Source organism: Hemiscyllium ocellatum, chromosome 2, assembly GCF_020745735.1.
Source record: "Hemiscyllium ocellatum isolate sHemOce1 chromosome 2, sHemOce1.pat.X.cur, whole genome shotgun sequence".
NCBI lineage: Eukaryota > Metazoa > Chordata > Chondrichthyes > Orectolobiformes > Hemiscylliidae > Hemiscyllium > Hemiscyllium ocellatum.
The window spans coordinates 33635709-33866176 of record NC_083402.1 but is presented as its reverse complement, the minus strand read 5'-3'; the positions used below and the strand labels follow the sequence as shown (position 1 = coordinate 33866176).

The following is a 230468-nucleotide window of genomic DNA, read 5'->3' as shown; positions in this document are numbered from 1 at the left end:
GAATTCATGTAGTGCTGGACATCAGAGTGTATCTGGGAAAATTAACAAACAGTGAAATTCACAACTAATCTTGGAGGAACCTGTTTGGGAGAGCTCACAGCACAGAAACAGGTAAGTGCATGTTTTTAAGCGTGGCCTTACAGTAAGTCTGCAGTAGTGAATAAAGTGGGTTCTTTCTTAATTATATGTTTTATTGAGGTATGTCTCTTGATTAATCTTAAAAATATAAGCCATAAGTATTAAGTTAGCCTAGAGTAGTGTTTTGTAGAGGAATCTTCTAGGTCTGTACATTGAAAGAAGCAAACATTGCTTTTAGTAAAGTGATATGCTCTTCTTGTCGGATGTGGGAGTTCAGGGAGAGCTTATGTGTTACTGAGGGTTATATATGCAATAAATGCTGTTGGTTGCAAATCCTATCATATTGATTGGATCGGTTGGAGAGACAATTAGAGGCAATGAGGAATTTACAAGAGAAGGCAATACATAGGAAGGGAAAAGGACAAGATTCTGAAGGGAGAATATAGAGAATTAGGCAGGAATTGAAAAAGGAGATCCCTTAGAGTAGTAATTTTGGATTACTCCTGGTGGTGTGAGCTAGTGAGGGTGGGAATAGACGATAGAGCAGATGTATGCATGGCTGAGGAGATGGCATACAGGAGAAGGACTCACGTTTTTGGATCATTGGAATCTCTTCTGGGACCCAGGGAGATAGTGAGGAAAGATATCAATCTGAGACTGGCACAGTTGATAAAAGAAGTGAGTCAAACAGTCAGGACAGGCAGGGACAAAGCAGAGAACAAGGTAGTATTGATAAATTAAACTGCATTTATTTCAATGCAAGAGGCCTAATGGGGAAGGCAGATGAACTCAGTGCATGGTAAGGAACATGGGACTGGGATATCATAGCAATTACAGAAACATGGCTCAGGGATGGACAGGACTGGCAGCTTAATGTTCCAGGATACAAATGCTACAGGAAGAACAGAAGGGAGGCAAGAGAGGAGGGTAAGTGGCATTTTTGATAAGAGATAGCATTACAGCTGTACTGAGGGAAGATATTCCCGGAAATACATCCAGGGAGGTTATTTGGGTTGAACTGAGAAGTAAGAAAGGGATGATCACCTTTGGAATTGTGTTATATACTCCCTAATAGTCAGAGAGAAATTGAGAAACAAATTTGTAAGGAGATCTCAAGTTATCTGTAAGAATACTTAGGTGGTTATGGTAGAGGTTTTTCACTTTCCAAACACTGACTCAGACTGCCATAGTGTTAAGGGTTTAGATGGAGAGGAATTTGTTAAGCGTGTACAAGAAAATTTTCTGATTCACTATGTGGATGTACCTACTAGAGAAGGTGCAAAACTTGACCTACTTTTGGGAAATAAAGCAGGGCAGGTGACGGAGGTATCAGTTTGGGGCTAGCGACCATAATTCTATTAGTTTTAAAATAGTGATGGAAAAGGATAGACCAGATCTAACAGTTGAAGTTCTAAATTGGAGGAAGGCTAATTTTGACAGTATTAGGCAATAACTTTCAAGAGCTGACTGATGTTCACAGGTAAAGGGATGGCTAGAAAATGGGAAGCCTTCAGAAATGAGATAACAAGAATTGAGAGATAGTATATTCCTGTTAGGGTGAAAGAAAAGGCTGGTAGGTATAGGGAATGCTGGATGACTAAAGACATTGAGGGTTTGGTTAAGAAAAAGAAGGAAGCGTATGTCAGGTATAGACAAGATGGATCAAATGAATCCTAAGAGGAGTATAAAAGCAGTAGGAGTGTACTTAAAAGGGGAATCAGGAGGGCAAAAAGGGGACATGAGATAGCTTTGGCAAATAGGATTAAGGAGAATCCAAAGGGCTTTTACAAATATATTAAGGACAAAAGGGTAACTAGGGAGAGATAGGGACCCTCAAAGATCAGAAAGGTGGCCTTTGTGTGGAGCAGCAGGAGATGAGAAGATACTAAATGAGTATTTTGCATCAGTGTTTACTGTGGAAAAGGATATGGAAGCAGTAGGGAAATAGATGGTGAACCTTGAAAAATGTCCATATTACAGAGGAGGAAGTTGGATGTCTTGAAATGCATAAAAGTAGATAAATCTCCAGAACTCTGTGGGAAGGTAGGGAAGTGATTGCTGGGCCCCTTGCTGAGATATTTGTATCACCAATAGTCACAGATGAGGTGCCAAAAGACTGGAGGTTAACTGACGTGGTGTCACTATTTAAGAAAGGTGGTAAGGACAAGCCAGGGAACTATAGACCAGTGAGCCTGATGTGGGAGTAGGCAAGTTGTTGGAGGGAATCCTGAGGGTTAGGATGTACATGTAGTTGGAAAGGCAAGGACTGATTAGGGATAGATTGTGCATGGGAAATCATGTCTCACAAACTTGATTGAGCTTTTTGAAGTAACGAAGAGGATTGATGAGGGCAGAGTGGTGGACATGATATATATGAACTTCACTCATGGGAGACTGGTTAGCAAGGTTAGATATCATGGAGTATAGGGAGAACAATCAATTTGGATACAGAACTGGCTCAAAGGTAGAAGACGGGGTGGTGGTGAGTGTTGGTTTTCAGACTGGAGGCCTGTGACCAGTGGAGTGCCATAAGGATCGGTGCTGGGTCCACTGCTTTTCATCATTTAGATGAATGATTTGGATGCGAGTATAAGAGGTATAGTTAGTAAGTTTGCAGATGACACCAAAAGTGGTGGACAGTGAAGAAGGTTACCTCAGATTAAAAGGTGATCTTGATCAAATGGGCCAATGGGCTGAGAAGTGACAGATGAAGTTTAATTTAGATAAATACGAGGTGCTGCATTTTGGGAAAGCAGGACTTATACCCCTAATGGTAAGATCTTTGGGAGTGTTACTGAACAAAGGGACCTTGGAGTGCAGGTTCATAGCTCCTTGAAAGTGGAGTCACAGGTAAACAGGATAGTGAATGTGTTTGGTATGCTTTCGTTTATTGGTCAGAGTATTGAATATAGGATTTGGGAGGTCATGTTGCGGCAGTACAGGACATTGGTTAGGCCACTTTTGTAGTATTTCGTGCAATTCTGGTCTCCCTGTTATTGAAAGGATTTGTGAAATTTGAAACGGTTCAGAAAGGATTTACAAGGATGTTGCCAGGGTTGGAGGATTTGAGCTATAGGGAGAGGCTGAATAGGCTGGGGCTGTGTTGCTGGGAGTGTTGGAGGTTGAGGAATGACCTTATAGAGGTTTATAAAATCATGAGGGGCATGGATAGGATAAATAGACAAAGTCTCTTCCCTGGGGTGGTGGAGTCCAGAACTAGAGGGCATAGGTTTTAGAGTGAAAGGAGAAAGATATAAAAGAGACCTAAGGGGCACTTTTTTCACGCAGAGGGTGGTACGTGTACGGAATGAGCTGCCAGAGGAAGTAGTGGAGGCTGGTACAATTGCAACATTTAAAAGGCATTTGAATGGGTATATGAATAGGAAGGGTTTGGAGGGATATGGGCCGGCGCTGGCAGGTGGGACTAGATAGGGGTGGGCAAGTTGGACAGAAGGGTCTGTTTCCATGCTGTACATCTCTATGACTCTAAGTCTGAAGTGGGAAGAGACTGGGAGTTCTAGTCCAGGATTCTCTCATGGTAAACAAGTCACTAGTTAGGAAGGAAAATGCAATATTGGCATTTATTTTGAGAGGACATGAATATAAAAGCAGGGATATACTTCTGAGGCGCGACAAGGCTCTGGTCAAGTCACATTTGGAGCATTGTGCGCAGTTTTGGGCCCCACATCTCAGGAAGGATGTGCTGGCCCTGGAGCATGCTCAGAGGACATTCAAGAGAATGGTCCCAAGAATGAAAAGCTTAACATATGAGAAACATTTGAGGACTCGGAGTCTGTGCTTGATGGAGTTTAGAAGGTGGGGGGGCGGGGTGATTTAATTGAAACGTACAGAATATTGAATGGCCTGGACAGAGTGGAAGACGACTAGGAGAAACTAGGACCCAAGGGCTCAGCCTTAGAATAAAAGGAAGACAGAGAGTAGTGCATCTATGGAATTCATTGCCACAGAAGGCTGTGGAGGCCAGATCATTGAGTATATTTAAAACGGAAATAGATAAGTTCTTGATTGTCGAGGGGATCAATGGTTATGGAGAGAAAGCAGGAGAATGGGGTTGAGAAACTTATCAGCTATGATTGAATGGTGGAGAAAGTCCAATTGTCTGAATGGCCTAATTTCTGATCCGAGGAGAAAGTGAGGACTGCAGATGCTGGAGATCAGAGCTGAAAATGTGTTGCTGGAAAAGCGCAGCAGGTCAGGCAGCATCCAAAGAGCAGGAGAATCGACACTTCGGGCATGAGGCCTTCTTCAGGAAGCCCATTCCTGAAGAAGGGCTCATGCCCGAAACGTCGATTCTCCTGCTGTTTGGATGCTGCCTGACCTGCTGCGCTTTTCCAGCAACACATTTTCAGCTAATTTCTGATCCTACATCTTATCATCTTAAATATTCTTAAATGTATGAGGATTTCTGCCTATACTACTTTTACAGGCAGTGCATTCCAGATTCCCACCTGGGTGGAAAAAGTCCTCACATGAATCTCTTCCCCCTTACCTTTACTTTTGCTGCTTTGTTGAGCTCAGTCTTCACCTCAGTTGTGCCTGAGGACTTGTCGCATTGGTCGGGTCAGTTGGTGTTTCAAATGTTGTCGGTCTTGGTTCCTTTAGAATGGCCGGTTGTGATGGACGTGTCTTACAAACACTCTTTTGGTGTTCCTATCTCCTGGTATGGATATCCAGTCGATGGAGAGTTCGGGGTCTGTAGTTATACTAGTTGCAGGGCCTCCACACCAGTGTCCAGACCCATTGTCTTGTCGATGTTTTCTTTGGGTGCTTGGTTGGTTTAATTGGATTTCCAATGTTTGGACAAGGTGTTAATGGCTTTGGCTGATGCTGGATGCAAGGGGATTGTTATATTAACACCTTTGGCTCCACACTCTCTGCTTGAATCAATATCTTCTCTGGGTTGTGTGGCCAGAGGTGTGAAAACTGCCTCAGGGCTGGATTCCTTTGGTTTCGGGTTAATTGTCCCTGATGTAACTTGTAAATGGAAGGTGTTGGATCAAGATAATGTTCCCCAGTGACAGTCATTCACACTGTTGTAGTGGTCTGCAGGCCCCACTTGCAGGTCTGCTGGGTTTTTTTTAACGTTTTAAAAGCCCACATCGCTGTCCATAGATTATCAATAGTGGGGATCTTTGCAAAATATTACACATCCAAGCACTGATTTCTGTGGTACCCATCCTAGTCACTAGCTGCCGCTAGACCCTGTTATTCCTAAATATTGTTTTCTGACAGCCAGGCAGCTCTCTATCTATGGTCTAGGTTAGAGTGGTACTGGAAAAGCACAGCAGGCCAGGCAGCATCTGAGGAGCAGGAAAATCGACGTTTTGGGCAAAAGCCCTACATCAGGAATAGAGGCAGGGTGCGTGCAGAGTGGAGAGATAAATGAGAGAGGGTGGGGGTGGGGAGAAAGTAGCATAGAGTACAATAGGTGAATGGGGGTGGGGACGGAGGTGATAGATCAGAGAGTAGCGTGGGAGAAGGTAGCAAAGAGTACAATAGGTGAATAGGGGTGGGGATGGAGGTGATAGGTCAGAGAGGAGGATGGGGAAAGGTAGCAAAGAGTACAATGGGTGAATGGGGGTGGGGATGAAGATGATAGGTCAGAGAGGAAGGTGGAGTGGGTAGGTAGAAAGGAAGATCGGCAGGTAGGACAGGTCATGAGGGCGGTGCTGAGCTGGAAGATTGGAGCTGGGGTGAGGTGGGGGAAGGGGAAATGAGGAAACTGGTGAAATCCACATTGATGCCATGGAGTTAAAGTGTTCTGAGGCGGAAGATGAGGCGTTCTTCCTCCAGGCGTCGGGTGGTGGGGGAGCAGCAGTGGAGGAGGCCCAGGACCTGCATGTCCTCGGCAGAGGAGGAGGGGGAGGGGGAGTTTGAGATGCGTTGGAGGACATCTTTAACCTTCCTCCCATTCCTGGACTTCTCCATCTCCATTAATGACAACCGACTTGACACTGAAATTTTTTACAAACCCACCGACTCCCACAGCTACCTGGATTACACCTCTTTCCACCCAACCTCCTCCGTATTCCCAATTCCTCCGCCTCTGCCGTATCTGCTCCCAGGAGGACCAGTTCCACCACAGAACACACCAAATGGCCTCCTTCTTTAGAAACCGTAATTTCATTTCCCACGTGGTTAAAGATACCCTCCAATGCATCTCGTCCACATCCCAACCCTTCGCCCTCAAACCCCACTCCTCCAACTGTAACAAGGACAGAACGGTCCTGGTGCTCACCTTCCACCCTACCAACCTTCGCATAAACCACATCATCTGATGACATTTCCGCCATCTCCAAACGGACCCCACCACCAGGGATATATTTCCCTCCCCACCCATTTCTGCCTTCCGCAAAGACCGTTCCTTCCGTGACTATCTGGTCAGGTCCACGCCCCCCAACAACCCATCCTCCCGTCCTGGCACCTTTCCCTGCCACCTCAGGAATTGCAAAACCTGGGCCCACACCTCCTCCCTCACCTTCATCCAAGGCTCCAAAGGAGCCTTCCACATCCATCAAAGTTTTACCTGCACATTCACCAATATCATTTATTGTATCTGTTGCTCGCGATGCAATCTCCTCTACTACATTGGGGAGACCGGATGCCTCCTAGCAGAGTGCTTTAGGGAACATGTCCAGGACACCCACACCAATCAACCACACCGCCCTGTGGCCCATCATTTCAACTCCCCCTCCCACTCTGCCGAGGACATGCAGGTCCTGGGCCTCCTCCACCGCTGCTCCCCCACCACCCGACGCCTGGAGGAAGAACGCCTCATCTTCCACCTCGGAACACTTCAACCCCATGGCATCAATGTGGATTTCACTGGTCTCCTCAATTCCACCTCACTCCAGCTCCAACCTTCCAGCTCAGCACTATTCTCATGACCTGTCCTACCTGCCTACCTTCCTTTCCACCTATGCACTCTACTCTCCTCTCTTATCTATCACCTTCATCCCCTCCCCCATTCACCTATTGTACTCTATGCTACTTTCTCCCCACCCCCCTCTCATTTATCTCTCCACTCTGCAGGCATCCTGCCTCTATTCCTGATGAAGGGCTTTTGCCTGAAACATTGATTTTCCTGCTCCTCAGATGCTGCCTGACCTGCTGTGCTTTTCCAGCACCACTCTAATCTAGACTCTGGTTTCCAGCATCTGCAGTCCTTGTTTTTACCTAGCTCTCTATCCAGGGCAAAAGTGAGGATTGCAGATGCTGGAGATTAGAGTAGAGAATGTGGTGCTGGAAAAGCACAGGTCAGCCAGGCAGCATTCGAGGAGCAGAAAAATCAACATTTCGAGCAAAAGCACTTCATCAGGAATCTTGATGGCTCCTTCATCAGGTCCACAACCACCTGATGAAGGAGCGTCACTCCAAAAACTAGTGCTTCCAATTAAACCTGTTGGACTATAACCTGGCGTTGTGTGATTTTTAACTTTGTACACCCCAATTCAACACTGGCATCTCCAAATTATGTCAATCCTCTACACCCAATCCCATGCGCTTTAAGTTTACATGCTAAACCCTTATGTGGAACCTTATAAAAAGCCTTCTGAAAGTCTAAGTAAATCACACCCAATGGCTCTCCCTCATTAACTTGAAATTTAAGTAGCATTCCAGTAGATTTATCAAGCATAAATTTTCTTTCATAAACCCATGTTGGTTCTGTCTAATTCTTCTAGTGTTTTCCAAGTGCTCTACTATTAAATCTTTTTATCATGGGCTCTGACATTTTTCATGCAACTGGTGTCACAAAGTCATAGAGATATACAGCATGGAAACAGACCTTTTCATCCAACCTGCCCGTGCTGACCAGATATCCCAACCCAATCTAATCCCACCTGCCAGCATCCAACCCATATACCTCCAAGTCCTTCCTATTTATATACCCATCCAAATGCCTCTTAAATGTTGCAATTGTATCAGTCTCCACCACTTCCTTTGGCAGCTCATTCCATACACGTACCACCCTCTGCGTGAAAAAAGTTGTCCCTCAGGTCTCTTTTATATCTTTCCCCTCTCACCTTAAACCTATGCCCTCCAGAGAAAAGACTTTGTCTTTTTATCCTATCTAAGCCCCTCATGATTTTATAAACCTCAATAAGGTCACCCCTCAGCCTCTGATGCTCCAGGGAAAACAGCCCCAGCCTGTTCAGCCTCTCCCCTCTAACTCAAATCCTCCAACCCTGGCAAAATCCTTATAAATCTTTCCGATAGGAAGGAGACAATCATTGCAGCTAACCAATGTCCTGTACAGCAGCAACATGACCTCCCAACTCCTGTACTCAATACTCTGACCAATAAAGGAAAGCATACTAAACGCCTTCTTCACTGTCCTATCTACCTGTGACTCCACTTTCAAGGAGCTATGAACCTGCACTCCAAGGTCTCTTTGTTCAGCAACACTCCCTAGGACCTTATCATTAAGTGTATAAGTCCTGCTAAGATTTGCCTTCCCAAAATGCAGCACCTCGCATTTATCTGAATTAAACTCCATCTGTCACTTCTCAGCACATTGGCCCATCTGATCAAGAACCTGTTGTAATCTGAGGTAACCTTCTTTGCTGTCCACTACACGTCCAATTTTGGTGTCATGTGCAAACTTACTAACTATACCTCTTATGCTCACATCCAAATCATTATATAAATGACAAAAAGTAGAGGACTCAGCACCAATCCTTGTGGCACTCCACTGGTCACAGGCCTCCAGTCTGAAAAACAACCCTCCACCACCACCCTCTGTCTTCTACCTTTGAGCCAGTTTTGTATCTAAATGGCTAGTTCTCCCTGTATTCCGTGAGATCTAACCTTGCTAACCAGTCTCCCATGGGAAACCTTGTCGAACACCTTACTGAAGTCCATATATATCACTCTGCCCGCATCAATCTTCTTTGTTACTTCTTCAAAAAGCTCAATCAAGTTTGTGAGACATGTTTTCCCAAGCACAAAGACATGTTGACTATCCCTAATCAGTCCTTGCCTTTCCAAATACATGTACATCCTGTCCCTCAGGATTCCTTCCAACAACTTGCCTACCACCAACGTCAGGCTCACTGGTCTATAGTTCCCTGGCTTGTCCTTACTACCTTTCTTAAAGAGTGGCACCATGTTAGCCATCCTCCAATCTTTCGGCACCTCACCTGTGACTATCGATGATACAAATAGCTCAGCAAGAGGGCCAGTAATCACTTCCCTAGCTTCCCACAGAGTTCTAGGCTACCCCTGATCATGTCCAGGGGATGTATCCACTTTTATGCGTTTCAAGACATCCAACACTTCCTCCTCTGTAATATGGACATTTTTCAAGACTCACTATCTTTTTCCCGACATTCTATATCTTCCATGTCCTTTTCCATAGTAAAAACTGATGCCAAAAACTTGTTTAGTATCTCCCCCATTTTCTGCAGCTCCACACAAAGGCTGCCTTGCAGATCTTTGAGGGGCCCTATTCTGTACCTAGTTAGCCTTTTATCCTTAATGTATTTGTAAAAACCCTTTGGATTCTCCTTAAGTATAGGATTCTCCCTATTTGCCAAAGCTATCTTAAGTCCCCTTTTTGCCCTCCTGATCTCCCTCTTAAGTATACTCCTACTGCCTTTATACTCTTCTAAGGATTCACTCGATCTATCCTGTCTATACCTGACATATGCTTCCTTCTTTTTCTTAACCAAACCCTCGATTTCTTTAGTTATCCAGCGTTCCCTATACCTACCAGCCTTTCCTTTCACTCTAACAGGAATATACTTAATCTTTAAGAATAATAGGGTGGTTATGGTTGGGGATTTTAACTTTCCAAATATACTCTGGGACTGCCATCTCATTTCTGAAGGCTTCCCATTTTCCAGTTGTCCCTTTACCTGCGAATATCTGCCCCCAATCAGCTTTTGAAAGTTCTTGCCTAATACCGTCAAAATTGGCCTTTCTCCAATTTAGAACTTCAACATTTAGATCTGGTCTATCCTTTTCCATCACTAGTTTAAATTTAATAGAATTATGGTCGCTGGTCCCACTGACACCTCAGTCACCTGCCCTGCCTTATTTCCCAAGAGTAGGTCAAGTTTTGCACCTTCTCTAGTAGGTACATCCACATACTGAATCAGAAAATTTTCTTGTACACACTTAACAAATTCCTCTCCATCTAAACCCTTAACACTCTGGCAGTCCCAGTCTATGTTTGGAAAGTTAAAATCCCCTACCATAACCATCCTATTATTCTTACAGGATAGCTGAGATCTCCTTACAAATTTGTTTCTCTATTTCCCTCTATTAGGGGGTCTATAATACAATCCCAAAAATCATCCCTTTCTTATTTCTCAGTTCCACCCAAATAACTTCCCTGGATGTATTTCCAGGAATATCCTCCCTCAGTACAGCTGTCATGCTATCCCTTATCAAAAACACCACTCCCCCTCTTCTCTTGATCCTCTTTCTATCCTTACTGTAGCATTTGCTCCCTAGAACATTAAGCCGCCAGTCCTGCCCATCCCTGAGCCATGTTTCTGAAATTGCTATGATACCCAAGTCCCATGCCCTGAGTTCATCTGCCTTTCCTGTTAGGCCCCTTGCATGAAATAAATTGAATTAATTAGGCCTACCTTGTCCCTGCCTGTCCTGACTGTTTGACCCACTTCTGTTCTCAACTGTACCAGTCTCAAATTGATCTCTTTCCTCACTATCTCCCTGGCTCCCACCCACCCACCTAACTGGTTTAAATCCGCCTGAGCAGTTCTAGCAAATCTCCCTGCCAGTATATTAGTCCCCTTTGAACTTAAGTGCAGTTTGTCCTTCTTGTACAGGTCACTTGTACCCAAAAAGAGATTCCAATGATCCAAGAATGTGCATCTTTCTCTCATACACCAGCTCCTCAGCCATGCATTCATCTGCTCTATCCTCCTATTCCTGCCCTCACTAGCTCGTGCAGCAGGAGTACTACTCTTGAGGACCTCCTTTTTAAATTCCTGCCTAACTCTCTGTAGTTTCCCTTCAGAATCTCAACCTTTTCCCTTCCAATGTGGACAATGACCTCTTGCTGGCCCCTCTCTCACTTGAGAACATTCTGCACCCTCTCTGAGACATCCTTGATCCTGGCACCAGGGAAGCACCACACCATTCTGATTTTTCGCTGCTGGCCACAGAAACGTCTGTCTATACCTCGAACTAGAGTCCCCTAACACAATTGATCTATTGGAAACCGACATACCCTTCATTACAGTAGAGCCAGTCTCAATACCAAAAACTTGGCTGTTCATGCTATGTTCCCCTGAGAATCCATCATCACCTACATTTTCCAAAACAGCATACCTGTTTGAAATGGGGATAGCCACAGAAGACTCCTGCACTAACTGCCTACCTTTCTTACCTTTCCTGGAGTAAACCCATCTATGTGACTGTATCTGCGACTTTCCCCCCTTCCTATAACTGCCCAGGCCATTGGGTCTACATGTCTCTGTTTTATCTCTACCACCTTTTTTTAAATAGTGGGGTTACTTTAGCTTTTGCCCGAAATGTCGATTTTTCTGCTCCTTGGATGTTGCCTGACCTGCTGTGCTTTTACAACACCACACTCTCAACTCTCATCTCCAGCATATACAATCCTCACTTTCGCCTTACTTATGACATAGAAGTGGAAGCAAGGCCATTTGGCTCATCGAGTCCACTGTACCATTTAATCATGGCTGATAGGCATTTCTATTCCACTTACCTGCACTCTCCCCGTAGCCCTTAATTCCTTGCAGGATCAAGAATTTATCAATCTCTGCCTTGAAGACATTTAACCTCCCATCCTTCATTGTGCTCTATGGCAACGAATTCCACAGCCACATCACTCTCTGGCTGAAGAAATGTCTCATTTCTGTTCTGAATTGACCCCTCTACTTTTAAGGCTGTGCCCATGGGTCCTGGTCTCCCCGCCTAATGGAAACAACCTCCTAGCGTCCACCCTTTCTAAGCCATGCATTATCCTGTAAGTTTCTATTAGACCTTCCCTCAACCTTCTAAACTCTAATGAGTACATTCCCATGATCCTCAACTGTTCATCATATGTTAGGCCTACCACTCCAGGGATCATCCATGTGAATCTCTGCTGGACACACTCCAGTGCCAGTATGTCCTTCCTGAGGTGTGGGGCCCAAAATTGGACACAGTATTCTAAATGGGGCCTAATTAGAGCTTTATAAAGTCTCAGCAGCACATCACTGCTTTTACATTCCAACCCTCTTGAGATGAATGACAACATTACATTTGCTTTCTTAATCAGAGACTCAACCTGCAAATCAACCATCAGAGATTCCTGACTAGCACTCCCAGATCCCTTTGTATTTTGGCTTTATAAATTTTCTCACCGTTTAAAACATAGTCCATGCTTGTATTCCTTTTTCCAAAATGCAAGACCTTACACTTGCTCACGTTGAATTTCATCAGCCATTTCCTGGACCACTCTCCTAAATTGTCTAAATCTTTCTGCAACCTATTTACCTCCTCAGTACTACCTGCCTAACTTCGTATCATCAGCAAACTTTGCCAGAATGCCCCCAGTCCCTTCATCCAGATCATTAATATATAAAGTGAACAGCTGTGGCCCCAACACTGAACCCTGCAGGACCCCACTTGTCACCAACTGCCACTCCGAAAAAGAACCTTTATCTCTGCCTTCTGACAGACCGCCAATCCCAATCTATGCCAGTAGCTCACCTCGAACACCATGGGCCCTCACCTTACTCAGCAACCTCTTGTGAGGCACCTTATCAGAGGCCTTTTGGAAGTCTATATAGACAACATCCACTGGGTCCCCCAGGTCTAACCTACTTGTTACCTCTTCAAAGAATTCTAACAGGTTTGTCAGGCACAACCTCCCCATGCTGACTTCTTCTAATCTGACTGTGCACTTCCAAGAATTTAGAAATCTCATCCTTAATGATGGATTCTAGAATTTTACCTACAACTGAGGTTAGGCTAATCAGCCTATAATTTTCCATTTTTTGTCTTGATCCTTTCTTGAACAAGGGGGTTACAACTGTGATTTTCCAGTCGTCTGGGACTTTCCCTGACTCCAGTGATTTTTGGAAGATCACAGTCAACGCCTCTATTTCCTCAGCCGCGTCTGTCAGAACTCTAGGATATAGGCCATCAGGACCAGGATATTTATCGATTTTTAGACCCTTTAGCTTTTCTAGCACTTCCTCTTTTGTAATGGCTACTTAACTCTGCCCCCGATTCTCCTTAATTGTTGGGATATTACTCATGTCTTCCATTGTGAGGACTGACACAAAGTCCTTATTAAGTTCTTCAGCTATTTCCTTATCTCTCAGCACTTGCCTTCCAGCATCAATTTGGAGCAGCCCAATGTCTACATTGGTCTCTTGTTTGTTTCTTATGCATCGAAAGAAACTTTTACTATTATTTCTAATATTGCTGGCTAGCTTACCTTCATATTTGGTCCTCTCCTTCCATATTTCTCTCTTTGTTACCCTCTGTTTGTTTTTGTAGTCTTCCCAATCTTATGATTTCCCAGTACTCTTGGCCACTTTATTGGCTCTCTCTTCTTTGATACATTTCCTGACTTCCTTTGTCAGCCATGGCTGTCTAACCCCTCCCAGATAATTATTCTTTTCTCTGTACTGTGCCCTCAATTACCCCCAGAAACTCCTGTCATTGTTGCTCTACTGTCTTCCCCGCTAGGGTCTGCTTCCAATCGATTTTCGTCAGTTCATCTCTCATGCTCCTGTAATTACCTTTATTTAACTGTAACACCATTATATCTGATTTTGCCTTCTCTCTTTCAAACTGCAGACTGAACTCTACTATATTATGATTGCTGCCTCCTAAGTGTTTCCTTGCTTTAAGACCTTTTATAAAGTCTGGCTCATTACATAGTACCAAGTCTAGAAAAGCCTGCTCCCCTGTGGGCTCCATCACAAGCTGTTCCAAAAAGCTTTAACTTTTACTTTAGCTACCCTCTAATCCATAGGAACTGCTCAGAGTTTATAGATTCTTGAAAGATGACCACCGCTGTTTCTACTATTTCTAGGACTACTCTGGGATATAGATTGTTGGGCCCTGGGAATTTATCGGTCTTTAATCCCATGAATTTTCCCAGCACCATTTCCCTACTAACACTGAATTCCTTTGATTCCTCCCTCATACCCGACCCTTTAGTTCGCCAACATTTTTGGGATGATAGAAAACAGAAGCAAAACATGTAATCAGTAGGTCTGCCATTTCCTGGTCCTCATTACCATGTTTCTGACTGTAGGGGACCTGCATTTGTCTTCACTAATCTGGTTCTCTTCACAAACCTATAGAAACTTTTAAAATCAGTTTGTACGTTCCTTGCAAACTTAATCTTGTACTCTGTTTCCCCTGCTCTTAATCAACCCCTTTGTCCTCCTCGACTGAAATCTAAACTGTTCCCAATTCTCAGTTCTGCTTTTCTTTGGCCAATTTGTATGCCCTTTCCTTAAGTCTAATACTATCCTTAATTTTCCTTGTTATACATAGTTGTGTCACCTTTCCCATTTTAGTTTTGGGCCGGATAGGAACGAACAATTACTGTAGTTCCTCCGTGCATCTTTGAATGTTTCACTTTGCCTACCCATCATCATAGCCGGTTCACATCTCATATTATCGTAGTTTCCTTTATTTAGATTGGGACCCAAGTCTCAGAACCAACCATGTCACTCTTCGTCTTAATAAGGAATTCTATCATATTATGGTCACTCTTGTCTCAAGGGTCCTGCACAGCCAGATTGCCAACTATTTCTTTCTCATTACACAATATCCAGCCTAGGATGGCCTGTTCTCTAGCTGGCTCCTCGATGTATTGATCCAAAACATTATCTCATACACACTACAGAAATTCTTCCTTTACAGTATTTGATTTGCCCAATCTATATACAGATTAAAGTCACTCTGGGTAGTTCATAGACAATCTATGGTGTCTTATTTGGATCGCCTGTTGACTGTAAGTGCTCATGCATTCCAGGACACATTCTGATGTTTCAAAAATCTTCAGTTTTTATTCCTTGCATATCCATTTATATGACTTGAAAATAAATCATTGTTCCTTCAGAGTCGCAGGGTGAGAATCCTGGAATTCACTTCCTAATAGCATTGTGGATCTATCCACAGCACATGGAACGGTTCAAGAAGGCAGCTCACCACCACCTTCTCAAGGGCAACCAGGGACAGTAAATGCTGACTCAGCTAGCTCCACAATGAATTTCAAAAAACATTAATCAAACTGGGATGAGAACTGGGATTATGCTCCTATTACTCTTTTAGGAAACACATTCTATATCATAACCTCAAAGTGTTTTAAAATATTACTCCTCAATTTATCTCTGGTTCCACACATCTCCGCCCTCTGAATACCAAACTTCTAACATTGAAATTACTTTCTTATTTTGTCTATCAAAGTCTTTCACAATTTTGAATACTTGTATTAAACGCTCCCAGAACATTCTCAGCTCTAGGAAGAACAATCCAAACTCTTCTCCATGTAACTGATGTACTCCATTTTTGGTATTACTGGCAAACATGCTGAAAGGATGTTTGCCCTCATGGAAGAATTTAGAATTTGGTCGGTATGGAACGTATAGTTTAAAAATAAAGTTATTCCCATTTAAGATTCAGACGAGGAGAAATTTCTTCTCTAAAAGGCTAATTTACTCTTGAAATTTGCTTCTTCAGAGGGAAGAGCTGACTCTTTGAATATATTCAAGGCTGAGTTAGATAGATTTTTGGTTTACAAAATAGTCAAGAGTTATGAGAGGTTGGCAGGAAAGTGCAGCTATGTCTGCAATCTGTCAACCATGGCCTTTTTGAATGGCAGAGCAGGTTCAATGGAATGAATGATCTATTCCTGCCCTTATTTCTTACAATCTCCTCCATATCTTCACTAAGGTCTGGACATTCTCCCTAAATGTGATGCTCAGAGTTGGTCAGAATATTTCCCTTGAGAATATTCATTTTTTGTTCATATAAAAGATTCTTCACATGCTTTTTTTAAAAAATAGCCTTCTTAGCTTGGCCAGATACCTTCAAAATTCATATGGGCACAACTCCAGGCTTAAGCGCCTTCTTTAACATTATTCCACTTAATTCATAATACCTTTCTTTATTCTTCCTATCAAAATGCTTCACTTCATGCTTCTTAGTTTAAGTTTACCACATGCCTGCCCATTTCACCAGTCTATGCCTTCCTTAAGTTTGTTACTATCCCACACTGATAACCGGGTTTTGATCATTTGCATTGCATTGTGTTGACCTACAAAACCAGATTGTGCTCAACACTCAACCTTTTCTATTTTTCATGCGTTTGATAGTGTAAACTGTGTCTGTGTGTATGTTTTTACTGTTCATTAAATGTAAAAATGTATATTTTTTCCTCAGCCAAAATATGTAGTGCATAGCAAACTACATTCCATGACTTTCTGAGTACAATCAAACAAGTGGTATTAGTGTTCCAGAGCATTACTGAAAATAAACATGAACATAGCTCTCAATACTGAAGGTCTGAACTAAAACTCCTGAGGTCACAGCATATGGTTCGGTGCATAAGGAAAAAGATTTTATCAACTTGTACCAACTGAACATAAATTCAGAGTAAGAGTCATACCCATCTTTGTCCTAGTTTCCAGCAGTCCCTGCACATATGCTGTTGGGCCTCCAGAGTGTTTCCAGCACTTTCAGTTCCTTATTATGGACACCAATGTGCAGACGTCCAATGGGAAAACTGAATGGAAAGGATCATAAACTCAAAGCACATCATGCCCATTTACAGTTCCATTTAAAGCAATGGAAGGAAAATCAACAGAGTGATCAGTCACAAGTTAAGAATAAGCACATTTGTTGAAGAATATGTCCACAAGTTTATATTTATTCTGCAATTACTTTGGGAAAGCCAGGTCTTGAACCTGTGGAGACATTAAATCATCAACCTTTAATGAGAAGTGATTTGAGGGAGGTGACTTAGCATGAATAGTCTCTATTATGGATGTGCTTATAGGAAATAAATGCTAAGCTTTAGCCAATCTCCGGAGGAACTCAGATCTTGTGGAGTATTAAGGGTTAATAATCAAGCATGATTATTATTCAGTTAAACTGGAAAGCCTCATGGAGCCTGTTCTACCATTCAACATGATCATGCTGATCTGGTTGTGTTTCGTATTTACTCCCAATAACCCTCAATTTCACTGCCTAACAAGAGTCTATCCAGCTCTGTCTTTAAAATATTTAAAGATCCCACCTCCACCATCATAATAAGCAGAGAGTTCCATAGTTGCACAAACCTCTGAAAAGAAAAATAATTCTTCTCATCCATGTCCTGAAAGGAGACCTCTAATTTTAAAATAACTCCCCCTTATTGTAGACTCACCCACATGTGGAAACATTCTTTCTACATCCAAGACCACCTTGTCAAGACCATTCAGGATCCTATACATTTCAGCCAAGTCACCCCTCACTACTCAGGCGATTTAAATGTTCCTGTCAGCTTCCTATGGGGCACGTTCATCAGAATCATATAATCCCCACAGTGTGGAAACAGACCCTTCGGCCCAACATGTTCACATCAACCCTCCGAACAGCATCCCACCCAAACCCATTCCCTCTACCCAATTACTCTACATTTACCCCTAACTAAATTATGGGGCAATCTAGCATGGCCAATTCACCAAGCCTGCACATCTTTGAATTATGGGAGGAAACCAGAGCACATGGAGGAAACCCGTGCAGACACGGGAGAATGTGTAAATTTTACACAGACAGTCGCCTGAGGCTGCAATCGAACCCAGGTCCCTGGTGCTGAGGTAGCAGTGCTAACCACTGAACCGCCATGTTGCCAAGGTGCTGATATTATATGAAGATTGCCTTGAGATGTCTGGGTAGGAGTCTTTAATCTAAGCCAAAAACAACCTTATGCTTGGTTTCTTCATTGTACATCATTGCCTGGTAAAAAGCTCTGACGTGTCATGAAACCACGAATGGTATTATATATAACCAACTTATTTTATTTCTTGCTACTGGTGAAAGCTATATGGACAAAGGAATCTGAGCCCAACTAGGAAAAAAACAACCTAAAGAAATGTGTTTTTCCAAGTGATTTTGTATCACAATCTCCCCGTGGGAGTCATGGTCAAGGCCTACAGTTAATGCAGAGGAATGTCATATGACACAGCTATGTTCTTGGTCACCTCAACACGCAGGCTATTGTACTAAGTTTCAGAATCATCAATCTGCACTGGTGACCTCTGTGAACAAGCTTGCATTCAATTCCTCTCAACCCTAACTAAAAATAGCTGCAGGAAAGATGATCTTAACCGCATTTTTGCAAATTGTAACCATTTCACAATTCCACCTTTCAGAGCAGAAATGCAATGCCATCTAGTGGAAGGATCTCACTTAATAGTTGAATTTTGTTTGCAACCATTTGCTATTCTAAGGGAGAAGCTTTGTTTTGGACACAGAGCCTAGTATTTTCAGTCAGAGACCAAGAGCCACTTTCAGATTTGGACATCAGTACATTTTCCGTAAGTTATGTTTTCCACATTTGCCAATTTGTTGAACTATGAAATGGATCTGACAGTCAAGCACCAGCTTTGGCTCAGTAATTAGATTAGATTACTTACAGTGTGGAAACAGGCCCTTTGGCCCAACAAGTCCACACTGACCCACCGAAGCGAAGCCCACCCATACCCCTGCATTTACCCCTTACCTAACACTACGGTCAATTTAGCATGGCCAATTCACCTGACCCGCACATCTTTGGACTGTGGGAGGAAACCGGAGCACCCGGAGGAAACCCACGCAGACACAGGGAGAATGTGCAAACTCCACACAGTCAGTCACCCGAGGCGGGAATTGAACCCAGGTCTCTGGCGCTGTGAGGCAGCAGTGCTAACCACTGTGCCACCATTACTTTGAATTATTGCATGATTTTCTCAGGTGAAAAGATTAATACCGATGAATGTGGTTGCATTGGCAGATTGTTGCTAGGCCCTTAAGGCCGTTAATCATTTCCCTGATTTGGAAGGTAATTGTTGAGATTTTGATATCCGTGTACTCCACTCATTGCTTTGTTGTATTTATTATTAAAGTAGCTATCGAATCTTTGTTGTAAAAATTGTTGCTGCAGCACTGAAACTGGAAGCTGTTGATGTTTCTATCATTCAAAATGTTGCTTTTAATGAAAGGTTCAGTTTTCCATTACAGAGATGAATGAGAATACTCTTTTTCCAAGATGGCAGCTTGCTTTCCAAAAGGTCTGTGGATAGAAACTTCCTCAAAATGGATTCAATCAATAAGGTTCATTGTCTTTTTTTTGACTATCAAAAGTGGCTCCCATAATGCCATTTTTCACAAAATGCCATAATTGCATTTCCAACAATTAAACTCCCAAAATCAACATAGCTACTGAAAAAATCTTGTTTCTTGCCCAAACCATCAAAATAACAAAAATTTAACTAACTTCACTGTAAGAGTCTGAAACTTCGAATTCTAAAATTAGCTCTTGCTCTATATTTTGTTAATCGATTGATGTATCTTAACGTGTGTTACTGAAGGAGATTCTTAACCTGCTGCTGATAAATTTTCCATCAAGTGAGTATTCTAAAACTGCTAAATAACTTGCAGCGTCTTTAACTGTTCCCAGCCTAATATTTTGGGTGTTTAGCGTAAATAATTAAAAGTGATCTGGGTGGCTTATAATTGACCTCTTTTCACAGGTGTTTGATCCAGATTTATCCTCTTTGCTGCTACTGTACTTTGATAGCTCTGTTTTTACTTTTCATTTTAAAGTTTGCTTCCCTGATTATTGGCTGTAAAAGCTTTCACTGACTTACAGTTATCTTTGTTGTTTCTATGCAGGAGTTTTCTGTTCAGAGATTCTTTCTTTACAGCAGCTTTGTCTCCCTTTGGATGGTTTTTTGAGTTATCTTCTCCACACAGCATCAGGTCTGTTTCTTGATCTCATTTACGGCCACTATCTTGCAGGCATTATGCTCTGTCACTGCCAACATCTATTGTGTGGTTTTAGGGCAACACCGGAGAGAACAGACTGATTAAGGAGAAGGTAAAAATCAAGGTTGAGGCTTTTGATAAACTCTAATGGTTGCAATTTAAAGCTATGGTGATCTGAGCAATACTATGTTCAATCCTGAACTCTATCAATCTTTCATCTTTGATCTATTCTTCTGTCTTACAGACTTGACGCACACTATCCTACTTATGTCCCATGGAAAGTGGCTCCATAACATCACCAAAAAGGTAATCCAGAGCTCCAACACAACAGTCTGATGCACTCTTAAGCAATATCTTTCCCCAGTCTTCCTTATGGTTTCTCATCATTGATCCACACTTGGGAAGACTGTGGTATTAAGAGCATGATAGTGGCAGCATAGTGCATCACCCCGAAGCTGATATTTTGATAAAGTTGGCTAACTATACAACTTTGGAGGGGAATATATGTGTGATGATTCTTCACCGTATGCTATGGTCCTCGTGCATTCAGAATGCTGGTTTGCTTTATACACAAAAACCAAGCACTGTTCCATTAATAAAAACAAATGTATCCACACTAAGATGAATGGAAATGTAAGAGGGAAAGAGGATAAAGGAGGAGAAAATCAATTCTCACAGTCCACAGAAGTACAGAAAATAGTACTAAGGCATTTGGCAATCGTTCCATTTACAGGGTGAAAAGCAACAACAAATAGATGTGTTTAACATCAGGAATGGTTGGTATAAAGAAAAAAGAAACTGTCACCAGTGAGTCAAAAGTCAGTAATCAAAAGGCCCTGATTGAAGGTGATTGTCAAAAGAACCAGAAATGACAAGGGGAAAAACATTTTCATGCAACAAGTGCTTTGGATATAGAATGGTTCTGGGACACTTGTCATCTAATTTGGAATGCATAGCTTAATAGGGTAGCAGATACAGATTTAATAGTGGTCTTCAAAGGAAATTTACATAAATAATTGAAGGAGAAAAACTACAAAGATACAGGTGAAGTGTGGTGGATGGCAATGTATTTTGAAAAACATAACTGAGAAAACTGCACCCAGTTTTCATATATGAGTGGCTGCAACCAGGGAACGTGATTGGCTAAACTATTCTCCATCAATGTCTCTCCATCCCATCAGAATCTTAATCTGCCTTGAGCTAAGATACATAGAAAATAGTAGTACAAGTAGGCCATTCAGCCCTTCAAGACTGCTCCACCATTCAATATGATCATGGCTGATCATCCAACTCTGTACCCTTTTTCTCCTTTCTCTCCAAACCCTTGATCCCTTTAGCCCACAAAATATATCTAAATCCTTTTTGAAAATACAATGTTTTAGCCTTGATCACTTTTTGTGGTAGTGAATTCCACAGGCTCACCACTCTCTGGATGAAGAAATCTCTCTGTCCTAAGTGATGTGGCCTAAATTCTTAGACTGTAACCCCTAGTTTTAGACTTCCTATCCTTGTGTTTACCCCATCTAATCCTGTTAAAACTTTGCAGGTTTCTATTAGATCCCCACTCATTCTTCTAATCTATTGATTATAGTCCTAACTGATCCATCAGTCCTGTCAAATCCAGACATCAGTCTGATAAACCTTCATTGCACTCTATGTATAGCCAGAAAATCCTTCCCCAGAAATGAAAATCAAAACTACATACAATATTCCTGACATGGTCTCACCAAGACCCTGTACAATTGCAGCAAGACATCTCTGCTCCTGTACTCAAATCCTGTTGCTATGAAGGCCAACATACCATTTGTCCTCTTCACCTATTGCACCTGCCTGTTTACTTTTAACCAATAGTGTATAAGAACACCCATGTCACATTGCGCATCTCCCTTCTCCAAATCTATTACTGTTCAGATAATAATCTGCCTTCCTATTGTTGCTACCAAGTGTATAACTACATATTCATCCTCATTATGCTTGCCATACATTTTTCCACTCACTGAACTTGTCCAAATCACATTGAAACAGTTGTTACCTCCTCATAGCCCATTCTATTAGTCAGCTTTGTGTTATCTCCAGACTTGGAGATATTACATTTTTTTCCATCTAAATTAGATTCATAGAGATATAAAGCACAGAAAGAGACTCTTCGATCCAACTCATCCATGTTGACCAGACAGACTTAATAGGTCTAGTGTCATGTCTGAAGTCAATAAGTAGCAGTAATACAGTATATGCAGCTTTCATTATATATAAATAGACCATACTACATGTCCGAATATCGATCCTAAATTAGTTGTCAGTGAAATTCTCCATAAACTTAGGATCACTCAGCGAATGTTATACAGTCATAGAGTTGGAGACCATGGAAGTAGACCCTTTGGTCCAACTTGTACATGCTGACCAGACATCCTAACTGAATCTAGTCCCAATTGTCAGCATTTGGCCCATATCCTTCTTAACGCTCTCTCTTCATACATGCATTCAAATGCCTTTTAAATGTTGTAATTGTGCTATCCTTCACCACATCCCTGGCAGCTCATTCCATACATGCACTACTCTTTGCATGAAAAAGTTGCCCCACAGATCTCTTTTGATCTAAACCTACGCCCTCCAGTTCTGGACTCCCCCACGCCAGGGAAAAAACATTGTCTATTTATCCTATCCATGCCCTTCATCATTTTATAAACCTCTATAAGGTCACCCCTCAGCCTCCGATGCTCCAGGGAAAACAGCCCCAGCCTATTCAGCCTCTCCCTAATGCTCAAATCCTCCAACCCTGGCAACATCCTTGTAAATCTTTTCTGAACCCTTTCAAATTTCACAACATCCTTCTAACAGCAGGGAGACTAGAATTGCACACAGTATTCCAAAAGTGGTTGTAACAAAACGTCCCAACTCCTATACTCAATGCACTGACGAATAAAGGCAAGCATACAAAATACCTTCTTCACCGTCTTATTTATCACCAACTACACTTTCAAGGAAATATGAACCTGCACTCTAAGGTCTCTTTGTTCAGCAACACTCTCCAGGACTTTACCATTAAATGCAGCACCTTATATGTATTTAAATTTAACTCCTCTGACACTCCTTGGCCCAATGGCCCATCTGATCAAGATCCCACTGTACTCTGAGGTAACCTACATCGTCGTCTACTACACCTCCAATTTTGGTGTCATCTGCAAACGTATTCACCATACCTCCTATGTCCACATCTACATCATTTATATAAATTACGAAAAGCAGTGGACCCAGCACCGATCCTTCTACCACACCACGAATCGCAGACCACCTGTCTGAAAAGCAACGTTCCACCATCACCCTCTGTATTCTACTGTGGAGCCAGTTATAGGTCAAATGGCTAGTTCTTCCTCTATTCCATGTGATCTAACCTTGCTAACCAGTCTACCATAAGAAAGCTTGATGAACGCCTTACTCAATTCAATATAGATCACATTTACTGCTCTCCCCTCATCAATCCTTTGTTACTTCTTCAAAAAACTCAATCAAGTTGAAACTTGAAAGGGTTCAGAAAAGATTTACAAGGATGTTGCCAAGGTTGGAGGGTTTGAACTACAGGGAAAAGCTGAATAGGCTGGGGCTGTTTTCCCTGAGGTATCAGAGGCTGAGGGGTAACCTTATAGAGTTTATAAAATCATGAGGTGCTTGGATAGGGTAAATAGACAAGGTCTTTTCCTTGGGGTGGGGGAGTCCAGAACTAGAGGGTATCGATTTAAGTTGAGAGGGGAAAGATTTAAAAGGGATCTAAGGGGCAACATTTTCACACAAAGGATGGTGTGTGTATGGAATGAGCTGCCAGAGGAAGTGGTGGAGGCTGGTAGAATTACAACACTTCAAAGGTATCTGGACGGGTATATGAATAGGAAGGGTTTAGAGAGATGTGCGCCAAGTACTGGCAAATGGCCACTTGATTAGGTTAGAATATCTGGGCAGCATGGATGAGTTGGACCGAAAGGTCTGTTTCTGTGTTGTACGTCTCTATCATTCTCTGTGAAGAGAAATCAGAGTTAATGTTTCGGGTCCAGTGACCCTTCCTCAGAGAACCCTTCCTTGGGTCAGCAGACCCGAAACTTAACTGATTTCTCTTCACATACGCTGCCAGACCCAATGAGCTTTTCCAGAAACTTTGCTTTTGTTTCTGATTTACAGCATCCACCGTTCTTTCAGTCTTTATTTTAAATAGTTGCATTTCTGGTTTAAATTTTATGCCATGGTGACAGAATGAGATGCAGTTTACTAGTGGCAGGTCAACTAAAATGGTCATCAAATCTTATACACAAGACCTGCATTTGTCAGCTAGAGGGAGGATAAGGGAGATAAATGTGAGACAGTCAACCACTGAGATAAGGATGAAAAATAAAGTGCTATTTGATAAATTCACAAGATAGCTGGTAATAAAGTTAAAATGCACAGATCATAGAATTACAGTGCAGAGTTCGACAAAAAAAGGAAGTCAACCAATAATCCAGAGAACTGCCTACAATAGTCACTATGATAGGTGCTACTAACAAGTCGTTAGACTAATTAAACAACCAGTTCATCGATACCCTTTAGTGAAATAAAACCTACCAGCCTTGGTCTAGCTCACATGAAATTCCAAGCTCACAAGAAAGTGATTGACACCCAAATACACTCTGGTGACCTAGTAAATTCAAACTAAGAGGATAGAAAGCTATTAAATCATATGACTTGCAAGACTGTAGTCAAGACATCAAATCACTCCTGCTGATACTGCAAAGTCCTACATCCTAACATCTGACTGATGACTGGTGACAAAGTTGGAAAATGATCTACCACAGTAACATACTTACAGAAATATACCAGATCAGTGCAGTCTTCATCATGCCATTGTCAATATCTCAGGCTCCTCCATCACCTTTTTTCTAATTCTATTGTGGACATGAGCGTTGCTCACCGGGCCAACATTTATTGCCCCTCTCTAGTTGCCCTTGAGGTGGTGGTGTTGAGTTGCTTGCTTGAATCGCTGCAGTCAGTCTGCTGAAGGTTGACCCACAATGACCTTAGGGAGGGAATTCCAGGATTTTGACGCAGTAACCGCAAAGGATTGGCAATATATTTCCAAGATAGGATGGTGAGTGGCTTGGAGATGAACTTACAGGTAGTGTTTTCATGTATCTGCTGCCCTTGACCGTCCAAATGGAAAAGGTCATGGCCTGAGAAGGTACTGTCTAAGGATCTTTGGTGAATTGTTAGTCATCTTGTAGATAATACACTGTTGTTACTCAGTGTTGGTGGTGGAGAGAATTGATGTATGTAAATGTGGCGCTAATCAAGCAGGTTGCTTTCTCCTGGATGGTGTCAATTGTCTTGGGTGTTACTGGAGCTGCACCCATCTAGGTAAATGGACAGTATTCAATTACACTCTTGACTTTTGCCTTGTAGATGGTGGACAGGCTTTCAGAGTCAGGTGAGAAGTTACTTGTTGCAAGATTCATAGCCTCTAACTTGCTCTTGCATAGTTATATAACAAGACCAATTAAGTTTCTGGTCATGGTAACACCCAAGATGTTGACAGTGGATAATTCAATGATAGTAACACTATTGAATGTCATGGGGCAGTGGTCAGATTGTCTCTTATTTGAGATAGTCATTACCTGGCATTTGTGTGGCACGGATGTTACTTGCTAGTGCCTGGTTATTGTCCAGATCTTGTAGGAAAAGCTCGGGAGGTCTGGCAACATTTGTGAAGAGAAATCTGATTTAATGTTTCAGGTCCAGGACTCTTGGTCAGAACTGGGGAAGTTGTGAGGGGCATCAGACCCAAAACGGTAACACTGATTTCTCTTCACAGATGCTGCCAATCCTGCTGTGCTTTTCCAGCAATTGCTGTTTTTGTTTCTGATTTACAGCATCCAAACTTTGTTTGGTTTTCATAATCCAGATCGTGTTGCATTTTATTATGGACTGCCTCAGTACCCAAAGAGTTGTAAACGGTGCTGAACATGAAACCATCAGCGAACATCCCTACTTCTGACGTCATGATGGAGGGATGAATACATCTTGTCCCACTAAGCACTGCTCATCTCTGCAAAGCCTCTGCACCTTCAATATTATAATCAGAAATATTCCCCACTTGTGTGAATAGGTGCAACTCTACCAACAGCCATGAAAGATTGATACCAGCAAGTAAAACAGCAATGGATTGTATTGGCACATTAGTTAGCATCCTTCCTCTCCACCATTAGCAGAACATGGTTACAGTGCGTGTTACCTATTGGATGCACAGCAGTAAGTCACCAAAACTGTTTTGGCGCAGTTATCAAACTGGCAGCTTCTGTGACCTAAAAGATCAAGGGCAGCAGATGCATGGGAATATTATCACCTCAAAGACGCCCTCATGCATTCTTACTTGAACATTCATTTTACAAATTCTGGAAAAAAACCCCAGCAACTAACAGCTTAGCAGCTTGTTACAGAGACTGCAGCAGTATCCCATCACAATGTATTCAGCAACAATTAGGAATTGACACTAAATGCTGATCTTGCTGTAGGTGCCCACATACCGAAGGATGACTATTAGTTAAAAAAACAAGCTTCCATTATTGAACAATTTCAAATCCTCAGACTATTCCAGAGCACTTTGCTGCCACTGAAATATTTTTGAAGTATAGTCACTGTTATAACAAAAGCATTTATGCAGATAACAAATTTCCATATACGGTAATGAAATATGTAACCATTGGTTGAGACATAAATATTACCCAGGAGACTGGATGGCTTTATCTCCACTTTTTAATATCACTTTATGGATTTTAATCTCTGCCTACAGGGATTAATACAAAAGACAACTGTGCAAGATTCCTTCATAGGACTCAAAGTGCCAGCCTACATTTGTTCACAAGTGGGCCTTTAAGAGGTGAGTTCCAGTACTAAGCCAAGAAATGATGGAGAATAAAAGGAATGATAGGGCTGGATAAGGAACAACTGGAAAGGCAAAACAAGGCTCCTATTTAATAGGGAACTAGGGAAGGAGATTAAGAATATTGAAAAGAAGTCAAAGGCAGGTTAGGATGAAAAGCACCATGAAGGTATGAATGAGGAGGCTGAGACAACAATTAGGAAACAATTACTAAATTGGTGAAGTTTAATTCAATGCAAATAAAACTGAAAAATACGAATCAAACGTGTCATAGATCTTATGTGCTAATTTTTCTAAAGTAAACATACAAGTTAGACACAATATCATATTCCTCTAGTGATAGTTCATAATTAAGATTTTTTTAACCTCTCAAGGTGAGAAATAGTTATATCCTATAATACATCATGATGGTACCATCAGTCATGTGTCATGCAAACAATGTAAAAATAGAGTTCTTTATTCAAAATTGTATATAAAAAGTGCTTGATTTCAACATATGCACTAGATGAACAAACATCCTTTTTTAAACTTTTATTGAAAAATTAATGAGACATTATTCAAGTACACAATCAGGATTCTTTTGAACACAGCTCCACTTTGTACACAGCAGCTAAGTCTTTGTGTTACAATAAGTAACTGGAATATCTTTTATCATATATGATGCTTCCGTTTCTGTCCAGTATAAGCAGCAGTCCACAAGGGTCAGAAAATTAATCTCTTAGCCAGGCCACCTAAAAGTAAGTGCAACAACATTTACATCTGGCTATTAATGAAAATGAATTTATATTCAATAATAAATCTAGGTGGGGAGACTGCATGAAATAAATGGATTGTATACAACTTCACTGGAACCATCATTGCTGCAAATTAAATTAAGTGTCTCTGTTAATAAGAAGTACACTTGGGTTTTCAAATGAAGCACACTCTTGACACCATATTAAGCAGTTGACTGAGATTGTCTCAAATGCAAAGCACAGCATTTTTCAGTTCTGCATCTCCTTTTCTGGTGAGCAGGAGCAAATCAAGGAACCAAGAATTACAATGGGTATACTAGAGACTCAGCTAGTTAAAAGAAGCTGATGTTGAAAATCCTGGAGGAGAAGCTGAATAAATTTCAGGGCGAAAGCTAAAAGCAATAAAAAAGATTCTTCAAGGCACTAGTAACACAGCACACACTTACAGCTGCCACATGAAACTGATGGGCTTCAAATTTGATTTTCAATAAAGCTATAATTAAAGTCTTAAGTGGAAATATAAAACATAGAGTATTGACATTAACTTCAAAAGATGAGGAGCATAGGATTGAGGTAAGTTTTTAGCATGGGTTACTGAGCGGTGATGTTAGAACTGGAGCACACCAACATCAACTAAAACTCAACAGCAGACAAACTGCATTCTCACAGGTTACAATTTAACAATGGAACAGATTCTGAGAAAGTAGTTAACCAAATGCATTAAAGGGAGGGGTGGGGGTTACAAGACATTGATTTTTACTCAGTTTTGGATTTATTCAAAACTAAAACATTATGAAAGTTTAGCTTTGAACTCTACAACACGTATCAGTAAGCATCTCTTTATATGTACACAAGTAATTACATAATCAGTGTATGCATCTACTTAATCTTAACTCATACAATTAACATTAGTGAAATCCATGGTAAATAATCTCGGACAGAGCTTGATGGGCTTTCTTACACTGTGGATTTTATGCACCTTTAAGCAAGTGCACTATATAAAAAAAAGTGTTTGCTGTCATTACTTTAGAACCTATTAGATATTAAAATAGGGACATTTAGAAGAGAAGGCAATTTTACAGTGTGGAACACATCTCTTCACATGGCAGGTAGTATTACTATTATTCTTTATAGAACTCTTCTTAGCAAAAATTACAAATGCTTTAAACCAAAATGAAGAGAAGAATATTCCGTATCAGTTGAAAGATGATTCAAAATTACTTATTCTCTTTCCCTGGGGTTGGGCAAGTAAATTTGCATCTTATTTATATAAATTTTAGCTGTAAGGTGTGTTAAGATCTCATTAAAAAGCACCTTCACTTAAAATCAAAGTACTTGGGGGTTGGCATGGTGGCTCAGTGGTTCAGAATGGCCAGGGAACTTAGTTCAATTCCAGCCTTGAGTTACTGTCTGTTTGGAGTTTGCATGTTCTTCGTCTGCATGGATTTCTTCCGGATGCTCCGGTTTCCTCCCACAGTCCAAAGATGTGCAGGTTGAGTGATTCGGACATGTTAAAATTGTCCATTGTGACCAGGGATGTGCAGGCTAGGCGTATAGCCTTCGTAAATGTGGGGTTATGGGGATTGGGTAGGATACAGATTTGATGGGCTGAATGGCCTGTTTCCATACAGTAGGGATTGTATCATTCAAAGATTCTATGAAGCATATACTTAGAAAGGATAAAAAGTGAGCAAGGGTGAAATAATAAACTTTTGTGATGGATGGAAGGGAATTTTCCTGAATTTGAATTCATTCAATGTTAAATTGGGGCATCTGTACCCTTTCATTAACGTACACAGCCACCTGAAATATGTTTAAATACTATTTGATTCACAAAACTGACCATTTGTCTTATTCAAAAACAGACTTTGGATACAAATGGTGCTTTCAAAACAAAACAAAACTATGCTTTTATTCTCATTTAAAGATGCCAATCTGAGACAAAAACATTATTAATTAAAGACATGCATTAAATTAGGTATTCACAAGATGTCACTGTTTCCACTTGAGGATATTTGGAAAAAGCAAACGTGTTTCATCTAAAGCACAGCCAACTTGTTCTTGTCTCCATTTTAATCCTTGAATACTTAAAAGACAAAGGCAAGAATTTCCTCAGAGAAGGATGAAAGCTCCAGAAGGATTTCTGGAGATGAATTAATTTGAGCCATGATGTTTTACAATGGACATTGTTCATTTGTGAATAAATAGATTAATTTAAAAACTTAACAGATCTCAGTGAATGAAAGCTTTGAAAGCATAAACTATAAACAAACAAGCAACAGGTGCCATAAGAAAATGTTATACTTCAACATTACTCTTGTGGTAGTACATTATTGACAATTGAATATATATATATTACAGCGAGGGGTAACATTTTCCAGCCTTGACATAATCAAATAGACTTACAACTGTTACTGTATGACACAAAGACTTATCTTGCCTAGACTGAATGGCAACTCTCTCCACATGTATTGAGCCACAGCATTGAACACTAAGCTATCAATCCCCACAGATTTAGCCATTTCATCTCTTCTGGAGATTTCCTAATTGACATCTTGCCAACACCACATTGCCCATCTCTATGGCTTCCTCAAAAGCCACAAACAGGACAGTCCAAGTAGACAACTTGCTTATGTTGCTTTTTTCTCCACCCTTGTCCATTCCCCATCTGCTTATATCCACAACATTGTCCTCTCTGGTTTTTTTTCCACTTTCCCAGCTCCAACGGTCTCGTTTTCACTAAAGTTGTACATGGTCTCTTAAAGGTCCTGCAGGATCTTCTACCTTGAATAGCAGAACAACCACGATCCACTACCACTCTCCTCTGGCAGTCAGAACTAACTGAACTTTTCCTTTAACTCCATAGCTTTTCTCCAGATAAAGTATTATGAACTTTGAGGGTATGATGAAAATTCTTTGTTCCAGTTCTGAACACCATCTGTGTAAAAGATGCTTCCTGCTAGAATCTAAAATTCAGTAATTTGCTGCAAATGCGCAATTCTACTAAGCTTCATGTAAACCATCTCTGACTCTGTACTCGCCCACTTGGACTTCTCTCTAGTTTAGGAAATGAAATTGAATCCAACATTTATTAAACGTCCATGGAATTTCAAAATTACATAGAAGTAGCAGGGTGCAACTAATGCAAGGACTTCATCGTCATCTCTTGGTTTCAGTGTTGAATCTGATGCTAACACTCTCCAAACCAGAATTTCCAAAATATCTTCCTTTTCCTAATCTAACAATTCTCTTTTAGTGTAGCAGACATTAACATTACAGATCACTATTTGTCCTTTATGACTTTCGTCCTCTATAGATTCCTTTGTCCAGTTTCTTCGTGTGTTGTTCACCTGTAACATATCGCCAGTGCAAACAAAATACTAATATTTGTTCTCTTCGAAGATGCCACCTAACCTGAAAGCATTTTCAGTGTTTCTATTTAATAAATTAAACTGGTTACATAACTATACTGCATTCAATCCTGTAAAAAAATTTATCAGTCACTCCAAAACTTTTCCACACTAGTTTAAACTTGTCAACTTGCTAAATGTTATTCCAAAATCAGTAATTTAGAGAGACAATGATGTGGTAGAGAAAGCTCAAATTCATTTCAACCAAAGAATCAGGGTTGAATTCCAACTCAGGTAAAGGATGTTAAAATCTCCTCTTTGCCTACTGAAAGGGTGCTAAGCAAAATAAATTTGAATAGTCTCAATTACATACAAGGGTGCATAAAGAGATCAGAGATGGCAATGAACTGATCACTTCTGTCAACGAGACTACAGGTAAAATCGTATAGGATATAAAAAAAAAGCCATACTAGTACACTTGAGGCTCACTCTTCACAGGATAGAATTAAGATACCATGTCTGGTCAGAAAAAAGGAAAAATCACAAAACACCAGGTTATAGTCCAACAGGTTTAATTGTAAGTAGGACAGAAGATTAGCATATGTTCTCTAGATAGGATGATAAACAGCTGAAAATGTGTTGCTGGAAAAGCGCAGCAGGTCAGACAGCATCCAAGGATCAGGAAATTCGACGTTTCGGGCATAAGCCCTTCATCAGGAATGAGGAAAGTGTGTCTTTCCTCATTCCTGATGAAGGGCTTATGCCCGAAACGTCGAATTTCCTGTTCCTTGGATGCTGCCTGACCTGCTGCGCTTTTCCAGCAACACATTTTCAGCTCTGATCTCCAGCATCTGCTGACCTCACTTTCTCCTCCAGGATGATAAACAGCCAGGCAAGATGAGTGAGTGATAGAAACATTGTGTAGTTTAGACTTTGTCCATCAGCAGGATATGGGTAGGCCTTAGGTGGACATGAACAATGCATATTGTAACCACTGAGAGAAATAAATGATAACTGGTTAGCATGTGATTTTAAATTGATCAGATTAGAAATTGATTGCGTGAACTAAGACTATAAGAGATGAAAACTTGTGGGCTTTTGCCAGAGTTAGAATGTTTAAGACTGACTCTCCTCATAAACATGTGAAAAACAAAATCGCTCCCGTACTCAATTCTTCTGGTGGTTTGTTAAACTGAACCACAACAGATTAGTCAAACATGTTTTTTTGAAGCCACATCAGGTTAGAATTTTGATCTTAATTCCTTTAATGGAATTTCCTCATGGATGCACAGATAGTGGCATACTGGTAATCCAGGAATGCATGCTAATGTTCTGGGGTTATAGGTTCAATTCGCACTAGGACTGATGGTGAAGTTTGATTTCAATTCAATTTGACTTTTAATTGCGTTGTGAAATGGCCTGGAGAGCCAGCCAGTTCAAAGAAACTAGCAATGGACAACAAATGCCAGTTTTGCCATCAACATCCACATTCCATACCAGGAGGAAGAAAATGCTGATTCATAAAAAAGTTGTGGAATTAACAAAAGCAATATTGTATCTATATTTATAATAAGTCAAATAAAATAACCATTAAAATATTATATTTAATATTGCATATGGATCAAAGAAAATACCTGAGGGAAAGTTGAATACAAAATACATCCTCCTCAAAACAGGGAATATTGCTTTATGTTCCTGACAAACACACCAGCAAGACCAAAGTAATTTTTAAATGGTTGTTTTGTAGTGCACAACTTGAATATAGGTGAAAAAAGACAGTTCATCATGAAATGAGCATGTGTTCTGTCTGTCTGCAAATGACAAGTAGTAATATATGCAGCTTTCAGTACATACAAATACACCACACTGTATGCCCAAATATCAATCCTAAGTTGGTTGTCAGTGAAATTCTCCATAAACTCAGGATCACTCAGCAAATGTTGTCGAGTTATAGAGATGTACAGAATGGAAATAGATCCTTTGGTCCAACTCATCCATGACGACCAGATATCCTAAATAACTCTAGTCCCATTTGCCAGCATTTGGCCCATAACCCTCTAAACCATTCCTATTCATATACCCATTCAGACGTCTTTTAAATATAGTAATTGTACCAGCCTCCACCATTTCCTCTGGTGGTTCATTCCATACATGCACCACCCTTTGCATGAAGAAGTTGCCCTTTAGGTCCCTTTTAAATCTTTTCCCCTCACCTTAAACCTACATCCTTTAGTTCTGTACTTCCCTACCCTGGGGAAAAGACTGACTATGCCCCTGTCCATACCCCTCATGATTGTATAAACCTCTATAAGATCACCTCTCCGCTTCCAATGCTCGAGGAAAAATAGCTGAGCCTATTCAGCTTCTCCCTATAACTCCATCTCTCCAACATTCTTGTAAATCTTTTCTGAACACTTTCAAGTTTAACAACATTCTTCCGATAGGAGGCAGACCAGAATTGAACACTATATTCCAAATGCCATGGACAGCGCCAACATGACCTCCCGACTTCAATACTCAATGCACTCACCAAGAAAGGCAAGCATACCAAATGCCTTCTCCAGTATTCTACCTGTGACTCCACTTTCAAGGTACTATGAAACTGTATCCCAACATTTCCCAGCAACATCTCCCAGGACATTGTCATTAGATGTATAAGTCCTGCCCAGATTGGCCTTACAAAAATGCAACGCCTCAAAATTATCTAATTTAACATCCTTCTGCCAATCCTCCACCCATTTGATCATGGCCCCGTTGTATTCTAAGTTAACTTTTTTCACTGCCCACTACACCACCAATTTTGATGGCGTATGTAAACTTACTACCTCTATCTCCTATGTTCACATTCAACCCAAACACACAAACACAACTAATTGGACATTGTCTAATGAGTTTTGTAAGAACAGTCTAGTTGGGACCTTATCTGCTGTGACCAGCTGAAGGGATATGCTGTTCAATATATTCTGCTAGACTTTGAAATATACAACTAATATACACAACATCAAACTGACATGGAAATTCATTTATGATGTGATTGGCGGACTCTGTTTTTAACTTGACAGTAGCATCCTAGTGATGAACACCACTCACGCTGCTAATGCATAGTCAATGTTTTGTCCTCATCTGGGAAACAAGTTGGTTAGAAATAAGGCAAGTCTGGGTTGATTAACAGTCATTTAATCTTCCAGTCTGTCGGACATCACAAATATGAACAGGACAAAAAAAATCTTCAGGAGTCAAAGTGGTTGCCTACAGTCAAGTGACCAGACTTTCATAGAATTGCATTCTTCTGATAGGACATAAAACATAAAGGATAAAAACATAAAGCCTTTTGTTAGTTGTCAGCTGGTTAGTACTGGTTAGCTGCCAACACAGATGGAAAACATGCTGTTCATGATAACCCACACATGTACAGTTATGCACCTTAGGAAAAATTTTGACTAGGCAAGAAAAGAGAAGTGAAAAAATCCAATGGGACAGAAAAGGCTATCCATTACCTTGCTCCATGTTTTCAGTTCGTTTACGTTTGAAACCTGCCTTAGCATCTTGCTCTTTTAAGACTTCCGTTGAGCAGTTGGGTCGGGGCAGTTGAGGTCCCGCTGTTGGTCCAGGGCGGTTACTAAAATACTTCTTCTTCAGCGCCTTCAAAGAATTAAATTTGCAACACAGTCAAAGGAGTATCAATTGATTCAAACTTCATCTAGTATAGAAGAGACCAGTCAGTTCATCAATCAATCCATTACAATATGATGGATTTTGCACTATCAAAGGTTTTCCAGGAAAATAAAAATGATACCACAAGAAGCCTTTCATTTTTATTCACAATTTTCTATATTAGCTTTATTTCCCCATTTCTCAGAGGTGATGGCTCCTTGCTATGGTGCAGATTTACAATTGCTGGCCTCCCTTTGTACCTCATTTAATCTTGTCCTTATCTGATGTGAATGCATTCATTTTTGGCAACGCACACTGGTTAGCATTCAAGATGGCAACACTGGCTAGGAGTTCATACTTCAGCCCAGAGACATTGAGGTCAACTGCAAAACAATAATCAATACTCCAGCAGAGACTAGAAAATTCAGCACCAACCACAGACTAAAATCTATGGCTATCTGGATATTCTGACTCAGTGTAGCGCTAAATACACTTATGGTTAATGGTGGTGGTGCGGGGGGTGGGGAAGAGAGCGGTGTGCTAGGAAAAGAAAACATATGAAAAAGAAAACTGTCATTTCCATACTTTATACGTTTAATCGTGAACTGTAAGTAAACTGTACCTCTCAGTTCATTATGAAATCCAGAATAATGAATAATATCCATTTACCTGAGTAGCTGTTATTCTTGCACAGGGATTAAATGTAAACAGGTCTTGTAGCAATTCCAGTAGGTCATCCCCAGCAGCACTAAATATATGCTCGAGTGGAGTACCAGGAAAACTCTTAAATGAGATATAGTCCGGAAGACTGGTCATTCCCTACAATTACAAAATACTAATGTAAAAATCCGAAGTATTTCTTTTAGATATGAATCTAAACAATGCAAATTAATATAAAACACCTAGTCATAATGCAGCAGTGCCCAATAACAATTACAGTGCCTTTCCATGCAATTTGCAACTAGAACCTATTACCATTAAAATTTGCATTGTATGGACTAATCATTCTGAATTTAAAAAAACTTTGAGATTCTTATCTTGAAATGATTACTGTGCACTACACCACTGATGCTACAGGGTTTATTTGACTTATGTTTTCATTATGTATAAAGACTTAAAAGAACAGTTTAGACCGTTCTTCACAAAGTCAGTACACTTGTCAAACAAGAAACTTCTAGATAAATTTTCTGAAGCAGGATCAGCAAAACTTTTTAGCAAACAGTTGTCCAAATTACAAAATAAACACATACAGCTTGAAAATTCATTTTTCATGAGAAAACATAACAAAAGACTGTTTTACTGTAAGGTAAGATCTGGTGTTTTCACACTCAAACTTGTACAACTTTAATATTAGGAAGTATGGCTAAGGCAGAATTAGTAAAATTGAATTAAAATAAGGGAATAATCTCCTCTAAGCAGAAAGAAGAAATTCTTTCCATGTACTTACAGCTGAGTGGTTAAGTTGATAGACTCAAAATCTTTTGGGGTTTCCCTGTGCAGGGTCAAATCCTCCCGATTATGATCGAGGCCTGACAGCAGACAGGAAGGGTGCGTTTCTCCCCCTTCTCTTGGTTGAGCGATTTAGAAGGGTTGGGAGGACAAATGTTCAAAGGGCTTTTGTGGTGCTGCAGTCGGTGCCCTACTCCTGAGCCAAAAGGCCCAGGTTCAAGTCCCACCTGCTACAGTGTGTGTAATAATATCTCTAAACAGGTTGTTTAGAAATATCAGCATATATACCAACTTTTGCTAGCTACAATCAGTCTGAACAAGGGTCACTGGACTTGAAACATTAACTCTGTTTTCTCTCCACAGATGCTGCCAACCCTGAGTTTTCCCAGCAGTTTCTTATTTCTAGCACCTGCAGTTCTTCGAGGCATTTTCTGTTTCAAGTAAATCAGTGCCTGGTAGAACTTGCCTCTATAGTCTTCCACTAGGGAATTTCACTGACGGTGCACATTGTGTGCAGTTCATGGCACATTAATTATAAAAATTTAAAGTAAAATTGCCACTGCCCCAGAGGATCATGGGGCTGCTCTCTCATCAGAGACATAGAACATAACTGCGCAGTACAGGGTCTTTGGCACTTGATATTGCCCCAGCCTGTGGAACTAATTAAAACCTACCTAACCTAAACTATGCTATTCTCGTCCATTTGCCTATCAATGACCATTTAAATGCCCTTAAAGTTGGTGAGTCTACTACTGTTGCAGGCAGTGCATTCCATGCTCCTACTACGCCCTGAATAAAGAAACTACCTCTGACACTTCTCAACCTTTTTCTCTCAAACATAAACAGTCTCAAAGTCCCTCAGCCTTTCCCCATAAAACCTTCCCTCCATCCCAGGCAACATCCTAGTAAATCTCCTCTGAACCCTTACCAAATCTTTCACATCCTTCCTATAATGCAGTAACCAGAACTGTACGCAATACTCCAAATGTGGCCGCACTAGAGTTTTGTACAGCTGCAGCATGATTGCATGGTTCCGAAACTCAATCCCTCTTTTAATAAAAGCTTACACCTGATATGCTTTCTTAACCAGATGGCAACTTTCAAGGATCCATGTACCTGGATACCGAGATCTCTCTGCTTATCTACACTACCAAGAATCTTATCATTAGCCCAGTATTCCGCATTTCTGTTACTCCTGCCAAAGTGAATCACCTCACACTTTTCGGCATTAAACGCCACTTGCCACCTCTCAGCCCAGCTCTGTAGCTTATCTATGTCTCTCTGTAACCTACAACATCCTTCGTCACTATCCACAACTCGACCGACCTTAGTGTCATCCGCAAATTTACTAACCCACCCTTCTATGCCATCATCCAGGTCATTTATAAAAAGAACAAACAACAGTGGAACCAAAACAGATCCTCGTGGTACACCAAGAATAACTGAACTCCAGGATGAATATTTCCCACCAACCACCATCCTATGTCTTCTTTCAGCAAGCCAATTTCTGATCCAAACTGCTAAATCATCCTCAATCCCATGCCTCCACATTTTATGCAATAGCCTATCGTGGGGAAGGAACCTTATCAAACACCTCACTGAAATCCATATACACCACATCAACCACTTTACCCTCATCCACCTGTTTAGTCACTTTCTCTAAGAATTCAATAAGGTTGGTGAGGCACGACCTACCCTTCATAAAACCACGCTGTCTATCCCTAATCCCTTTCTAGATGATTATAAATCCCATCTCTTATAACCCTTCCTTTTTTTTAAGATATTTTTATTGAAAATTTAACATTTTTACAAGTTTACAAAATAAAAAAAACCCAAGTATAAACATTGATATGCAATTAAATCTTAAATAAATAATAACCAAAATTTAACAAAATAAAAATACTGAGAAAAAAAACAAAATTCAACTAACTACTAAACTAACCTACAACTAACCAGAGTGTATAACTAAGTCTCTTACATTATTCAAATAAAAGAGAGAGAAAAAAAACGACGGATAACACAGAAATTGGGTAGTGAGATACATGCTCGGAATGTATTAACATTAAACATAACAAAACCCATATTCTCTCCCAAGGGGCCCCAGACCAGCCAGGTTCGCCATCTCAATTAAATAAAAGCCCTTGTTAGGATGGCCGAAATATCTGTATTTATATAATTCAAGAAGGGCTGCCATATTTTATGGAATGATTCGGTCTTTCGATGCACCATGTTTGTAAGGAAGTCAAGGGGAATACATTCTATAATTAATCTGTGCCAATTTGAAAGTCCGGGGGGGGCGCCTCAGCCACCCAGTTTACCAAAATATTTTTCCTTGCACAGAAAGAGAGAATAGAAAATAATCTCTCCCCGTGCATATCCAGGGAGGGTAAGATCGAAAAGCCCAAAAGGAGATACAGGGTCCACTCTAATTTCCATTCCTGATTTCTGTCAGAGCACTTGCTACTTTAGTCCAATATCTACGGATGTTATGACAAGTCCATAGGCAAAGTACAAGAGTGCCCACCTCTATTTTATATTTGGGACACATTGGAGATGCTCCTGCCTTAAATTTTACCAATCAATCCGGTGCTATATGGGCCCTATGAAGTATCTTCAGCTGAATAGCCTGAGTTCTGTTGCAGATGGTGATTCTTCTGGCGTTTTCCCAAATGTCATTCCACGTTTCTATAGAGATTTCTAGTCCCAAACCCTGATCCCATGTTTTAAGCACATTGTCCATATCTCCCGATACTTCGTCATGTAGTAAATGATAAATAGGACTGACGGAAGATATCCCCATTGGCCGTAGCACTCTACATTCTCTATCTGATTTATAAAGACTACCTAATAACGTAGTCTTCTGTATGTAATCTCGAATTTGGAAGTATCAAAAGTGGTCTCCATTAGGTAATCCAAATTTCTGACGCAGCTGTTCAAAAGACATCAGGACCCCTTCTTTAAATAGATCCCCTAAACAAGAGATACCCCTGGATCTCCAGAGTTTGAAAGTGGCATCTGTAAACCCCAGTTGAAATCCCCATGCTCCCACTATCGGAGCATATGTGAGTTGCCCTTATTTTGCCGCATTATATTCCAAGCTTTAATTGTGTTTAGTATTATAGGGTTTTTACAGTGATCCATGATGATTTTCCTCTTGTCTGAAAATAAAAGGTTAATGAGTGGGCATTTTACTTAAGAAGCCTCGATGTCCAGCCAGATTGGGTCTTGTCTGACCTGCAATCAATCAGCTATGTAGGTTAATAGGGAACTTAACTGATGTTTCCTGAAATCTGGGAAATCCAATCCGCCCCTTGCCTGTGGAAGCTGTAGCTTCTTCAGCTTAATGAGGGGCTGTCTATGATTCCAGATAAAGGAACCCAACCAGCCATATAATTTACGTACTGCCAGCCTCGGCAGCATCACCGCATTCTCATAGGGTATAGGAGACGGGGCAGGGCATTCATTTTAATTCTGCCTAACCAGGAAATTGGAAGGTCTCCCCATCGTTGGAGACCTTATCCTCTCCAGTAAATGCACAAAGTTAGCCTTGTATAACTGACCAAATACTGGGGTAATAAAAATGCCTAAATATAAAAAACCCTCCACGGACCACAGAAAGGGAAAGTGGGATCCGTCCAATAAGTGGGATATACTAGCAAGACCACCCATTGGCATAGCCTCCGATTTTGAGAGATTAATTTTGTATCCTGAAAATACACAAAATGTATTAATAACTTGGATTAAGCAGGGCACGGACATCAAAGGATTACTGAGAAATAAAACAACATCATCTGCATAAAGGGTAATTTTGTGTTTACCTATACCAATCCTCGGGGCTGTATTATTAGGGTCAGTCCGTGTAGCTTCTGCTAGTGGCTCAATTATTAGTGTAAATAGCCATGGCGAAAGAGGACATCCCTGACGGCAGCCCCTATCGACACTGAAGCTATCCGAGCCTAATCCATTGGTAATCACAACTGCTTTGGGATCACTATACAGTGTTGAGACCCATTTGGTAAACACCTTTCCAACGCCAAACCTTTCCAATGTGTAAAACAAGTATGATCATTCAACCCTGTCGAATGCGTTTTCCGCATCTAATGAGACTATAACTCCTGGTATTTTTCCCTGATGGCAGGCTTGAATCACATTCAAAACCCTTCTAACATTATTGGATGATCTACGGCCCTTAATAAACCCAGTCTGATCCTCCTTTATGATATGTGGCAATATCCTTTCTAGCCTCAATGCTAACGATTTAGAGAGGATTTTAAAATCTACATTTAGCCAGGATATTGGTCTGTATGACGTGCAATCTCCTTCCCTTTTTTAAGGATAAGAGAGATATTTGCCTCTTTCAGCGAAGGTGGGAGACAGCCCTGACTGTATGAGTAGTTATACATGACCATAAGTGGACCAGCCAATATTCCTGTAAATTCTTTACAGAATTCAGCTTGAAAGCCATCTGGGCCAGGTGCCTTACCGCTCTGAAGTTGCCCGATTGCGTCAAGTATTTCTTGGGTTGTTAGGGGAACATTCAAGACCGATACCTGTTCCAGAGTTAGGTCCGGAAAGGTCAAGTTTTTAAAAAATGATTGCATCCTCCTAGTTCCGTCTTCACAATCCTGTGATTTATATAAATCAGAATAAAATTTTCTAAAGATTGCGTTAATCCTTTTATGATCATAAGTCAAAATACCCGTACTTTCCTTGATAGACGTGCTAGTTTGAGGGCCTTCTTTTTCTTTGCAAGAAATGCTAAGTATCTACCAGGTTTATCGAAAATTCATATAACCTTAGTTTTGCAAATAATATTTCCCTTTTAGCTGTTTAAGTATGCATAGTGTTTAGAGCTGTCCTAAGGGCCGTAATCCTTTGTAATTTGATAATAGAAGGTCTGTCAGCGTATGCTGTTTCAGCCGCTTTTAAGCGAGCTTCAAGCAGACACTGTTGTTCTCCCTTTAATTTTTTCTGGGTCACTGAGTATGTGATGATCAAACCTCGCGCGTAAGCTTTGATGGTCTCCCACATCATTGATGGGTTGCTAGACGTACCTGAATTAATTTCTAAAAAAGTTTTAAATTCTTGAGAAGTACTTTACAAATTTACTATCTTTCATCAGGAAGGGATCCGTACACCAATGCCGGGGGGGGATGTCTCATTGTTCCTCACCTTGACTTCCATATATACAGCAGCGTGATCGGAAATTGCTAAACTGCCTATTTTACAGGATGATATGGAATTTTAAAAAATCGAGGGGGCAAAAAACATATCGATTCTGGTATGGCATTTATGTGGATTGGAGTAAAAAGAATAATCTCTGCCGTATGGATGAAGGCATCTCCATACAGCTACTGGTCCTAATTCTTTGTTTAAATCCACCAATTGTCTCGATCTGGGAGATACTCCCGTAGTACTCTTGGGAGTCAGATATATTTCCTGGTCCATAATACAATTAAAGTCTCCCCCTATAATTGTACGATGAGCACGAGAGCCATCATTTTGGAGAAGGCTTCCGTTATAAATTTAAAAGGATGTGCCAGGGGGCAATACAAATTTAAAATCCCATATTCCTCTCCATTTATAAGGGCTTTTATCAGAATATATTGTCCAGGTTCGTCTTTTATTTGATTTAAGATAAAATTTCATCAACAGATGCCTAAAGGAAAGACAACGGAATGAGGACATGCCACAACCCAAAGGACTAGCCACTTTACCATACATCAAAAACATTTCTGAACTGACAGCCAGACTACTACGACCACTAGGACTCATAACAGCACACAAACCAACAGCCATGCTCGGACAACTCACCAGGACAAAGGACCCGATACCCTGCATGAGCAAAACCAACGTAGAACACAAAATCCCATGCAAGGACTGCACAAAACACTACATAGGACAAACAGGAAGACAGCTAATGATCTGCATCCATGAACACCAACTAGCCACGAAACGACATGACCAGCTATCTTTAGTAGCCACACACGCAGATGACAAGCAAAATGAGTTTGACTGGGACAACACTACTATTATAGGACAAGCCAAACAGTGAACAGCCAGGGAATTCCTAGAGGCATGGCACCCATTCACTGATTCAATCAACAAGCACATCGACCTGAACCCAATATACCGGCCACTGCAGCGGACAGCTGGAACTGACAACCGGAAGCGGCAGATTCAAGCCGCTATAAATGCCGGAGAAAAGATCGCAGAAGCGCTTCACAGGAGGCTCTCAAGCACTGAGGATGTCACCTAGACAGGGGACGAAGCGTCTGCAACACAAATTCCCAGCTCGGCGAACAGAACCACAACAACAGTATAATAAAAAACTATTTCTAAATAAAAAAATAAAACGGATTTAAATGGAGATTTTCCCCCTTGTTCCCCAGGGGTATCACTTCCTTTCCAAAAGTTCATCGTTTCCTCTCCCAACCAGTATCCCACCCTTAACCCAGGTGCTCCTCAATAGGATGGAGAAAATTCAAATATACTACAAAGCTAGAATTAACAGTGAGCACCCTACCCCAACCACCTCTCCTCCGCCCCCCCCCCCCCCCAAACACTGGATATATTTGGTAATGTTAATACCATGTATAAACATATATAACTATAAAATTACAACCTCAATAAGTAATAATTAAATATAATAATACAAAATAACAAGGGAAAATAACCCCGGTCCTAGAGACAGAGGTAAAATAGAATAAGGTAACCACCACCCCCCACCAACATTAACTAAACCTCCCCAGCCTATCTACATATATATATTATATATGTATATAGAATAATTAAACAAGAGTATCTGCCTCTCCTTGTAGCTCTGCAGCCGGAACAGGACCGGGCGGGGTGCTGGTTTGAGCCGGGCCTGCGTATTGCAAGTCAGTAGGCCCATTCCACCCTTGCCTGGCCTGATCCAGTGTCCAGATTTAAAAGCTGTGGAAGCCACTGTTCAAGGAACACTGTAAGCTGGCCTTGCTCTTCCCTTTCGCGAAGGCCCAGCAAACGAATATTTTTTCGACGACCACGGCTAATTGTGCTGTAGTTTCGGAGGTTGCGGCCTTTAGCTCCACCCCTCCGACTCGGCACTCTATTTCCTTGATGTCTCGGCTGTGCTTTTGCAGCGCGGCCGACAGTGAGTCCCATCAGCTTCACCATTCTTCAATAAAAGCATCGATCTTCGCTTCGAGTTTGGAGATTATTTCCACGAGGCTTGCCACCGTAGGTAAGTCCCCCGGGGCGGCTGCGGACGCCTCTGCTGCAGCTGGAGAGGGTGGGGGAGGGGTTCCTGCTTGCTGAGAGCTGCGGGCTCCCTTCCCTTTAGTCATTATTACTGGGGATTAAATTGTTTAAATTCAATACTAAACAACTAATTACATTAAGTAAAAACTATTTTAAATGATTTGGTGAGTGTGGTGGGGGTGGGTGATCCACTTTGCCCAAGTCTTGGGGAGAGCATTGTCGACTCAGACTTGCTGGGTCGCCGCCATCTTGGATCCCCCTTATAACCCTTTCTAACACTTTACCCGCAACCGAAGTAAGGCTCACAGGTCTATAATTTATAGGGTTGCCTTTACTCCCCTTCTTGAACAAGGGAACAACATTTTCTATCCTCCAGTCTTCTGGCACTATTCCTTTAGACAATGATGACATAAAGATCAAAGCCAAAGGCTTGGCAATCTCCTCCCTGGCTTCCCAGAGAATCCTAGGATACATACCAGCTGACCCAGGGGACTTATTTATTTTTACACAGACTGTCGGTGGTTTAAGCTGAGGGACACCATGCCCCATGGGAAGGGAGAGGTTGAGAAGAAGGGCTCTTCATGTTAAGTTAAACAAACTGTTGAACAGCTGCTCACTACCACTTTCTCAACAGCAACCAGCGATATGCAATACACCAGTGATGTTCATATCCCACAAATAATAAGAAAATGGGAGTTGTTAGAGGGCATGGAAAAGGTTTGTGGGAGAGAGTTCCAATCCTTGATTAACCTAAATAAGTAAGAGAGTTAGAAAAGAAGGTTTGTTGTGTGCATACAATTGTTGCTGTTTTGGAGTCAAGTTACTTTTTGGCTTGATGTACTACTGAGAAATATTCAGTTGTCCATTCAAAGGTTTGCAGAGGCATGTCAACCTGTTGTCCTTTCTTTATTTCTGGAGATTGTGCCCACCTGGAGATGTAACCAACTGGCAGACACTAGCATTACACAAGTAATAGGCAGTAATTTTCTAAAGAAGAGTAAAGTTTTTAAAGCAGAATATGAGTACAAAGCAAATACACCACTCTTAAGCAGCGGTCTAACAAAATCTCAACACAACTCAGGCTTATGACCCCATTTACTACAAAGAGGTTTCATTCATATTCTTCAAATTAAATGTCCATGTTCAAATTCAAAATAACTTACTGGCCACTGTTCTTCTGTTGGAGTGCCCAAAGCTTCAAATATTTTTGTCAGCTGATCTAGGTCAGAGTCCCCAGGTAAAAATGGTGTCTGTAGAAAAATAAAAACGAGGCATTTAAGGCAATAAAATACTTTTTTTTCTTTTTAAGGCCTTATTTTTGAAACATAGAGGAATATAGCTGAACTGTAGTCAGTATCCTTTAAAATAACAGGCTAGAGAAAAGCATTGGAATTCAAAGGAAATTCAACAGTTTTCCTAAGTGAAACATCCAACTGCACTGTCTCAGCTGCTCAAATAATCATGTTTTAAGTTGGCTCCCTCTGAATGGTATAGAATTTTCATGGACAAGCTGGGGTACACTGTTCTATATCATTTGATCAGTATGCCTGACTACCATCCATGTCAGACCTTAACAATCCTATGACAGGAGTGCAGTCAGGGTTTGGTTGTTCCTAACCAGTCTGCCATTGTAATTGTGTCAAAAAGCTAGCCCTTTTTTTCCTAAAAGCTGTTCTTTGACTCAAGGAGACTCTGCCGTTGATTTTATTTCAGAAGAGCATAAACCAGGTCGGGCTTCAATCAGTCTGGTTTAATATAGAGATAAAAAGGATTTTGAGAGGCCTTTTATTTATATGTAAACAGATGAGACTTCAGGCCAAAGTGGTCATGTTTCAGAAGTGACCTGTATAATGAAAGGGTCAGCTCCAGCTGAGCTAAGCAGTTTTAATTCAGTCTTGAACTGGTTGGAAGTTCAACAGGGAGCTGTGTGAAAACTCTCCCTCTCTTTTCTGCCCTTCAACTTCAACCTGTAAGTATGTGTTCCATTTATACTGTTTTTTAAAAGTGAGTTTGCTTCTTGGGATTGTTGTGTATATTTGGAACAGCGTAATGAAGTCTCATTGGATAGGTTGAGTTCTGTAGGGCTTTTTTATTCTGTTCTTTGTGTTTCATTGTCTTTTTTTGTGAATACATTTTTGTCTATTTTAACTTAATAAGGTAATTTTCACTGTACACTTACTGAAACAAATTGCAAAGTTATGGTCTGAGCTGCCTGCTTAAAAACATTTTGAGTGATCTGGCTTAGTCCATAACCATTGCAACCTGGACATGCTTGCTGGTGCCAGCAACACCACCATAACATTTCCTAAGTGTTTGCACCCTACTGCATGAAATTATGAACATGGCTCCACTTTGGTCAGGTAAAGACTTTAATTCTCTAGTGATTCACTTGAGTTGAACCCATTTTCAACCTAAAGATTTCAATGCTAAAAGCTGGTCAATAACAAAGTATAATTACCTTGAAAATCACAGGACAGCCGGTCAAAACTTTTGTTGTTCAGATACACAGTATGCTTTCAGCTAAATTCTTATTATGATAGCTACCTGATAAATTTTAACTGACTTAGCTTAAAATGCTCCAAACCTAAATGACATTGATGTTTTTTTCTTGTGATTGATTATTGTTAATCATTATTGTATAGTAAATTTGTGGTAGAAAATAAGGTTAATATTTTCAGTTTCTGTGCTTGGTAAAATATATATATCAATAAATTGAAAATTGTATGCAAAATAGTAATAAGTGGCAGCCAAAGCATTTAAGTACAGTCATTCGATAAGTAGCTTCCCAAGGACAAAATCCAGTTGTTTACAGTAATGCAAAGTGTTCTCAAACAAAAAAAAATTAGAAGAAAAGAAATGAAATAAGGGAATAGGATAAAATGGTGGCAGCGTGGGAGACTTCCCAAAGATTTGATTTGTCCAATGCTCTTTCTAGTTAGCCTAGAATTCTGTCCTCTACAGACATGAACCCATAATTTCTTCACTCAGAGATTTGTGAATTTTCAAATTCTCCATCCTCCATCATTGTTAAATGCATTCAAGGCTGGGAGTAAGATTGTTTGATCTGTTAGGAGCAGGCAGAAAAGTGGAGTTGAGGCAGAAAATCAACTATGATTGTATTAAATATTGGAGGAGGCTTAAGGAGTAATGTAGTTTAGCCCTACTCCTGCTGATGTTCTTATACTTTCAGTGTCACACTCTCTACCAACATAATACAGTGAGGAAGAATCAAGTCTTCCTTGGAAGAAATGTTGGGGGAAAGCGACTTTCATCTTAAAATGTAATGTTTCAAAATACCCAATTTAGCTGATTCATTAGCACTTACCCTAAGTAGCAGCTCAGCTAATATACAACCAACTGCCCACATGTCTACTCCAACTCCATACATTCTGGCTCCAAATAACAACTCTGGTGATCTGTACCACCTGAAATAAAACAATAAATTTTAATAAAAACATACTTTAATAAATTGAAAAGTAGAATCACCAGAGAGCAAAATTTAATGGAGAACAGAAAAAATATCTAGACCTCTTCCTATATCCACCCGCCCGCGCCGCAAAATAGATTTATTATAAAATCAAAAAGCAATGCATCTAGTTGTAAGCATTTGTCATGGCTAGTTAATTTTGTCATCATAATTCAAGAACACAAATTTTAAAAACTCAAACTGAATCCAAACAAGCACATCAGCAGTACTATTTAGGAAAATGTTGCTTCAAAAGTTTAAAATCCATTTTTAAAAAGTATCATTAAATGAGTGTCACACCATTTATACTGATTAAGTTACATTAAGCCACAATTTTCAAAAACAGAACAATATAAAGTATGGCATTTTTCTGGAATAGACGGAATACCAAAAATAAATGTACATTTCATATTTCACATACTCGCTAACTTGGTGTTATTTCCAGTACTATAATATTATTTGCAATATCACCAAGCAAAGGAGGAAATTTCTTCTCATCTTGATTGTGCTACATCACTATACAATACAGAAGGAAATCAGGTGATTAATTTGGAAACAACGCCTCTCTTCTAAGCTGGATAAAATTTTGATACAAAACATCAGTGGGCTTGATGCATGTTCTAGCACTGAGTCAAACTTCAGAAAATATGCAGCTTGCTTCATTTAAATCTACTCAGTCAGGTGGTTTTCAAACATTCTCTTATGCACGTTACCTTGTTACTACTTGATGAGTATACACCCTGTTGGGACTTCCAAATGACTTGGCTAAACCAAAATCAGCAAGTTTGAGAATTCCATTCTCATCCACTAATAAGTTGTTGGGCTTCATATCCTGAAAAATGTATTTAAATGAATGTATCATAACTACTACCCATATGCAAAAAATTATAGAAGTCAGCAATGTAGATCAAAAACAACCTAATTATTTCAAAACTAATTGCTAATGTAGAACAGTAATGTTAAAGCAGAAAGGAAATTTTGTACAGATCGTAATAAAGCTCATGAACTGTTTACTTGGAGAAGAAGGAGGATATGCAGGTATGGATATTTGAAATATAGAATGTTCAAACTATATAAGAAATTCTAGAATTTTACAACATACAGGAAGATTATTTGACTTACTGTTTCAGAGTCAGCTCTTTGAAAAAATGATCAAATTCAATCCCAAACCACCTGATGAAGGGCTTATGCCCGAAACGTCGAATTTCCTGTTCCTTGGATGCTGCCTAACCTGCTGTGCTTTAACCAGCAACACATTTTCAGCTGTGATCTCCAGCATCTGCAGACCTCATTTTTTACCCAAACCACACTAGTCAATTCTGCTAGAGCAGGTATTTCTTCAACAAGAATTTGCTTTAACGCAATTGAAGAATTTAGACTATTATTTACAGAACGTGAACTTTCCTTACTTGTCCTGGATACAATGTGATTCTGACCTCATTAGATTAGATGGTATCTGGTTGAATCACCCTTTCAGGTAATGCACTCCTAGTTTGAAATAGTTTCTCCTCACTGCCCCTTTGTTCTTGCGCCAATTAGCTTAAATCAATAATATTTTAATATCAGCTTGTGAGAAACAGTTCTTTTCCCCACCTGTTTTACCAAGACACCCCAATTTTGTATACATAATATTACATCATCTTCTCTGCTCCATAGAAAACAATCTCATGTTTCCCAAACTCTCCAGAAAGTTGAAGTCCCTCATGACTATTACTATTTTGCCAAACACCTCGAAGATCTCTCCAATGTTTTAATATTCTTCCTGAAGTACAGTGCCCAGACTTGTATATAATACTTCAGTTGAATGGCTAACCATTAATTTGTAAAGGTTGAGCATGTGGCTTTATTTTTCACTATTTACAAAGCCAAATATCTCTCAAGCTTTTTTAATTGTCTTACTACCCTGACCTGCTATTTCAAGGATTTGTGAATTTGCATCCCCATATCTCTCTATCCTTGAATCCCCTCATAACTGAATATCATTTAGACTATATTTCATCTCATTTTTTTTTTCAAAATGCACAGTTTCACTCGTATCTACATTAAATTGCATCAGCCTGTCCACTTGATCAATCAATGCTCCTTTGAATTCTATTATCCTCCTCAATATTTTCTATTATGTTTTGTATCATCTGCAAACATAAAGGAAATGTGCTGGAATTTGAACGTTGTCAACTTTGCATTCTCTTGCACAAGATGGAAAGCTTTCAAGTCTGCTCCACAGTGATGAATTTGCCAATATTTGCAGAGTGCTTTCTGAACTTGCTCCTTCTTCCCTTCTGAACCTGCTTGATTGGTGAGGTTATTTTCATTGCCTTTTGTTTTAAAAAGGGAAATGGATGGATGCAGGGTTCCCCAAAGACAGCATACAACAATACTGCAAATAACAGGACTAATGTTACAATAAAGTACATACAATATTGTAATGTTACACTAATCTCTCTCTCAAAATTTAGAATTTAGAAGAATTTAGAAGGGATTTTAAGTGAGTGGAATACATTGTGTCAAGATATACAGGTAAAACATTCACAGAGCAATAAAACTTACCCTATGTAGAATCCAGTGTAAGTGAAGATATTCTAGACCCTGGAGCGTCATTAACATATATGCTTTTATGTTAGCAGGAGTCAGCACGAGGCTGGTATCTTTTATTATTACCTACATTTGTTGAAAGAGCAGTTAAAAATGAACTTTTATAATGACAATCATAATAGCAACTGGTTTCCTTCAGCATTTAAGCTATACAATCCAGAAAGTGACAGTTATGCCAAATATTACCTCTAAATCGGTCTCCATAAAATCAAAAACAAGACTGATGTTGGATTTATGGCCAAATGCATCAAGGAGCTACAGAAAAAAAATTACAAAATTCAGCATTCCATTTTTCATTTGAGTGTTAAACTCTGTAAAGGAAATCAAGATATTATTATCTCTCACTATAAGTTTAAATCTATGTGGCTCCAGAATTTACTAAATTCAGCATTACTGGATAATATGAATTGGTAAGTAGGAACACTTACATTTTTAACCTATTTAATCATAGAAACACAGTTTTTGAAAAATTCTACTGCTCCTGTCAAATTCGATTCTTTTGACTGATGGTACTTGGTCTAACACAGTAATGTGTTTGAAGCGTTTGGTTTTACAGTTAGTCTCCCTGTATTAACAGGAATAGATACAGAATTGCTGCATATTTATGTATTACTTAGCTGAAGATTCAGTAAATGAAATACTACTAGTTAAAAGTGATTCCAAAGTCCACTTTCAGGCAATATAAATAAACTCTCTAAATAATGAAACATCTTGATTAGATTAGATTACTTGTAGTGTGGAAACAGGCCCTTCGGCCCAACAAGTCCACCTTGGTGTGATCTGAAAACTGGATAAACTATTCTTTACCCATCTATATAAACAACACACAAGTTGAGAAACCAAATCAGAAACTTTCAGGAACATCAATCACATCAAGTTAATTGAAAGAATTTTATCCTGATACATACTGTCTTTCCTAGTTCCCAAACAATTACCAACCTATGTCCAAAGGTTACTTATAAATATATCCTTAGGTCCTCTTACATCACTAATATTTTGTCATCATCCACCCTGAAAAAAGGCACAAAGCACTTTTCTAACAAGCCTGCTACTTCCCCGTTACCATTATAGCCTTACATGTATCCAACCTAAATTGGCTCAATTTACTTTTAATGTTCCTTCTCAATGTAAATAATAATTTAAACCTGCCATAGTTTGATATGTTCTTGGATAGTTTTCATAATCCCTTTACCCAACTCATTACTTTTTGTTTTATTGCTTTTGTAGCTCTTCCATTCTGTTGGGCTCACACTTTCGCTTGCATTTGTGTAAACATGATCTTTTAGCTTAATAAAATCAGAGTCAGAGAGAGGTACAGCATGGAAACAAATTCTTCGGTCCAACCCATCCACGCCGACCAAATATCCCAACCCAATCTAGTCCCACCTGCCAGCCCCCAGGCCATATCTCTCCAACCCCTTCCTATTCACATACCCATCCAAATGCCTTTTAAATGTTGCAATTGTACCAGCCTCCACCACATCCTCTGGCAGCTCATTCCATACACGTACCGTCCTCTGCGTGAAAAAGTTGCCCCTTAGGTCTCTTCTACATCTTTCCCCTCTCACCCTAAACCTATACCCTCTAGTTCTGAACTGACCAACTCCAGGGAAGAGACTTTGTTTATTTATCCTATCCATGCCCCTCATAATGTCGTAAACCTCTATAAGGTCACCCCTCAGCCTCCAACGCTCCAGGGAAACAACCCCAGCCTGTTCAGCCTCTCCCTATTTCTCAAAATCTCCAACTCTATTCATTTGACAAATATGGTTGGTGAATTACATAATTGGTGCCTTTACCTTCTACAAGTACGTAATGACTTTGCACTGTACTCTAATTATTTTGAACACTTCCCTTTCTTTGGTTGTAAATTTAATCATTAACAGTTCAGACTAGTTTATAGTGATCAGTTCAATTCTCTTCACTTCCTAGTTTTCCCTACTCAAGTTCAAAAAATTACTGATACAAATAATTTTGAAAATACTCTTTCCTACTTACTCCTATGATATTTGGGTGACTGAGTTCCTGCAACAACTTGATTTCTCGGAGGGCTGTTCTATTAATACCTAGAACAACAGATCATTACGAGTTAAGAAAAAGAATCATGAATCATGGTAATAAATTAAATTTCTGTAACTGGCTCAAATTCCTTCAAACGTACATCAATTTCCATTAGTAAGAATAGCAAACAATGGGTAGTTTGTTGACTTGAAAGTTAGGTTTAGGAGACTACAGTACTATTGATTTGATCTGTTTTCTCAAAGTATATAACAACTTTACTTTGCTAATACTGTCTATAGCTGTAATTATCAAGTGCCACTTGCAAAACAAATCTTTAACTTACACTTTGATAAATGTGAGCCATAAAAATTTGAAATTAGCTCAATTATTTGAATATAGAATACAGAGTAGTTTATTACAGGCAAATGTGACAAGGCATCGCTTACTGTAGTTGTAACTTGCTCCCAACTACCAATAAAAAACATTTAATTCCTCACTCCCCAGTAACAATTGTTTTCGTTCATTATGTGTTAATGATTTTTTGGGGAATATGGGAAGAGGAGAATAAGAATATGAGGAGAGATTGAGTCAATTAGGACTGTATTGACTGGAGTTAAGAATGAGGGCTCTCTCACAGAAATCTATCATTTCTAACAAAATTAGACAGGTTAGATGCAGGAAGAATATTCCTAATGGTGGTGGTGGTGGTGGGTGGCAATTCAGAAATGTGGTCATCATCCGAAATGGGGTCATTATCCTAAAAGGTTCATCCCTTATCTTTAAACTGAGAGGAGAACTTTCTTCACTCTGACAGTGGTGAGCCTGTGATACTAGTACAAAAATGGCTGCGGCCAAAACATTGTATTTCCAAGAAGAAGGTAGAAATAGCTTTTGACTAAAATGATCAAGGGCTATGGGGAGAGCAGGGGGTAGAATTAGGATATTCAGCTCAATGATCAACCATAATCATACTGAATGGCAGAACAAGCTTGAAGGCTGAATGGACTACTATTGCGCCTATGTTTTTTGTTTCCATGTTTAATAGCCTAAATATCTTAAAGATTGACCAGGTTACTGTTGCCTTCCCTACTGAAATGTCTAATTATTTCGAGAAAGCCTCTACCCACTGTAAAAGGACCTGCAAGTCTTAACCAAATAGAAGATTTCACTACTTACCATCTTTAGCTTCAGATCTGTGACCAACTTTAATCTGGAGGCAAATACAGATGTAGAAAATGATGTGATTTTAAGCAGAGAAGTATTTTGTTGTAACATTACAATGTTGCTGACAAATTTATGATACTTCCAATACGAAACTAATCCTCTGTGAATTTTCTGCTTTAAGGATTGCAATTGTGGTTTTCCATTTTTTTTAAAAAAAGGTTGCTAGTGAATACTACACCAACTCTAGAAAACTTGTAGGTAGGCAAACTACATACCAGGTCCCAAACAGGTTCACAGAAACTTTGTGTACTTTCCACAGTGGATCTACAAGGTCATATTTGCTCCTATACTGTGTCAATTATTGCAGATTCTGGAATCTGTACCAAAAACATTCAGAAACTAGGAACTTCTCTAGCAAGTGCAGATTTTCTGACTCCATCCCTGAAACTCAGGGAAAGGCTCTCCTCCCCTTCAAAACTCAATTTAAAACTTTTTTTTTGTTAATAGACCCTCTCAGTAAACACTTTTTCAACAATGTCTTCAATCAGGGTTCAATTTTTGTTGGAAGAAAGATTAAAAAGGTAGAGGATTACAGCAGGATCTTCCAGAACTTTAGGAATGCATTTGCCATTCAGTTGTATCAATCACTCCAAAGTCTCAAAGAAATAAAACTGGATGGATCACCTGGCATCGACCTGGGCACTAGAACAGACAACTGCGCAGCCCTGTAACTCTATAAAATTCTCCTTATCATCACCTGGGGGCTAGTACCAAAATTGGGAGAGCTGTCTCAAGGCTAGTCAAGCAACAGCCTGACAGTTACACTTGTGGAAGCATACCTTAGAGATAATATCCCAGACATCACCATCACCATCCTTGGATATGTCCTGTCCCACTGGCAGGATAGACCCAGTAGAAGAGGCAGCCCAACAGTCAGGAGGGAGTTGCCCTCAAAATTGACTCAAGACCCCATGAAGTCTCAAGGCTTCAGGTTAAACATGAATAAGGAAGACTATTGCTGATTCCATATACCACCCTCCCTCAGCTGATGAATCAGTACTCCACTATGTTGAGTAACACTTGAAGGAAGCACTAAGGATGGCAGGGGTCCAAAATGTACTGAGTGGGGGATTTCAACAACCACCAAAAATGGTTTGGCATCAGCGCTACTGATCGGGCTGGTCAGATCCTCAAGGACATAGCTGCTAGACTGGGTCTGCAGCAGGTAATGAGGGAACCAAGATGAGGGAAATATATATTTGACCTAATTCTTACCAATCTACCAGCTGCAGATAATTACTGGCATGAGTGACCACTGCAGAGTCCTTGTGGAGACAAAGTCCTGCATTCACACTGAGAATAACCCTCCATGATGTTTTGTGTCACTATCACTATGCTAAATCGGTCAGATTTAGAAACGATCTAGCAACTCAAGAATGGACATCTATGAGGCGCTATGGGTCATCAACAGCAACATTATACTCTAGCAAAATTTGCAAACTCATGGCCTGGCATCCTCATTCAGCCATTACCATCAAGCCAGGGGATCAACCCTGGTTCAATGGAGAGCGCAGGATTAAATGTCAGAAACAGCACCAGGCACACCTGAGGATGAGGTGTCAACCTGGTGAAGCTACCAAGTAGGACTACTTGCATGCCAAACAGCATAAAGAGCAAGTGATAGAGAGCTAAATGATTCCACAATCAACAGAGCAGATCTAAGCTCCGTAGTCTGCCACATCCAGTAGTGAATGGAGGAGGACAATTCAACAACTCACTGGAGGTGGAGGCTCCACAAATATCCCTACCCTTAATGAAGGAAGAGCCCAATACATCAGTGCAAAAGTCAAGGCTGCAGCCTTTGCAGCAATCTTCAGCAGAAGTGCCAAGTGAACAGTTACCTCTGCCTCCTCCAGTGGTTTCCAGTATTACAAATACCAGTCTTCATTCCCTCCACATGAAGACTTCGGCAACAGTACTGAAGACTTGTGCTTCAGAACTTGCTGCTCCCCTAGCCAAGCTCTTCCAGTACAACACTACCATCTACCCAACAATGTGGAAAATTACTAAAGTATGCCCCGTATATAAAAGGAAGGACAAAACCAACACCAGCCAATTACCACCCCATCGGTCAACTCTTGATCTTTAATGAGTTTTAATTGTTAATATATTTTCACTATTTATGTTGCGTTTTATATATTTTATAAACTTTACCAATTTGCATATGAAATTACATTTAAGAAAAGACTTTAACCACTTACCAGGCATTCAACAAACTAGCTCTTTTCTCTGTGCTAGAGTAAGAACCAATGTTTCAACTCCAATTAATCTAACTTTGTCTATGATTCCTTGCCATGGGGTCCTTTCCTTGTTTGCCCCTCTCAGACATACCAGCTGCCTGATTCTCAATCCTTCCACAAGTTGGAATAGATTCTCCCTGTTACATCTAGATCCCTCATGGAACCGCAAAAGGTAAAAAAAAACATAGTTGGAGCTATGTACAGGCCTCCAAAGAGTAGTCAGGAGCTTGGGCGCAAGACACATCAGGAGATAGAAAAGATGTGTAGGAAAGGCAAAGTTACAGTGATCAAGGGGGATTTCTACATGCAGTTGGAAGGAGAAAATCAGATTGGTGGTGGATTGCAAGAAAATTAATTTGGAATATCTGTAAGGTGGCTTTTTGGAGCAGGTTGTGGTGGAGCCCACAAAGGAACAGGCAATACCGGATTTAATGTTGTGCAAGGAGGCAGACTTGATAAAAAAGCTTGGGTGAAGGAACCCTGAGGAGGCAGTCATCATAACATGATTGAATTTACTCTGCAATTTGAGAGGGAGAAGATAGAATCAGAGGTAACGGTATTACAGCTGAATAAAGGCAAATACAGAGGCATGAGAGAGAAGTTGGATAGAACTGACTGGGAGAGGAGCCTTGTAGGCAAAATAGTGGAACTGCAATCGCAGGAGATTCTGGTAGTAATTCAGGAAACACAGCAGAGATTCATTCCAAGGAAAAGGAAGCATGGTACAGGGAGGATGAGGCAACCATGGCTGACCAGGGAGAGCATAAAAACATATAGTTTGGTGAAGGGCAGTAGGAAACCAGAGGATTGGGAAGCTTACAAAGACAAGAGGGCAACAAAGATAAGAGGGAGAAAATGAAATATGACAGTACGCTTGCCAGTAATACAAAGGAAGATTATAAGAATTTCTTCAGATAAAGGGCAAAAGACGACACTGGAAAATAATGCTGGAGAAATAGTAGTGGGGACCAAGGAAATGGCTGAGGAACTGAATAATTACTTTGTGTCACCCTCACAGTGAAAGAGACGAGTAATAGCCCAAATATTCAAGAGTGTGAGGGGGCAGAGCTGAGTAGGGTGGCCATCACCAAAGAAAAGGTGCTAGAAAAACTGAATGGCTTGAAGGAGGATAAATCATCTGGACCAGACTGACTATGGGAGATAGCTGAAGAGATAGCAGAGGCGTTAGCAGTGATCTTTCAGGAAATTGCAGGAATCAGAGAGGATCCCAGAGGATTGGAAAATTGCTAATATGACATTCCTATTTAAAAAGGAGTAAGGCAAAAGACGGAAAATTACAGACCGATTACCCTAAAGTCAGTCATATGTAAGATCCTGAAATCCATTGGGAAGGATGGTCAGCATGGTTTTATCATGCCTGATAAATCTGCTGGAATTCTTTGAGTAAGTAACGAGCTAATGGATGTTATCGACCCAGACTTCAAGGCGGCCTTTGACAAGGTGCTGCGCAGGAGGCTACGAGTAAGATAAGGGCCATGGTGTCAGAGATAAGTTGCTAGAATGGATAGAAGCTTGGCTGTCTGGCAGAAAGTAGACAGCATGAATTAAAGGGTCCTTCTCAGGATATTAGCTGGTGACATGGTGTTCTGCAAGGCTCAGTATTGTGTCCACAACTTTTCACTTTATACATTAACGATCTAGATGAAGGAACTGAGGGCATTCTGGCTACGTTTGCAGTTGATACAAAGATAGGTAGAGGACAGGTAGCATTGAGATGGTGGGGAGACTGCAGAAGGATTTGGACAGGTTAGGAGAATAGGCAAAGAAGTGGCAGATGGAGTACAATATGGGAAGGTGCGAGGTCACTTTTGTAGGAAAAAGAGGGGTATGGACTATTTTCTCAATGGGGAGAAAATTCATAAGTCTGAAGTGGGAAGAGACTTGGGAGTACACCTCCAGGATTCTCTCAAAGTAAACTTGCAGGTTGAGTGAATAGTTAGGAAGGCAAATGCAATGATGGCATTCATTTTGAGAGGACTTGAATATAAAAACAGGGATTTACTTGAGGCTCTACAAGGCTCTGGGCAGACCACATCTGAAGTATTATATGCAGTTATGGGCCCCATATCTCAGGAAGGATGCACTAGCCCTGAAGAGAGTTCAGAGGTGGTCTCAGGAATTAAAACATATGAGAAACAATTGAAAACTCTGGGTTTATACTCTGAGTTTAGAAGGATGAGGGGGGAATCTAATTGAAACATACAGAATACTGAATGGCCTGGACACAGAAGATGTTGGGAATATGTTTTCATTAGTAGGAGGGATTATGACCCAAGGGCATAACCTTAGAGTAAAGGGAAGACGTTTTAAGAATGGACTTAAAGAAAATCTTCCTCAGCCAGAGAATTATGAACCTATGGAATTCATTGCCACAGAAGGCTGTGGAGGCCAGGTCATTGAGGATATTTAAGACCGAGATAGATAGATTTTGAGTATCAAGGGAATCAAAGGTTCCAGGGAGAAAGCAGGAGAATGGGGTTGATAAACTTCACAGCTGAAAATTGTGTTGCTGGAAAAGCGCAGCAGGTCAGGCAGCATCCAAGGAGCAGGAGAATCGACGTTTCGGGCATAAGCCCTTCTTCAGGAATTGTTATCAATGTTTCGAGCATGAGCTTCACAGCCAGGACTGAATGGCCTAATTTCTGCTCCTATGTCTTATGGTCTTAGAGAAGTTTATAAAATCATGAGTGGGGTAGATAGGGTTAATGGTAGGTGTCTTAAAAGAAACTTGGACAAGTACATGAATAGGAAAGGTTTGGAGGGGTATGGGTCAGGAGCAGGCAGGTAGGACTAGTTTAGTTTGGGATTATGTTTAGCGTGGGCTGTTTGGACTGAAGTGTCTGTTTCCACGCTATATGACTATGACTCTATAAGACTGCCCTAATGTCTCTAATGTTTCTATAGAATTGGAGTTCCTCATCTACTACGCTGGTCAATCTTTTCTGCACTCTCTCGAATGTATTCACATCACTCCTGAAATTTGGTGACTAGAATTGGATTCTTTGGGTAAAACTCTACTTGAGGCCAAATCAATGTTTTATACACGTTCAAGTTAACTTCCTTGCTTTTGAATTCTATATATCCACAGATAAAGTCCATAACGCTTTTTTTTAAAAAAAATGTATTTTTATTGAAAAACAGATTTTTAATATTACAAATACAAAATACAATTCAAAACAATACAAAGGAAGATTTAAAGTTCAAAAACCCATGTACAAATGTATAAATATATATAAAAATAATTCTAAAAATCCCAACTAACTACTTAAATAAATAATAAACAAACGAATAAATAATAATAATACAGCTCAGTAAAACAAAACACCTACTCTCAAACATTGAGAGCTTTACTTTTCACATATGAATATGTTTGCAGGTCCCCCTCTGGGTATTAGAGCTGAAAATGTGTTGCTGGAAAAGCACAGCAGGTCAGGCAGCATCCAAGGAACAGGAAATTCGACGTTTCCTGACCTGCTGTGCTTTTCCAGCAACACATTTTCAGCTCTGATCTCCAGCATCTGCAGACCTCATTTTCTCCCCCTCTGGGTATTGTAAAGCACAATAGTTACAGCTATATAAAAGCCCTTACTGGTGTAGTAGACAAATCTCTGTCTCCAGGTATTCCAAAAAGGGCTGCAATGTCTTATAGGAATTCTCAGTTTTGTGGTGTACCATACTTGTAAGAAAATCCAAGGGGATATGCTCCATAACGATCTTATGCCAATCTGACAGGCCCGGGAGATTTTCAGACACCCAAACTAACAAGCTATTCTTTCTTGTGCAGAAAGTGAGGATGTTGAAAAGCTTTTTCTTATGCACATCTACAGGGAATACTCCAGGCAGGCCAAGAGGAGAGATCGGGTCCTTCTCCACTCTTACACCCAAACACCTTGCCATTGCACCCACCACAGCACTCCAGTATGTTTGAAGCCTACCACAGTGTCAGAGACAATGGGTAAGAGTTCACATACCAACCTTACACTTGGGGCATGTTGAAGATAGCCCTGGTTTAAATTTTGACAAATGATCCAGAGCCTGTAGGGAATCTTCACCTATAAAGCATGGCTCCTAGTGCAAATTGATATCTTTCTTGCGTTTTCCCAAATAGCTTCCCACGCCTCTGAGGAGACCTCAATGGCAAGCTCTCTTTCCCACACCCTGCAAAGTCTACTGAACTCATCTGAGGGGCCGTCCTCCAATTGATGATATAAAGTGCTGACAGAAAGTGTACTCTTAGCACTGAGTACCCTCCTCTCTATGTTGGATTTGTAGGGTTGTCAAAAGTGAAATTTTTTTTCAATAAAATCCTGAACTTGAAGAAATGAAAGAAGTTCCTGCTTGATAGCTCATATTTCCACACTAACTGATCAAAAGACATCATTATGTCTCTCTCATATAAACTACCCATGCAAGACACCCCCCCCAGCTGCCCAATGTTTGAATCCTGAATCCATCATTCCTGGTTGAAACCCCATCATACCTACTATAGGTGGAAGAAAAGATGTTTTAGCAATATTGCCTTCCCTCCGCTGAATTGCCCTCCATGCTTTAACAGGACTGATAACTATTGAGTTATGGCATTATTCCTTAACTGTCCTCATTTTGTCCAAAAACAGCAAACTATTAAAGGGGCACTTTGCCAGAGAGGCTTTGATATCGAAATTGAAAAAAAAAGGGTCCCCACAAGCCCAAACACTCATGTAAGATAAAAGTGAGCTTAGTTGATAGTTTTTAATGTCCAGGAGATCCACTCCCCCCCGTGAGGCAATTGCAGTTTAGCTAATTTAATAAGGGGCCGCTTACGATGCCAAATAAAAAAGGTGAACCAGCCAGTTTCCTGAACGTTTGCTTTTCGAAAATCAGGGGGAGCATCTGTATAGGGTACAACAAACGGGGGAGAATATTCATCTTAAGAGCTATGGGACCTAACCATGAGACCAGAAGCGCTCCTATCTTTGAAGGTCTTGTTTGATTTTGTTGAATAACTTTAAAAAAAATTAGCTTCAAACAACCGATCAAGAACTGGAGTGATGAATATGCCCAAATACATAAAACCCCCAGCAACCATTTAAATGGGAATTGAGATTTGCCCTCAAGACCTAGCACCTTCCCAACACCACCCAGCGGTATAGTCTTTGATTTTGCAATATTAATCTTGTACCTCAAAAAGGTGCCAAACGAGCTGATGCATTGCATCAGGTGAGGTACTGAAACTGCTGGATTGACAAAAAAAAGGAAATCATCTGCATACAATGAAATCTTATGTAATTTTGACCCAATTTCTGGAGCCGATATATTGGGATCCCTACTAATGGCCTCCGCCAATGGTTCAATCACTAACGTAAAAAGCAGTGGTGAAAGGGGACAGTCCTGTCAGCTGTCAGTAAATATGCTAAAATTGTTTGATCATACCCAATTGGTGACCGCAGCGAGGGGGTCACCGGAGAGAACCTTTACCCATCTAATAAAGGCTTCGTCCAACCCAAACTGCCGTCGAATATAAAAAAAAAGGTACGGCCACTCAACTCAGTCAAATGTCTTCTTTGCATCTGCAGAAATCACCAATCCCTGTATTGACTGTTGTTGGCACGCTTAAATTACAATCAGCAGCCTCCTAGCATTATTGGAGGATCTGCAGCCCTTTATGAAGCCTGTCTGGTCCTCTTTAACAAAAGAAGGTAACACAGTTTCCAGCCTTAACGCAAGAGTCTTAGAGAGGATTTTATAGTCAATATTTAAGAATGAAGTGGGCTTGTAAAAAGCACAATCCTCCAGGATCTTCCCTTTTTAAAGAATATTGGCCTCTCTGAGATGGGGGAAGACGATCATGACTATACGAGCCATTGAACATGTTTAGCATCGGGCCTGACAGTATGTTTATAAATCCCTTATTGAATTTGCTGGGAAGTCCGTCAGGACCGGGCAACTTTCCACTCTGAAGCTGCTTCACAGTGTCATGCACATTTTGCTCCAATAAGGGTGCACTGAGAAAAGACTTGTTTGGGGATCACACTCGGGAGCTCCAGATCCTTGAAAAAGGACTCCATCTTGGCCTGCCCCTCCTTACAACTCTCAGATTGGTATAATTCAGAGTAAAATCTCTGGAATCACGTTAGGTTCCCGGACTTCTCTAAACGGTGTAATGGCTTGAGGGGCACTCCTTTTCCTGGCGAGATACGCTACATACTTGCCCGGTTTGTCACCGTGCTCATATAATCTTTGTTCTGCAAAAAGTAAGCTCCTCCTTTGCTGTCTGTGAGAGCACAGAATTCAACGCAGACAGCAGAACCATTCCCGAGCATAGCTTAGACCAGATTGTTATCAATTAAAAACACAAAAAGAAAGACCCGAATGGATCTCTTTTTTTTTAGAAAAAGGTAGAGACATACCCAAACAACACTTCTATTTGTACACACTAAATTGTTCAGATTAAGGTAATTTGCCCACAAAATCTCTTGCCTTCTCCGACATGTCAAAGAGATGTATAGATCCATTTAAGGTCATCCGAAGCACCACCGGATACTTCAAAGAGTACCTGATACCGAGCTTCCTCAAGCTTTTCTTCATGCTGTCATACGATCTTCCTTTCCAGATCACCGCCACTGAAAAGTCCTGGAAGAACATGATCTTAGAGCCATCTTAAACTAGGGCCGTCGGACTCTTCCCCATGATTCTGGAAGCTTCCATGATTCTTTCCTTATCTCTATGGTGATGAAACCACACTAAGCCAAGATGAGGATGTTGGTCCAGACCTCACCTCTGCGCCGTGACCTGGTGAGCCCACCCCCAATCTTCAAGCTTCTCATTCCAGCCTCCAAGTTAGGGAATTTTGTCAACCAGTCCTTAATAAATTCCACCAGTCGCTCAACTTCCTTACCCTCCAGCAAACCGACGATCCGAGTATTCTTTCTCATGCCCCTGTTCGAGATCATCAACCAGGTCAAGCAACTTATAGATATGTGTCTCCAGGGCCTGGATCTTATCCTTGGAGATATTGGTATCAGCTTCCACCACTGTGACCCCGTATTCTACCTTATTTGACTTCTCCTCCAGGTCTCCCAGCTGCTGCTCATGATTCTGCAGCATAGTAGAGATCAGGACCAGCTTCCCCTCTACCTGCTTCCCCAACATCTTGCGAGATTTCACAAACTCCTTTACCAGGACCTAGTAGGAAATAGAGTCCGTGGATCTTGCAGGCTGGGCTGCAGGCCCATCCTCGGATGTACCGCTTTCCTTCTTCGGCATCCCTGGACAGCAAAAACTGAGGTTAAGTTGCTTTCTGACAGTTTCCTGGAACTCCAGGACCTTTCCAGAGTCCCAGGATATTGCAATGGTCCAGGTACGGTGAGTTCGGACTTTGCCCGCTTGCGATGTGGTGTGGAGCTCTGCAACGCAATCTTCCTAGATCACCACCATCTTGGATCCCCCCACCATAATGCTTTATTTACTGCTTTCACAACTTGTCCTGCTATCTTCAACAATTTATGTCCCTGTGCTCTTATTTTCATTCATTCAGAGAAGGTGTGTTGCTGGCTAGACCAACATTTGTTACTTCAGTGAATTTACAGAGGTGTGATAGTGAATCGTAATCATGAATGGCTACAGTCCATGTGATATAGATATACCTACATTACCATTATGAACTGATTTACAGGATTTTGCCCACTAACAGCAAAGAATTGGTGCTATAGCCCCAAGTCAGAATGGCCTGTGGTTTGGAAGGGTAATTGCAGGTAATTGAGTTACTATACATCTGCAGCCCTTACCCATCTATAAGGTAGATTTGCAGACTTGGTAAGATGTTGTCAAACATCTTTGATGAATTACTGCAGTGCATCGTTAAATCGTGCATATTACCGCTGAGTTAGTGATGGGGGAGAGAATCTTTAAGGTGATGAATAAGTTGGCAACCGGGCAAAGGTTTAGGGTAAGAGAGAGGAAAGATATAAAAGAGACCCAAGGGGCAACTTTTTCACAAATGAGCTGCCAGAGGATGTGAAGGAGGCTATACAATTGCAACATTTAAAAGACATCTGATTGGGTATATGAATAGGAAGGGTTTGGAGGGAATGGGCCGGGTGCTGGCAAGTGGGACCAGATTAGGTTGGGATATCTGGTCAGCGTGGATGAGTTGGACTGAAGAGTCCGTTTCCGTTTTCTTCATCTCTGACTTGAAGTGGGCTGTTTTGTCCTCGTTGGTGTCAAGCTTCTCAGGTGTTGTTGGAGCTGTATCCGTCTAGGCAAGGGGAAAATGGTCAATCAATTTATGCCTTATAGATGGTGGACCAGTTTTGTGGAGACAGGAAGTGGATTTCTTAACTCAGAATTCCTAACTTCTGACTTGCTCGTGTAGCCACAGTACTTACATAACTGGTGCAATTCAGCTCTGGACAATGGGAAACCCCAGGCTGCTGATGGTAGGGCATTCTGCATAATACCACTGAACTCTCTTTCGAATTGTTCACTTTGTTTTCATGTTGTCGCTCTGCATTCTTGCTATAAAAAAGTGAATCACTACACACATGTATGCATTAAAATTTCATTTTCTACTCAGCTTCCCAATGCAGGCTCCTGATCTTTACAGACAGAAGGAACATTGACAAACACTGCACCTGTTCTAACTCAAAATAGGTGATATCCGTTCATTAGTTCATTGCTGAAGGCATTGCCCTGGGAAATCCAATTCAACATCCCTGCTTTAAAGTGTTGACAAAGCCTGGTAGTTATTTGCCAATCTTGTTAACTTTTGTATGCTCATTGCAATGCCTCTACCAGAGGCCACGTGTCAAAAATGCACTCTCCTCTGATTCAGTATAAGTGTTGGTTTTCCCCTTAAATTGAATTTCTTGCTAATTATCCCTTTACTAATTAGTGCAAGACAACAAGCCTTGACAATATGCTTTCCCTTTTTTCAGCAATACAGAGGTTTTGTCGTACCAAATTACTATAAAAAAATCTGAAAACTGTACTTACCTTCTTTATTGCAACAATGTTGTCTGTGTTCTTGTCTTTTGCCTTATATACAGTGGCAAACTAAAAATTAAAAATAAAAAATTAATTGCATAAGTTAATGTAGGGAAAAAACAAATTGTAAAGCAATACTATCAAATATAAATGCCTCGAGTAAATCAATAAAATAGCTCCTAATTTTCATAACCAATATATGTGTAAATATAGTTCCACAAAACAGAATGCAAGAACAATTGGAATGAATGGGGGCAAACTCGACAGATGAGTCACTGCAACTTTGATAGCTAATAGCAATTCTATTGCTAATCTGGATTTTCCAATTTAGACAAAACAGATTGCAAAAACACTGCAATGATGTAGCAAATGCAGGCTAGAAACAGAGTTCGGCAAATAAAAGCTAGTACATAATTTTTAAACTCTCTTATGACCAACAGAATCACATTCTCCAGGTTGCTGAGCCTGCAAAGGACCGACATGTGTGATATTCAGGAGTATTATACTTTAGGATTTGCATTTCAAAATAGAGGCGGATGGATGTGATCAGGTGCGAGATCATTTTTTTTTCCAACATATACAGGTCAGAAAGCAATCTGGAACAATCTCCTAAACGCATTAACTCCAAGAAAGCACGCATTGCAGTGCAGTGACTGCCTGCAGTCTTAATTGTAATAAGGTTTCATCTTTAATATTGTAGGGCTTATGACAGGGAGAGTAAGCACATTAAAGCAATTAGAACATAGAATGTTACTGCGCAGTACAAGCCCTTTGGTCCTCAATGTTGCGCCGACCTGTGAAATTAATCTGATGTCTATCTCACCTACACTGTTCCATTACTATCCATATGTTATGTCCAGTGCCCACTTAAATGCTCTTAACCTCAGTGAGTCTACCACTCTTGCAGGCAGGCCATTTCACGCCCTTAGTTTAGCTTTGACTTCAGAGAAGGTTCAAAGGTTTACTTCAGCAGATTTCATTTCAGAAGGTTGAACAGTTTCTCCTAGCAGGGGAGTCAGAACAGTTAAGTGAACCAGTCACTTCAGCAGAAATGATTTCTATTCTATGGAGCTTCAAAGCCACACATCTTCAAATCGTTAAATCTAAGTAGGTTTAGGCCGTCAAAATTCTGAAAGTTCCTGCCAGCTGACTCAAGGAATCGTAAAATATGCCCATAGTTCAAGTTAAAGAAACTGTGGAAAGTTAGCCAAGTAAACTTATTTTAAGAAGTTGAAACAGGAGCTTTATTTTGTTTTGAGCACAGATTCCAGCGTCTGCAGTAATTTGCTCTTAAAATAGGAGTAATTTCTTTCCAGGAGAGTCCCTGTTATGGGTAGCATTAGAAACAGGTTGAAACTTTGTTCTGATATCTGTGTCAAGATCCTTCTGTTTTCTGAATATATGGTTTTGTTCTATTTGCAGCCTTGTGTGAATGTTTCAGAGATTCCTGCTATCTTAACTAACTGCAAAAATTAAGTATACGATCAAGTCAGGCTTCAAAATGTGAATTGTCCAGTTTTGCCATCAGGTGGGATCATAATGCTTGTCTTTTTTGGTGTCACCAGACTGAAGCTTATTTTGCAGATATTCTAGAAATTATTTTCAACCTTTCCCCTCAAAGGCTTCAATACGGTGTTAAATTGTCATTTTGCAATATCACTCTGCATTGCAACCCAACTGATCTAACCCAACCCCAACACTGGTTAGAGCTGAAAATGTGTTGCTGGAAAAGCGCAGGTCAGGCAGCATTCAGGAAGAAGGGCTTATGCCCGAAACGTCGAATTTCTTGTTCCTTGGATGCTGCCTGACCTGCTGCGCTTTTCCAGCAACACATTTTCAGCTCTGATCTCCAGCATCTGCAGACCTCACTTTCTCCCCAACACTGGTTAGCCCAGTTGGCTGGGCAGCTGGTTCACGATGCAGTGATACCAACAGCATGGGTTCAAATCCCATTCCAATTGAGGTCACCATAAAGTTCCCATCTTTTCAAATCACCTCTTGCCTGAAGCATAGTGATCCTCTGATTAAATTATTACTAGTGTGTCTCTAATGAGAGCAGCCTTTTAGTTCTCTGGGACAATGCAACTTTACCTTACACAGGATTCAACATAGGGTATTGATAGGCTACTTAACACTAGGAGGCATTATATTCAGGTTTGGTCAGGGAAGCTGCGACTAATCAAAATACACATATTGCTAATATGGAGGAGATCAACTGCCATAAATGTTTGGGATTTGAATTAGAGATTTCTCTGGCCTTTGGCACAGTCACTTGCAGTTAATCTCGATCAGGGTGAAACAACATATTACCAACATTTTTTTCTTTCCTCAATTGCAATTTAAGGATGAAAACCATGTTCACCTAAAAATATATTAACAAGATAGAAAGTTCAATTTTTATACTTCTACGTTGCTATCAAAATTGAACAACAGTTTCACGTTCACATAAATATTGTTTTTAAAAATTTTAGAAGTGTGTGGTTTTAGGATAGTGTTCAATGTAAACGTATTCTCTACTTGACATATTTCTAATTCTCCAAATTCGTTAATGGAGCCATTCAGATGACATCAGTAATTGGACCTATTTAAACACCGAGCATTTAAAACGAAGTTTGATTGATTGCTCTCCCAAAAACTCCAGTAACACCTAACGAACCTACAGAAGGGACTGAATTGAAATAGATTTTATGTCAAATATATGTTCTTTTTTTTAAAAGTACCGTTTGATCATGTGTACGATTGTCAAATTACATGCAAAGTGACATTGTGGCTATATTTGTCCCAAGCACTGCATGACTGGTTTGCACACCCACCTGAGAAGGATGCGTAGACACTAAGGGGATTTAGACATGCTAAGTGAGTGGGTAAGAATATGGCAAGTAGAATGTAATGTGGCAAAATATGAAATTATCCATTTTGATTGGAAAAATAGAAACATAAAAGTGAGCAATTAAGAAATGTTGATAACCAAGGGAACTTAGGCATCCTTGTTCATAAAACACTGAAAGTTACCATGAACCTGCCTCAAGTAATTAGAAATGTTATTCACATACAATATTACAAAAGGGTTTCAAGTTCAGGAATAAATGAGTCTTGCTGCAATTGTGTCCAGCCTTGATGAAACCACACCTGGAGTATTGTATGCAATTTTGTTCTTCACTCCGAAACAATTACATACTTGCGATAGAGGGAGCTCAATGAAGATTCACCAGAGTCCCTGGGTTGACAGGATTGTCCCATGATATTGTGACTCAGCCTATATTTTCTGAGTCAAAAATCACACAGCACCAGGTTTATAGTCCAAAGGTTTAATTGGAAGCACACTAGCTTTCGGAGTGCCACTTCATCAGGTGGTGCTCCGAAAGCTAGTGTGCTTCCAATTAAACCTGTTGGACTATAACCTGGTGTTGTGTGATTTTTAACTTTGTATACCCCAAATCATGACTATATTTTCTGAGCTTAGATGAGAAGTGATTTAAGCACACAAAACTCCTACAGCATTTGACAAGATTAGAAGCAGGAAGGATCTTTCTCCTAATAAAAAGTAAAATATTGCAGATGCTGGGAATAAAAACAAAAATAAATGCTGGAGAAACTCAGCAGGTCGACCAGAGTCTGTGGAGCGAAGTAGAGTTAATGCTAGAGTCCAATATGACTCCTTCAGAACAGAAAGGGCTTAGAATGTCGCAGTTTTATTGTGCTTGGATTGGGTATGGTGGGAGAAAAAGGTAAGGAAGTGGATTCAAAAGTAACAAAAATAACCCTTACTATTCAAAAAAATGGAGGGAGGTTTTAACCTACTTAGCACGACACCAGCTGTGATGAATCTATTGTTAGAGACTGCTAACAGAACACTTAGAAAATCTTCATACAATTGATAAATCTGCGTTGGGTTACACCAAACAGAAACTGTGTTTAACAAACTTGCTAGTATTTTCAAAATCATAACTAATTGGGCAGATGAGGTAAAGCCAGTGGGTGCAGCATAATTGAATTTTTAAAAAGAATTTGATCTCGTCTCACAAAAAGTTATTGGACTGAATTAGTGCTCCTGGGGTTGAAAGTTATATACTGGATTTAGGACACATCACAAATGGGAATCAGTTGGTCTTTAGTGAATTGACACACTGTTACAAGCATGATATGATAAAGATCAGTGCTTGAATCTCAAAACTTTACCATCTCTATCAGTGATATAGATGACAGCATTGAATGTAATACAGTCAAGTTAGCTAGTACAAAGCTGGATAGGAAAATAGGCTAGGGTAAGGACAAGGAGATTGAAAAGTGATATAGACAGCTTAAGTGACGAGGGAAGAATGTTGCAGGTGAAATAGAATGGGAAGTTGTCAAGTTATTTACATTGTTAAAAGAACGGGCTTTTCTATTTTTCCTTCCAACAGTGAGAGAATGGGACATGTTGGTATTCAGAGAAATGGTGTCCCCTTAAACACAATATCATAAATGTTAACATGTAGGCACAACAAGAAATTAGGAGAACAAATGGTATATTAGTTTCATTCTGAAAGGATGTGAGTATAACAGTAAATTATATTGGGATCTGATGACAGTAGTGTGTACATTTTTAGTCTTCGTACCCAAGGAAGGATATATTCGCCAGAGACAACACAATAAAAGGTTCACTAGATTGATTCATGAATTTCCTTGGAAGAGTGTCTTACACAGCATGATGGAAGTGACTGATCCAAATACCTTGAAGATTAGAAGGAGGAGATGACCTTATTTAAATGTAATGTATAAAAAGACCGAGCATAAGACAATCCTATTCTTAAGCCAAGAATCATTCTTAGGCCTATAGTCATTGTATAAATTGTTTTTTTTTCCGCTAAAGAACATTGTTCTCTATTTAGGAGACAAAACCTGAAATGTATGTTTTACTCAATTATAAGTTAGAGAGAGAAACCTGGTCAGATTCACAGCATGGACCTCAATAGACCTCTATAAAGGTCACCCCTCAGTCTCCTACACTCCAAGGGAAGAAAGTGCCAGCCTATCCAACCTCTCCTTCTAACTCAAACCTGCCAGTATTTTCTGCACTCTTTGTAGTTTAATAGTATTCTCTCTCAGGTAGGGTGACCAGAACTGCATGCAGCATTTTCGTGAAAATGTTTTTTCTTTCACATTTCACCCTTGCTTTTTTTTTGCAGATCACTAAGTTTATGCTCTCCTGTTCCATTTACAAACAGAAACAGTTTCTCCCTATCGACTCTATCAAACCCGATTTTTGTAAATCTCTATTACTTCTCTCAGCCTTCTTCTCTCCAAGGAGAACAGCCCCAAATTCTTCAATCTATCCTCGTAACGGAAGTTCCTCATCCTGGAACCATTCTTATAAATCACCTACGTGATCTCTCCAAAGCATTCCCATTCTTTCAGCATGTGGTACCCAGAACTGCACACAATACTTCAACTGAGGTTTAGGAAGTCTTTTACACAAGTTTAATATCACCTTATTGCTTTTGTATTGTATGCCCCTAATAATAAACCTGAGGATACTCTCATTTACCGCTCAACCTGTCCTGCCACTTCCAATGATGTTGCACATATACACAGAGGTTCCTCTCTCCTGCACCCGTCCTTTTAAGTGTACCCCTATTTATATGGTTTTTCAGTGTTCTTCCCACCAAAATGCATCACCTCACACTTTGCTGCATTGGAACACATCTGCCACCTATCTGCTCACATCACCAACTTGTTTATATCCTTCTGGAGTCCAGCACTGCCCTTCTCAAATTTTACAATTCTTCCAAGTGTCGTGACACCTGCAAACTTTGAAACAGCCACCAGCACACAAGATCTTGATCATTAATATACGTCAGGTGAAGCAAGGGTTCCAATGTTGAGCTCTGGGAAACTCCACTACAAACCTTCCTGCAACCTGAAAAAAAAATCTACTGAGCGTTATTCTTTGTTTCCTGTCATTTGGCCAGTTTTGGATACATGTTGCTATTGATTTTATTCCAAGACCTAAAATCGCTTCTGTGGCTCTGTTTTATATACCTTCTGAAAGTCCATGTGCACCACATCAACAGCAATACCCTTATTGAGATTTTCTGATGCTTTTAAAACAAAAACTCCAGCAAATTAGTTAAACAGGATTTCCCCTTTAGAACTCTTCCTAATCAGTTCACTATTTTTTTTCCATTTAACAATTAATTCTATCCCAAGAGATTGTGTCTAGAAGCTTCCCCACCACTGAAGGAAAAGTTGATTAGCCTGTAATTCTGGGTTTATCTTTACCGTCTTCCTTGAACAAGACTTTAACGTTTGCAATTTTCCAGTCTTCTGGCATCATTCCAAGTCTAAAGAAGACAAAGATTGTGGCTAGTGCCTCTGTAATTTCCATTCTTTCTTTCTTTCTTCAAAACCCTTGGATGGATTTCATCCAGTCACAGTGCCTAATCAACTTTAAGTACCAACACTTCTACCCTATTAATCTGAACCTTTCCAGTGATTGAGTTCCATTCTCTCACCATAGTCTTTTGTCATTTACATAAATGATTTGGATGCGAGCATAAGAGGTACAGTTAGTATGTTTGCAGATGACACCAAAATTGGAGGTGTAGTGGACAGCGAAGAGGCTTACCTCAGATTACAAAAAGATCTTGACCAGATGGGTCAATGGGCTGAGAAGTGGCAGATGGAGTTTAATTCAGAGAAATGCGAGGTGCTGCATTTTGGGAAAACAAATCTTAGCAGGACTTATACGCTTAATAGTAAGGTCTGATGGATTGCTGCTGAACAAAGAGATCTTGGAGTGCAGGTTCATAGCTCCTTGAAAGTGGAGTCGCAGGTAGATAGATAGTGAAGAAGGCGTTTGGTATGCTTTCCTTTATTGGTCAGAGTATTGAGTACAGGAGTTGAGAGGTCATGTTGCAGCTGTACAGGACATTGGTTAGGCCACTGTTGGAATATTGCGTGCAATTCTGGTTTCCTTCCTATCGGAAAGATGTTGTGAAATTTAAAAGGGTTCAGAAAGATTTACAAGGATGTTGCCAGGGTTGGAGGATTTGAGCTATAGGGAGAGGCTGAACAGTCTGAGGCTGTTTTCTCTGTAGCGTCGGAGGCTGAGGGGTGACCTTATACAGGTTTACAAAATTATGAGGGGCATGGATAGGGTAAATAGGCAAAGTCTTTTTCCTGGGGTCAGGCAGTCAACTAGAAGGCATAGGTTTAGGGTGAGAGGGGAAAGATATAAAAGAGACCTAAGGGGCAACTTTTTCACACAGAGGGTGGTACATGTATGGAATGAGCTGCCAGAGGAAGTGGTGGAGACTGGTTCAATTGCACCATTTAAGATGCATTTAGAGATGGGTACATGAATAGGAAGGGTTTGGAGGGATATGGGCCAGGTGCTGGCAGGTGGGACTAGACAGGGTTAGGGTATCTGGTTGGCATGGATGGGTTGGACCGAAGGGTCTGTTTCCATACTGTACATCTCTATGACTCTGGGTAGCATCAGTCTCTTTGATGAAGACAGGTGCAAAGTATTCACCTAACACCAGGGCTACGCCCCAATCCTCCAAGTGTAAATCCCCTTTGTTGTATGTCATACAAAACATAAGACATGGAATCATATTGTATTGGTACTACTATGTGGTATCAGTTTTCATTGTGGGAATTTAGCAGATATATGTATAGCAGGAATAGGTTAGTGAAATGGACCAGCTGAAAGGCAATTTTTTTTAAATACTATTTTTCTCAAGTAACAGTCAATTTCATGTAAAGGTTGACCCTTATTTTTGGTCAAATAACCAGGAATTTTCCATATATCTTGTGTAAAGTCAACCCTTCTTTACAGATAACAAATCAATGTTTATGAGTCAGTTTGCTGGCCATCACATCCCACTCTAGCTTTCCAGTCTGCCGGTTGCTCCGGCCCGCTCCCGGTCTTCCAGTCGGTGGTTGTTGTGTTCCACTCTGGGTTTTCAAAATTACCGTAATTTGCTTATTTCTCTTTATTTGTTTTAGAGATCAATTGGGCTTCTGCTAATGATGCTGTATGAATTTTGATGGGCATGAATTTTAGCCCCTTAAAAGTAATATCCATGTAATAGGCAACCCCATAAATGTAACCTTAAAAAGTAACCAAAAATTCAACTATTACTCGAGTACAATTCTTTTCTAAATCAGATCACAAACTGTTTCCCTGAATATAGCCTTTCATCCCTTCTCGCCTTCTCCCAGCTCAATTAGGACAGAGGAGGGGGAGGACCAGAGGAAGAGAGAAAAAGCACTTCAAGGGAGGTGCCAAAAGCCAAAATGAAGAAATGCAACTTTGACAGCAACTACTCAGAAACCATTATCTTGGAGTGAACCAAATTGAGGCAGCAACTATGAGAAGGATCCCAGCATTTTAAGATTCACAATCACATAAGCAAGTACTTTACAAGGGAAACACTTTACCACTTGATGGAGGGATAATTGTCTAGGGGGCATAGATTTAAGGTAAGGGACAGAAGGATTAGAAGAGAGGTGACAAAAAAAAGTTTCATACAGAGGGCAGTGGGAATCTTAAACTCACTGCCTATAAGGGTGGTAGAGGCAGAAACCCTCATCATGTTTAAGAAGTATTTAGATGTGTACTTGTGATGCCAAGGCATTCAAGAATATGGGCCAAGTGCTGGAAAATGGAATTAGAATAGTTAGATGGCCTTTTTACTGGCACAGACACGATGGACCAAAAGGCCTGTTTCTGTGCTATAGATCTCTATGACTCGAAGAGGAAAAGCAACAGCTGCAAAAAGAACAAGCCATGATCCAAACTGAGAAAGTCGATAGCCTTAAAACTTGTCCTTAAACATTTAGATTAAATGTAATGCTGAATTATAGAACACATTTGATGCACACTAGAAAATAAGCCAACAGGCAGGGAGGCATCAGGCCACAACAAGGGGAAGCCCAAGATGTGCAGAAGGTAAAAAAAATCTGTTCTCATCAAGTGATAACAGAATGCTCTAAGACAATTAAGAACATTTGCCTTAACATCAATGAATCTGTGTAAACAAGTGATAACATTCACACTGTTCCCTTATGAAATTAATGATTTGGAGATGCCGGTGTTGGACAGGTGTACAAAGTTAAAAATCACACACCAGGTTATAGTCCAACAGGTTTATTTGGAAGCACACTAGCTTTCGGAGCAATGCTCCTTCATCAGGTAGTAGTGGAGGGCTCGATCCTAACAGAATTTATAGCAAAAATTTACAGTGTGATGTAACTGAAATTATACATTGAAAAACTGATTGTCTGTTAAGCCTTTCATCTGTTAGAATACAGTGATAGTTTCACTTCTTTCATGTATAAATCACAAAACCTTTTTTTAAAAAGTTGCATTCTCAGGTTAAGGAAGCCTATCTGTGACAGAAGGAGAGAGTAATCTTTGAGAGCTCTTAAAGGAAGAGCTACTCTCCTAAGGTTTTAGAACTTGAGTTAGCCTGGCTTATAGATTTCAGTGTTATGTTGTAATAGTGATGCTACTGGTAAAATAAAAGGGATGACTAAAGTTAAACTAAACTGTCTATAAGAGATTTTTATTCCAGACTACCAAAGAGTACAACCTCCGGGAAGGATCAAGAGAGGCTTACAGGTCTGAGTCCACAAGAGATTCCCTGGCCCGTCTCAAATCTGTACTTCAACAAAACCAATAATATATAACCAGACATCCCATATGACAACATATGCTCTATATGCTGTAAAACCTAGATAACTTGAATTGGCCTTATCAGTCACTTTTGAAATCATGGAAGACAATCAGCCTTCTCTGTAAGAGATAACCAACCGGCTTTGGACTGGGGATCAAGCAGATGAAAAGACTCTGGTGTCAAGATAATGCATGATGTATGTATGTATGTATGTATGTATGTACGTACGTACATGGAGCAGGTGGAGGAGTGTGTTGTGAAAAAGTGGTGGGAGTGACAGATGATTGAACCGCGAGTGTCACAAACAGCGCTTACAGATGAGGGGAAGGGAATGTGTGTTCAGTTGTGGCATATCAATGCAGTTGGCAGAAATGGTAGAGGATGATCCTTTAAATGCTGAGGCTGGTGGGATGGAAAGTGAGGACCTGGGGACTTTTATAATTGTTCTGGGAGGGAGAGGAATAGATGAGGGCAAAAATGCAGAAGGTGGGTCAGAAACAGCTGAAAGCCCTGTTAGCCATGGAGATGGAATGAATTCTCAGTTGAGGAGAAGGATGACATGTGGCTAGCACCCCATGGAGAGTGGCATCATTGGAAGACACATGACAGAGATTGAGAAACCAAGAATGGAACAGAGTCCTTACAGGAAGTAGGGTGAGAGGAAGCATAGTCAAGGTAACTATGGATCCTGGTTTTGTAATGAACATTAGTAGATAGCCTATCCCCAAAAATGGAAACAAAGCCATAAAAGAAAGGAGGACGACAGTCAGTGATGGACCAGGTGAAAATGAAATGAAATGAAACACAAATGAATGAATTTTTCCGATTCTGGATGAGATCCGAAAGCAGCACCAATTAAGTGAACGATGTGCTGGAAAAAAAAGTTAAGGGAGAGGACATGAATAGGATTGCAACAAAGTGTGTTCCATATATGCCACAGACAGACAGGCATGATGGGACCTCCATAAACACCCAAAGACACACCTTTTATTTAGAGAAAGTGATAGAAAGTAAAGAAAAAAACTGTTCAAAGAATGAACAAAGTCCTCCAGGTGAAGGAAGTTGGTGGTGGATGGGGATTGTTCAGATCTCCTTTGTTTCTTCCTTCAAAGAGCTTTCAAATCATCTTGATAGGGGATGAAGGAATATAGCGATTCCACACCCAAGGTGAAGAGGCAACTGAGGCCAGGAAACTGGAAATGGTGGAACTATCAAAGCATCAGGAGTAGCCGGGAAGAATTTAGATGAAGAGAAAATATAGTCAAAATAGGAAGAAATAAATTCAGTGGGGCAGGGACAGGGTATGGCCAGGAAATTCTGTTTGTGAATTTTGGGAAGGAGGCAAAAGCAGGCTCTGTGGAGTCAGGAGATTAAGGTAGGAAGTTGTGGCAGGACCTTCTAGAATTGCCTATTCAGAGGACTATGGCTGCTCAGCATCATATATTCAAGACATCAATCAATAGTAATTTAATAAGGAAAGAAAGGGGTATAGGAATAATGCATGAACATGATTTAGAAGCTCAACTATTTTCTCACAATGTCACACTAGGCTTAGAGAACAAAAATGTCTACTTCTACCCCTTTTATTTATAGTTATTGCACAGGATCAATCTGAAGAAATTGGGCATCAGAATAAAGCTGTTTTTACTCTACCTATCTTGTTCCAGGCTGTGACATATTTGCGATAATTCATCAGATGGCAGTTGTTCAGGATCTAGTTTATGTTGCCATTCTTCCATTAGCCTAGCCAATCACTGTCAGCAAGTTATTTGACAAAGAAGAACATCAGGGAATTCTCATTTTGCATCTCATCACAAACACAAAGGTAGAACTTACTAGGGATTAGATATAAAAATACTGGTTGATTTTTAAGCTGATCTCATTCAATGACAGTGTGACCAATCAGTGCTCCTTTCGATGCAATGGAAATTACAGGTCACTCTGCTAGAACATGCGTTCCATTAACATGAATTCACTACAATGGGATTGTCAAATTGTGAGCACTGTTTCTAAAGTGCAAACTTTTAATACGTGTTGGCTGTAACGCGATTACATCGCCAAGACTTTTAGTGCTGTTATTGAAGCGCAATTTTTCTATAATGCAGGGTTGTACAAGAACACAACCGTCATGTTAAAGAATTACCTGTGTCAGCATAGTTTAAACATTTAAATCGGCAAAATGTCAGCTATAGCACATCACGCAACAATGTTGCCCACTAAGCCAATGGGAAAACCAACACATAAAGCCCTCTAATATCTTTAGTTTAGTCTCCTAATATCGTCCAAGGTGCACAACCAACCCTGATCATAGAATTCATTTGATGGGTTGAAAGTGGACTCCAGATCTGTGTTTGAGTAGCTTGCAGAGTGATTTGGACTCCAAGTTTACCGACCTCTCTGATCAATGTCTGGGACAAGTGCTGGCAGAGTTGGAGAGTTCACAATGTGTTTAATTTGAAGTGAAGAAATCCTCCTTCCTCTCGTCTCAAGTACTCCATCCATCAATCTGAGACGGTGTCCGCTTGATCTCGAACAATGTTCCTGCTAAGCGGCATGGGTAGCTGAAGGTCCACAACATGCTGGTCAGCGTGTTGATCTTATGTCGATGAAATGATATCTATTTTCTTGGACTGCTGCCACGCATGAACCTTGTAAGCCCACACAGCTTTGAAGAAATTAGGAGGATGTATATCTAAACCTTCGTGACCTGGAAATATTCTTCCTGCATTTACGTGGCATACCTTATTAGAATTTTCTAAGTCTCAATGGATTCATCGTTCATTCTTCTAATCTACATGCCCAACCTCCTCAATCTCTCAACGTAGGAGGAGCGAACTCCATCCCAGAAATCAGTTTGGTGAACCTTTATTGCACACTCTCTATGGCAAGTATATCATTCTCTTCAGTAAAAGTCTACACACATGCACTTCACTAAAATTCCATGTGCAGTCTCAAAGCTATGTACAAGTACAGAAAGATGCCTGACTCCCTGATGGACTCTCTTTAAGCTATATCTTGCTATTTTCATTTCTTACTCTTAAGTCTAGCTTATTTTGGGTACATGGCTGGCATGGACTATTTGGACCAAAGGATCTATATACATGCTGTATGGACTCTATGAAGATTGACATGTCATTTGGCTTCTTCATTAGTCACTGAACGATGACATCCTGATACAGTGAGCAATGAATTAGGGCACCCAGGTCCCTTTTGACATCAATTCTTCCCAATTCCTCACCATTCAAGAATTATGCTACTTCCATTTTTTCTACCTATATGGTTAACTTCACATCTTGCCATACTATATTATACCTGTCATGTTCTTGTCTCTTCATTCAGCCCAAATCCCTTTAAAGCATCTTTGCATTCTGCTCACAACACTTCCCACCTAGTTTGGGGTCATTAGCAAACTTCAAAAATAGATTTGGTCCCAACATCCAATGGTCTTTGTGGTATCCAACCAGTCACAGGATGCCAACCTGGGAAGGACTGATTTATTCTTCTCTCTTTTGTATCTATTAGCCAATAGATTACCCCATGCCAATAGATTACCCCAATCCTATGTACTTTAATTTTCTGAACCTCATGTGAGGGACCCGAATCGAAAGCCCTTTGAGAATTCAAATACACACATCAAGATCCTGCTCATCTATCCTTTTAGTTACATTCTGAAAAAATTCCCAACTGATCTGTCAAACATTATTTCTCTTTCAGAAAACAATGTTGACTCAGTCAATCTGACCATTACTTTTCAGTTATATAATAAAACCAAGACGCTAGCAATCTGAAATAAAAACAGAAATTTCTGGAGAAACTCAGCAAGTCTAGCAGCATCAGCTGTGGGAAAGCAGAATTAATATTTCAGGTCTAGTGACTCTTCATCAGAACCAGAACGTTATTTTCCTCAGTGTCCAGTTATTACAGACTTAATAGATTTTCCTAATACTGATGTCAGGCTGAAAAGTTCTGTAGTTCCCTGTTTCCTCTCTCCTTTCATTCTTAAGTAATGTAGCTACATTTGCAAATTTTAATGTCAAGGAACAATCCCCATTTTGGAAGATGGTCACAATTCATGATCTCTACAGCCACCTCTTTCAACACTATGTAGATCAATGGGTCAGAAGATTAATCAACATTCAGGACTACTTTTATTTTCCCTGTTCCCCATTCTGCACTGGTGCCTTTGTTCTCAAGGAATTCTGGAATGTTAACCAGAAGACTGATACAAAGTATTTATTTAGCTTCTCAGTCATTTCCTTATCTCCCAAGATAAATTCTAGCTCCAACAGCTGAGTATTAAAATCCATTTTTCTCAGGTTTTGTTCAACCCATTAATTTTGTATATAAAGTATTGGCTACACCAAAAATACTTGAATTTACAACATTTTCATGACCACCAGATGTCTCAGTGCTTTTTAGCCAATGAAGTACTTTTAAAAGTACAGTCTGTGCTGTAATAGAGAAAAAGTGGCAGTCAATTTGTGTTCAGCAAACAGAAATGTGTCAATGACTAGGTAACATTTTTCCTGATATTGGAGGTATAAATATTAGCTAAGGCATTGGTGACAAAACCTGTCCTCTTCCTCCAAAAAACATTACATCTTTTACATGCAGCTGAGCAGACAGACATCTCTGGCTTGATATCGCATCTGAAAGATGGTATTCCAGCACTCCCTTGGTATCTCTTGAATTTTGTTTTCTTAAGCCTTGAAGGGAGACTTGAACCCAGAATCATGTGCTTCAGAGGAACCAGTCGAAACTACAAAATTGAATGAGGTTCCCTTATACAGCACTCGCTGTACTGCTTTGCCTGCTCTCTGACTATTCTTAAAACAGGGCAGCAAGATTGCTCAGTGGTTAACACTGCTGCCTCTCAGCGCCAGGGACCCAGATTCGACAGCCTGTGTGGAATTTGCACAGTCTCCCCGTGTTTGTATGTGTTTCCTTCCACAGTTCAAAGGCATGCAGCTTAAGTGAGTTGGCCATATTAAATTGCCCCGTGTTCAGTGATGTGTAAGTTAGGTGCATTAGTCACAAGAAATGTACAGTAATAGGATAGGTGAATGTCTGTGGGTGGGATACTGTTCGGAGGGTCGGTGTGGACTTGTTGGGCCGAATGACCTGTTTCCACACTGTAGGGATTCTGAGTGAAACCCATACATTTTCCGCTAGGAGCTGGATAAAGCTTCTCCAGCAGCATGCCATTAAAGGTTCTGGGAACTAATAACCAGCCCCCCTCCGGCAATATGAAAACAACAAACACAGACCCTTACAGCACAGCCGGGTGTTTATTTACAGAAACGGGCTAAGCCTCACCTGCCCCTCGCCCAGGAAGTCGAGTTTCTCATAGCGCTTGGCCCGGGAACGGACATGCATCGCCATCTCTCACGGAAACTTCGCACCATAACTTCCGGTGCCGGCCTTACCTCACTTCCTCGGTCTAGTGACCGGAGCTGACCTCGTTGCTTAGCGACCGCCACCCAAGCGTCACCAATCTAAATGATGAAATTAAAAATCACACAAAACTATAGTCCAACAGGTTTATTTGGAAGCACTGGCTGGATGTGCCACCTGATGAAGGAGCAGTGCTCCGAAATCTAGTGCTTCCAATTAAACCTGTTGGACTATAATATTTTTAACATTGTACACCCCAGTCCAACACCGGCATCTCCACGTCAATCTAAATGATGAAGGCAACCTCCTATTGGTGACCGGGCAAGTTCTCCACAAACCAAATCACTCAAGGGAGACAGTGCTATACTGGGAATGTTGCAGGACTACAATCTCCAAGCCCGGGCCAATGTTCTGAGGATATGAATCAAGTCCTACCAAGGCAGCTGAAGGGAGTAAATTCAAGTAATAAATCTGGAATGTAATTATCATCTCACTGATCATGAGAACCATCACGAATTGTTGTAAAACATTTTTTTCCCCTGGTTCAGTAACGTCCTTCAGCAAAGGAAATCTGCCAACTTTATCCCAGACTCTTAGCTGCACTCTGAAATGGCCTAATAAGCCACTCAGTATAAGTGCAATTGGAGACAGGTGGTCTTGCCAGCAATGTTCATACCCCATAAAGGAAAAAACAAGAGATATATCAGGAATAATTCATCTTCTACTCATATAATATGAGTATAAGAACTAGGAGCAGAACAGACCAAATGGTTCCCTGAGCTAACTCTGCCGTTCAATGAGACCATGAACCTCTTTCTGTTTGAGATGTTAAATCAAAAATCCAATCATGGCCATTATGACAATTTCTTTCTCTGGCATCCACTGCAGGCATTAGAAGAGTATTTAAGAGATGCAGTTTGGATACTTTTGTGGAAATGGGTTTGGGCATACAGTAGATTGCAGTCTTGGATTCAAAACAACTGCTTTCGCAGGTTTAACTTCACTGAAATGTGATTGAGACAGTTGTGCTATCAACAGGAACCTCAGCCAGATAGGGTCATTGCAACCTGATGTATGTTTCTCAAGCCTATTCATTCTAAAGTATCTTTAATTGATCTTGTTGCTATCACCTATCTACACAGCAGTTTTGTTCAACAGTACAGACTTAATATTTCAGCAACATAAGCACGATTTGTGCATTACAAGATTTCCATGTCATTATTTGTGGAACCCTTGTGGTCATCTGGCCTCACATACCAGAGGCTTCATGAGTGGTTCTATTTTATACTTAATTTAGAAGCTGGACCTAAAATTGTTATATTTCATGGGAAGCATCTTTATCTGAATTAGTTTGCAGAGAATCTGGAGGGAATCAAGTGCACCTTTGTCCATGATTAATACCACTATAATTACAACCAATACAAAGTTGAAAGAAACATAGAAATATCAGAATCATGACTGAGTCTGTAAGCACCTTGAAATAGTGATGCAGAATATCACCAGGAATATCATTTTTGAACAAATCACTGCCAACAATGTCAGTAAACAGTGTCAGCTAGACAGGCTACTGATAAGGATGCTGATGAGCATTCATAAAGATACCTGGATAGTTCTTTATTTAGGGTTGTTAAAAACTCATATTAGAGATAAAGTTGGATTCAATGCCGGTGGGCGAAAACATGTACTTTAAAGTTTGATTGAAGATTTGCAGCTCGGGTATCCGTTGTTGTGGTTGTGTTCGCTGAGCTGGAAGTTTTTGCTGCAAACGTTTCGTTCCCTGGCTAGGGAACATCATCAGTGCTGTTGGAGCCTCGTGTGAAGCGCTTCACACGAGGCTCCAACAGCACTGATGATGTTCCCTAGCCAGGGAACGAAACGTTTGCAGCAAAAACTTCCAGCTCGGCGAACACAACCACAACAACATGTACTTTTTTTGGGAAAGTTAGACAAGATCTGTCAAATAGGCTTGCCATCCTATACTTATATTTATGCAAAATCTTTAGGGCCCTCCTATTTTATAATTTTCAAAAACACCGATAAGCTATTTTTGATCAAGCGTTACAAGATTAGAAACCAAATGAAGTCACAAAGATTTACTCAATCGTGCATGGTTCCGATTGTTTTGTGCATTTACCTTTAAGTGAGCTTAGCCTCAAATGTCAATCACAATCACCTGTATAGGAGATGATACAATAATCCCATGTACTCAGTCTATGAGCAGTAGGACTCTGATTAAGGTGTGTGTTATAGTCAACTAGTTACTTTTAACTGTGTATTGTATTATTTCCAAATAAAGACATCAGCCTCATTTTTCCCATAGTACACCTATGACTACTGAATGCAAAATCAGACAATTTAGAAGAAAGCAAGGACCAAACTATCTATACAGCAGAGCTGCATGCAGCCAGCCCATCAATGTTGGAAAAAGCCAATTTTTTTCTTTAAAAAATGCTTTAGTAAACAACATTCCTCAGACCGCTCCTTTTACATTACCCTCAACTTGCCTTCTATGCTGAACTCAATTTTAGCTTTACTAGTTGAATACTTGCTTATACATTACCAAGCAACACGATGCATGTGAACTGATTAAATGCAATACGTCCACTTGGTTCTTACAGCTACTTTTATAGTCAGCTGAGTATTTTATTTGTGAAAGACAAAATAAATCTACCACTACAAAACTGCATACATCGGTAGCTCATACTAGATAACTTAAGGCATAATTTGTGTCTGTAACACAATATGAACAATATCTCAATGAATTACAAGACCTCTGGCTCATCCATAATCTTGACAATGTTATCATTCTTCCTGTTTCATTACATCAATTCACTTCTCTGCATTCATATGGCTGAGTGGGAAGTAGCCTGTGCTTGAATATCTGACCGAATCAGTTGTTGGATATAATAGGAATGTGGCTTGATTCAATTAGTACTTTTGAAAAAAAATTCAACTGCCCAGATCAATAAAGGCAGAAATGTTATCAGTAGATGGAAACAGCGTGTTTTAAATTTAATAGTTAAAGTAAAGGAGGTCAGCAAAGAAATAGAGTTAGGACCACAATCAGATCAGCTTTGCTCAGGTTGAATGGTAGAGTATTCATGTGTGGTCGACTCCTGTTTCTCTTATGGTCTTAACTCAAGCAAATTTTCATTGCGAAGTGATGTTATAAGTAATTCTAAATTCAATGAAAGCTAACGATAAGAAATGAAATCACAAACTGAGTACAGCTCAAGACATGCAATTTAAGGCAAGTTTTAACCATGCTCAAATTGCTTAATTGTTTATTCAATTTTGAACAAGGCATATGATAGTAATAATGGGATTACAGTTCACATTCATATATTTCTGTACAATACTATTTCTCTTCCCCATGCATTGAAATCCCTCCACTCAGCTGATTTGATGTTTTAACAATTTTACATGCAGGTCATAGAGTATCATTTAGTTAATAAGTCTTATATACAATTTTCAAGTTTCCTACATTTGTCACATCATATGTACAAATTATTGTGGCAAATGTAGTGCTGCAAAACTAAAAACAAAACTGTTTACAATTGAATGTTTTTGTAATTCTATTAGACTGTATAATTCACAATGCCTATTTCGACAATTGGTTTAAGCTTATCTTTAGCAACTGTTGTTTTGGAAACAATGATGAATACCATATTTATTTACAAAAGCAGACCAAAGGACTTCAATCTTTCAATGTCCTTTATATTTAAAAGAGTATTGACAATATGCCAAGAGTCAGATAATTTGATAGGCTCAAGTTAATGGATTCAATCACTTTATTTGAAGCAGTGATAGATTATGGAAACCACAAATTGTATTTTTTCATTTTATAAACAACTATATGAAATGCCATTAGAAAGTATGAAAATTAGAATAGTACCATGTATCTTTGTGGCTGATAGTTCATCTATTGCAATTAAAAAGGGTACTTGAATATCAGTTGCATTCAACGTACTGAAAATGATCAATTGAAGTGTCTTTATAAATGAAATTGTCTCATAATTCTGCAAGACAATGTAATATTTATGAATTTTACCAGGACCATATGAAAATAAAATACAAAAAGCTGTTTGATTTTTTTTCCTATGAATATTGTTTTGGGAAACAAACCAGGAGATTTCTGCTTTTCTGCAAGATAACAGTATTACAATGTTTATTGAATGCTATGGCACATACATCCATTTAGCCAGAGGACGTGTAATCAGTGCAGCAGCAATATAAAGTGTATTCAATGGATTACAATTACATCCACAGCTTGGAAATCTGACAGCAAATAAGGGTAGCCATTGATGGATGACAGAAATAAGTAGGTGGTATTACTCCGGTCCTCCACGCTGCAAGACAAAAAAAATTGTTAGTTTGATCTCCAACATACTATAGCAAAATATTCAGGACACAATAAAATATGCAAATAAACAAATAGCCAATTACAGTTAAAGTGGGCCAAATTGCCTCCTTCATAGCTATAATAATTATTGGGTCGGTTAGTTCAATTGGCTGGATGCCTGGTTTGCAATACAGTAATAGCAACACCACTGAGGTTACCTTGATGGTCCTACCTTTCTAATCTCGCCCAAGGCATGGTGACCCTCACATTAAATGACCACAAGTCATCTCTCGAATGAGAGAGCAGCCTTTGGTCTGGAGGACTATGGAGACTAAGTTTATTAAGTTTTTCATTATTTCACTAAAATTCACTAATGAGATTGCAGGAAAAATGTATTGCACTAAAAAAAATTCTAATTACTCAAACGTCAAAACAATGAATAGAGATATAAAGGAACAATTAAGGTTCAGGAAAATATAGATTACATACATATACTGCAGAGGAGTGGAGTATGAAAGTGAATTAAAAGACTAAGAAAAACAATTAGGAAGGCAAAACAGAATTATGAAAATAAATTAAGGAACATAGGAGCAAAACAGAAAATAATGTACAGGCACAATGTAAAAAGGTAGTGATGACATAATTGGAGATAATACTAATATTATAGTACAAATATAACACAACTTAATACAGGAATGGTAGAAATATTAAATATTTTGCTCAACTATTCACTAGTGAAATAAAACAGGGAGACAAGTATGAGATAGGAAGAAATTCAGTTCAAATTTTAAGAAACACTGAACAAACTTCACGTTAAGTTCTTGGTAGGGATGGATTGTATCCATGGAGGAGAAAGTGAGGTCTGCAGATGCTGGAGATCAGAGCTGAAAATGTGTGGCTGGAAAAGCGCAGCAGGTCAGGCAGCATCCAAGGAGCAGGAGATTCGACGTTTTGGGCATAAGCCATTTCCTGAAGAAGGGCTTATGCCCGAAACACCGAATCTCCTGCTCCTTGGATGCTGCCTGACCTGCTGCGCTTTTCCAGCAACACATTTTCAGCATGGATTGTATCCATGTCCTTTAAGAATCCAAGGAAAAGACAGCAGGGGCATTACTCATTCATTCCATGCAAGGAACTTTTTCTTTTAAAATGCCTACCAATATATCAAGCTATGTGCGGAAGTATTGAAAAAATGCATAATATTCATAGTAATGTGCATTTTTTAAAGGTTACTAAGAGAATGACATAAGGATTATTCATTTGCTTTCATATTCCAAGTGCAAGGTAAAGTTGTAGGTGGATGACCTCAGTTGGCTAGAAGGCCAGTTTCTTATGCAGAGTGATGCCAAAAGTGAATGTTCAATTCCCACACTGGCAGAGGTTACCATGACAGACTCACCATCTCAACCTCTCCCCTCATCTGAGGTCTCGTGATCATCAGGTTAAACCACCACCATTGTTTCTCATGAGGGGGCAGCTCTATGATCTGCTAAGACTATGGTAACTTTACCCTTTAATCAAACTGCACTGTTAAAACATGTTAAATAGACAGATAAAAATGAAACAAAAAAGTTAGCAAGGCTGAATTCAGTGATTTTTGGAATTTTATTCCTGCAAGGCATATAATTAAGAGTTTTCTTGACATAGAAAACAATTTTAACATTATTGATTTGCATCAGGAATGGAACGTGGATATTGTTGCTCAAGCTAGAATTCAATGTCTATTTCTAACTGTCCTGAAGGCAGTGCTAAGAGACATCTAACTGAAATAATACTGTCCTCAGTGTAGATACACACACTCTGCTGTTAAAAAGGGAGTTCCAGGATTTGGAGTCTGAGACAATGAGTACATTGTGATATCGTTCCAAGTCAGGGTAATCAGTGGCTTAGAGGTGAACATAGAGGTCACGATGTTCCCAATATCTGCTGCCCCTTTCCTTTTGAGTGGTAGAGGTTGCAAGTTTGGAAGACACTCTCAGAGGTGCATGGGTGAGTTGTGGGAGTACATCTTGTAGATGGTATACATTGCTGTCACTCTGCAGTGATGAAGGGAAGCTGCTTTGTCCTGGATGCGTCAGCCGCCTTGAGTGTTGGAGGAGCTGTACTCATCCAGGCAACTGGAGAGTATTCCATCACATTGTTAACTTGTGCCTTGATTTGGTGGATAGGCTTTGGAGAGTCAGATAGGGAGTTACATGCAGCAGATTTCATTACCTCTGATCTATTCTTGTCACATTTAATTAAAATGCTAGTTAAGCTTAGTTTCTGGTGAACGGGATGCCCCAAGATGCTGATAGCAGGTGATTCAGCAATGGTAATGTCACTCAACATCAAAAGGGAGATGGCTAGATTCTTCTCTTCAAATGGCCATTACCTGACACTTGTGTAGCATGTAGCTTAGTGGTTAGCACACCATAAGGAACACAGGTTCGATTCCAGTCTTGGATGACTGTGAGGGGAGATTGCACATTCTCTCCATGACTGTGCAAGTTTTCACTGGGTGCTCCAGTTTCCTTCCACAGTCCAAAGACTTGCAGGTTGGCCATGCTAAATCACCCCAAATGGCGTGCAAGCTAGGTGAATTAGATTAGAATGCTAAATTGCCCATAGGGTTAGGTGCATTAGTCAGAGGGGAATGAACCTGGGTGGGTTACTCTTTGGAAGGGTCAGTGTGGACTGGTTGGGTAGAAGGGCCTGTTTCCATACCGTGGGTAACTTAAGGAGAAAATGAGGACTGCAGATGCTGGAGATCAGAGCTGAAAATGTGTTGCTGGAAGAGCGCAGCAGGTCAGGCAGCATCCAAGGAGCAGGAGAATCGACATTTCGGGCATGAGCCCTTCCTGAAGAAGCATTCCTGAAGAAGGGCTCATGCCCGAAACGTCGATTCTCCTGCTCCTTGGATGCTGCCTGACCTGCTGCGCTTTTCCAGCAACACATTTTCAGCGTGGGTAACTTAATCTAACCATTGTTCTGATGAATGCATACCCACACTTCTGACCCTCATATGGAGGGAAGGTCATTGATGAAGCAGCTGAAAGTGGCTGGGCTTAGGACACTACCTCGACGTACTGCTACAGTGAGAAACTGGGACTGTGACGATTGCTGTTGCTGAAAATCAATCCTTTTCCTCTGTGCTTTGGATGATTCCAAACTGTGGTGAGAGTCTTTCATCGACCGTTACTAACCCCTTCCTCTGGCATTTCCATTGACTGCAGTTTTTGTTAGGGTTTCCTTAAACAATATTCCAAGTGCACATTAATGAGTAGCATACTGCGTTATTGATCCACTGGAGGTCAGGCTTAAGGCTTAGTATTAGGTGTGGTTTGATTCATTTTTTGCACTCAGATTACCTCTAGCGTCACCCCCACTTCCTCAAGCATAGCTACATTTTCTAGGTTTTGAACTGAACTCCTGAAAGTGAACCTTGCACAAGAAAGATTTCATAAAGACAGTATTGACTCACCTGAATGTACTCCATTTCTTCTACAGGCACAGGTTGCCTTCTGTATTTCTGTGGTAGAGATCTTACTATTTCAACAGTGTCACGTGGACCAGACAGTTGGCTATGAGGAACAGAAACTGAGCTTGATGCTGTTGGTTGCATTCCCTGTGTTGAACTTGAAAGTGCCTGATGTTTCATTGATTTCAGAGCTTCTTGCACTAGGGAGTGAATACAGAAATTAAAAACCTTTGTTGAAACCATACTATGAAAGGATACAGCATTTTTATTTCATTTTGGCCTTCACATAATTAAGAAGCCCATGTTTAGACAGCAGAACTGAGACAATAATCAGATGGATGTTAAGTAATATTTGTGCTAAACAAGTGCCAGACAACAGTCTAGATTAGAGTGGTGCTGGAAAAGTACAGCAGGTCAGGCAGCATCCAAGGAGCAGGAAAATCAACGTTTTAGGCAAAAGCCCTTCATCAGGAATAGATGATCAGGAATATTCTTGATGAAGGGCTTTTGCCCGAAACGTCGATTTCCCTGCTTCTCCGATGCTGCCTGACCTGTGCTTTTCCAGCACCACTCTAATCTAGACTCTGGTTTCCAGCATTTGCAGTCTTTGGTTTTACCGAAGTGCCAGACAACAGCCAACTCCAAAATAAATACAATGTCTAACCACCTCCCTTTAACATTTAAGGTGACTGAATATCAGGGAAAAATCTCCCACTGTCCAGAAACTTAACTAAAAATACAAAGCCAGAGGCTGGGAATCAGCGGTGAGTCATTCATTATTTTCCCCATGCCTTCCCACCACGTACAGGATAGGACTGTGATAGTACACACTTAGTTACAGAAGGGCACAATAAGATAGGCAAATATCAATTGGTGGTGGTGGAATGGTGTTGGTGACAGAGATAAATACATTTAAAAATGATAGAGATAAAATTGTGAGGAAGAGAGCCTTAGTTTACAAGAGGATATCAATTCCAAGCTGGTGGCAAAGTAGGTCCCATCAGCAGAGCTTGTTTCCTCCAACCACGTTTCTTTCATTGTCTTTCTTTCTTTTGGTTCTTTGGAGCTCAGCCATATAGCCACTAATTGTGGGCGGCTGAGGGACATTTGATGGTTGGTAGCATTGTGGTTTCAACTGCAGGAACAGGACTCTGCAGCAAGGTGGTTGACACAGCAATGGAGGGTGGCAATGGCTGCGGCCAAGCATGGATTCGGATGGTGGCAGTTAGTCACGAAGGCTGGTGGCAGCAGTGAGTGAACATAGGTATGTCTGAGCCCAGAATGGGAAAGAATGCCCAGTGCAGGGGAGAGTGAAGCCTTGTGGGGAAAGACCAGCTTGTAGCATCTACAGGCCCATGACTTAAGAAATGTAACATTTTTAACTATTTATTTTCCATTTTTAGAATTTGACTATGCTGCTGAACACTTTTAAACTTATTTCTTTATTCTTGTACTTCTGTAATGAAGATTTTGTACCTAGGTATTTCCTACCCAAGATGGCACTGTGTGTAGCACCATTGTACACTTTTCATAGGAAGTTTAGATTAGATTCCCTACAGTGTGTAAACAAGCCCTTCGGCCCAACAAGTCCACACCGACCCTCCGAAGAGTAACCCACCCAGACCCATTTCCCTCTGACTAATGCACCTAACAATATGGGCAATTTAGCATGGCCAATGCACCTGATCTGCACATCTTTGGACTGTGGGAGGAAACCCACGCAGACAGAGGGAGAATGTGCAAACTCCACACAGACAGTTACCCGAGGCTGGAATTGAACCCAGGTCCCCTGTGCTGACCACTGAGTCGCCGTGCCGCCAGAGTTCTGTGGGAACGATAGAGACTCATGGTTGGTGTGTTGCTTCCCAGGTGCCAGGGTTCATGATGTGTCAGATCGTGTTTGCAGGATCCTTGAGGGGAAGGGGGAGCAGCCCCAAGTTGTGGTCCACATAGGCACTAATGACATAGGTAGGAAAAAGGATGGAGATTTAAGGCAGAAATTCAGGGAGCTAGAACAGAGTTGTTATCTCTGAAAGAGAGAGGAATTGAACACATGGCTACAGGGATGGTGCAGGAGGGAGGCTTTTGGAGACTTGGATAATTGGGGCTCATTCTGGGGTTGGTGGGACCTCTACAACAGGAGGTCTACACCTGAATCAGAGGGGTACTTATATCCTGGGTGAGAAATTTGCTAATGTTCTTCAGGAGGGTTTAAACTAATTCAGCAGGAGGATGGGAACCTAAGTTGTAGTTGCAGTGTCCAGGAAGTTGAAAGTAGCGAGGTCAGAAATGAGGTTTCAAGGTCGTAAGAGTGTACCGGCAAGGAGGAAGATGGTTTGAAGTGTGTCTAATTCAATGCCAGGAGCATCCAGAATAGGGTGGGAGAACTTGCAGCATGAGTTGGTATTTGGAACTTCAATGTTGTGGCCATTTCGGAGACATAGAGCCGGGACAGGAACGGTTGTTGCAGGTTCTGGGATTTAGATGTTTCAGTAGGAACAGAGAAGATGGTAAAAAGACGGGGCGGTGTGGCATTGTTAGTCAAGGACCAGAGCTAAGAACAGCCTGCAAGGGACATGAGAAGTCATTGGCAGATAGGATCAAGGAAAACCCTAAAGTTTCTCTCGGTATATCAGAAATAAAAGAATGACAAGAGCAAGATTAGGGCCAATCAAGGACCATAGTGGGACATTGTGCATGGATTCAGAGGAGGTAAGTGGAACGTGAAATGAATATTTTTCGTCAGTATTCACACTGGAAAAAGACAATGTTGTCGAGGAAAATAAGGAGATACAGGCTACCAGATTAGACTGGACCGACGTTCACAAGGTGGAGATGTGAGCAATTCTGGAAAACGTGAAAGTAGACAAATTCCCTGGGCCGGATGGGATTTATCCTAGGATTCTCTGGGAAGCCAGGGAGGAGATTGCAGAGCCTTTGGCTTTTATCTTTAAGTCATCATTGTCTACAGGAATAGTGCCAGAAGGCTGGAGGATAGCAAATGTTGCCCCCTAGCTCAAGAAGGGGAGTAGAGACAACCCTGGTAATTATAGACCAGTAAGCCTTACTTTGGCTGTGGGTAAAGTATTGGGAAAGGTTATAAGAGATAGGATTTATAATAACTTAGAAAGGAATAATTTGATTAGGGATAGTCAACACAGTTTTGTGAATGGTAGATCGTGCCTCACAAACCTTACTGAGTTCTTTGAGAAGGTTGATATGGTATATATGGATTTCAATAAGGCATTCGAAAAGGTTCCTCATGGTATGCTACTGCACAAAATATAGAGGCATGGGATGGAGGCTGATTTAGCAGTTTCGATCAGAAATTGGCTAGCTGAAAAACGACAAAGGGTGATGGTTGATGGGAAATGTTCAACCTGGAGTTCAGTTACTAGTGCTGTACCACAAGGATCTGTTTTGGGGCCAATGTGGTTTATCATTTTTATAATGGAGAAAGTGAGGTCTGCAGATGCTGGAGATCACCTAGATGAGGGCGTAGAAGGATGGTTAATAAATCTGCGGTCAGTAGAGTTGTGGATAGTGCCGAAGGATGTTGCAGGTTACAGAGGGACATAGGTAAGCTGCAGAGCTGGGCTGAGATGTGGCAAATGGAGTTTAATGCCAAAAAGTGTGAGGTAATTCATTTTGGAAGGAGCAACAGGAATAAAAAGAGTACTGGGCTAATGGTAAGATTCTTGGTAGTGTAGATGAGCAGAGAGATCTCTGTGTCCATGTAATAGATCCCTGAAAGTTTCCACTCAAGTTGATAGTATTGTTAAGAAGGCATGTAGTGTGTTAGCTTTTATTGGTAGCGGGATTGAGTTACGGAGCCATGAAGTCACGTTGCAGCTGTACAAAACTCTGGTGCTGCTGCACTTGGAGCATTGCATACAGTTCCAGTCAGTGCATTGTAGGAAGGATGTGGAAGCTTTGGAAATGGTTCAGAGGAGATTTACTGGGATGTTGGGAAGGTCTTGTGAGGAAACGCTGAGGTACTTGAGGCTATTTTCATTCAAAAGAAGGTTGAGAGGTGACTTAAATTGAGACGCATAAACGAGTGTTAGATAGGCTCTCACTGTCCACCCTTTCTCCTTGGATAGTGACAGTTGTCAGAGGTAGTTTCTTTACTCAGTAGTAGGGGCGTGGAATGCCCTGCCTGCAACCGTAGTAGATTCGCCAACCTTAAGGGCAGTTAAATGGTCATTAGATAAACAAATGGATGAAAATTGAAAAGTGTAGGATGGTACAACATCAATGGTTGAAGGGCCTGTACCGTGCTGTGATGTTTTATTGAAGTCCTGATGAAGGGCTCTGGCCCGAAACATCGAACTTCCTGTTCCTTGGATGCTGCCTAACCTGCTATGCTTTAACCAGCAACATATTTTCAGCTGTGATGTTCTATTTCCTACTGCATTCTTTAATTCGTGACAATAAAACCTATATCCACCATGTAAATCTAAAAGTGAATTGGGCAGATGGAATTTACCTCAGAAAAGTGTGAGGTAAATGACTTTGGAAGGAGGAACAAGACAAGGAAGTACTCAATAAATGCCAGGAATTAGGAAGCTCAGAGGAATGGAGGGATCTTAAGAGTGCTTGTTCACAGACTACTGAAGGTAGCAGGCAGGTTAATAGGTTAGTTAAGATGGCATACAGGAAACATATCTTTATCAGTCACAGCATAACTTACAAAAGCAGGGAGGTTTGGTAGGAGGTGTACAGGAATTTTTTTAGGCCACAGCTAGCCCACCGTGTGCAGACGGGTTTTAAGAACGATATGACGGCATTGGAAGGCGTACAGAGGAGATTCAACAGGACATTATCTGAAATAGAGCAATTGAGCTATGAAGAGACACTGGATCAGCAAAATGTTGTTTTTAATAGAACAGAGAAGGTTGAGGGAGGACCTAATGGACATGTATAAAATAACACAGAGCATGGACAGGGTGAATAGAATGCAGCTGTTCCCCTTGTTAAAGAGTCAATATCAAGGGAGCGTCATGTTAAGGTAAAAGGAGGAAAATATTTTTCACCCAGTGGTTGACGGAAATCTGGAATGCACTGCTTGGGAGGGTAGTTGAGGTGCATAACATCATAACCTTGAAACAGAAAAGGTATTTGGATGACCACTCGGACATGTGGTGGAAAGTGAGACTACTGTAGATGTTGTATAGTTTAGATGGCAGACTTGAAGGGCTTCTTCTGTACTGTGTGACTATAATTACATGGATTAATTCTAAGCACAATCTAGGAACATGCAGTCTAGACAGGATAGGTACAGGGAAGATGTTTCCCCTTGATGGGTGTCTCGAGCTAGGGATCACAATTTAAAAATGAGAACAATGCCATTTAGAAATGAGAAGAGGAGAACTTCTTTTCCTCAAAGGGTGAATCAATCTTTGGAATTCTCTATCCAAAAAGGTTGTGGAACCTCCATCGTTGAGCATAGATTTCTGGCTATCAACGGTGTAAAGGGTTATGGGAACAGCGTGGGTAAAGAGCTTGAAGTATTCAAACAGCCAAATAGCAGAATAGGTTTGACAGGCCGAGTGGCCTACCCCTGTTCATATTTCTAACACAGATGAAAATGTGTTGCTGGAAAAGCGCAGTAGGTCAGGCAGCATCCAAAGAGCAGGAGAATCGACGTTCAGGCGTGAGCCCTTCTTCAGGAATCCTGAAGGCTCATGCCCAAAACATCGATTCTCCTGCTCTTTGGATGCTGCCTGACCTGCTGCGCTTTTCCAGCAACACATTTTCAGCTCTGATCTCCAGCATCTGCAATCCTCACTTTCTTTTCCCTTCTAACTCAGAGGCCCAAGTTAATGCTTTGGGAACACATGTTTGAATCTGACCATGGCACTTGGTTCAATTTATTAAATGAATTTGAATTTTTTTTAAAAACTTCTGGATCTGAAAACTAGTTTCAACAATAGTGACCACTATACTGTAGCACAAATCAATCTAGTTCACCAATGGCCTTTAAAGGAGGAAATCTGCAGTCCTCAACTGGTCTGGCCTACACATGAGCCCAGATCTACCCAATATGGTTAACTATTGACTGCTTTATAGCAAATGGCCTAGCAAACCATGTAATTATACTAAGCATTACCAAAAAGAAAAAGAGAACAGGATAGATCACCTCGTATCCACACTGCATCGAAAACCACAAAAATGCATCCAGCCTTGTTAACTCTTCACACTAACGTCTGAGCATTGTGACAAAATTTGCAGAGTTGTCCCACAGACAGATTCACTGAATCACAGCTTACATAAAATGTCCCAAATACCACTATCACCATCCATGGTTATGTCATATTCCACAGCAGGTGGAAAATGGTGCATATTTATAGTCATAGAGATGTACAGCATAGAAATAGACCCTTCTGTCTAACCCGTCCATGCCGACTAGATATCCCAACCCAATCTAGGCCCATCTGCCAGTACCCAGCCCATATCCCTCCAAACCCTTGCTATTCATATACCCATCCAAATGCATCTTAAATGTTGCAATTGTACTAGCCTCCACCACATCCTCCGGCATCTCACTTCATACATGTACCACCCTCCACGTGAAAAAGTTGCTCCGTAGGTCTTTTTTTATATCTTTCCCCTCTCACCCTAAACCTATGTCCTCTGGTTCTGGACTCCCCCCACACAGGGAAAAAAAACTTTGCCTATTTACCCTATCCATGCCCCTCAATTTTGCAAACCTCTATAAAGGTCACCCCTCAGCCTCCGACGCTCCATGGAAAACAGCCCCAATCTGCTCAGTCTCTCCCTATAGTTCAAATCCTCCAACCTTGGCAACATTCTTGTAAATCTTTTCTGAACACTTTCAAGTTTCACAACATCTTTCCGATAGGAAGGAGACCAGAATTGCACGCAATATTCCAACAGTGGCCTTACCAATGTCCTGTACAGCCTCAACATGACGTCCCAACTCCGGTACTCAATACTCTGACCAATAAAGGAAAGCATACCAAATGCCTTCTTCACTATCCTATCTACCTGCGACTCCACTTTCAAGGAGCTATGAACCTGCACTCCAACGTCTCTTTGTTTAGCAACACTCCCTAGGACCTTACCATTAAGCATATAAGTTTGAAGGAATATGAGCCGGGTGCTGGTAAATGGAACTAGATTAGTTTGGGATATCTGGTCGGCATGGATGAGTTGGACCGAAGGGTTTGTTTCTGTGCTGTACATCTCTATGATTCTAAGTGTTTTGAGAAGTTAGTAACGGAACACGTCAAATCCAGCCCCCCCAGAATGCCTTGGTCCATACAATTTACCCTCATAAGAGTCCACTGCAGACACCATCTCCCTGGCCACACACTCATGCCTTGAACATGAGTCGATAAGGACACCCAAATCAGACTCCTATTTTTTGGCTTTAGCTCCACCTTCAACATCATAATTCCAACAAAACTCATCTCCAAACTCCAACCCTTGCTCCCCCTTCTGCAACTTGATCCTCTACTTCCTGACCCACAGACTGCAATCAGTAAGGACAGGCTTCTGCACAATAATCTTCTACACTGTTCCCAGCCCCTTACTGTACTCCTAATGTACTCATGACTGTGGCTGAATTCAGCTCAAACTCCATTTACAAATTGCTGATAACATCATTTTAATGGGTGGGATCTCAAACAACAATGAGTACTGGAAAAAGATACAGAGCCTGTAAAGACAACAATCTCTCAATGTCAGTAAAATGAAAGAGCTCGTCATCAACGTCAGGAAACAGAGTGGAGGACACACCCCTTTTGTATCAATGATGCTGGGGTGGAGGCGATCAAGATCTTTAAGGTCCTGGGAGTATATATCACCAACAACCTGCCCTGGTCTATCCACATCAATGCTACAGTCAAGAAAGCACACCAACACTACTTCTTCAGAAGGCAAAGGAAATTCAGCATGTCCATCAGGAACATTACCAATTTTTATAGATGCACCATAGAAAGCCTCCTTTCCAGATGCATCGCAGCTCAGTATATTAACTGCTTTGTCCATATCCTCCACCCTTCCTCTTGTCACCACCTATACCTTGATCATGACGCAGACTGTAATCCACAGCTTAGCACCTCTTCTTTATAATGTAGGCCCGAGCTAATCATTATGTCCTCTTCCCTAGTCAAAACAGGTTGATAGCTTCTTGGTGACCCCATGTTGGTACCAGGCAGGCAACACAACCTTCTGAATTCTCGCTCTTAGCTACAGCAAACAGGTTTCTATCCTCTTGACTATGCTGCCACTACCATTATTTTCTCATTTATTTCTCCTTCCATCACTTGACTAGCACCACACACCAAAGTGCAATGGTCAAATCACTCATCAAACTAAAAACTCCACCACACAATCGCAGAGACTGTCGCTCCTTTATTTCAAACATTTCGATCCTCACAGCTACCTGACTGCAGTCAATAACTTTTGTTCCTGATCATGAACAAAATTATAAGATCTTATCCTAAGGACTGTGACTGTCTCCTGAACCAAATGGCCAGGTGAAGCTCCCCCTAACTGATGCATCACAGTGTCTGAAGTCTGCCCTCCACTTCATTAACTGTGTTGACGTTCCTCAAGTACTGCAGATATCACGTGCTGTGAATCACTATGCAGGTGCGTAGTTTCTTGAAATACAGTTGAAGGTAGATGTGGTGGTGAAAATGTTTAGCACGCCTGCCTTTATTAGCCAGTGCATGGAGTACAGGAGTTGGGATGTCATGTACAGGACATTGGTTAGGCGATTTTTAGAATACTATATACAATTCTAGTCACCCTCCTATAAAAAGGATGACGGTAAACTGAAGAGCATTTACTGAACAGCTGCCATACATGACCAGCCCTTTGTTTACAGGAAAATAATTACTTGTCAAATAATGACATTTTAATTAATGTGAGTCCTGCTTGAACTTAGCTCTGTAGGACCAATACCGATCCAAACTAGACACCCGGTGACTATAGCAAAGACTGAATGACATTGCATGTTCTTAAAAGAGACAGTGCAAGATAGCAGACGATGACACATCCCTCCCAGATTGTCTCAATGCTTCTATGCTCGCTTTGAGCAGAATTTCGGCAGAGAAGTAACACCTATTCCGACAAGTCCTGACGAACCTATCCCAACTGTCACTGTATCAGAGGTCAAATCAGTTTTCCTTTATGTGAATCCAAGGAAAACAATGGGACCAGATGCAGTACCAGACCGTGCACTCAGAGCACGCGCAGATCAACTGGGAGAGGTCTTCTTGGACATCTTCAACTTCTCCCTGCAGCAGACCACTGTCACTGCCGTTTCAAGAGGGCCAACATCATCACTGTGCCCAAGACTCATACAGCATGTCTCAATGACTACAGCCCAGTGGCCCTAACTTCAGTGGCCATAAAGTGCTTTGAAAGGCTGGTCATGGCATTAATCAACTCCAGCCTCCCCAGTACTCCTGACCCACTCCAATTTGCCAATCGGACCAACAGATCCATGTCAGATGCCATATCACTCGCCCTTCACTCCTCCCTAGATCATCTTAACACCAAGAACAGCTACAAAAGAATCCGACTCATTGACTACATTTCAGCCTTCAACACTATTATCCCTTTGAGACTGATCACTAAACTTAGTGATCTCGGACTAAGCCACTCTCTGCAACTAGATCCTCAGTTTCCTGACACATAGGCCACAATCAGTGAAAACTGGTGACAATATTTCATCTACAGGCTTCTGTACCTTCTCCCTGATGGTAGAGGTTGTAGAAAAACATTGGCAGGATGGGGTGGATCTTTGAGAATGCTGGCAGCCTTTCCTTGACAGCTGGCCTGCTAGGTGAATTCTGTAGATGGGAGGTGGCCTTTGTGATTGTCTGAGCCGAGTTCACCACACTCTGTAACCATCTCCAATCTTGAATGGTACAGTTGCCATACCAGGTAGTGATACATCCTCACAGAATGCTCTCGATGGTGCATCTATAAAAGTTGGCAAGGGTATTCATGCAAAATTTCCTCAGCTGCCTGAGGAAGAGGAGACATTTTTGGGCCTTTGTAACCAGTGTGTCATGTTTCCATGTAATCATGTCTCCATTTGCTCTGTGCCAATTCTTAATCTATTTACATGCCTGTGAAGGACAGTGGGATATTACCATCACTGCACTTAGATAATATTTATGAAAGATATTAAAATAAAACCTATGGGTTTTGTTTTGTTTATAGTTTACAGTCAATGTTTATTGTCATATGTTAGCAAACCAAAGAATTGAGGAAATTTAACTGACTACACTTACCATTGGGGCGGGGAGTACCTGTTCTATCTGGGAACTTAATTAATCGTTGATGCGCTTTCACAATCTAGAAGATATTTGAGAGAGAAAAAAATACATATCTTACTTGGACCATTTATAACTCAACCATTATTGGTATCCCTTCACAGATTTAATAATGTGCATCAACTTTCAATAGCACACATTTAAAATAACAATTGCATTTGCAAAGATATTCAAATCTCCAACATTGATGCATATACCCCATGTGGAATAATATTGAGATTCAAGAACAGTAAAACAATAATGGATGACTCCATGCTAAACTTTAGGTCTATGTTCAATGAGTAAATATTTGTGATTTTTTAAAAATAACTTACGATTAACAGCAAGATCTATTTCAAGTTTTAGACAGAATTTCAAACTAACTCAATGTTTCTAGCATCAAAAAAAGCTTCCTGTGTCCTGGTGAATTGTATAACTAGGGTTGTGAACAAAGCTTTAAATTTATTGGTGGCTGGGAGGGGAGGATCAACTGAAGAAATCTTAATTTAGAAATTGAAAAGATATAAGAAAGTGAACAGGCAAACAATAATCAAAGAATGATAAGAAGTAGAAAATATAAACAGAAGAGTAAATAAAAATGGTAAAAAGTCAAAGCTTAAAGCTATTTATTTGAATACACAATATAGATGACTTCACAAATAAAAAGAAATTAACATAACGTAACAGCTATTTTGGAGAGAGTTGCAGTCTGACTAAGACTGGGAACTCAATATTCAGAGGTATTCTATGCTCTTGAATAATAGGCAACAAAGAAAGATGGCTGGCGTGGCTTTGCTGATAAACCAGTGTGGTGGTGAGTCATGATATAGGTGCAGCAGATTGGGACATGAAACCAATTTGGATGGAAGTAAGGAATAGTAATAAAAAGTCATGGATGAGAGCCATCTACAGGCTTCCGAGGATTGGCCTCATAGCACAACCAAGTAAATATCAGAAAATACTGTCAGCAGCTAAGGATTTCATTGCCTTGGGTGCTGACTGGACAAAGCAGGGGAGAAAGGGTATAAGCAAAATACTGTGGATGCAGGAAATCTGAAACAAACAATGCTGGACAACATCAGTATCTGCAGAGAGAGAAAAATGAAGTTACTGATTTGAGTCCAGTATGACTCTTCAGGACTGGGTAGGGGTTAAATTGGAAGATGAATGCAGAATTCTTCATGGGTTGTTTCCGAGAACTGTATAATGCAAAACCTAGCCTGTTACCAGTTATTTAGATCTATTAATACGTTAAAAAAAGTAGGATTAATAACATTCACTTGACACTTCTGGTTGAAGACTGCAACAGTTAAGGCTGAAGCTTTCACAGCAATGATATGTTGGGCTCTTCCATCAGTAAATATTGGAAGATTTATAAACCTGCCCCCTCCAGTGAGATGTTTAATTGTCCACCACCATTCATGACTGGATGTGGCAGGACTGCAGAGCTTAGATCTGATCCATTGATTGTGGAACTGCTTAGTTCTGTCTACCACTTGCTGCTTATGTTGCTTGGCATGGAAGTATTCCTTTTTAGTGGCTTCACCAAGTTGACACCTGAGCTTCAGGGATGCCTGGTGCTGTTCCTGGTATGCCCTCCTGCACCCTTCATTGAACAAGAGTTGATCCCCTGATATGGTGGTAATGGCTGAGTGGGGGATATGCCAGGCCATGATGTTACAACACTCATGGGTGCCCGGTCTTGAGTTGCTAAATCTGAGACGTTGCTCCCATTTAGCATGGTGATAGTGCCACATTGTATGTTAGAGGTTATTCTCAGTGTGAAGGCAGAACTTCATCTCCACATGGACTGGGCAGTGATCACTCTTGCCGATACTGTCATGGTCAGATGCAGGAGGTCAAGTATGTTTTGTTCCCTCTTGTTGGTTCCCTCACTACTTGTCACAGACCCAGTCGAGCAACCATGTCATTTAGAACCCGAACTGCTCGATCAGTAGTACTGCTGCTGAACACTCTTAGTGGGGATTTTGAAATCCCTTGCTCGGTACATTTTGTGCCTTTAGGTCTGGTGTCAATGCTGAGAATTCCCAAGGTAACTCCCATCTGACTGTATACCACAGTGCTGCCCCCTCTGCTGGATCTGTCCTGCCATGAGACAGGATGTATCCAGGGATAGCAATGCTGGTATCTGAGACATTACCTGTAAAGATATGATTCTGTGAGCACAACTATGTCATGTTGCTGCTCGACTATTCTGCAAGGTAACTCCCACATTTGGCACTAGCCCCCAGATGTTAGTAAGGAGGACGTTACAGGGTGAACACTGCTCTTTCTACTGTTGTCTTTTCTGTTGCCTCAGTTGATACCATGTAGTCAAGCAGTTTTCATTTCTTTGAGACTTTGTAGTGATTAGCAGTGTTGCAATGGCCTAGCAAGCCATTCAGAGAGCAACTGAGAGTCAATAATTGCTGTTCCCAGTTTCCAGCCCACATACATTTGAACACACCTGAACTTTTGCTCTTATTAAAAAAAAGATCATTTGCTATTTACTAACATATTCAATACCTGCTTACTTCATCTGTGGGGCTGACACACTTTTCCAATGATCTCCACAGTCTGCTCTACAGTTAGAAGCTAAGCATTCAGATGCAGCAGCTAGTGAGGAAAGCAATCACTATGTTGATCTTCATAGCGAGAGGGTTAGCGAACTGGAATTAGGATGTCTTGCTGCAATTGCTTCATCTTAGTGAGACCACATCTGGAATACTGTATGCTACGGAGGCTATCCTGGCTATGGAGAGAGTGTGACAAAGATTTACCACACTGATTCCTGGGAAAGCTTGCCCCCATCATGGCCACACCCACATCCACTTCCGCCCCTCACAATTCCTCATGCACCACACGTGACATCACTTCCGCCCCTCACATCATCGCTGATGTCACACACTCAGTGACTTCTGCCCTCCCCCACTGCCGTGTTTGCCACCACTTCCGCCCCCACCAACGCCACTCACCTGCATTCTGCTGACATGCCCTCTACAGATCCCACTGTCACCATCCCCGCCCCCCAGAACCCTGAGGGGAACACCACCCCTGCTCATGACTCTACCCCCATTTCCCCCACCACCACATCCACTCCAGTTACAGGCCCAACCCCCACTCCCAGCTCCCAGCCCTGCCGAGTTTTCACCATCCCTCCAGAACTCCCCCTCACTGAGGACAAACGATCGGTCCTCAGCAAAGGACTCACCTTCATCCCCCTTCGTCCACGCATCAACGAACTTAATACACACCGTGACATCGAACACTTCTTCCGCCTCCGAGCTTACTTTCACAGTCAGGATTCCCACCCACCTTCTGAGGACACCTGCGCCCACCTCCAACACACTCCATCCACCTGGACATCCCGCGCTGGCCTATTACCTGCCCTCGACCTCTTCATTTCCAACTGCCGCCGGGACATTAACCGCCTCAACTTGTCTACCCCCGTCTCCCACTCCAACCTCTTACCCTCACAAAGCGCAGCCCTCCAATCCCTCTGCTCCAATCCCGACCTCATCATCAAGCCAGCAGATAAAGGGGGTGCAGTGGTCGTCTGGCACACTGACCTCTACACCGCTGAAGCCAAACGCCAACTCGAGGACACCTCTTCCTACCGCCCCCTCGACCATGACCCCACCCCCATCACCAAACCATCATCTCCCAGACCATACAGAGCCTCATCACCTCAGGAGATCTCCTACCCACAGCTTCCAACCTCATAGCCCTGGAACCCCGCACTGCCCGGTTCTACCTCCTTCCCAAGATCCACAAGCCTGACTATCCTGGCCAACCCATTGTCTCAACATGCACCTGCCCCACTGAACTCATTTCTACCTACCTCAACACTGTCCTATCCCCCTAGTCCAGGAACTCCCCACATACGTTTGAGACACCACCCATGCCCTCCACCGCCTCCAAGACTTGCGTTTCCCCGGCCCCTAACGCCTCATCTTCACCATGGATATCCAATCCCTCTACACCTCCATCCGCCATGACCAGGGCCTCCAAGCCCTCCGTTTTTTCCTCTCCCGACGCCCCAACAGTACCCTTCCACTGACACACCATTTGTTTGGCCGAACTGATCCTCACCCTTAATTTTTCCTTCGAATCCTCCCACTTCCTCCAGACCAAAGGGGTAGCCATGGGCATGCGTATGGGCCCCAGCTATGCCTATCTCTTTGTTGGCTACGTAGAACAGTCGATCTTCCGTAATTACACCGGCATCACTCCCCACCTCTTCCTCCACTACACTGATGACTGCATTGGCGCCACCTCGTGCTTCGCGAGGAGGTTGAGCAATTCATCCACTTCACCAACACATTCCACCCTGGCCTTAAATTTACCTGGACCATCTCTGACACCTCCCTCCCCTTCCTGGACCTCTCCATCTCCATTAATGATGACCGACTTGACACTGACATTTTTTTTTACAAACCCACCGACTCTCACAGCTACCTGGATTACACCTCTTCCCACCCTACCTCTTGCAACAATACCATCCCGTATTCCCAATTCCTCTGCCTCTGCCGTATCTGCTCCCAGGAGGACCAGTTCCACCATAGAACACACCAGATGGCCTCCTTCTTTAGAGACCGCAATTTCCCTTTCCGCGTGGTTAAAAATGCCTTCCAACCTATCTCGTCCACATCCCGCACCTCCGCCCTCAGACTTCACCCCTCCAACTGTAACAAGGACAGAACGCCCCTGATACTCACCTTCCACCCTACCAACCTTCGCATAAACCAAATCATCCACCAACATTTCCGCCATGTCCAAACAGACCCCACCACCAGGGATATATTTCCCTCCCCACTCCTTTCTGCCTTCTGCAAAGACTGTTACTCTGTGACTACCTAGTCAGGTCTATGCCCCCCCTACAACCCACCCTCCCATCCGGGCACCTTCCCCTGCCAGTGCAGGAATTGCAAAACCTGCGCCCACATCTCCTCCCTCACCTCTATCCAAGGCCCTAAAAGAGCCTTCCACATCCATCAAGGTTTTACCTGCACATCCACCAATATAATTTATTGTATCCGTTGCTCCCGATGCAGTCTCCTCTACATTGGGGAGACCGGACGCCTCCTAGCAGAGCGCTTTAGGGAACATCTCCGGGACACCCGCACCAATCAACCACACTGCCCCGTGGCCCAACATTTCAACTCCCCCTCCCACTCTGCCGAGGACTGGGAGGTCCCGGGCCTCCTTCACCGCCGCTCCCTCACCACCAGACGCATGGAGGAAGAACGCCTCATGTTCTACATCGGAACACTTCAACCTCAGGGCATCAATGTGGACTTCAACAGTTTCCTCATTTCCCCTTCCCCCACCTCACCCTAGTTCCAAACTTCCAGCTCAGCACTGTCCCCATGACTTGTCCTACCTGCCTATCTTCTTTTCCACCTATCCACTCCACCCACCAATCACCTTCATCCCCTCCCCATTCACCTATTGTACTCTATGCTACTTTTTCCCCACCCCCACCCTCCTCTCACTTATCTCTCCACCCTTCAGGCTCTCTGCCTGCATTCCCGATGAAGGGCTTTTGCCCAAAACGTCGATTTTACTGCTCCTCGGATGCTGCGTTCTTCCAGCACCACTAATCTAGAAAGTGAGATATTAAAAGAGTCTAACTGTACTTATTGCAGTTTAGCAGAGTGAGTCAGATCTCATAGAAGCCGATAAAATACTCTCTGGTTTATATAGGCTAAATGCAATGTAAACACTCACATGGCTAACCAGTCCAAAACCAGGGGGCAATAGATATAGGTAAGCCACTGAAGGCTAAGAGGAGAAATTTCTTCACCCTGAGAAAGGCAAACCTACACAAAACAGTTCAGGCTAAAGCATTAATGCTTTCAAGAAGGAACGAGATATAGATTGGAGGAGAAAAGGAACCAAATAGTACAAACAGGAGGCAGGAACAGGGTACTGAGTTAAATGATGAACCATGATTACATGAAATGGCACAGCAGGCTCGTAGGGCTAATTGGCCTCTTCCTGCTCTTGTTTTCCAAGTGAGTCAGAGACAGGAAGAGCTTAATGTAATACATCACAAATAGAATAGCACGAGTGTGGAGTGCCTTTGTGAGATTCCTAAAACCATACAACCACTGAATGTTGACTTTGCAGATGTATGATAAGAATCCTTAACAATGAGAAGTCCAAGTTTCTACTGCCTAATGTGAGGAAATCTAAATGCATGCAAGTTATTCAGTTATGAGTATTAATTTTTCCAGGGGCAAAGAAGTTTACTAGTTGAGCATTCAACTGGCTAACTATATTGAAGGCACACTTAGACGCAGATAGGGGATGGCCTTTCATGAACACTGGACATTCCAAAGTGCTCAACAATCAATGGCAGATCATGTTCGCCAGCCCAAATAGCCTACACGTACTCCGTTTTCCTCTGTTTCGAGATCCTAATTAAAATGAAAGCAAAACACCACAGACACTGGAATCTCAAAGCGAGATTGAGAATCTAATGACTTGCTAGGACATTGCTAAATGTGAATTTTCACACTGTTTTTAATCATCACATTTGAATAAAGGATAAATGCCATTTACAAACTGGCACAACAGCACCAAACCTAATCTTGTCTGCCTTGAATATTAAGTAGTGTGGGTTGGGAAAGTGTGCTACAGAAGAACAATTAATTCCATGTCGTCTTGAAAAGTCGCACTGGGAAACTTCGCGCAAGTTGCTGGTGACACACCCGGTGGGACTGAACCGCCCTGCAGGCAATGACCCGGGGTTAATGCTGCAGTGGTTCGGGCCTTCACTCACAAGATCTTATTTTTGCCCTCCGCTGTCTTTGGTTTTAAAGCGGGTTTCGGGAGACAACATCCAAAACACTGGAGAAACTCGGGGATTGCGGGCAATGAGCGACAAGGACACGACCTTTACATGTATAAGTAAAGAAAAGCCACATCCGGACAGAAAAGGCACACAGACAGTCGTGGAGCCAGCACTGCTGTTCCCCCCCAGTAACTGACATCCAAACTCATCAACAGAGCGAGTAAACAACCAAAACGTGTCACACAAAGGAAGCCAAACTCCTCTTACCTGAACGACCCTACTGCTGGCCGCCATCTTATTTCCTGCGTTCCCCATGGCGACGCTAATCAATGTTCACTTCCGGGTGAAAGGCTGATGGAGCGAGAGCGTGTGTGTGCGAGAGACTATTAGCTGGGAGCGCGTGGGACCGCGCTGTCATCGCCATGGGGACAGGTGCCCGCTCTGGCCGGGGAGGGCCAGGCACCTGCGATGACACCTGCTGCCGCATGCCTCGCGCCCAGCACCAGGTGACGTCTCAACACGTGAGTGAGCAAGTACTGTTGCAATTTACTGTACAAATCTGACGTCCCCCTCTTCCTGGCCGTTTACATCGGCTGGCGTTAAGGTAAACTCAACAGCATTTCGCAAACGATGTTGTTAGTGCACATCCGAGGTAGGGCAGACGGTCTATGAGTAAAAAATGAGGTCTGCAGATGCTGGAGATCACAGCTGCAAATGTGTTGCTGGTCAAAGCACAGCAGGTTTGGCAGCATCTCAGGAATAGAGAATTCGACGTTTCGAGCATAAGCCCTTCATCAGGAATAAGAGAGAGAGAGCCAAGCAGGCTCAGATAAAAGGTAGGGAGGAGGGACTAGGGGGAGGGGCGATGGAGGTGGGATAGGTGGAAGGAGGTCAAGGTGAGGGTGATAGGCCGGAGTGGGGTGGGGGCGGAGAGGTCAGGAAGAGGATTGCAGGTTAGGAGGGCGGTGCTGAGTTGAGGGAACCGACTGAGACAAGGTGGGGGGAGGGGAAATGAGGAAGCTGGAGAAATCTGAATTCATACCTTGTGGTTGGAGGGTTCCCAGGCGGAAGATGAGGCGCTCCTCCTCCAGCCGTCGTGTAGTTGTGTTCTGCCGGTGGAGGAGTCCAAGGACCTGCATGTCCTCGGTGGAGTGGGAGGGGGAGTTAAAGTGTTGAGCCACGGGGTGATTGGGTTGGTTGGTTCAGGCGGCCCGGAGGTGTTCTCTGAAGCGTTCCGCAAGTAAGCGGCCTGTCTCACCAATATAGAGGAGGCCACATCGGGTGCAGCGGATGCAATAGATGATGTGTGTGGAGGTACAGGTGAACTTGTGGCGGATATGGAAGGATCCCTTGGGGCCTTGGAGGGAAGTGAGTGTGGAGGTGTGGGCGCAAGTTTTACATTTCCTGTGGTTGCAGGGGAAGGTGCCGGGGGTGGAGGTTGGGTTGGTGGGGGGTGTGGATCTGACGAGGGAGTCACGAAGGGAGTGGTCCTTGCGGAACGCTGATAGGGGAGGGGAGGAAAATATATCCTTGGTGGTGGGGTCCGTTTGGAGGTGGCGGAAATGGCGGCGGATGATACGTTGTATGCGGAGGTTAGTGGGGTGGTAGGTGAGAACCAGTGGGGTTCTGTCTTGGTGGCGGTTGGAGGAGCGGGGCTCAAGGGCGGAGGAGCGGGAAGTGGAGGAGATGCGGTGGAGGGCATCGTCGATCACGTCTGGGGGGAATCTGCGGTCCTTGAAGAAGGAGGCCATCTGGGCTGTGCGGTGTTGGAATTGGTCCTCCTGGGAGCAGATGCGGCGGAGACGAAGGAATTGGGAATATGGGATGGCGTTTTTACAGGGGGCAGGGTGGGAGGAGGTGTAGTCCAGGTAGCTGTGGGAGTCAGTTGGTTTATAATAGATGTCTGTGTTGAGTCGGTCGCCCGAGATAGAAATGGACTGTGTTGAGTCGGTCGCCCCTCCACCTCCTCCAAGATTTTCGCTTCCCCGGTCCCCAACGCCTTATTTTCACTATGGACATCCAGTCCCTGTAACTCCCCACCTACGTTCGGGACACTACCCACGCCCTCCACCTCCTCTAGGATTTTCGCTTCCCCGGTCCCCAACGCCTTATTTTCACTATGGACATCCAGTCCCTGTACACCTCCATCCCCCATCACGAAGGACTCAAAGCCCTCCGCTTCTTCCTTTCCCGCCGCACCAACCAGTACCCTTCCACTGACACCCTCCTTCGACTGACTGAACTGGTCCTCACCCTGAATAACTTCTCTTTTCAATCCTCCCACTTCCTCCAAACTAAAGGAGTTGCCATGGGCACCCGCATGGGCCCCAGCTATGCCTGCCTCTTCGTAGGATATGTGGAACAGTCCATCTTCCGCAACAACACTGGCACCAGCCCCCACCTTTTCCTCCTCTACATCGATGACTGTATCGGCGCTGCCTCGTGCTCCCACGAGGAGGTTGAACAGTTCATCAACTTTACTAACACCTTCCATCCCGACCTGAAATTCACCTGGACTGTCTCAGACACCTCCCTCCCCTTCCTAGACCTTTCCATTTCTATCTCGGGCGACCGACTCAACACAGACATCTATTATAAACCGACTGACTCCCACAGCTACCTGGACTACACCTCCTCCCACCCTGCCCCCTGTAAAAACGCCATCCCATATTCCCAATTCCTTCGTCTCCGCCGCATCTGCTCCCAGGAGGACCAATTCCAACACCGCACAGCCCAGATGGCCTCCTTCTTCAAGGACCGCAGATTCCCCCCAGACGTGATCGACGATGCCCTCCACCACATCTCCTCCACTTCCCGCTCCTCCGCCCTTGAGCCCCGCTCCTCCAACTGCCACCAAGACAGAACCCCACTGGTTCTCACCTACCACCCCACCAAACTCCGCATACAACGTATCATCCGCCGCCATTTCCGCCACCTCCAAACGGACCCCACCACCAAGGATATATTTCCCTCCCCTCCCCTATCAGCGTTCCGCAAGGACCACTCCCTTCGTGACTCCCTCGTCAGATCCACACCCCCCACCAACCCAACCTCCACCCCCGGCACCTTCCCCTGCAACCGCAGGAAATGTAAAACTTGCGCCCACACCTCCACACTCACTTCCCTCCAAGGCCCCAAGGGATCCTTCCATATCCGCCACAAGTTCACCTGTACCTCCACACACATCATCTATTGCATCCGCTGCACCCGATGTGGCCTCCTCTATATAGGTGAGACAGGCCGCTTACTTGCGGAACGCTTCAGAGAACACCTCCGGGCCGCCTGAACCAACCAACCCAATCACCCCGTGGCTCAACACTTTAACTCTCCCTCCCACTCCACCGAGGACATGCAGGTCCTTGGACTCCTCCACCGGCAGAACACAACTACACGACGGCTGGAGGAGGAGCGCCTCATCTTCTGCCTGGGAACCCTCCAACCACAAGGTATGAATTCAGATTTCTCCAGCTTCCTCATTTCCCCTCCCCCTACCTTGTCTCAGTCGGTTCCCTCAACTCAGCACCGCCCTCCTAACCTGCAATCCTCTTCCTGACCTCTCCGCCCCCACCCCACTCCGGCCTATCACCCTCACCTTGACCTCCTTCCACCTATCCCACCTCCATCGCCCCTCCCCCTAGTCCCTCCTCCCTACCTTTTATCTGAGCCTGCTTGGCTCTCTCTCTCTTATTCCTGATGAAGGGCTTATGCTCGAAACGTCGAATTCTCTATTCCTGAGATGCTGCCTGGCCTGCTGTGCTTTGACCAGCAACACATTTGCAGCAGACGGTCTATGCACAACGTCCTGAAAATAAAATAGGATTTTCGTCCAATAGTGTAACATTAAGAGAATTATTGGGATTGCTAAAATGATACATCTGATCACTGTCAAGATGACTGATCAAAGGTGGGTTAGAATATCATTTATCATTGGCGATCCCTTGCAAATAAGAATTACTCTTCCACGCAGAGGGAGTCCATAGGTGGCTGTATACCTGACAAGGCTACCACAGGCTCTGTTACCACTTGGTGAAGAAGATGGTCGCAGGAATAGGTCAGTGGGGTGTTGGTGGGGCAGCGCAATCCTTCCGCTGTTTTTGCCTAGCGCCTGCTGTTCCCTGACGGTTAGTCTTGGGATCATAGAGTCATAGAGATGTACAGCAGGGAAACAGACCCTTCGGTCCAACTCATCCATACCTATCCCTCCAAACTCTTCCTATTCATATACCCATTCAGATGCCTTTTAAATGTTGCAATTGTACCAGCCTCCACCACATCCTCTGTCAGCTCATTCCATACACGTACCACCCTCTGCGTGAAAAAGTTGCCCCTTAGGTCTCTTTTGTATCTTTCCCTTCACACCTGAAACCTATGCCCTCTATTTCTGGAGTCTCCCACCCCAGGGAAAAAGACTTTGTATGTTTATCCTATCCATGCCCCTCATGAGTTTATAAACTTCTATAAGGTCACCCTTCAGCCTCTGACACTCCAGGGAAAACAGCCCTAGCCTATTCAAATCTCCCTGTAGCTCAAATCCTCCAACCCTGGCAACATTCTTCTAAATCTTTTCCGAACCCTTTAAAGTTTCACAACATCTTTCCGATAGGAAGGCAACCAGAATTGCACGCAATATTCCAATAGTGGCCCAACCAATGTCCTGTACAGCTGCAACGTGACCTCCCAACTCTTGTACTCAATAATCTAACCAATAAACAAAAGCATAACAAACACCTTCTTCACTATGCTATCTACCTGCGACTCCACTTTCAAGGAGCTATGAACCTGCACTCCAAGGTCTCTTTGTTCAGCAACACTCCCGAGGATCTTACCATCAAGTGTATAAATCCTGCTCAGATTTGCTTTCCCAAATTGCAGCACCTCGCATTTATCTAAATTAAACTCCATCTGACACTTCTCAGCCCATTGGCCCATCTGGTCAAGATCCTGTTGTAATCTAAGGTAACCCTCTTCGCTTCCACTACCCTCCAATTTTGGTGTCATCTGCAAACTTACTAACTATACCTCTTATGCTCACATCCAAATCATTTATATAAATGATGAAAAGTAGTGGACACAGCATCAATCCTTGTGGCACACCACTGGTCACAGGCCTCCATTTTGAAAAACAACCCTCCACCACCACCCTCTGTCTTCTATCTTTGAGCCAGTTCTGTATCCAAATGGCTATTTCTCCCTGTATTCCATGAGATCTAACCTTGCTAACCAGTCTCCCATGGGGAACCTTGTCGAACGCCTTACCGAAGTCCATATAAATCACGTCTACCACTCTGCCCTCTCCAATCCTGTTGTAACTTCTTCAAAAAACTCAATCGAGTTTGTGAGACATGATTTCCCATGCATAAAGCCATGTTGACCATCCCAAATCCATGTGCATCTTGTCCCTCAGGATTCCCTCCAACAACTTGTCCACCACTGGTCTATAGTTTGAGGAAAAAGTGAGGTCTGCAGATGCTGGAGATCAGAGCTGAAAATGTGTTGCTGGAAAAGCGCAGCAGGTCAGGCAACATCCAAGGAACAGGAAATTTGACGTTTCGGGCATAAGCCTGATGAAGGGCTTATGCCCGAAACGTCGAATTTCCTGTTCCTTGGATGCTGCCTGACCTGCTGCGCTTTTCCAGCAACACATTTTCAGCACTGGTCTGTAGTTCCCTGACTTGTCCTTACCACCTTTCTTAAACAGTGGCATCACGTTAGCCAACCTCCAGTCTTCCGACACCTCATCTGAGACTATCGATAATACAAATATCTAAGTAAGAAGCCGAGCAATCAACTCCCTAGCCTTCTCAGAGGCTCCTCTTTCATTTTGGACAGTCTTGGGACAGTGATTCCCAGGTGTCTTTGAAATGCCACACTTTGCCAGTGAGGTCTTGAGGCTAAGACTGAAGCACATCCTCAGTCCACCTGGGGTTTGCTTACCATTTTGAAGCTAGGAATGGAGCACCTGCTTGGGGAGTCTAGTGTCTGTGTCGCAGTTGAAGTGCCCAGCACATCATAGCCAATCAAGGGTGGTCACTGCCTTGATGCTAGGCATGTTGCCCTGGTGGAGGATGCTTGTGTTGGTGCATTTTTCTTCCCAGCTGATTTGCAAGATCTTGTGCAGGCAGCCTTAGTGGTAATACTCCAGTGCCTTCAGGTGTCTGCTATAATGTAAGAATGTAAAGAAGATAAAGAGTCATTTCCTATATGGATGATGATTATTTGGACAACACACACAGTTCATGTTGTTCTTTGAGGTAGACAAGCAGGAAGCTGGAAGAACACAGCAAGCCAGGCAGCATCATGAGGTGGAGAAGTGAATGTTTCTTGTGTAATCCTTCTTCAGGACGGGGGGTAGTGTAAGGGAAGCTGCAGATAAAGGTGGTGAGGTGGGGATAAGTGGAGATAGGTAGAGTACAACTTACTTGATTGATTGGAGGGATGAGTCCGTTAGATGGCTGACAAGAATGGGAGGGAAGGGGAAGAGTTGGGAAGGGTAGTCACATGAAATTGGAGAACTCAATGTTTTTCTTTGAGGCAAGCTGCCACACAGGAAGATCATCCAGATAGTCAGCAACTGACAAGAATGTTGGCCTGGTTGAGGATGCTGGTGTTGTGCATTTTTTTTCCCAGCTGATTCCTTGGACAAGTAGTTAAGAGAGTCTAGAATACCTGGTAGTGATTGGTAACGTTGAGCGCAGAAGGTACTGGTTAGGTAACCACATTACAGGAAGGGCATAATTGTTCTGGAAAGAAGATAGGGAAGATTTGCAAGAATGTTGCCAGGATTGCAGTTTTGAGAAAAGATTGGAATACGCTACGGTTATTTTCCTTAAAGCAGAGAATGCTGAGAGAAGAATGCCAATTCAGAATATACCAGGCTATTCTGGCAACATTTAATCAGCGTAGTTTTTACTGAGGAGTGACCTTTATAGAGGTTTATTAAATTATGATAGGGTAAATAGCCATGGTCTTTTTCTTAGAGTGGGGGAGTTATGGATAGGGTAAATAGTCAAGGTCTTTTTCTTAGAGTGGGGAGTCTGAAACTAGAGAGCACAGGATTAACATAAAAGGGGAAAGAGTTAAAAAGGATCTAAGGGTAACTTTTTTCACAGAGAGGGTGGTGCATGTAAGGAACAAATTGCCAAAGGAAGTGATGGTGACAGTACAATTACAACATTTAAAAGGTGATTGGATGGGGATATGAACAGGAAGGATTTACAGGGAAATGAGCCAAATGCTGGCAAATGAGACTAAGTCAGATTGGGATGTCTGGTTGGCACAGATAAGTTGGACCAAAAGGTCTGTTTCTGTGCTGTCTGACTCTGACTATAATAGGCATTCTGGATCTATTATTTATAACCCTACTTTGCTTCTCATGGACTGGGTTTACAGATGTAAGCATTGTCCAGCATTTGTTGTTCATTCTTAATTGTCCTTGAGAAGGTGTTGGTGGGGAAATTTCTGCATTTGCTGCAGTTCTTCAGGTGTGGGTACATCTACAATGCTTCTAAAAAGAGAGCTTCAGGATTTTGACTCAGTAACAGTGAAGGAGTGATAACATGATTGCAAATTGAGATGGTGTTGGCTTGGAAGAAAACATACAAGTGGTTATGTTCCCATACACCTATTGTCCTGATCATTGTAGAGGTCCAGAGTTGGAATTTGCTGTTTGAAGGAATTTTGGTGAATGGTTGCAGTGCACTCCATGTATGAAACATGACTGCCATTGTGATGGTAGAGGGCATGCCAGTCAAGCTGGATCCTATCAATCTTGCGTGTTACAGGAACTACACATGTCCAGTCAAATGGAGAGTATTCCATCACATTCCTGACCTGAACATAGTGGACAGGCATTGGGAGGACAACTAATAAATGTTTTACTGCAGAATTCCTAGCTTCTGACCTGACAAAAGACTTTCATCTGAAGCGGTCTTGTGTTTCCATGAAGACTGACCCTGTTGCCCATCTCCAGAATTTTCTGTTCAGGTTTTGGACTTGCATCTAGCATTCTTTTTTCTTTCTATTGGAAGAATAGAGCACTGGAGGTATTATTTCTTGATTTGAGTTGTCCTCAATTTCAGTTTAATGAAATCACACCAGCAACAAAACCCATGTTGTTCAGCACTGTAAAGTTACAAGATATGCAAGTTTGTTATAATGGTCCATGTAAATGATTAAGTAATTGTTAAGCTTAGACACTGGGAGGGCAGTTGAAAATTAAATTCAGTAAACCTTGTAATATGCCTTGGGAGATGATGATCTGGTAGTAATTTAATTATTTTGACCTAACATGGACGTGAGCAACAAGTGAACAAACAGGTGTGATGCAATTAATCATCGATAGTTTCTTAACAACCTGTTCAGAGATGTCTTGATACACCTCTGGCACAGGTGGGACTTGAACTCAGGCCTCCTGGCTCAGAGGTGGGAATAGTACCACTGCACCACAAGAGTCACACCCAATTAATAGCATTTACTCCATACATTGTAATTAATTTGTGGGAACTATTGCCAGCAATGAAGTAAATTTGATATTGAACAACTGAAAATAGAAGAATCATAAATGGTTTTGACCTCTGTCACACCTTTTCCACTATAAAGCAGTACTACTTTTAACTTAGTCACATACACCAAATGTATCCATATTGATATTCCTACACATAAGAACTTAGGGATTTGAGTGTTTTATTTATATTTCTTAATAATAAAATTATACATTTAATAGTAGGCACTTGCAGAAAGTAAATAAACAATATTACATCTTTAAATGGTTTGATATGTTTGACATTCAAACCTAAAATGCTTAATGTTAGCATTTATATTTACAAGAAAATGAGGTACTAAAGTGGGGGTAAAAGGAGAAAGGAATCAGTGAAGTAAATTAGCATCCATGATATGGAGTTCATTTTGGACAGCAGGTTATTTAAATTTTGAATGTCTTCCAGATGGTATTCAGCACTGATCAGAAAGCTGATTGATAATTTGGAATTCTGCAGAGTAATTTAAATAACCAAATCCTTTAAAATATTTGTTTTACAGTTTTATATTACATGAATATCAAATACAGTTGTTTAACTTTCACTGCAACATATTAAAAGTTGAATTTAAAAGACAGCTATAAAAAGAAAATTAAAACAAAACATGTGAGCGTTCATTTTTAATATTCAGCAGAAGTATCCACTGAAAGGAGCTCAAAATGTAGTTTGTCTCATTGTAGAGAAAATAAGCAGTTTAGTGATGGTATGAATACTTGGCACATTAAATTGAGACTCATTTTGCTCTTTGCCATTGAAAGCAATTGGAGAAAATCAATTGCTCGAATCTGCTTCGTCAAGTGGATTATTCTCAAGCTGCAAAACAATTTCTTTTAATTCAGGATCCTTGGCCCAGTTCACTCCACTGGAAAGAATAACACCCTGTTAAAATAAAAGTCAAGATTCTGATTACTTTTAATTAACAAAAATTTAAGAGATTAGTACTTAAGACTGGTTTACATATTTCCACCAAAAAGCTAAAAACGTAGTTCCCCAGTAATGTAATTAACATGTAACAAAGTTTTATGAACCATAACAGTTCATGTTCAGGAAGTTAACCACAGCTGGAATTTCAACAGAGGCACTGCAACTAACTTCTGGAGCAGACCAGAACCATTATCAAAGTTATTGTCCTTCAGCTGATATTCACAAAAGATTGTATCTGGTTTGAATTAAAACAGAAAGTAATGGAAATGCTATTCAAGACAGGCAATATCCATGGAAAGGGTCAGATAGGGTTAACATTCCAGATTGATGACCTTCTGTCAAACCTATAAATTGTACACAAGTACACCCAGTGTGGAGGAATGGAACCAAGGGGAGAAATATATAATTAGGTGGAGGACAGGCAACGATCAATAGTGAAGCGACAAGATAAAAAGCAATAATACAAATAGGATTATTGTGCCCTTGTGGTATCCCAACATTGAATCAAAAGGTTTGGGTTCAAATTCCGCCTGCTCTGGAGGCGTGTCATAACATGTCTGAATAAGTTGATAACAAAATAATTAATAATGAGGAGGACAGAATATGTCTAGGGAATTAGAGACATCTTAACATTAGAGATCAATACATAAATGGAATCTGTACTAAAGGAGAGATTGAAGAAATTCTAAAAATATGAAATACATTCATGAATAGTCAACATGGAATTCAAACTGGGCAGGATTTTGATCAACTGGGCCAGTGGCTAAGGAATGGCAGGACTTTAATTTAGATAAATGCCTGGTATTGTATTTTTGTAAGGCAAATCGTGCAGGACTCACACAATTAATGGTAGGGGAATGTGATCAAATAGAAAGACCTAAGGGTACAGGTGGATAGTTCCTTGCGAGTATCGTCACAGGTAGACAGGGTGATGAAGAAGCGTTTGGCACAGTTAGAGTATTGAGTACAGAAGTTGGGAAGTCGTGTTACGGCTGTACAAGACATTGATACGGTCCACATTTGGAGTGATGTGGACAATTCTGGTCACCCAGAGAAAGGAAGGATGTTATTAAATTAGAAAAGATGTAACAATTAAAAATTTATAATGTTATTACTGAAACTGAAAGTTTGAGTTATAAGTAGTAACTGGATAAGCTGGAACCTTTTTCCCCAGAGCATAGGAGACTGAGGGGTGACCTTACAGAATCACAACGGGCATAGATAAGGTAAATAGCTAAGGTCTTTACCCCAGAATAAGGGAGTCCAAAATTAGAGGCCACAGATTTAAGACAAGGGGGAAAGATTTAAGAGGGACTAGAGGGGCAATGTGTTCCAGATACAGGGTGGTGCATAGCGGTGAATTCAATTATAACATTTAGAAAACATTTGAACGGGTACATGGATAGGAAATATTTAGAGTATATGAAGCAAATGCAGGCAAATGGGACTAGTTCAGTTTAGGAAACCTAATTGGCATGGATAAGTTGGGCCGAAAGGTCTGTTTCCATGCTGTATTACTGTCTGACTCAAGTAACTCAATTTAATTTTTTTCAGAAAACAATAGTGCACAGACAGTGGGAATAGAGTATATCTAATTTATTTGATTTTCAAAATGTCTTCAAGGTATCCTACAAGAGACTAATGGATGAGGATCAGAGTAGATGGAATCACACGGAAACAATTGGCAGAATGGATTGGTAGCTGACTTCAAGACAGAATGCAGAGAGGAGGAGCATATGGTAGCTATTCAGCATAGTTGAGAAGGGTGTTTCATGAAGATCACTGCTTGAACCATGTTCATATTTATAGTTAAATTTTGAATATTGAAATCAAAACCTCCCCATTCCTTAATTTCCAGAAGACACAAGTAAGGTGGAGGTATATTCAAAATGAAGAAAGACTAACATATTGCAGATAAAATTGCAAAATGGGGAAATAATTAGCTAAAGAAGCTTAACACAGATAAGTGTGAGAAAATACTTTAAAAAGAATAGTCAATTATTCATAAGGAGTTGCACCAAAATAGCTTTCCACAGCTGCAGAAAGGGCAACATAGTGGCTCAGCGGTTAGCACTACTGCCTCACAGCGCCAGGGACCAGAGTTCGATTCCAGCCTCGGGCAACTGTAGAACATAGAACATAGAAAAATACAGGATCCCTTTGGCCCTCGATGTTGCGCCGATCCAAGCCCACCTAACCTACACTAGCCCACTATCCTCCATATGCCTATCCAATGCCCGTTTAAATGCCCATAAAGAGGGAGAGTCCACCACTGCTACTGGCAGGGCATTCCATGAACTCACGACTCGCTGAGTAAAGAATCTACCCCTAACATCTGTCCTATACCTACCTCCCCTTAATTTAAAGCTATGCTCCCTCGTAATAGCTGACTCCATACGTGTCTGTGTGAAGTTTGTGTATTGTTCCTGTGTCTGCTTGGGTTATAACTAGGTGAGACGAATTCGCTATGCTAAATGGCCCATAGTGTTCAGGGATGTGTAGGTTAGGTACATTAGTCAGGGGTAAATGTAGAGTCATAAGGGACAGGGTCTGGATGGGTTTCTGTTCGGAGGGTTGGAAACATTCCTTTCTTCACAGGTGCTAACAAATATGTTGAGTGTTTCCAGCACGTTTTTGTTCATATTTTAGATTTTCAGTATCTACAGTACTTTGCTTCCTATTTGCATAAAGCAATGGCACAGGTTGTCCTTGTGTCCCAGGTAACCTTCTTCCATAAATCAATTCCATCAAGAAAGATTAATTGATTACTCCCCTCATGACTATTTGCAATGACTGGTATGCAAAATGCATGTTCATTTTTCTATGTATCTCTAACAGCATTTTTAATATAAAATGATTTAAATGTTTTGAGATATTTGCACAAATTGTAGTAGTATATAAAGGCAAGATTTTGCTGAAAATTGACCAGTCTTCCAACACTTGGATTGAGGTTTAACAATTGCTAGCCTATGATATAGTCCTTATTATTTTTGAACACTAAGCTGTACAGCACAAGAAGAAAATTGCTGAAAACGTGATCTTGTATACTGGGCCACAGACATAGCATGACTATCTGGTGCAACTCTGGAGGGAACCCACTGTCCTTGCAAAGCAGTAAACTCATTCAGAAAAGGAGGCAGGAACATCTTAACACACAAGCCTGATCCCTCCAAGATTAATATGTAAATATACAAAGTCAAAGTATGATATTATAAATTAGTTTAAGTTGGTAAATATTGGCAAAATCTACCTGCAAAACCTTCTGAATTAATGTCACCATTTTCACATGTTCCAGCAAGTTTTTTTGTGCACGTTTTGGAAGCTCATTCTCCAGTTGTTGCAGCAATTGTTGCTGCTTCCTCTTTTCAGCTTTCTTGTCCTGCAATACATCTTGCATCTTTCGTTTTAATGCTAAATTAATTAAAAAGAAAATTGCATCACTCTTTCAGTTTGTGGAAGATTAAGGATGTATGCATAGTTCTGTATTTAAATTTTGAGAAAACTGTACTATTTCAAACACATTTATTTTGTAATATGTTCAAATGCTTGTATACTGTTGTAAATTCTGGTTGAATAAAGGATGCATTGGCAGGTCAGGTTGAAGTCAATGATATATTGACAATTTGTATATATTCTTGTTTGAGTTAGCTTCCAGACCAAAAAACATTTTAAAATCAAAATCAGGTTTAAATGCTATGCCCCAGATAGCCAACATACACATTTTAGTAATACAGCATATTAATAGCCTAAAATATATTTTACAAAGTATTCACATTTATACTGCAATAGGAAACAAATGTATCTCTACTGCAATTACTTAGCCTCTGCTTTTGAACTTCAAGTACTGCATTCTCCAAAGTGTGAACTTCCTACAATAAAAAAAATTACTTCAGAATCTCGTGTTTAATGTTATATGTTTACTGTTACAATTTTAATGAATTAAATGAAGTAAAAAAAAACATAGCAGCTCTTGTTTCTTGTTTGCTTATATTAAGGAATGGATTGCTTCCCACTTCAAGCTCTGTTTGCATTGAGTAATCTGAGGTCAGATACAATATAGCCTTCTGCCTCAACAATGTGTCTCAGGACCAATGTCAACTTGGCTTCAAGAAATGATCTTGTCTCACCAAACTGTCTGGTTGATGCATTCAAAAGGCCTTTGATAAAGTGCCACATAATTGGCCACTAAATAAGACAGTGGGTCTGATGGAATAATGGGGAGACTTGGGGTTAGATAAATAACTGGCTTCTTTCCCCAAGACGTAGTCATGGCTCTGTACAAGGATGTGTTATAGAGTCCATAGATATAGTTGTTAGACCACTGCTCTTTATCACCTTAATGGTCTGGGTAAAAGTTGTCAAGGAACCATTCACAGATTTGTTGATCATACGAAGAAGTGTAGGAATATTAAAACATTTTGTAAAAACTGTATTTCCAGTGGACCAAGTTGAGAAGGGGAGTGAACAAAAAAATACTTTTTAGAAGTATCTTCAAATAATAAAACAACCCAGAATATTGGCAACAATATTCAACCACAAAAAACAAGCATTATTAACCATACAAGACTTACTTTCTGGGTTGCTATAATCTCAGAACAAAGATCTAATGAGTGCTTGATTGTTTCCATTATCAACCTAAAAAGAAGGGATGATTTATGAAAGAAAGCAGAAGGCTGGAGTTGCACACTACCATAAATATTAAGCTTAATTATTTTAACCAAATGATGAAGATAGGCATTAAATGGGAGCTGTACTAATACAAAATATCTGTTTGATAGTCCAATATAGCAGTAAATTTCAGACTAGCAATGATTAAAACAACTTAAACAGGTCTGTAGGGGGTTAGCACAAACTAGCAGATTGACAATCAAGCATTAATTTGATGTAGTTTTCCTGATTCTTGCCATTTCCTTATGCTCACATCCACCAAAGGTGTGAAACATGCTATGAGGAAAAAAAAACTGTGGATACTGGAAATCTGGAACAAAAACAGAAATTGCTGGAGAAACACCAGGTCTGGCAGAATCTGGGGAGAAAAAGAGGAGTCAATGGGTCACCTGAATCATTAACTCTACTTTCTCTCCCCAGATGCTGCCAGACCCGCTGAGGTTCTTTTGGCCAGCATTTATTGCTCATTCCCATTCCCTGGATAAGGTCGTGGTGAGTTGCCTTCTTGAAGCACTGCAGTTCTTGGAGTCTACCCTTTTTGAAGAAGGGATCTCTCAAATTTTGACCCAGCGACAATTAAGTCATAGCGACACAGTTCCAAGTCAGGATGGTATACAACTTGGAGAGCACTTTGCAAGAGATAGTGTTTCCCTTCATCTGCCACCATTGTCATTTCAAATGATAGAGCTCAAGGGTTTGGAAGAAGCTGTTGAAGGGACTTAGGTATGTTGCTGCAGTGCACCTTGTAGGCTGCACACATTACTGCCATTATGCAACATTGTTAAAAGTGGCAAATGGTGAAGGTAGTGGACAGGGTGCCAATCATGCAGGCTTTTTTGTCCTGGATAGTGTCAAGCTTCTCACCAGTTAGGGGAACGATACTCATCTGGTTTAATGTTCGCAGACTGAATCCCAACATTACAGATGTTGAAACTGAAATTCAATAAAATCTGGAATTAAAAGCTAGACCAATATCAACCAAGTAGCCACTGTTGATTACCACAAAAATTTCTATTTCACTAAAGTCCTTTAGGAAAGAAAATCTGCCATCCTTATCTGGTCTGGCCTACATGTCGCTCCAAATCAACAGAAGCGTGGATGACCTCGCATACAACTCAGTTGTACCAAGCCACTACTAAGTGTAAATTAAGGAATAAAACCAGATGGATTACCTAGCAATTACCCAGAGACTAGCATCAACAATTCCAAATGCAGGCTTAGTGGCCCTACAAAGATCTCCTGACCAACATCTGGGTGCTTATGCCAAATTTGACTGCTGATCGATGGCTTGACATAAAAATACTCAAAAGAATTATACCTTACAAACAATTTCCAATCATTATCCCAAGTATGACTATGTCAGGCTGTTGCTTAACTTGTCTGAGACCACTCTCTAAATTTTGGCATTAGTCTCAGATGTTAGTAAGGAGGACTTTGCAGAGTCAACATGGCTGTTGTTTCTGGTGCCTTAATAGATGCCAGGTGATCCATCTGACATCTTTCCAATTTTCCTTTCTAGCATTTGATAACTGAATAGTTTACTAGGCCAATTCAGAAGACAGTTAAGAGCCAAGCACATTGCTGTGGGTCTCGAGTCACATGCAGGCCAAACTGATAAGGACAGCTGTTTCCTTCCCTAAAGGACATTAATGAACCAGATGGGTTTTAAGCAACATACTGACATAAGTTTTATAGCCATTATTAGACTTTGAATTCCAGATTTCTTTTATGGAATTCAAATTTACTATTTGCTATGAGGGATTCGAATCCAGGTCCCCAGATCATTACTTAATTCTCTGGATTATTAGTCCAGCAACAACACCTGTTGCCATCACCTACAAATTAATTGTAGTTATAAGGGGAGACTTCAATTCACTAGAGATTGGGAAATCAAGAAAAATGTGAAAACTATGAATTGATATTTCGGAAAACTAGTAAAAAAAGCCTATACCATAAAAGGTACAAAGGGACAAGCCCTTATACCAGAGAATCAAAGTATAAGGCTGCAGAAGTTATTCTGCAGCTACTCAAAACCCTGGTTAAAGCCACTAGGACTACTGTTAGCAGATCTGGCAATCACACCTTAAGAAGAATATACTAGTCTTGGAGGGAGTACAATGTTGGTTTATAAGAATGATACTTGGACTTCAAGGATTAAGTTATGAGGAGAGATTATGCACATTAAGCCTCTTTTCTTTAGAATTCAGATATGGTCAAAATCTTCAAGATATTAATAAGAAAAGACAGGATAGATAAAGAAACTATTTTATATTGGTTGGAGAGTCTAAAAGATGTTAGGAAGCATTTCCGTACACAAAGGGTGGGAAAGGTTTTGAACTCTCCTCTACAAACAGGATGCTAAATTCATTGATAGAATATAGAACACAACAGCACAAGTTCAGGCCCTTTGACCCACCATGTCTGTGCTAATCATAATGCAATTCTAAACCAGTCTCATCTGCCTGTACCTGATCCACGTCTCAAGTTCCTGTTCATGTATCTGTTTAAATGCTTCTTAAATGCTGTTATTGTATCTGCTTCTACCATATACCTTTGCAGCATGATCTAGGCACCTATCACTATCTGTGCAAGAAAATGTACTTGCACATCTCCTTTAAATGTTTCCCTTCTCACCTTAAACCTATGCTCTTTGTCTTTGACGTTTTCACCCTAGAAAAAGACTCTGACCATCCACTCTAACAATGCCTCTTCATAATTTTATATACTTCTATTAAGTCCCTCAGCTTTATTAAGTTTAAATCAGAGATAGATTCTTTTTGAAATCCTCCACATCATTGCTATTGTTAATCTCAAATATAACATGGCCACATATGTAGATTTCCTCTTTAATGTTGAACTTCTTCAGGAAATTTGTCACAGCGTCTTTATTATCCAACATATTCTTGATCAGTTCATTTGAAGGCTTACATGATACCTTAGTCAACGAGTTGAAATTTTGACATTATGCAATGTCTGACTATGTTATTTGGAAGGGATGTATAATGTGGTTGTCTTGTAGCAAGAAACCCAACTTTCATAGTTTATTCTGTTAGAGATGCTTATAAATTTGACATGATTCAATGTGAAGTTAACCTTTGGTAATGATAATATCAACTAGGTCTTTGGCACTGCACAAGTAACAGCATGACCGGGATTTTAAACTTACATGATGGAAGCAAGGTTTGGTAAGTTTTAACTATCACAAATGGAGGCAGCTTGTGATTCCTGATGAAGGGCTTATGCCCAAATCGATTCCCCTGCTCCTCGGATGCTGCCTGACCTGCTGTGCTTTTCCAGCACCACACTCTCGACTCTCATCTCCAGCATCTGCCGTTCTCAGTTTTTTTTTTGTTAAGCAAACATATTAAGAGATATGGACCATATGAAGTCAGGCCACAGAACAGCCATGATCTCACTGAATGGTAGATCAGGCTCCATGGGGCTGAATGACCTACTCCTGTTCCTATATTAAGTAACCTATGGTAACGGATAAACTGAAGGGCATTTATAACAGGCAGGAAATGTTGGATAGTCTGTTAGGTCTGAAGGCTGATAAGTCCCCAGGACCTGATGGTCTGTATTCCAGGGTGCTTAAGGAGGTGACTCTAGAAATCATGGATGCATTGGTAATCATTTTCCAATGTTCTATACATTCAGGATGAGTTCCTGCGGATTGGAGGGTGGCTAATGTTGTCCCACATTTTAAGGAAGGAGGGAGAGAGCAAACAGGGAATTATAGACCGCTTAGCCTGACATCAGTGAAATCCAGCATCAATGAAAGATGCTGGAGTCAAATATAAAAGACGAAATTATGACTCACTTGGATAGCAGTAACAGGATAGGTCAGAGTCAGCATGGATTTACAAAGGTAAAATCGTGCTTGACTAATCTTCTGGAATTTTTTGAGGATGTAACTATGAAGATGGACAAGGGAGAGCCAGTGGATGCAGTGTACCTGGACTTTCAGAAAGCCTTTGATATAGTCCTACACAGAAGATTTGTGAGCAAAATTAGGGCACATGTGTTGGGGGCAAAATACTGACTTGGATTGAAAATTGGCTGGCTGACAGGAAGCAAAGAGTAGTAATAAACAGATCCCTTTTGGAATGGCAGGTGGTGACCAGTGGGGTACCACAAGGTTAGGTGTTGGGACTGTAGCTGTTTACAATATACATTAATGATATGGATGAAGGTATTAAAAGTAATATTAGCAAATTTGCTGACACCACAAGGCTGGGTGGCAAGGTGAAATGTGAGGAGGATATTATGAGAATACAGGGTGACTTGGACAGGCTAGGTGAGTAGATGGATGCATGGCAGATGCAGTTTAATGTTGATAAATGTGTGGTTATTCACTTTGGTGGCAAGAACAGGAAGGCAGATTACTATCTAAATGGAGTCAAGTTAGGTAAAGGGGAAGTACAACGGTATCTAGGTGTTCTTGTACATCAGTCAATGAAAGCAAGCATGCAGGTACAGCAGGCAATGAAAAAAGCTAATGGTATGCTGGCCTTCCTAACAACAGGAATTGAGTATAGGAGTAAAGAGGTCCTTTTGCAGCTGTACAGTGCCCTGGTGAGACTGCAACTGGAGTATTGTGCGCAGTTTAGGTCTCCAAATTTGAGGAAGGACATTCTGGCTATTGAGGGAGTGCAGCGTAGATTCACAAGGTCAATTCCTGGAATGGTGGGACTATCATATGTTGAAAGATTTGAGCGACTGGGCTTGTACACATTTGAGTTTAGAAGGATGAGGGGATCTGATTGAGACAAATAAGATTATTAAAGGATTGGACACACTGGAGGCAGGAAGCATGTTTCTGCAGATGGGTGAGTCCAGAACCAGAGGATACAGTTTAAAACTAAGGGGTAGGCCATTTAGAACAGAGTTGAGGAGAGTGGTGGATATATGGAATGCTCTGCCCCAGAAGGCAGCTGAGGCCAAGTCTCTGGATACTTTCAAGAAAGAGATAGATAGAGCTCTTAAAGATAGTGGAATCAAGGGCTATGGGGATAAGGCAGGAACAGATAGTGATTTGTGGATGATCAGCCATGATCATAATGAATGGTGGTGCTGCTTGAAGAGTCGGATGGCCTACTCCTGCACCTATTGTCTATTAACAGTCGAGAATCTACAAATGGCAAGTTACTTTGTTACATTAGATTTCATTTTTGTTGGATTCACTATAGATACAAGTCACAGAACACTTACCATTCATTCTAATCTCAAACTTTGGCTGAAAAGAATTCTAAATGTAACTATGTAAAGCTCCTAATTATAACGTACTTTTTATAAAGATTGTTTGGTTCTCCTCATTCTTCTACAAAAATTTTAGTTGACTGTTCTTTCTTCTTAAAATATGTAAATCATTCGGTTTGTTTCAAGTTAACAGTGCCAAAAGCCAAATTTAACTTGAGCAACTATCAGGGAAACACACACAAACTAAGAAGCAGAAGTCTGACTTGAGAACCTTCTTTGACTTCAATACAGATGAATACAACAATAGAGCATTTTACTAATATCTATGCACTCAAAATACTCACTTCGCTTCTTCATCATTCTTCTGCACTGCTTCACGAAGCGCATGTGTGAATTGAAGCCTATAAATCAGCAAAGGAAAATAACAGCTAGTTACTTAAATGTTTTTTTCCTTTTTGATTGCCAAAGCTGAAAGATGGGCAACTGAACATTGGGATCCTTCTACCTGTACAATGCAGTCCACATTGTGTTATAATAAGGTGTTCTCAAAAGCACCAAGTTAGAATGTTCAAGTAAACAAAAAGTGAAGACAATTGTCTCAAGTAATGTGAATATACTTGTACAATCAAGAGAGAGAGGGTGGATGCAAGCTTTAAAAAAATGATTTTTACTCCTTGCCCCAGTCTTTGTTAGAGATAGGATGTTCTGAATTCGAGTAACACTAGTAGCAACTGACTTTTTGTAACAACGTCAGGAATTCTTCTAGGTAGTGAATAACTATATGAGACGATGGCACTGGGACAGTCTTGATGTCTTCAATATCATCAACCTATTCAGCTTTCTGGATGTCTTTAGGGTTTGGATTGGCCAATATTCAGCATCTACCATCATCATGATGGTAGATTCTTGGGAGTCAATATTCAATTATGTATCGATACAGCCTACATACCAGTTGTCTAGGATAGTTCTGCTGTCAAATTAACTCTCGTTTTCACTTCTCCAATGAACTTTGAAATCCTCCACATCATTGCTATTGTTTATCGCGAATACAACATGGCCACATATGTAGATTTATCTTTAATGTCGAACGTCTTCAGGAAACCTGTCACAGCATCTTTATTATCCAACATACTCTTGATCAGTTTTCTTAAATTTGAAGGCACATATGATACCTTAGTTAATGAGTTGAAATTTTGATATTATGCAATGAGTGACTAAGTTTTCTGGAATGGATGTGTAATGTGGTTGTCCTGCAGCAAAAACCCAACTTTCATAGTTTATTCTGTTGGAGATGTTTATAAATTTGACATGATTTAAGGTGAGGTTAACCTTTGGTAATGACAATATCATCTAGGGCTTTGGCACTGCACAAGTAACAGCATGACAGGGACTTTAGACTTACAGGGTGGAAGCATGGTTTGGCAAGTTTTAACTGTGACAAATGGAGGCAGCTTGTGTAGATCAATTTTGTGGCAACAATGAAAGAAACACTTCTTTACTTCAGTCAGAAATGATCACTGGCAAGGTCAGCATTTGTTTCCCATCCAAATTGCTCTTGAACGGAGTGTATTTCACACCATTTCAGAGGCCAGTTAAGAGTGAAATGCAGTATTAATAGGCTGAAGTTAGATAAGGAAAAGGATGGAAGACTTCCTTTTCTAAAAGACATTTGTAAATCAGATTTTTTTTTCCAGCAATCCATGATAATTTCAATAATGGTTGCCAGAAAACCATCTTTCAGTTTCACATTTACATTCCATCAGATATCATAATGGGATTTGAACATATGCTCACAGCCTTAGACTGAGTCTTCTGATTACTATTCCAGTGACATTATCATTTTGTAAATGACTTGAGTTGTCTGCAGACTTATTCTTCTCTTTGAAAATGTCATGCCAGTTCTTGAATTGTGGTAACATTTACTGGCTCCAAACTTCACAATGCCACTGCATTTCCACGCATTTGGAAGCAAAATGTCTTTACCTCAGTTCAAATAATGACCAGAAATGGGTACACCTTCACTTCTCTACTGGGTGAACCACAAGTACATAGCCTTGAGAGATGTGCTCTCAGCACGGAGCCTTCTCTATTGTTTGGCCAACTTCAGCAAAACTCTATTGTCACTCTTAGCTTCTCTTCCTCTTTGAAGTCATCCATGAAGCTTTGGTTTACTGATCCCAATTTTTTTGGGAATCGGATGCTTGTGGAGCACTTCTCAATCTGGTTGATTTTCAGTCATAGTGATGCTGAGAGATTTTCTTTTCAATGTTTCAACACTCTTGATTTTTCATTGATCATTATATTGGTACAAGTGCAAATGTGACCAGTAATGACACAAATTAAGATGACACCTTAAATAGTCACAAAGCTACCTTCATCAACTACTTTTAAATCATTTATGGAGCATTTATATTCCAAAGTTCTACAATTAATTCTGAAATGATAAATGTACATTAAAATTCACACTGTTAAAATGTCAGAAAAACTCATCTCGTTCACTTTATAGAGGTAAACTACTGTCTTTACCTGGTCCTGCCTGCATATGACTCCAGACCCACAGCAATGCAGTTCACACTTAACTACCCTTCGGGCACTTAGGGATGGACAATAAACACTGTCCTGGCCAGTGATTCCCACATTCCGTGAATGAATAAAATAAAAAGTTGCATTTCATGATGTCCCAGACTTTATTCACAGCATTCCAAAGTAATTCATTTATTAAAATTTTCCAAGACATACAGGGATGATGCTCATCGATGTGGATTATTCTATCTTTTTCAGTTACTTGGCAGATTGATTCATCCACCTTAAGGCAAACATATCTGAGATTATAATTTACATGTTTAAGAGGAAGCCGAATATCTTAATTAAAGCCTAATACAAAAAGAGGGTGAATTAGTATTGGAAAATGTCTTTGGCCCATCTTGGAGATACCAAGGTCTCTAGCATGAATGAGAAAAATCGAGACAACCAAACACCATGTATCAAAGGAGTTAATGGAACATAGGACATTACAACGCAATACAGGCCCTTTGGCCCTCGATGTTGCGCTGAACTGTGGAACCAATCTGAAGCTCACCTAACCTACACTATTCCATTTTCATCCATATGCTTATCCAACGACCAGTTAAATGCCCTTAAGGTTTGCGAGTCTACTATTGTTGCAGGCAGGGCATTCCACACCCCTACTACTCTCTGAGTAAAGAAACTACCTCTACATCTGTGTTATATCTATCACCCCTCAATTTAAAGCTATGACCCCTCTTGCTAGCCATCACCATCTGAAGAAAAAGGTTCTCACTGTCCACCCTATCTAACCCTTGGATTATCTTACATGTCTCAATTAAGTCACATCTCAACCTTCTCTCTAACAAAAACTGATTCAAGTCCCTCAGCCTTTCCTCATTAGACCTTCTCTCCATACCAGGCAACATCCTAGTAAATCTCCTCTGAACCCTTTCCAAAGCTTACACATCCCTCGTATCATGCAGTGACCAGAACTGTATACAATACTCCAAATGTGGCCACACCCAAGTTTTGTACAGCTGCAGCATGACCCCGTGGCTCTGAAACTCAATCCCTCTATCAATACAAGCTAACACACGTATACCTTCTTAACAACACTATCAACCTGGGTGGCAACTTTCAAGGATCTATGTACTTGGACACCGAGATCACTCTGCTCATATACACTACCAAGAATCTTACCATTAGCCTAGTACTCTTTATTCCTATTGCTCCTTCCAAAGTGAATAACCTCACACTTTTCCACATTAAACTCCATTTGCCGCCTCTCAGCCCAGCTCTGCAGCTTATCAATGTCCCTCTGTAACCTGCAACATCCTTCGGCACTATTCACAACTCCACCAACCTTGCTGTCATCTGCAAATTTACTATCCCATCCTTCTATATCGTCATCCAGGTCAATTATAAAAATGACAAATGACAGTGGTCCCAAAACAGATCCTGTGGGACACCACTAGTAACTGAACTCCAGGATGGGCATTTCCCATCAACCACCACCCGTGGACACAGCCTTAGAATTAGAGGGGGTCAATTCAGAACAGAAATGCAGAGACATTTCTTCAGCCAGAGGGTGGTGGGCCTGTGGAATTCATTGCCACAGAGTGCAGTGGAGGCCGGGACGCTAAACGTCTTCAAGGCCGAGATTGATAGATTCTTCTTGTCTCGAGGAATTAAGGGCTACGGGGAGAACGCTGGTAAGTGGAGTTGAAATGCCCATCAGCCATGGTTGAATGGTGGAGTGGACTCGATGGGTCGAATGGCCTTACTTCCACTCCTATGTCTTATGGTCTTATGGTCTTGTCTGCCTTCTTTCAGGTGAAATTTTGTTTAGATTTGGAATGACATCACAAACAAAGTGAAGCAACCTGAGCAAAAATGAAACCAGATTTTTTCGCACCTGTGAAGGGCCATTGTTTTGTGCTGGAAAGATATTGAAACATCTTCTAATTCCTTTTCAAGCACTTGAATCCTGCAAAAGAGGTAAAAGAAAATAATTATTTCATTAATTATCCATCAATAACTTTAAAGGTATCTTGCCATTTCTGATAACAAAAGTAATTGTGTAATGCTAGAGGTGAAAGATTTTTTTTCCTGTAAAGATTGGAAATTAAATCAACATACACTTCTTTCAGGTTGTCTTCTGATATAGCCTCAGTATTGATTTCAGCACCTGATAAAATATAGATACCAGTTAATGTTGAAATTTAAAGTGCGTTAACATTTGTGTGCACAGAGAGAGATTTATGAGATTTACATCACTGATGACTCAAGTGCATTGGGGTTATACAATGTTTTCCAGAAAAATGGATACCCAATAAACATAATCTGCTGATTCCTCAGAAACAAACCCAAACAAGCTGACACAACCCAACCAAAAACTATAACCACATTTCCTTATATCAAAGACATATCAGAAATGACTTCCAGACTACTCAGACCATCATGGTAACCCACAGCCTACCAACACACTTAAACAGCAACTAATGAAACTAAAGGATTCATTAGATACTACCAGCAAAACTAACGTCATTTACAAAATATCATGCAAGAATTGTAAAAGAACACCACATCGGACAAACAAGCAGGAAACTTGCTAGCAGGATACATGAGCACCAACTAGTCACCAAAAGACATGACCCACTATTACTAATTTCCATACATACAGACAAAGAAGGACACTACTTTGACTGGGACAACACACACACCCTAGGACAGGTGAAACAAAGACACTATTATGAAGATGTGGGTGTACTTTAAGAGAGTTAAAAGCAGAAGAACTACCAGACACAGCACCAAGTGTTCTCAAGAAGGCAACAATGTAACACCTGCTTGAACAACTCAATTAGCTTGTTGCCTGGAGACAAAAACAAATTCGAATTCGGCCAATCTGTTTAAATTATACCCCGAAAAATATCAAACTCCAATCCAGTTTGAATTTAGCATTTTGGCAATCTTAAAAGCCAATGACACAACCGATACTTTGGGGGTATAAGACCGGGGAAAATTAAACAGTTGAGAGGAGAACTGACAAGCATGTAAATAGACTGCCTGAAAATAACTCTCTTAAAAGTACCTTTTTGATCAGTAACCTGTGACACAGAAATTCCTAGGAAGAAGAAAAGAAGACACAGGAAGATCCGATTCAAAGCACGAAAGCTGCCAGATTTTGAGTTAAGAAGCCTTGTTTTGTAAATCTTAATTTTTATCAGACTAGTATTATACAAGGAAAGGTAAAAGATAGGTTAGAGGAAGAAATTGTAAATAGTGGTTAGTTAATTATTCTCTGTTTTACTTTAAATAAAGTTGTTAATTTTTTCTTTAAATAGTTCTTGGCCACTCGTATGTTTACAGATTACTGCACAGGATAAATCTTTTCTGTGTTTAAATTTAGCAGGAGGGTTTACCTCGTGTCATAACAACATGCACGAGAATTCTTAGAGCTATGGCATTCTAAAAAGAACTCCATCAATAAATACATTGATTGAGATTCTTTCCTTGAAAAATAGAACCGGAAATGACAACACCCACCTTAAGAAACCAGGACCTATAAATAGAGAGGAGGAACATACCACCAGCGCTTCACCGGAGACTCTCACAGATGATGTTACCTACTATGGTGATGAAACGTCTGAAAACAAATCTTCAAGCTCAGTGAGCTAACTTTCATACTTAGGATTGGTTAATTCTTAGAAAAGAAGACAATTGCAGGTCTCCTGGGATAACCAGGTAAGTGGGACTAGGCAGATTGTTCTTTCAGAAAGCTGGTGAAGAAATGCCAGGCCAAATGGCCTCTTTCTACATTGTAATCATTTTATGACTAAGACCAATTATTGAACCTGTTTTCCCAGATTGTCATTCGATAAATCAACTTGAATCTGGGATTTTTCTAGTTTTTATGGCTCAATTTCACATTAAAGCAAACTTTTTATGGTGAGAACTGCTTGGGTAGTTCAAAATAACTTGGAGTGAATTAATGGTTTCTCTTACCAATGTTATTTTTCAATGTTAGACTATCAAATATGGCCCAAATGAGGAAATAAACTAACTTGTTGAAAGCATTATTCTATTATATTTCAAACACTGCTTTTAAGACAAAGAAAGAACACTTACACTATTGAGCCCTCAAGCTGAGGTGTACCTAAATGACATAGAAAGTTTATAAGCATTACAACCTTTTACCCGAGTCTCCAGTTCCACTGTTTGTTGGACTACTTGGTCCTTTAACCTAAAAAGAGAAAAAAACAGAAACTGTATGAATAGCAAATATTTTCTGTTCTTTGTACCAGACTGACACAGGATAGGGAAGGAGATGCATGGAACCACAGTTGGTGGTTATTTTAATCAACTTGATAGGACATGCATCCAGGATAGGTGCAGCTTGAACCAGACTTTCTGGCACAAAGGTAGGGGCACTACTACTGCTCCACAACTACCCTGAGGCAGAATGATAAGGAAGAGATAGAGTATGTTTTTCCTCCTTTTGGATATCATGTTTATGGTGAAATAGGAAACACCTGAGGCCACTGCCATGAAATCATTGTCTTACGTAGGATCATAAATTAAGTATTGCCCATTTCAAACACTGCCTTAACCAATTTCTCCTTGCTTCCAAATTTGGCTTACTGCAGTTTCTTCTTTAAGCACAGAGTATGAAAAACACAGAGTTACCTCAGACGCTAAAGCAATTCATATCTAAATTCAGCAAGGACTGGACATTCTCCAGGCTTGAACTGACAAATGCTAAGTAACATTCATACCACACAATACCATGCAATGACCATCTCCAGCAAAAATAAATCTAATCTAATAATTACTCCACTGCATTCAAATAACATAATATTGCTGATTTCCCCACTACCATAAGAAATAGGAACAGGAGTAGGCCATCTGGCCCATCGAGCCTACTCTGCCATTCAATAAGGTCATGCCTGATCTTTTCATGAACTCAGCTCCTCTTACCCGCCCATTCGCCATAACTATTAATTTCTTTACTGTTCAAAAATCTATCTTTGTCTTAAAAATATTCAATGAGGTAGCCTCAATTGCTTCACTGGGCAGGGAATTCCACAGAAACACAGCCCTTTAGGTGAAGAAGATCGTCCTTAACTCAATCCCTAAACCTGTTCCCCCTTATTTTGAGGCTATGCCCCCTAGTTCTAGTTGCACTCATCAGTGCAAGCAACCTCGCTGCTTCTGTCTTATCTTTTCCCTTCATAATTTTATGTGTTTCTGTAAGATCCCCCAATATTGTTCAAATTCCAATAAGTATCGTCCCAGTCTACTTAATCTGTCCTCATAAACCAACCCTCTCAATCAATTTCACAAACCTCCTCTGCAACCCTCCAGTGCCAGTACATCCTTTCTCAAGTAAGGAGACCAAAACTGTACACAGTATTATAGATGTGGCCTCAGCAGCACCCTATAAAGCTCAATCCCTCGAGCAATGAAGGACAAGGGCAGCAGACATATGGGAACACCACCATCTTCAAGTTCCCTTCCAAGCCTCCCACCATCTGACTTGGAAATATATCACCGTTGCTTCACTGTCAATGGGTCAAAATCCTGAAATTCTCTCCCTAATGACATTGTGGGTCAACCACCACCTTTTCCAGGTCAACTCGGGATGAGCAATATATGCTGGCCAGCCAGCAATCCCCACATCCTACAAATGAATACTTTTTTTAAAAAAAGCCTGCTGCATTTTTTTCTCCATTTAAACAATAATTCATTTTGTCATTATTCATACCAAAATGGATGACTTCACATTTACCAACAATGTATTCCATCTGCCAGACTCTTGTCCTATCTATAGCGCTCTACTGACTTTGTGTCATCTGCAAACTTTAACACTCCACACTTGGTCTCCAACTTTAAATCATCTATGTAAATTGTAAACAATTGCAGTTCCAACACTGATCCCGGAGACACACCACGAGTCACTGATTGCCAACCTGAAAATAACTCATTTATCTCTACTCTTTGCTTACTGTTAATTATTTAATCTTCAATCCATGCTAATATATTACCCTTAAAACTGCACAGATTTATCTTATGCAGCAGCTTTTTGTGCGGCACCTTGTTGAATGCCTTCTGACATCCATGGGTTCTCTGTCATCCACTGCGCTCATAACATCCTCAAAGAACTCCATAAATTAGTTAAACGTGACCTGCGTTTCATGAAACAAGCTGTGTTTGCCAGATGAGACAATTTCTATCCAGATGTCTCACTAGTTCTTCCTTGATTATAGCTTCAAGCATTATTCCCACTACAGAAATTAAGCTAATGGGCCTATAGTTACCCATATTTTGTCCACCGCCTTTTTAAACAGTGGTGTGACATTTGCTGTTTCCAACCTGTCAGAACTGCCCCTGAGTCCAGTGAATTTTGGTAAATTACCACAAGTGCATTTGCTATTTCCCCTACCATCTCTTTTAGTACTATGAGAATCATTCCATCAGGGCCAGGGGATTTGTCTACCTTTAACCCCATTAATTTGTCCACCACTTCCTCTTTAGTGATAACGATCATTTCTAGGTCCTCAACTACCATAGCCTCCTTGTCATCAATTATTGGCATGTTATTTGTGTCTTCCACTGTGAAGACCAACACAAAAATACCTGTTCAACATGCATTTCCTCATTTCCCATTTTTAAAAATCCCTCTTCTCATTGTCTAAAAGGACTAATGTTTACCTTAGCCACTTTTTTTTTGTTTTATACATTTGTAGAACCTTTTGCTATCTGTTTTTATATTCTGAGCTAGTTTACTCTCGTATCCATTTTAACTTTCTTTATAGCTTTTCTTGTGGCTTTCTGTCAATCTTTTAAGATTTCCCAATCTTCTAATTTTCCACAAATCTTTGCCACTTTGTATGCATTAGCTTTCAATTTATAACCCTCCTTTATTTCCTTACTTATCCGTGGCTAATTATCCTTTCTCCTACAGTCCTTCCTTTTCACTGTTATATATTTTTACTGAGCGCTGTGGAAAATCACTTTGGAAGTCCTCCACTGTTCCTCAAATTGTCCCACCATGTAATCTTTGTGCCCAGTCTACCTTAGCCAACTCCACCCTCATCCCATTGTAGTCTCCTTTGTTTAAGCACAAGACACTAGTATTGGATTTTATCTGATCACCCTCCATCTGAATTTTAACTTCAACCATACTGTGGGAGGATCCCTGACTATGAGATCATTAATTAATCCTGTCTCATTACACAGGACCAGAACTAGGATAGCTTTCTCCCTTGTCGGTTCTATTACATACTGTTCAAGGAAACTATCGTGGATGCATTCTATGTACTCGTCGTCTAGACTGCATTGACTAACCTGGTTTGACCAACCAATATATAGTTTGAAATTCCCCATGATAATTGCTTACCATTTTTACATGCATCAGTTATTTCTTTGCTTATTGCCCACTCCGTGACGTTATTATTTGGAGTCATTATGCCCATTAATGAGTTTTACCCTTTATTATTTCTAATTTCCATCCACATTGATTCAACCTTTCTCTCCAAGAACCTGATGAAGGGCTTATGCTCGAAACGTCGAATTCTCTATTCCTGAGATGCTGCCTAACCTGCTGTGCTTTGACCAGCAACACATTTGCAGCTGTGATCTCCAGCATCTGCAGACCTCATTTTTTACTCCAAGAACCTATATCATCTCTCACTACTGTCCTGATGTCATCACTAAATATCAGAGCTACACCATCTCCCTTTCTTTCCTGACTGTCCTTCTGATTAGTCTGATATCCCTGGATATTTAATTCCCAGTCGTGACTACCCTGCAACCATGTCTCTAATGGCCTCTAAAACATACCCATTTGCGATCATTTGCGCCATCAACTGATTTACCTTGTTTCAAATGTTGCAAGTATTAAGATAAAATACCCTTATGTTGGTTTATATGCTTTTGTTTTTTTAATGCTAACACCTCAACCAGGAGAACTTTTGTTTTTAAACATTCTCATTTTTTTCTGTCACTACCTGGTTTCCACATGCTAGTGCTGCACTGCTCAGCTGCTTCTTGCTTTTTATTTACTATCTTGATTCTCTTTTTCCTTAAGCGCTCACTCTAGCTAACTCAGAGCCTCTCCTTAGGTTCCCATCCCCCCAACATCCTAGAAAGTACCATTAACCAGAAACTGAACTAAACCTATACAAATACTGTTGCTACAAAAGTAGTCAGAGACTAGGAATCTGCAGCAAGCAATTCACTCTTGACTCCCTAAAATTCGGTCCACTTATAAGGCACAAGTCAGGAATGTGATGAAATACTCCCACTTGTGTGGATGAGTGCATCTCCAACAGCATTAAAGAAGTTTTATACAACCCAGAACAAAGCAATCGACTTGACTGGCACCACATTTAGAAAATTCAGTGACAGCATTCACCACCTATAAAATACACCACAGAAATTCACCAAGGCTTCTTAGACAGCATTTTCCTAACCAATGACCACTATCATCTGGTGGGACAAAGGCAGGAGATACATGGGTACACCCCCACCTTCAAGTTCCCAAGCCAGTCAGCATCCGGACTTGGAAATATATTGACATCCCCCCTCACCTTTGGCAGCATTGTGGGCTTATCTGCACCAAAAAATTGCAGTGGGTCAAGAGACAGCTGAGCTCCAACTTCTCAAGAGGATGGGTGAAAATGTTGGCCCAGTCAACAATGCCCTTATCCCATGAATGAATAATAAGAAAATTAACCTTGTTCTATGTGAACGAAGTTTACATTTTACCAAGTTTTATTGAAGTCATGATCAAAATTAGCTAAAATAGAAATACTGCATAAGACATTAAGTTGAAGTTAGAACCGAAGAAAATGAAAATGTTTCCATTAACCAGCAAAACAAGGTGCTACAGTAGATTTTTCCCCACCAAACCCTGGATGGTGCCTCTCTCTGTATTTTATCCACTTACACAATAGTGCCTACCAGTAATCAGAATTAGAATAAGTTGTTTACTTAGCAAAGGTGTTCTTCAATTTCTTTGAAGATAACTTCAGTATAATGAGGCCTGACATAAATCTTAATTTATAGCTGACAGTCTTTATCACATCATTTGTATGCCCAAATTTAGATTAGAAACTGATGTGTCATGCCATAATTATACTTTATGAAACAGACATATTTCCCTAAAAAAAAACCACATTAGATTTTTAAGTTGGATAGGCACAGTTTCTTAATGCTTCCAAGGAAAATGCACCTTGATATAATAAAATAAGCCATCTACATGCAAAACTGATCTTGTTTCCACATTAGGAGGTTTAGCAGTCAGAACAGTGCTTGAAATGGTTGAATGTAATTGGTAAAATATTCAAACTGGAGAATTTCTTTTAAATGTAGCAAGTTACAATACTTTTAGAAAGCAGTACATAAAGTTGTAGGAGAAGCAGATTTGACATAAACTTTCAAAATGGAACTGGTATGCATGGAAAGGAATAAAATTTGTAGAGATGTAGAGAGACGAGAGAAGTGAGATGAATTGGACAGCAATTTCAAACATAAGAATTTTGGGCCAAAGTACACTTTCTATGCCAAACGATTAGCAAAACACAAGCTAGGAAAAGTTCAAATGAAGCTTTCAAGTTGGAATTTGCCAGGAAATGAAATTAAGTTCTAAAATGTAAATTCAAATAAAATACTTTCAAAATATATTTCCTGAACATAAAATTTTCATTATTATTATTTTAATGACTTCATAGCAAAAGTATATTCTAATATTTTTACAATGAAAAAATGTTGTAGAAAATTAACCATACAATACATAAATGCACAGCTATTACTCACCACATGAGGTGTAAAATGGAATTCATTCCAACAGGATGTTTTTGATCAACTGCTGGTGCTACATGGAAGTTGTCAAGTGCTAACTGTCCAAGTTTCATGCAGGAAGAACCAAGCTCCTGAAGAATTTGTGTGTCTGCTTCAGAACTGATAAAAGAGAGAACAAATATCACAAGATTGAAAACTGAGAATATGAATTTTTTAAGAATGCAGAGTGAATCACAATCAGTTTTTGTGGAAACTGAGCATTTCCTAATTAGGAGGATAGAAGAAAAGGTAGTGAGCTACCATTCTACAAATTCTAAAAGTCATGCAACTGCTGGATATGTGAAATAGAAGATGTTTGTGTAGAAGCATGCACTGACTACCAGTGTTGAAGGGTGTTACTCATCAGCTATTCACCTAAAAAAACTGGAGACAAGGAGACTGTGGTGTTCTGAACATAACATCAGCTGCTTCATTAATAGCATTCTCTTCATCAGAAGGTCAGAAATGGTGATGTTTGCAGTGTTCAGTACCGCTGATGTCACTTCAGGTGCTGAACTATCACATGCCAAATGTGGCAAGACCTGGACATATTTACGTTTGGGTGTTAAGTGACTGATAATATGTGCCACACAGGTGCTCTGAAGAGAAAATCTAAACATTTCCCCTTGACATTCAATGGCATTACCATCATTTACTATTCCACCACCAACATCCTAGAAGGTTAACCTTGACCAAAAATACTTTCTCTATAAACTATATCTCAGACGCTGGGAAATTTGTGATGTATAAGCCAGCTTTGGCCTCTCCAAAGCCTGTTCACATCTACAAGTTAACATTTTGAACACAATAGAATGTTCTCCACTTGTTGGATGAGTGCATCTGCAAAAATACTCAAGAAGCTCAATACTACAAAGAACCAAGCTTATTGCACACCTTATTCACCATCTTAAACACATTCTCTCTCTGTCACTGACATACAGTGTACCATCTACAAAATGTACTGCTGCAAATTGTCAAATTCCTTTGATGGCCCCTCTAAATCGGTAACCTAGAAGATCAAGGGCAGTAGACTCATCGCAACAACTCAGTTCACAAGCTTCCCTCCAAGCCACACACCATCTTGATTTGGAACAACATTGTTGTTCCTTCGCTATTAGAACATAGAACATAGAACAGTACAGCACAGAACAGGCCCTTCAGCCCACGAAGTTGTGCCAACCATTGATCCTCATGTGAGGTAAACCTAATGTACGAACTCTCAAACTTCTGTGACCATATGCATGTCCAGCAGTCTCTTAAATATCCCCAATGACCTCGCTTCCACAACTGTTGCTGGCAACGCATTCCATGCTCTCACAACTTTCTGCGTAAAGAAACTGCCTCTCACATCCCCTTTATACTTCTGCCAAACAGCTTAAAACTATGACCCCTCGTGTTAACAATTTCTGCCCTGGGAAAAAGTTTCTGGCTATCAACTCTATCTATGCCTCTCATTATCTTGTACACCTCAATTAGGTCCCCCTCTCTTCCTTTTTTTCCAATGAAAAAGTCCAAGCTCAGTCAACCTCTCTTCGTAAGATAAGCCCTCCATTTCAGGCAGCATCCTGTAAACCTCCTCTGAACCCTCTCCAAAGCATCCACATCTTTCCTATAATAGGGCGACCAGAACTGAACACAGTATTCCAAGTGCGGTCTAACCAAAATTTTGTAGAGCTGCAACAAGATCTCACGGCTCTTAAACTCAATCCTCCTGTTAATGAAAGCCACAACACCATATGCTTTCTTAACAAACCTGTCCACCTGGGTGGCAATTTTAAGGGATCTATGTACCTGCACACTAAGATCCCGCTGTTCCTCCACATTGCCAAGAATCCTGTCTTTAATCCTGTAATCAACTTTCACGTTTGACCTTCCAAAATGCATCACCTCGCAATTATCCAGGTATTGCTGGTAAAAACACAGTAACTTTCTTCTGAACAACAAATGAGATACATACCTACAGGCCATATTGTTTGCAGGGTATAAAAGGCACTTATGTCACCTTCTCAAGATAAAGAGGGATGGGTTGCCTCAGTGTCATTTTTCAAGGTAATTGGGGTTGGGTAGCTTATGCAGACCTAGTCAGTGACATTCATGTATGAATCAAAAATCCTCAGATGCAGAAACCATCACAGCCACAGCCAACACCAAGGCAGGAATTTATCCTTCAAAAACACCACCAAAACGAAGTTATTTAGAAATTTCTTCTCACTGTTGTTTGGAGAATGTTGATGTATGTAAGCCAGTTATTATAATTCCCTAGTTTATGATCAAGCTGGAATTTAAAAAATTCTTAAAATCTCAAACAAGTCCGTACTTTTTCTTCTGTCAATATTCTTATTATTAAGATTGCAACAATAAGGCTGCTTTACTAAACCTCCTTTTAAAAAATGTCAATGAATTTCTTCAATTGATTTGTACACAATCATACAATTGACTATATTACTAGACTACACAGTCTACAAATTGCATCTCCTATTATAACAAATTTAGAAACTGTAACAAGGTTTAAACAACATGTGAAAAAGAAATACAAACACTCCAAGAGTCAGTCAGCATCTGTACAGACAGCAGGGCTAGCGCTTGCTGGAAGAATACCGTTAATGCACAGGACTCATCACTAGCTGATTAAACATGCAACAATCTGTGAAGATAGGTTCTATGAGTTCCACTTTTTCACAAATAAATTACTAGCTGATTTGATCCAGTTAATTACATTGTACTTACAGCACAAGTACATATCAATCCATCCAATTGTTTTGGTTTTATTTACTTTTGACACAAGCTTTCACCCACACAATGTATATTACCTGATTAGACAATTGTTCAATCTTTTCTCTTTCATATACTTTTTCGGCTTCCTTTTAAAAACAGCTATGCTATTCATCTCAACTGCTCCAATGGTAGGGTTGTGCTTCTAAATTCATTATTGGATTTATTAATTCATAAACATCATTTATAATTTTTAGTTTGGATTCCTCTATAGGTGCAAGCATTTTATTATTTGCCTATGTTATTTATTTTTTGAAAATTTGACCTATTTTTCTAATCAACCTGTTAAAAGCTGTTATTGCACACATCTACAGCAGTGGGCCTCTCGACCTTATTTGCATTGTCTAACAGTCAATGTAGAGGACACCACATTGTGAGCAGTGAAATCAGTAGGCTGGATTGAATGGAGTACAGGTAAAGCACTGCTTCACCTGGAAGATGAGTTTGGATATGGAAGAGGGAGCAAGTAAACAGGCAGGTGTTACATATTGTGCGGCTGCAGGGGAAGATTCTATGGAGCTATTGGGGAGCGGGGGTGTTGAGGATGAAGGAGGAGTGCACCAGGTGTATGGGAAGAAATGGTCTTTGTGGAAGTCCTACAAGGGAGGGGAAAGGAATATGCGCCTATTGGCAGCATCCCGCTGGAAATGGCGGAAATGGCAGCTGATGATCATTGGGATGTGGATCCTGATGAGATGGTAAGTGAGGACAATGGAGACCCTATCGCTGTTGTGGGAGGGAAGATGGGGGTAAGGGACGAAATGCGGGAGATGGGTCGGATCTGGCTGAGCGCTTCGGTGCTGGAGCATTCTTGGGTGAGGAAGAGGGTGGACATTTCGGAGGCCCCATTGTTGAAGTTGGCATCATCAGAATAGATGCGACTGAAACGGAGGAACTGAGAAAATGGAATAGGATCTTTACAGGAAATAGGGTGTGAGAATGTATAGTCAACTGACTCTTACAAATACCTTGACTATACATTGGGAAAATGAAGAATAGAATGGGTAACCACTTCGTAGAACACCTACATTTTGTCTGCAAAGAAGACCCTGAGCTTCCAGTTGCTGCCACTTGAACGCGCTACCTTGTTTCCTGGCCAACATCTCTGTCTCAGGCTTGCTGCAGTACTCCAGTGAAGCTCAGTGCAAGCTGAAAGAAGAGCATCTCATTTTCAGCTTGGGAACTCAACAGCCTTCTGGACTCAATATCAGGTTCAACAATGTTAGGGCTTGAGGCACCTTCTCCCATGTCCTTACCCCTAAACCCTACACATTAGGCCTTGTTATTACATGGTCTACTATTACACAGTACAATAATAATGTTCAAGAACAACAACATCACATCCGATACCAAGATCATGATTTACAGAGCTATGGTGGTTCCCATACTCCTATTTGGCTCTGAGAGGTGGACTGTCTACAGCAGACACCTCAAGACACTGTGGCAATACCACCAACGCTGCCTGGACAAAGTCCTGTGAATTCACTGGGAAGGAAGATGCACCAACAGCAGAGTCCTCGACCACACCTACATCCCCAGTATCAAGACACTGACCACCCTTCATCAGCTGACCACATCATCTATATGGCTTACATGAGACTCCCCAAGCAGATCCTCTACTCCCAACTTTGAAACGACAGACAGAGGAAGCACTTCAGTGATACTCTCAAGGCCTCAAATGCAAAGTGTGTCATTTCCACAGACATCTGGCAATCACTGGCCAAAGACTGTGCAAAATGGAGGAGGAGAATCTGGGAAGGCATTAAACAGCTTGAGACTAGCCACTGGGGAAAAAAAGGAAGCGAGGTGAAAACAGCAAAAGGAGCACGCTACTGCACCAATGCACACCTTCTGCCCCAAGTGTAACAGAGCCCAGGCTCGCCGTATAAGTTTATACAGCCACTTAGGGACTCACCCTGAGAATGGAAGTGAGTCATCTTTATCTGTGAGGGACCACCCATGACAAGCCCCCATTAGCAGCTATTCATTCCCCAAGGCTGACCATTATCCATTCCTTTGTCTGTCCAACTGTTCTCTGTTTTTGGGCTCTATTTCACCTATTGTTTACTCCTTACCCCTTTCTCTCCTTCACCGCTCCCCCCCCCTCCCCAATCTTCTGCACAAAAGCTATTTTTCCTAGCCATCATCTGTTCTGAAGAAGGGTCACCCGAAACATTAACTCTGATTTCTAGACCTGAGATTTCCCAGCAATTTCTGTTTTTGGTTCTGGGAAAAGCAGTTCCACTGATACTGATCATAACGATCATGTAATTTCATTTCGCACAAGTAGCCTTCTACTAATTCATCACAAGGATGAGTTTTTTTTAAAAAAAAGTTTATTCTTTTATTTTGATTTTGTACCTTTACTCTTTTCTCTTTGATCCCCTTTATGTAAACCGGTTGTCTCTAATTGAGACCATTTCCTTCGCAGTCACTTACTCTTTTACCACTTGAGTTAATTCACAGAACATTAATAAAATAACACATGTAACATTCCCCTCCCTGTACCATTATCATTCACCTTTACAACATGCGAATGGTGCAATTTGTAGGGTGCAGTGTAAAAATCAAGTATGGTTTGTTCACAGTGAAAGAAGTGCATCCCTCCAAATATTTCTGGGCTCATTGGAACTCGGGGTTTCTTTTCCTTTGAAATTGCTGGAGGATGGGAGATGGTATATCATGCACCAGTAATGGCCAACGCCATTGTTTATTTCTCCAGCTTTCTGTCCGAATGGAGAGTGCGATGACTGACTGGCGCTCATCGTCCCACTTCTCAAGACCTGGAGGACAAGCAGCATCCGAAAACAAATCCCAAAGGGGAAATGGTGAAACTCCAACCCAATCAGCTCCAATTCAAACAGGGGGGGGAAAAATGTGCCCAGTAATCATATCATGCTCAATTCAATAAAGTGAACTATTCTCTTACTCCATTCTATGGATTACTCCCGGGATCCAGCTTCAGTCAGGCAGCGCGCGGTACTTTTCAACTGCCGGTGGTTCTGGTTCCGCCCATCCACGGCGTGATTGGTCTATTGGTGGGCCGGTCCTGACCTCTGTTTGGTTCCTGGACACGTCGATCACAGCACACCTACTGAATCGATTGTGGGTGGCATCGATGGACACTGTGCTCGTTCAATTACTTAGGTCTAACCAACCTGGTCAGTTCAATTTGATTTGGAGTTCAACTTGAGGCGGGAGCAGTTTGAGCAACTCAGTGACGAGGGTTGAACTGGTTACTGGGCCCCGGACAGGAGAAGGCAAGTCGGGACTCGGGTCGGCTTCCACTTGGACTACAACATGAGCTAAACATCAGGAAACAGTCTATCCTGGTGCCGCATAAACCAAGGTCTGGGAGCTGGGGAAGGGGAAGTCTCTAAACTGTGGTGCGTTTTATTTCTTACTAGAAAATACCCTGTCACACAGCGGGCTTTGCAAACTGGCAATCAGAAATTCAGGTGCAGAATGGTGGAAAGCAGGAGATAAAATCGTTTAGTGGGTTATAAAAACAGGACCATGGTAACACTCCGCCCGCCCCCAATATAGATTGTTCGTTTGTTTATTTTCCAGGGTTTAATTATATTTGAGACATTAATCTCTCTAAATTGTCACTCACAGGCCAGCCGTGTACTTCCAGTATTTACCTGTTTCTAAAATGCAGAATTGGTGCATATGTTAACCATTGCAAACAATGTCAAGTTGTTGGTATTTCAGAATATGATCTGACTGTCTCGACCTTAGTTTCTGGCAATGACTGCATTCGTAGCTTTTATCTAACTATTCTTGTTTGACAAGATGGTTAAGAGCAGAACGTGTTAACTGATGTCATAAGTAGCTCCATCCATCAGGATGTAAGGGACTCTAGTCTGCAGTACCAGCGTATGTTCTTAGTGCCAACAGTGTATAATGGAAATAGTAATGTGTACTTTTTCTTAAGTTGAGCCCGATGCCTCACGAGACAATCGTGTATCTTTGATATAATGTAACTTGTCGCTAAGTAAATGTAATAAACCTTTACTGTGTAATCAAGTTAGAGCCTGTTTTTAACTTAAGATATTTTATGGGTATCCTTGGCATCAGTAGCTTGATTAATACCAGTAAGAAGGATTGATGGTGGTGAATCTATCAAAGATATCCCACATGGTTCTGGCAAAAAAAAATCATGTGCTGGTAAAAATATTAGAATTCATAATAATTTAATTGTAACATTGCCTTATTTGGAAATAAAAATGTATTCTGTTTTATTTAATTTAACTGATTAGTGCTGGCATTATTATATTTAAGATTTTGATGCAGTGTATGGTATGGTGTTAAAGAGTAAAATATTTTTGCCAGAATTCCTCTCAATTTTCAGGCGCTGCAAGTATCTTTTCAATCACTTAAGTTATTGAACCTTCTGAGACTAATGAAGGTGGGGTTGTTTCCTAGGATGGAGAATGTAAGGGAAGATTTAATGGAATTTCAAAATTTATTGAAGTTATTTTATTTTATGAAGTATCATCCCAGAGATGTAAAAACTCCCCACTTGGAGAAAATAATGGAAAACATATTTCAACTATGAGACCAATCAGTAACCAATTGATATATGTTTAAGGTAAGTGGCAAATAAACCAGAGGGTTGGAGAGAAATTATTTTTGTGTGTTATTATATTTGGAGTTCGCTGCCTGAAATTGTTATGAAAGTAGATTTGATAGTATTTTTGAAATAGTTTGATATGTACTTGAAAAACGACAACTTTGTAGTGTTATGAAAAAGAAATGGGTGTGTAACTAATTGGGCAGCTCTTTCCCTGAATGATCAAATGACCGCATTCTCTGCTGTAAGCTAACTGGCTCCTCTTCCAATAGGACCAGTAAGCAGACAAAAATTAACCCATCTACACAAACAGTGGCCAACTTACTTAGTACAAATGTTACAATATTTCCACAGATTGAATTAAACAGTCTGTACAGGTGCATAATTTTAGTGTTCTGTTTTTCACTGCAACTTACACTCAGTAACCCAATGCATAAGTTTAAATTTTTAATAAGGAATTTATATCAATTTAAATAGTTTGTTGTTTTTATAGGATAGTTGGTCAGAGTACTGCATTATGGTTCCTACTCCTAGAACAAACAAAGTTCAAGAAGTAGCTGGCAGTCCATGCAAGAACCTCCAAATAGAAGTAAAAATGCAGTCTCAGCAACTCCTTGCGAACAGAATGGAAAACATGGACACTCCTAATCTCAAAGGCAGGACAGCTTTTATTCCACGGCAGCGATTGGTGACTCCCCTGATTTCAAACACATTGAATCATCTGATGTAAGTACTTTTGTTAACTATGAAAAATCAATGAAAAGCCTAACTGTTTGCTGAAGTCAGTCTTGCTAATCTTTAAATATTTTTATTGGATTTGTATAAAGCTTTACCACATCAAAGCATTTCAAACTCTGAACAAATTGTCTTCTGCACTGCAGTTACTATTATGTGGAGAACCTATTGTCCTTAAGCATGTCCAAATTTTTTAAAAAAGTCATTTGTGTCAATGTGTGCTTTGTATGTATTAGTCAACAGCAACATTTGACCCAAGGGTACTGGCTTTGCTCCCTTTTTTATTGAATGTAGCATTGCATTCTAAAAGCGCATTCAGCAGCATCTTCAAAATGCAACCTTGAATGAGCAGCACCTTCTTGAGTTCTTTCTCTCCAGACTTTGCTATTCTTTTTCTCCAGTTGTGAAGCTTTTCCTAATCAGCATAGGAGACACTCCTGATGCTGTTTCACCAGAGAATTATTAGTACAGTTTGATTGAAACATTTGCCACTTGCACTTCGTTTCAGTCATGTAGCTCTGTTGATTTAGTCATTACAGCTGAGCAAGTTTAGCACTGAGTTTGAGAACCTTCCTTTAGCTATACCTTTCAGCATCATTACTGCCTTTTTTCTTTCCCATGCACAATCACTTTACATTCTTTTGGTTGAAAATTCATCTGTTATTTTTCTGTCTGCATTTCTATTGTCCATCTCAGTCTAACATGAGCTATCCTCACTGAATCTACTGCATGTGTTTTGGCTCCATCTGCTTGTTTGAACATTTGTGTTAGGATAATGTGTCAATTAGCAGGTTTGACAGCCCAACAGTCAGTACAGAGAGACCCATTCAGTACTACTGCTATTCCAATATGAGAAACTATTGAACAGTCTTTGTTTTTAACCCACTAACCATTTAACAATTTACATTTCTCAGGATTTTGCCTGAATGACCACAGCTGTGAATTTAATAAACAGTCTTTCATGTGGCTCATCCTCAAATGTGTTAGAATCTCAGATGCAGCAGAAATTTTAAATTGGCATGTGATCTTACTGTCCATTATTAACTTGGTCATGGATAATACTCAGTTTCCTGATTAGGATAACCGATTCCTTTTTTTGTGTGCGTGCAATGGAAGATAGAATGAGCTTGCAAAGCGCACTGACCTTTAATCCAGGAGACTAGTGGGAATTGTTAATTTCGGGTTTGAGAAGCCAATTTTTCAAATTAATGCCATGTCCAATTTAAGTCAAATTTTACTTGTTTGTTGCCATGCCCATGAAGTACAAGAAAATGTTGTCGCCTGATTACTATCACTTTTTGAATAAATGGCAGACATTTTCTGATTTCTCCCCTGGTGTTTTACGTGCTATTATATAATCAACACAAACCCAGATGTCCCACAGTGTCCCACATTTGGCAAATCACACTTCATCATTACTTAGAGCATTTTTCAAGCTAAGGGAATTTTGATGTTCATTTGAGTTTGTGTGACAGTGCTGGTTCTATTATCTAGAGCCAATCTCTCACCTTATATTCATATACCTACACATCATTTCTATCCACTGTTTGTAGTCTCTGCCCTTGAAATTACTTGGTAAGAGTCTTAGCACTGATTTTTAACTTTTGATGGGAAATTAGCACAATGGCTCAGTCACTCATTACACAAACTTTAAGAAAAGTAAGCAACCCAACCCACTGCGCATACTTGCTGTCATTGTTACTGATTTAAGGTTAAAATCAGTCCTGATAGCTTTACAATAAGAATGTAATGACCAATCACTGGACTTCAAATGTTAACTCTGTATACAGAAAACCGATCCTTCCAGACTTGCCGTGATGTTGCTCCAACATGCTTCTTTTGTTAAATATTCAGCATCTACAGTTCTTAATAAGTAAAATGAGTCTTTTTTTTTATTAAATAAATGTTCTATGTTGTACAGCTCTAGTGTTGAAAACAGCCAGAGAAAATCAGAAAAACCAATCAGCCCAAATCTTGAAATGCTTAGAATGACACCAGGTATGTTGATCGTTTGATAACATCTCACTACTTCAAATCAGATGTCACAAAATGGAATATCTGTTATTTTCTAGAAATCAGTGTTGAGTTTAGAATGAGAGATGGCTTTATTAGAACACACACAAGATTATTTTGGGGGCTTGATGAGGAGAAAGTTAGAGGTCCTTTCCTCTTTGTGGGGAAAGTCTGTGAACATACACCTACACAGACCAATGACAATAACAAAAAAAAGGAGACAAAAGACTAAAACTGAGGAAAAGCTAGCTAGTAGTATAAAAGAACATCATAAGAGTTTGTTTAGATTTATATCAATTGGACAATGACACTAGAGAAGTAGTAATTGGGAAACAAAGAAATGGCAAAGGAACTGAGCAAGTACTTTGCTTCAGTCTTCAGTGGAAAACATGAGTAATATTCCAAAAATTCGAGAGAGTCGGGGGGATAGAGGTCACTATGGTGGCCGTCACCATGTAAGGCCTGAAGGTGGATAAATCACCTGAACCAGATGGACGACAGCTCAGAGTTCTGAAGTAGGTAACTGAAGAGATGGTGGAGGCGTTAGTGGTGATCTTTTAGGAATCACTGAAGTCAGAGAAGGTCCTAGAGGACTGGAAAATTGCTAATGTAACTGGAAAAATCCTTTGTTTAAAAAGGGAGTAAGGCAAAAGACGGGAAATTACAGGCTGATTAGCCTGACCTCAGTCATTGATAACATTTTGGAGTCCATTATGAAAGATGAGAGTTTTGAATACTTGGAAGTGCCTGGTAAAATAGGGCAAAGTCAGTGTGGTTTCATCAAGGGGTGATCATGCCTGAAAAATCTTAGAATATGAGGTGGTAACAAGTAGGTTAGACCAAGGACAGCTAATGGATGTTATCTACCTGGACTTCAAGTAGGCCTTTGACAAGGTGCTGCATAGGAAGTTGCTGACTAAGATAAGGGTCGAAAGTGTGGTGCTTGAAAAACAGCTGGTCAAACAGCATCCAAGGAGCAGGAGAATCGACATTTTGAGCATAAGCTCTTCATCAGGAATGAAGAAGAGCTTATGCACGAAACGGCTATTCCCCTGCTCCTCAGATGCTGTCTGACTGGCTATGCTTTTCCAACACCACATCCTCAAGTCTGATTTCCAGCATCTGCAGTCCTCTCTTTCTCCCATCTGACTAAGGGTCTGTGGTATTACAGGCAAGGTATTAGCGTGGATAGAAGATTGGCTGTCTGGCACAAAGAATAGGGATAAAAATGTGCTTGGGATGGCAGCCGGTGATAAGTGGTATTCTGCAAGGATCAGTGTTGAGACCACAACTTTTCATTTAATGCATTAATGATTTGGATGAAGGAACTGAGGGCATTTTGGATAAGTTTGCAGATGATACAAAGATAGGTGGAGGGACAGGTAATATTGAGACAGGGAGGCTGCAGTAGGAGAGTGGGCAAATAGGTGCCAGATGGAGTATAATGTGGGAAAGTGAGAGATCATGCACTTTGGTAGGAAGAATAGAGGCATGGATTATTTTCTAATTGGAGAGAAAATTCAGAAATCTGACCAAGGGACTTGAGTCCTAGTCTATGATTCTCTTAAGATAAACTTGCAGGTTGAGTTGGTAGTTAAAGGTAAATGTAATGTTGACATTTACTTTTAGAGGACTGAAATATAAAAACAGGAATGTACTTCTGAGGCTTTACATGGCTCTGGTTAGACCACATTTGAAGTATTGTGAACAATTGTGAGTCCCATACCGCAGGAAGCATGTACTGGCCCTGGCAAAGGTCCCAGAAGAAGTTTGTGAGATTGGTCCCGAGAATGAAAGGCTTAACATATGAGGAATGTTTGAGGATTCTGGATCTCTGAGATGGAACTTAGAAGGATGGGGGGATCTAATTGAAACTTAGAATACTGAAAAGCCTGGACAGAGTGGACATTGGGAAAGTGTTTCTATTACCGATGGCATACCCTTAAAGTAAAGACCCTTTAGAATGGAGATAAAGAGAAACTTCATCAGCCAGAGTATGGTGAACCTATGAAATTCATTGCCACAGAAGGCTGTGGAGGCCAGGCCGTTGAGTATATTTTAGACAGAGATAAGTTTTTGACTGTCATGGGGACTAAGGGTTAATGGGAGAAAGTGGAAGAATAGATTTGAGAAACATATAAGCTGTGGTGGAATTGCAGAGCAGACCCGTAGGGCCAAATGGCCTAATTTCTGCTCTTACGTCTTATGGCATAATCTCAGAATATGGGGTCATACGGTTAGGGCAAATAAGGAATTTCTTTTCTGAAGATAATGAATCTCTGGAATCCTTTACCACAGCGGTCAAGGCTGGGTTTTTAAGTATATTCAAGACTGATATAGACAGATTTTTGATCATAAAGAGTTATGGGGAAAAGGCAAAGTGGGGCATTAAGGGTTATCAGATCAGCCATGATCTTAATGAATAATAGAGCAGGCTTGTTGGGCTGAATGGCCTATTTCTGCTCGTTTCATGGACTGTACATAACGGCGGTGAAGGTCTGCACAGAGATCAACCTTTAGACCCTTTAAGGAGATCCATACTACAAACATCAACCTCTTCATCCCCACTGTGTTAGTCTGTTCCTTTTTACATTTCTCTTGCTCCAACTAGCAAGTTTCTAATCTAGCGAAAGCTGCTGCTCATTGATACTTGAGCAAAAACAAAAGCTATAGTTAACAAATTGAATTATATAGTATTTCCAGATATGATGCTGAAACCCAGTGGTCATGGAAGGTGTTGAGGGAAACTAGGTAGATTTTTATTTTCTAATCAATCTGTCCAGAGTTGTTATAACACCTCTGGAGTTGGTGGAACTTAAATCTGGGCCTCCTTGCCTAGAGGTAGGGTCACTACCACTGAACATCACCTGGATGCAGAAGAGACTTTAAAGCCAAACAGCTTCAGTCTGGATTTATTAATGGCCAACCCCAACCTGAATCAGAGACCCACGAGGATTTCCTTCAATCTTCCCATTTCCATCTACAACTGGTGATCATACATCAGCATGGGTTTGAAGAAATTGATGAGTACTGTCCTCTGATAATGAAGCAATAACTATAACGTCCTTACATGGATATAAAACATGGATTTTTTTCTAAGCATATGAGTTGCAGCTGTGCTGGAACACTCTGCAATTAATTGTGTTCAATTCAGTGAACTGCCATGGAGAAAACTCTCCATGTCAAACGCCTGTTTTGAAATAAACCTCCTAACTGTAACCTCCACTTCCTTTGCATAGCAGAGTTGGAATGCCACAGCACGTACAGATAGTTGATTGAAGCAATACAATTTGCTAATCCCTGTAAAGAACTTTATCTGTGTTGTTAGAAATAACATTGTAATATATGAATGTGTAATGGAGACTTTTTGGTCAGCGGCTTCAAGAGGATTGTTGCTATTCCAAAGATAGGGAGTTTCAACTGAAAGTGATGATGTTCTAGACCCTGATCAGTTCTTGATAAAAGACTAGAAACTCCTGCAAGGACGTATAAAAACCAACCCCCAAGTTTACAAATTAGAGCTGCATGTTCTAATTGAGGCTGTGCAATTGATGGAAGATGGTTGTGGTCATGGGATGTAAATGGTCCACCAAGCAGAGGTCTATTCTGGCTCTGACACAGTTATAGGCACAGATATTCACTTAGGATCACTTGTGGACTCCGATATGTGGAAATGTATCACATGCCCTGCAGGATTAAATTCTATGCTCTTGCCCCACATCATCTTTCCTAGCAGACATTTACTTGTCCCTGTCTGTCAACTGCAGAGATGCTGGTCACAAACAGCATGGCAGAAGATTCAGATATGGAAATTTGAGCAGGTGGGAGTGATGGCAGACGCATCAACTGCTTGGGTTGATTTAGCAAACAGAGGGATATGAAAGCTTTTATTTCCACCTTTGTAAAATCATGGTGCCACATCATCAGACATCCAGAGATTTGAGAGGTGGCCCCTGGTATTGAGTCCTGAAGATTTCATCTGTGTCATCCCTCTTTGCCATCTAAATAAAGAGGTGGCCAGAAATGGATGTGCTCAGGACTGGGCTCTCCAAAACTGAGCAGGTTTGGCACGCTTAACCTTCCCTCCACAAATATTCCAAAGTGTTGAGAGGAAAGATTCATCTGATAAAGAACCAATAAAAATCTGCTGCATGAGCCCTACCTTGAGAGCTCATTACTACAGCTGCTCACTTTTCAAAAAGAGCATAGCCTGTCCATACATCTAAGGCAATTGTGATGGCTCAAGGGCTGACAACCTCAATATGCCCACCTTATTCCAGATGTTCCTGGTGTTGAAGTAGGCACACTTTAAACCACCTTCCTGCTTGCCAGTGAACTCTGGCAATTCTGAAACTCCATTTCTGACTGCACTGCTCTCAACCTCTTGGACACTGGAACTACAATTTAGCTTTCACCCCCATGTTGAATTTGCTTAAACCCTCCCAAAGAGCATTAGCAAATCCCACCCCCTCTGCTGTGGGACCTACCCCAGAATGAGCCCCAAATTTCACCAGGTATCTGAAGCTCTTACTGCAGCCATGTGTTCACTCTCTCTAGTCTCTCTCTCTCTCTCTCTCTCTAGTCTGTCTGTCTCTCTCTCTCTCTCTCTCTCTCTCTCTCTCTCTCTCTCTCTCTCTCTCTAGTCTGTCTCTCTCTCTCTCTCTCTCTCTCTCTCTCTCTCTCTCTCTCTCTCTCTCTCTCTAGTCTGTCTCTCTCTCTCTCTCTCTCTCTCTCTCTCTCTCTCTCTCGTCTGTCTGTCTCTGTCTCTCTCTAGTCTCTCTCTCTCTCTCTCTCGTCCGTCTGTCTGTCTCTCTCTCTCTTCCCTCCCCCCCCCCCCCCATATAATTACTCTTCTTTTCCTTTTTAAGAACATCAATGTATATATGTTTGCAATTACACAATTGCAGCATGTGAAGTAAAAATTGTAAGCTTTTTAATTTATACTTGCACACTTAATGAACCAGGTCTTCAACAGAAACAAAAGATTTTACAGGAAAAACATCTGAAGGCAAAATCCTCATTGGACAAGATTCCTGTAGGAGGTGGTGTAAGTATTGATCTCTACATTGAATGCGTTTTCTTCTGTTAGATAACATCCTAACCTTTGTTGAAAACACAGTGTACTTGTTAATGAGGAATCTATGCAAGTTTTGTTGCATTTACTTTTTTGTGTCATGGTGTTACAAGAGTGGATAAAGGGTGCATTTATATTAAGAGTCTTACTCTTGTCAAAATAAAATTCAAGAAGCAAAGTGAACAGAAACAAACCAAAGAATTTTTTAAAAATTCATTTCACGGGATATGACGATTGCTGTCTGATCTAGCATTTATTACCCTTCCCAGTTGAGAAGATGCTGTTGAGCTGCTTTTTTTTTTGAACCACTGAAGTGTATTTGATGTAGATGCATCTACAATGGTGTTAGAGAGAAAGTTTTAAGGTTTTGACCCAGCGATCATAAATCTAAATCAGGATGGTGAATGGCTTGAAGAGGAACTTGTAACTGGTAATGTTCCAACATATTTTCTGCGCTCGTCCTTGAAGATGGAAGTGGTTATGGAATTGGAGCATGCTATGGAGCCAAAGTGATTTTTTTTAAAGTGCATCTCCTGGATGCTATGCACTGGTGCTACTGAGCCTTGCTAATGGAGAGAGTGATATTTGTAGAATAGCTGTCCATGAAGTGGGCTGCTTTGTCCTGGATGATTTCAAACTGCTTGAGTGATGTTGGAGCTGCACTCATGCAGGCAAGTGAGGAGTATTCCATCACACTGCTGACTTGTGCCTTATAGATGGACAGGTTTTGGCGAGTCAGGAGGTGAGTTACTCATCTCAATATTCCTGGCCTTTGACCTGCTTTTGTAGCCACTGTTTGTGTAGGGAGTCCAATGCAGTTTCTGGGAGAAAGTGAGGACTGCAGATGCTGGAGATCAGAGCTTAAAAAATGTGTTGCTGGAAAAGCGCAGCAGGTCAGGCAGCATCAAAGGAACAGGACCAGAATGCAGTTTCTGGTCAATGGTGATCTCTGGGATGGTGTTAGTCAGGGATTTGTTGATTGTAATGCCATTCGAATGTAAATGGATGATGGTTAGCTTCTGTCTTGTTTCACACTTGTGTGACACCAATGTTATTTGCTACCTTTCAGCTCAAATCTTGGTATTGACTCATCTTGCTGTATTTGGGATGAACTGCTTCAATATCTGAGGGTTTACACAGGGCATCAAACTTTGTGCAATCATAAGTGAATATCCCCATTTCCCATTTTTATGATAGTCACTGATGAAACAATTGACAACAGTTGGGTCAAAGACATTACCCTGAGAAACTTGAGTTGGATGACTGACCTCCCAACACAACAATTTTTCTTTGCATTAGGTATGACTTCAACCAGTGAAGAATTTCCAGAACACAAATAGAAAATGGTGGAGAAACCCAGGTCTGGCACCATCTGTCAGGAGAGGAAGAGATATAATGTTTTGAGTCAAATATAATTTCTGTACAATTTTCTGTTTGTTTGAGATTTCTAGCATCTGGAGTATTTTGCTTTACTTTTTGATAGTCTTCCCCCAATTCCTATGACCTGTACTTTTGCTGGGGCTCCTTGATCAAATGCAATCTTGATGTCAAGAACAGTCACCCTCCCTTCACCTCAGGAATTCAACTGTTTGTGTATGTTTGAACCAAGGCTGTAATGAAAACTAGGCTGAATGCCCCTGGTGACGCCCAAATTGAGCATCACTGATTAAGTTCTGTTTGATAACATTAACCCCTTCCATTATTTTATTGTTGATTAAGCTTAGGCTGATGTGATAGTAATTCAACAGATTTATTTGTTCTATTTTTTGATTTTTGTTTACTTGACAACCCTGAGTAATTTTCCATATTGCCAGATCAAGACCGTTGTTGAAGTTGTACTGGAACATTTTGGTCATTGACACTGCAAATTCTGGAGCACAAGACCTCCATGCTATTGCTGGTATAATGTAGGACCCAAAGACTTGACAGTAACCAGTGCCTTGATTCATTTCTTGCTATCAAGTGTAGCGAATCAAACTGACAAATTATTTGTGATTTATTTCCCTTAAATCATTTAAAACATTAGTTCGGGATAGTTGATTTGGGGGTAGGGTGAAAATGCTCATCTTGATTGCACTGTAGGACATCCACTACTTAATAATAGAGACACCAATGAATGATGTGGGACACAGACTCTTGTTGAACAATTCCATGAGTTTTTCATTTCAATTTCTCACTGACTCACCTCAGCATTGAGTGTCTGATTTGCTGTTATAGGCATAGCATTTGTATGGCTGGTATTGTGCAGGAAGTTAATAGCAAGAGGTTTATGATAGTAGTACTGTTTAATATTACTGTTCTTAGTTGTCAGTGGAGTTTCTGACCAGCTATAATGTGGAAGAGAAATCCAGAATTACCCTCAGTGTTCATCTCTGTTCTGACTACTGGTTCAAGGCAATTGTTGGTGAGCTGGAAGCAGAACACTTTCCCCTTCCTCTCCTGTGAATGATGTAAAAGAATCTGAAAAAATGTTTCAAATTATTGCAGTATAGTCTACAAACAAGAAATGGTTCACAGTTAATGTGAAATCACATTTATACATTTTATTGTTGAGAAAAGTATGGCTGTGTCATAAAGTTAGTCCCTTTTCTTCTAAAAGCTGTTCCTCAGCTCAAGGATATTCTGTCCTTGATTTTTTTTCACAAGGGTATTAAACCAGGCCGGGCTCTGATCAGTCTGGTTTGATACAGAGATGAAAAGGGTTTTGAGGCGTCTTTTGTTTATATGTAAATAGATGAGACTCCAGGCCAAATTGATCATGTTTTAGAAGTGACCTGTATAATGAAAAGGGAGTGGTCAGCTCTAGCTGAGCAGTTTTAGTTCAGTCTTGAGCAGTTGAGAATTTCAACAGGGAGCTATGTGGAATCGCGCTCACTCTTGCTCTCTCTCGCTCGCTCCCTCGCGCGCGCTCTCACTCTCTTTTCTGCCCTTCAACTTCAACCTGTAATCATATGTTCCATTTATACTGGTTTTGAAAGGGAGTTTGCTTCTTGGAATTGTTGTGTATATTTGGAACAGCATAATTAAGTCTTGTTTGAATAGACTGAGTTCTGTCGGGGTTCTTCATTCTGTTATTTGTTTCAATGTGTAATTTTGTGAGTAAATTTTTCAGTTTTTAAAATCTAGTAGTCAACCTAGCTAACTTAATCTGGCTAATTTTCACTGTACACTTACCAAAACAAATTGCAAAGTTATGGTCTGAGCTACCTGCTTTAAGAATGTTTTTGAGTGGTCTGGCTTAATCCATAACAGCTGACCAGTTATGACGACTACCCATACCACTTATCCTGATGTGGTGGGAGTATGCCTTTTTCAGCAATCAACAGCTTTCTAAACCACTGCAAAGAGGACATTGAGACAACCATGTTATGTGTAGATTACAAATACTTGTACCCATGGAGCACCTTTTTTAATGGAGTAGAGTGCGTTAAGACACTGTGATTTCTAAATGCTAAGAACGTTTATCCACTGCTTAAATGATCTCCAATTTACCCCTTTTCTCCTTTTGAACTTGCAGATCTGTGAACACAGGCTATTCTTTCAAAATTCTTTTACATAGGATGTGGATGATAATCAGAATGGCAGCATCAGGCCATCTCTGATGACCTCAAGTTGATGCAGAGCTATCACCTTGAACTGTTGCAGTTGGTATGGTCTATTACCCACAGTGTATTAGGAGCAGAGTCCCAGGACTTTGCTGTGACACTGAAGGAACAACAATGTAGTTCTAGGTGAAGATAGTCTCTGCTTTGGAAATTGCAGATGCTGATATTCCTGTGTCATGCCTCCCCCCTCCCCAATCAAGGTACTAGATGTTGGGGGTTTGCAAAGAGCTATGCAATGAGTTTTGGTGAGTTGCCGCATTGCATCTTTTATGCAATAGCTTTGTCACTTTACATCAAAGGTGGATATAATGCAGATCATGCAGATTGCTTTGTCCTGGATGGTGTTGAGAATTTTGTATTGTAGGAGCTGACTATTCTAAACCAATTGGAAGTATTTCATAAAGTTCCTGAATTTTGCCATGTAGACAACAGGCTTTGGGGATTCAGCAGGTGAGGGATATACCTCAGAATGTTAAGCATCTGACTTGCTCTTCTAGTCAACCATGCAGGAAATTGATCGTGAAGGGTTCATGAATGCCAAAAAATGATGGTTAGATTGTATGCCTTCAACTTGCACTTGTGCGTCATTTTTTTATCCATAAGTGGAACTTGGGCATCGCTGGCTGGCCAGCATTGATAGCCCAAGTCCCAGCATCCCTATTTACACTCGCGAAGGTGGTAGTGAGCTGCCTTTTTGAATCACTGCAGTCCACTCGCTGTGGGTTGACCCACGATGCCAGTAGGGAGGGAATTCCAGGATTTTGACTCAACGACTGTGAAGGAATGGCAGTTTCTTTCCAGTCAAGGTGGTGAGTGCCTTGGAGGGGAACTTGCAGGTGATGGTGTTCCCAAGTACCTGCTGCCCTTGTCATTCTAGATGGAAGTGGTCGTGAGTTTGGAAAGTGTTGTCTAAGAATCTTTGGTGAATTTTTGGAGTGCATCTTGTAGGTATACACACTGCTACTGAGCGCTGGTAGTGGAAGAGTTGAATGTTTGTAGATGTGGTGCCAATCTAATGTGTCAATTTGTCCTGGATGGTGTCAAGCTTCTTGGGTGTTGTCGAAGCTGCACCCATCCAGGCAAATGAGGACTATTCCATCATACTCCTGACTTGTGCCTTGTAGATGGTGATTATGCTTTTTGGGGTGTCGGGAGGTGAGTTACTCACTGCAATATCCCTCATCTCTGACCTGCTCTTGTAGCCACTGTGTTTAAGTGTTGAATCCAGTTGAGTTTCTGATCAATGGTAATCCTAAGGATATTGACAGTGGGGGATTCAGTGATGGTAATACCATTGAATGTCAAGGGGTGGTGGTTAGTGTGTCTCTTATTGATGATGGTCATTGTCTGTCATGTATGTTACTTGCTGTTTTGTGTGCAGTTCACCTTAATTCTCATGAGGTCTAACCAAGACACAAGCTACAAACAAAACTGGATAGTTAGTTGAGAAACTTGGCAGATCTGGCAGCATCTAGAGAGAAAAGCACTTGATTCGAGACTACTGACCTTCAGTGGACTCAATATTAACTCTGTTTTTCTCTCCATGGACGCTGCCACACCTACTGAGTTTCTCTAGCACTTTGTTCTTGTTTTGGATCTCCAGCATTTGCAGTTTTGTTTAATTATAAGCAATACTCGTGCTGTCCTAATCCATCAGAGCTCCAAAGCACTGATCACACATGTAAATCTCCACATTATTAAAGTAACCTTCCAACGAGCTTTTCACATGAGCAGATGAAAAAGCAGCTATGAGCTAGCACATTTGATTTCCTGTGGTTACCCTGTCTTCAGCCTATTGATCATTACTGCCTCTCATTTTGCATTTGTTCAAACTTGTCAGAGAAGGCAGAACCATAGTTAACTACAAAAACTGCGTGATTGTAGCTGAGTATTTAACACTGAAACAGACAACCTGCCTATGGGTGTTTATACACAGCCAAATATACCAGGGCTAAATGTGGTAGTCAGTGGTTGGACCTGGTTTCCTAGGATGCTCATGTTTTCTATGACTTCATTCATCCACCTCTACCTAAACTGACTTTAAAATTTCAAAAAGTAAGTACTTCAGTCAAAATTCTATTAACGCCAGGGGAGGTGATGGACTGTTAATCCAGAAACCCAGGGAATGTTCTGGGGACCCTGGTTTGAACCTTGCCATGGTAGATAGTAAAATTTTAAAAGTGATTAAAAATCTGGAACTAAGAGTCTGATGACTCTAAATCCATTGTCGATTGTTTGGGAAAAAAACCTATCTAGTTCACTGTCCTTTAGGGAAGGAAATCTGCCATCCTTACCTGGTCTTACTTACACATGACTCCAGACCCACAGTATGTGGTTGACTCTTAATTGCCCTCTGATCAATTAGGATGGGCAGTGAATGCTGGCCCAACCACACCCTCACCCAGTGAATGTTTTTTTAAAAAAACACTAATTAGTAAAACAACTATAGCTGTGAAATACAAATATTGAATTTGCAGCTCTTTATCCTGAAGGATTAACTGAAACTTTTACCATCCTTAGAAAAATTCTGTAATGAATTTTTTCTTTTTTTTTTCCTTTTTTTTGGTTACCCCACACTACCACCTAACTGCGGTAGTGCTTATTGTTTCCCCAGCACCCATGTGTGTGTGCAGGTGTGAGACACAGTGAAAGACACAGGGTGTACAAATCTTTATTCAATTTCCACCACCAGGAAGACAGGAAACACCCGAGTGGCCAGTGACAAGCAGTGCCCTTCACAAGAGGCAATACTGTGTGATCAAACAGTGAAGGGGAGGGCAGGGATTAAATCAAAATAGAGTTGGAAGGGGAAATAATGCACTTCACTCCCTGCGACGCCCACCTCTCCCTGAACAACTCCAGGGTGTTGGTGGACACAGCGTGCTCCTTCTCCAAGGACACCCGGGCTCTAACATAACTGTGGAAGAGGGGCAGGCAGTCAGCCCTAATAACCCCCTCTATGGCCCGCTGTCTGGATCTGTTTATGGCCAGTTTGGCCAGGCCCAGGAGCAGACCCACGAGAAGGTCTTCAGACCTGCCCTCCCTCCTCCATACCGGGTGCCCAAAGATCAGGAGCGTGGGACTGAAGTGTAACCAAAAGCAGAGGAGGAGGTTTTTTAAAAAAATCAAAAAGGGAGTGCAAACACCACGCCCAATGTACACATGGTCCACGGACTCCACAGCGCCACAGAACAAGCAGTTAGGCTGGGAGTCCGTGAACCACCGCAGTCTGCGGTTGCAGGGGACCGCTGCGTGCAACACCCTCCACCCCAAATCCCTGACAGAAAGGGGGAGGACTCCCGCATAGAGAGCCCTCCACTGGGGTTCCTCACCGCCCCGTGGCAAATGGGCACGCAATGGCATGTCCGGACGGTGGATGAGGGAGAAGAGGTGGACAGTGTGCAGCAGCAGTCGATACAGGGCCTGCCTTTTTACGTCCTTAAAAGGGACAAAATTAAAATTCCGGAGGCGGCTCAGGTTGTGGGGCATAGGATCCTGCGGGAAGTACGGGCCCTTGGGGCCAATGTGAAATTCCGTCCGGGCTGGGGTGAGCGTGGACAGAATCCCACCGCACACCTGAGCATCCTCCAACTGGTGCACTACGTCGGGTCCGAGTACTGCCGTTTTAAGGCGTCGGATGGCGGTGGCCACGTACCAGACGTCTACTGCTGCCCTGCTTGCTATGTCCTGCGGCAGCGTCCAGCCCAGGCCCTCACACCCAGCGCGTCCCCGACCCTGGTCACCCTCGCTGCCACAGCCCTCCCCTCCGACAGCCACTCGAACCCGCGAGTACGGAGGTGCGGATTCCTGAGCAACGGCTCCCTGACAACACCCACTACTCCTGCAGGAGGGTAGGCGCGACGCAATTCGACCATGTTCCAGATAGTGATCAGGTCCTGGTAAAAGACAGGCAGCACCTTGAGGGCGACCTCCAAACCGTCACAGTCGACAAACAGGAGCTGCGTGTCGTAGTTGAGGTTACGCGACTGGCGGAAAAAGTACGTCACCAGAGCGCACCACCTAGGAGGAGGCTCGACATAAAGGTATCGCTGCAAGGTCTGAAGGCTGAACGTCGCAACCTGGGTGCGGACGCACACCAGCGACTGACCGCCGCCCTCAATAGGGAGACTCGGAACCTGCGCAGCGATCCAGTGCATCTTTTTGTCCCAGAAGAAGTCAACCAACATTCTCTGGATATCAGCGACAAAGCCAGGAGGAGGGACCAAAGCGACCAGCCGGTACCACAGCATGGCAGCCACTAGCTGGTTTATGACCAGCACTCAACTCCTGTAAGATAGCACTCGGAGCAGTCCTGTCCAGCGGCCTAGGCGAACCGAGACTTTGGCCTCCAGCTCCTGCCCGTTCGCTGGCCAGGATTCTTCAGCCGGGCTGCGTAATGAATTTTTATCCCTTTTGTGTAATGTTTTTATCATTTATTACTCATTGAGTAAGTGCAGATTTTAACTGTTAGTGTGTCAAAATGCCTTAATTATGAAATGAGCATTAATTGTATAATTAACTCACTCACAGCTGAGTTTAACCAGTGAGTAAATTGGTAGGAAAGGACTTGTGTAAACTGTATAACATGATGGGAGAATGAATTAAAGGATGGCATTGTATATAATTTTCACTCTAGGAGGGATGTAACTTCTTTATCATTGTATTCTTCTGTGTGCGGAAGGGGAGTACGTGTGGATGTAACATGACTGCAAACTGTAACAATGCATTTCTTATATTATAATCACTCCCTTCGGGTCACAACATCATCTTGAACATATGCTGCTGTCACATCATTGCTTTAACCAAGGCATTCCATAATCTCGTGAGCTGTGTCCCATAACCAGTAGAAAAAGTGTAATGATTATGGAAGTTGTATCTTTTTCAGTTAAAGAATGTTTGATTTTGAAACAAACAACTTTGTTTTCTAATCTCCACTCTTGTTTCTTTTCAACTTCTTGTTATGAAATAACACATTCTACTGTTTACTAAAGGACTGGTCTTGTATTTGAAACAGTTTACATGAGGGAACTGTAAGCTCTTGTATTTCAAGTCCTTAGTTTGCAATTCAATGTGGCAGTCTGTAAATACTTAATGCCTTTGTCATTCTTTTCCTCTCTCATCTGATAAGGAGTTTCCTAAGTAGATTCAGAATGAAAACTATAAAAACATCAAATATTCTCCTTGTCTCTGTTGATTCACTTTATAAAAGCGACCCCAGTTCTAGCTTTTCCAAAGAGAGGAAAATCCTTCGTGTTTTCTGTTATGAGCCCTTTTGGTTGTGTCATAGAGCTTTCCAGCACAGAACAAGGCCCATTGGCCTGTTGAGTCTATATGCTTGTCAAAAACAACTAGCTAATTTAATTCCAAATTACTAACACTTGACCCATAGCTTTGTATGCTTTGGCATTGCAAGCGTATATCTGAATACTTAAATGCTATGAGTGTTTCTGCCTCCTCCAACTTTACAGGCAGAGAGTTCCAAATTCCCACCACCCTCTGACCGAAACCTTTTTTCTTTACACCCACTCCAAGCCTCCTGCCCTTTTAAATTTATTCTCCCTTGTCATTTATCTCTCCACCAACAGGAAATGTTTCTTCCAGTCTATCCTGTCTATATCCTTCATAATTTCATAGTCTCCTGTTTTGTTTCCAAGGAAAACACCTCCAATTTCTCCAATCACATTTCATAATTAAAATACTCCACCCCGGTTGACATTCTGGTAAATTTCCTCTGCATCTAATTCATTTTCATTACATCCCTCCTATAATGTGGATTCCAGAACTCCACACACTACTGTATTGGTGGCCTTCCTAATGTTTTGTATTGTTCCAGCATAAGGTCCCTCCTCTTAAACTGTTTGCCTTGGCTGATAAAGGCAAGTATCTTATGCCACCTTAACCCCTTTATCGACCTGCCACACTACCTTAAGGGACCAATGAACATGCACACCAAGGTCCTTCTGATCCTCAGTGCTTCCCAGGGTCCTACGTTCATCAGGTAGTCCCTTGCATTGTATGTCCTACCCAAGAGCATCACCTGTCTCTTTTTCCAGATTAAATACCACTTGTCAATGATCAGCCCATCTGACCAACCTATGTCCTTTTGTAATCTAATATTGTCTTCACTATTTACCACCCCACTAATACCGTATCATCTGTGAACTTACTGATCAACCCTCCCACTTTCAAGTCCACATCACTTATACAATGGTATGTATAATTTATATAAAAGTCTACATCAAGATATAATGATGCATGCAGTGTAGAAAGAATTTTAGTCTGCATCTTGCTCTGCTATACTTTAACCACCATGTTTCCTTTCCCAATATTGAAGAACATTAATTTGATTAGCAAAAAGAATTGTTATTTTTTTAAAAAATAAAGCTAACCAATAAGTACAAGACCTTTCTTTAAATTTAACATCTGATGATCCAATTTCTATATTTCAGGTCAGCCTATGGCCAGACATGGATGATATGCGACTTACTAAAAGAGAAGTACTTGTTCTCACTATATCATCTTTGCTCCTAATTTTTGCTGTCGTCACCTTGTTTGAATACTTGCATGGTATGTGCTCCATTTAGCAACAGAAAAGCTAAAGTCTTATTTAAATTATTCTTCATAGCTTCGTTTTACGGTCAAAACTGTGTGCAGCAGAGGAGATTTTGCTGAAGTGTTTCTTTCCAAAATATATTTCCTCAGTTGTGAATGTTGAAGGAGCTAACATTTTATTTTAATATCTAGCATTTACATTGTTTCCTCAGATTGAAATGTTTAATGAGGAATTAAATTTTTTCACTCTGCTTTTCATAGATTGATCTGGCAGGAGAAAACTTGATGGCTTGAAACGTTTTTGCATTTCACATTTTGCATTTGAGTCTCTGATCCTTTGAGTTCTGTCTCCCATGAAGTTTTATGCCACCTGAGCAATGTAATCTTAAATCTCATTACTCTGTAGCTTTAGTAGATACAGCAAGTTACTGTGGCAGTGCTAATTAATAACTTATATTTGTTTTTTTTAGGCCCATTACTATTACACTTAAATTACTATAGTGGGAGAGTCAGGACATTCCATGGGCAACACCCTATTGCAAGGAGCTCAGAAGTAGCACTCAACCAATCGCTCATAAGGTGGCACAAGGATTTCTGGAAACTACTGGTAATGAACAGTTGGAGAATCAAACCTAGAATTGGCTGATATTTTCCTGACCAACCTACGTAAACTAAAAAACACAATTGCTTAGCTATTATCATGAAACCTAAGTTGCTCCCCTATTTAACCATTACTTTAAGGTAGCCTAATGATGGCCCACTTACAATATTCTAACACAAATGCAAGTAAGTTTAAGCCCTACTCCAGAGATCTCCATCTGTAATGTTGGCTAGGACTTACGTGGAGTACTGATGGATATGGTTCTGTTCGCCGAGCTGGGAGTTTTTGTTGCAAACGTTTTGTCCCCTTTCTAGGTGACATCTTCAGTGCTTGGGAGCCTCCTGTGAAGCGCTTCTGTGCTGATTCCTCCAGCATTTATACTGGTTTGAATCTGCCGCTTCCCGTTGTCAGTTGCTGTCCGCTGCAGTGGCCGGTATATAGGGTCTAGATCGATGTGTCTGTTGATCGAATTTGTGGATGAGTGCCATGCCTCTAGGAATTCCCTGGCTGTTCTGTTTGGCCTGCCCTATAATAGTGGTGTTGTCCCAATCGAATTCGTGTTGTTTGTCATCTGAGTGCATGGCTACTAGGGATAGCTGGTCATGTCGTTTCGTGGCTAGTTGTTGTTCATGGATGCTGTCTTCCTGTTTGTCCTATGTAGTGTTTTGTGCAGTCCTTGCATGGGATTTTGTACACTACATTGGTTTTGCTCATGCTGGGTATCGGGTCCTTTGTCCTGGTGAGTTGTTGTCTGAGAGTGGCTGTTGGTTTGTGTGCTGTTATGAGTCCTAGTGGTCGCAGCAGCCTGGCTGTCAGTTCAGAAATGCTCCTGATGTATGGGAGTGTGACCAGTCCTTTGGGTTGTGGCATGTCCTCATTTTGTTGTCTTTCCCCAAGGCATTTGTTGATGAAATTGCGCGGGTATCCGTTTTTGGTGAATACCTTGTATAGGTGTTCTTCTTCCTCTTTTTGTAGTTCAGGTGTGCTGCAGTGTGTTGTGGCCCTTTTGAATAATGTCCTGATGCAACTTCGTTTGTGTGTGTTGGGGTGGTTGCTTTCATCGTTCAGGACTTGGTCACCTAGAAAGGGGACGAAACGTTTGCAACAAAAACTCCCAGCTCGGCGAACAGAACCACAACAATGAGCTCCCGAGCTACAAATCTTCTCACAAACTTTGAACTGATGGATATATCATCATTTAGTTGACGCATTAAACCCCTCTGTCTCTGGTGGATATGAATGATCTCATTGCACGATTTGAAAAAGAACAACAGTGTTCTCCTTGCCACAAACAATATTTCTCCCTCAGCCACCATCTTTCAAAACGGATCATTGATCATTTAACTCATGGCTGCAGGACATTACTGTGCACAATTTGGCTCCTTCCTTTAAGCTACAACAACAACTACCTTAGTAATAGCTGTGGTGCTTGTTGAAGCTGAGTTAGATGGCTCACAGTGCTCTGCATATTCCAGACATAACACATTCCATTTTAAGTTTTGAGTATAATCCAAGAGTTTAAGTAATTGTACTAGTGGAATATTCTCATGCCATCTGCTGACACGATCTGAACTGCAACCAAATGAAGTGCCAGAAAATGGGGCAGTTGAACTTATTTATCCAAACGTTTTTGTGCAAAGTACTAATCCTACAAATTGGCATGTGTTCAAAAAGATTTTGAAGATGTATCATCTTAAAAATTTGAATTGTAAAACCATGGATTAAGTGGGTTTATTTTGGGGGCAGCTTTACTATTTATTTACAGTTTGGGGGCATCACTGGCAAAGACTATTTACTACCATCCCCAGTTTTCCCTTCAGAAGCTATATCTTAAAATATAGTTGTCTAATAATGCTAGGTAAGGAGTTCACAATAAAAGAAGCAAAATTATTTTTGCCACTTCAAGATGGTGAGAGACTTGGAAAGGAACTCTCAGCTACTGCAATATTCCCTGCTATCCTTGTCCTTCTAGGAGTGGACAATGTGAGTTTAGAAGGCACAATAAAAAGAGACTTAGACTTGTCAGTGTATTTTGTATATTACCCACAATGCAGCACTTGTGTTGGAGAGAGTGAATATTAAAGATTGTGGATGTGGTATGAAGCACGTAGGCTGCTTTATCCTGGATGGTGTCTGGCTTCTTGACCTGTTGCTAGAGCTGCATTCATCCAGGCAAGTGGAGACCATCAGACTGCTGATTTGTGCTGAGCCAGGAAGTGAATCTTTTTCTGTAGAATACCTGGAGTCTGACTAGAATATTCATATTTAGTCAACTTTCTAATCCATGGTAAGCCCAAGATGGGGGTGATGGGAACCTTGGTGGTTTTAATCAGTTGAATGTCAAGATGGGATATGGGTGCAGTTGGTTTTTAGATTCTCTCTTATTCACAACGTGCCAATGTCCGGCAATGACCATTGTCAACATTATTTGTCATCTATCAACCTAGGTCTGAATTCTCTTGCTTCATTATCTGAGCCGGTGTAACTGGAAACGAATACTGGGCAAATCATCAGCAAATAACTGCACTTCTGTCTCTACTTGGAATACTGTGAGCAGATATATACCACACCTTAGCAAGGATATATCGCCCTTGGAGGGTGTACAACATAGGTTTACAAGAATGATACCTGGATGTGAGGGATTAAGTTATAAAGAGAAGTTATACAAATTAGGTCTGTTTTCTGTATAATTTAGAAGGTTAAGGGGCAGTCTGATCAAATCTTCAAGATATTAACAGGAAAAGTCAGGGTAGATAAAGATCAACTCTTTCCACTTGTTGGAGATTCTAGAACTTGGGGACTACAGTCTGAGAATTGAAGCTAGACCATTCCGGAGAGATCTTGGGGAGCATTTTTAAACAGAAGGTAGGAGAGGTTTGGAACTCTCTTCCACAAATGGCAGTTGATGCTACATCAGTTGTTAGAGCTTTAAATCTGAATTTTTTTGTGCGTATCGCAAAAGATATGGCCAAAGGCATGTAATTGGAAATAGGCCACAGGTCAGCCATGATTTCATTGAATGTCAATGATGTGGAGGTGCTGGTGTTGATAACCTGGTGTCATATGACTTTGATTTTATCATCCAACAGGTTTATTTGAAATCATAAGCTTTTGGAGCATTACTTGAGTATGAATCCAACTAGTTGCAAGATTTTCCCTTTATGTATGTTGACTTAAATTTCACTGACGCAGCACTTCATCACATATTGCCTTACTATTCCGGGCTATCACTGTCATGTCTTGGATTTGATTATTTCCTCTGCTTAAACCAGGCTCTAGGGAGGTTTGGAATCATGTTGTCCTCTCAATACACAATCATGTAGATAACTGGGAAGCAGCTTCACATACTGGTACAAAATACTACATAAGTATATTATATATGTATTAATATATTAATAACATAGGATTGCTTAGCTCAGTTGGCTGAATGGCTGGTTTGTGATACAGACTGATGCCAATAGCATGGGTTCAGTTCCTACACTGGCTGAGGTTATCATGAAGGACTATCCTTCTCAATCTTTCCGCTCGCCTGAAGTGTGGTGGTCCTCAGGTTAAACCCCACCAGTCATCTGTCCCTAATGAAGGAAAAGCCATCTCCAAATCTCTAATGGGTGATGGGATAAGAAATGAATAAAAATGACTTGATCCAGAATACTATTAGATATTAACACGTTTGCTGAGCTGCAACTAGACTGCCTTCTGATACGTGGCAGTCTTAAATTTGAGGGAAAAGAAACTGTGATTCATACTTAAACTTTGAACAGACTTTTTCGAAAAAAATTTAGGAAAATATGATAAGATGCTTCCAAATTTTAACACCTAACACATGATTGGGTTAAGTTGTGTTTTTTTAAAATATTGACAGTTATTAACTTGGGAGCAGCTTGGTATGTTACTGCAAAATACAGCATTAACATGTCTGTTTTTATAGTTTTGACTTGATCTAGTCTCCATTCCCTCAAACCTGCATGTTCCTAACTGGTTGTATGGGAAAATATGAGCACAAATAGAATATTTTGTACACTTTGGCTAAAAATTCAGTATTAACTTGGAATATTGTATATTTGTACAGTTCTAAGTTGAATAAATATCAGCAAACTTATGCTGATTTGTTTTCTGAAATGATGACCCTTAACAGTATTTGTAAGGCTGTTCGCATTTCATTTCTGATCACTGGTAATCCCAGGATGTTTATAGTGCAGGATTCAGCAATGGTAATACTGTTGAATGTTATGGGAAGTCGGTTGTATTCTCTCTTATTGGAGGTGGTCATTGCCTGTGCCATGACTGTTACTTGCCACTTATTAGCTCACTTCCCCTCCCCTCACTTTGTCTCAGTCAAATCCCTCGAACTCAGCACCGCCTTCCCAACCTGCAATCTTCTTCCTGACCTCTCCGTCCCCACCCCCACCCTGACCTCCTTCCACCTATTGCATTTCCAACGCCCCTCCCCCAAGTCCCTCCTCCCTACCTTTTTATTTTAGCCTGCTGAACACACTTTCCTCACGTTCTCAAACTTGGATACTGCCAGGGTCTTGCTACTTATGGACATAGATTGCTCCAGTATCTTAGAAATGCCAGGTTTTCCAAAAATGAAACAGCATATCAGTTGCTTCCAGTCAAAGGTTCCATGATTTCCTAGCTGCCAATGTTTCCCACCTGAGTGGGAATCTGTGCAAACTATGTTTCAAGATCTGGTCTTTCAGTTGAACTTCAGCAATGTTATTACCTCTGTTCTTTTGAAAAAGTTTTTTTCAAAAGTTATTGATATTAAATGTAATTTCTTTCTTGGTGTAATTTGTTGAAACTACAGGATAACATTCAACAACAGTTTGAAGTGCCCTTTTGTTGTGTGCATGCAACCTTCATCCTCTATATCATGTTTTACGTTGCTGGAATAACAGTGCTGCTTTACTACTTAGTGGATAATATGATTCAGAAAAGTCGACTCACTCCAAAGAGAATAAAGACCTGGTAAGCTTCCCATTGTTTAATGTCTTATGTGAGTAGCCCAACTTTTTCTTTCCCTGTGCACCTCAAGTGGAACTCTTAAATCATGTAACCGCACAAAAGGTAGTAATATCTGTGCTGTTTGCTAGAAGCAGTCCTCAACATCTTGCCATTTTCAACATTACTATCAAAGATGTATTTGTCAGGGATTTTGTGATTTCCCACATTCAACACATCTGAAAGATTTATCCATTTATCTTGTTGCTGTTGTGAAACCCTGCTGTGCAAACTACCTGATCTGGCCTACTTGTGACTTGGGTTCCACACTGGTTAATAATTCCCTTTGGTGGAACTGGGAATGAGTACAAAAAGCTGTCTTTCTAGCATTGCTAAATCCCAAGGACAAAAAGAAACTACTATGTATACAGTGTTTTAAAGAGAGTGTGATTTAACTGGTGGATTAATGTTTTTAATTCAGTTTTGGATGTAGGCAACATTGATAAGGCTGTCATATTCTAATTCCTTAGCTACCATGAGAAGACACTTGTCCTTTGATAGGCTACCTCAGAGCAGCTAAGAGCAGCCATGTTGATGTAGGATTTGAGTTGCATATAACCAGCTTTCCTTCCTTGCTTTTTGTTTTAAGAGGGTATTAGAAAATCAGATTTTTATTTTTAATGAATCTGTCTGTTCTATTGTCAAATTTACTGATACCAGATTACTTATTTCCAGATTTTGTTTCTAAATTGAATTTAGTTTCTTAAAATTTAACAGAATTGGAACTTTCATTTTTCATCCTTTCCAGCTCTGGATTACTACTCCAGTTTTATTAGCACTATTTTTATATTTTAAAAGTCAATTTAGAAGCTGTACCCTGAACAAAGGTTTAAAAATTCAAAATTAAATGTGTATTTACTTAAATGATTGATTAATTATCATTCTGTGTAAACAGTTAGTCTTCCTCAAACAAGTAGAAACCTGTCACAAATTTATCAGAGATGCACATTATAGTACAGCTTCAAAATTTCATCCTAATAATTGCAAGAGGAACTTGGGGTGCATTAAAATGATTTATAAGAATAGTGAGTCTGGGCTCAACATTTTGTCCTGCTGAAGTTGTAACTGGACAAATCCAATCCCAAATATAAATCTGGCTTGGTGGATCATATTTTGATTCTGTTTGTGGGCCCTTGCTGAAACATAACACACAATGCTGCAGAGTTTGTTTTAGCAATAATACAGAAGTTTATTCACAACAGAAATGAAGATAAAATGGAATAAACAAAACCATCTACTTAACCAATTCAAAGATCTTTATACATGCAGTAAAAGTTTAATCCCACATAGTTCCTCTATAAATTGAAACAAAAACAAATCAGCTTTTAAATAGAATCCAAAACACACCCTGGTTCAACACCTAAAACACCACTCGCATAATATTCCCACCATAGTCCCTATATCTAACACCTTGGTAGACTGTGACTTCAACTTATAGACTGGACCTGCAGACAGCTCTTCCTAGAGTTATCATATACTTGTGCATATAAATGTACTTAATTGTAAGTAACCCAAAGAGCCTGTTCCTATGCTGTACTGTTCTGTGTTCTAATTTTTGTTGGAGTGGGAGAAGGATTCAGCTGGAGTGGTCTACATCAGTACCAAGGACATACATAGGACTGAGAAAGACACCTGGGTTGAGCAGCTTGTGACAAAAGCAGAGCCACAAAGGTGGGAATCTCAGGATTACTACCTGAGCACAAGCAAATTTATGTAGGCTAAGAAAGATTAGAGGGGTAAATGTATGGCTCAAGAAATGGGTTTTGATCCATGGGCCCTGAAACTAATGAGGGAGGTGATTGTTTTGGAGGGGATCCAGAGGAGGTTTACAAGAATGATGCCGGGTATGAAGGGCTTGAGGAATGGTTCAAGACTCTGGGCCTATATGCGATGGAGTTTGCAAGGAAGAGGGAAGGATTTGATTGAAATTTACTGAATACAGAGGCCTAGATAGAGTGGATGTGGAGATGTTGTTTCCACTAGCAGGAGACACTAAAACCCAAGGACATAACCCTTTAGAATTGAGATGAGGAATTTCTTCAGCCAGGGAAGGAACCCATTGGAATTCGTGGAACTCAATGCTGCAGAGAACTATAGAGGACAAATCAATGTGTATTTAAGACAGATTAAGAGGTAGATTCTTGATGAGTAAGGGGACCAAAGGTTATAGGAATAAGGCAAGAGAATGGTGTTGAGTAACATATCTGTCATGAAGGAATGGCAGAGCAGATTTAATGGACAAAATGCCCTAATTCTGCTGCTATATCTTATGGTCTTATGGGTACTCACACTGATACGAAGGAAAGAGTGCTGTTCTATTAAGATGGACTTCATTTGAACCATGTTCGGAAAAAGACGCCAGCTATCCACTCTATCTATGCCTCTCATTATCTTTTACACTTCTGTCAAGTCACTTCTCATCCTCCTTTGCTCCAATGAAAAAAAGTCCTAGCTCCCTCAATCTTTAAGTGCTATTTTCTGGGTCTTTACATTGTAAGGCAGCAAAGACGGCCTTGAGTAGAGTGCTATGCTCTTCCTGTCGGATGTGGGAGTTTAGGGAGAATTTTCATGTTACTGATGGTTATGTCGGCAGGAAGTGTCTTTGGTTGTGAATCCTATCAGATCACATGGATCAGTTGAAGCAGCAGTTAGAGGCAATAAGGAATTTATAGGAGCTGGGGATGTGATGGATGGCTGTTATAGGAAGGGAGAAAAGCTGCAGATACACTCAGGTAGATGGGTTAATACCAGGAAAGGCAGGTAGTACAGGAGTCTTCTGTGGCTAACCCCATTTCAAACAAATATGCAGTTCTGGAAAATGTAGGGGGGTGATGGGCTCTCACCTGAACTGTTGTGGTTTTCCAGCACTGCTCTAATCTAGACTCTGGTTTCCAGCATCTGCAGTCATTGTTTTTAACTAGTTGATTTTAACCCTACTGCGAATCCTCATGCAAGGATGCCTGCCTTGAAGAAGTTTTCTTCCTCGCTCTACAAGAATCTCAGGGAGTCCCTCTCCCACTGCAACTCCCAGGTCATTTCCTCTGCCCTGAAGCTCTTCAACCATGTCCTGAAACAAACTCGCTACTACAGCCACATTTGCTTCCTCAGTGCCTGCCTCCGTAATCAACTCGTCCCACACTGACTCCAGACCACCTTTAAACCAGCAGAGTTCGGATCCGAACAGGACAAGCAGTACAGACTACAGATTCAAAAACACCAGCAACGGTTCTCCTTCAGGATCCTCCACTCCACGCTTGTAGCAATGCACCGGCACCTAACCTCTCTACCATCAGCCCTGCCTCACCTGAGAGCCTCACTGTCTCAGAATTGCAAAGGACCCCTTCTGTACTATATCCTCAGAAGAATTCATACTCTCAACAAGCAGTATTTCAACTCCATCTCAAACATCAAAAACTAAGTACAACAAACTTTTATCTACCCACCTCCATAACCAGCGCTCCTCAAACGTTCCAGTAGATTCCCCCGGCCTCTGGAACTGCTCGTGTAACCACATCCCCGTGCTGATTGATGTCACTTCCGCCCTCATCATGACTGCTCCTACAGCCACTTCCGCCCCTCACAATTCCTCATGCACCACACGTAACATCACTTCTGCCCCTCACAACATTGCTGATGTCACATGCTCAGTGACTTCCGCCCCCCCCCCCCCACTGCCGTGTTTGCCACCACTTCAACCCCTACCGATGCTACTCACCTGCATTCTGCTGACATGCCCCCCCACAGATCCCACTGTCACCATCCCCGTCACCCAGAACCCTGAGGGGAACTCCACTTCCATTCCCCCCACCACCACACACACTCCAGTTACCGGCCTCACCCCCACTCCCAGCTCCACACCCACATCAGATCCCAGCTCCCTGTCGAGTTTTCACCACCCCTCCAGACCTCCCCTTCACTGAAGACGAACGATCACTCCTCAGCAAAGGACTCACCTTCATCCCCCTCCACCCACGCATCAATGAATTTAATACACGCCATGACGTCGAACACATCTTCCGCCCCCTTCGCCCACCTCCCGAGGACCCCTTCGCCCACCTCCAACACACTGCATCCACCTGGACACACCGTGCTGGCCTATTACCCACCCTCAACCTCTTCATTTCCAACTGCCACCGGGACATTAACCGCCTCAACCTGTCTACCCCTCTCCCCCACTCCAACCTCTCACCCTCACAACGCACAGCCCTCCAATCCCTCTGCTCCAATTCCGACCTCACAATCGAGCCAGCAGATAAAGGGGGCGCAGTGGTAGTCTGGCACACTGACCTCTACACCGCTGAAGCCAAACGTCAACTCGAGGACACCTCTTCCTAACGCCACCTCAACCATGACCCCACCACCCCAACACCAAATCATCATTTCCCATACAGAACCTCACCTCAGGAGATCTCCCACCCACAGCTTCCAACCTCATAGTCGGGGAACCCTGCACTACCTGGTTCTACCTCCTTCCCAAGATCCACAAGCCTGACCACCCTGGCCGACCCATTGTCTCAGCATGCTCCTGCCCCACTGAACTCATTTCTACCTACCTCGGCACTCCTATCCCCCCCCAGTCCAGATACATTCGAGACACCACCCATGCCCTCCACCTCCTCCAAGAACTTCCGTTTCCCCGGCCCCCAGCGCCTCATCTTCACGATGGATATCCAATCCCTCTATACCTCCATCCGCCATGATCAGGGCCTCCAAGCCCTCCATTTCTTCCTCTCCAGGCATCCCCAACAGTACCCTTCGACACACACATTCGTTTGGCCAAACTGGTCCTCGCCCTCAACAATTTCTCCTTCGAATCCTCCCACTTCCTCCTGACCAAAGGCGTAACCATGGGCACCTGTATGGGCCCCAGCAATGCCTGTATCTGTATTTTCGATCTTCCGTAATTACAATGGCACAACTCACCACCTCTTCCTCCGCTACATTGATAACTGCATTGGCACCACCTCGTGCTCCCGCGAGGAGGTTGAGCAATTCATCAACTTCACCAATACATTCCACCCTGACCTTAAATTTACCTGGATCATCTCTGACACCTCCCTCCCCTTCCTGGACCTCTCCGTCTCCATTAATGATGACCGACTTGACACCGACATCTTTTACAAACCCACCGACTCCCACAGCTGCCCAAATTACTCCTTTTTCCACCTACCTCCTGCAAAAATGCCTCCCATATTTCCAATTCCTCCGCCTCTGCCGTATCTGCTCCCAGGAGGACCAGTTCCACCACAGAACACACCAGATGGCTGCCTCTTTTAGAGACTGCAATTTCCCTTCTCACGTGGTTAAAGATGCCCTCCAACACATCTCGTCCACATCCCGCACCTCCGCCCTCAGACCTCACCCCTCCAACCGTAACAAGGACAGAACGCCCCTGGTGCTCACCTTCCACCCTACCAACCTTCGCATAAACCAAATCATCCGCCAACATTTCTGCCACATCCAAACAGACCTTACCACCAGGGATATATTTCCCTCCCCACCTCTTTCCGCCTTCCGCAAAGACCGTTCCCTCCGTGACTACCTGGTCAGGTCCACGCCCCCCTACAACCCACCCTCCCATCCGGGCACCTTCCCCTGCCACCACAGGAATGGCAAAACCTCCTCCCTCACCTCCATCCAAGGCCCTAAAGGAGCCTTCCACATCCATCAAAGTTTTACCTGCACATCCACCAATATAATTTATTGTATCCGTTGCTCCCAATGCCGTTTCCTCTACAATGGGGAGACTGGACGCCTCCTAGCAGAGCGCTTTAGGGAACATCTCTGGGATACCCGCACCAATCAACCACACTGCCCTGTGGCCCAACATTTCAACTCCCTCTCCTACTCTACCGAGGACATGGAGGTCCTGGGCCTCCTTCACTGCAGCTCCCTCACCATCAGATGCCTGGAGGCAGAATGCCTCATCATCCGCCTCTGAACACTTCAACCCCAGGGCATCAATGTGGACTTGAACAGTTTCTTCATTTCCCCTTTCCCCACCTCACCCCAGTTCTAAACTTCCAGCTCAGCACTGTCCCCGTGACTTGTCCTACCTGCCTATCTTCTTTTCCGCCTATCTTCTTTTCCACCTATCCACTCCACCCTCTTTTTTTCCCCCCCCCCCGACCTATCGCCTTCATCCCCTCCCCCACTCACCTATTGTACTCTATGCTACTTTCTCCCCACCCTCCCCTCACTTATCTCTCCACCCTTCAGGCTCTCTACCTGTATTCCTGATGAAGGGCTTTTGTCCGAAACATAGATTTTACTGCTCCTCAGATGCTGCCTGAACTGCTTTGCTTTTCCAGCACCACTCTCATCTAGACTAATATAGCATGAACAGCCAGGTTTCTGGTATTGAAACTGGCTCTAATGTAATGAAGGGTACGTTGGGTTCCAAACGATTGATTATGATAGTGGACTCTCTAGTCAGGCATAGACAAATGTTACTGTGGCCAACGGCGCAAAATCAGAATGGTGTTGCCTCCCTGGTGCAAGGATCAAGGATATCTCAGAGGGTGCAGGATGTTTTCAAAGGGGAGAGGGACCAGCAGGAGATCATTGTACACATTGGAACTAATGACTTAGGAAGGGAAAAGGATTCTGAAGGGAGAATATAGAAAGCTAGACTGGAATTTAAGAGGTCCTCAAAGGTAGTAACATCTGGATTGCTCCCAGGACTACTAGCTAGTGAGGGTAGGAATGGGGGAATAGAGCCGATGATTGCATGGCTGAGGAGCTGGTGCAGGGGGGATGATTCATATTTTTGGATCATTGAAATCTCCTCTGGGATAGAGGTGACCTGTACAAGAAGGACGAATTGCACCTGAATTGGAAGGGGACTAATATACTGGCAGGGAAATTTGCTACAGCTGTTCAGGAGGATTTAAACTAGTAAGGTTGGAGGGAGTGGGCCCATGGAAATAGTGAGGAAAAAGATCAATCTGAGACTAGTACAGTTGGGAAAATGAGCAAGTCAAACAGGGCAGGCAGGAACAAAGCAGAGAACAAGGTAGGACTGATAAATTGCATTTACTTCAATGCAAGAGGCCTAAAGGGAAGGCAGATGAACTCAGAGCATTGTTAGGAACACGGGACTGGGATATCCTGGCAATTACAGGAGCATAGCTCAGGGATGGACCAGACTGGTAGCTTCATGTTCCAGGGTACAAATGCAATAGGAAGGATATAAAGGGGGGTAAGAGGGGAGGGGGAGTGGTCTTTTTGATAAGGGATAGCATTACCTCTGTACTTAGGGAGAATATTCCTGGGAATACATCCAGGGAAGTTATTTGGGTGGAACTGAGAAATAAGAAAGGAATGATCACCTTATTGGAATTGTATAATCGACCCGCTAATAGTCAGAGGGAAATTGAGAAATAAATTTGTAAGGAGATCTGTTATCTTTAATAGGATGGTTATAGTAGGGGATTTTATCTTTGCAAACTTAGACTGGGACTACCATAGTGTTAAAGGTTTAGATGGAGAGGAATTTAAGTAGTACAAGAAAAGTTTCTGATTCAGTATGTGGATGTACCTACTATAGAAGATGCAAAACTTGACCTACTCTTGGGGAAATAAGGCAGGGCAGGTGACTGAGGTGTCAGTGGTGGAACACTTGGGGCCAGCGACCATAATTCTATTAGTTTTAAAATAGTGATGGAAAAGGATAGACTGGATTTAAAAGTTGAAGTTCTAAATCAGAAGAAGGCTAATTTTGATGGTATAAGGCAAGAACTTTAGAAAGCTGGTTAGGAGCAGATGTTAGGCGAAAGTGGGTACTGCAGATGCTGGAGATTGAGTCAAGATTAGAATAGTGCTGGAAAAGCACAGCAGGTCAGGCAGCATCCAAGGAGCAGGAAAATCAATGTTTTTGGCAAAAGCCCTTCATCAGGAATGAGGCTGGGAGTCTCAGGTGGAGCAGATGTTCACAGGTAAAGGGACGGCTGGAAAATGGGAGGCCTTCAAAAATGAGATTACGAGAGTCCAGAGACCGTATATTCCTGTTAGGGGAAAAAAAAGGCTGGTAGATGTAGAGAGTGCTGGGTGACTAGAGAAATTGTGGTTTTGCTTAAGTAAAAGAAGGAAGCATATGTAAGGTATAGACAGGATCGATCGAGTGAATCCTGAGTATAAATGCAGTAGGAGTATAATTAAGAGGGAAATCAGGAGGACATAAAGGGAACATGAGATAGCTTTAGTAAATTGTGTTAAGGAGAATCCAAAGAGATTTTGTAAATACATTTAAGGACAAAAGGGTAACTAGGGAGAGAATAGGGTCCCTCAAAGATCAGCAAGGCAGCCTGTGTTTGGAGTTGCAGGAGATGAGGGAGATACTAAATGCATCAGTGTTTACGTGACGAAGGACATGGAAGATATAGAATGTGGGGAAATAGATGGTGTCATCTTGAAAAATGTCCCGATTACAAAGGAAGAAGTGCTGGAAGCTGGTACAATTACAGCATTTTAAAAGACTGGATGGGTATATGAATAGGAAGGGTTTAGAGGGGTATGGGGCAAGTGCTGGTAAATGGGACTAGATTAAGTTAGGATATCTGGTCAGCATGGACGCGTTGGACGAAAGGGTCTGTTGTACATATCTATGACATGCCCTCTAGTCCAGGCAGCATCCTGGTAAATCTCGTCTACGTCCTCTTCCACATCCTTTCTATAATGAGGCAACGAGAACTGAACACACTATTCAAAGTGGATAAATCCCCAGGATTCAATCAGGTATATCCTAGAACAATGTGGGAAACGCTAGTTTTGTGATTTGCTGGGATCCTTGCTGAGATATTTGTATTGTCAATAGTCACAGGTGAGTTGCCAGAAGACTGGAGTTTGACTAATGTGATGTGACTATTTAAGAAAGTTGGTAAGGAAAAGCCAGGGAACTATAGTCCAGTGAGCCTGACATCGGTGATGGGCAAGTTGGGAATTCTGAGGGACAGGATGTACATGTATTTGGAAAGGCAAGGACTGATTATGGATAGTCAACATGGGTGTGTGCATGGGAAATTATGTCTCAAAACTTGATTGAGTTTTTTGAAGAAGTAATGAAGATAATTGATGAGGGCAGAGAAGTAGACATGATCTATATGGATTTTCAGTAAGACATTTGACCAGGTTCCTCATGGGAGACTGGTTCGCAAGGTTAGAGCTCATGGAATACAGGGAGAACTAGCCATTTAAATATGGAACTGGCTCGAAGGTAGAAGACCAGGATGGCTTTGTGGAGGGTTGCGTTTCAGTCTAGAGGCCTGTGACCAGTGGTATGCCACAAGGCTTGGTGCTGGGTCCACTACTTTTCATTTATATAAATGATTTGGATGTGAACATAGTGGGGTATAGTTATTAAGTTTGCAGATGACCCCAAAATTGGAGGTGGAGTGGACAGCGAAGAAGGTTTCTTCAGATTACAATGTGGTCTTGATCTGATGGGCCAATGGGCTGAGGAATGGCAGATAGTTCAATTTAGATAAATGCGAGGTGCTGCATTTTGAGAAAGCAAATCAGGGCAGGATTTATACACTTAATGATAAGGTCCTGGGGAATGCTGCTGAACAAAGAGACCTTGGAGTGCAGGTTCATCACTCCTTGAAAGTGGAGTGGTAGGTAGATAGGATAGTGAAGAGGGTGTTTGGTATGCTTTCCTTTATTGGTCAGAGTATTGAGTACAAGAGTTGGGAGGTCATGTTGCGGCTGTACAGGATGTTGGTAGGCCACTGTTGGAATATTGCATGCAGTTCTGGTCTCCCTGTCAGAAGCATGTTGTGAAACTTGAAAGCGTTCAGAAAAGATTTACAAGAATGTTGCCAGAATTGAAGGATTTGAGCTATAGGGAGAGGCTGAATAGGCTGGGGCTGTTTTACCTGGAGTGTCAGAGGCTAAGAGGTGACCTTAGAGGTTTATAAAATCATGAGGGGCATGGATTGGATAAATAGACAAAGTCTTTTCCCAGCAGTGAAATGTTAGAATTGGCTTTATGTACACTCGAATGAGGGCAGTTGAAACGTTTGTAATGTCACCACTTAGGGCACCATCTTAAGTACAGGATACCTAGGTTTAAATACTTGTTTTTTTCAGAATTGCTCGAGTTTTTTTTTAAGAAGCCTAGCATAGGACTACAAAGGTGGAATCTGCACAAACAGGACTAAAGGAATCCATAACTTAATTGCATGTGACCTATGCCATATATTACTAAAAGGTACCTAAGCAATGTGTGTGATATACTATAAGCAATCAATACTAATGTGTTAGGGCATCTTGATAAAGAGGACAGTCTAATGTCATTGTAAGACCATAAGAATTAGGAACAGGAGTAGGCTGTTCAACCCCTCAAGCCTGCTCCACCATCCAATAGGATCCTGGCTGATTTACCAATCATTTGCATCCACTTTCCTTCTCTTTCCCCATAACTCTTAATTTCCCTACTGATCAAGATCAGCCTCAAAAGGCCTCCAGCAGTCTCTGGCAAGGAGTTCCAGAGACACTCAATCCTCAGAAGAAATTCCTCCTCATTAAAATTGGTATCCTTTTTTTTCAGTGACGACACCTTCTGGTCCCAGACTCCTGTATGAGAAGTATCCTTTCAGCATTTACCCCATCAGGCCCCTTAATCATATGTTTCAATAGATCGTCTCTTGTTCTTCTAAACTCTAATGAGTCCCAAACTGTTTTGCCTTGGTCATAAATAATCCCTCCATACTAATGAACATCCTCGTGAACCTTCTCTGAACTGTCTCTGATGAATAAGCAGTTTACAGAGAAATATTGATACGTTAAGTAAGTGAACAAAATATTAGCAAACACTGTACTTTGGGAAAATGCCATGTTCATTTTGGAAGGTAGAGAAAGAAAAAGAACAGAATATTATTTAAATGGAGATGTGTAATGGAAAATTAACAAATTTAACATTTACTGTGAAATCTGAAAGAGAATGCCTTTTTAAATTTAACGCTGTGCTGAGCTTTGTAAACAATACTTTGCTGAGCTCTGCAGCCAGGAGACAGCTTGGCTTTGTTCGAATTTAACTTCACCTTGCGACAGTCGAATTCAGCAATAGCATAAGAACAGTTATGTTCGCAACCAGGAGATAAGGAAATAAACAACTTGAGTTTCCAAGTCTTTGCCCTTGAGAGTGTGATAAGAATGGTATAAGAAGATTATCTGAATTATGCTCTGGTACCCCTTTAATGAGGCATCTGGCTGAATGTATTGGGTCAATTCTGCAGAATTTGAATAAAGCTCCTTTCTTTGCTCTTGCTATCAGTTGAGTCGAATCGATTTAATTTCCACGACAAGAGGAACTGCAGAAAGCTGCAACACAAAGGAACTTCCGGGTACCTGTACACACAATAAAAAACTAGCACACAGGTACAGCAGGCATTTAGGAAGGCTGATGGAATGTTGATCCTTATTTCAAGGGAATTAGTTTGTAACAGTAAGGAGGTCTCACTGTATCCATTCTAGGTGCTGTTGAGATCACATCTGGAATAGACAGTCACTTCGTACAATAAAGATATTGTTTGGATCTTTCTTATAATCTGCCTTTCCAACTATTTTAGTGCCATCTTCAAATTTGGCTGGACTTCTGGAAGTCTGAATAAAACCCATTACTATTCAAGTACTGTTCATACTTGCTCGCAAAATTCTAAATTAATTAGATGTGATTTCCCTTTCATGAAACTATTGAGTCTACTTGATTAGATTATGCTTTTCTAAATATTCTTAATTGTTTAATTGATTCCAATACCTTTCCAGCAATAGATGTATCGTTAATCAACATATAGTTATTCACATTTTGCCTCCCTGCCTTTTGAATAAAGGTGTCGTATTTTCTCATTCTCTGGTACTTCTGCAGAATCCTAGGGTTTTTGGAAAATTACAACCAATGCATCCACTCTTTTTGTCACGACCTTTTTTAGTATTCGAAGGTGCTCTAAGGAGGGTCGTGTGGCTCGATGGGCCAAATGGCCTGCTTCCACATTGGAATTCTATAATTGCTGCTTTTACTGATTATTTTGTCCATATTTTAGATAATGCAGTTGCTGGAAATCTGAAATAAAATCCAAGTGCTGGAGCAATTCTGGCATCTGTGCTGAGAGGAGCACAGTTAACATTTCAAGACTGAACTGATTCTTCCAAATGCTTCTGAAGAAGTCTCATTGGACTTGATGTTAACCCAATTTTTTTCTCTGTCTACACAGATACACCAGATTTGCTGGGTCTCTTCACTTTGTTTTTTTTTACCTTTAAATCTGGAACATTTTCTCTCTATGCATTCTGTCCATACCCTTCATGATTCAAATCTCTATCACATCTCTCAATCTTCTCTTCAAAGATAACAGACCCAGCTTGGAGTCTTGCTACATAATGAAATTCCTTATCCCTGAATCTGTATGGACTTGATGGACCAAATGGCCTGCTTCCTCACTGTAGGGGTTCTACAGCCCACTCTTAATCTTTGAGCTACCTTTAAAACCTATGGATTGTTAGAATTGGATTCATTGTCACAAAAGTGCAATAAAAAGTTGACAAAGTTGCTATTTATAACACCATCTTGGGTAGAAAGGTACCCTAGGTATATACTCTTAAGAATAAATTAGAAAAATAAACATTAGGCCTCACCTCCAGTCTGTGCTGAACTCAACCTGAAGCTGTCTGTTCTCGTCACCGCCACAGATGCACTGCCATGTTGGGCTGATTTCCTTGCCCTGCAATGGCTTGACTCCACTGGGCTTGCTCTCTTCCACACTGCACAAACTCTCACGACGGAAGGTAGGTAGATTAAAATAAGAACAAATAAAGGAAAAATGGTAAAAGTAAGCGGAGAAGATGAGCTCTAGACAGATGCCCACATACTGCATTGCTATTCTGCCCCCATCTTGGAATTGAATGTCATGAAACCAATGTAGTCTGTTGACAAAATGTTACTGTCATTATAATAAATGTATTTTCTCTTTTAAATAGGTTAACTCTGCTGGTGGTTACTGCATCCTGGACATTTCTTATGATAAAGCTGCTGGTTGCTGCACACCATCTTGAACGTGAAATTGAAGGAACAGTGTACACTTTGATAGAAGAACTGGTAAGAAACATGATTTATCACAATTTGGAAATGCCAGTGTTGGACTGGGGTGTACAAAGTTAAAAATCACACAACACCAGGTTATAGTCCAACATTCATAAAGTGATGGAAGTTGCCATCAACAGTGCTATCAACTGGTTTCTGCTCAGCAATAACCTGCTGAGTGACCCTCATTTTGGATTCTTCCAGGGCCACCATGCTCCTGACCGCATTACAGCCTCCATTCAAATATGGACAAAAGAACTGAATTCCAGAGATGGGGTGAGAGTGACAGCAATTTTAATCAATGCTGCGTTCGACCGAGTGTGACATCAAGGAGCCCTAGCAAAACTGGAATCAGTGGATTTCGGGGCAAACTCTCTGGTTGTTGGAGTCATCCCTGATATATGGGAGGATGGTTGTGGTTGTTGGAGGTCAGTCATCTCCGTTCGAGGGCATCTATGCAAGACTTCCTCGGTAGTGTTCTTGGTTCAACCATCTTCAGCTGCTTCATCAATAAGGCCAGGAGAGGGGATGTTCGCTGATTTGTGCAATGTTCAGTGCCATTTCAGTGGGCGGCATAGTGATTAGCACTGCTGCCTCAGCGCCAGAGACCCGGGTTCAATTCCCGCCTCAGGCGACTGACTGTGTGGAGTTTGCACATTCTCCCCGTGCCTGCGTGGGTTTTCTCCGGGTGCTCCGGTTTCCTCCCACAGTCCAAAGATGTACAGGTTAGGTGAATTTGCCATGCTAAATTGTCCGTAGTGTTAGGTGCAGGGGTAGATGTAGGGGAATGGGTCTGGGTGGGTGCGCTTCGGTGGGTCGGTGTGGACCTGTTGGGCTGAAGGGCCTGTTTCCACACTATAAGTAATCTAATCTAATCTTAGTTTTAATTGGAAGCTTCCAATTAAACCTGTTGGACTATAACCTGGTGTTGTGTGATTTTTAACTTAACGATTTATCACAAGCTTTAATTCATAACTACAACATATAAATTAAGTTCTAGTATGATATTATTTGGACTTTTTAATAAATATGAGATCAACAAACATAGTGACCTAATAAAACCCAGAGCAAGAAAAGCTCATTGATAGCCTTTGAATCTACTCTATCCTGATGAATAATTATTAAATGAGGGACTCTATCTGACTTTTTGATCCTCTTTTGAAAACACTTGTATTTACTGAAAGAATACGCTTGACAAATCTACTGGAACTTTTTCATGGTATAACTAGGAGTGTTGATAAGAACAGCCAGTGGATATGTCTACTTTAAGAAGGCTTTTGATAAGGTCCCAAATAAGAGATTAGCATTTAAACTAAAGCACATGGAACTGGGGATGATGTACTGACATTCATAAAAATTGTTTGGGAGACAGGAAACAAACAGTAAGAATAAATGCTTTCTTCTCTCTTCTTCTCCCCCCGCCCCCTCCCCCCCCAATGACAGGTAGTAACTAGTGGGATACTGCAGGGATCAGTTAACAAAGAAAGTTTCAGCACAGGAACAGGTCCTTTGGCCCTCCAAGCCTGTGCCATTCCAGATCCTCAATCTAAACTGGTCACCTATTTCCTAAGGATCTGTATCCCTCAGCTCCCTGCCCATTCATTTATCTATCTAGATACACCTGAATGATGCTTTTGTGCCTGCCTCTACCAGCTCCACTGGCAACGTGTTCCAGGCACCCACCACCCTCTGCATAAAGATCTTCCACACATCTCCCTTAAACTTTTCCCCTTTCACCTTGAGCTTGTGACCCCTAGTAATTGAGTCGTCCACTCTGGGAAGAAAGCTTCTTGCTATCCACCTTATCTCTCTCGATCTTGTAGATCTCAATCAGATTTTCACCCCCACCCGTCTTTCTAATGGAAATAATCCTAATCTATTTAACGTCTCTTCATAGTAGCATCCTCTACACCAGGCAACACTCTCTCCAAAAGATTCACATCCTTTCTGGTAATGTGGTGACCAGAACTGTACGCAGTATTCCAAATGTGGCCGTACCAAAGTCTTCTATGACTGTAACATGACCTACCAACTCTTGTACTCAATACTCTGTCCAATGAAGGAAAGCTATATACTGCCTTGACCACTCTATCGACTTGTGTTGCCACCTTTAGAGTACAATGGACCTGAGCACCCACATCTCTCTGTACATTTGTTTTCCCGAGGGCTTTTCCTTTTACCATATAGTTCGCTCTTGAATTGGATCTTCCAAAATGAATCACCTCTCATTTGTCCTGATTGAACCCCATCTGCCATTTCTCCACCCAACCCTCCAATCTATCTGTATTCTGTTGCACTCTGTTACAGTCCCCTTCACTATCTGCTATTCCACCAATTTTAGTGTCATCTGCAGACTTGCTAATCAGGCCACCTATACCTTCCTCCAATCATTTGTGTATATCACAAACAGCAGTGGTCCTGGCATGGATTCCCTGTAAAACACCACTGGTCACAGTTCTCCATTTTGAGAAATTTCCTTCCACTACTACTGTCTCCTGTTGCCCAGCCAGTTCTCTATCCATCTAGTTAGTGCACCATGGACTCCATATGACATCACTTTCTCTATAAGCCTACCATGGGGAACCTTATCAAACACCTTACTGAAGTCCATGTAAATGACATCTACCTTCAACCCCAGCTATTCACAATGTGTATTAATGATTTGGATGAAAAAGCTAAATGTAATATTTCAAGGTTTGATGGATTTGAAGGGATATGGGCCAAGAGTAGGCAGTTGGGGCTAGTTTAGTTTGGGATTATGTTCAGCATGGACTTGTTGGACCGAAGGATCTGTTTCCATGCTGTATGTATTTATGACTATAAGCAGTGCTTTTAAATATTTCTAGATCACTGCATTCTTCATATTTGCTGCTCCTTCTGTAGAAGCATTATTTGATTTCAAGTTGGTGATCTCCATGACTTCAATTCTTGTGCATTTCATATTTAGCTGATGTAAATTGCCTGTTTATGCTCAGCAAAGTATCCTTGGAGGAGGCCACAAGAATTACCTTCTGTTTGTTTATGTAGGTAACAAATATATTTATTGGAATATCTTTTATAGCTCATGAATCCACATTCTTATCTGGCTTTTCAGATATACTCTTCTCTGAATGTGGATTTTGAGGGTCCAATATAATTGAGAACCCTATGATGCGTGTCACTTCTTGAATCAAAAGTGGTGACATTTTAGAAAATGAAGCTTTCGAATTTTGATAATGTTTCTACATTAAAATAATTTAAGTTTAAGAAAAAGGGTCGACATTGACACCAAAAGACTGAGACAGCAAATAATGACAGCAAACAACTCAAACAGAGTAAGCTAAAGCTGGTGACATTAAAGCTGCATACAGACCCGTGCTACAGTGGGAAAAAAAGTAGTACAGGAGTCATGTGTGATGCAAGACCAGTACTATTTTTAGATTACTGCAGTGATATTAAAATGAACTAGGAGTTGAGGTTTGCACAGTAACACCCACTGCCTCACTCTATTTATGCTGCATGGTGCAAAACAGTGTCTTGGAAAAGGGAGAGAAGCACAATTGAAGGATTTAGATTGTACATCTCTGTTCTTATGCCAACCTTTGTTGCAGTTTTGGTCACTTGCATCACTATTTCTATAGAATGGAATTAATCTAGAAAATCTAAAGAATATAGTAATGAATCTGAAATTTGCTTTAGTAATATTGCACATTCATATTTTCTTGTAGTCCAAACAGTGTTGAGAGTCTTGATTTATTATTTGTAACTTACTTTGCCCTGGATCATACTACGAGACTTGACCTGGCTTCCTGTGAAACTCTGAACATAAGTATGCAGGCATCTTATACATTTTCCTTTTTTGCATCTTTATGCCTCTGATTTCTTCAGCTTTCCTCTGCTGAACCTCATGGTGTGCAACCTGTGTGTCTTGTTTGTTCTTCAGTTGAATGACCTAGTGTCTGATCTAATACTCTACTTTTGATTCCACCTCACTTCCAGCCCTGCGAAAACCCATACCAACTCCCATATTAAAAAAAAAGCATTCACAACATGAAGGCGTTACTGGTTAAGTCAACATTTATTGCCCATATCAGACAGCAGTCAACCACATTGCTGTGGGTCTGAAGTCGCATGTAGCCAAAAAGCAAATAAGGGTGACATTTCCTTCAATAATGGACATTAGTGAATCAAATTTCAAATCTAATGTTGATCTTGCTTTTTGTGCATCATCTTTACAGCTGTAACTTTGTATTCCTCACTCTGTTCAACCACCCTATGATCTTTGTATGTAATGATCTGTCTGTACTGCATGCAAAACAAAATGTTTCACTGTGTTTAGGTACATGGGATGATAAATCAGATCAAGAATCAGACATGTTTTTCCTGACAATCAATAGTGGTTTCATGGTCATCATTAGACTTTTAATTCCAGATTTTTATTGAATTCAAATTCCAAACATCTGTGGCAGGAATTATCCCAGATCTCCAAAACATAACCTAGAAATTTAAGTAAACAGTCCAGCAATAATGCCACGGGGTCATCACCTTCACTACAATAAAAATTTATTTCTCAAATGTACTGCTCACTCGTTTCTCCCCATCTCTTTCACTCACTCTTTTCGACTCCAGTTTCCAGCTGCACATATACCCATATCCTGTTCTTTTGTTCTCAAGATCTGGGCAATGCTGATAAAGCTGCTCATTGCAATTGTCAGAAATTATATGACATCAGGTTTTAGTCAAACAGGTTTATTTGAAATCACAAGCTTTTAGAGTGCTACTCCTTCAGGTAAAGTGAAGAAAAGCACACCAAGCACTGAATTTATAGGCAGAGAGATTGAAAGATCATAAAGATGGTGTGAGTGGAATGTCAACAAACTAAATAATTAGTCTCTGTAGGTGATTAGTAATGTCAGATGGTGTGAGTAAAATGTCAGCAGTTGACTAACAAGTGAAGGGATGACCTATAATCCAATTAACTGAGGTAGAGAGATAATTATATAAAGTTAAAAATAAAGTGGTGCTGGAGACAAACCAAATGGGTGGAATAACATGTTAGGTATAAGAATTGAATGTCAAGGGTCTAACTAAAGTAACAAGTAATCCAAAACTCTACAAACTAATTAAGTTAGAGATCATACAAGTTATCCGGGTAATGGTGTCAAACAGGACAGTAAGGATGATTTTACAGATACAGAATAGTATGGCAGGGAATACATAAGTGTAACATGGTTGAGGCTGTCTTCATGGGTACAGAACTTAGCTCTGTTTTCCTGCATTATCCCTGTAATCCTTGATTTCCCCTACTAATCAACTATACACAAGGACTCAGCCCTTCTAGCTGTCTGTGACAAGGCATTCTACTCTCAACCCTCAAGAAATTCCTCCTCATTGCAGCTTTGAAATGGTGTCCTTTATTCTGAGACTCTGCCATCTGGTGTGAGATGCACCCATGAGGGGAAGCATTCTCTCCATGTTTACCCTATCAAGCTCCTTAGGAATCCTGTATGTTTCAATAAGGTCACCTCTCTTCTTCAAAGCTCCAGTGAGCAGAGTCCCAATCTGTTTCGCCTTTGCTCATTAGACATCTTAAACATTGGAATGCATCCATTGATTATGCGTAAAGAATGATGTTATATTGCTAATTTCAGGATTCTGACACATTGATAAAGACATAGCAATATATATCAAAAACAAGATGTTGCATAATTTGGAGAGCTTGGAGTCACTAAATTTCCCATGGCATCACTACTTTTAATGTGGGTATAGAGGATGGAAGTGCAATCTATAGAAAGTATTGTGATTTGCTGCAGTGTGTCATGTGGATCTGTGTGGTATATTGCATCTGTGCTGTAGACAGTAGATAATAAGTCCAGTAGCAAGGATGCTGACCAAGTGAATTGTTCTGCCCCTTCCCAAGCATCACTATGCCTGACCAAATTTTGAGAGGATCTTGAAAATTAATGTTTGAGGTAAAAATTTAATTGCCAGTTAGGCCTCAGTTAATGCCATTTTCTTTGTCTGACAGGCATGATCTTAAGGTTGGGGTTGATGTTTACACTAAAAACTTTGTTTTAGCTTAGAGCACCTCTTGATTTTAGGTTTTTGAATTTGTCGATTATTGTGACAAAAAACTTTGGTCCTTCTGATTAGAATCTAGTCAGAAAAGACGTGACTGACTTGAAGTGTCAGAAGTGTCATAGTTGCGATGGCGTTTTGGGTTCTTTTGTATTTCATATCTAGCTGGTGTAAATGGCTTTGTTTATTCTACCAGTGAAGTATCCTTTGGCTACAGTAGGGCCAGATTCAGTGACCTTGTTAGTTTTACAAATCTGTAATATTATGTACCAAAAACCTATAACAAAGTCATTAAATTACCTCAGGACGATCAATCTTTCTCTGCAAAACTGGGAGGTTTTTTTGAGGCTGCAATGATCACTAATTAACATATTGTACAATTTCAGGCCGACCTAGCAGCAACTGGTCATGATCTTCGCTGCTACCATGACATTGTTACCTATTGGCAATTTCGATGCCTTCCTCCAACAACTCGTGGAATATTGAAAATCTTTGGAATAATTAAAGTCCATGATATTTCCTTTTACTTCCATTACTATAGCTTGCCAGTGATTACTGCATTGTGCACACCAATTATTAAACTACTACTTGCATTGAAGACCATCTACAGCAGACCACGAGTCTGCTAAACAAACTGTTGTAATTTTAACTTTCTTCCAAAATCAGAGTATGCATCTGTGCAGTGATTCAAAGTTCATGCTATGTCACTTTTTTAAGAATATATGTAATTATTTGATCAAATTTGTATTCTGATTTGTGTATTTTTTTGTTTTGCCAACAATATTTATTGTAATATTGATGTCAAAGTTTTACTAATTCCACAACCAAAATTTCAAATACTATTTACACTCTAGCTAGTCTGCATAGCTGCTTGTTTACAGTTAATGTGACACTTTTTGATTCGAGACTAGCATTTTGACATTTATATTGCTGAAAACAGATTTGTTGCTAAAGCTTTTCACTGATGAATAACTGAGTGGAAAGTGAAAATCTTTGCCAGTCAATATTTTTCAGCAATATTAAAGTTCTGTACTCCCTAGCAACTTGGCTTGTATTTACAGCATATTTGTTCAAAGATCTATGAATGCTACTTGAAAAGGGATTGGAACTTTGGACTGATTTTAGCTATAAATAAATAATTTTGCATTGCAAATTGTATAAAAAGAGAATAGATAATAGGTCACTCAGCCCCTTGAACCTGCCCGTCCATTCTGGTGAATGATGGCTGATCTGTAACCTTGCCTTAATTTTGCTCCATTATGAATTGTGTTCTTCAACTTGATGTGTAAAACACAAAGCAGTTTGATAATATCATGGCTAGTTCTTGTTCTGAAATTCGAGATGATCTTGCTTTAGTTGCTCAAGATAAATGAATTTGTGCTGCCTGGTATGATCCTGCTATAGGAGAGTTTGCACATTCCAGAAAAATATCATTGTTATCTTTTTTTTTCCCCCCAACTGTGACAAATGTTTACTTGACTACTCGTGAAATCTGAACAGGAAACACATGGATTTTTTAAAAATATAACATTAGCAAACCTCAAAGTATTGGTGTGTTGGTTAAATCGAGAATGTGCTGTTTTGTTCATTTTGATGATGTACTTAGATATATGACAGCTTTGACGGTAATACTTAAATGGCAATGGACAAGTAATGTAGTATCATTTCTACATCATGCACACAAGACCGTACAGACAAGGAAGGTCAAAGGTTCCAATTTGTGAATTGTGCTCAGTTAACTGATCTTCACTACAATTAGGCTGAGGAACCTTGGTGGAGGAGCAGACAAATCAGGTACAGTTTCCAGTCGAGATCGCTAATCAACGGTTCTCGATCATCGTTGGGAGAACATTAGTGCAGAAAAGATTGATTCATTTCGGAAGCTAGATTTTGAATGGCATGCTGAAGATTGGCAAAATTTTTGTAGCAGCTATAATAAGACAAGAATGAGAATTCTGAATATTTTGTTTCTAATGTATATAAAATTGTGATGGTGAATATGGAAAAAGCTCACTATGCAAGCACATTGACACATCTTCAGTCTCTTGTCCTACTATAATATGAAATATTCTGTAATTATTTTAAATACCCTTATACTTCCAACTTCAAGCTTTCAATTAAATCTGAGAGCACGTACTAACAGATGGAAAATTTAAAGTACAACCTATCTAATGATTTGAGTGAAGCCACTTTATGAAAAGCAGGACAAACTAGGTCTAGTCTATATCTCTACTGCCTTTTCTAAAAATGCTGCCTTTTAAAAAAACATCTATTATATTATTCATTTGATATAAAACATTGCACTTATGCAATCCAGCTCTTTTTCTCTTGCCATCTTATTCCTAACATTATTTAGAGTTACTAGATTTTCCAATGAAGGAAAAAGGACTGACTTCCTTTCTGTATGGTTTCTACATATCTATTATGGCTTCTAGTTTGGTCCTGTTCCTCTCATCCTCGAAGGGCACTAATTGCTATAGGTAGTGATGTATCTCATGTAGCAGTGGACTTGGAGTGTATAGAGTTGCCCTTCTCTACTGCTCTCTGGGGGAGGAACAGGACTACGAGAAAGTGTAACCATAAACTGGATGTATGGATTTAGAGTCCCTCAGCATTGTGTACATCAAATGCAGTTCTCTCTTAGCCCTTGTCCAGTCATTTGGTCTCAAATCTAGCTGTTACTAGGTCTTTGAGGGCAGGGTACCCCTTGTCACCAATGAACAACTCTGGAGATGACGTGGGGAAAAAACCTTTGGAGAACCAGCTGTTGTGGAGAGTGTAAGCATTGTGACAGACCAGGATGGCAGTGTAAAACCTGTTGCAACTGCTGCCTGGGGCTACAAACAAGTTGGATAGTTTGGGAGTAAACATTCTCCCTGGATAGAAAAAAGGTCATGAATGTGTAGAATTCTTGACTGCAGAGGGCTATAGAGCCTGGGTTGTTACTTCTATTCAAGGTTAAGGCAAACATAGAGTGGACTTGCAAGGGCTGAATGCCTTATTTCTATTCCTATGTCTTAGAGCAGGGCGTTCAGTGCTACATGTCTGCAGTTGATGGCATATTGTACCTCAGAGACCCTAAGACATAGGAGCATAGGTTGGTCAATGCAGTCTTCTCTGCTATTCAGTTATAGCATTGCTGATCAGATAACCATCACTTTCTTGTCTTTTTCCCAAACACTTTGATTTCTAGTCAGTAAGGGAATATTGTCCCAGTTTCAACAGCATCTTTTAGGTAAAGTATTCTACAGAAGATTCAACACCCTCAGAAATGGAATTTAATTCCGATAAATGCGAGGTGTTGCATTTTGGGAAAGCAAATCTTAGCAGGACTTATACACTTAATGGTAAGGTCCTAGGGAGTGTTGCTGAACAAAGATAACTTGGAGTGCAAGTTCATAGCTCCTTGAAAGTGGAGTCGCAGGTTTGAGTAAGGAGTTGGGAGGTCATGTTGTGGCTGTACAGGACATTGGTTAGGCCACTGTTGGAATATTGCGTGCAATTCTGGTCTCTTTCCTATCGGAAAGATGTTGTGAAACTTGAAAGTGTTCAGAAAAGATTTACAAGAATGTTGCCAAGGTTGGAGGATCTGAGCTATAGGGGGTGAATGAACAAGCTGGGGCTGTTTTCCCTAGAGCATCGGAGGCTGAGGGGTGACCTTAGAAGTTTACAAAATGATGAGGGGCATGGATAGAATAAATAGACAAAGTCTTTTCCCTGGCGTCGGGGAGTCCAGAACGAGAGGGCATAGGTTTAGGGTGAGAGAGGAAAGATATAAAAGAGACCTAAAGGGCAACTTTTTCACACGGAGGGTGGTACATGAATAGAATGAGGTGCCAGAGGATATGAGGAGGCTGGTACAATTGCAACATTTTAAGAGGCATTTGGATGGGTATATGAATAGGAAGGGTTTGGAGGGATATGGGCTAGGTGCTGGCAGGTGGGACTAGATTGGGTTGGAACGTCTGGTTTGCGTGGACGGGTTGGACCAAAGGGTCTGTTTCTATGCTATACATCTCTATGACTCTAAAAGAAATTCCTCCTGATCGCTGTCTTAAACAGGCAATTTCTTACTCGAAGGTTATAACTTCCAATCCTAGACTCTTCCCACAAGAAGAAAGAAAGAAGCTCTCCACATCGAACCCTTTATTGTCAAGTCCCCAAGACTCTGTACAGCATCTGTGGAGAGAATGCAGAGTTAATGTTTCAAGTCCAGTGATCCTTTTTCATATACTGACATTTCTGAAGTGGCCAGTTCTGTAGATAAAAGGCTGAAAGTATTTCCACAGTATTCCAGTTCTAGTCTGATTCGTGCCTTGTATAGCTTTAGCAGGATCTCCTTACTTTTATATATATTAGTCCCTCTTGAAATAAGGCCAACATGCCATTTACCTTCCCTATTATCTGCTGAATTTGGATGCCTGTTTTTTTATGATTCATGTACTAGGAACAAAGAACAATACACTACAAAATAGGCCCTTCAGCTCTCCATATTGTGCTGACCTGTGAACTAAACTAAGCCCATCCCCCTACACTATCCCATCATCATCTATATGCTTATCCAAGAACTGTTTAAATATCCCTAATGTGGCTGAGTTAACTACATGCCCTTGCCACACTGAATAAAGAACCTGCCTCTGACATCTGTCTTAAATCTATCACCTCCCCAGTTGTAGCTATGCCCCCCCCCCCCTTGTACAAGCTGATGTCATCTTCCTAGGAAAAAGACACTCACTATCTACCCTATCTAACCCTCTGATCATCTTGTATGCCTCTATTAAATCTCCTCTTAGCCACCTTCTCTCCAATGAGAACAGACCCAGGTCCCTCAGCCTTTCCTCATAAGACCTTCCCTCCAGACCAGGCAACATCCTGGTAAATCTCTGCACCTTTTCCAATGCTTCCACATCTTTTCTGTATTGGGGCAACCAGAACTGTGCATAATATTCCAAATGAGGCCACGCTAGTGTTTTGTACAGTTGCAGCATGACATCACTGTTCCCGAACTCAATCCCTCTACCAACAAAACATAACACACCGTATGCCACCTTAACAGCACTATCAACCTGGGTGGCAACTTTCAGGGATGTACATGGACACCAAGATCCCTCTGCACATCCACACTAACAAGAATCTTTCCATTGACCCAGTACTTGCATTCCTATTGTTCTTTCCAAAGTGCAGCATCTCATATTTATCTGTGTTGAACTCCATTTACCACGTCTTAGCCCAATTCTGCAGTTTATCCAAACCTGCCACATTCATCCACATTGTCCACCACTGCACCGACTTTAGTGTAATCTCCACCTATGCCTGTGTCCAAGTCATTTATAAAAATGACAAATAGCAGTGGTCCCAAAAATATCCTTGTGGCACACCACTAGTAACCAGAATCCAGACTGAATATTTTCCATCAACCACCACTTGCTACCTTCTTACAGAAAGCCAGTTCCTAATCCAAACTGTTAAATCACCCTCAATCCCATGCCTCTGCATTTTCTCCAAAAGTCTACCATGTGGAACCTTATCAAAGGCTTTACTGAACTCCGGGGTATACCATATCGACTACCCTACCCTCATCCACACGCTTGTCACCTCAAAAAACTCAATGAGGTTTGTGAGACACAACCTGCCCTTGACAAAACCGTGTTGACTATCTCCAATCAAATTTGTGTTTACCAGATGATTATAAATCCCATCTCTTTATAATCCTTTCCAAAACTTTTTCCTATAACAGATTTTAGACCAGTAAGCCTTTAATTACCTGGGTCATCACTACTGCCCTTGAACAAGGGCACAACATTTGCAATCCTCTAGTCCTCTGAGTCTTCATTGTCCGTCCATAGGTTTAGTACCAAAGATCAAGGCCAAAAGCTCAGTCATCTCCTCCCTAGCTTCCCAGAGAATCCTCGGATAAACCCCATTTGGATCAGGGATTCATCGACTTTTACACTTTCTAGAATTGATGATAACTCCTTACTAACCTTAATCCTTTCTAGTCGAATAGCCTGTATCTCAGTTTTCTCTACAATATTCTCCTTTTCCTGAGTGAAAACAGATAAATATTCATTTAGCATCTCTCCAATCTCCGCAGGGTCCACACACAACTTTCCACTTCTGTTTTTGACAGGCCCTATTCCTACCCTAGTCATTCTTTTATTCCTCACGCCTATAGAATGCTTAAGGTTCTCCTTTATTCACCTGCTAAAGACTGTTCATGTACCCCCTTGCTCCTCTTAACTCTCTCTTTAAATCCTTCCTAGCTAATCTGTAACTCCCAATCGCCTCATCTGAACCATCTCGTCTAAACGTCACATAGGCCTCCCTCTTCCACTAAACAAGAGATACAGTTTCTTTAGTAAACCATGGTTCCCTAACCACTTCCTCCCTGCATGACAGGGACATATCTATCAAGGACACACAATATCTGTTCCTTAAACCAGCTCCACATATTGATTGTCCCAATCCCCTGCATTTTGCTACTCCATTCTATGCCTCCCAAGTCTTGCCTAATAGCATTATAATTGCCCTTCCCTCCCATCTATAACTCTTGCCCTGTGGCATGTACCTATCCCTTTCCATCGCTAAACTAACTAACCGAATTATGGTCACTCTCTCCAAAGTGCTCCCTATCACTAAATCAAACACCTGGCATGGTTCATTACCAAGTACTAGATCCAGTGTTGCCTCCCCTCTTATCGGCCCTTCAACATACTGTGTAAGGAAACCTTCCTGCACAGTCTGGACAAAAACTGATCCGTCCAACGTACTAGAGTTATAGCATTTCCAGTCAATGTTGGGGAAGTTAAAGTTCCCCCGTAATGACCACCCTGTTCCTTTCACTCTTACCCAGAATCGTTTTGCCGATCCTCTTCTCCACATCCCTAGAACTTTGCGGAGGTCTATAAAAATCTCTCCTGTTCCTAACCTCAGCCTATATCACCTCAGTAGATGAGTTCTCATCAAATGTTATTTCAGCCACCATTATACGGTCTTTGACTAACAAAGTCACACCTCCCCCTCTTTTACCACCTTCCCTGATCTTTATGAAAGATCTAAACCCTCGGACCTGCAAGTTCCACTCCTGACCCTGCTCTATACATGTCTCTGAAATGGCCACAACATCAAAATTCCAGGTACCTATCCATGCTGCAAGCTCACCTACCTTATTCAGGATACTCCTGGTGTCGACGTAGACACACTTAAACCAGCTTGCTGTCTGCCAACAAACGCCTGTGACCGTGAAATCCTGTCCATGTCCTCCCTACTCACATCCTCCTGTGCACTGGAACTGCACCACAGGTTCCCATCCCCCTACAAGAACCTCCCTAACTCCTTCCATGCTGCAGGTTTTTGATAAAAATTCCTGAAGAAGGGTTCTCCTGCTCCTTGGATGCTGCCTGACCTGCTGTCCTTTTCCAGCAACACATTTTTCAGCTCTGATCTCCAGCATCTGCAGTCCTCACTTTCTCCTTGCAGGTTTTTGTAGCCTTTCCACATTTAAATAATAATTAGCTTTTCTATCCTTCTTGCCAAAGTGCATAACCTCACATTTTCCTGCATTATGTTCCACGAGCCAAGTTTTTTGCCGGATCACTTAACCTCTGTCAATTTGTCATTCTACTTATTTATCCTTCTATTTACTTTTATCACCCACCAGTTTTGAAACAACATTTGCTTCCATCATTCATGTCATTAATATGAATTGAAAATAATTGTGACTGAAGCAGTCTGTTACTTCATTAGTTACAAGCTACCATCCTGAAAATGTACTCTTTATCTCAACTCTGTTTTTGTTAGCCAACCTGTTATCCACACTAATATACTTTCATCAATATCATGGACTCTTAACAATACTACTGCTATATTAGACTACTTAAGTAACAGAACCCTATTAAATGTAATTTAGAAATTCAAATATATTGCATCAGCCAGGTCTGCTTGTAATACATTTTGTCAGGAATGTTTCTTCTCCTTGCAACCAAATTGATCCTGATTATATTATATTTTCTAAATGTTTTGCTGTTGCTTTCTTTATTATAACCTGTAACATTTTCCCAATGACAGATGTTAAACCAACTGGCCTATAGTTGTCTTTATTGTCTCCATCCAGCTCAGTATTAAATGCCAGTCTTTTTTAGTTTAGATTGATTCCTTACAGTGTGGAAACAGGCCCTTCGGCCCAACAAGTTCACACCGACCCTCCGAAGACCAACCCACCCAGACCCACTCCCCTACATTCACCCCTTCACCTAACACTATGGGCAACCTAGCATGGCCAATTCATCTAACCTGCACATTTTTGGACTGAGAGGAAACCCCCCCAGACATGGGGAGAATGTGCAAACTCTACATAGACAGCTACCTGTGGCGGAAATTGAACCTGGGTCTCTGGCACTGAGACAGCAGTGCTAACCACTATGCCACCTTTTCTTAATATCAAATGGAATTAATTAATGGGTGAAGGCACTGGAAACCAAAAAAGGCTATGGGTCCTTACAACATTACAGCAATAGTAGTGAAGATTTGCTTAGGACCTCAGGAAGTGATCAAGATCAATGGGCACTTCTGGCTGTTTCATTTGGGCCAGCTCTCCAATTTTGCCACAGCCCCTCAGCTATTAAAAGTACAGGTCATTCTGTATATGCACATTTTATTGCCACAAATTCACTAATAACATCATTGACAAATTGAGGACATTGCTTTAAAACTGGTTCTAAAGTGCATACTAGATTCCAACCTATTATTTAAATGATGCTGCTATTATGCCATTTCTTATGACAGGATTGCGCGAGAACAGAAATACTGTGTTACAGCAGAACGGACTGTAAGATAGATTTTGAAGTGTTGATTGGGCTGTGTTTGCCACTCACACTTTTGGTGTCAAGACCAATGCAAGGTTTCCTTCCAGTTTCAATCCCTTCTTCAGTGAAGCAGACTATCAACCAAATGGACTGCTTGTGTTCTCACATCTTAATATCTTTAGACATGCAGTCATTTTTTTTAAATTGAGTGAATTGCTAGGTAATTTCAGAGGTCCGTTAAGGGTCAATCAGTGTGGATCACTTGAAGGCCAGACCAGGTAAAGATAACAAATTTCATTCCCTTCAAGAGTATTAGGGAATCTAATGTTTTAAAAAAAACACTATCAACCATTGTTATAAGATCACCATTAGACTAAATTTTAATTTCAGATTTTTATTGAAATTAAATGTCACATCTGCCATTTTAGGATATACAAACATTACCTGTGAACAGTAACACAGGGCTGTAGATTACTAGTCATATTGCTACTATACCACCACCTATCTAAAAGGGTTAATGCTAACAAGTACCTTAAGCAACACATAACCTAACAATGTCTCACAAACTTCAGGGAAATCAGCTTAGGTTGGCAAAGAAGTCTCTGTTACCCAATGTCTGTCATGTGTAACTTCTATTTATCTGCTATCATTCAATAAACTACATCTTGTTTAAGACAAAAGCGTCTTCTTGTTAGGTTACCAAGCTGTGTTCCTCTATTACATGAGGCCGACTAAACAAACCCTCTATATCCCTCCCAGGGAAGTGGATGGTAACAGCAAATCTACCAGACAGCTCATACAACATGGACATTAATGGCATGGATTCAACTTATAACTTCTAGCATAGGTTGTGGTCATCAGAGGCAAAAGTTCGTCAGGATGGTGTCCTAGGTCCAACTATCTTCAGCTGATTTATTATGGGCAATGCTTGCTGATGATTACACAATGTTCATTAGCATTGCCAACTCCTCAGAAACTGAAGCAGCAGTCCAATGGAAATATGTGAAATGGTCAGAATTTTAGAAAAGTCTTCAATTTCACATGCACTCAATGAGTGCAGTGAAGTCTGTAATGTCACCTGTTGGTGCCATCTTAGGTACAGATGCTTTAAGTATTGTTACCGAGTTAAAAAGGTAAGCATAGGAATAGAATTTAAAAAGTCCAGAATGATAATAAAAAGTGATTACAAAGTTAATTAGGTTTTAGAGGTTCTAGTCCTTTTGCAACATGGGTTTGTGCCCACCTGCTTCAGAACATGAGGCAACACAACCTCCATGCCCTGGCCTGCATCTGGACTTGGTCTGGCTGCTGCTCTGGCTCCTGCTGTATTTGTTCTGCTGCCGTTGTTCTCAGACTCAGCCCGGCCTGAGCTCACTCTTCTGCTGTCGCTCTGGGACTTTGCTTTTATTCAGTCTTGCATTGATAAGTGACAAGTAACAGTCACACTACATGTGTGTCAGTCAGCAACTATCTCCAACAAGAGAGAATCTAACAGTCACCCCTTGATATTTAATGATATTAGCATCCCAGGATCCCCCACTATCAATATTCTGAGAGTTACCATTGACCAAAAACTGAACACAACAGGTTCAAAGTTAGTAATTCTGTCACCAATTAACTCACTTCTTGCCTCCCTAAAGATTATCCACCATCTACAATGCTGAAGTCAGAAATATGAAGGAATATATCCTACCTGCTTGGCTAAGTGCAGTTCCCATAAAACATGAGAAGTTCAACACCTTTTGAGACAAATTAACTTGCTATAACATTACCCCATCCGCCAACTGAAACATTAACTTCCTCTGCCACTAGTACACACTGGTAGCAGATACAAGCTTCATTGCAGCAACTCACCAAAGCTTTATTGGCATCTTCCAAACCTGCACCCTTTATCAGGTGGATAAACATAGGTGACTGACACATGGGAACAGGATCACCTAAATTTTCCTCCTCAGCCACAAACTATCCTGATTTAGAAGTATAATAATACTGCAGATGCAGGAAATTTGAAGTGAATGCAGAAACTCAGCAGGTCTGGTAGCATCTGTGGAGCGAGAAACAGAACATTTCAAATTCAGAACGCCTCTTTAGAACAGCATTTTTTTGATTTAGGCTTGTACTGCCTTTTATTAATTTCTACTGGGTTAAATTCCTAGAGCTTCTATCTTAACAGCACGTGGATGTACCGACATCAAAAGGACTGGGGTGCTTTGGGAAGTAGATCACCATCACCTTCTCAAGGAATTAGTTGTGGGCATCAAATGCTGGCTTTGCCAACACCACCCGTTTCCCATACAATAATTTGAAAAAAGTACAAAATATATTCAAGCTAATTTGAATGGCTGGGTCTATTATAGCTATAGATCTAGATTTAAAAGTGAAAACACAGTAAATAGGGAGATAAACTTTTCTGAATCTTTCATCTGAGGCTTTTGAGTTTGTTGTAGTTTCTCTAATGCCGGTTTGAACGTTGAGTGGCAGAGATTATTCCACAGGTAGATGGAGTGAGGTGTCCAACAGATAAAGGTGCCCAATTTAACTTCATTACATCAATCAATGTTGTTTTGAAGTTGATCGAAGGTGAACAGCTGGTCTGTCTGTCCATCAATCATCTGCCTTACTGGTAACAAATTCACATATTGGATAGGATAATTCACACTAAGTGTAGAATCTTCCAGTTTTATTATCAGTTCCTGGAGTTCATGGTTAAGATTTTGTAGTTCTTGATTTTCTAGGATGGTGATATTACGTTCCCTCACAGTCATATCTCTTTCCCGACTAACAGAAGCCAAGTCTTCTTCGAGTCCTTTTATTCTGAAGATGAAATTGGTAAAGTTATAATAAATATTATTGTTATAACAAATATAAAAATTGGTATTATTGTACACATATAATCTTCATTGTACCAACTTTGAATCAAAATGACAACTTTACTAGGGGATTTAATTGTTGACCCCTCTCTGAATAGTTCTTATTTAAAAGGCTTAACCAAATATTTAATATTAAAATTTCTGCCAAATATCCAGAAAACAGGTTGGTTGTCTTGCCCTCCAATTTCCCCTTACTGTCACACATTTTGATATATCAATATCATTATTTTGGGAAATTGTTGAACTAACATTTCTTTTCACATTTTGGAAGTCATTTATGCTTTTGATGTTACCTCGCCAAATATTCCTTCCTCATGTGCTCCACCTTTTGACTTAATTCCAGATTGTCATCTTTCAGATTTCTGTGTATTCGTGGAGAAAGGAGCACAATTTCTTTCAAAGCTGGTTTTTCACTTCTAAATGTGTGTCCTACAAGAAGTCAAAGTGACATTAATACACAAGTATTGTGGCATTATACATAGGTTTAAAAAAAACTGGAAAATTCTATATGTTTAAAACCCTTTTCAAACCTTTATCCACATGAATTAAAAAATCAAAACTTTAATAATATTATATACATGAATAAATCTGTACACTTGCCCCACATCATAGAATTAGAAATAATGACCATGAGAAAACAATATAAAGAATATATATGTACATATATTGCAAGAAGTTGCACAAATGTATTCAACTAATATAAATTACATAAATAGATGTAATGTACATAGTACATTCTATAATTTCAATATTGTATGACTACTTTAATAAAACTACTTGTACTGTTTAGAACCACAGTGGTCTACTGCACAGAAAAGGTCCTTCAGCCCATTAAGTCTACACCAATCAAAACAAGCTCCTAACTAGTCCAATCCAGTTTTACAGCACTCGACCCATAGCCTTGTTTGGCTTGGCATTGCAATTGTACTCATTGAATGTAATGAGGTTTCTGCCTCTACCACAATTTCAGACAGTGAGTTCCAGATTCCCACCATGCTCTGAGTGAAAATATTTCTCCTTGTATCTGCTTCAACCTCCTGCCCATTACCTTAAACCTATTCCCTCTGGTCATTGATCACTTGTCCGAGGAGAAAGTCTCTTCCTGCCTACCATGTCTATGCCCTTATAATTTCATACATTTCAATCGTGTTGCCCCCTCAATCTCATCTGCTCCAAGGAACAACTCCAGTCTATCTACTCTCTTTTGATAACTAAAACACCCCCAACAAGGCAAAGTGCTGGTAAATCTCTTCTGTGTCCTCTCCAGTACAATCACACCCTCCAACAATGTGGATTCCAGAACTGCATATAATCTCTTGCAATTGCACACCCAATGTTTATATGGTTCCATAAACTCCCTTCTCAAACTCTCAGCCTTGTCTAATAAAGGTAAGTATCCCATTTGCTTTCTTAATCTCTCCATCTATTTTATCTTTCACTTCACAGTGTTGTTTACTAATATGCTGCTCTAAAAAAAGATGAGGCACAACATTCTAGATATCAGTCTTTCCAAGTTTACAAAGAATTTCCTCTTTATTCTGAATTCATTTTTTTTAACAGTTCATAATTTCCTTTTATAGCATTTCATTAAAGACTATCACTTTCACTAACTTCACTTTCAAATGATGAGGCACTTCTCAGCTGGAGGCAATTCAACCCAATGACCATCCTTAGGCAGATCTAACCTGACCTCTCAGTCAGACATGACCTGACCCTGTTGTTAGGCAGAAAATAATTTCATTTAACTTCAACTAACCTACCCTAACCCTGCATTTGGAAACACCTGAACTAAGCCTTCCTTGACGCAGATCAGACTGACTGGAACTACTCATCTAGTTTCCATGATTAAATCAGATAGCGAGCCAAGTGTCAGCAGTGGCCTGAAGTATTGGATAACCTACCTGGCTCTTGCATTGAATTACTGAGTTTCATGGAGTTCCAATTTTCCATCTCCATGTGTGTCTTCTTGGAGCTACCTTGACTCCCCAACATTCCCCCCCAAAAAAACAAACATATCAGTCAGATGGCACAACTTACAAAGCAGTACAGTCATTTACATAAATGATTCAGATGCGAGCATAATAGGTCCAGTTAGTAAGTTTGCAGATGACACCAAAATTGGAGGTGAAGTGGACAGCAAAGAGGGTTACCTCTGATTACAACAGGATCTGGACAGTATTGTTGGAATACTGCGTGTAATTCTGGTCTCCTTCCTATTGGAAGGATGTTATAAAACTTGAAAGGATTCAGTAAAGATTTACAAGGATGTTGCCAAGGTTGGAGGATTTGAGCTATAGGGAGAGGTTGAATAGGCTAGGGCTGTTTTCCCTGGAGCGTTGGAGACTGAGGGGGTGACCTTATAAAGGTTTATAAAATTATGAGGATCATAGATAGGATATATAGACAAAGTCTTTTCCCTGGGGTGGGGTGGGTGTCCAGAACTAGAGGGCATAGGTTTAGGGTGAGAGGGGAAAGATATAAAAGAGACCTAAGGGGCAACTCTTTCATGCAGAGGGTAGTACATGTATGGAATGAGCTGCCAGAGGAAGTGGTGGAGGTTAGTACAACTGCACCATTTAAAAGGCATCTGGATGGGTATATGAATAGGAAGGGTTTGGATGGATATGGGCCAGGTGCTAGCAGGTGGGACTAGATTGGGTTGGGATATCTGGTCAGCATGGACGGGTTGGACTGAAGGGTCTGTTTCTGTGCTGTACATCTCTATGACGTGACCCCTGTATCTGTGGGTGATATGTTCCAAGAGCTATCACAGATGCCCACAACCGCGGATAGTAGCAAACCCTCGCATTTAAATAGGAAATGTACCTCTCCGGCAGCCCCCAGAACTATTTCTGGAATGCTCCATGTAATATTTTCGGGCCGTGATAAACAGTGGATACCCGAAACTGCAGAAACCGAATCCACAGATAGGGGCATTCTACTGTGATTTATCCCAACTTTAAACATATGTATAAAATATACCCTGACGTCTTGAACATAACTATTCACAGTCATTGAAACTGTTGTTTATCTAATAAAATGATCAAAAATTATCAGTAGCATTCAAGGAGTAAAAACATACTTCATACCCTTACATGAAATATGAGGTTTAACTTTCATACTTAAAATTAATAATCCCTGTAACTCATTTAGACAGTGTCAGCTATTTACAAGAAAACAGCAATTTGCGTTCAGGTAAACAGAACAAATCGTAGTCAAAATAAGTTCAACTCTAGATACTGATACATAATCAATAAACAGAAAAGAAAGTTGAAAACGACAAAGGGTTGTGCTCAAACCTAATTATTTAAAAATGGACAAAATAGTTATACCCACAATGGAAGAATCTAGTTGCATTCAGTTCACTCTTTACCTGTAGAAGTAGTGCAATCCTTTTCTTCAGAGGCTGTTTGAAGAATCTGAGCAAGGTACCAATATCCCATCTCACCCAGAACACTGCAAAATGACTTGAATATGTGGCCGTCAGCATTTCTAACAATCTCGAGAAGTTTGGCCATTTTCAGCTCTGCCAAATCCTCTAGCTGTGTGGATTACCAATTACCCATGTTAATTTGTTTGGTCTCATTAAAAAATTTGTTATTTTTAACATTATGTTTATTATCTACTTCCATTTTTAGGTGTAAATGGACAAGGTGAGCAAATAAAAAGGAGTTATATTTGCAAGTTCACCTCCCAAGCCACATACCGCCATGACTTGTAAATAAATTGCCATTCTTTCAGTGTCACTGTGTCAAATGTGGGAGCTCTCTTCCTAACATCACTGTGGATGTACCTACAACAAATGGACTGCAGCAGTTCAAGAAGGAAGCTCACCTGCATCTTCTTGAGGGCAAATAATGATGGGCAATAAATGTTGGTCAACCAATGATGATCATATCCCCGACTAATTCAAAACAACTGTAATGCTACAAAAATCCATATACTAACTTTTAAGGTTATTATTGAAACACAAGCAAATATGGAATGAATAGAAAGATTGCTTGGCTTATCAAGCCATTTCACATAACAGACCAATAATAATTAGCTCTTTCATGGACTTGAATCAAACTCCTGGATGCAACAAGGAGGTAAAGTTACGAAATTGAGAAGGCTTGTACATTTCTTGAATGAACTCATTTCCAGTTAAATTAAGCATCAGGATATGAATTTAAATCTCTACCATTAAACTTTTCTTCTATTGTTAATATTCAATAGAGAAATGTAATATCTCGGCCTGTCTTCATAACATGCAATCTGGCTGCTTAATCAGACTTTCTGAAAGAGGTATTTGATACACCATTAAATATTTTCCCTTGGAACCTGTTTCATAAGTTTTATTCCAATAATAGAGGCATTCTCATTTTTAATTTTGCTTGAGATTTTGATAATGCCTTTCTGTACTTTTCCCATCATAGTTTCCAGCACTTTACTTCACTTAAACTATCAGGAGTCACATCCAAATGCCTGTTTAATACTTGCTGATGAAAAAGGCATTCTTATATTACATTATCGCTCCAAATTAGCATTAAATAATATAGAAACAATTTTAAATGGCTAAAATATTATCTTCACAACAATATTTACCAAATCAATCTCTAATTAAAAACTCTAACTTACTTGAATGATGTGACTGTAGCCAGTTGTATTTAATTGAAACATTAAAGGAATAACCAAGAAGTCTGAGGAATTAAATTTCTGCCGTAATTTCAGGGTGAATTAGGCCAGTCAGACGCAAAATAAACCCATAAAGACTATGAGCAGAAGCAGACAATTCAGTCTCTTCAGCCATCTGCCACCAATCGATAGGATCATGACTGATTTACTTACAGTCAAAACCTCCTGAACCTGACCACTGACCAAATCAGAAGATCCAACCCTATAAGGGTTGACCTGTAAGCCACAGCTCCAACAGTTTGCTGAGTTCTGTACTAATTTCCTTGGGATTGTAACTTCACTGATTTTCTTTCTCCCTGATATACACCTATTAAAAGAATATTTTTGTTTTCCACAGAATGAAGCTGGAGGCTAAACATTCATTCATTTAATTCACCATTTCCTTATTAGGTTCTATTTAATTCTCCATTCTAGAGGATCAACACACTTTACTTACTGTTTTCCTTTTAAATACTGATAGAATTTTTACATTTCCAGCTAGCTTCCTTTCATACTTTAAATTTCCTTCTAATTACTCTTTTTGTCATTCTCTGCTGTTCTTGTTTTCTGAGGATGATAAATTGGACAGGCTGGGCTTGTTTCCACTGGAGATTAGAAGAGTGACGGGTGACTTGATTGTAATGTATTAGATCCTGAAATGTGGATATGAAATGTTTCCTCTTGTGGGTGAGCTCCAGAATTAGGGAGTGAGATTTTAAAATTAGTGATCACCCTTTTAGGAAGGAGAGAATTCTTTTCTCTCAGAGGATTGTGCAACTTTGGAACTCTGCCTCCGAAAGTGGCAGAGGTGGAGTCATTGAATATTTTTAAGGCAGAAGCAGATAGATTCTTATTGGACCTGGGAATCAACAGTGACCAAGGATAGAATGTGGAGTTCAATATGCAAAGAATTCAGCCATGATCCTATCGATTGGTGGCAGATGGCTGAAGAGACTGAATTGTCTGCTTCTGTTCATACTTTGTATGCGTTTATTGTTCACCTGAATGGTCTAGTTCTAAATTTTAAGATGTTCTTGATTCCCTCATCAGAGCAAGTGGCTTCCCTATCAAATCCTTTCAAAGTTTTAAATGCCTTAATTTGATCCCACATCCCAATCTGTGAAACTCAATGGGTTATAAATAGTATTACGCAGCTTACTCCCATATTTGAACCTTTAAAGTTGGTATCGTTCAGTTCTCTCTGTGCTGTCCAGCTTTCAAGTTGCCCAAAGCTGAGCTCAGGACTCCAGATGTGTGTCAGACCGACATTGTATATAGCTGAGGCAATATTCTATGGCAGGGAATCAAGGATTTCCAGGATAAATAGGTATCTGAACAGATTAGCGATGATCTTATTGAAGGGCAGAGCAGACTGAATGGAGTTGAATCAAGATTGTGGCACAGTAGGTTGGTAGTGTTGGGGCTGAGCCCATCCACTCCAGGTCAGCCGCATTCCTTCTCTCCCTCCTTTTTTCTCATCTGAGGTCGCAGGGAGGCCAGAGTGGTATCAGCAGTGACTCGTGGTTCAAAGGCCCAACGCATAGACTCCTGGAATGGCTGTGGGCCATTAACTGCAGCAATGGTGGAGTGGGGACTCCTGGCTGCATTCTACCTGGAGCGTGGACTGTTTTGGCAGCAGCAAGTCGTTGTATGGGACAGTGTCAATGCCTGAAGTGGGAGATCCTGCCTGTGGTAGGCCTGGAGCAGGGACCTAGAATCAGTCCTGGATCCATGCTTGGGACCCCAGCCAATGAAGATGAACTCTATTTACACACTTCCTTTTTATTCTTTTGCACCTCAAAACGGTGCCGGATTGTGGTGACAGAACACTATTCACTGTGTCTCCCACAAGAACTAAGGGACATAGCCACAAAATAAGGGGGAGCAGATTTAGGACTCAGTTGAGGATTAGATTAGATTAGATTACTTACAGTGTGGAAACAGGCCCTTCGGTCCAACAAGTCCACACCGACCCGCCGAAGCGCAACCTATCCATACCCCTACATTTACCCCCTAACACTACGGGGTATTTAGCATGGCCAATTCACCTGACCCACACATCTTTGGACTGTGGGAGGAAACCGGAGCACCCGGAGGAAACCCACACAGACACGGGGAGAACATGCAAACTCCACACAGTCAGTCGCCTGAGGCGGGAACTGAACCCGGGTCTCTGGCGCTGTGAGGAAGCAGTGCTAACCACTGTGCCACCGTGCCGCCCACTTCTTCACCCAAAGTTGTGAATCTGTGGAATCCCCTGCTCAGTGAATTACTTGAGGCTCCCTTGTTGAACCTTTTTAAGGCGAAGATAGATTTTTGAACAGTAAAGGAACTGAGGGTTATTGTGAGCAGGCGGGTAAGTGGAGCTGAGTCCTTGAAAAGATCAGCCATGATCTTATTGAATGGCTGAGGGGGCTTGAGGGGCCAGGCGGCCTACTCCTGCTCCTATTTGTTATGTTCTTACATATGTGACAATAAATCATTCATCATTCATTCATTCACACATTCATTCATTCCTATTTCGCACACCCACAGGGATGTGAGGAGGTTAATGAAACTTCCGGTGGCAGGAGGAAAATCTAAGACAGCCTTACCTCAATCAGTCCTATTTGGTCAGTGGTTAAGATTCCCTTCTCGTTCAAACTCCGGTATAAAGAAGGAGACAACTTGAGTTGTTTCACCAGAAAAGGGAAGTATGATCCAATTGCATTGGAATGGCGATTATTGCCTCTTCTGCAAGTCTTTTCACCTGATTTGAAGAGATACAAAATTGATTATAAAAAGTCCTCCCATAAAGATAGAGATTTCACCTTATTACCATCAAATTACACAATTCCCCGAACAGTGAAGTGAGGTTATTATAAAAGCACAGCATTTTTTTTAATCGGTGCAGTAACTCACAATAAGTTGGCTGTTCTCGAAAAGTGACCTTCTTTTTCCGGTTGCTGACCGACCTGGACATTGCTCGAAGAGTGGCTTCGATTTGTGAATTTATAAAACCGTCGTCATCTCGCAGCGGATTATCCCTCCAGCTCGGTCCTCGGGAGGGCTGTTTCCAACTCTTAGAAAGCTCAGCCCGGGAACCCTTCATTCACCAGCCCCTCACTCAAACGAGTGGCGCTATTTATCATCACGGACACAGAGCCCACAGAGATAAGGTAAAGCGTGAAGCCTGTCTCCTGAGTTTGTTGTATGAAGTTGCTAGGTAGCAGTGGGATTTAAGTAAGAGTTGCTTAGCGCACCTATAGAGAGAAAATCTCACAATAAATGAGGAGCGGCTGGAGTTTAGACACTCCCAATACACAACGATGGACCTAATCACGTCGTTTTCGGAGCGAGGCAGCTGGTTAATGGTTCGATGGTTGAGGGGAAAAAGATGTACAGCCTTGGTACATTAAGTCATCGCTGTGGGACCAGGTTAAAAATCACACAACACCAGGCTATAGTCCATTAGGTGGTTGTGTGGGACCATTTGGAAGTGATGGCAGAGAGGTGACCATTCTGTAACAACATGTCTCACTAAGTCAGCCGGAAGCCATCCGCAGCAATTGTAATTCGTGCGTTGCTAGGGGTTTACTAAGTCATAACTGGCAATATGAACAGAGTTAAGAGTGAGGTGCTGGAAAAGCACAGCAGGTCAGGCAGCATCTGAGGAGCGGGGGTGAGGAAGGAGGGAGGTGGGAGTGTGGCGCAGGGTGGTTCAGTGGTTAGCACTGTTGCCTCACAGGGCCAGGGACCCAGGTTCAATTCCAGCCTCAGGCGACTGTCTGAGTGATGTTTGCACATTCTCCCCGTGTCTGCGTGGGTTTCCTCCGGGTGCTCCAGTTTCCTCCCACAGTCCAAAGATGTGTTGGTTAGGTGAATTGGCCGTGCTAAATTGTCCAAAATGTTCAGGGATGTGTCGGTTGGGGGGAAATGGGTCTGGGTGCATTACTCTCTGGAGAGTCGGTGTTGGGCCGAAGGGCCTGTTTCCACACTAGAGGTATTCTAGATTGGACATATCGGGCATAAGCCCTTCATCAGGAACGAACAGAGTTAACAGTAGCTAAAGAAAGAATACGCTAAATGTAGGCAGTCAGTGCAGAGTGTGGAAGGGGTCGCTGTGCATTTTTTTAAAAAAGGACTGGTGCGTGTAAGGTTTGAGGTAGTGAATATTTTAAACAGTAATAACTTATTTTTAGTTGTGACAAAAAAGTGAACTAATTATATAAAACATGAACGAAATACACAAAAGCAGGTCAGCTAGAGGTGGTAGTGGAAGAGGTGCACCACATCCTCAGTACGAGCTCAGGCAAACATTGTCTACAATAAGTGTCTGTGATTCGAGGAATTTCAGCTAGAGTCTGAGATGTGGACATTGTGATCCATCAGGGAACAGGGTTGCCCCTTTGTCAGGTGCAGTGAGAGAGAAGAGCAGTTTATAAGCAGAGAGATCAAAAGATCATACAGCTGGTCTGAGTGGAGTATCAGATAATACATCTCTGCAGGTGACCAAGAGTCATAGAGATGTACAGCATGGAAACAGACCCTTAGGTTCAACCAGTCCATCCCGACCAGTTATTCCAACCCAATCTAGTCCCACCTGCCAGCACCCGGCCCATATCCCTCCAAACCCTTCTTATTCATATACCCATCCAAATGCCTCTTAAATGTTGCAATTGTACCAGCCTCCACCACATCCTCTGGCAACTCAGTGTTAGATCATGAGTAAAGTCACAACAGCTAAATAACCAAAAGGCGTTACTTATAATCTGATTAAGTGAGGTAGAGAGATAATTACAAAACATTTTGACATAATTAGAACAAGAAGGATTCTCTGAGCATGTCAGAGAAACGGCAGTATGTGTTAGAGAAGCAGAGCCTGAAAAATAATCATTTGGTCATTACCTCAAAACAGGACTTGCAGAGTTACATTGTACTTTGCTCAAAAACTGCATGAGTCCACATAAGACTCTGTTAATTCACTTTTTAGATTAGAATCAGTCTAAACATTATGGCACAGACAGGGAACACCGAGGGCTGTGCTGACACCAATTGTTAGAATTAACCTGAGAATGTCACTTTTTTAAAAAAAAGTTTTGTGATTTACATATGAAATTGGAGCTGTAGTGGACAGCGAAGTGGGTTACCTCAGATTACAACAGGATCTGGACCAGATGGGTCAATGGGCTGAGAAGTGGCAGATGGAGTTTAATTCAGATAAATGTGAGGTGCTGCATTTTGGGAAAGCAAATCTTAGCAGGACTTATACACTTAATGGTAAGGTCCTGGGGAGTGCTGCTGAACAAAGAGACCTTGGAGTGCAGGTTCATAGCTCCTTGAAAGTGGAGTCACAGGTAGATAGGATAGTGAAGAAGGCGTTTGGTATGCTTTCCTTTATTGGTCAGAGTATTGAGTACAGGAATTGGGAGGTCATGTTGCGGCTGTACAGGAGATTGGTTAGGCCACTGTTGGAATATTGCATGCAATTCTGATCTCCTTCCTATTGGAAAAATATTGTGAAACTTGAAAGGGTTCAGAAGAGATTTACAGGGTGGAGGATTGGAGCTACAGGGAAAGGCTGAACAGGCTGTGGCTGAGTTCCCTGGAGCGTCAGAGGCTGAGGGGTGACCTTATAGAGGTTTACAAAATTGAGGGGCATGGGTAGGGTAAATAGGCAAAGTCTTTTCCCTGGGGATGGTGAGTCCAGAAGTAGAGGACATAGGTTTAGGGTGAGAGGGGAAAGATATAAAAGAGACCTAAGGGGCAACTTTTTCACGCAGAGGGTGGTACGTGTATGGAATGAGCTGCCAGAGGATGTGGTGGAGGCTGGTACAATTGCAACATTTAAGAGGCATTTGGATGGGTATATGAATAGGAAGGGTTTGGAGGGATATGGGCTGGGTGCTGGCTGGTGGGACTAGATTGGGTTGGGATATCTAGTCAGTATGGACAGGTTGGACCAAAGGGTCTGTTTCCACGCTGTACACCTCTGACTCTGAGTGAATCTATCATGGTCATTCTAACAGATGAGAGACTTAAACAACCAAGGTACTTTTCAATGTATAATTTCAGTTACATCACACCGTAAACTTTTGCTATAAATTCTGTGTCTTACAATTGAGTACTCCACAACCACCTGATGAAGGAGCAGTGCTCAGAAAGCTAGTGCTTCCAATTAAACCTGTTGGACTATAACCTGGTGTTGTGTGATTTTTAACTCTGTACACCCCAGTCCAACACTGGCTCCTCCACATCATGATTCTCATAGAATGCATTGTCAATAGAAATGGTCCGGGAACCAATGACAAACAAGCTACTTTCAGAGTTTGGGAGAAGATTTGTAGCTCGGGTGCTCGTTGTTGTGTTTCTGTTCGCCGAGCTGGGAATTTGTGTTGCAGACGTTTCGTCCCCTGTCTAGGTGACATTCTCAGCGCTTGGGAACCTCCTGTCAAGCACTTCTGTGATCTTTCCTCCGGCATTTGTAGTGGTTTGGATCTGCCGCTTCCGGTTGTCAGTTCCAGCTGTCCGCTGCAGTGGTCGGTATATTGGGTCCAGGTCAATGTGCTTATTGATTGAATCTGTGGATGAGTGCCATGCCTTTAGGAATTCCCTGGCTGTTTTCTGTTTGGCTTGTCCTATAATGGTAGTGTTGGCCCAGTCGAATTCATGTTGCTTGTCATCTGCGTGTGTGGCTACTAAGGATAGCTGGTCATGTCATTTTGTGGCTAGTTGATGTTCATAGATGCAGATAGTTAGCTGTCTTCCTGTTTGTCCTATGCAGTGTTTTGTGCAGTCTTTGCATGGGATTTTGTACACTACATTGGTTTTGCTCATGCTGGGTATCGGATCCTTCATTCTGGTGAGTTGTTGTCTGAGAGTGGCTGTTAGTTTGTGTGCTGTTATGAGTCCTAGTGGTCACAGTAGTCTGGCTGTCCGTTCGGAAATGCTCTTGATGTGTGGTAGTGTGGCTAGTCCTTTGGGTTGTGGCATGTCCTCATTCCATTGTCTTTCCCTTAGGCATCTGTTGATGAAATTGCGCGGGAATCCGTTTTTGGTGAATACATAGTATAGGTGTTCTTCTTCCTCTCACAACAACTCACCAGAACGAAGGACCCGATACCCAACATGAGCAAAACCAATGTAGTGTACATGCAAGGACTGCACAAAACACTCCATAGGACAAACAGGAAGACAGCTAAAGATCCATATCCATGAATACCAACTAGCCACGAAATGACACGACCAGCTATCCTTCGTAGCTACACACGCGGATGACGAGCAACATGAATTCGACGGGGACAACACTACTATTATAGAACAAGCACAACACTCTATTTGGCTTGTCCTATAATAGTAGAACAGCCAAGGAATTCCTAGAGGCATAGCACTCATCCACAGATTCAACAGATGCCTAAGGGAAAGACAATGGAATGAGGACATGCCACAACCCAAAGGACTAGCCACACTACCACACATCAAGAGCATTTCCGAACGGACAGCCAGACTACTGTGACCACTAGGACTCATAACAGCACACAAACTAACAGCCACTCTCAGACAACAACTCACCAGAATGAAGGATCCGATACCCAGCATGAGCAAAACCAATGTAGTGTACAAAATCCCATGCAAAGACTGCACAAAACACTGCATAGGACAAACAGGAAGACAGCTAACTATCTGCATCTATGAACATCAACTAGCCACAAAATGACATGACCAGCTATCCTTAGTAGCCACACACGCAGATGACAAGCAACATGAATTCGACTGGGCCAACACTACCATTATAGGACAAGCCAAACAGAGAACAGCCAGGGAATTCCTAAAGGCATGGCACTCATCCACAGATTCAATCAATAAGCACATTGACCTGGACCCAATATACCGACCACTGCAGCGGACAGCTGGAACTGACAACCGGAAGCGGCAGATCCAAACCACTACAAATGCCGGAGGAAAGATCACAGAAGTGCTTGACAGGAGGTTCCCAAGCGCTGAGAATGTCACCTAGACAGGGGATGAAACGTATGCAACACAAATTCCCAGCTCGGTAAACACAACCACAACAAGCTACTTTATTTAGGATTGTGTAATTTGTGATTTTACAGCAAAAAGGATCCGCAGAAGAATTGAGATTATTTTTGTTAAGTTTAATGATGTTGAACTTTGATTTTAAAAAAAGGAAATCAGGAGGCAGAGGGCTAATTTGACTGAGGTAGATCAGACAATTAGATTAAAAGGTTGTTAATAACCATTGAAAAGAAATTCAAATCTCTTTTCCCTCATGAGGAATAAACATCCAATAGAAAAAAACTAAGCTAAAGGCTACTTAGCTGAAAGCAGTGGCAAGCTTCCTGGCTTTGTTCATACTAAATGGTAAGATATTATGAATTAGGCAAAGTAATGAAAGGCAGGGATACTATACACATCCAGTTAAGCAGAGTTAGTGTGTTCTATTACAGGGAGCAAAGAGGCAGGCGATATAGCCTGGTCCAGTAGATGAGCTGGGAGCATATCCCCTCAGCCAGTGATGGAAGATTAGACACATGTATTTTGTAGGATTCAATGAGCACATGCTAGAGATTATGCCTGATGTGTTCACAGTGTAGATATTCCTGCTTAAGGAATATTTAGTAAATGCAATTACTAAAATTTGAATTTGGTCACCAATTATAGATATACATTGTATTGATATAAAATCCCCTGTTCTGGGGAGATTTGAACTTGGCTAGTAATTAGCCCAGGCCTTTGATCACTATTATTTGTAGTGATTGTAGCTGCTTCTAAACTGCATCCTCTTTATGATCCACTTGTTTACTACCTCTTATGGTCCCTTCCAGGGTTTTTAATTGGTTTAAAGCCCTTTTGTCCTGTTCCCTTTTCACATCATGCTACTTAGCACTTTCATTCAAAAAGGTAATCATTGACCTGAAACATTAACTGTCAGACTGAATTATCTCAGTTTGACCAAACATGGAGATAGTTTTATCCAAGTATTCCACTTCACTCCTTTAAATTAAAATTGGCAACTTCTCAATCAAGTTCAACTCAGGCAAGGTTTAAAGATTTCATGTGTCTTTATGATGGAAGGAACTGAGAGAACCTGTTAAGACAGATGGCAAGCTATAAGTAAAGGAATGGCTAGGTGAGAGCTGGTACTTTAGTCATATCAGATCAATAGAGCAGGGCTCAAGCAAGTAGTAGTTTTTGTGAAATTGACTGGGAAGAGATGTTGACTCAAATTACTCATTAAACAATACTCTAAATACAACTGTAAAAAAAATTACTCCACCCCAAGTCTAGCTATAGTGAAAATTAGGCCATTGTATTGAAAGAATTTGGGCAGACATCTAGCTTCTAGAGGTATGATCCAATTTTATTGGAGTAGTCCCACCAAGTGGAGACCTGCTAGTTTGAAGTGCAAGTGAATGCAGGTGGAACTTGGTGGTCCTTGTAGGAAAAAGTTTAAGCAGGCTTGCATTTAAAAATCTTTTATTAATTCAAATATAAAAAAGGTTTAAGCAAAGCAGATTTAAAAACAAAAACTTTAAAATGGTGCTTATAGTTTCAGACAGCAGTGCTTTAAAGACTGAAACAGTTTGAGGAGGGCATTAGTGGTTTTGACAAGTTGAAGATGAAAACAGATGTCAGTTGCAAGATGGTGCTGATCTTCATTTGGCTTTTTCTAGCATACTTGTTTCTAACTGTCTGTAAGAAAGAAAATCAGCCAAGTGTTATAAAGCATTATCAAGATAATGTTTAACATTACGCTAAATCAACCTTTATTGTTGTCTCTAGTTTAGTATCACTAATGGTATTTAGTTACTGAGCTGCCTAGTCAGTTCAGGTATTCAGAGTGAAGTATGCTGTTTGGGTTATTCTACTTTTGTAAATTAGAAGCCAAGGTTGACACCACTAAGGTCAGATATGTCTGAAAGCTAGTTTTAAATTTATTAACTTGCACAATGTCCCTAGGGAACTTATTTGCAGAAATACCTTCCTTTATTTAAATCAAATACTAGAGGTAGCCTATAACTTCAAAGCTTGTTAAAGTCTGCCTTCATTGGAAAATAAAATGCCCAAAATTGGACAGTTCACCTACCATGTGCTTGGTGAGTTGGTTATTAACCTGCACAACATTCTTAGCCATGTGTTGCATAACAGGAAGTAATTCATCCTCTCGATAGGAGATGTAGTGCTGCAAGAGGGGAGTCTGAAAAGTCCAAACTAGGTTTTAATGCAGGTAGGTGAAAGGGCTTGTTTGTAGATCTGTCAATTCATTCACATTGAGAAAGTGTACTTACCCATTTACCATAATTAAAGACTTTCTGAGCAAGATGGAAGGCAGCTGCAGCAATCAGGGAAGGAGGGTAATGCACCATCTCATAATCCCCCATTGTCAGTTCCATCAGGTATTTGGCCAGAATGTGGTGTTCAGTGCTAACCTGACCAAACAAATTACATTCCTCTTTACATCTATTGTTTAGAAAACAGTTGAAAATACATTCACAGGCATCTGGGATAAAAAAGGAGAAAAATAAAACTTAAAATACAAGATGGGAAATCTGAATAAGACTTCAATTTAAATTTAACCAATATTTGGAATGAGTAACTAAGCCTTAAAAGATGATTTTGAAACTTGGGACTAAGTCTTAATATATTGGTACATCATACAGCCAGAAGTAACAGGTTAGCAAAACTGTTTAAATAGATGACAGACACTTACTTCTGCAACTTTTGATGCTCTTCTGAGGAAGTGCAGTGGAAGTGGTTTACCCAGAGAAAAGTCAAGTTTCTTCAAAATCCACCTTTCCATTTGTCGTATTTGAGCACTAGAATAAGCATCATCAGCAATAATAACAAAGTCCCCAATTTCTGGAGGATAGGTCTCTTCATATTTTGAAGCTACAAACATTGCTGTTATACCAACAAGTTGTAAATTCTTCTTAGTTACTGGATTATCCTAAGAATGCAACAAGAAGAATTTAGTAGAGTCAATGTGAGATTTGAGAAGATTTGTAGCTCAGGTTGAGGTTCTGGATCCAGAGTCAATTAGAATCCTGGATTTTTCAGCCATGCATAGTAAAATTGAGACTTACTGTAACCAATATTTACAGGGTGCTCACTAGAAGACTGACTTGGAATCGACATTCCACACTTTAAATTCAGCTCTGGCATTCAATGATCAAGGCTGCTCATTCAATTCTGTACCCTGTTCCTGCTTTCACCCCATACCTACCTGAAGGATGTTTTGCCATCAGCCACTGGCAAACAATTCCACTTTGGAATTCTCAATTTGGACAAAGCATTTCTCATCTCAATCCTAAATGGCCCAGGGAGAGTATCACAGCAGTAATCAGGTGAAATAACTGAAGGATCATCCAGTGAGGCTTTGTGGGTGTAGCTAAAGAAATAAGGGGATGATGATATTCTTGGTATTTGACTATGTGGGGGCCTAAAGTACATGGGAATTAGAGGAACAAACATGCACGGAGACTGGGGAGATTTGCAGGAGCAATAAGATTATCATTATAGGAGATTTTAAATTTTCCTGACAGATTGGGACTGCAAGAGCGCCAAGGGTTTAGCTAGGTTGGACTTTGTTACGTGCATTCAGGAAAGTCTCCTTAAGCAATATACATTGAGTCCTACTCAAGAAGGAGCAAACCTCTACCTACTCTTGGGAACTAGGAAAGGACAGGTGACAGAGGTGGAGCACTTTGGGACCAGTGACCATAGGTTTATTAGTTTTAAAATACTTTGGAGGGGGACAAAACTGGTCCACAGGTTCAAGTTCTAAATTGGAGAAGAGCAAATTTTGATAGGATCTCAAATGGGACTTCCAGCAAATGGGTGGCCTTTAACAGTAAGATAGCTAGAGTTCAAGGTCTCTATGTTCCAGCAAGGGTGAGAGGCAAAAGTTGGCAGGAATAGGGAGTCCTGGATGGTAAGCAATATTGAGGCTTTGACCAGAAAAAAGGGGAGGCATGGCTCATGTCCAGGCAGCTGAGATCGAGGGAATCCCTTGGAGGTATATAGGGGATACAGGAGTTTAATGAAGAAATCAGGAGAGCAAAGAAAAAAAAAGCACGAGATAGCCTTGGCTAAGATTAGGGTGAATCTGGAGGTTTTTCAAGTATATTAATAAAGGAAAAGAGGAACCAGAGAAAAGAGATTCCCTCAAGGACCAAAGTGGAAATGTATAGAACTGTAGGAGATGGGCAAGGTACTCAATATTTCTGCGTTTATTTGAAGACAAGATGACTTGCGAATTTTGGAAGTTAATGGTGATATCATGGACAGTCCATAGTGGTGGTGGTATTGGGTGTATAATAATGTATTAATGTGCATAAGTCTTCTGGTCCTGACCAGATATATCCAAGAACACATTGTTAGCCACAGGTGAGATCCCAAAAGACTGGAGGCTAGTAAATGTTATGCCTTGAATAAAGGCATGCAAAGAAAAAACATGGGAACAATAGACCAGTGACCCTAACATCTGTGTCAGGTAAGTTACTGGAGAAGATTCTGCAGAATTAGATATACATACATTTGGAAAGGCAAGGTTTGATTAAGAGGAGTCAGCATGGTTTTGTGCATGGGAGATCATGCCACAAATTTGTTACAGTTCTTCAATAAAATGACTAGGAAGGTTGATGAGGGCAGTAGATGTGGTATATCGGATTTCAGCAAGGCCTTTGAGAAGGTCCACATTGTAGGCTGCTTAGAATCCAGGGAAGCCGGCAATTGGATACACAATTGTTTCAGTGGTAGCAAAGGGTAATAGTGGAAGGATACTGGTCAGACTGGACGCCTGTGATTAGTGGAGTGCCTCAGGGGTCACTACTGGGCCCATTGCATTTGTTATCTAAATCATTGATATAGTGGAGAATATACAAGGCACAATTATAAGTTTGCAGATGACACTAAAATAGGCAGAATCATGGACAGTGAGGAAGGTTCTCAGAAACGGCAGCAGGACCTTTATCAGCTGAGGAATCCCTGGACATTGTAAAAACACAGGAACAATGTTCCCAGTGTCTACTCCTGTTGAATTTCTTTTAAAAAATTCAGGTTCAATGACATCTCCCTTCTAAATGGAGATGAATAGTGGTCATTAATCCAATCTTCATTCCCAGGAAATCAAATCTCAAACCTTTATCACATTCTTTCCATAGCCAGAATATTCTTCCTCCCAAATAAAAAGCAAGGCAAATGGCACAATACTCTAGGTGTGGTCTCACCAAGTCTTTGTATAATTGCAGATGTCTCTGCTCCTGTACTTGTAGTGTTTTAATTAAACTGAAAAAAGTTAAATACTTCATGTGAAACGCATTTACATCATGAAAATCAACTGCAGATGAGTAGTATAATAAACTACAAGTCAAATGTAATAGTCATATGTCATATAGCATATTTATTCTCAACCAGTACAAAAACACAGATTATGACAGCTAACATTTCTTATAACCTCTCTCCATAAATCAATTAGCAGAGGGGGTGAACCAATTTTTTCTCTTGTATAAAGTCTTACCTGAAGAAATCTATCCAAGATTGACACAGTCAAGTACATAGTTTCTTGTAGCAACTTGAATTTTATCTGAACTTGCACAAGCCAGTCAATTAGGATAGCACGCATGTTTCCAGTTATCATTTGTCCCATCAAATAGTTTGGTCTCACTGCCTGTTTTGTCTATATTTTTAAAAAAAACACCTGTAAACAGTGACTTTACTTTGCATGGAACAGTTACCTAAATCTTAATGTTTTGAAAGTATACGCAAGATTTCAATTTCCAGATTAGAGGAAAATTTAAAAACTACCATAGAAGACAACTGTAGAGCTCTATGATCTCTCATATTTAAACAGCAAATGATTCAATATTAGGAGAGCCCAAGAATAGAAGTCCTGGCCAAAATAATGAATAAAACCAGCAAATCAACTCAGCTAAAACATAAAACTTACCATAATAGATTAGCAGCTGCATTGAGAGAAAAAGACTTAAAAGCTAGGCATAGATGTCAATAAAATTTAGACAAAGAAGCTTTGTGTATTGAACATGGAATAGTTCAAATTAAAGCTAGTCATTTTTACCTAGTGATGTCCTTAGTATTTAAAAATTAGATTTTTATTTCTCTAGATTTCCTTCACCAGAGTAACTAAGTTATGCTCAGTGATAAATTAGGCAAGACCAGTGTAAGCAGCTGTTTGGGAACAGAGTGGTTCATTAGAATCACAGATCTTAAAGTGTCAACCTTTAGGACCGTTTCTTTGGTATTACTTTCAGATGCTTCAGAAGTGCTATCCTTCAGGTAAACGAACATTTACTGTCGGCTTCTGGGAAATTTGTAAATTAGGAACAAAAAGGCGATGTTCTTTTGGACCATTACACCTCCAGAGAACCATCCCATAATTTGCATTTCTACCTACAATGTCTGAAGGCGATCAAAGTTCTAGATTCGGACATATTCTAATGCTCATTACATACGAGATATCTTTCCCAATGCTGCAGGCCTCCAGCTCAAGAAAAAAAAACACTGACACTATTTCATGGTTTCTAATGAGAATTGGCCTCCTCTTCTGTATCAATGATTAATATTTATGTAGAAACATCTTGAAAGGTACAGAATACTAATTCAATCTAATCAAGACACCACACCTTTCAGTATGAGGATCTTAAGTTTGCTAAAGCTTAGTCTCACTTGTTTTTATTTATACAGTCATCTGACGAGGATAGTTTCCCAGTCAGAAGCTTGTATTTTCTTCCCAAATACTCTTTCTACAAGAGATTTCTTTGCACATGGATGGAAACGAACTGCACAGTTTAGGTCCAACATGAACAAATGGAAGTGTCAGCATATTGAACTCGTCCACGTGCAAACCATGGGCTACTTTCACAGCACCTCCAAATGAAACCTCAGCCATCATTTAGTGTAGTTGCCCCAGTCCAGAATTTGAGCCGAGTATTGGCTGGGATTGTCAGAACAAAATTATTTAGGCTGTAGATTACCTGAATGTTGCAATTAGTGACTTATTACTTTTGAGCTAGAAAACTCAGCAGCATTTCACGCTAGACTTTGTGGGCGGCACAGCTGTTAGCACTGCTGCCTCACAGCACCAGAGACCTGGGTTCAGTTCCCACCTCAGGCGACTGACTGTGTGGAGTTTGCACATTCTCCCAGTGTCTGCATGGGTTTCCTCCGGGTGCTCAGGTTTCCTTCCACAGTCCAAAGATGTGCAGGTCAGGTGAATTGGCCATGCTAAATTACCCCTTACCTAACACTACAGGCAATGTAGGGTTATGGGTGGGTTGCGCTTCAGTGGGTCAGTGTGGACTTGTTGGGCCAAAGGGCCTGTCTCCACACTAAGTAATCTAATCTAATTGGATCTAGTAGTGAATAAAAATCCACTTCTTCCAAAGCAGCATTAGTCATCTTATTTTAGTTATCTACTAACTCTTAGACTTCTTTAAAAGTAGGCAGAACAGTAATTGTGCCTTTGTGGTTAAAGGAACAGACCTCAAGTTCTCTTAAATATTTGTAGACATCTTTAACATATTCACTACATAGCATTGGATTGTTGCCATCATTCATATCAACATCTTCAACAGGCAAGATTTCTTTAGAGAAAGCTTCATGTAGCTCTTCAGACATGCAGCCTGAAATGTCCATGGGGGATGGTGGAGCCTGTTGTAATAGATACACAAAAGTTAACCACATGAAATTGTAGATTTAGCGAAATCAAATCAAGCATTTCCTGAGCTTCTCGACTAAGTTGTGCACACCACAAAGCCATCCTGCTACAAAAGTTGCTTAACTTTAAAATGGTGATTATAATATAATTTGAAATAAATATTTGTTCACTGCTTACAGTTCACAATAAATTTTATACTGAGCTTATATTGTTTATTCACTGCCTATCCAAAAGGCCAGCACAATATATGCACTATACAACTAAAGTGATTTTGAAAGATCTGAAAAGGGAGTAGCAGCAAAACACTACTTTTTAATTCATTTAAATTTGTTATTTTGTTTCAATACTCAGTAGATTGAAACCTTTGGGAGAATTAAAGTCACTTAATTTCTTAAACTAAGAACCAAGCATCATTTCTATGAAAAGTAATATTTTCTTAAACTGTATAGTTACTGATGTTAATGGATCAATTGCTATGGAAATAGTTGAAGAATTAAAGTTTCTTCCATCTTGAACTTAGTTCAAAAATGTACACTAATTGCATTACTGACTCAGATATAGTCATAACTAAGGTTTAGGAGCACAATATTCCATCAAAACAAAAAAGTTGACTCTCAAGTTACCATTTTAACTAGAGGTCCCTTAGTACAGGTGACAAGAATTCCAGAACATGAATTCATACTGGATTAAATTAATTCAACATTACCAAGGAAGGGCAAACAGTATAAGAATTCACATTTGTTATACAAGATTTAAAATCCAAACCTCAAGCTTCATTACATCTTCAGTAAAGTGTTCTTTCAGTGGCAGAACTTCTGGCTTTTTGCATATGTTCACATGTTCCATTTTTGAGGCCATAGTTCTTTCTATTTTTGAGGCAATCACAGTTTGTTCCTACAAATTCAAGTTATTTATTTTCTTCCATAACCAAACAATCCAGCAGTTCAGATAAGTCAAAAATCTGAATTTCATTTGAAGCCCATTCCAAAAATCACTTGGGAGCCCTTCCAATCCCCAAACTAGAGAGTCCATAATAAACACAAAGCATGATACATTTAACCCCCATGATAACAACAACTTCACTTTGGGTCCCTCATCTGTACTGTAATAATTTTATAGTTGCATGTTTACAAACAAGACTCCAGTTATTGTTCTCCAATTTGAGGCTACAATAAATCAAAAAAAAAAAATCAGTTGTAAGAGTGACTAATTTGCACTAAACTAGCTAAGGAGTATGTCATTTGCTTAAAATGTTGTTGCTAGACTAGAAGAATCATCAGATTTTTTTTTAAAAAGTCTTTTGGCAGGAAAAGGGAACAAGTTTTTAGTTATGAATTCAGCATCTATTTAAAGCAGCCTTACCTTTTTCAAAGGCATTCGAGTTCCACATGGCTTATTTAAGATATCCACCAAAGCAACTCTACGTTCCAAACCAGTCATTGTTTGACAATTTCGTAACTTAAATATCTGCTGCACTAACAGAAAATTGGGTAACCTAGAAAGAAAATACTGTAGTTATTGGGATAGTTTTAAGTGTAGGCTGAAAGTATTGATAAAAAGTGTAGACACAAATCTATACTTAATATTAGAGTTTTGTTTTAAAAGCCACTTCTAAATCTTTCACTGTATAGTTAAACAATGCAACTTGCAGTCTAGTTTACAAGTTGCTATCACATCACGATTTATAAAAACTCACTTTGACCCGTTTTGACTACCAGTCACAAACTCAGATTTTTGTCTGATCAGCCAGTGCCAACATCAACCTTGCGATGTTTCAACATTAAACTATTTCTACAAATATGCACGACCTAATGTAAACTTTTACTCAAAATACTTTAATACAAGCAAGCAATAAGAGGACTTAAAGCAAAAAAAATGTTTCCACTTGCCAACATCTATTTGGAGACTTCATGTTTATTAAATCAATACACAGAAGAGGTTGCATATGAGATTAAAGTGCAAACAAAATGCAAAATGTAACAAGATCTGAGGCAGGACATTTATTTTGATAAAAAGATTGTTTAAATAATTCATATGCCCGGTACAAAAAGAGGTGGGCAAATTATTGGAGGGGATCCTGAGGGACAGGATTTCTTAATGCAAGTAGGCATAGCATAAAACAACTCCAGTAAATTGGACAAGCACAATTACCCTTTCACAAAACCATATTGACTCTGCCTGATTTAAAAATGTCAAAATAGGATGAAATGTTGATTAGGGTTAGTCAACATGGCTTTGCACGAAAGCAGAGGGCACATATTTTAGGCGGGGGGGGGGGTGGAAGATTTAAAAAGGGATCCAAGGGGCAAACTTTTCACACAGAGGGTGGAGAGTGTATAGAATGAGCTGCCAGAGGAATTGATGGAGGCTGGTACATTTACAACATTTAAAAAAGGAACTTGGATGGGTATATGAAACCAATACCCCTCATTCCTGAAGAAGGGCTTATGCCCAAAACGTCGATTCTCCTGCTCCTTGGATGCTGCCTGACCTGCTGCGCTTTTCCAGCAACACATTTTTCAGCTCTAATCTCCAGCATCTGCAGTCCTCACTTTCTCCTGGGTATATGAATAGGAAGGGTTTAGAGAGATATGGGCCAAATTTTGGCAAATGGGACTTTACTTATCTAGCATATCTGGTCAGCATGGATGAGTTGTACCAAAGGGTCTGTTTCTGTGCTGTACATCTGACTCTATGCCTTACTGCATAACAGGAACTCTTGTTTAAGAAACTCTTCTCGTCAGTAATAAGATTGATGGTTTTTAATGAGACATGGTATTCTGAATCAAATATTACTATAACAGGACAGGAATAATGTTAACCAAGAATAATAAAAAAAACTGGACAGAATCTAGAGCATTAATAAGAGCTGTTCACACCATTAGGATAACCCATATCCAACAAAAACATCTGTAACAAAGGATAGTAAAATCAGTTTATGAAATTAGGTAGAAATTGAAAAAGGTCCAAAATCATATGCATGTCAGTGAGTAATCACTTGTGCAATCAAGAGTTTGTAAATATTATGTGTCTCCATTAGGAGACTTTTATAGACTATTTTTGTCAAGAGGACAAGAACTACAGTAACACAGAACTTCCTGCTCTCCTACAAGTGCAGTACATTTTACAAAACAAATTCAGTAGTTTGAACCTTGTGTTGTAAATCAACAATGCAGCACTTGACACCACCTGAAGCCTAGCCCAAATACAGTATGGAGGAGTTCTAGAGACTAGACCAGAGCCTTTTGCCATTATTTCCAGTAGTTGAAGACCCATCCCCTCTAAACAAGATTCAGCTTTATCAAGTGTTTGCACAATTAATCTCAATGCCCTATTTCTTAATGAAAGCAGGCACAATATCAAAAAAAAACTCCAGTAAATTGGACAAGCACAATTACCCTTTCACAAAACCATATTGACTCTGCCTAATTTTGTTGGACTTTTGGAAGTGTCCTGCTATAACATCTGGCAAGTTTCAGTTACTCAATTGCTAGATTGATCATCCAGGCCTGTTGACATTTTTTAAAAATGTCAAAATAGGATGAAATGTTGATAATGTTAAATGTGGGGTTTTGGTGAAGGCAGAGCTTGCTTTATTCAATAAAGTATGATAATCCTGTCAAGAAGCAATCAACATTGGAATAGTTACTACAATTGCTTGTTGTAAGATGCAAATCAGCACCTCAAGATGGGCAGCACAGTGGCTCAGCAGTTAGCACTGCTGCCTCACACCACTAGGAACCTGGGTTCAATTTCAGCTCAGTGACTGTGTAGAGTATGCACATTCTCCCAGTGTCTGCATGGGTTTCCTCCAGGTGCTCCAGTTTCCTCCCACAATCCAAAGATGTGTTGGTTGGGTGAATCAGCCATGCTAAATTGTCCATTGTGTTCAGGGATGTGTAGGTTAGGTGCATTAGTCAGGGATAAGTGTAGGGTAGTGGAAGGAGTCTGGGTGGGTTGCTCTTCAGAGGTTCGGTATGGACTTGTTGGGCTAAAGGTTCTGTTTCCAAACAATGGGGATTATATGACTTTATGAAAAAAACAAAACAGAATCAGACAGGCAAAAAAGAAGTGTTTTGGTTTAGTCCTGGGGAAGTGCTATTTAAAAAATTCTAAAGTCAATGTTAAATGGATATCCAACCTGCAGCCAGCAGACTAAAGAATATCTACTTGACAAACATTATTTCAAACGTTGGAACAAACAGCAAGGAAAGTGTTATTCCCAGGGAAACTCTTCAGTTTTACAGGAATTTATAAAAAGTATGGTACATACATAATTTGGCAAGACAATTTAAAATATGAAAAAAAAGTCACTTTGCAGAAAGTCTTGAGCTCTTCAGATTTGCCAGAACAAGGTAAGTCTATATTGAGTGTCACTAATTCACCATTTAGGCAGTTACAACAATTAAATTGCTAGCTTACGATAAATAGGATTTAAAAGAAACACGGTGTTCTAATTTGCGTAATTTTGAAGCAAACCCATTCACTGGAGAGCGTGTGTTTAACAAGTGGAAAGCCAGACTTCCATTCCTCACTGGGGTTCAGACGAAAACGCGACGTTTTAATTTGGCGACTTTGAAACTGTGCGTTATACTTCGAAAGCCAGGTGGCTTCCCGCCTACAATTAGCAACAAAACTAATTAAGAAATTATCATCTTCTCATAACAAATTACACTAACATTTGAAACACCACATAAGCACCTTACCTTTCTTTCTCACTCACTGTTAACCTAACCCTGTCCAACCACTCAGATTCCTGCTGTTCCCCGCTCCTTTTATGGCCTCAAATCCTCATTGGAACAGACCAGGCCAACTCAATGAGTGTCGTTATTGGCTGAGAATAGCTATCCTGACCTGAGAACCAAATACCCCTCCAGCAGGCAAGTTTTGTCGAATGGATAAAAGCAAATTACTGCGGATGCTGGAATCTGAAACCAAAAGAGGAAATGCTGGAAAATCTCAGCAGGTCTGGCAGCATCTATAAGGAGAGAAAAGAGCTGACGCTTCGAGTCTAACTGACCCTTTGTCAAAGCTAAAAAAAAGGGAAAAATAGGGAGATATTTATACGAGGCTGAGAGAAGGTGAGTCATGGTTCCAGAAGCAAAGGTAGCAATAAAGAGGAGATAATGCCAGTGCATAGAGAGATTATAGGGAGATTAGGAGCTGTGAATGACCAAGGCTGAAGCCAGTGACAAAATATATGGGGACTGGGTGAAGCGGAGGCAAAATGGAAATCAAGGGGGAAGAGGAGAGGAAAAAGATGATGAGAGAGTGGGGAGCGAGAGAAAGAGAGACAATCAAGAAATGAGGTATAGAACAGTGAAAAAATTTTATAAAAAATAAATAAAATAAAATTACGGAGCAGAATGAAAACAGAGGGGTGGAGGTGGCATAATCATCTGAAGTTGTTGAATTCAATGTTGAGACGGCAGGCTGCTGAGATTTTCCAGCATTTTTTCTTTTTTTTATCGAATGGAGTTGTGCGACGTGAGTAACAATTAAGATGTAAATTATGAAAGAGTCAGACGGCACAAAAAGAACGCCAGTAATACTTAAACCACATTAAAACATTTTAAAAATTCTCCCTGGTCCTCGCATTTTTTGATGGCCAGCTCTCCGGCCATAATTCAGGTCTGAGTGAATGTGTACTAAACATTGTCACTCTCCAGGACATGTGTTGCAATCTTCCGCATCACTTTCCACAAAATCATTTGAATGTTCTTTATAACTTACAGCGTGCTGTACCTACCTGTCTATTTCATTGGCTGTTATACAAGTCACCCAGACCCCTTTGTGCATCCACACTTCCCAATACATTGGCATTTAAATAGCACTTGGTCTTTCTTTTCCACACTATAACACATTTATCCATGTTATAATGAATCTGCTATGTGTTGTCTCACTCAATCAACATGTCTAAATTACTCAGAAATTTCTTTGAACCCTCCTCACTACTCACAATCCCACTCAGTTTTGTGTCATTAGAAAACTTGGGAATGTTGCATTTGCCTCCCTCATCCAAGTCATTTATAGGTATCATGAATAGCTGGGCCCAAGCACTGATCCTGATGGTACCCCAACAGGCACTGCCTGCCATTCAGAAAAAGGCTCATTTATTCCCACTCCCAATTTTCTCTCTGTCAACCTGACATTTATCCGTCATCTATGCATTAGCCCCTCCCATCCCACTGGCTTTAACATTCCCCACTAACACTTAGAAGGGACCCTATCAAAATCCAAGTACACAACATTCACTGGTTCTCCATTCTACAAGATACATCTTCAGAAAAATTCCAGTAGATTTGTAAAGTATGATTTTTCATTCATAAATCCATGCTGGTTTTGTCCAATCCTGTTAATGCTGTCCAAATATTCTGTTACCACATTTTATTTAGTCTCTAGCATTTTCCCTACTGCTGTTAGCATGACTGATCTGTAATTCTTCGTTTTATCTATATCTCCTTTTTTAAATGGTGGGGTTGTATTTGCATAAAATGTTTTCAGAAGCCAACTCAGTTCAAGTAGAAGGCCTAGCATCCACACAGCATTTAGAGATAACAACAAAGATCATGTTGTTTTCAGTGATGTCCACATTAATTTTAAAAATGTGTTGGACTGAAAATGAATGTGCAGTGTGAAGATGGTTCAATAATATTATCTGTATTTGGAAATGAAGATGTTACAGCAGGAACATCCTGGATTTTTTCCTGACTTAGAATTTGAGAGCCATTTTCTTTAAATCCGTATGAGGGCATGAATCCCTGGGGTGATAATGGGAAGTTGTTTGCATTGGGACAGTTTTACTAATGGACAGAGTAAACACTGAGGACCGTTTGCTTGCTTTCAGTTTAGAAAGAACAGGATTTTATTTTGTTTAGTTAGCGGACAAATTCAATGCTTGGAAAGCATTTATTTTCCACTTTGCAGAAATCCTGTTTGAAGGTCAATCTATGAAACATTTCTCCTAGAGAAGGATTTTGTTCAGATTAGTTAGGAAATAGGATACCTCCATGTAAATGTTTTATTTGAATCCTGTAGACCAACTGTGTTTGGTTTGAACCCAGAGGAATATTTGAGGCTTGAGAAAATCTAAGCTCAGTTGTGTGACTGATCAAGGAAGAGGCTACCATTCTCAAGGCCAGGGATTGAAAAAAATAGTAAAATTAAACCTAAGATATAATATAGGAGCAAACTGTCTCTGATGTTTGAGATATTGTAATGTAATGGTTTTAGGATAGATTGTATTTTCCCTATGTGTTTTTAAATCATTCAGAATTATATTATGTTCAGTGAAGTGAGCTGCCTTAGGATGAGTGTGATGCAGTCTGCGTGGTTGCTAATGCAGTGAAATATGTTATCCATGTTTTAGTGTTGCATTGTAAAATCCCAGATCCCTTTGCAGCTTCAGTTATGGAAACTGCAGGTGACTGGTCTCTTCATTGGCCTTTTTGGGGTCATCTTTGGGACTCTTCTCAAATGAAGAATGTAATGCATCTCTGATTGCCTTATCTGTCAGTTATACAGAGAATGGTGTCTCCCACGTTGGTGTAGGTTTCCAGTGGTTGTCTTTGCTAGAATTGCCATGTTGGCCTTGGCAGGCAAGTTAAAGAAACTTTGTCACTGGGTTGGTTGGTTTCGCTGTTCTGGAGCATCTTCAGTAGATATCATCTGTTCAAACTCCACATAATGGAAGCTGTTGTTGATTGAGGTTTCTGCCACTATCTTCCACATCTTTCTCATTATGACATTGCCTCAAGATCAGATAGATTATACCCTTGCTTTTAGTCAATGGTTTCAATAACGTGAGCAATCATATGCCATTGATAGTTGCTTTTTAGTTCATAATCACCTCTTGATCCATTGGCTTGAGCTGAGTCATGTTGTTTAGAGGCAAGATTAGCTTGATATAGTTAAGGAGAGTGATTACAGGGTGCATGGGGCAATTGTCCGTAGTGCGAACTGGAGTTTGCATATTCACCCTGTATCTGCGTAGACTTCCTTCAAGTGCTCTGGTTTCCTCCCACAGTCCAAATATGTGCATATTAGGTCGATTGGCTATGCTAAATTGCCCATAGTGTCGAGGGATGTATAGGTTAGGTGGATTGGTCATGGGAAATGGAGAGCAATACGGTAGGGGAATGCATCTGCGTGGGATACTCTTCGGAGGGTAGGTGTGGACTTGTTAGGCAAGTGGCCTGTTTCCACACTGTAGGGATTCTATTCTCTGATAATTATGTTCCTTTATTTCTATTTATAAAGTTTGTCCACTTATTTAACTTTAAACATTAAAGACAGATCTGGGCAAAGGTGGTAAAAGTCTGGTGCCATGCAAGTTAAAAATGTGACTTCGTGCACATTTATTCAGAATGTAGATGCGACACTGCTGATATAACTGCAACACCCTCAGTGTGTGAGTGTGTGAGAGAGAGAGAGAGTGAGAGAGCCCTACCTCATCTTTTTTTAAATGGTCCAGTCATCCATTGCCGCAGAACTCCTTGTGGTCAAGGCTCTTTACCAAGGTGCCTCCACATGCCTGCAGGATTGGATAGGAGATGGGAACGATCTCTGCCTGAGGTACCACAGATCATGAAGCAGACCTTCTTCAATGTCAAGATAGGTATCCGTTCTCCTCCTCCGCCTTGCTGGTGAGATGGCCTGCTCCCCAAACTGCTGTGATTTTTATGTAGAACATCGAACATAGAAAAATTCAGCACAGTACAGGCCCTTTGGCCCTCGATGTTGCGCCGATCCAAGCCTACCTAACCTACACTAGCCCACTATCCTCCATATGCCTATCCAATGCCTGTTTAAATGCCCATAAAGAGGGAGAGTCCACCACTGTTACTGGCAGGGCATTCCATGAACTCATGACTCGCTGAGTAAAGAATCTCCCCCTAACATCAGTCCTATAACTACCACCCCTTAATTTAAAGCTATGCCCCCTCGTAATATCTGACTCAATATGTGGAAAAAGGTTCTCATGGTCAACCCTATCTAAACCCCTAATTATCTTGTACACCTCTACCAAGTCACCCCTAAACCTTCTTTTCTCCAATGAAAACAGCCCCAAGTACCTCATCCTTTCCTCATACGATCTTCCTACCACACCAGGCAACATCCCAGTAAACCTCCTCTGCACCCATTCCAGTGCCTCCACATCCTTCCTATAGTATGGCGACCAAAAACTGCACACAATACTCCAGATGCGGCCGCACCAGAGTCTTATACAACTGCAACATGACCTCAGGACTCCAGAACTCAATTCCTCTACCAATAAAAGCCAGTACGCCATATGCCTTCTTCACAGCACTATTTACCTGGGTGGCAACTTTCAGAGATCTGTGTACATGGACACCAAGATTCCTCTGCTCATCCACACTACCAAGTATCCGACCATTAGCCCAGTACTCCATCTTCTTGTTACTCTTACCAAAGTGAATCACTTCACACTTAGCTACATTGAACTCCATTTGCCACCTTTCTGCCCAGTTCTTCAGCTTATCTATATCCCGCTGTAACCTGCCACATCCTTCCTCACTGTCAACAACTCCACCGACTCCCTTGCTTCAACAACTCCACCGACTCCAATCTCCTCCCTTGCTTCCCAGAGAATCCTAGGATAAATGCCATCAGGCCCAGGGGACTTATCTATTTTCACCCTTTCCAGAATTTCCAACACCTCTTCCCTACATACCTCAAAGCTATCCATTCCAATTAATTGTGACTCAATATTGACATCGGCAACAATGTCCTGTTCCTGAGTGAATACTGACGAAAAGTATTCATTCAGTGTCTCCCCAATGTCTTCAGCCTCCACACGCAACTTCCCACTACTATCCTTGACTGGACCTATTCCTACCCCAGTCATTCTTTTATTCCTCCTAACAGGGTGACCTCACCTTTCCTATTTCTAAGCTCAGCCCAAACTACCTCAGATGGCGAGTCTTCATCCATTGTCCTTTCCACGGTGTTTCAGAATGGATGACAGACTCCATGGTGGAATTTCCCATTCCTTAAATAATGTTCACTCTTCACCCACATAGTTCTCCATTTACTGCATCGACTTCACTTTGTCTGTAACTGGCATCACTTTAACTTTCTCACATTTAGCTGTTTTTGGATGGTATTAGAGAGATCATAAATGTTGAATGATAGCTTGTCCCTGATGTCAAGCCGAAGAGTGGCCTAGCTCAGTTCTAATTGGTGGTGTCAAGCTTAGATTTGTTGGGCTAATCTGGAGTTAACGGCCTGGAAATAATTACCAGCAGCTTTCAATTGTATTTCCTGTTCATTTGGCAGAAACAGTCGACAACTTTAACACCAGTTTCAGTTTACCTGATTTTGACTTGCTGTGATTCCTGGTATGGAGGGATGTCTTCTGTACAAAAGCGAAACAAGTTAGGACCCTACTCACAGGAGTCTAGAAGAATGAGATGTAATATGGGATTATTAAGGGACTTTGCCCACCTGAGTACAGTGCCAATACCTCTAAGTCATGACATGAGGAACGTTAGATTAGCAATTATCCTATTGAATGCTTGAAGGGCTGAATGGCCCTTTCTTTTTTCTATTTCTTCTGGTCTTGTAGCTTCATTGTATGCTCAAATCTCAATTTTTTTTCTGTCCTTCCAAAGATTTACCTCAGCGGTTCTCCCTGTGAGAGTTCTCTTCTAATGCAATCAGATCTTCAGGTGCAATCGGAAAGTACTATAATGGATTTTAAATTGCAACTTTGTATAGATTTAAAAATAATCCTGATCACATCCTTGCCTATCTTGTGATGGATTTTATTGGCAGATAAGATTACTGAAGTAAAGCTTTGCTGGCCTGAGGTCCTTAAACATGTTTGGCCAAGTGTGCACAGAGGTGGTAAAGTTGAAACTTCAGATTTTTGACTCAAAACAAATATGGATGTGGATTCAATTTTCTTCAGCCCAGATTATTTAATGCAATTTTTGCCTAATTGAAGCCTATTTGATTGGGAGTAGAGAATATCGGTGTCAGCAAAGTAGATGCAGCTTTGATACAACCCAGACAAGGAAAACTACAACACTAAAGAGAAATTACATCCATACCAACTGGTATTTTGGATTTAATTACATAACCTTGAACCCATTGTTAGATTTGCCAGAACTAAAGTGTACAATAAGTATTCACTTGGGTGCAGCTGTCACACCAGATTTTGCATTATGATCAAGTGTGCCTTTAACACCATGTAAGGAATGTGTAGAAACAGGTAACATTTTGTCCACTAAGAGTCGTAAAGGAGTCATATCAGATTGGAAACAAATGTTCCCACTCTTCAGCTTTTGCAATTTCCTTAGCATTCTCTTTAATTTGATTTTCAGCATCTATGTAGTACCCATAGTAAACACATTATGTGCATACATGAAACAACCTTAAAAGTATTCCAGGAAAAGCATTCTGGACCAGTTTAAAAAAAAAATCAGAATCCAATTATGCTTTGAAATTTTGCAAAACAGCTCAACTCTTAATAAAAGAGGATGACCACCACTATTCTTTAGTCAATTTGATAGTAAAGTGGTGATCCAATGTTCACATTAGAGGCTAAAACTGCTGGAATATATTAGTTGCCCTAACTAGAGGAAAATCCCTAAATTAGCTCAGGTCCACCAGACTATTTTTTTTTTAAAAATGTAGCCAAAAGATATACAATAGCTCATTAGAAGTAGAAAGCTAAACTTATTCCAGCAAATAAAAATGTTGATTTGATTAATAATTTTAAGTTCTATTTGAAGCCATCCTGAAAAGATTTACTTCCCTCCAAAATTGACAAGATTTCAGCAGTATCTTCTAGACCAGTGACTATTTGACATAGGATAAGGACAGTACCATTCCAACACAAGTTGGAAACTCTTGCAGACTAAGATGCATCATTGCCACAGTTTATAAAAACTGGTGGTCAGAACAGTTTCAAAAAGAAAAAAAAACAAAAAAAAATTTAAAGTAGACTACGACCAAGAATGATAAGTGCTGAGAGGACCTGGTGTACTGTTCATGTACTAACAAAGGTAGTGTACAGGTGCCACAAGTAGTTGCTGGTCTTCAAAATAAAAAGATGTCTTGATTATTGTAAACAACCTGGAGCTTTACATAGTTTTGCTCTCCTTATCCTAAAGGAGAGGTTACTTTGAAAATGGCAACACTAAACTATTGAGTTGTTAGTGTGGGGAAAAGATTCTGAACAAGCAAATTGTCTATTACATGGAGTTTGGTAGAAAAAAAAAGGTTATTTAACTAATCACTTCCTGAAACAAGGCCAGAGGGCAATTGCTTAAAAACCACAAACCCTGCTAGAGGTACAGAGCAGGTAGGACCCTAGGTTTCCTGGCTCAAATGCAGGGACACTACCACTAGGCTAAAGAGATTAAAAGGGTCTTGAGGCACAAAGGGAATGTAGAGGTATTTTCTAATCAACCTGTTCAGATATTACTATGCAGTTCTGAAACAGGTGGGACTTGAACAGGGTGCCTCAAGTCCAGGAATAGGAATACTACCACTGCACAACAAGACCATCCATATTTAGAATACTTAGTGTGGAAGCAGGCCCTTCGGCCCAACAAGTCCACACTGAAGCACAACCCACCCAGACCCATTGCCTTACATTTACCCCTTTACCTAATCCAGGCAATTTAGCATGGCCAATTCACCCAACCTGTACATTTTTGGACTGTGGGAGGAAACCAACACATGGTGAGAATGTGTAAACTCCACAGACAGTTGCCAGAGGCAGGAATTGAACCCAGGTCTCTGGCACTGAGGCAGCAGTGCTAACTACTGTGCTGCCCATGGTATGATCAGACTTTTCCCACCCCATCCCCTCAAATTGGCAGATAGTTGACCTTGA

The 230468-nt window shown here is 40.9% G+C and overlaps 5 protein-coding genes across 7 annotated transcripts; 1 reads left to right on the top strand and 4 right to left on the bottom strand.

The window, feature by feature from the left end:
• Positions 1-27483: 27483 nt before the first annotated feature.
• Positions 27484-78954, bottom strand: cdk7 (cyclin-dependent kinase 7). The gene is made up of 12 exons (XM_060843481.1): positions 78875-78954; positions 63903-63962; positions 52621-52654; positions 51442-51509; positions 49630-49698; positions 49399-49509; positions 47565-47683; positions 46711-46810; positions 44549-44635; positions 35364-35513; positions 34538-34682; positions 27484-27687 (listed from the first exon to the last, which is right to left on the bottom strand). Exons 1-12 carry the CDS (start codon positions 78938-78940, stop codon positions 27659-27661), a joined length of 1038 nt encoding a protein of 345 aa, XP_060699464.1. The 5' UTR covers positions 78941-78954; the 3' UTR covers positions 27484-27658.
• A 3223-nt stretch (positions 78955-82177) lies between these two features.
• kgd4 (alpha-ketoglutarate dehydrogenase subunit 4) lies at positions 82178-104272 on the bottom strand. The gene is made up of 4 exons (XM_060843470.1): positions 104119-104272; positions 97032-97095; positions 86758-86954; positions 82178-83301 (listed from the first exon to the last, which is right to left on the bottom strand). The coding sequence occupies exons 1-4, from the start codon at positions 104164-104166 to the stop codon at positions 83284-83286; spliced, it is 327 nt and encodes a 108-aa protein (XP_060699453.1). The 5' UTR covers positions 104167-104272; the 3' UTR covers positions 82178-83283.
• An 8309-nt stretch (positions 104273-112581) lies between these two features.
• Positions 112582-141313, bottom strand: cenph (centromere protein H). Of its 2 annotated transcripts, XM_060843458.1 has the most exons (11): positions 141229-141306; positions 139328-139448; positions 135504-135647; positions 129875-129927; positions 127824-127872; positions 127600-127671; positions 123521-123577; positions 117881-117944; positions 117127-117178; positions 116560-116720; positions 112582-113264 (listed from the first exon to the last, which is right to left on the bottom strand). In XM_060843458.1, exons 3-11 carry the CDS (start codon positions 135599-135601, stop codon positions 113157-113159), a joined length of 714 nt encoding a protein of 237 aa, XP_060699441.1. In that variant the 5' UTR covers positions 135602-135647; positions 139328-139448; positions 141229-141306; the 3' UTR covers positions 112582-113156. The 2 variants fall into 2 exon arrangements, with proteins under 2 accessions (XP_060699441.1, XP_060699432.1); XM_060843449.1 differs by lacking the exon at positions 139328-139448 and having other exon boundaries at positions 141229-141313.
• A 145-nt stretch (positions 141314-141458) lies between these two features.
• On the top strand, positions 141459-186257 carry LOC132827029 (uncharacterized). Of its 2 annotated transcripts, none has more exons than XM_060843436.1 (9): positions 141459-141648; positions 143369-143601; positions 145532-145608; positions 150588-150670; positions 160752-160869; positions 161325-161461; positions 166269-166429; positions 179438-179555; positions 185984-186257. In XM_060843436.1, exons 2-9 carry the CDS (start codon positions 143393-143395, stop codon positions 186224-186226), a joined length of 1146 nt encoding a protein of 381 aa, XP_060699419.1. In that variant the 5' UTR covers positions 141459-141648; positions 143369-143392; the 3' UTR covers positions 186227-186257. The 2 variants fall into 2 exon arrangements, with proteins under 2 accessions (XP_060699419.1, XP_060699408.1); XM_060843425.1 differs by having other exon boundaries at positions 141459-141685.
• A 25234-nt stretch (positions 186258-211491) lies between these two features.
• Positions 211492-219040, bottom strand: LOC132821397 (G2/mitotic-specific cyclin-B1-like). The gene is made up of 7 exons (XM_060833975.1): positions 218963-219040; positions 217426-217593; positions 215444-215602; positions 212636-212872; positions 212214-212354; positions 212012-212122; positions 211492-211617 (listed from the first exon to the last, which is right to left on the bottom strand). Exons 1-7 carry the CDS (start codon positions 219038-219040, stop codon positions 211492-211494), a joined length of 1020 nt encoding a protein of 339 aa, XP_060689958.1.
• Positions 219041-230468: the final 11428 nt, after the last annotated feature.

What these genes read in the sequence shown, in the direction of transcription:
- cdk7 (XM_060843481.1), bottom strand. Translation starts at nt 78,940, where the DNA reads ATGGCGATGCATGTCCGTTCCCGGGCCAAGCGCTATGAGAAACTCGAC. An exon ending in CAGATCTGAAGCTAAAGATG is followed by an intron (nt 51,510 to 52,620) that starts GTAAGTAGTGAA and finishes CTGTTGTTCTAG; the next exon opens with GTATTAATAGAACAGCCCTC. An exon ending in TACACTGGATTCTACATAGG is followed by an intron (nt 47,684 to 49,398) that starts GTAAGTTTTATT and finishes TACATTTTTCAG; the next exon opens with GATATGAAGCCCAACAACTT.
- kgd4 (XM_060843470.1), bottom strand. Translation starts at nt 104,166, where the DNA reads ATGGGGAACGCAGGAAATAAGATGGCGGCCAGCAGTAGGGTCGTTCAG. An exon ending in CCAGCAGTAGGGTCGTTCAG is followed by an intron (nt 97,096 to 104,118) that starts GTAAGAGGAGTT and finishes AATATCTTCTAG; the next exon opens with ATTGTGAAAGCGCATCAACG. An exon ending in AGGTACTCCCCGCCCCAATG is followed by an intron (nt 86,955 to 97,031) that starts GTAAGTGTAGTC and finishes TTCACTCCCTAG; the next exon opens with TGCAAGAAGCTCTGAAATCA.
- cenph (XM_060843449.1), bottom strand. An exon ending in AAAACAATGGCCCTTCACAG is followed by an intron (nt 123,578 to 127,599) that starts GTGCGAAAAAAT and finishes GCTGATTTATAG; the next exon opens with GCTTCAATTCACACATGCGC. An exon ending in AAGAATGATGAAGAAGCGAA is followed by an intron (nt 117,945 to 123,520) that starts GTGAGTATTTTG and finishes CCTTCTTTTTAG; the next exon opens with GTTGATAATGGAAACAATCA.
- LOC132827029 (XM_060843436.1), top strand. Translation starts at nt 143,393, where the DNA reads ATGGTTCCTACTCCTAGAACAAACAAAGTTCAAGAAGTAGCTGGCAGT. An exon ending in AGGATTTCTGGAAACTACTG is followed by an intron (nt 161,462 to 166,268) that starts GTAATGAACAGT and finishes TTGAAACTACAG; the next exon opens with GATAACATTCAACAACAGTT. An exon ending in ACACTTTGATAGAAGAACTG is followed by an intron (nt 179,556 to 185,983) that starts GTAAGAAACATG and finishes GTACAATTTCAG; the next exon opens with GCCGACCTAGCAGCAACTGG.
- LOC132821397 (XM_060833975.1), bottom strand. Translation starts at nt 219,040, where the DNA reads ATGACTGGTTTGGAACGTAGAGTTGCTTTGGTGGATATCTTAAATAAG. An exon ending in CTCGAATGCCTTTGAAAAAG is followed by an intron (nt 217,594 to 218,962) that starts GTAAGGCTGCTT and finishes CTATTACAACAG; the next exon opens with GCTCCACCATCCCCCATGGA. An exon ending in TCTTGGATAGATTTCTTCAG is followed by an intron (nt 212,873 to 215,443) that starts GTAAGACTTTAT and finishes TTGCATTCTTAG; the next exon opens with GATAATCCAGTAACTAAGAA.